This window comes from Cnephaeus nilssonii, assembly GCF_951640355.1.
Source record: "Cnephaeus nilssonii genome assembly, chromosome: 18".
In the NCBI taxonomy this organism is placed as follows: Eukaryota; Metazoa; Chordata; class Mammalia; order Chiroptera; family Vespertilionidae; genus Cnephaeus; species Cnephaeus nilssonii.
In genome coordinates this window covers 40983211-41228531 of record NC_137089.1, presented here as the reverse complement: position 1 = coordinate 41228531, position 245321 = coordinate 40983211, and the positions used below count along the sequence as shown (strand labels likewise).

At 42.7% G+C, this 245321-nt stretch overlaps 1 protein-coding gene and 1 pseudogene across 8 annotated transcripts; both read left to right on the top strand.

The window, feature by feature from the left end:
* The first annotated feature begins 5758 nt into the window (after positions 1-5758).
* Positions 5759-234078, top strand: STAU2 (staufen double-stranded RNA binding protein 2). 7 transcript variants are annotated; one of them, XM_079796393.1, is made up of 14 exons: positions 5759-6042; positions 23143-23273; positions 29100-29259; positions 35989-36124; positions 79466-79625; positions 81064-81171; positions 83818-84030; positions 88722-88859; positions 95238-95369; positions 102395-102455; positions 119291-119598; positions 140016-140129; positions 231207-231295; positions 232417-234078. In XM_079796393.1, exons 2-14 carry the CDS (start codon positions 23160-23162, stop codon positions 232508-232510), a joined length of 1827 nt encoding a protein of 608 aa, XP_079652519.1. In that variant the 5' UTR covers positions 5759-6042; positions 23143-23159; the 3' UTR covers positions 232511-234078. The 7 variants fall into 7 exon arrangements, with proteins under 7 accessions (XP_079652519.1, XP_079652521.1, XP_079652520.1 ...); XM_079796395.1 differs by lacking the exon at positions 140016-140129 and having other exon boundaries at positions 5761-6042; XM_079796394.1 differs by lacking the exon at positions 23143-23273 and having other exon boundaries at positions 5762-6042; positions 232417-234077.
* Positions 210415-215795, top strand: LOC307114075 (small ribosomal subunit protein uS3-like; annotated as a pseudogene). Its single transcript has 2 exons — positions 210415-210529; positions 212803-215795. The product of its transcript is annotated as a small ribosomal subunit protein uS3-like (transcript).
* Positions 234079-245321: the final 11243 nt, after the last annotated feature.

Below are 245321 nucleotides of genomic sequence, written 5' to 3'. Positions count from 1 at the left end.
GGTCATCAAACTTTTTAGTATATAAGCAACACAAAATGAGGTTGAATGGTTTTCTGGTTTTAGGATCAGGTTCTGGAAGATGAAATAATTGGCCAATATGTTTTGTTTTGTTTTGTAGTTAGTCTCTTTACTCCTATTACTCTGTCTCCTTTTGTGCTGGGTATCTGATTATTTATGTGCACAGGACAGAAAGAGAGGGAAAATCTAGATATTGTAAAATTGGACTGGTTGATGTTAGACTGAACAGAGAGATGCACAGTACGATCAAATCATATAGGTATATTTTTGCCTCTTTTTAGTACTAAAGAAAATAGATGAGTGTCTAGAATCCATAATAATTATAAATTATGTGTGTATAATTATTTGATTTTGAATAAATCACCAAAATTCTATAGAGGAGCCTTGACATTCTGTTGTCCTAGAGCTCATGCCCTTTGTGACAGGAAAAACTTTAAGTTTAGTCTTTGTTTATAATTAAATGTATAATGAAGAGAAGAGGACTTTGAACCAGACCATATTGGGTTTTAATCCTAACAATGGACTATGGGAAAGAAACCTAACTTCTGGAAAGATGGGGATAGTACCTACACCCAAGGTGATGAAGACTGAGTTAATGTAAAAATGGCAAAATAGCCCAGCCGGTGTGCTCAGTGGTCGAGCGTGGAACTATGAACCAGGTGGTCATGGGAACCTGATCAGAGCACATGCCCGTGGTTGCGCGCTTGAGCCCACACATCCCCAGTAGGGGGCCTGCAGGAAGCAGCCGATCAATTGATGTTTTTATCATTGTTTCTCATCATTAATGTTTCTATCTCTTCCTCCCTCTCCTTTTCTCTCTGAAATCAATAAAAATATATTTAAAAAAATGGCAAAATATGGCACCTAGCATTTCTATATACATAGAATCTTTCATAGACTCTTAGGACATATTAAAATTCATACTAACTTGTCATTTTTTAAAAATATATATTTTATTGATTTTAGAGAGGAAGGGAGAGGGAGAGAGATGGAAACATCAATGATGAGAGGGAATCATTGATTGGCTGCCTCCTGCACGCCCCCTACTGGGGACTGAGCCCGCAACCCAGACATGTGCCCTTGGCCAGAATCGAACCTGGGACCCTTCAGTCCGCAGGCTGATGCTTTTATCCATTGAGCCAAACCAGCTAGGGCAACTTGTCATTTTTTAAAAACACAAAAGCAGTTTTTTGTTTTTTTTTGGAAAACTGCTTTTAAAGAGAAATGAAAGTGAAAAAGATTTTTAAAACACTTTTTAAGGACCCCATGACTTTATTTTAGAGTAAGGAGCTTGGAGTTGATATTTAGATTTATAGTAGTTTGGAGTCTTAAGAATGGAGATGGGACATGCTTTTGCTTTACAAGTTGTCCAAAAAAGGCATTTAAGGGAGGATTGTGGAATGGATGATGATATAAAAATGTATAGGGAGATTAATATTGCTGTTTTATAAAGCAGTATTTAATTGTTGAGGGTTTTATAGATTTAAGCCCGCCTTTCAGTTTACCAGATGAGCCGAAGGTAATTGGTATCAAAAGCGGTGGGTTTTATCAGCAGTGAATTTCAGAGACATGCGGGACTTGGACGTCCTCACGGGCAGCAAGTCTCCCGCACTGAGCAGTGCCCTCTCCCCACGGAGCCCGCCTGCCTTCATTTAGGAGCCGGAATCGGAAACTGCCTGTCGTAATGTGCCTGACTGGGGACCCCTGTAGGGCATTTTTGAGGCATGGGGATCGGTTTCTGGTTTCTTTAGCTGTAGTTGGAATGCACTGCCTTGATATTTTATCCAATTGTTTTAAATACAGGACACTAGTCCAGGCATGTCTTTCAAGAAGAAGTGAACTGTTAAAGATGTGTCCCGGTGGGCATTTTGAATTGTCCACGGTATAGTTGTGAATCATAAATTTCATATTGATGTAAATTTAATAGAATTTGTTTGTGAAAAATAATAGGTTCTGAATGTCACCCAGTTACCTCTCAGGTGCTGTGGTGGATATTTGTTTCATGTTTTAATGTATACAGATATTGATATTATTACTGTGAAGAAAAGGATTGCAGAATATTTAAAATTGCCAGGTCCATTTTAAGCAAATAGGTGCTTTTTTTTTTTTTTTAAAGTTTTTATTGATTTTTAGAGAGCGAAGGGAGAGGGATAGAGAGAAACATCAATGAGAGAGAGGAACATCATTTTTTTTTTAAAGGCATCACTTTAAAAAAAATATTTTATTGATTTTTTTTACAGAGAGGAAGGAGAGGGAAAGAGAGTTAGAAACATCGTTGAGAGAGAAACATCGACCAGCCGCCTCCTGCACACCTGCTACTGGGAATGTGCCTGCAACCGAGGTACATGCCCTTGACCGGAATCGAACCCGGGACCTCTCAGTCCGCAGGCCGACGCTCTATCCATTGAGCCAAACCAGTCAGGGCGAGAAACATCATTGATTGGCTGCCTCCCACACGCCCCCACCAGGGATCCAGCCGAAAACCTGCAACCTGGGCTTGTGCCCAGACTGAGAATCCGAACCACTGACCTCTTGGTTCCTGGGTGGATGCTGAGCCACCCAGCTGGGCTTTTTAAAAAAAATTCTCATCTGAGGATATTTTTCCATTGAATTTTAGAGAGAGTGGAAGGGAGGGGGAGAGTCACAGAGAGAGAAACATGGAGACATCGATTGGCTGCCTCCCACACATGCCCCAACCAGGGCCAGGGATCGAGCCTGCAACCTAGGTACGGGCCCTTGACCGGCATTGAACCTGGGACCCTTCAGTCCGAGGGCCAGTGCTCTATCCACTGAGCCCAGCCAGCTAGGGTGATGCTTTCATTTTTTTTCTTTATAAAACTACCTTTTTATATCAGAAAATTAAAAAAAAAAGTACCCCTGTATCTTACTGTGCCTACTGCTCGGAATCAGCCACCAGTGGTACCAAATTCGAATACGGAAGAATCACATACAGCTCTAAAGATAAGCATTTGTAAGCTGTAGAGGTTTACATCAAATAAAAACAAAATGGGATTTCTCACCTTGGGTGAGTGCTTACCAAATAATGTTACATTCTAGAAAGTAAGGCACGTGAAATCACTGAGATACTTTTGGTAGTTCATTTACATTTTAACTTCCAAATGAATTTTTCCCAATTAAAAAATGAAGTCCGAACTGGTTTGGCTCAGTGGATAGAGCGTCGGCCTGCGGACTGAAGGGTTCCAGGTTCGATTCCAGTCATGTCAAGTACCTTGGTTGCGGGCATATCTTCAGTAGGGGGTGTGCAGGAGGCAGCTGATCGGTGTTTCTCTCTCATCAATGTTTCTGACTCTCTATCCCTCTCCCTTCCTCTCTGTAAAAATCAATAAAATATTTAAAAAATGGTTAAAATGATAAACTTAAAAAAAAAAGAAAATCGGATCGGTCTGTATTTTTAGTTATAGCTAGTATATTTTAATATCATTTGAGTAATGCTACACATTTTAATGATTTTATCTTTTGAATAAAGTATACATGTTTAAGTTTTATAATTTACCACTTTTTAATTTTGTAATGGTACTCGTTTGCTCAGGGAATTAATTATTTTTTGGCCTACTTAAATATGTTAGTTAATACCTTGAAGCACCATAAGTTTATAGAATTTTAGAGTTGAACCAAACTGTCTTATTTATTGTTGCATAGCAAACTATACCAGAAATGAAGGGCTTAAAACATTTGTTACCTCAGAAATTTGGGTGCAGCTTATCTGGGTGCCTGTGGCCCAGGTCTCTTACGAGGTACGGATAAGCTGTCATCGGGGCTCTAGTCTCAGCTGAAAGCTCGACTGGGGGAAGACTTGCTTCCAAGCTGGTTCCTGCGGCTCTGGGCAGGACTCAGTTCCCAGGAGGGTACTGGGCGGAAGGCCTCAGTTTCTTTTGGGCTGGTGGCCTCCCTCAGACCTTTGACAGGTGGGCCTCTCCACAGGGCAGCTGGCACTGGGAGCTGGCTCCCTTCTGAGCAGACAGGTGAGAGACACAGGGCAGGTGACACCTATATGTCATTATAGCTGCTGTTTTCCAGTTGTTAGAGGCTTCCAGCTATAAGGACTTTAGTTTGTTTTGTAAAGATTAAAAAAAAAAAGATACGAAAGAAAAAGAACCCAAAGATACACAAAGTGATTAGTAATTTACCAAGGCTCAGAAGGTACCTCTTGAAGAGCTCGGACTCAATCTCAAATTCACTGCTACTCAGGCCTTGGGCTGTTTGTATAACATATGATTCTCTTATAAGATATAAAATGCTGAGGTCATATTGTAAGAAATATATTAAAAACCTCCAACGTTGCCCTACCCCGTTTGGCTCAGTGGATAGAGCGTCGGACTGTGGACTGAAAGGTCCCAGGTTCAATTCCGGTCAAGGGCATGTACCTTGGTTGCGGGCACATCCCCAGTGGGAGGTGTGCAGGAGGCAGCTGATCGATGTTTCTCTCTCATCGATGTTTCTAGCTCTCTATCTCTCTCCCTTCCTCTCTGTAAAAAATCAATAAAATATATAAAAAAAACAAAAACCTCCAACGTCATTTAGAATTGACCCCAGTGTGTCATTTCGAAAAAATGATAGGCAAACATACACACACATTTATAATAGACATAGTTTGTATATTATGTATCTGTGCATATATATGTTAAGAACCTTTGCTTCTGAGGGAAAGGTCAATATTAAAATTTTACAGCATAAAAATTTATACACCAGTATAAATTATGCAACTTTGTTGTATATCCAAACTGTTACTGCTTTTTAGATAATTTTTTGGGGGGCTGTGTACATAATTTATTTTTTAAAAATATATTTTTATTGATTTCAGAGAGGAAAGGGGAGGGAGAGAGAGAGAGAAACATCAATGATGAGAGAGAATCATTGATCGGCTGCCTCCTGCATGCCCCACACTGGGATCGAGCCTGCTACCCGGGCATGTGCCCTGAATGGGAATCAAACCATGACCTCCTGGTTCATAGGTCGATGCTCAACCACTGAGCCACATTGGCTGGGCCATAATTTATTTTTTATGTAAACTTACCATTACAAGAGCCCATGATTTATTTGTTTATAAGTTTGGTGTCGTTGCCCTTCTTTGGTACCTATATTTTAAAGTTAAGTGTACAAGAAATTTGCCACATGAAGAGAAATACAACCATGGTGGGGTCAGATCCAGAAGGAAACACATTCGAATGTAACACTGGGCTGTGTCAGGATCGGTGATTTTCCTTTTGAAAATCTTAGGAGAAAATTTTTTTTATTGTTGACACTCTTACAGATGTCCCCCCTCTCCCCGTCCCCTTTGACCTCTGTCAGTCCATTTATGTGAAATTTTAACGTGCATGCTGTTTTTATAATGGTGATAATAAAACCACAAACACACGTCTCCAGGTAGGTAACCTTACTGTGCACTCCTTGTACCACCTAAGAGAAGACGTGTGCGTTGCATCTTCAGGCTTAATTTATCTTATAGGGGACGGGAACAAAGCCTCTTAACACCTTATTGAAGCAAGGGGGGAGGATATTAAGCATTAATCTGAGTATATGTTAGAGATGGGGGCGTATATATTAAATATAAACTTTTAGGTCATTTTAAGTTTCACTTTTGCTGGAGTTGTCTTAGAACTCTAGAACCAGGGTGTGTGCGGGGGGCACTTTGTTCAGCTTAGATCTGCACTGTCCAGTATGGTAGCCCCTAGCCACATGCGCTTATGTAGATTTCAGTTACTGTTAAAGAAAAGTAAAAATTTGCTTTCTTGGCTGCCATTAGCCACATTTCAAGTGCTCATTAGCCATGTGTGGCTAGAGGCTACCGAACGGGGGCGTTGCAGATAGAGAACATGTTTATCATCCTGGAAAGTTCTCCATTTTATACCTGATTTTGATCAGGGATGTGTGTTACAAGTGCTAATCATTGAGATCGCCAGCTAAGCTCAACTTTATTTCTCTGTTTCCATTTTCCAGTTTTTGGAGCCGTGAGGGATCCAGCAGTTGGGTCCATATTGCTTTAACATGCTTCAGATCAACCAGGTGAGTTTGTGTCAAGGCCTGTCATACTAATGTGGTGCTTGGGCTGTACCCCGGGGCACGTTTGTACCTGGCTTTTCTATAACCATAACCTGGCCACCGCTTCATAGAGCAGTTACACGCTGTCTATTCTTCGTAGGCGACTGTGCAGGGCGGGCTGTGTAAGGATTACAGCGATAATCCTGAGTGGTGATAACTTTCAGGAGCGCTCAGCGGGCTCGGCAGGTTTGCTGGCTCTTTCTGATGTCGCGTCCCTCCAGGACGCGTTGGCGTGTTCAGAATGCTTACCGTTGTGATCCGTCTTCAGTCGGTGGCAGTTCTGCGGACGGCAAGCACTTCTGGTGACAAATCTTGTGAAGTAGTCGTATCGGTGTGTTAAAAAAAGGTTCCTTTCTAGGGCACTGGAAAAGGCGAGAAGGAAGTGCTCTGCTAAATAAATTACAGCTTAGCGTGCCTTCGACTCACGGAAAGAAATAGTTTTCTTAGGTGTTGGCATTTCTCCAGGAACTTTATACCCTTAATCTTATCCTTTCTGAACAAATCGGGCATTGTATCGTAACTGTAGTATTAGAAAGCACTTTATTTTATTTCACACTTGCAAATCAAGAGAGAAGTTTAGATGGCAAAAATTTGTTTTCTTTTAAAAATATTTTTATTGATTTCAGAGAAGAAGGGAGAGGGGGAGAGAGAGAAACATCAATGATGAGAATCATTGATTGGCTGCCTCCTGCATGCCCCACACTGGGAATCAAGCCCGCAACCTGGGCATGTGCCCTAACCGGGAATCGAACCGTGATCTCGTGGTTTATAGGTCGATGCTCAACCACTGAGCAACACTAGCTGGGCTAGATGGCAAAGTTCAATTGCAAGAAGTAATTTTTTGTATGTGATTTGAGGAAGTAATGCAAGTCTCCCCCGCCCCCCCCCCCCTCCATCCACCCCACCAGCTTCCCTTGCCCAGGACATGTCCAGTTCCTGTTCACCACACGCCGTCTCCAATGACTCCAGGTTTACTCCTGGTCTAGACCTGTTCTCTGAGCGCCAGAGTCACATAGCAGTTACCAGCCTGATCTCTTAGCTTGGATGTCTCTATACAGCTCAGATTTAGCACGTGCCCAAGAAACAACCTTGACTGTTTCAGTTCCTTCACGGGGCAGGGTCATTCCAGCCGCAGGGACTCCGCAAGAGCACCCCTGCCTGACCTCTCTGTTCCCCTGCTCCCCTGCGCTCGGCCTGTCCAATAGGCCTAGTGTTTGCTGGCGCGCACCCTGCCTGCCCTTCTATTGAATGACATCCTGACATTTCCTTGACATTTAATTATGTCATTAATCGTTTAATGTCTGTTTATTATATATCCTGTTAGCCAAATGCTCCCTGGAGGTAGTGACCTGGCTTGCTTCCTCTTGTATCTCAGGTCCTAGTAGTTCTCGTTGGGTATAGTTTTCATCTATTTGCTGAATGGGTGGATGGACCGTGCAAGGGTTGTCATGAAAGCGAGGGGATCTGCATTCTTTTTAACAGTAATCACATAATGGTGGTGTCTGTTCTGGGGCCAGCTGACGCTTGCTTTACACAAATGCCATTAATGTAACATCCCTCCCTTCCGCAAAGCTGTTGTTTGATTTTCTCCTGGCATTAGAAAATTTTCTCGTGCAATAGATGCTGCTTTCATCAGAAACATCACTGATACCGGTGTAAAGGCATTTCAGAGCTGCACTGTGCTTAGGGCCGCGGATCCCTACTGGATGCGTTCACAGAGCTTTTGAGACGAGGCCGGCAAACTGTGCTGTCCGCGTGAAGTTGCCTCTAACCGACCGTGTGGACACCTGCCATGAATGATAGGGGTCCGGTTAGAATAATTTGTTTCATATTCTACTGCACACAGATGGAATTGATCATGTTGTGCCAGTCAACATCGCTGAAAAGTATAGTTCATAGGTGAGTCCCACTCAGGCTTTACTAACTGCCCGTGCTGCTGGTCATGCTGAGTCAGGCATGTGGAGCGGTTCCTAAGCGACCGGCTGCATGGCCACAGCGGGTCCCTGGGCTTCGCCTAGGGATCGTCCCCAGGTTTTGCCTGTGGACGTGCGCGCTTTGCTTGTAATAGACGTATTGTGGACTGTCTTCAGGAGCCTCTCTTGTTTTTTATTTTTTTTATTTTTTATTTTTTATTATTATTATTTTTTAATATTTTTAATTATTGACTTCAGAGATGAAGGGAGAGGGAGAGAGAGAGAGAAACATCAATGATGAGAGAGAATCATTGATAAGCTGCCTTCTTCATGCCCCCCATTGGGGATGGAGCCCACATCCCAGGCACGTGCCCTGACCAGGAATTGAACCTGTGACCTCCTGGTTCATAGATCGACGCTCAACCACTGAGCCACGCCGGTTGGGCGGGAGCCTCTCTTGTTATCGACTAAGTGTTGTCCCCCAAAATGTTCGAGCCTGAAAGGAAAAGTTACCCTAGTTTGGGTTGCAGAAGTTAGAGAGAAGGCTTTCTTTTCAGCCAAGCCTAAAGTCACACTGAATTCTTCAACTTCTGAGTGATTTTACGTTTGCTCATTTTCACGGTGACTGCTCTCCCTGCAGAGGAGGATTCTCGAGATAAATGTGACAAAAGGCGATTGAGGCCGACCTTCCAGTTGGAGCAGTGGAGGTTTTTTTTTAAAAAAATGTATTTTATTGCCCTGACCGGTTTGGCTCAGTGGATGGAGTGTCGGCCTGCGGACTGAAAGGTCCCAGGTTCGATTCCGGTCAAGGGCATGTACCTTGGTTGCGGGCACATCCCCAGTGGGGAGTGTGCAGGAGGCAGCTGATTGATGTTTCTCTCCCATTGATGTTTCTGGCTCTCTATCCCTCTCCCTTCCTCTCTGTAAAAAATCAATAAAATATATATTTTTTAGGATTAGGACTCAGTTTTTATTTGGGAGGTCCTTTTGTTGTCTTAAAATGCCTGAACAGTACTAACAAATTCTCCCGGGTGTGTTTCTGGTACTAATTAGAATCTAGGCTATTGAATACTAAGTTATTTGACTTTTTAAAAAAAAAAATATTAACCCTGCCTGACATTCTTATTAGGCATTTGGGAATGATCATGTTCTGTTAGAATAATGATACTTTTCCTTTAAATTTGTGCTTCTCAATTTGACTTTTGTCTGGAGTGTGTGTTGTTATCCATGTGCATCTCATGTAGAAAAGTTAAGTGGTACAAATAAGCAAAGAGAAAAAAAAATCACAAATAATTCCACTATTCTTTTACAGAGATTATCACTGCTAATATTTTGGGGTGTATACTTCTAGATATTTTTCTACGCAGGTATGTTTTTGTGTGAATATATGTTGTTTTAAAAATATGTGTATACAGCACCTAATATTCTGAAGTGAGTTCATAATCATAGTTTGGAGGTACTAAAATTTATTTAGTCAAACCCTTTTTGGACAGATTGTATATTATAATTAGTGCCATAGCAATTTTTTTTTTTTTACTTCTGTTTTCCTTGGTCCCTTATTTTCTTGTAATTAAGTATTAGAAATAGAAATACTAGTCAAAGGGGTATGTAGATTTTAAAGATAATGCATAAATACTAAAAATACAAAATCTCATGTATTAAAAAGTTTATTAGCATGCCTGTTTCCTTACATCCTTGACACATTTTCAATGTTGGCCAGTTTGTCTGACAAAAAGTGTTACTTTAATTTGAATTCCTATCATTTGCATATATTGGTTCTTTTGGTTTTGTCTTTTGTGAATTGCTTATATGTGTCCACTGCTGTCTTTTTCTTTTTCTTTTTCTTTTTCTTTGTAAATAAAATTCTTTTGATTATTCCCCCTTGAGAATTTTGTGAGCTAGTATTTATAATCATTGCCTTATATATTTCTTAATTCATTATTCAATAATTAACTAATGAAAACCTATGTAGGAGTTTGGTATAGTTTTGACCTTTCTCCCTGATGGTTAATTATAAGTCCCTGGGGGAGAGGAAACCCATCTTAACAGGAAGCTGTAGCACATATAAATGAAGAAGGCACATGTGCCGTGAAATAACATGTTAAAATGAGTGGCTGACGTGGGGCACATTTTTGGGGATTAGTTGGTGAGGCACACTTGACAGGGCGGCTGTCTGAAGGGTCAGGGAGTCTATATTAGGCAGCTGTGGCATCGGGAAAGCCCCGAGCAGGGGATTCAAAGAGGTCTGATTTAAAAAAAAAATGCTAAAAGTTAAAATCAATAAAAGAGGTCTAAATTTTTTTTTTAATGGTTTCTTTTAAAGAGGCTTGGTAGTAGGTGCTGGGAACATAGACTCTAAGAGGACGCGCTCAGGCCTGATCAAGTGGAGTGGGAGGACCGGCAGGACCGAGCAGAATTTCAGTGCCCCCTGCAGGGCGGAGGGAGCCCGGGGTTACACGGGGAGAATAAAGCTGCACCAAGATACACTGTAAAGTCTGTAGGCCCTTCAGGGCCCCAAGAAACACAGGCCTGGAGTTTAGGGCTCATGATTCCTCTCTCACAGGATTGTGGTGAGGTGGAACTGAGGTGACAAAGGCAAATGCTTAGTGCTGGTCTTGGGACTGTTGCTACTGTGCTTGGTGTTAGTGCGTCTGTCACCGTGTGCATGTCGCTGTTGCTATTGCTGTCTGGCTCTGGAGACTGGGGAGGAAGGTGGACATTCAGGCTGGTCTGTTTGGGGGAATGGAGCTTGACCCTCTCTTGAGACCAGTCGGCTGTTGCTCTCCCCCCCTTCCTTGCCACAGGCACAGGAACGCGAGTGTTTTCTCTTACAACCTGCTGCTGCTTACTCTGTCATTTTTCCCTCCAAGTCTGGTTGTGGAGTCAGAGCTACAATCGCCCATCTCTGTTGAAGCCACAGGATGCAGTCTGCAGTTAGGGGGCTGAAAAATAGTCTCCTTCTCTGAGAGGGTTAGCTGCCACGTTGGGAGGAGCCCAGTGGAGAGGCCCACGTGGCGAGGAGCTGAGGCCTCCTGCCGACAGGGAGCTGAGCCTTCTGGGAAGCAGATCTCCCGCCCTTTCAGGCTCCCAGCCCTGGCCCACTGGCCCACTGACCCCTGACCCCCTGACCCCCTGACCCCTGACTGCAACCTCACGAGAGATCCTGAGCCAGAACCGCCCAGCTAGGCTTCTCCTTGATTGCGGAACCTCAGAAACTGTCAGAGGAGGTTTGTTAGGCAGCAATCACATACACCTTTCCTTTACAAACAAATAAATACGTAAACAGTGGTTTTTAGACACCGAATGACAGGTGGCAGCAGCCTGTGATCCCTGAGAGTGGACACAAATGGGAGGAGCTCTTCCGTTGCAGTTTATGGAGCGCCATGAGGCTGCTCAGAGGCTGCGATGCAGGGAGGAGGGACCGGAGCAGAGCCCAGGCTTGTTGAGATGGGAACGCAGGGACGAGTTCGGGAAGACCAAGCATCGCAGGGCCGAGGACCAGAGAGAAGGGAGCCGTGTGGGGCAGGCGGATTGAGGGTACATTGCAGTAGAGGAGTTGCATGCAAGCGTGCATGCATTCTGGAGGTCTGCAGAGGGCTCCCTTCAGTCTTTGGCTGAGTTTTGATCCGTAGATGGTGACAGGACCTACGCCAAGGCAGGGAAAGCACTATTGGGAAACAGTAAGAAAACAATTTCCAGAGCTCATGGAATGCTGGGAATAGTTTGTGTCTCCGCTGTCCAGAGTGTAAATACTTTGTAATATATGGGACATTGGGAAGAGTCCTCAGAAGGCTCCAAGTAATCCCAAGTAACTTAATTGTGCACAAGTACAAAGTCCGCACTATTTAGAGGAATACAACCCACTTCAGAACCCAACAGTGTACTAGTAAAATTCACGCTTTTTGTCATCCAATCAAAAACTAAAATGCTTGCCTCAGCTGTAATAAGGGACAGAACAGAAGATTAGTAAGGAAACAGGACTTGAACAAAATGTAAACCAATTAGACCTAGCAAATATATACAAAACACCCAGCAAAGCAGAATACACATTCCCAGGTGAACATAAGACTCTCCAGGAATAGACCATTGGTTGAGCCACAAACAAGTTTCAATACATTTTTGTTGTTAGTTCTCACTGAGGACATTTTCCCATTGATTTTTAGAGAGAGTGGAAGGGAGCGGGAGAGACAGAGACACATTGCTTGGTTGGCCTCCTGCACATGCCCCGACCAGCTCTGAGGACCAAGCAGCCTGCAACCAAGGTCCGTGCCCTTCCCTGACTGGAATCAAACCTTCAGGCTGCAGGCCGACGCTCTAACCACTGAGGAAACTGGCTAGGGCAACCACTCTTAAATAACCAACTGATCAAAGAAGAAATCTCAGGTGAAATTAGAGAATAATTAGAGACGAATGAAAACGAAATCACTTTATACCGTAACTTGAGAGATGCAGTGAAAGCAGCGGGAAATTTATAGCAGTAAACACATAAAGCAGCGGTTTTTAACCTTTTTCATCTCCTGGCACACATAAACTAATTCCTAAAATTCAGTGGCACACCAAAAAATACATTTTTTGTTGATCTGACCAAAAAAGGGTATAATTTTGATTGATTTACAAAAATAAAAAATAATAGTAATTACCTACACTTTTTGTTCCAAAGTGATTTTTTAAGCGTGGCTGGTGTTGCTCAGAGGTTGAGTGTCGACCTATGAACCAGGAGGTCATGGTTCGATTCCCGGTCAGGGCACATGCCTGGGTTACGGCTCGATCCCTAGTGGGGGTTGTGCAAGAGGCAGTCAATCAATGATTTTCTCTCATCATTGATGTTTCTATCTCTCCCTTCCTCTCTGGAAATCAATAAAAATATATTAAGAAAGATATCAACAGTTCTGGAAGTACACCAAACAAAATTCACAAGCAAACTCATTGATTACAATTATAAAATGACCAAATGAAACAGTAACAACAACAAAAACAAAGTGACTGCCGAAACCGGTTTGGCTCAGTGGATAGAGCGTCGGTCTGCGGACTGGAAGGTCCCAGGTTCGATTCCGGTCAAGGGCATGTACATTGGTTGCGGGCACATCCCCCGGTGGGGGGTGTGCAGGAGGCAGCTGGTCGATGTCTCTCTCATCGATGTTTCTAGCTCTCTATCCCTCTCCCTTCCTCTCTGTGAAAAATCAATAAAATATATATTTTAAAAAAACAAAACAAAAAAACAACAAAAAAACAAAGTGACTTTAAAAAAATCAGGTGCCTATACTTGTACATAAGGATTTCTGGTACCAAAAATTAACCAATCAGATGCAGTCTTATGCAGTGTGACCAATAAGAGGCAAGTCTATTATCTGACCTATATATTTATGGTTTAAGACAGGGAATTCACACCAGATGGCTATTGTTGTGTTGGCTGTTGTCATTTTTTTATTTGTTAATCTAAGGGAGAAGAGGTCAGTGCCCCTGACTAAGGAGTCAGGTATTGCATGTTTTAAAAATTCTTGTGGCACACCAGTGAGCCATGGCGCATGGGTTGAAAATTGCTGACATAAAAGAAGAAGAAAACTCTAAAACATATAACCTAACTTCACCTTAAGGAAACTAGAGAAGAGGAGCATATTAGATCTAACACTAACAAAGAAAAAAAATAATAAAGATTAAGTGGAGATAAACAAAATACAGACTAGGAAACAATATGGAGAATCAGCAAAACCACAAGTTTCTTTGAAAAGATCAACAAAATTGACAAACTTTTAGCTAGACTGGCAAAGGAAAAAACAACAAAAATGCATATTACTAAAATCAGAAATGAAAGTGAGGATATTACTATTGACCTTAAAGAAATAAAAATGATTCTAAGAGAATAGTATGAATAAATACAGGAAAATATTGTATAACCTACATGAAATGGGCAAATTCCTAGAAATACCGATTATTGAAACTGACTCAAGAAAAAAATAGGAAATATGAACAGATTGAATCAATAATAGAAAAAAAATCCCTCCTAAACAAAAAAAAAGTCCAAGACCAGATGGCTTCACTGGTGAATTCTACCAAACATTTAAAGAAGAATTAACACCAATCCTTCTCAAACTCTTCAGAAAAATAGGGGAGGAGAGAATACTAACTTATTCTGAGACCAGCATTTCTCTGGTACCAAAGCCAAACAAAGACATCATGAGAAAAAAATTTTTTTTTCTAAGTGGAATCATATAGTATTTGTGCTTTTGAGACTGGCTTGTTTTCCTTTTCATAATGTCCTCAAGGTTCATCCATGGTGTAGCTTGTGTTAGAATTTATTTGTTAATGCTGAATAATGTTCTGTTTTATGTACACACCCATTTTATTTAGCCATTCATCCGTGGGAGCACACTTGGGTTGCTTCCATCTTTTGGCTGTTGTGAACAGGGGTATGCAAATATCTATTCAAGTTTCTGCTCTTAGTTAGTCTGGGTATATACCCAGAAGTTAAATTGCTGAAATCTTATGGCAATTCTATGTTTAATTACTGTTTTTCATAATGGCTGCACTATTTCACATTCCCATTAATAATGAACAAGGGCTCCAACTTCCCACACTCTCACCAATACTTATTTTCTGTTTTTTTTTGTTTGTTTGTTTTTTTGCTAATGGTCATTTTAATGGGGGCAAAGTGGCATCTCTTTGTGATTTTGATTTGCATTTCTCTGATGACTAGTGATGGTGAATATGTTTTCATATGTTGGTCACTTGTATGTCATCTTTGAAGAAATGTCTATTCAAGTTCATTACACATTTTTTGATTGGTATATTTTTCTTTTTTTAAAATATCTTTTTATTGATTTCAGAGAGGAAGGAAGAGGGAAAGAGAGAGAGAGAGACATCAATGATGAGAGAGAATCATTGATCGGCTGCCTCCTGCATGTCCCTACTGGGGATCGAGCCTGCAACCCAGGAAGGCATGTGCCCTGACTGTGATTTAAACCGTGACCTCTTGGTTCATAGGTTGATGCTCAACCATTGAGCAACACCAGCAGGGCTGATTGGTATATTTTTGTTGTTGAGACATAAATGTTCTTTATATATTCTGTGTATTAATCCCTTATCAGATATATGATAGGCAAAGGCAGTGACTTTTGAGAGAAGCAAAATCTGAGGGAATTCATTTTCAGCAGACTTGCACTGCACAAGGTCTTAAAGAAGTTCTTTAGGCAAAGAAAAATAATAACAGATGGAAATTTGGATCTTTGAAAAGCAATGAAGAGTGCAGGAAATTGTATAATATGTGGTAAATATAAAAGACATTTTCTTAGTTTTTAACATTTCAAAAGATAATTGATGATTCAAAATAAAGATAGTAGTTAATTGGAGGCTTATAACATACATACTTAGACTGATGTCAGTAGCATAAAGAATGGGGCATGGGAAAGGGACATATAGCATTGTTAGGGCTTACACCATACATGCAGTGGTATAATATTTATTTGAAGGTAGGCTGTGTATATTTTCGAGACATCGCTCTAAAACAAAATAAAGAAAAATAAATTATAAGCCCATAAGGGAAATAAAATTGAATACTAAAAAATAATAGTTCAAAAAAAGGTAGGTAAAGATGAAAAAGGAAAAAAACAGATGGGACAAAAAATATCAAAATAAGGTATATATTTTTTAGTTTACAGGTAGTACATACCTTAGTGTCATCTCTGAGGGCCATAAAGGCTTGGACATATGGAACCTCCATCTCTTTCCTTGGGACTTGCAAAATAGGTCTAGTTGTAAGATGGTATTAAAATTAATGGTGCCATTAACTGTCCAAACATCTTCATTGCCCAATTTATACTGGGGCCAGGCCACGTTGCAAAAGATTAGCCTCTTTTTATGAGGGACTTGGTCGAATTTCTTCCAGTTGGTGAGCATGTACCCCAAAAGGGTCCTTTCGGGGCCTTGTGGACTGATATGTAATAAGCCAGGAGTTAGAGGCGTCCCTGCAAGTCTCTGGGCTGTGTTGTGCTGTCCTGTGGTATAGCAGGGAGGGTCCCCTGTCACCCTAAAACTACCCAGGGTGTGGAGTGATACTCTGTGCCCTGAGGGTATGCTTACCAACGGTCACAGTGGTGGCCAGGCATGGTGACGGTGGACTTACTCCGCTCAGTGTCTGGCTTGCTACTGGGCCCTGGTAGAGACTAAACACCTGACCATGGAGACACCAAGCGAATGCAACCTGAGCTGCCCTTCATGAACTAGGTGTCATCTGATCCATCAAGCCATAAAGTTAGGTATGTACCGTAGCATTCTAGTGAGAGTGAACCCGCTCAGACTATGTCACCTCTTCCTGCCACATTGCCACCTCTTCCTCGGTCAGTACCTAAGGCCTCGTGGCAAACGCCCTATGATCAGTTTGTGGAGGAAGAAAAAGCTCAGGCTTGCTACCAACGGGAACGGGATGAGCACTACAGGAAGGCCCTGAAAGACATGGGAGGAGGCAGATCCTTTCATTGAACAGTACAGCCGGCCCTCCATATCTGCAGGTTTCACACCTATGGATTCAACCAACTGGGATCCAAAATACTTGGGGGAAAAAAAAGTTACATTGTTATTGATGTGCACTGTGTAATTGCGCCGATGATGGTTGCATCTGTGCTGAACAGGTAGACTTTTTTTCTTGTCATTATTCCCTAAACAATACAGTACAACGACTATTTACATAGCATTTACCTTGTATTAGGTGTTACAAGTGTCTAGAGATGATTTAAAGCATACAAGAGAATGTGTGTAGGTCATATGCAAATCTGTGCCATTTTATATAAGGACTTGAGCATCCGTGGATTTTGGTATTCAAGGGGCATCCTGGAACCAATCCCCCACGAATAATGAGGGACAACTGTACATATGGTTGTCTATCTGGATGGAGATAGAAGCTGAGAAATATGGATCTACACATATTCGGAGGATGGATGGCTTGGCTGTTTGATCAGGACTGGAGGATTGGTAATAAGGAGGTCAGTGGGAGAAGGTACATGGATGGACCTTTGTATTCTATGCAAACATTTCCCCTAAAGATGACCACTTCAAGAGAGGCTCTCAGTAAATAGATGGACCAGATGACTTGTTTTATGGATGTCAGTCATTTCCTTTCCCCAGCAATCCAATCCTTCCTTGCTCAACAGGCTCACATACAAAGTGGCTTTGGTAATCGAGCTAAAGGTTATAAGTGGACTCAACAACATAGATTTCCTCTCATCAAGACTGGTTTAGCTTAACGGTGGTTGAGGGCCCAGCTTGCAGAGAATTCCTGATGTGACAGACACCATTCCCATAGGAACTAGACACCTAGTGACAGGTTGATGGCATGAACCTCTTCCATCGTGAGGGAGCAGCAGTTCGTGTACCCTGTACATGGATTTGCCTTCTTTGACCACCACATCCATGGACACGTTAGTTGTAGTCTTGGTATTTCATACACTGCTTCTGACCAAAGAGCTAACACATGCAGAGTGGTGAAAAATTTGAATCACCTGAAGTGTTCAATGTGAACTGAAGTTGAACATGGTGAACTCTGCTCTAGTTTCAGCTCTCATCTGTACATGTGTCCTTTTCTTGGTCTATTGAGTGCCACATTTTTTTTGCATTTCCTAAGCACAGTGCCTTATGGACTTCTCCATACATGTATTTAGATAAGCTCCTTTCAGTTAAGAGTTACAGTGCTGGTTGGCTGTGAGTTCAATGTTAATAAAACAACAGCATACATTAAGTAATGTGTTTTTAACTAGAAACACCCATAAAACAAGGTTATGTGTTGATTAATTGTCAAAAATGTTATGATCATAGGTTTGCAGGAACCTGACCCTGTATTCCCTCTAGAAGCAATAGTTCAGTATTTACCAATTCACTGTTTGTAGTGATGATAGAACACAACTATGATTGACACATCATTATTTCAATAGGAATTGACTCTGTGTTCTATACATTGGTTGGAAGACTAAACTTTGTTAAAATGTTGATTTTTACCAAATTAATGTACAGATTACAGAAAATTTTACTCTAATCCTTGCAGGCATTTTGTTTAAAAGGATAGTTCATGGACTTTGGAGAGGGAGGGAGAAGAGAGAAACATCAGTGTGAGAGCACATTGTTAGGCTGTCTCCTGCACGCACCCTACCAGGGACCAAGCCTACAACCCAGGCATGTGCCATGACCAGGAATTGAATCAGCAACCCTTGGGTGCCCGGAACAGTGCCCAACCAACTGAGCCACAACAGCCAGAGCCTTGCAGGCATTTTTGCCCAAAATAAAATTCATGTTGCCTTAGCCCCGTGGTGGCAAACTGCGGCTCGCGAGCCACATGCGGCTCTTTGGCCCCTTGAGTGTGGCTCTTCCACAAAATATTACGGCCTGGGCGAGTCTATTTTGAAGAAGTGGCATTAGAAGAAGTTTAAGTTTAAAAAATTTGGCTCTCAAAAGAAATTTCTATCGTTGTACTGTTGATATTTGTCTCTGTTGATTAATGAGTTTGCCGACCACTGCCCTAGCCAGTTTGGCTCAGTGGCTAGAGCATTGGCCTGCGGACTGAAGGGTCCCGGGTTTGATTCTGGTCAAGGGCACATGTCTGGGTTGCAGGCTCTATCCCCAGTAGGAGGCGTGCAGGAGGCAGCCGATCGATGATTCTCTCTCATCATTGATGTTTCTGACTCTCTCCCTCTCCCTTCCTCTGAAATCAGTAAAAATACATTAAAAAAAAAGTTCCATCTTAAAAAACAACAACTCATGTTGAAATGCAAGAACTTAGAATAGCCACAACATCTGTGAAAAAGAACAATGTTGGCTGGGGGGGCAACACTAAGAATTATTATAAAATTACAGTAAAGTAGCATTGGCATAAAAATGACAAATAGGCTAATGAAACACTAGGTAGGTAGTCCAGAAATAAACCCACTTACATATAGGTAATTGATTTTGACCAGCCATAAAACAATATAGTGAAAAAAATATATAGCCTTTTCCACAAATAGTACTCAAACATTGCATATCAACATACAAAACAATGAAATTGAATACATACCTTGCACTCTATATAAAAATTAATTTAAAATGGCTCAGAGACCTAAATATGCACCTCAAATTGTAAAGCTGCTAGAAGAAAACATAGGAGAAAATCTTGGAGATCTTAACTAGGCAATTATTTCCTAGATACAACAGCCAAAGCACAATCTGTATCTGAACAAATTGATTAATTAGACATTATTAAAGTTAAAGTCTGTTTTTCAAAAGACACTGCTAAGAGAATAAAAGGAGATGCCACATACCGAGAAAAAAATCTTTGCCAAACGTATACCTGATTAATACTACTACTTGTATTTAGAATATATAACGAACTTCAAATAAAACAAGAAGGAAAAGAAATAACCCAATAAAAATGGGTAAAATATTCAGATAGACACTTCACTACAGGGTATATATAGATAGCATATAAAAAATGAAAATATGTTCAACATCATTAGTCATTAGGGAAATACCAATTGAAACCACAATGGGAATGCACCTGTTCGAATGGCTCACGTTAAGAAGACAGACAATACCAAACACCGGCAAGGCCACACTCTTCTAGCAGTGTTGAAATCCCACAGTAGCTTCATTTGAAAAGTGTGAGATTTGTAGGCATTACACTTATGGCCTGCTTTTTTTAAAATTACAGTTGACATACAATATTATATTAGTTTTAAGTGTGTAACGTAGCGATTAGACAATTACATAAGTAATGTGTCCCACCATACTAGTAAGTGTAGTGTCCATCTGACACCATACAGAGTTGTTACAGTATGATTGACTATATTCCCTCAGCTGTACTTGGCATCCGGTGACTATTTTATAACTGATTTATGAACTGCTTTGAAACAGGTCCTGCAGCATCGTTTCTTTTCAAGAAATTTGATGGCACTGGAAAGAGCTCTGTCAAGTAGTTAAGACGAATGAGGTTTCTGATTAAATAGAGGAACAGCTGCTTACAGTTTTAATCATTTTGTAAAACAAACAATTCCAACCAGGATTCATTATTTTCAAATTTGCCAACTTGAAACAGTTGTATTTTGCCATAAAATTTTGTCAAAGTGAGGTCTTGCAGGTGTTTTGCATACCCTTCATGCCAAAACTTCATTCACACATTAAAATGTCTTATTGGGTGCATGTTATTTTTATGAAGCAGAAAGTCAAAATTAGTGGAATATAAGTTTAATACCATGTTATTAGTTAGCACTTTCCTTTAATAGATTTCAAGCCTGTGCTGTTAAGATTTTTCTTACTGGCCCGGCTGGCATGGCTCAGTGGTTGAGCATCAACCTCTGAACCTGGAGGTCATGGTTTGATTCCCCGTCAGGGCATATGCCCTGGGGTGCAGGCTCAATCCCCAGTAGGGGGCGTATAGGAGGCAGCCAATCAGTGATTATCTCATCATTGATGTTTCTATCTCCCTCTCTGAAATCAATAAAAATATATTTGAAAAAAACTACCTTTTTTTTGTTAATCCTCACCCGAGGATATTTTTCCACTGATTCTTAGAAAGAATGAAAGGGAGGGGAAGAGACAGAGAGAAACATCAATGTGAGAGAGACACATTGATTGGTTGCCTTCCCGCCTGTGCCCTCACAGGGTCGGGGATCAAGCCTGCAACTGAGGTACCTGCCCTTGACCAGAATCGAACCCGGGACCCTTCAGTCCAAGGGCCAACGTTCTATCCACTGAGCCAACCCTTTTCTCACTGTAAAATTTTCACCTTGTGCTTGCCATGTTCCTAGAAGTGTTGCCATTGTAACAGATGAATGTGCAGCATTGCTGAGTTACCAACATTGTACACTAACAGCACAAATGCTAGTTCAGTGTGATGCAAAATTGCCTGATTCTTACCAGACTTTAATATTTTCTCGTTTTTAATAAATTTGTCATTTTTCATTTGGCTTTTTTGATGTTCAGGTAGCTGTGTTTGTTATCTGTTGTACTTGAGTATTTAATGTCATAGTGTGCACAGACCAAAATTGATTATAGCCCCAGGTCACCTTGTGTTTGATACAACGACTGGCTCTGGAACCATTTATGAAATGTTTATCTGAATGGTACACAATGGGCTAAGTAATAGGCAGGTTTCCTCAAAACTCCCTTGACTTACTCTTGTCTTTTTTGTGTTGTTCCAAACAATAATGATTACTAGGGTGTTTTTTTCTTTTTGTTTGTTTGTTTTTTGTCTTGCAAGCCACTTAGAATGGTTTAATTGTAGAATCAGTTGTCATCTGTATTGGCCCTATAGTTGATTTCTTAGATTCTCTTTCCTTTTACTTCTGCACTATTAGGTATTTATGTAGTTTTCTTATAAAGTAATTTCTTAATCATAGTGATTGTGGTAGAGTTATTGTATGAATTTATTGGTCCTGTAAAGAGCATTAAAAAGTTAAAAGAATACAATTTTCTTACATTAAATCTTGCCATATAACATTTGAACATGCAGTTCCTAAAACCAGCTGTTTCCATTCATTTAATGTATTCTCCATACATGGTGACTCCAGTTTGAGCAGGAAGTAATCTGTGTGCATGGTGTAACACTGATAACATGGGAGATGAAAGGAAAACTAAAATGCAACTAATGTGTCTATAAGTCAGATGAAGGAAAAACATAGGGGAAAATAATTTAATATAGTATTAGGAAAAGTTCTGAAGCTGTAATAATATAATTTAGAATACCATACATTTAAAAATCTTAACCTCCTAACAGCCTGCGAGTTAAGTAGGATAGATTTATGGCCTTTACTTTGCATATAAAGAAGAGAAGGCTTAGGAAATTTAAGTGAAAATCATTAAGACCTTGCAGGTTAGGAAAGGATTTCTTAAAGCCTGGAAAGCATAAAAGATTGATTAGTAGTTTTTTTAAATATAAAATATATAAAGTGATCAATAGAAGGAAGGACAGAAGCAATTCCCAGAAGAGGAAACCCAAATGATCAACGACATGAGAGGATAAGTAGCCTCACTTGCAGTCTGTGGATGCAAATTAAAAGAAGGGTGGGTGGGGGGACAATAATGGGATACTATTTGTCAAATATTAGCTTATCAAAATTAAAGTACCCGAACATACCGTGTGTTTTCAGTGTTGAGAGAGACAGTAATTATCATGTTGCCGGGGAAGGTAATTGGGTACAATCATTCTCAATGCCACTTGGTAGTGTATTTTTACCGGTGCGAGTGAAGAATTGAAGCATTCTAAATGTCTATCGGTAGGGGAGTGGGTTAAGAAATGGATATGATCTTGTGAATGAAATTATACAGCAGTTAAAAGTGATGTACTGAATATATAAGTTACAATTGCAAAAACATAATGAAGAGTGAAGAAGGTTGTGAAAATGATATATTTATTATTACTATTGTATGTGGCTATAAAGCCACATATATCAAGACTGTATTTCTTCCTGGATATGCATGCATATAAATGTATTTAAAATATCCCAGAGGGATATATTCTAAATTCATATAATTTTGGTTCCTAGATAAAAGGAACTTAACTGTAAGGTAATACTGTTGTTTTTTATAAGACTTAACGGAAACATGGAAAATGTTAATTTCAGTTCTGGATGCTAAGGACGTAGGCATTTGTTAAGTTATTCTTTCTGCTCATACTTTCAAAATTTTGTTTAAAAAAAGAAAAAGAAGTTATTATAAAATAGTAGTTGAAAGAACTAGTACTTAAATTTAGGACTTGATTCCCAAATCTAGAGCTTTTCAATTAATATGCTGCCTCAAGATGAGAAGGTACTGAGTTATATAGTAATAAGAATCAGGAGGATTATGTGTTTATGCTAAAATTTTGTAAGAGGAAAGAAAAGTTACAAGATAAGTTAGAAATTGTTATTATCCTATATTATTTTAAAATCTTCAAGCATGCTGTTATCATATATGTGTAGAGAGCAACCTCAGTACTTAGGAAGAAGTTACCCTAATGTATTTTTTAAAATGTGATTCATATTTCTGTTGCATGTAATGGAAGACATTAGTTGATTTGAAATTTTAACATAAAATTCGGGAAAATAACTTAATCCAAATATACAATCTGACCTCAAGCTAAAAGAGTCAAAATGAGCTTTTCTTCCATTGTGTAAAGTCAAGAGTGACAAAAACTTCACAGCCTTTTTATTTACAGCTTCTCTCCAAGATAAAATGGCAAAACCCAAAGAGAAAACTCCAATGTGTCTGGTAAATGAGTTAGCCCGTTTCAATAGAGTCCAACCCCAGTATAAACTTCTGAGAGAAAGAGGGCCTGCTCACGCGAAGGTAAGGTTACGAAGCCAGGTGGTGAGACACGCTTCTCAAAGTCTGTCAGATTTATCATCTCAGGTTTTCATTGTGCTTCATTTTTGGGGGAGGGGGCGGCAGATGTCCTGAAGGCTCTGAGTTCTGTATTAAAAATATTTTGAAGTCTGTAACTAGACAGCTTTGTAGCATTTTATGGTTTACAAAACTTAGATACAGTACTTCACAAAGTCACATGAGATATAGCTTTTTGATTTTCTTTCTGTAAACGAAGAAACTCTGGCACAGAAAAGTTAAATGACTTGGTTAATAGTTCATAAATGCCCATGCCAACATGGAATATGTGTTCTTTGGCTCCCAGTGTAGTGCTCTTTCCATTAAATCAATAGCTGCTGCAGTAAAACTGCGAGTACAGCAATGGTTATCTAGTAGTGAGATACCTTTTCCATTGTTTAATTCCGAGACTCACCATTTATAGAAGTTGTATAACCAGTATTGTTGTTGTCTGTGCATTCACTTGTAATATTGTTCTTTTAAATGGAAAAACAACTTATATTTCTATATATAGCCTTATACATATATGTTTACATATATACATGTTATAAAGAAATCTGTAGCTAATGCATGTGTTTGAATTCTATTCATCGGTTTATAAAAGTCTCAGTTGTGCATAAATTTCCTTGGTATATTTAAAATCTTGGATATTGGAGATTATGATAATGATCATCAATTTTTGTATAGAATGTGGAGGCAATGGATTCTGTAAAAGTTGGTTCATTTTTGTAAAGCAGCTAGCTCTTGGATTATTAAATTGTTTTCTAGCATCTCCTTTAAAGAAGGAAAATAAGATGAAATTAAAATCCGTCAATTTTGTTTTCTATTAGAGGCTTTTATGAAGGGTTCTGGGCAACAATTTACATAGTATCTTTTGTGTAGAGAAGAAGGTTATGGCCTTGGTCTACCTGTCTAATCATATATCCTCCTTCATACCCGTTAATTCATACACCTTTTTTTTTTTAAATATTTTTATTGGTTTGAGAGAGGAAGGGAGAGCGAGAGAGAGAAACATCAATGATTAGAGAGAATCATTGATCCACTGCCTCCTGCATGCCCCACACTGGGGATCAAGCTCGCAACCTGGGCATGTGCCCTGATTGGGAATTGAACCGTGACCTCCTGGTTCATAGGTCAGTGCTCAACTATTGAGCCATGCTGGTGGGCATGCATAGGATTTTTTGTTGTTGTTAATCCTTACTCGAGGATATTTTTTCCATTGATTTTTTTTTTTTTAAGAGAGAGAGTGGAAGGGAGAGAGAGAGGGAGGTAGGGGGGGAGAAAGAAAGAGAGAAATATTGACTTGAGAGAGACACGTTGATTGGTTGCCTCCACATGCCCTGACCGGGGATTGAACTTAAATTTTAACATAACATTCATGAAAATAACTTAATCCAAATTTATAATCTGACTTGAAGCTAAAAGAGTCAAAATGAGCTTTCCTTTCATTGTGTAAAGTCAAGAGTGACACAAACCTGCAACCCAGGTATGTGCCCTTGACTGGGAATCAAACCTGTGACCCTTTGGTGCCTGGGCCGATGCTCTAACCATTGAGCAGCCGCCCAGGGCAGTAATGTATAGGATTTTAAAAAATCCTTGGTAAAATAATTATTGAGTATTTACTACATGATACTCACTATTCCTGCATTGCAGCTTTCTCCTCTGCATATTCTGTGATGTCACTTTTTACGTATTCTGAATACAACTTCTTCATTAATGTGCTTGGCAAATATTCCCTCCTCCTCTGAGTCTTATCTTTGCCTTTCAAAGAGCAGTTGTTAATTTTGATTAATTCCCTGACATCCATTTGTTCTTAGATAGATTGTGCTTTTGGTGTCGTATCTAAGAAATCTTTGCCTCATTGGAGATCATAGGATTTTCTTCTATGTTAGCTTCTAGATGTTTTATAGTTTTAGGTTTGAGATTAAGTCTTAACATTTAGGTCTAACTGCCATTCTGACTTAGTTTTTTATGTGATGTGAGATATGGAACAACATCCAGATTCTATAAAACCAATAGCTTTTGATTTTGTTGTTGAAGAGGTAATTCTTTCTCCACTGCATTGCCTGTGCCCCTTTGTCACAAATCAGCTTTCCGTATATGTGTTTGTTTAACTCTGGACTCTGTTCTGTTGATCTATTTTCCTGTCTTTATGCTGTGCTGTTTTGATTACTGTACCTTTGTAAGTCTTGAAATTGCATAGTATGAGCCCTCTAATTTGGTCCCTTTTCAGGATTGTTTTGGCTATTTTACATCCTTTGCATTTTCATATGAATTTTAAAGTCAGCTTTCCATTCTGTAAAACAGATGTTATTTTGAATAGAATTGCCATAAATCTATAGCTCAATTTGGCAAAAATGAAGATAATAGAAACATTGACTCTTCCAATCCATCCTCAGAATGTATCTCTCATTTATTTACTCTTTAATTTCTTTCAGAAGTGCTTTGTACTTTTCATTGAGCAGGTATTTCACATCTTTAGGTTTATCCTAAGTATTTCATATTTTTGATGCTATTGTAAATGGTATTGTTTTTTATATTTTAGTTTCTATTTGTTTTTATTTATCATTGCTGTCCTATAAAAATACACTGGTTTTTATATACGGATCTAGTAGCTTACAGTCTTGTTAAACTCACATATCAGTTCTAGTAGCTTTTTTTTTATGCTCTTGGGTGTTCCACATGCTTTTGTGAATAAAGACAATTTTAAATTTTACTTTACAATCTGAATGTTCTTTATTTATTCTTCACTAATTGCATTGGCTAGAACGTACAGTACAATGTTGAATAGAAGTTATGGAAGCCAATATCTCTATCTTGTTCTTGATCTATGGGCAGCCATTTAAAATCTCTCCCCCCTCCCCCCCATTAATTGTGCTGTTATATATAGCTTCTTTTTTGGTAGCTGCCTTTAAACAGATTGAGGAAATTCTTTTACATTTATCATTTCCTGAGAGTTTTTAACCTGAATAGATGTTGATTTTTGTCATATGGTTCTACATAGATTGAGATAGTCGTATGGTTTTTTTTGTTTGTCATCTTTTGACATTGTGAATTACATTGATTCTCAAATGTAGAAACCACCCTTGCATTCCTAGAGTAAAACACTTGGTTAAAATATATTATCTCAGTTCTATATGGATGGATTCCGTTTGGTAATATTTTGTTAAGGATTTTTTACGTTTAGTTGTGTGAGAGAGACAGGTCTGTAGTTTTGTTTTCTTCAGTAGTATCATACTTTGGGTTTTGGTATCACGGTAATGTTGGCTTCATAGAATAAGTTGGGGAGTGTTCCTTCTTCAATTTTTAGAAGAGTTTGTGTAAATTGGTATTATTTCTTCCTTAAATATTTGGTGGAATTTGTTATTGAAACCATCTGGGCCTGGAGTTTTCTTTGTGGAAAGAGTTTTAAATGCATATTTATGTTCTTTAACATATATAGGGGCTATTGGGGTTACCCATTTCTTCTTGAATGAGCTTTAGTAATTGTGTCTTCAAGGAATTTAGGTTGTTGAGCTTATTGGCATATAAAATTAGAAAATGTTCACTTGTTATCTTTTAATACTTTAAAGAATCTGTAGTGATGTTACCTCTCTTATTCCTGATATTGGCAATTGGTGTCTTCTCTTTTTTTTCATATTTGGTCTAGCTACAGGTTTACCAATTTCATTGATCTTTGCAAAAAAATAGCTTTTAGTTTTATTGATTTTTTTCTCTATTGTTTTACTATTTTGTTAATGTTTGCTTTTATCTTTATTAATTTTTTTTCTGTTTACTTAGATTTAATTTGTTCTGCTTTCTCCAATTCCTTAAGATGGAAGCTGAAATTAACTTATTTGATCTCTTGCTTCTTTTCTAGTATAGGCATTTAGTGCTAGAAATAGGTAAATGTTTTATGAGAAATTGAAACTCATGTATATTCTGTTCTTTTTGGGAAGAGTGTTCTAAAAATATCATTCAGGTTATGTTCATTGAGTGTAGTTCAAGTCTAATAAATTCTCTGAGATTGTCTGCTTGATAATTGTTAGGTCAGTTATTGAGAGAGAGGGTATTGAATCTCTGACTTTAATTGTGGGTTTTCTGTTTCTCTTCACAGTTCTATTAGTTTTTGCTTCATAGATTTTTAAAAATTTTACCAGTTTTTTGTTTGTTCTTGTTTTAAATATGTTTTTATTGATTTTAGAGAAAGAGGAAGGGAGCGGGAGAGAGAAACATCGATGTGAGAGTGAAACATTGATCGGTTGCCTCCTGCACACTCCCTACTGAGGATTGAGCCTGCAACACGGGCATGTGCCCTCACCTTGAATCTAACCGGAGACCTTTTGGTGCATGGGTCAACGCTCTGGCCAGGGCCCTCTTACGTTCTTATTTATCTATCTTATAAAAGATCAAAGACATTCTTCTACATAACCACAGTCTGTATCATCACTCAAGAAATTTGACTTTGACTGAAAGTCTTATTTGATACATACATATAGTCCACAGTCAGATTTCCTGAGTTGTTCTCTAAATGCCTTTTCTACTTTTTTTGTCTTCCAAGTACACATCCAGTCAAGGGTCATTTGTTGTACGTTATCATATGCATTCATGTTTCTTGAGCATCCTTTAATCTATAATAGCTATTATTGTTTTTTGTTTTTTTTCCTTTCATGACATTGTTATTTTCGAAGCGTATAGTCCAGTTATCTTATAGAATATACCATCATCTAGAGCTGTCTGATTGTTTCCCTGTGGTTAGATTCAGGTTAAACATTTTTGGTCAAGGATACTCAGTCTTCTCACTGGGTCATATCAGGAGGTTCATGATGTCAGTTTGTGTGATTATTGATGATTTAACTTAATCACTTGGCTAAGGTATTTTCTGTTTGACCTCCTTTCTGCAATTATTTATTTTTAATTGAAAAGTATTTGGGGTTAATATTTTGTATTCCTAGGGAGTACTAAGCTATATGTGGAGTAAAATAGTGGATTGTGTTCGTACCCTATAACTTGATTCTAAATTCTCAAGGTGAGCAATAGGTTTGGGGCTCATAAGGAAATGTGGTGTGAATGGAAGGTTAGGATGTGAAGTGAAGGCTGACAGGTGGGACCAGCTAGGACGGGAACCATCGAAGGGTTTTAACCTGCTGTTGGTTGGGGTGCTGCAATTGGATTTGAGTTTTAGGAAGATAGTTTTAAGCAGCAATCAGGTGGGAGGTGATTATGTCTGAGCTAATGATGATGAAAGTCTGACTCCAACGCAGCGTCACTGGCAGACAGAGAGGTTTGAGAAATACTCATGAGGTTAAAATGGACAGAGTTTGGTGACTGGCTAAATGTTGGTTGTGGAGGATTGAGAGAATCTTGGTGACATAATATTTGATAGGATTGCCTGACTTATTGACTCGATCATGCTAAGTATGAGTTTAAGGAATTTAATTTTATAAAGTGTTACAGAGACCGGGCCTTTTGGATTCCCTTACAGTTTCTCTTAACTCTTTGTACTTACTCTACTTTTTTGAGGACTATTTGAATGGCATTATCAACATGATCCTTTTTAGGGAAGTGATTTCTTTTGACTTTCCTACCCCAAATGTACATGTATGCCTTTCAGCCTTTGGATAGGACAGAACAGATTTGGCACAAGCTCTTAACGTTCTTTTACAAGGTAGAATCATACGATTTTGTTGCAAATGATCTGTAGGGGACCTCTAGCTCTAAAATGTTGGTTCTGCGGTGTATCTATTTTTCTCTCGGAGAGCACATTTGATTTCCTGAAAACTTTTAATGTGTTTCTTTCTATGTCTTTCTAAGATGTTTTCAGTGCAGCTGAGCCTCGGAGAGCAGACATGGGAATCGGAAGGGAGCAGCATCAAGAAGGCCCAACAGGCTGTTGCTAGTAAAGCTCTGACTGAATCGACGCTTCCCAAGCCAGTTCAGAAACCGCCCAAAAGTAATGTTAACAACAACCCAGGTATGAACAGACTCATTTCCTCTGTCATGCTGTGTGTTCTGTGTGTGCTGGTCTCTGTCCGTTACAGCAGGCCAGTTATATAGTCAGCAGGTGTATTAATAGTATGTGTGAGAAAGACAGGTGAATGATAACTGAGCGTGAGAGAATGAAGAAGGTAATTGTAATTAATTAAAAATGTTGCCTTAGTGGATACTATCATGGTACATTACTGACCTTTTCTTTCTTTTTTTAAAAATATTTTTTATTGTTTTTTTTTTTTTTTTTTTTTGAGAGAGACAGAGGAAGGGAGAGAGAGAGGGAGAGAAACATCAATGCAATCTACCGGTTGTTTCCTGCATGCCCCCCACCAGGGATTGAGCCCACAACCTAGGCATGTACCGTGACCCTTCAGTTCATGGGACTGATCCCCAACGGAGCCACACCAGCCAGGGCCATTACTTATTTTTTTCAATCTTGGGCGAAAAGAAATTTGAATACAAAGAACAGAAATAAGATTGAATTTTTTCCTAAAGTAAAGATAGAAATGATCAATTTTTATTTTTCAATATGTCATATAAAATTTAATAATTAAAATGGTTATTCTTTTTTTTTTTTTTAGTTTAATAAAACATTATAAAATTAGCCTAAGCATCTTCTTACTCTGTTTGTTGGTGTAGAAATGATATTCAGTTTAGGACATTCATATGAAATTTAGTAAGGAACCCACAAATAAGAAAAAAAGCAACCCCATCTGTGTTTAATATAATGAATGCTCTGATTTTAAGCTCCTACTAATAATTTAAAAAAGTTGTTCTGCATATAATGCCAACAACATTATATGTCCAGTAATCTTTTGGGAAGAGGCAAACCTGTGTGGACAGAGTGCATGAATTCACAACATCAAATTAATAAAGTTTCATAAGTTTAGTATCAGCCCTACATCCTTTTACTTATTCGTTAACTTATTAATTCAAGTAGTTACCTCTGACCAGTATTGCTTTAGGTGTTTTTGTGATGGAGTACAAAAAGACATTTTGCCTGCCAAACAATGACCCTATAATCTATTTAATTATAGTTCACACTGTAATTGTAATCAAGTCAGACACTTCTTGTGCTCACGTGGCACCTGTTACATAGACACAGTCTCCTTTTGCAAGGGCTGTTCTTTCCAGAACTCCATGACTTTCTTATTACTAAGCCTTTTGCTTCTGCCCAGCTGATTCCAGTATTTCTTAAGTAAGTTTAAAGAAGCAAAACTATTATAATAAAAAACCCCCACCTATTTAGTTTGAAGTTGATAAGAGGCTACCTACTTATGTGATTTTTAAAATCTCTTTAGATTACTGGTTGATCATTAGGACCCCACCACTACTTCTGTTTATTAAGAACTTACTTGTATACGTAGATCTAAGAAGTATGTAAAATGTAATATTTTATGGTCGTATACATAAATCACATAACTCGATGGTAAAGGTTAAGTACCAAGTGAATGATAACAGCCATTGGTGTTGTAAGTTATGGCAACATGGCTGGAGGTAGCTGAGGTGAGATGTGGACCTTGACTGGAGAGTGGGCAGGCATGGAGGAGAGGAAAGAAGACTCGACTCTGAGGAAAGGCACTGGAATTGGAATCTGGACAATTGGTTTGGTTTTAAAAACGTTGTAGATGGTTTTTAGTTAGAACAGCTAAGTGACCATTAAGAGATAAGACTGAAGATGGAGCCTGGCTGGTGTGGCTCAGTAGGTTGGGTGTGGTCCCATGCATCAGAAGGTCCCAGTTCTATTCCTGGTCAGGGCACATGTCCAGATGGCAGGCTCAATTCCCAGAAGGGGGCGTGGGGGAGGCAGCCAATCGATGTTTCTCACTTTGATTTTTCTCTCTCTCCCTCTCCCTTCCTCTCTCTGAAATCAATTTAAATATATATATATAAAAGACTGACGTTGTATTTAAGGAGTGGATTGTGATGGACCTGAGTGCCAGCTTTAGGAGATTAAGTTTTATCCACACAGCAGGTCCTCGATGACCTCGTTTCATTAGGTGCTGCAGGAACTTCACTCGTGTTTATCACTTAGCCTCTGGGGAATTGGCTTCCTCATACAGGTTTCCATTTAGCTTAAAGTCGAAGACCCTATGGACGATGTTGAAGGAGGACTTAGGTAGCTTGGTGGATTAATATTTATGAGCTGGTGGATGATATGTTTAAAAAAGCATTTTAGGAAGTTCAATTTGACATGTAAATGGAAGGTAGAAAATACTAAAAACATGATCAGTTAGGAAACCCCTGCCATAGTTTATGGGTGAAGAAAGAAGAAAAGAAAGTCATGTGCATTTAGTGCTGTCTGCCCCTGTGCTGCAGGGGTGTTGGGAGTGGCGGCCAGAATGGAGCAGGACGGGAGTTCCTGACCCAGTGGCTGCCGGCCCGGTGGCTGCTGCCGTGCGAGTGCGGTGCTCTGCAGGGCGGGTGGTGTGAATGGAGCAAGAGCGTGTGTGCCGAGCCGTGGGTCAGGCCCACCTCGAGGGTTACTGCAGGAGGCACAGCAGCCAGGAAGCCAGAGGAAGGAAGCAGGACCGAGCCTGAGGGCCCGTGGAGATGTGTTTCCAGTTGGAAGTGGCAGTGAGCTGAGGAATGAGTAGATTGGGGGGGTAAACTTTTAAAATGGAGTATAATCGGATGTACCGGCAGGTGCACGCACCATGGTTGGGGAGCCCTGGTGGATCTTGGCTCTTCGATCGCTTTACCAGTTCCACAGGCTCTACCAGAGCCCCAGCCCTTTCTAGTGGTTACACAACTCCAAAGGGAACATTGCTCTGCTTTCTGACGTCTTACATTCATTGTGCCGGCTCGTGGAGCCATACACGAGATAGCTTGTTTTTCTCCATGTTACGCGTGTGAGAATTACCTGCGTTGTGTTGAACAGTGTAATATTCCACTGCTCTGTAGTATCCCATTGCATGAATATCCCACAATTTACTTAGTCATTGTACTGTTGATGGACAGTTGGGTTGTTTCCAGGTGGGGCTATTATTGAGAACTAATACTGTTGTGATCATTCTTGTACATATACTAGTACATCTCTGTTGGGGATGTACCTAGGATTGCAATGGTTGAGTCATAGGTTTTGCACCTGTTCATGCTTAAATCACATCAGAAGATGAATTAAGGCCAGAAGTTGATGAATGCCACAAAAAAGACAGGTGTTCTTGCATCACAAGCTTCTATTTCTAGATCTGTTGGAAAAAATGAGAAAGCTATTTAGGCATCAACTAGACACACTAAAGAAACCAACAGAGTTTTAGCCAAACTGAATAGTGAATTGCAGCAACAATTAAAGCATGTTCTTTTTTAAAATATATTTTTATTGATTTCAGAGAGGAAGGGAGAGAGAGACAGAAACATCAATGATGAGAGAGAACCACTGATTGCCTGCCTCCTACATGCTCCCTGCTGGGGATCCAGCCTGCAACCCGGGCATGTGCTCTGCCAGGGAATCAAACCAGTGATCTCTTGTTCCATGGGGTTGAAATGCTCAACCACTGAGCCACACTGGCCAGGCACCACAGTGATTTTTTTCTTTTGTGATTTAAAACAACAAATATTCTTTCCCAATGGGTGATGTTTCAGTTACAGTATTCTTTTTAGATTTAATAGTTGGCATTCTACCCAAGAGCTTTTCTTCCCTCTCATTTTTTCATTTGTTTATTTATGTATATCACCACAGATACCTGCATTCCTATTTAACTTAGAGGCTTGTAATCTATCATTATTTATTTCAGTTCTCACCTTGTCCCAGATTTGGCCAGTGGTATGGTCCCTTCTAGTTAATCCCTGAGTCCTTCTGCTATTTCCTCCTCATTCTTTGATCATTTCTTCCTTTCTGGTACAATAGCTGTTCTAGGCCGACTTGTATTTTCCTGGCCCTGGCCCTGACCCTGACCCTGACCCTGGTGCCAGCCAGTTCCCCAAGGGGCCCTGAAATCCATTCATTCTTTCAACAGATACTTATTGAGTAACTACTGTGTTCTAGGGACTGTTCTAACTTCCTATAAAGCTGTGGCCGCAAGTGTCAGTAATATGTGGCAATTTTCTTTCACCTGCCACATACTAGAAATCCACGATTGTAGCTATAGAAGTTTGTATATCTAATTAATTAGTCTTTTTATATTTATCACTGATAAATGTAGAAATTTCCTTTAATGTGGCTAAAAACCACTGAAAAAGGATCCTGTGTTTATAGTGTTGTTTATAGCCATATGATACATGAGGATTCCTGTGTAACAATTATCTTTATGTAGCCTGTGCCCAACTGGCACATGCTGAAAATAATGGTCCTGGGCATTACCTGGAGGTATCTCCAAGTTTGAAGTTACTCTTTGAGTGTTTTGTGGGAAAACATCACTGCCTTCGTCTAGTTCTTGGTGAAACAGTAGGAGATCCTTTTCTCTAGAATAGAGGACCCTTTTCAGCACGGTTTGTGCTTTTCTGCTCACGTTCTCTCCTTCACAAAGACCCGGTGTGACCTTGAGGCTGTTGATGTCTGTGCGATGATTGCAAAGGAAAACTCGAAATGACATAAATTTTACAACTGGTTTACATGTTAATTATTAAACTGAAGTCTTCCTGAAGACAATTGTAAGCTTTTAAAGGCATAGACTGCTCTTTGGTGTTGATACAAATCTTTGGAAAACTGTTAGGCCGTCCGTAATAAAGTTAAACATAAACCTGCTCTGTGACTTAGCAGGTCCACTGCTAGGTATGCACACCCAGAGCAAATGAGTGTCAAGATGGCTTTTCACTTAATAGCCCCAAACTGGAAACAGTCCCAGATGTCCCAGCGACAGCAGATTAGATAAACTGGTATATTCCTTCAATGAAATATTCAGTGATGAAATATAGTTTGAAATACTGACATATTCAATAAAATCATTATGTCGAGTGAAAGAAGCAAGACAGAATGATTCATATTCAGATTCGAAGGACAAAACTGATCAATGATGACAGAGGTCATAATGGGTAACTTGGGGAGGTCGGTCTTGACTGGAAAATGGCACGAGGAACTTTCCGGGTGCTGGAAACGTTCGTATCTTGATCTGAATGAGTGTCTACATGTGTAGTAATTCATGGAGCTGTATGTTTAAGGTTTGTGCATTTTATTTCTCCCTTGGTAAAATACTGAACAAACGAAAGACGGACAGAAAAGAAAATTCCTTCATGTTGACTTTCTCTTCCTCTGCCCTGTGCATATGGATTAAATTAGGGATTTGGACTAATACAAATAACTTTGCTTTTTTTTCTTATTCTTTCCCACCTCTTCCTTTGTCCTTCACTCCCCATATTTCCCCCCTTTCTTAACCTTGGTTTATTCTTGTTCCTTTAAACTCTCCCGTGGTTTCACACGAATTCTTTAGAGATGAGACCCAGTGAGCACGTTCTTGAGTCTTGGTGGGTTGCTTGTGGCCTGGCTGGTTGCCAGGGGTGCATTTGGGTCAGCCCCCACCCCTTTGCTGGTGCTCTGTGCCGGCCCCGGGTTCACTGTGGCAGGAACTGGACCCAATTTTGTATGTGATGAATGGAGTCTTAAACGTACTGTGCACAGAATTTACATTGCAAATAAATTGTTCTTTCTAAGAAAGCTTTAGATTTATTTTTGTGATTTGTTACATGGAATGTATGTAAATATATTTTATTAAATAACTTCTTTTGGTATTTAAAATAACTTGACATAATTTCACATTGTGTATTATTCATTATATAATTATTCGAACTTGTACTAAAATAGAGAGAGTAAGGTACCGAATATCTCTGTACCCATCCCCAGCTTCAGCGGTTATCCACACATGATAGGCAACCTTGTTTCATTATTTTTTAAATCCTCACCCAAGGATATTTTTCCCATTGCATTTTAGAGAGAGTGGAAGGGAGGGAAGGAGGAAGAGATAGAGAGAGAGAGAGAGAGAAACACCAATGAGAGAGAGACACACACACATCAGTTGGTGGCCTCCCGTACACACCCTGACCAGAAGGGGCATTGGGGATCGAATCTGAAACCAAGGTATGTGCCATTGACAGGAAATCGAACCTAAGACCCTTCAGTGCACAAGCCGACACTCTAACCACTGAGAAACACCAGCCAGGGCCGATTTTGTTTCTTATCTCTCTCTCCTCTGAGTTATTTTGAAACTAATCTCAGATATATCACTTCATCCATGCATGCTTCAGTATGTATCTATGAAGATTATCTACAGAAAGCATTACTTGTATTCCTTTGTCCTGTTGTTGGTTATAGAAAAAATTCAAAATTTATTTTCATTAGATAAATCCAAGAATTACTGATGACTGTGTTCCTTGCTAATTTTAGTTGCTCGATTGCCAAATATAAGTAAAAATATTCACAGATGATAATGTTTAATGATTAGACAATTGTAAGTTTTCTGGGATAAGTAATGATGAAATTCAAAACTTTCTTAATAATATCTGAATTGAGCAATCTGTGAAACTTGTGTTTGCCTTGTTTTGAAATAGTGTCACTATAAAGTTGAATTTTGGGTCATTCATTACTATACAGAAAATGTTGCAAAACCCCAAATTCCAGATTTCATTTGGAATGATTTTCCTGTTTATTTAGTTTGTTTATGCACTCCCTTAGGAAATCAGACCTACTTCCATGGTGTTTACATGTAATATAGATAGAGCTTGCACGATTCATTAGGGAAATACTTGACTTGTGTGCCTTTGCTATGTGTCTTCACAGGTAGTATCACTCCCACCGTGGAACTGAATGGGCTTGCCATGAAGAGGGGAGAGCCTGCCATCTACAGGCCACTAGATCCAAAGCCTTTCCCAAATTACAGAGCTAATTACAACTTCCGGGGCATGTACAATCAGAGGTGCGTCTGTCCTTTTGGTTTTGTTCTTATTTATTAGTTCATGCATGTGGTAAACGTTTCTGAAACTCAAGGAGTGTTTTCATTGTAAACAATATTGACTTCAGGCATATTTCATGGGACTTAGCTAAATCAGACTCTCAGGAATACTTCACTTAGAAAACAACTGGTTTTCAGGAACTAGTTTTTATTGAGTCACGAGACCCCTATGTTTGTTTTGGGCGGGACCATGTTTTAAAGCCATTCCACAGTCTAGTGCTGACAGCCCAGTCGACTTGCTCATTTCCTCACCAAGCAGGTGGTTAGCTTAATTAGTGTTTTCCTTAATTTGTCCGAATATATTGCAAGCATGAGTGTTTATAATTTTTTTAAAGACAGTTTTTCATGATGGATAAAAACTATGAAATTATAGGACACCTCAATGAAATTTAGTACTGTGAAAAGGAGTAAGAGCCTACTTAAATTCTCTCCTATAAGAGTTTTAATAATTTATAAAAAGTTTGCTGGGAGGATTTATTAAGTCTTTCTGTACATTACATAATTTTTTTTTAGCTTACTGAACATTTATTTTTTTTAAGGTATTATATTTGTACATATCTTACCATTGCCTTACATAATTTTGTGATAGTTATAAGTGTAACAGAATTTTATTTTATAAGCATGGCAGAATTTTTAATAAGGTTTATAATCTTTGATCATTTGTAAAAGTAATTTAACTCATTATAGAGGATGTGAAAAATGCAGAAAGTTAAAAAGAAATTATAAATAATTTGCAATCCCAGATTTAACCACCTTTAATATTTTGGTGTACTTTATATATATTTTATACTTTACATATAAACATATTTAACCAAATTAAAGTTACCCATAATATGCAATTTCTGTAGTACTTCATGGAGGTATATGTGAATGATAAAATGTACAAATCTTAAATGTACATCTTGATGATGTGATTATTTTATTTATGTATATATGTAATTATAGTTTATTTGATGACTATTTACCTGTATGAATCCTCATTTGTCACCATCCCCACCGGGAGTACCCTCCTCCCTCCTCCCTGAAGTAACCACTCTTCTGTCCCATAGACTAGTTTTGCCCGTTGCTGAACTTCATATAACTAGACTCATACAGCATCTACTCTTCTGCATCAGACTTTTTTCACTTTATATAATGGTTTTCTTTGTTTACTTTCCTTTTTAGAGATTCATCCGTGTTGCTCATATCTGGGTTTTGCTCTTTTTTATTGATGAATAATGTTCCTTTGTATGACTATATTATAATTTGTTCATCTCATGTATGTTACATTGCCTTCTTTTCACTTAATATAGTGATCGTTTTTCATATCTTTAAGTAATCTTTGAAAAATCTTTTTAATGGGTATTAATGCTTTATATGGCCAAGGTATACTTTATAAGTATACAAATAGGTATAAACAAGGAATATTTTATAAGTATACAGAATATACCTCCTTTTGACCATTTAGGTTTCCCTTTTTATGATAATTATAAATAATGCTGCAGTAAACTGTCTTTATATACCAATTTTTGTTTATATCACTGATTATTTCTTTATATCACTGATAGATTACTGCAAGGGGGTATTGAGAATAACGTTTTGCCCAATTACATTGAAGTTTTTACTAATTTCTTACAGTATATTCCATTGCATTCTGACAACACAAATTGGGTTTGAACGCATTGTCTTGTTTGATAGTTAAAAAGTGGAATGTTTTTAGATTTTGGTTTTATTGATTACTTGTGAGACTGAACAGTTTTTCAACTATTTATTAGTTGCTTATTCTTTTGACTTGTCTTTTTGACTTTGCTAACTTGTATTATAGTGCTTCACCAATCTTCAAATGTTTATGTGTTGGAGGTATTACATTAATTCCTTATTTAATTTTCTTAAAAAAAATGGACTAGATTTGTGTTTGTTTTGTGTAATATACTACAGTTTTAAATGTTATATGGTCTAATCTGTTAATTATTTTTTTGTTATATCTTTTACTACTTTTATGTCTAAGGAATTCTCACATGTGATCAGATATTTGCTGATGCTTTGACATTTTTTTATTGAGGTATAATTGTTGTGTAACATTGTGTAAGCTTAGGGTGTTGGACATTGATTTGACACATGTATATTGCGCTATAATTGCCATGGTGTGTTAGCTAATACCTCTAGCATGTCACATAATTATCGTTTCATCTCTGGATGGGCTGCTGATGCATTTCAAATGATTTCGTATATTTACCGATATCACAGACTCAGATGTGCGGAGAAGATATTTATTTGGTCTATACATAATCTGATATTTTTTTGGTGTCTTGCTTGGTAATGGAAAAATTACTATTTAATCCTACTTAAATTGTAAGTAACTCATTTAAATATTGCTCAGGTTCTCTGAGAAAACCTTTTAGACAATCTCGTAGACTTCTGCCCCTCGCTTTCCCCCTCCAGGGGTGTCTGGGGAATTGACTGTACTGTCCTGGTGGGAAGGGAGGGCCCTCGTGTCTGTCTGGGGGCCTGCATTGTGCCCTGGCTCCTCCGGGCTTCGTGGTGATGCCCCTTGTCCATGGGTAGCTGGCACCTATCTTGCCTGCCCTGCCGAAACCTGCCCGTGGTGAGCGTGGGCCATTGCCTCCCCCTGAGCACTCCTCCAGAGCATCTCCCTTCTTTCCTGGCCGCCTTGGCCCACATCTTAGCTCTCCTCAGCTGCCTGGGATGCTGCTCCATCCCCTGTGTGTCCTCTCCAGCCACGGAGCCTCCTGTGGCAGGCTTGTCGGCTCTCCACTTGGCGTGTACACCGCGTAGGAGGCAAGAGGGACATCACATTTGTCGTAGAGTTGCCTCACTTTCCCTTTTTCTGTATAACATACCCATTACTTTCCTTGTCAGCCTGAGTTTACCTAATATAAATAAAACTATTTGCCTACTTGAGCACCGTAGATCTGTTTGCCCACCTGAGTTAGGAACCTCGTCGATTTTATGTTTGCAAGATAGTTAACTTTTAATGTGCTGTAACAAATAGACTCAAGAGGACATTATACTTAGTGGACTCGTGAGGACATTATACTTAAATGTTTATTGATTTTGATGTCTATAATCCTGTATTGGACTTTCGCTAGAATTTTGATTAGTGAATTTATTGCCTATTTTTCATTTTCGTGTTGTTCTATAATTGACGTATACCATTATAACTTATTACTTTCGAATGAAAGAAATCTGGTGGTGAAGCAGTGAGACATCTGACATTAATCTCTGTCCTTAGGAGCTCATGTTCTAGTGGGGGAGGCAGTCGTCAGTAAGAGGCGGTTACTCACTGGGAAGGTGACAGTGTTGATAAAGAGCTGAAGGAAGAGAGGGAATGAGCAGTGGGAATGGCACTGGCGGGAGGAAGGGCGTTCCAGGCAGCAGAAACGCCAAGTGCAAAGGCCCTGCCGTCAAGTGCAAAGGCCCTGTGGTAGCTGAGTGCGGGTGCCTCCATCAGGGGCCAGAGGGGCGGGAAATGAGGATGTGCCGGGTCCGGGGTTTCCTTTGATTTTATTTTTTCTGCTTTAGATCTTCTGCTAAGAACGCTGTCATTTTCCCTTTGTTGGCAGTCCCTAGTTTCACGATCTGATTCCGTGGTTGTCATGAAGGTGCAAGGATTTTATTTGACTTCTCCAAAGGGTTGTGCCTTCGGCCATTTCCATGTAGTGGATAAAGTGGACTTTCCCTTCAGGTTTTTGGAGAGTCTGAGTCACTAAAAGGGTAAAAAGAAAGTAGGGAAGACGCCAGGCCATGTTTTACAAAAGCTCTCCGCTCCCGAAGGCCAGACCTCACCGCTACTCCGTTAGAACTGTGATACCGCAAAGGAGCTTAATTTGCAGAGGACGCCACCCAAATGTGTTACAGGGCGTTTGGAGCCAAAGATTCTAGGAGATTCCAGGTGAGTCAGCAGCTTCCTAATAAGGCAGGGAATGAAAGGTGAAGGAGTTTAAGAAACAGGTAGCATTTACAGGGATTTCCGAAAAGGTCTTTTCGTTTTTCTACTTAAACTAACATTAAGCAATAGTTAGATATTGCCCAGGCTGGTTTTTTTTTTTTTTGTCTGTTTTTTCCTGAGGAGGTTCCTGCACTCATTCAGAGGCCTAAGGCGGACCTCATAAACAGGATTCCCCCCCTCCCTCCCCCCATTTTTGACGGCTGGGGCAAAAAGAGATGATGATTCTCACCTGGACTCTGAAGTCCCGGCCTCCCTTGGCTACCCCCAAGATGTTTGAAAATGAATACATCCAGTTACATCTTTTTTTTTCTTTCTTTCTCATGTGGAGCCCTGTTGACTAACATAAAGTTGAAAGCATCCACAGATTTATACGACAAAGTACAAGATGTACAGATTGGAGAGCGTTTTATGCTTTTGTTCTCCCAGCTTTGTTACCGAAAAGTACACACATGATCTCAAGGAACAGAATGGTTAAAATCAGGCCTCCTGCCGTTTGTCCACTCTGTATATTCATTATTGCGTGGCTGGAGCCAGAGGGCCTCTCGTGTGCTGACGCAGGCTGCCCGTCTCAGGCTCGCCCACGTGGGAATGGGGGATTTTGCCCTGTGTGACGGGGGGTCTCGCGGGGAGGTCTGTGGGCGTGGCTGGATGCAGGGCTTTAGTGGTGCTCATCTCATTTTTCCTCTGCTTCACTTTATTTTCAAAGAAACTTGTTTCCATTAGCTATACCTTGTGTGATACCAGCCCTCAACCTGCCATCTGGAGAAGGAGAAAAAGGTTTTGGTTTTGGATTGTTCTTAGAAAACACACACACACACACACACACCCCTTTGTGTAGACTGTCCATCCCAGAATTTGTCATTCAGACTGGATTTGGGGTTGGGGCAGGGGGGACTTTAATTGGCCAAGTTTGGGTTTGTGCTCAGCCTGGATAAATAGGATTTAGTCCCATCCGAATAACACAATTATTTTATGGAATGGTTCCCCAAAGGCCAGATTCTGAGAGAAAATCATTTCCATTACAGTCTGGACATCCGGTTCAAATCCCGGTCCTGCTGCCTTTAGCTGTGCGATTTGGGGAAGGCGCTGGCCTCCTGACTTGCCTCACTTCCCACAGGGAGATAACCCACCTGAGAGGGCTTTTGTGAGGCCTCGTTCGCTCAGCAGACATTGTTCAATGCCTGCGACTCTGCCACATGTTGTGTTGCAGTAGATACTTTGATGAATGACAGGCTAGGGCCGTGGTCGGCAAACCGCGGCTTGCGAGCCACATGTGGCTCTTTGGCCCCTTGAGTGTGGCTCTTCCACAAAATACCACGTGCGGGCGCACACGTACGGTGCGATTGAAACTTCGTGGCCCGTGCGCAGAAGTCGGTTTTCGGCCTGGGCGAGTCTAACGCTGAGCCACACTCAAGGGGCCAAAGAGCCGCATGTGGCTCAAGAGCCGCGGTGTGCCGACCACTGGGCTAGGGGATTCTGAGTGTAGAGGAGGAAGACAATGAAAAGAAACAACAGCAAGGATAGATGTGTCCATATGGCGATGGGAACATTGAGGACAGCCTCCCTCAGACGGGAATCAAGCCTCCGAGGAATAGACACTTACACTGAATGTTCGAGGTTAACCAGGTGACAGCCAGGGGAAGGAGGTTAGGGACAGCAACCTAGATTTTGAGAACAACAGCAAGGAATCCTGAGAAGTTTAGTTCATTCCTGGACTTGCAAGCAAATGGGTGTGTCTGGGATGACAGTGCTGAAGGGTTCAGGTAGGACGCTGACCTGGATGCCCACAGGTGGCACGCCAAGAGGGTTAGGATTTATCCTGAAGGTGATAGAGAGCCACTGAAGGATTGTAAGATGAGGGATAAAATAGCTGGATATTTATTTATTTATTATTATTATTATTTTAAAAATATTTTTATTGATTTTAGAGAAGAAGGGAGAGGGAGAGAGAGAGAAACATCAATGAGAGAGAATTATTGATTAGCTGCCTGCTGCAAGCCCCCTACTGGGGATTAAGCCCGGAACCCAGGCATGTGCCCTTGACTGGAATCGAACCCGGACCCTTCAGTCCACAGGCTGATGCTCTATCCACTGAGCCAAACCAGCTAGGGCTAGCTGGATATTTTTTAAAGGAATATTGCTTTGATAGTGTATGGAAAATAGCTTGGATAGGCTTAAAATTCAAGGGAGACAGATGAATTACAAGGATATTGTAATTCAGGCTTAATGTGATGAGAGCCAGGGACAGTGAAGAGGAGATTGTGTCTAGGTATTTAGAAGATAGACTTCGTAGCACTTGGAGAGCGATTGGATGGGGAGCATTAAGGGTAACCTTCACATCTCTGGACAATGGGAGGAGTTGGAGCAGGTCTTTGGGAAAATGAGGAATTTGGTTTGGGCTGTGTTGAGCTTATATTACCTATGAGATACTTAGGAGGAGTCCAGTTATCACTCTTTAAAGCCTCAGTGAAGGGTATGTGAAGATAACCTTTGGCTTTGAGTGTTGGTTGGAGGTACACGTGGGAAGAGGAAGCTCGGGCCAGGGTGTCCGGAATAGCATGTGTAACGAATCCTGCAGAAAAGGGCATTGTTTCGGATGCAACCTAAGTTTGAATGACCCATGTGTTCTTTGTTCATCTAGAGGTTATATTTCCTTCCCAAAAGGGTTTGGTTCTGTTGGTTTGTCATCTTCATTTTGGAACAGTTGCATGGCTTGCATCCACGCCAAGCACCCCTGGCCTCACGTGTGGTTGGTATATTTCGTGTCAAGATAATATTTGGTTGCCTTTGTCTAGTAGTGTATCCGATTCCTGGGCCAATCACTTGTGCCTAGGTTAGTAAAGCTGCTTTCTCTTAGCATGTGTGGTATGAGTCATAGCAAGTGAAACAAGGAAAGGAGTTTGGACTATTTTGTCCCAAAGTTACTTGTTCCTATGGCAGAGCCAGATACCTACTTGAGGCTACCTGTCCCGCGCGCCTCCCCCCCCCCCATTGCCCTGGGAAATTAACCTATCAGACTTGCAAAGAACTTTACAGAGGGTGAGACAAGTTTCTTGAACTGTCTGACCTGATTTTATGTAATTATGTTAAATATCAGTAAACGTAGAAATAACTAAGATTTTAGTTTATGGAAGTAGCTTATTACATTTCAAGGTTTATGGTACATAGGTCAATGACTAGCTGCTAATTATTGTTAGATGTGCTGTTTATTTTAAGCTTGTCCAAACTGTCAATCTAAGTGATCTTCACTAGTGTAATGCCCCTTTAAAAAGCATATTGGAAAGAAAGTAAAACAGCTGAGAAACTGAATGTATTTGTAGCAGTAGTGGTATAAACAGGTATAACCTGCAGTTTTGCTTTCTGCCACCAGATGGTGCTTGTATACTGATAAAACAACATACAGTCTGGATGCATTCACTTTGGTTCATATTCTAAGGCTGGTGGTTAAATGATAAATAATAGTTTAAACCGCATGAAATTGCCGATATTTGACTGTTTTTTAACCTATAAATATGTCAGCTTCATATGGTTCAATATAATAAGCAAAAATCAGCCAGATACACAGCTGACAATATGGATGAGTAGGCTTTCTGCTTTCAGAATTGTGTAACGGAAATTTTATACAGGTTGGTAGTGTTAGCTCTGAGAAATTTGAAAAATTCTGAATCTTTTTTTTCCCCTCCTTTGATTTGGAGAGTCTCCTTTGGTTTGAGTAGAAAAACAGTATTAGGAACCAGGTGTTTTTCCTTAATATTTGGTCATTTTTTATGTATTTTCTTGAATTATTGATTTTTAGTGAAGGGTTTCTCAAGTTTTTAATGTCAGTTGGATTTAGAAGGAAATTTGAGTATGCTCTTTAATGCAAGTGCTGTGACTTTATAATGAGTATTTATGTTGCATGTTTATGGAAGTTTTTATAATAACACTAGAGGCCTGGTGCACGAAATTCATGCACGGAGGGGGGGTGTCCCTCAGCCCAGCCTGCATCCTCTCCAATCTGGGACCCCTCGAGGGATGTCCGACTGCCCGTTTAGGCCCGATCCCAGTGGCAGTCGGTCATCCCTCTCACAATCCAGGACTGCTGGCTCCCAACTGCTCGCCTGCCTGCCTTCCTGATTGCCCCTAACCGCTTCTTGCCTGCCAGCTTGTTCACCCCCTAACCACTCCCCTGCCAGCCTGATTGATGCCTAATTGCTCCCCTGCCAGCCTGTTTGCCCCCAACTTTCCTCCTCTGCTGGCCTGGTCACCCCTAACTGCCCTCCCCGGCTGGCTTGATCACCCCCAACTGCCCTTCCTTGCAGGTCTGGTGCCTCCCAACTGCCTTCCCCTGCTGGCTATCTTGTGCCAGCCATCTTGTGTCCACATGGGGGCAGGATCTTTGACCACATGGGGGCAGCCATATTGTGTGTTGGAGTGATGGTCAATCTGCATATTACTCTTTTATTAGATAGGATAGAGGCCTGGTGCACGGGTGGGGGCCAGCTGGTTTGCCCTGAAGGGTGTCCTGGATCAGGATGGGGGTTCCCTTGGGGCATGGGGCAGCCTGAGCAAGGGGCCTGTGGTGGTTTGCAGGCCAGCCATGCCCCCTGGCGACCCAAGCGGAGGCCCTGGTATCTGGAACTTATTTTCCTTCTACAATTGAAACTTTGTATCCTGGAGTGGAGCCAAGCCTCCTGCTTGCTCCGTGGCCGGCAGCCATTTCTGTTGGGGTTAATTTACCTTCTATAATTGAAACTTTGTAGCCTGGAGTGGAGGCCTAGGCCGGCCAGGGCTGCAGAAGCTTTGCTTCCTCTGTTGCCGGGGACAACCCTGACCTGCTCTTTCTAGCTCCGTGGCTGCCGCCATTTCTGTTTCAATTTGTTTACCTTCTATAATTGAAACTTTGTAGCTTGAGTGGAGGCTTAGGCCAGGCAAGGGCAGGTGGAAAGCTTGGCTTCCTCTGTTGCCTGGGAAACCTTGCTCTCTGTGGCTGTAGCCATCTTGGTTGGGTTTATTTGCATACTCGCTCTGATTGGCTGGTGGGCATGGCTGGTGGGCGTGGCATGTGGGTGTAGCGAAGGTACGGTCAACTTGCATATTACTCTATTATTAGGTAGGATTTCTTGGAAATAGAATATTGTGTCTAATAAATTCTGGGCAAGCTGTTGTGTTATCACCAAAATAGGCCATGTTCCAAAGTTTGTTTTTATGTTGGTTACTGGAAACTACTAAGTATTTTTCCAGAGAAAGATCTTGGTAAGAGGTGGCAAAATCTGTATCTTTACTTCCCCACCCCCTCCAGTTGATCTGTCTTATATTGAGAGTGGTTTCCTAAAATGCCTTAGCAATTGTGTATGTCTCTCCTTGCATCTCCTGTAGTTGTTGCTTCCTAGGAGTAGTTGCTGTGTTATCTGGCACGTAGGTGTGCCTAACGGTTACGTGTTATTTGAGAATTGCTGACTTCAGCATTAAAAAATGCCCTGTGACATGAACACATTTTAGGTGGAATTCTCTGTGATACCAGGATGAGAATTGTTGTTTTCTTTTTGTTTTCATTAGCTTAGTATACCTTTGTTTATCTTTTTATTTTCAGCCATTCTCTGTTTTTGGTCGGTCCCTTATATACAGCATATAGTTGGGTCTTGCTTTATGAGACAAATTAAAAATGTTTTTCTCTTAAGCCCAACACATATTGGACTTGAGAAACAAAGTGAGACCTGTTTTTGATTGCCTGATTTGGGATTGGTTGCCAGTATGCACTGTTGGGTGTTGGCCATCTGCTGCTCCAAAGTTATGGTGAGGATATATTTGAAATGCATGATAATATGAAAACATTTTATAAACAAATATACTGTTGTCAGCAGACAGGCATTGAATTAATATTTTTATTTTTCCTACCCTTTCTGAGGATACGAAATTAAAGAAGTGTAAGGATAACTGATGGAATTAATAGTCATTTGCTAAGTCTTAGGAATGCCTTTTCGGACAACTTCCTAGAAAGTGAGAAACTGAGTAATTGTAGTAAATGTGTAACACATCGCATTGCAAGTCAGGTGGTTTCTAGTTCTTTGCTTTCAACAAATCGCAGGAGGACCTGATCAAGCTGTCAGTGGCCTCAGCATGAAAATGACTTCTGACGGTAGATGACAGTGGAAGTGGTGACACAGGAAAAACCTTTTACTTTTAGCAACACTCAGCGGTGATTTACATCTTAACGTGAATTATGGTTTTCAGTGATTATTCCAACCTAGAAAACTCCAAAATAAGAATTACATTGAGAACCTATATCATTTTAGCAGTAAGAAATATTCTTTGTAGGTACAACAATATACACCTTTTAAAAAGCCCTAACCATCTCACTAGGTAGCATGCCCACTAAGATTTACTTTCTGTTTTAAAATGATCAAAGTTTGTGATTTATGTTGTTCCATTAATTATTTGCTGATAATAATTGTAATAATGGATCATTCTACAACATTTAAAAAATACATTTTTATTGATTTCAGAGAGGAAGGGAGAGGTGGAGAGGGATAGAAACGTCAATGATGAGAGAGAGTTGTTGATTGGCTGCCTCCTGACCGGGAATCGAACCTTGAACTCCTGGTTCATAGGTCGATGCTCAGCCACTGAGCCACGCTGGCCAGGCTGTTCCACAACATTTTAAAAAACATACATGCTTATGGTCACAAGAGATATAAAACTTCTGAAATTTTAGTTAATATCCATATTCTTGATACATAGGATTATGGAAGAGTGAGCAATGAAAGACTTTCAGTTATAAAGTGTAACATTAGGATACAATTCTATGGAGAGTGGAATAAAATGCAAGTTCAAGAGAAAAAACAGTGATGTAAAATTTCTGATGTATTTAACAGAGTTTAGGTATTGTTGAAGTAGATGAGGATAGATGTCAACTTGTTATGATATTTAGATTGCTTTGGATACATTGAAAGGAATGACACACTTTTATTTTCAAATGTCAATACTCACAGCAAACCAAAAACAACATTCTTCGGAAGTATTTGAGCTTCTAATGAAAACTTTTATTTTATTTTACCTTTTCTAATGGAAAATTTTAGCTGTAATAATTATGCAAGAGTATACATAGTTTTGAAAATTATTTTGCGGGGTCTGAGCATTAAGTTTGAAGAGTGTTGCCATGGACACGTGGAGAGAAGCTGAATGGAGATGGCAGCTGTGGAATGCGCAGGGTGGTGTGTATTTTTAAAAAATATATATATTTTATTAATTTTTTACAGAGAGGAAGGGAGAGGGATAGAGAGTCAGAAACCTCGATGAGAGAGAAACATCGATCAGCTGCCTCCTGCACACCCCCTACTGGGGATGTGCCCGCAACCAAGGTACATGCCCTTGACTGGAATGGAACCTGGGACCCTTCAGTCCGCAGGCTGACGCTCTATCCACTGAGCCAAACTGGTCAGGGCGGTGGTGTGTATTTTCTTGATTTTCATACCCATAGGGAGATGCGGGTAGTTTGAGCAAAGTGGCTTGCTAGTTTAAAAAAATTTTGAACATGAATATGGCAGCCTTAATTAATCTTTTGAATTCAGGCACACCCAAAAAGTGAAATCTTATTTTCCTTTTATGTTACCTAATATAATTCTCCCATTTATAAAATAATGAACTTATTCATCATCAGTATTTCTGGTGTAGCACAGGTAAAATATTTATCTTGAGCCATTAGAGGGCAGCATGAATTTACTTTTGGAATTAGCTTTCCAAAAGTAAATTCAGTATTTCTGATGTAGCACGGGTAAAATATTTGAATGCTTTTAAGTCACAGGCTTAATTTATCATAAGCATCATTTCAAGGAACTATGAAATTTTTTAGTTAAAAGTCAGGCTTTCATTTGGCATTTTTGTAATGTAATAAAAAACATGATAGCATATAAGTAAGCCCCCTTTTCCCCCTCCTCACCTTCCTGTCCCTAAGCATAGTGGAGCTTTTATACATTTTGGAAAGTGGCACAGTTTGATTCTTACTACTTAAACTTAATATTTACCTTGATTTTCAGCTGAAGAATGAGGAACTCAGGAGTCTCAGGTGCTCTGTGAAAAAGGGGTTTTGAAGACAAATTTGGGAAATGCTACATACTGTATCCGTCTTAAAGATTCCTTAACGATTAAAAAAATATATATATATATATACACACACATATATATATTATTTATTTCAGAGAGGAAGGGAGAGGAAGAGAGAGATAGAAACATCAATGATGAGAGGGAATCACTGATTGGCTGCCTCCTGCACATTGGACCAAGCCTGCAACCCAGGCACGTGCCCTTGATCAGAATCGAACCTAGGACCTTTGGGTCTGCAGGCCGACGCTCTCTCCACTGAGCCAGACCAGCTAGGGCTCCTTACCGATTCTTAAAGATGTCATGCAGAAAGCTGTTTGTCTAAGTGGTTCCAGCTCTGGCCGAGCATCAGACTCTCCTGAAGCACTAGGTCTGATGCCAGGCTCTCTCCAGACTCATTCCGTCGGAACTGCTGGCTGGAGAACTGCACACCAGCGTTTTACCAGGTTCCCCAGGGGAATCGAATGTCCTGTGTTGGGCACACATTACCCTCTGTTAACATCAAGGATTATTTTGAAGGGGGACAGAAAAGATGGCGACCGGCAGGAAGGTAGGGAGAGAGAGAGTGTGAGTGAGGAACCCATAGAGGAGAGTGTAGACGTGTGTGGTGTGTGTGTGTGAGCTAGGGTCAGTTAGATTCTGCAGGTCTTCCAAGGGGCTCCCGAACAGGGCAGCCCTAGACGGCGGAGCCCCGCGCACAAAGCGGACACTTCTCGGCGGCTGGTGCGGACCCGGAGACCACGCCATCTTGAGAAACAGAGCTGCCTGAGACTCGGATCCTGACTTCTGACACAAACCAGGACCCTGCAGCCACTGGGGACAGAGAACTGCTATCACAGCTTCAGACCAACAGACAACAAGAATCCAGACTTCCCGGCAGATTTCCGTGAGTCAAAGAGCCTATCCCCCTCCTCGCAGGCGCTGATAGCGCCATAGTAACTGATAGACCCGCCCCTCCCCCAAGCTGCTGAGCGCCCACAGCGCGCGGAAAGCGCCATAGTAACTGATAGACCCGCCTCTCGCCTAAGCTGCTCACAGGCGCGCGCACAGACAGCGCCATAGTAACTGATAGACCCGCCCCTGGCCCAAGCTGCCGAGCTTTGCGCAGGGACGCGCTCCCTCTTAGGGAATTTGGCGCGCGCTCGCGCGCGGGACAGAAGCAGCTCCCCGTCGGGGAAATCTGTCAGTGCGCACAGAGGGCTCCCCTTCGGGGAATTTGGGGGAATTTGGCTCGCGGGTCACAGCTCCCCCTTCGGGGATTCTTAAGAGCGTGCACAGAGGGGCTTCCCTTTGGGGAATTTGGCGCGCAGGACAGACTCCGCCCCCCTTCCGGGACTTTGGGAGAGTGAACTGAGCCGGCTCACCTTCAGGTTTTTAAGAATGTGTGCTCTAGCCGGTTTGGCTCAGTAGAGAGAGCACACAGAGGACACAGCTCCACTTCAGGGAATTTGGCACGCCGGACACAGCTGCCTGGGATCCCTGACTCACAGCGCATTCACACTAAGAGCCAGCGACCCCAATTGTTGGTGCGTGCACACACAGGGACCCTGATTCTCAACGAGAAACCGCACAAGGCAACAGAGACTTTGACACTCGAGTCTTGGTGCAGACACAGGGAATCTCTGACTCCTGGCACATGCTAAGGATCTCATTCTCGGCACATACCAACAGTGTGGTGCAGACAGGGCCCCTGATTCTAAACGTGCACACGAGACCACACGGAACACTGGGGACACTGATCCTGGGCAAGTCTGGTTCCCACCAACCAAAGGCAGCCACACGTCCTAGTGTCAGAGCACTTCAGTGAAACTAGGGTGGAGCGAAGTCCCCACAGCACACGGCCCAGGTCCACGCAAACGGAAGCTTGAGCTTTCTGGTAATAGCCAGAATGGGGAAACGAAATAACTCACAGAGGAAAGAAAATGTGGAGTCGCCAAGAAAGGAAATTAGTGAAACTGAAGCTTGCAACATGACCGAAAAGGAGTTCAGAGTAATGGTCATGGAATTTATACATCGGATGGATGAGAAAATCAACAACTTATGCAAGAATCAGGAAGAAATGAAAAGTGATATAGCTACAATCAAAAACACCATGGAAAGTTTCAACAGTAGACTACAAGAAGCAGAGGACCGAATTAGTGAGTTAGAAGATCAGGTACAGAAACAAGCTCAATATGAACAGCAATTGGAGAAAAAAATTAAAAAGCAGGAGGAAAGCCTAAGAGAGCTTCGGGACAACCTGAAACGAAGTAACATGCGTATAATAGGGCTGCCAGAAGGACAAGAAGAGCAGCAGGGATTAGAAAATCTATTCGAAGAAATAATGACAGAAAACTTCCCGGATATGGGAAAGATAAAAGTTACGCAAGTACAGAGAGTCCCAAGCAGGATCAACCCCAAAAGACCCACGCCAAGACATGTCATAATTTCAATGGCAAATATAAATGATAAAGAGAGAATCCTAAAGGCGGCAAGAGAGAGACAGAGAGTTACCTACAAAGGAACACCCATCAGATTGTCAAATGATTACTCATCAGAAACACAACAAGCTAGAAGTGAATGGAAGGAGGTATACAAAGTGTTGCAAAGCAAAGGACTGAATCCAAGAATACTATATCCAGCAAGACTATCAATCAAAATTGAAGGGGAAATCAGGAGCTTTGCAGACAAAAAAAGCCTCAGGGAGTTTATCACCACCAAACCAGCAATGCAAGAATTGCTAAAGGGAATACTGTAAAAAGAAGAAATAAACAGGTAAGAAGGAATACAGACACAAAAATAGATATGACTGCAAACAAATACCTTTCAGTAATAACTTTAAATGTAAACGGACTAAATGCTCCAATCAAAAGACATCGAGTAGCTGAATGGATAAAAAAACACGACCCATATATATGCTGTCTACAAGAGACCCACCTCAGAACAAGAGACTCACACAGATTGAAAGTGAAGGGATGGAAAAATATCTTTCAGGCAAATGGAAATGAAAAAAAAGCTGGGGTAGCAATACTTATATCTGACAAAATAGACCTCAAAGTAAATGCCATAACAAGAGATAAGAAAGGCCACTTCATAATACTAAAGGGAGAAATCCAACAAGAAGAAATAATTCTGGTAAACATATACGCTCCCAATATAGGAGCACCCAAATACATAAAAAAACTCCTGGAGGATATCAAGGGAGAGATTAATAGCAACACAATCATAGTAGGAGACTTTAATACCCCACTATCACCACTGGACAAATCCTCTAAACAAAAAATCAGCAAAGAAACAGCAATCCTAAATGACTCACTAGACCAGATGGAATTAATTGACATCTTCAGAACATTTCACCCCAAAGCCACAGAATATACATTCTTCTCAAGTGCACATGGGTCATTTTCAAAGATAGACCATATGCTGGGTCACAGGCAAAGTCTCTTCAAATTCAAGAAGATAGAAATTATATCAAGCATCTTCTCAGATCACAGTGGCATAAAACTGGAAATCAACTACAATAAATATAATCCAAAGAAATCAAACACATGGAGACTAAACAGCATGCTATTAAACAAGGACTGGGTCACCAGAGAGATCAAGGAAGAAATAAAAAACATCATGGCAACAAATGACAATGAAAACACAACAATCCAAAATCTATGGGACACAGCGAAAGCAGTCTTGAGAGGGAAGTTCATAGCTCTACAGGCCTATTGCAAAAAACAAGAAACAATGGTAATAAATTACTTAACACTACAACTCAAAGAGCTAGAAAAAGAGCAGCAAGAAAAGCCCAGTGTAATCAGAAGGAAGGAAATAACAAAGATCAGAGCGGAGATAAATGACATAGAGACCAAAGAAACAATACATAAGATCAACAAAACCAAGAGCTGGTTCTTTGAAAGGATAAACAAGATTGATGGACCTCTAGCCAGGCTCACCAAGAATCAAAGAGAGAGGACCCAAATAAACAAAATCAGAAATGAAAGAGGTGAAATAACAACAGACCCCGCTGAGATACAAAGGATTGTTACAAAATACTACGAACAACTCTATTCCAACAAACTGGACAACCTGGAGGAAATGGACACATTCCTAGAAAAATATAACCTTCCAAAAATCAATCAAGAAGAATCTAAACAGCTCAATAGGCCAATAACTATGGACGAAATTGAAGCAGTCATCAAAAAGCTTCCGGGCAAACAAAAGCCCGGGGCCTGATGGCTTCACAGGAGAGTTTTACCAAACATTCAAGGAAGAACTAAAACCTATCCTCCTCAGACTATTCCAAAAAATTCAAGTGGAAGGAACACTTCCAAGCTCCTTCTATGAAGCCAGCATCACCCTAATACCAAAACCAGATAAAGACAACACAATGAAAGAGAATTATAGACCAATATCCCTCATGAACATAGATGCCAAAATCCTCAACAAAATTCTAGCAAATCGGCTCCAGCAGTACATCAGAAAGATCATACACCATGACCAAGTAGGATTTATCCCAGGAATGCAAGGATGGTACAATATCCGCAAATCAATAAACGTGATACATCACATAAACAAATTGAAAGATAAAAATCACATAGTCATATCCATTGATGCAGAAAAAGCATTTGACAAAATCCAACACCCTTTCTTGATAAAAACTCTCAACAAGGTGGGAATAGATGGCTCATACCTCAACATAATAAAAGCTATATATGATAAACCCACAGCAAACATCATACTCAATGGACAAAAACTAAAAACATTTCCCCTAAGAACAGGAACAAGACAGGGATGCCCACTCTCACCACTCCTGTTTGACATAGTACTGGAAGTATTAGCCATTGCAATTAGACAAGAAGAAGAAATAAAAGGCATCCAAATTGGAAAAGAACAAGTAAAGCTGTCTTTATTTGCAGACGACATGATATTGTACATAAAAAATCCGAAAGACTCCGTCAAAAAACTAATAGACTTAATAAATGAATTCGGCAATGTAGCAGGATACAAAATTAACGCCAAGAAATCTATGGCCTTTCTATACACCAATAGTGAACTTACAGACAGAGAGGCTAAAAAGGCAATCCCATTTACCATCGCACCAAAAAAATTAAGATACCTAGGAATAAACTTAACTAAGGAGGTAAAAGACCTATACACGGAAAACTACAGGACACTGAAAAAAGAGATAGAGGAAGACGTAAACAGATGGAAGAACATACCATGTTCATGGATTGGTAGAATCAACATCATTAAAATGTCCATACTACCCAAAGCAATCTATAGATTCAATGCACTCCCCATTAAAATACCAACGGCATATTTCACAGACCTTGAAAGAACTCTCCAAAAATTCATCTGGAATAAAAAAAGACCCCGAATAGCCACAGCAATCCTGAGAAAGAAGAATAAAGTAGGAGGGATCTCAATACCAGATTTCAAGCTGTATTACAAAGCCACTGTTCTCAAAACAGCCTGGTACTGGCACAAGAACAGACACATAGATCAATGGAACAGAATAGAGAATCCAGATATTGACCCAAACCACTATGCTCAATTAATATTTGACAAAGGAGGCATGAACATACAATGGAATAAAGATAGTCTCTTCAATAAATGGTGTTGGGAAAATTGGACAGATACATGCAAAAAAATGAAGCTTGATCACCAACTTACGCCATACACAAAAATAAACTCAAAATGGATTCAGGACTTAAACATAAGACGGGAAACCATAAAAATACTAGAGCAATCCACAGGCAGCAAAATGTCAGACATATGCCAAAAGAAATTCTTCACTGACACTGCCCCTAGGGCAATGGAAGCTAAAGAGAAAATTAACAAATGGGACTACATCAAAATAAAAAGCTTTTTCACAGCAAAGGAAACCATCAACAAAACAACAAGAAGGCCCACTGCATGGGAGAACATATTTGCAAATGGCATCACTGATAAAGGTTTAATCTCCAACATCTACAGGCAGCTTATACAACTTAATAAAAGGAAGATACATGATCCAATAAAAAAATGGGCAACAGACCTAAATAGAATCTTTTCAAAAGAAGACAGAAGGAAGGCCAAGAGACACATGAAAACATGCTCAACGTCACTAATTATCCGAGAGATGCAAATCAAAACAACAATGCGGTACCATCTCACACCTGTCAGAATGGCTATCATCAACAAATCAACAAACGACAAGTGTTGGCGAGGATGCGGAGAAAAAGGAACCCTCGTGCACTGCTGGTGGGATTGCAGACTGGTGCAGCCACTGTGGAGAACAGTATGGAGTTTCCTCAAAAAACTGAAAATGGAACTCCCATTTGACCCAGTAATCCCACTCCTGGGAATATATCCGAAGAAACTAGAAACACCAAATAGAAAGGATATATGCACCCCTATGTTCATAGCAGCACAGTTCACCATAGCTAAGATTTGGAAACAGCCTAGGTGCCCGTCAGCAGATGACTGGATCAGAAAACTGTGGTACATCTACACAATGGAATACTATGCTGCCATAAAAAAGAAGGAATTCTCATCATTTGCAGCAACCTGGGAGGAATTGGAGAACATTATGTTAAGTGAAATAAGTCAGTCAATGAAAGAAAAATACCACATGATCTCACTCATTTATGGATAATAAAGAACATTATAAACTTGAACAAAAAGATAGATACAGAGACAGTAAAGCATCAAACAGACTGTCAAATTACAAGGGGAAGGTTAGGGAGAGGTGGGGGAGATAAGAGATCAATCAAAGGACTTGTATGCATGCATATAAGCATAACCAATGGATGCAAAACTCTGGGGGATGGGGGCATATATGGGAGTGGGGTGTGGGGAGGGCAATGGTAAGATATGTACACATATAATACCTTAATAAAAAAATTGGAAAAAAAAAAAAAGGATTATTTTATGATATGCTGGTTTAAGTGGTCACAGATAGATCTTTTGAAAGCGTTAAGTAGAAGGTAAGAATTGCAGTTAACCCCAGTCCTCGGAAGCAAGTGTCTGGGCAGCCACGTTTTTCAAATTGCTAAGGACTTATCCTTTGTTGCAAACTACAACTTTTCTTATTCCAGTGATTGTGGATAGAAATTTTTCTAAAAGTCAGGGCACACACTTTTCATATTAAAAACGCCACAATCATGAATCTAAAGACTCTATCATGTTGACTCAGGGTCAACCTTATAAATGACGGCCATCATTCTAAGCCTTATGAGATTCGAACAGGGTTTGTCCAGCTTCCCCTGGGCGTCTGCTTGAGTCCCCAGGTCTGCCCGCTGTTGTTTCCCCACCATCCTTGGCTGTGAGGGGTCAGCTTATCTCGTTGCATGTCAGTGTACCTCTGTATGAGCAGCGCTTGCCCTACCTCCTTAATTTAAGGCTGTTAAACTGCTCTCGTGTTAAAAGTAGATACTGTAGTTAGAATTGGGAGCAAAGCAAGAGTAACAAGGCTTTGCATTAGGCCCTCGGGTGCTCCTGGGTGAAGTATGTGAGCTTTCTTCAGTCCGTGGATTTTTTTTCATCTCAGGAGCAGCGGGAGGTGAATGTTTTGGAGGAGCAGGACAGGTGACCACCTTTGCCTAGACAGGCAGTAGGAGAGGGTAAGCGTGGTTATGGGTAGTCAAGTAGGAGGTGATTAGAATAAAGACAAAACCAAAATACCCAACCACTTAATGATCCAGGCTCTCTGCTAGGTGTTGAAGAAAAACGGAAGATAGAGCATTATTCTATCTCCCGCTGAAAGAGTTGAGTCTAGAAGGTTAGAGAGATGATTTCAGTCCATAGCGAAGTGCTCTGAGAGGGGAGGGTAGAGTGTGGAAGCACAGGCGAGTGCGTTTGGACCATGGGTCAAGTTTGCAAGCCTGAGTTTAAAAAAAAAAGTATTTTTATTGATTTCAGAGAGGAAGGGAGAGGGGGGAGAGAGAGAGAAACATCAATGATGAGAATAATTGACTGGCTGCCTCCTGCACACCCCCTACTGGGGATCGAGCTGCAACCTGGGCATGTGCCCTGACCAGGAATGGAACCAGCGACCTTCTGGTTCATAGGTCGATGCTCAAGCTCAGAGTCACATCGGCTGGGGCAAACCTGAATTTAATGTTTGAGCAGCTTTCACAAAGTTACTACTTAGAAATAGCCTCGCAGTTTTAAAATTCAGAACCTGAAGGTGTATTTATCTAATCCTTACTGATGAGAAAGTTTTCCAAAGAGTGTTCCAAGGAATTTTCACTTTTGGGGGATGTTTAATAAGTACTGTAGAAAAAAAGTAATGGAGTAAGTTTGGAGAGTACTAGTTTGGAGAAACCAAAGGATTTCTTTACTGCAGGACTTCTCAGAACTCATGATACGCTGATGCACATTATAAATCTAGAAATGTATATAACAAATAGCATTTCCCGTACTTGTTTGGCCATGGATCCTGGTGTGTTAATGAATCACGTGTGGATACAAATTTTGTGGGAAATGCTGGCTTATGTGATTTGCTCAGTAACTAAAGGTAAGCTGCAGCTACAGTACAGTTCCCATGACAGTGAGCTGTGATTTTTTAAGACATTTCAGTATTACCATAGAGAACAGCTTTCACTATGAAAATGCCACAATTCTTATGGCCACATTTCAGCACTATTTTATATGTGGTGTGAATGAAATTCTAAATTTGGCGTAAGTATTGCTAATAAACCCATTTTAGTTCAATGGGCAAATATTATGTAGAACAAGTTTAATTCCTTGTGAAATTTATGGACCTAGGAACATGTAACGAAATAGTATTTTCCTGTTTTATTACCCTTTTCTGTGTGGCTTTGAAATATTAAGAATACTTCATTTTAGCTTTCTTAGTTTTGGTTCAGCTGTAATCTTGGTAGATAATGCTGCTTTAGAATTTAATCTATTGGAAAAATAATGTTATAGTAAAGGTGCAGCACTTCGTATTCTACTATAAAAAAGAATGTTTGGAAAGTATTGCTAGTAACTACTTTCCGTGCATTTCTAAATCAGGGTTGGCAAACTGTGGCCGATGGGTTAAATCCAGCCGCTGCCTGTGTTTGTATGGCCCGCAGCCTCAGGTTGTACTTGTGAAAATTGTCGGAAAATAAAAAAAATAACAGAAGAACGCTAATTTGCCGTGTGTGAAAATTACATGGAATTCCGATTTCAGTGGTCGTAATCAAGTTTATGGGAGCACAGGCACACCCATTCCTGTATGGTCGTCTGTGAGTGCAGGGTGTTGAACAGGTGTGAATGCAGCCTGCTAAGCTTGAAACATTTATTGTCTGGCTCTTTTAAAAAAAAAGTATATTGACCCCTGATCTAGATTAATGAGCCATAGAATTTATGGTGTTATTTTATAAGGCAAAGTATATGAAATATAAGGAACTGTGTTTTATGCTTTAAATAAGGGTCTTCTAATAATTTCCATTTATTTGTCCTTGCTGATTCGATTCCTTTTTTTCTGGTAGAAGATATGTTTTATTTTAACTTCAATTGATTATCTTATTTTTGCCTGTTGATCAGTGAACAGTGTCTATTGCTGTATATTGTGATAGGAAGCCATTGGATTTGGAACATATTTCTTTGTAGAATACAAGAATTTGGAATAATTTTATATATTTCCCAATATGCTTGATTTACTGGTATAGGGAAAACGCTGTTATATTTGAAGTTGACTTTGAGACTAAGTCTTTATTTCCCCCCCTTTTTACTGAATTTATTGGGGTGACACTGGTTAACAAAATTATACAGGTTTTAGGTGCACAATTCCACGACACATCATCTGTACACTGTATTTGTGTTCCCCACCCTAAGTGAAGTCTCCGTCCATCACCATTTACCCCCCCTTACCATTTACCCCCCCTTGCACCCTCCTCCACCTCTTCCCACCACTCTCCCCCCGGCAGTCACCACACTGTTGTCCATGTCCATGAGTTTTTTCCTTTTTTGCTCAACCCTCCCGCCCCCACTGTCCCCATGCAGCACCACTACTCCCCACGGCTTAGACCAGCGGTCGCCAACCGGCGGTCCATGAGGTCCGAAAGGTTGGCGACCACTGGCTTAGACTAAGTCTTTTTAAAAAAATCACTATTTCAAATGATCACATAAGCCGTAGATTGGATTTAGTTGGCCCAATGAATTAGTAATTGATTCCCCCCCACCCCCATGCAATTGGAATAGATAGTCTTAGAATATTTCACCTCTTTGATTTGAATGCCAGTTTAATTTTATATAATTCTAAGTTTTTAGTATGTATTCTGTTTGGTAGCTCTCTTCTGGGCTCTTAAGGGAGTGATTTTATTTTTGTTTCCAAATATATAAATGCTTTTGTAGATGACTTTTTAAAAAAAATCCTCACCTGAGGATATTTTTCTATTGATTTTTAGAGAGAGTGGAAGATAGGGAAAGACAGAAATATTGATGTGAGAGAAATACATCGATTGGTTGCCTCCTGCATGCACTCCCACCAGGGCCTAGGGCGGGGAGGAGCCTGCAACCAGGTACGTACCCTTGACGGGAATCAAACCTGGGGCCCTTCAGTCCATAGGCCGATGCTCTATCCATTGAGCCAAATCGGCTAGGGTAGCTTTTGTAGATGACTTTATTTCTTTTTGAAAGTTTCATGGTTTGGGAGAAGTAAGAATAATATCAAACCAAAGCAAGGATAATGGAATTACCGTGTCTTGTTCAAAGTTATCTAAAACATGAAGTTTTGAAGAAGCAGCTTGAAATATGTACCAGTAGATACTTCTAAGATGCTTAAATATTTCCTTTTCAATATGTAATTTTTAGTTTCAGTTGTAATACAGAAACTTACCTTCATCCTGAGCTATCTCAGAGGGTTGTAGAGAACAGGTACCCAATTTGGGTCATTAATGCCTCACTACTAACACTTCATTTATGGAGAAGGAAACTAGCTGAATGTAGCGAGGGATCTGTGTCTTTCCTTTTGGCATCTCATTGCTTTCACAGGTCTCCTAGTAATAAATTCTCCTGTCAGCATCAGTAAAAGCAGGATCATTTCCTCCTTAAAACGTAGGAACACACTCCACATGATTAAAGAATTTCTGAGTATTCACAAAGCATGGTCTTATTCCATTGTTGATGTAGGTACAAAGATAAATTGAGTAAATAAATTATTAGCCTGGCCTGTGTGGCTCAGTGATTGAGTGTCGACCTCTGAACCAGGAGGTCATGGTTTGATTCCTGGTTAGGGCCCATGCCCAGATTGCCGGCTCAATCTCCAGTGTGGGGCGTGCGGGAGGCAGCCGACCAATGATTCTCTCTCATCATTGATGTTTCGGTCTCTCTCTTCCTCTCCTTTCCTCTCTGAAATCAATAAAAAAAAATATTTTTTTAAAAAAGATTGCCCTGCCCTAACTGGTTTGGCTCAGTGGATAGAGCATCGGCCTGCGGACTGAAAGGTCCCAGGTTTGATTCCAGTCAAGGGCATGTACCTTGGTTGTGGGCACATCCCCAGTGGGGGATGTGCAGGAGGCAGCTGATTGATGTTTCTCTCTCATCGATGTTTCTAACTCTCTATCCCTCTCCCTTCCTCTCTGTAAAAAAATCAATAAAATATATTTAAAAATAAATAAATAAATAAAGGTTGCCCGGCCGGCGTGGCTCAGTGGTTGAGCATCGACCTATGAACCAGGAGGTCACAGGTTCGATTCCTGGTCAGGGCACATGGCCAGGTTGCGGGCTCGATCCCCAGTAGGGGGCGTGCAGGCGGCAGCTGATCCATGGTTCTCTCTTATCATGGATGTTTCTATCTCTCCCTCTCCCTTCCTCTCTGAAATCAATAAAAACAATTTAAAAAAAAGAAAAAAAAAAGATTGGCAATTGGATTTAAAACCCAAAGGAACCCAAATACCAAAGGAACCAGTAAAATCCATGTATCATCATATAGAAAGATTTTCTGTATTAAAACTATAACACCAGGATGGATACTATCAACTAATATAAGCTAAACTAAGTAAAAAGAGTTTGAAAATGTACTTGTTTTTGTATCAAAATAATGGGTATAATTCAAATCAACCTTTAGTAATTAAAAAATATATATTGTGATGTTTTCTTGTGGAACCCATTTGTATGTTCAACTAATAGTTTTTGTGTTAGGAGACGGTTAACGTCATTCAGTTTGGCCAGGAATGTCAGAGATACCCATTGAAGTCTGTGGAGTACATAAGCCATGGGGCGATGCTTGTGCATCAGAATATCTTGGAAAATATTAAGTCTAGACTTCGGTGGATGCAGCATTGTTGAACTGCCAGTAGAATTGCAATTATATTTGAAGTTACTCTGATGGACTACATCTTTTTAAAAAATAGTATTTCAAATGACCCGAGTAGTCATCTTACTGTTTTTAGTTGGCTCAGTTAATCAAAAAGTGATTTTTAATAGAATCTGTACCTGCAATACTTGTCTCCCTTGGGATAGAATAGCTGTTATTTGAAAAAAGGAGGGGAACCTGTTTCCTGCAGTCCTACAGTCTAGGGAAATGCTGAATTAATGAAAGGTTAAAAGTTTTCTACTGTAGAACTCAACTTTCACTTTTTTACTTTTGTGTGTATTTTATCTTTCGATTTTTTTGATATTTTATATATTACAAAATTTAAAAAATCTGAATATTAATATAACCATCTTGCCATCCTTGCATTCCAGCACATGTCTGCCCTTGCCAGTTTCATGTATATTCTTTCAGGATAGTCTCCGCTGTTTGTATATATTTACCTTAAAAAAGTGTCATTTCTGTATTAAACTAACAATAATCTGAATCTCTTTTAAAATTTGAAATTACCTTAAAGGTTATTCTATGTTGGCATATAAGCAGGTGCATCATTTTTCTAGTTTTAGTGTGAATATTTTAGAAACTTGTATCCATACAGGTCTACTTAACTCCTCAGCACAGATTATTTTCTTTTTTACATCTTGTTTAGAATATATAGTTCCTTGTAGGAGGGTTGGTTCAATCAGAGCTGGACTGGGAACAGGACTACACTGTTCAGTATCCACTGTGTGATTGTTCTGTAATTTATTTAACCAATTCTGTATTCATGGACACCCATTTTGAATATTTTGCTGTAATCATGTTGCAGGATAAACCTTTGTTCTTACATTTCAGCCACATGTGAGACCTTCTCATAGGATACATCAATACATAGAATAGACAAATACTCAGTGACATTAAACTAAAATTAAAATAAATTTCTGCCATGGTGAAGCTTACATTCTCATTGGGGGAAACAGACAATAGAAATAAAGAGAGTATGTTTTATAGTAGATCAGGCGTGAAAATGCTATGGACAGATGGAAAATGTAGCAGAATAAAGGGATGGCGATTCCAGTTTAAACAGGGAGGTCTTTTGAGAAGGCGAGATTTGAGCGCGGACTTGAGGAAGGAGAGGGAGTGAGGTTTGAGGGTGTCTGGGGGAGAAGCAGGAGATCTGTTATTAAAAAGGCCCTAAGGTGGGAACCTGTGTGGTGCATTTGAGCAGAAGGAGGCCTGTGTAGGGGGAGTGGAGCAGGTGTGAGTCCAGGTCAGAGAGAACATTTGGAGCCACACGTGTGTAGGGCCTTGTAGGCCATTCTAAGGACTTTGGTTTTTTCTCGGAACAAAATGTAGAACCGCTGCAGGGTTTTTAGCAAAATAGTGACGCGCGCCGACTTACCTTTTGCCAGGATCACTTTGCCCAACTTAGTCTGGGAGGTTATTACAATAATCCGGACTAGAGACAAGCCTGTGTTAAATTTTTTTTTCTTTTCTGATATAATTAGGTGAAAAATGGTATGTCTTTAGCATTTTAATGTGCATTTCTTTATGAATGTAGTTGAGCTCCTTCTCATCGTGTAAGTCATTTATATTTCCTGTGAATGGTGACTTTATAACCTCTGCTTGTTTTGCTGTTGATTACATTTCTATTTCTTACTGATTTGTAAGTCCGTTGATTTTAAATATAGCTAAGGATGAAAATTACAGCTCTAGCCTGACCGCATCGGTATATACGCAGCTGCCTCAAGGTCTTTGGTCAGGGCAAATGTGAAGAAGTACCTGGAGAGCCCGCCGGCACACCTGAGCGCATGCCCAGCCCGATCCCACGTGCCCAGCCCCATCCCACGTGCATCCCTTTATCCTGAACTCCCCCTGCAGTGGGCCTGATCTGCTTTGCTCCCTCGGGGCTTGGAGCCTGGCCCTGGCTAGTCCAGTGTCCTCCCTTCCCATCACTCGCTCCCACGGTGAGAGGACTGCAGTGGTGCCGTGTCACAGTTAAGGGGGGTGGAGGAGCCAGTGTACCCTTGTTTACACCTGGCTCTCCTTAGGCCAGTGGTCGGCAAACTCATCAGTCAACAGAGCCAAATATCAACAGTACAACAATTGAAATTTCTTTTGAGAGCCAAAAACCGACTTCTGCGCACGGGCCACGAAGTTTCAATCGCACCGTACGTGCGCGCCCGCACGTGGTATTTTGTGGAAGAGCCACACTGAAGGGGCCAAAGAGCCGCATGTGGCTCGCGAGCCGCAGTTTGCCGACCACTGCCTTAGGCCAATTACTTCACCCCTCTGCTCTTCAGTCTCCTCAGCTTTAAATGGAAATAACAATGGCATTTACCTCATGGGGCTGTTGTGTGGATGAGCCCCATTGCTGTGTGTACAATGCTGGCATATGGTAAACCGCTCCGTAAAGTTAGCTATGATCACCCCCTCAGTTAACAAATGTTTCCTGGACTCCTTTTGAGTGATGGGTAATCACACCAGATGCGAGACGCTAGGACTGCAGTGAATACGACTCCCCTTCCCCCTGTGTCTGAGCAGCCATCAGTCCCGAACTGCCTTCCTAGAACTCCGCCTCCAGAATGGCATGGCAATCTTTTACTTGTTACTCTGTCCAAGAAATTGTACCGTCTAATACAAGGTTCACAGGCATTTGCAGGGGAGTCCTGTCCTTAAATTTGAGAAGTCAAAGAATACTTATTTTGATTTTGTTAGAATCACATTTTGATAAAACAAGAGTCAAGTGACAACTAAGATTATAGATTTAGCTCTTCATCTAGTTGACTTCGTCATAGTTCATCGGCTTCGAAGTGTTGGGTTTCTGGGCGGAATTGCTCAGGCGTATCTGGGGGATTGAGCCTCCCAGTGATCCTGTGGTCATGCCTCTCAGTCTTGATCACTCTGCCGCGCTGGCCTTGTTCACAGACCCCCGCCCCCCCATCTCCCATTACATCGCCAGTCTCTCTCTGACTCACAGGAATTGTCATCCTCTGCAAATAAGATTGTATAGTCTTTCTTTTGTTCTCTTAAGTGAATTTTTCAGGAAAATCACAAAAAGGGTGATTAAAATTTGCTCAAAATATATCCTTACTTTAGTCCCATGTGGGTCTCAACTTCTTGGAATTGTCCATGCTGCTTCCTCAGATCCTCTTGGAACCTTATCCACACTGGGTTGGAAAGACTCATAGAGTTTGCTTGACATCCTGTCTTTTTAAGAACACACAGAAGGGTATCTCCAAGTCAGTAAAGGCAGCGAGAGATTTTTTGCCGCACTGAACTAAGTAGTTGTCTACGTAGCTCATTGAGAAAGAAAAATAAAACTGTCTTGTATTCTGATCTTTCCTAAATTCAAATAAGTTGTTTATGTTTAGTTTCAATAGTCTATATTTCTAATCTGTATATATAAAAGGCTAATACACTAAGTGTCCGATTGTCTGACCGGTCGCTATGATGCACACTGACCACCAGGGGGCAGACACAGGAGCTGCTGTGACGCGCACTGGCCATTTACAGAGAAACAGCACCACAGACCTGGTGCCCACAAAGCAACACTTGGCTTCTGCCAAGTGGGACACAGGCACCACCACCACCCCGGGGCGACAGCCCACCAAATCGCAGCCATTGATGTCGGGACCCCATGGTGCAAAATGCGGCCCACAGCCCAGCCCAGCCTGGAAAAGGTGGCTGTGGGCACCTGGTAATGACGTCATGTAGCAACGCCCGGCTTCTTCTCCCTAGCGACTAGCCTCCTTGGAGTTTCTTCAGCCCAGGAACACAATTTGCTTTTATAGCCAGGTGGAAACATTTTACACTTTAACCAAATGTCTGTGAAGCGTTTTCCCATGCCTCATCTCATTTGATCCTCACCGAAGTCTTGGAGTAGGTCGATAGGAGACTCAGTGGAATCTTATGTCTTTTCATTCGCCGGAAAATGGAAATTTAGAAAGCTTAGAAATTTGACCCGACTGAAAATAAGTAAATGGTGGACTTTGAAAATGACTTCAGGTTTTCTCACTGTGCAGAATATAGTCAAACACTGCTGCAGTTAAATATTTTACCCTTTGTTCTCCCTGCGTGATCTACAATAATAATCTGCTTCGTGTTGATATTTACTGCTGTGTTGCTGACAGTTACCTGAAAGAGAAGTTGGGGTGCTTCATTGGGTTGGAAAAAATTTAGCTAAATCAGAAAGCAGGTCTAATTAAGCAATATAAAAGGTTAAGTTTGACTCGCACATGTGCAGTATATATAAAGTTCTTGCTGGTGCCAATAGCACACGTGTGTTTTGATCTGTCATTGTCGATCATGAATTTGGTTGACACTTCTATTATAGAGAAAAGGCGAATAGCAATAGTAAAATATTTCTTCTAATTAATTTCCTTTCAATGTGCACGAATTTGTGCACCAGGCCATTCGTGTAATATAATAAAACAATCTGAATAGCACACATAATATCATCAACTATTTCTTACCCTTGTTGCTTGCATGCCTTTTCTCTCTCTCTTGCTCAGCTCTTCTCTCTCTCTCATTGAGATGAAGACGAGCAACTTTGATTTTTTAGCTCTTCTCTCTTAGGCAGTAACGTTTGGACTATATGTTTAATTATCTAAGGTATTATCCTCATCAAGGCTCGGTTCAAATTTCCTGGGAGCTTATCATTCACTGATTTCCCAGGCCTTTTCTTGGCTTCAGTCATCAGAACCTTGACCCATTTGCTTTCCTAATGTCCTTGTTATTTGTTGACATTCTCTGGTCAAGATGCATTTCTTCAAAGATAAATGAGGAACCAGACCCCTGCACTGTAGTTGACTAACAGGTCACAGAGTAGTCTGTATAGATGGAACATAACCCCAAACATGGAAATAAATGCCCTTTAAGTCCTAAGACAAAGCAAAATGATAGTAAAAGTAACATTTAATAAATTTTATTATTTTTAAACTTTTATCCTCACCCAAGAATATGTTTATTGATTTTAGAGAGAGGAAAAGAAAGAGACCAAGACCGATTGGTTGCACCTACTGGTGTATGGAACGGCGCTTCAATCGAGCTACTCGGCCAGGGCTAAAACATTATTTATTATGTTAATTAAATTCTTCTGATGACTTATTTAGTTGGTTTTCACAATATCTGGACTAATGGGTGTATATTCTGAGTGCTGCCTGCTAGTTTGAAGTGCATTGGCATTCCTGAGTGACTGATGAACCCAATGCCAAGTTTCTTGTGTGAAATAGAGGCTGGAGACCAGCTAGCAAGCCTGCAGCCCTGCCCCGGACCTCCCCACAGACCCAGAACTGTGCAGTGGTGCCGGGGTCCTAGATTTGAGGAGCTGGTGGCCCAGCCCCTCAGTTATTTATGGTGAATAACGAAGTACGAGAGGTGCTCAAAGCATCATAGCAACATCGTGGAGAGTCTCAGAAGGAGGATGGGTTAGTGGCAAGAAAGAAAGAGGGCAAACCACTGTGGTTTCCTGCTCTGAGCTGGCCCAGCGTGTAATTTGTGCAGGCTGACATGGCCCTCAAAGGACTGAGCTGCTCTCCAACCCAGGATTTTGCGTCTTCAAAGCTCATGTTTTTTTTCTGCCACACTGTGCCAACTCATGGAAACATCTGCTCTTTGGGAATATTAGGCTATCACGACAGACTTCTTTAAGAATCTCTTTAGCCCTAACTGGTTTGGCTCAGTGGATAGAGCGTTGGCTCGCGGACTGAAGGGTTCCATTCCTGGTCAGGGCACATGCGTGGGTTGCAGGCTCAACACCCAGTAGGGGCGTGCAAGAGGCAGCCGTTCAATGATTCTCTTTCATCATTGATGTTTCTATCTCTCTCTCCCTTCCTCTCTGAAATTAAAAAAAAAAAAGGATATTTTCAAAAGCTATTTTGCTCATAAAAAAAGTGTTTGCAGTGTGACAAAAATGCAATCTCTGATCTTTGTGGTGAGTAGGAGTAAAGCAGCGTAATCAGAGGTCAGACCTGTTAACCTTCAGGCTCTATGCGTCACTCACCTTGTTTCCGTCGGTGTCCTGTCTTTGCCTCAGGGGACATGGCAGAGGTTAAGAGGGTTTGGTCATGCTCAGAGTAGTGCATGTCCTGGAACAACACACTGACTTCCCGGTGAAAGCGTACCCGGCTGCCTGCAGCAACACAGGAAGAGGACAGCATAGACCGTGCATCCCCTGTGGCATTCCCACAGGATTTATGCTGGAAAAATAAAACGTTAATTTAAATTGCTTAGCATTACCTCAGTGTAGCTATCGTTCAAAGTAGGAGAGTTTTCTAAAAGTTTCAGGTACTCTTGTGTTTTATTTTTTGTCTTTCTTAAAAAATATGTAGTTATTTTTATTGACTTCAGAGAGAGGAAAGGAGAGGGAGAGAGAGAAACATTGATGTGAGAGTATAACATTGATCGGCTGCCTCCTGCACGCCCCTTACCGGGGATTGAGCCCATAACCTAGGCATGTGCCCTGATTGGGAATTGAACCTGTGGCCTCTTGCTGCATGGGACGATGCCCAACCAACCGAGCCACCCTGGCCAGGGTGGTAATCTTCTGTTTTAGCAAAAAGGTCTTTTTACCCTTTTTATAGTGGGAAAGTATCCAGGTAGTTGAGCAAGTCCTTTTCCCCATTTGAGTCAGAGGATGGATGGTGTTGGCTCCAAAGGCTCTGTATAACTCCAATAAATCCTCTGGTGTGGATTATGATAAAGTGTATTACTAATAGAAGACATTTCTGAGACCCTTACATGATTATTATCAATCATTTGAGACTACTTGCATTGCCTGAATCTGACCACATATCTCCTCCCTGTGGCAGTCCTGTTAAAAAATTATATTTCTAGTTTCAGTGCCAAGGAACTCACCCAAAACTGCATTTTTAAAAGATACATGTCCTTCTAATGATTGTGGGAATGTGAAACAAAATGATTATCCGTTTGATTGTTATTGCAGGCGAGAGGATAAAATGTAGTTTGTAAAATAATTGATTAAATGTACCGATTCCTGGGCATACATGTTTAACTGTAATTTTTATGATGTGTTGACGCCAACATTTTCCTAGAGAAGCACAACTCAAGAGTTAATATTGGGCAACAGTGGGAAAATGGGATTTAGTATGAAAATATTTGCTTTATGTAACTCTTTTTATGAAAGTAGCTAATGCATAAGTGACGGCAAGCTGTAAAAACAATTGGCTGGGAAAATGCCAAGTAAATTTTTTATATTCCAATGAATATCAGTTAACTACACATGATTGTTATCATTAAACCATATGCAAATGTTCAGCTAGATTCACTTAGATTCAGGTAAAAGAGAACCCCAAAACTAGAAGTATGCAATAAGTATGATTACTGTTTGCATCTCCAAACAAAGCACATTAATCTTCCTGTAATCCCACTGATGTAATGTCTCCATGTTACTTTGGGGAGTATTTGAAGTGGGCAAGCATCCAAAGTTGATAGTTAATTCTGATCAGCAAAGGCACTGGAGTAGATGTCTGGGTTGGACATTGTAACAAAGCAAACAATTTATAAAGCTTTTGGAAGATTTCAAAACACAATCATCCATTTGATTCTCATATTCTAGACATTATAAAGTTAATTTATCCAAAAAAGACGAGAAGCCTCTTCAAAAAATATAATCTGATATTTGTATTTCTTTTAAATTTAAACTCGAAAACACGTATTTTTGCGTTCAAGATAATGAGGAAACAGAAGCATTTTAAGTATTTTATAGAACCAGTTTCAGACCCATTTTGTTGCTGGAAAGGACTTGAGAGATTCTGAATACTTAGTGGTTTTCGAAGAGCCTTCTCAGACAATCACAATCTGTTGATGGAATTGAATAATGAGAATCTTCTTACAACTCAAGGAAAAAATAAGCTATATTTTTAAAAATTTTCTTAAACTTAGGAATCTGCTATTAGACTACTAGCACACAGTATTTAGTAAATCTATATTAAAACCTTAACATTGTATTTCTTCTTCTTTTTTTAAAAATATATTTTATTGATTTTTTTACAGAGAGGAAGGGAGAGGGAGAGAGAGTCAGAAACATCGATGAGAGAAAAACATCGATCAGCTGCCTCCTGCACATCCCCCACTGGGGATGTGCCTGCAACCAATGTACATGCCCTTGACCGGAATCAAACCTGTGACCCCTCAGTCCGCAGGCCGATGCTCTATCCACTGAGCCAAACCAGTTAGGGCAACATTGTATTTCTTTATGACGGAAAATAATGCATAAATAGACAAATTAGGAAACAGAAGAATAGTGAAAAAACCATGTGGAATCCAACATCTTGATCTTAGGAAGAACCAATAAAATATGTAAATACGTACTCTAATCAAGGTAAGTGTGATTTTAAAACAACTATGCAAAATATATGGTCTGATAGAGTGGGTAGCGGGAACTCTACATGCACAGGAAATGAAACTTCTCACAAAGGACTACTTTGTTCAACTCATGGAAAACTATTTCAGGACCTGGATGAACTGGGTGATTTTGTAGGAAAGCATAAATGACCAAAACTGACCTCAAAAGGAGAAAAAAAGCCCTGATTGCTATAGAAAAGGATAAGTAAGTATGGGGACACAGAGCTTGCTCCCTCCCCACCTCCACCCTCTATCTCCACCTCCACCCCATCCTGAAGGAAAGTCTTTGGCCTGGAGGGATTCACAGAAAAATTTTTATCGAGCTTTTGAAAAGCAGAAAACAAATTATTTTGGGCAATCAATTTCATGTGTAGCTCAACAATGCCAGTTTATTTTTATTTTTTTAACGCCAGTTTAAAAAACAAGAAAGGATAGAGCTTCAGGTCAGTATTATTCATAGAAGATCAAAGGAAAAATTCTAATTGAAATTCTAATTGAAATTCTAATCAGACTTTGGCAATACATTGAAAGATGAACCACCATAACCAAGTGGGATTTATTCCAGGAATGTAAATTTGTTTTACTATTAGAAAATATATTAATGAAACTCACCTTAAGAGATAAAAAGTAAAAATTGTTAGCTATCTGCATAGATGCTGAGAAGACATTTAAAAACTCATTTATGACTTTGAAAACAATAGGTTATAAATAATTGAATACTTCTTTAACATTGTAAACTACATACTCTATAGATGCACACACATATATTCTTTCCTCAACCCCTCCACATCCCATCCCAACCCAATCAACCAACCCTAACCCAACGCAACTCTACCCAAGCCAACTTAATCCAACCTAACCCAATAGCCAGCATTGTGTTTAATGAGGATGTATTAGCTTGCCATTGAACTAAGAAACAAGGCAAAATGTCTATTCTCAACTGCTACTTAGTGTTCTTTTGGAGGTATGGACCAACACAGTTAGTGAAAATAAAAGGATTAAAATGTGGAAAGAAGTAGAAAAGTGATCATTTTTGCAAATCAGATATGATTGGAACATTGCAGAGAATCAACCAAAATCCTATTAGAGGCAACAAGGTACAAAGTGAATATTCAGGACTCCAAAGCCTTCGGATTCACAAGCAAGGGAAGGGGAGCAGACCCCGGTGAGGAGGTGCTTCCCAGTCTTCAGCAGGCACCCAAATCACCCAGGCTGTGTGCTAACTGTAGGTTCCTGGACTCCACCCGGAGAGTCCAGCTCCACCGCCCTGAGCCTGCATTTTGACAGGTGTTCCTGGGCCCTGCCGAGCGGACTGTGCCGGTGTCCGGGCGGGGCCCCACTTTGAGAAACGCTGCCCGCGGAACCCACTCATCTTCCCGTGCCATCACCCATCACGCCGCTCCCGCTCCCACAGCGCAGTCCGCCGTGCTGTTCGCCTGTCTCAGATGCGTGCCTGTGCCAGAGGGATGCTGGCCGCACGCTCTGGAAGGGGAGCCTCCAGGTTGCTCTGCCAGGGACCCTGGTTTTCAGTCACCAAGTGGAGACTGCCCCGCAGGTCAGCCACCGCCCGGAGGCACGCGTTGCCGCTCCTGCCACCTGCCGTCTGTCCGGGGTGGGGCAGGGCAGGGCAGGGGAGGGCAGAGTGGTGTCCTCCGGGGCCTGTGCTGCAGGAAGACATGGAGCAGAGCCTCCGGGGTCCTTGCAGCCTCTCCTAACCTGCCAGGCTCCTCGGGGCTGTTCCGCTGGAGTTGATCGCTCATTTCCCACCAGTCCTCTCGTCACTTAACTCCTGTGTTTCCTAGTGTCACTCAGCCTGAATGGCCACTGGTGCTGGGCAGAACTGGAACTGGTTAAGTCCAGCTCCTCCGACTCTGCACTTGTACCCAGGAAGCTGCAGAAAAACAGCCGTGCTGACGGCTTCCATCGTGAAGCAACGGCTGCCCTTCAGTGGACGTGGAGTGCTGCCCGCGGTCCGCTGTCGTCTAGTCACCCAGTCTCCTGCTTCCGGAGGTGACTTGCAGGGGCCTGCCAGCTGCTCTCTCTGGCCTCCATGTTGGCAGACAGCAGTGAGAGACCTGTATTAGAGCGTGTTGCTTCCCTCCTTTAAACCCTTCAGTGGCTCCCACCGAATGTGGCCCTAAGTTCTAATTTGCAGCCTGGATGCTTCTCAGACCTCGTTTCCCAGCACTCGGCCCCTGACTCCCGGCTTTCCAGTATGCAAACACTTGCTGTTTCTCCCCAGAATGCCCAGTATGCTACCTCCCCAGGCCCTTTGCGCTTGCTGTCCCATTTGCTTGGAACACGCTTTCCAGGTAGGAATTAGACCTTTAATAAATAATTGTTGATTTAATAATTGCATTCATACACTCCCCCAGGCAATCAATCAAGGGCAGGAAGAAGACCAGCTTATTAATTTCCGAGAGTGGATGAGGGAGGGATTCCCGCTCTTAGTCCCCGGTTCTGCCCCCCAATTTGGGAGGCTAATTTCTGGGAGTCTGCCAAGATTGTAAATAGGGAGAATTGAGATCGCCTACGAAGACAGTCTTGTCTTTGAGAAACAGATGATTGAACCCCAGGGAGCAGCAGCATTAAAAAAATTCTTTTTTATTGCAGTAAAATGAACATAACAAAATTCACAATTTTAGCCATTTTAAACTGTTCTTTACTTCATCCACAGTGATGTGCAACCATTACCAGGGTCTAATTTCAGAACATTTCATCACCTCCATCCCCATGTCTCCCCATTTCCCCTCTTCCCAACCCTTGGCAACCACTAATCTACTTTTTGTCTTTATGGGTTTTACCTGTTCTGGACATTTCATCTACATGGAATCATTCCATATGTAGCCTTTTGTGTCTGGCTTTCACTTAACATGTTTTCAAAGTTCATCCACATTTAGCATGTGTCAGTACTTCATTTCTGGGTAAGGCTGTGTAATACTCCATTGTATGGACCTTTGGGTTACTTGCATATTTTTTTTTTGGCTATTATAAATAATGCTGCTATGAACATTTGTGTATACATTTCAACACCTGTTTTAATTTCTCCTGGGTTTATATAGCTGGGAGTAGAACTGCTGGGTCAAATGGTAATTCTTTATTTAACTTTGAGGACCTGCCAAAATGTTTTCCATGGTGGCTGCACCATTTTCCCGCCAGAATGAATGATCATTCTAGTTTTCTCAACATCCTAGCCAGCACTTGTTTTTGTTTGACTATGGCCAAACTAGTGGAGGTGAAGTGGTATCTCATTGTAGTTTTAATTTACATCTCCCTAAGGGGAACATCTACGTTTAAGCACAGGCTCCAGTTAGGAGATGAGACAGAAAGCTAGAGAATAGTAGGACTGCAGTCAGATCTGTCTCCTGGACAGATATTCTTGGTTATTCTCCTTGGTATTCTCCTTGGTTACAGACGTGACCATTCGCCTACAGAGCTCTTCATTATCTGCCAGATCTCTTATGTCTAGTTGTGGTTTTTAAAATATATATATATTTTTATTGATTTCAGAGAGGAAGGGAAAGGGAGCGAGAGACAGAAACATCAGTGATGAGAAAGAATCGTTGACCTGCTGCCTCCTGCACACCCTCTGACTGGGAATCGAACCATGGCCTCCTGATTCATAGGTTGATGCTAAACCACTGAGCCATGCCGGCCGGGCTCCTATGTCTAGTTTGACTCAAACTGCCTTTGTGTTCCAAGTGTGGCATGACTTTTCCCAAGTTAACATGGATAGCTCTGCGTTGTACAGCGCTCACCCAGTTCATTCAGAGGCAGCAGAGTGCAGAGGGTAAAAGCATGTTAACTGCCTGGGTTCAGATGCTGACTCCAGTGGGCAACGTAGTTAGCATCTCTGTTCCTCAATCCTCATGCGGAAAATGACGTTGGGCAGTCCTGGTGACTGAATGAGATGAGTGTGTAAAGGGCTCGGAATAATGCCTGGCACATAGTGCCTTGTGTGTTTGTGCTGTAATCATGGTGATGATGATGACAGTTTATCTAGATATTCATTTAGGGAAGGGGTAAGAAGAGGTTTATGCTGGATCCGAGTGTGGGATGAGGGTGGTGATTGTGTGTTTGCTCAATGGGCTCTTTGATAGCATGCTCTGCTTTCCATGGTCCTATTGTGGTGCTGGTGTCAGCAACACAGTGTAAATTATTTACTCTTGTGGCTCATAGGCTGTATTTCACAAGTCATGTCACTTAATCCAATTTACATTTTAGACACAGATTTACCTTTATTTGTTTGGACAGGGACTAGACTTGCTTCGATTTAATATTTTTTTTCCTGTTATTACTGTAGTACAATTGTATTATTTAAAAAAAATGTGGAATTGTGAAAGAAAACATCACTTATAATTGCATCACTTCGAAACACCCTGTCCCAGCTCTGAGCGCACATCTTCCTGTATTTTCCCTGAGGCATTTCAAGCATAATTACAATCATTCTACAAACAGAACAGAAGATCCCTAAGAGTCTTTGAGAGCTTGTTTTCAGCTGCCCTGCGAATCTTTTCTAATAGGTCCTAATTTTTGAAATTCCTCGAGACTTAACATCTAGATCCCATAAAAGATATATTTTCAAAATTTATAGATGTGAATAGAGAAAGAACCCTCTCCTATCTAGACATTTTATATACATATAATCTTGAAAAGATGCCAAGCACTGTTTTATAGCTTTCTGATAAAACCTATTATTTTTCTACAGCAAGGAAAAGAATGCTTAGCAGTGCCAAAAAAGTGTACAAAGAGTCAAAATAATCAACATGTCATTCGAATTCTAAGTTTTGGCATTTAGGGTTCTTTAAACATAGATTCTGCAAATATTTTGCAGATAAGTAAACTGAGATAGAAAGACTAAGTGACATTTCTGTTTTCAGTCAGCGTTGGAAATAAACGCAGAAACCCAAAGCCTCTCCTATTTAGATCAGAAGATAGCGTCTTCCTGTATTTTAAGCCAGAAACCTGTGGGAGAGATATGAACACTTAAGCTGTGCTGAGATGTATGAAGGGTGCTATCAAGTAAAACGAGGCAATTGTTTTTTCAGTTTTTAAAAGTTCTGATGTTATTTGGAATATGTCTTTCTCACCTTGTAAAAGTGATACATAGGAAAGTGGAGATGTTGGAGAATGGGAGGGAGGATACACAGATTTTAGTTTAGAAAGATGATATAGAAGGAGTCTATGCAAAGGGCATTGCCCGGCTTGTATGGCTCAGTGGTTGAGCATTGACCTATGAACCAGGGGGTCACAGTTCGATTCCCGGTCAGGGCATATGCCTGGGATTTTGGGCTCAATCCCTAGTAGGGGGCGTGCAAGAGGCAGCCAATCAATGATTCTCTCTCATCATTGATGTTTTTATCTCTCCTTCTCCCTTTCTCTCTGAAATCAATAAGAAAAAAAAAGTTTAAAAAATAAAAAGGGCATTAATGAGGTAACTTTAGAGAAGACGGCAAAGACGTAGTCTAGAAAGTTATAACTGACAGTGAAATAAATACAAGAATAAGAATACTTATATTCTTATAATAATACTTAGAGAAGAATGTAACATCTTCCCTCTGCTCAAATAACAAAGCAAAACTGTATAAGGAATGTCTAATAGTAATTCAGAGGAACCGAGTGTTCTCCGTTTCTTTATTTTGGTGTCAATTTGTGATATCTTGAAGATACGCCAAATCTAAAGACTTTTTTGGGGATCTACAGAAAAGAAAGCTTTTACTTTATTTGAAAATTAATTTGTTTGTTTAGTTTTTGTAAGACTTAGAGCAGACCGAGGACAAAGAGGCTTGGACAAAGTGGCCTGACCAGCAGCCTTGATCAAACTTGGACGGTCAGGCCATGTGGCCCGTGGTGCCCATTATTCTGACTTGTCACTCTTGCTGGGTCCCTCACCGGGGCCTGTGTGAACCTGGTTGGCTAGACATACTGTAAAGACCTGGAGTTTCATCTTGTAGTTTTTGGTTGCAGCAGCTGTTCAGTCACACCCTCCTGAGTTCTGTTCGTGGACCTGAGACGTGAGAAGAAGCCTTAGGCGCCCTGGCCTGCCAAGGACACAGCCAACTTAAAAGAGAAATACGGACACAGGGGGAGAGGGTGACAGATCTCTAAGCGTTCCCCGAGCTCTGAGGTTAGGCAGACTTGAGGTTGACTCCCAGCAACTCCGTTACCTGTCCAGGCGACCACGGGGACATCTTCTCTCACCAGGCTGCCATGAGGATTAAGGAGAAAGAGATACGGGCACCCGAGCCCGGTGCTCTGAGGCAGGGCTGCGTGGCCCTTCGCGTGCACGGATTTTGCAGCCCAGTCACAGGAGCTGAGGTGCAGGACGTGAGGTTGTGGGGCATCGGTTCCTTGATTGAGGGTTGTGTCTCGTCCCCAGGAACTGAGTCAGCAGACCGGGGGTGGGGCACGGGAGCCTGCACTTTAAGCCCGCACTTCAGATACGGAGGAAGGGGGGTCACACTTTGCAAAGTACACTTTGGAGGTCGGTGGGTAGAAGCCATTTGACCCTGAAACTTTGATAGCTTGGATGGGTGCGTTTTCCCGGCTCATCTTCTCACAGTAATCGCAGTGGGGACCTAAGCATTGACCACAACATTCTAATTAAGGAAAACCAGTCAGGAATAGCAGTGTAAGCTTACGTCAATAAAAACTAACGTGTAGAAAGATGTTTATCACTTACCATAAGTACTTGACCAAAAAATGAGCTCAATGCTTGAAATAAATAAAAGTAGAAACAGGAACTCCATTAATTAGCACATCGGTTTAAAGTTAATAATGTTGGAGTGTGTCTTTGCCAAAGGAAATAAATATTTAGAGACCAGGACGTAACACACACACACACACACACACACACACACACACACACACACACAGCATTCTGCATTGTCCAATCTGAGGGCCATTAGGAGAGTGTTCTGGTTAATCTTAATTGTCATGATGATATGAGGAGATGTGATCTACAAGTTATTCAGCCCATGTGGGTAGGTTATTAAGAACCATTGTTAGGCCAGGGGATGGAGTGAGAGGGAATGCAGCTAGTCAGGCGTCCGGTTTCGCTATTTCCTGTTGTTAGCGCTAGAATGTTTCAGAACACAGCGTACCTAATTTTCCCTGTGATACTTCTGTGGTGTAATTTATATATACATATGTATCCACATGCACGCACATACTACGCACACACAGAGCCAGGCTTGATGGCCAAAAAGGAAGAGGCCCCGAGGGCTCTTTAGTGTACAATTAATATTTTGGTTAGAAAATCAGCAGATTGTTTCAGTATGGTTATGTGTGATGACATCATATTCCAGTAAAGTTATAATGAACAGAAATTTTGTTTGTCTCTGTGGCAAACCGAAATGGGTTTTGTAATTGTCAGCAGGCCAGAGTGATTACTGTGGCGCCCACTCCCTCTCCTGTAGTTAAGGGTCTGCTCGCATTCCACTCGCGGGCCTCTGCTTTCAGGAGTGTGTAATTGACTGTAAACATGCGCTCCGTGGGGAACGCTGGCCGTGTAAGATCTCAGGAGTCCATTTCTGATGTCAGGTTGTCTGTTTTAAAAGGCTTGGTCGGTGGTGGAACCAGTTTAAAACATGCGTCGGGCCTAGCCGGTGTGGCTCAGTGGTTGAGCGTCAGCCCGTGAACCAAGAGGTCCCTGGTTTGATTCCTGGTCAGGGCACATGCCCAGGTTGCAGGCTTGATCCCCTGTTGGGGGCGTGCAGGAGGCAAGCCGGCCTATGTCTCTCTTTTATCGTCGATGTTTCTCTCTCTCCCTCTCCCTCTCTCTCCCAAATTGATAAAAACATATTTAAAAAAACTTGAAGACCCTTAAAATCTTTCTGCTTCTGTCTCACCTGTTCTTAAAACTTTCTAAGTGTTAACTTAGTCAATTTTCCCATCAGTGAAGTGCTCTTATTTAAAACAAACAAAACATGCATCGAGTTCTGTAGAGGTGGGGAAATGAATTTTGTGGGACACAGAAATCACCTGCATCCATCCTATTGGTCTGTCCAAATTTCTGCATTAAAATAATTTAAAATGAAACAGGTAACAGGAGATTGCACTTTAGTACACTAGTTGTTGAAATCAAAGAGAAATAAAGTGTGGTTTTTAATGCTTTTGAGTCTTTGCATGTTTAAAAAAAATAGTCCGTTACGACAAGTAATTTTTTTTCTTCCTTTAACTTTTTCATCTTTGCCAATTAAAAATGAGAATGCATGACATAATAAAACACATTTAAAAATACTTTATCTTAAAAGAAATTAATGGGAAAACTGCCGGCCAAGAAAATTGACTCTTAAGAATTTAAAACAGTGACTTTCTCCCTCCTTCTCAGACTCTGGCTTTCGCCACTGCTAAGTGCCTCCCTGACGTGGTGGTGTTACTTTTCTGATTGCGGCCTGCTTTCATTCCTTCACTGCCGTCTACTATTTCCCCGGCCTTTTGATCACCGGCGTGAGTCAGAGCCCAGCCTCCAGCTCTCCTTCTCGGTTCCTTTCTGCTTTCTTTTCCCAGGTGCTCATCCACGCACATGGTTCCGGTTAGTGCCGGCCTCCCACAGCTGCAGGGTCAGTGCCGACCTACACGCTTGTCCGGCACCTTCAGGAAACCTTCATCTTTAGTCCCATCTGCCCACAGATTCTTACGGGATGGCCACTGTGCAGTTGATCTCAGGTTGAATAGAGAGCACCGCTCCATGGATGTCCACTCGTCATCTAAAACGACTAGGGCGTCGATTGGACTTCTTTTTGCTGGGATACAGACATTTTGCAGCACTGGAGTGATTTTGCACTTAAATTTTCAGCATTATTATAACGCACCATTCCATCCAAATCAGTCCTGTGAGTTTTGCTGATTCATTTGACTTGACCTGTGAGTAGCGTTTGATACTCAACCCCTCGCCCTTCCATGATAGACTTTCCCACTTGGCTTCGAGAAAGGAGGACACCCTGCCTGCCTGGATTTCCTATGTGGCTTTAGAGTCCATCGATATATTGAAGATTCCCAAATTTTATTCCCACCTTGGACCTCTTTTCTAGAGTCCAGACTCAAATCCAACTGTCCATTTGACATCTCCATGTGGATGTTTAAGAGGCCTAATAACTTCACACCTTCAAACCAGAGCTGCTGTCTGCCCACCAACAACCCCTTCCTTGCCTCCGCTCTCCTATTCGGTAGCCAGTTCTTGGGCAAACCCTGTCTCTCTACTTTTGAAATTCACTTGGAATCCACTGCTTCTCGTCACTTCTGCTGTCACGATCGTTCAGGCCTCGGTCACCTTTCCCGTGTTCCTGCGCTAGTTTCCTAATAGATCTCCTGGCTTCTACCATCCTTCCCTATAGTCTGTTCTCTACATAGTAGGTAGATGATCCTTCAAAAATGTGAGCCACACCATGTCACTTCTCTGGTGGGTGCCATTTCACTCCATGAGTAGAAGTCAAGTCCTTACAGTGATTTCTAAGGACATCCCTAAGCGACCTTGGCCACCTCCTCTTATCTCGTGGCTTTCCTTTCCTCTCTCCCTCGACTCTAAGAAGATGGACATCCTCTGAGCTACTTGAACGTGCATGGCATGCTGCTGCCTCAGGGCCTTTGCACTTGACATTGTCTGCTTCCGCTGCACTGTCCCAGGGGATCTGCACGGCTTCCTCCCTCACTTACTTTAGGTCTTTACACAGTCGTCATCTCAGTGTGGCCCTCCCTGGCCACCCCCTCTCACACCCACCTCCCTGACACTTCTGAACCTGGGCCTCTTTTACTGTTTAACAGGTGTCTCTAACATGCTGTGTTCTGCATATTTACCTTATTTCTTTGCTGCACTTTAATGTGTGTCATTGTCACGTTCCCCTGTCAGATAATTGCTGCGTTAATGGGTTTTATTGCATATCACCTTAATTTTTTCCTTCTTGATGTCTTCTGGGTTTGTTCTTTCTTCTGACACCCTCTTGTATAGTCTCAAGTCCACATCACTGCAGCTCTTCAGTAGCTCTACTCTACATCAGGCTCATTCAACTCAAACCTGCCAAAATCTTTACCTTAAACACATTTTATTATTATACTTTCTACCTACAAATTGGGTTAAACTCCCTATTCTTTTTGTTGTTGAATCTGAACTTATTTTCTTGCAAAGTACTTATTTTCACTTTGGAGGAGTAACTCCACTTCCCTGGCCTCCCATTTCTCACCATAACGATCTGCTAAAGGCACAAGAGTCTGCGTGTTGTCACCGGAATGGCCTTGCTCGTCGCCATCCTCTGGTGGCTCCCCGGCCTTCAGCACCAGACCATTGGCCCTCTCCCATCAAAATCTGTCTGAAAACTTGAAGTTAAAATTTGAGCCCTGGCCGGTTGGGTTCAGTGGATGGCACGTTGGCCTGTGGACTGGGGGTCCCGGGTTCGATTCCGGCCAAGGGCACATGCCCGGGTTGCGGGCTCGGTCCCCAGTGTGGGGCGCGCAGGAGACAGCCAATCAATGATTCTCTTTCATCATTGACGTTTCTGTCTCTCTCTCCCTCTCCCTTCTTCTCTGAAATCAATTAAAAAATATTTAAAAAAATTGATTAGGGTTCGTAGAGGGCATAGCACATTCTATGGTTGGTATCACTTTAAACAAAACAAATCTGATTATAGAGTGATTTTTTTATTTTATCGGACTAACATTCCTATTTTCTTTTCTTTAGGTATCATTGCCCGATGCCTAAGATCTTTTACGTTCAGCTGACTGTAGGAAACAATGAGTTTTTTGGGGAAGGGAAGACTCGACAAGCTGCTAGACACAACGCCGCCATGAAGGCCCTCCAGGCGCTGCAGAACGAGCCCATTCCCGAAAAGTCCGCTCAGGTGTGCTGCTGCTGCAGGGACGGTCTCTCTCCAGGTCCCCGGGAGGTGATCCAAAACACAAATGTGTGCATTTTCACAAACAGAAGAAACAACCTCTTCTGATAGGAAGGAAGGGGAGAGTGGCGATCTCTGTTAATTTGCTTCTCAGATTGATTACCTGTCTACTGTCCTAGACTTGTCCTTGCCAAGATGACCGTGCCTTTGAGAACTTGGGTTCACCAATGGAGTGCACTTCCCAGGCAGCTCAGGATCTTGGAATGTGTACAAGGATGAGAAATAGCATTCACTTACTTTGAGTTTAATGCTACCTTTATTGAGCGTGAATTGTGTTGTGTTGATTTGGAATCGAAGAATTTAAAGTGGAGGAGATCATTATGGATATTTCCAGTCCTACTTAATTTTTATGACTGAGGCTATCGAGGCTTTTGTTGACTCATTCTCATGGCTTCAGCTGCCTTCTCTATTGACTTTAGAAGAGTATCTGCAGCTCAGGCATGTGTATGAGTCCTCCTCTTACTGAGCTCTCCTCTTAGTTATTTCACACCATACACTTCCACCTCGACAGTTCCCCACGCCTGTTGTTCCTCCTCCCGGAGGCTGATCTGGTTAATGGCAGACATAGGTGTTTTTCTCCTGGACATGTTCATTAGGACACTTAATCTGTTTTCCCACTACATCACAAGCCTCCCGATGAAGGCGTACCCTCCCTTTATCTCTGTTCCTTACACTACGTCCAGCATATCTGGGGTCCTCCCTCCAGAAGTATGTGCTAAATAAGTAAGTGAATTGGTGCCAGGGCCAGACCCAGAGCTACAGAGTCCTGGTTTGCATCCCTTATTCTTCCTACAGCTTAGTTTTCATAGAGGATGCAGTATCATGTTTTAACACCAGTGGAGGTACTGTGTGTATGTGTGTGTGCGTGTGTGTGTGTGTGTGCGTGTGTGTGTATAGAGATTTAAAAAAATACATATTTTTATTGATTTTAGAGAAGAAGGGAGAGGGAGAGAGAGAGAGAAGCATCAGTGATGAGAGAGAATCACCAATCGGCTGCCTCCAGCACACCCCACTCTGGGGATCGAGCCCGCAACCCAGGCATGTGCCCTGACTGGGAATCGAACCATGACCTCCTGGTTCATAGGTTGATATTCAACCACTGAGCCATGCCGGTCGGGCTGGATAGAGATTTTTAGAGAACTGGATAAACTCAAATTGGTGTATGGTTGAGCATTTATTCTACTTTGAGGGGAAAAATGAAAAGTCAAACAACACAGAGCCCCAGAGCAGCTCTTGCCTGCTGTGCTTACAGGGACCCCACAGGACCAGTCTGGGATTTCTGTTTCCTACTGTATTTTCTGTTAGATGGGCCCTCCTGACTGTAGACTGTGTGAAGTGTGTTCCAAAGTGAAGACTCACTGCCGTCCTGTTTTTTGTGATTTAGAATGGCGAATCCGGAAAAGAAATGGATGATGACAAAGACGCCAATAAATCTGAGATCAGCTTAGTGTTTGAAATTGCTCTGAAGCGAAATATGCCCGTCAGTTTTGAGGTACGTGCTCAGATGAGAGCTTCCCACCCTCACCCCTGCTCCTCACTAACTCAAATAAGCAACCCACTAAGTGAAGTTAGCTGGTATCCTCGTGTCCTGAAAGAGTGAGTGTGTTTCCTTAGGTTCACACTCTGTCAGGCAATGAGGTAGGCCCCGGGGAGAGAAGAACTTATAGAATGTCATGGATTCCTGCATGTGCCTGACCAGGAATCGAACCGGCGACCTCTTGGTTCCTGGGTTGATGCTCAGCTGCTGAGCCACACTGGCCGGGCTCCTGCTCACCTCTCTCGCTTTTCCGTATTGAGCCATCTGTATTATATGATATCTCAATTTTCATCGTAAACTTTATTTTCTCATTGTAAGTTAATTTGTAGTGCTCTAGAGAGTTCGGTGTTTTTAATAGGATCAAATTGAAAATATTCAAGTTAGTATTTAGTGACACACGTATTAATATCCAGTTTCTTCTGTACTTGCCAAAATATGTTTACATTTTACTAAGCCACTAAGTAAGCAGCTGTCTTCTTTGCATCTAAATAAATAGGTCACAGAAATATTTATAAAATTGTGTGACATTAAAAATAGGAAAAATCATTTTCAATATTATAATTCCTTCCATATTAAGAGGGTACTAATTTTGCAACTCAAATACCTAGGAAATAGGCAAAACCCAGGAAATAAGCTGACACGGTCGTGGAGTGTCCTCCTTCCAATTGGGGTGACGTTCAGCACTAGAAAGCTCCCACATTTAACTCACTAGCGGGATCGACTGACCTCGGCTGAGAACCTGTTTGCTTTCTTCTCAGACACAATTCCTACAAATGGGGCTGCCTGGTGTCATCCTGCAGCAGACGGAAAGCAGCATCCTGGGGAAGGCAGGGGCAGAATGCACTGGAGGGCTTTTAGGCCCAGCAAGAAGCGATAGGGACAGATGGAAAACCAATCAAAGTAATTGCATAGACTCAAACTATTGGATTTGGGCCTTCAAGGCTACAGTGAATAGGGACAGTTCTATCAGTCTTAGAAGCCCTTGGCGGCATCAGTATACGTTACAGAATATTTGATGTTCAAATGGTGACCTCCTGCCAGCAATAAAAGGTTAACTATTTGGTTTTCTCTATTAAGTCAGGACAGCATATAGGTGTTTTTTGTTTATTTTTTTACATTTTATTTTATTTTATTGTTGACAGTATTACAGTACAGTTGTCTCCCATTTTCTCCCTTTTGGCCCCACTTCACCCACCCCCGCCCACCCCTGCCTTCCCCATGCAATCGTCTGTGTCCATGGGTTATGCATATATGCTTTTTGGTTAATCTCTACCTGTCCCCTTCCTCCCAACACCCCTCCCCTTTCCCACTGAGATCTGTTATTTTGTTCCATGCATCCATACCTCTGGACCTATTTTGTGTGTGGTTATTTTTTTTAAATTCAGGAGGATGGCCAGCAAAGGGGTTAAAATAAGCAGTTTTGGCATTTCAAATAGTAAACTTAAATTACTTGGAAAGCATGCTGATCATAAGTTCCTTATCCCTAGCATTGTTGAATTACTGAACTATTGTGTTGTTTGCTTTCTTTCCCTCATTGGTATCCAGTATTAAATGACAAACTTTTAATATGCTGTTACATAGTAAACTGTTTAACTCAGGAGGGTACCTTTCATAGCTTAAAATGGGAAGGAGACGGAGGTTTTGAGCACTCAGGTTGGGGAGGCATCTTTCCTCGAAAGCTGTCTTACTTGAAATGAGCACATTGGTCCAGGGTTTGGGAGCATTCACAGCTGACACATTCACAATCCATAACCCTAGAAAGCGAGGAGATTTTATGGCATATCGGCTAACCTTTTAAAGATCATGTCACAGAGAGTAAACATTCCTTTCTATAAAACAGCCTTTGAGGTTTATGTCAAAAGTAGGTTATTTTTGAGCGGCTTCCCCAAGCAGGATGCGGGATGGCTGGTAGAACTCCCTTAGGACGTGGTCCCCTCCAGGAACGTACTCTTCCAGAGAAAATGCAATACGTACCCATTATCATTCTCGGTGCCCTGTATACCTAACATAATGTGATGTGCTTTACGTTCTTAATGTCTATAATACTATCAACAATAAAACAAGATAAAAAATACATATTTTTATTGATATCAGAGAGGAAGGGTAAAGAGAGCGAGATAGAAGGATCAACAATGAGAGAGAATCATTAATCGGCTGCCTCCTGCACACCCCCTACTGGGTATCGAGCTTGCGACCCAGGCATGTGCCCTTACCCAAATTGAACCCTGACCTCCTGGTTCATAGGTCATTGCTCAACCACAAGCCACGCTGGCTGGGCTAAATTTTTTTTTAAAAAAGAAATGGTAACCATAACTAGAATTGCCTGTTTTAAATGGGTAAAAAATAATTTTGAGTGTGAATTGAATGTGTTTACTTAGATTTCTGTTGGCCCAACTGCAGTCTCTTAAGCATTGTAAATATTGTAACTGAAGAGTTCTTATATAATACCTTTCTAATAGGTTTATTAAAGAAATCTATAATTTTGGCATCATTCTTCATTTCTGTTTTGATTATGATAGGAACATTAAGAAAGATCCATGCTATAAGGACACATTCTAAGTGTGCCTGCATGTTACTTACTATTGTATTTGTACTTTATAGGTTATTAAAGAAAGTGGACCACCACATATGAAAAGCTTTGTTACGCGGGTGTCCGTGGGAGAGTTCTCTGCAGAAGGAGAGGGAAATAGCAAAAAGCTCTCCAAGAAGCGCGCTGCGACCACCGTCTTACAGGAGCTTAAGAAACTCCCACCTCTTCCTGTGGTGGAAAAGCCAAAACTATTTTTTAAAAAACGCCCTAAAACCATAGTCAAAGTAAGTGTGTGCTTACGGACACGAGTCAGTTTCACTGTGTAAATATTCCGGTAACTATAGATAAAAGTTTCCCCACAGGGCAGGCGTCTCAACCTATGGATTAGAAACAGTCCCCAGAATCAGGGTTGGACGTGTGACTGTAAGTCAGTAACAATTCTGTTTTGCTTTTCAGACACTTTCATACAGGTGTTTGTTCATCAAATAATACCTTACATGCATACAGTTTTTTTATGGCTTACAAAGTTCTTTCTTGTTCACGATCACCTTTAGTATAGAATACTTCAGTATAAAACACTTTCCCATCCATGATCACCTTTAGTGTAACTCTCATCATGACTGTGTAAGGTAGAGGATGTTACCCCTAACACATCCAAAGCATTTGTTCACTTTTATTCACCTGTGGAGTAATCTGAACTGGTCTGATCTCTAACCAGTGTTCTTTCTGCACACCACACTGCTATACGTAGTTTCTTCTTAGGACACCTGAAATGGTTAAGGATATGGGGGAGGGGTATGAAGAATGCCGACCCTGTGACAGGAGCAGCAGCTAGTGAATGGGAAGCACTCCGTGTGCGGGACTTAGTGCTTATTAATAATTCAAATAATAAGCACCCGATAAGTATCACATATTGTTATTTTATGTCTGATTCTGTCTGTTCACATAGTACCTTGATTTTTAGCGTTTTTGTCGCTTCCTTACATGTCTTATACATCTAGGGTCTACAGTTCTTTATACGCAATAGAAGTAGAGAAAATACCTGTGGATGAGTTGCCTTGATTTTTAAGAAAGATAATAAAACTGTCATTGTCTCATTGGATCCTCTCAGTCAATCCGTGATGTAGGTGTTACACCCGTTTTGCAGACGAGGTCCTTGGGTTTAAGAAGCTCACCCAAGATTCGGTAGCAGAGTCAGGGGTCGGGTCTAGTCACGTGACTGAAGAGCCCATTTGAAACCGGTTGCTTGGGAACTCCTTTCGGAGTTACGCTGTAGAGTTAAAAACGTAAGACTCCCTGATGATGTCTTTGGGCTTATATCCTGTTTTTAATATTTTCTTCCATGAGACTGCAAAGAAGGCTTTCTGATAAAAGTTTCTGTCCTTAGTGGTTTGTAGAGTGACACTGTAAGAGCTGATATCCAAGGAAGAACTTCATTAGCAAGGGTGCTGGCAGTTCATTTCAGTGAGGGGAAGAAACCAGTCATGCCTAGCTTTTCCAGAGCGCCCTTATTATCTGAGTGCATTTATGCATCTGGCCCTTTGTCTTCGGAATCTGTATCAACAGCAGTACCTCTGGCACATGAGACATTCTGATGAAAGAGGCCAATTAAGCAAGAAGAGAGGCAAGGTGCCATTGAAGGAAAGTTATTTGAACATCTTCACGGACTAGGCAACCTCTTCTAACGCCAGACTTAAAGCTTCTCTTGACCTTTTCATTGGTATTCAGTCTTAGACTCATAAATTATTGTCTATGTTTGTCTTTTCTCATCAGTCTTTCTGATTTACTTAATCTTTATTGTTTGGTATGTAAATAAAAGGGGAAACCAGGACTTTACCCAAACTAAAAAATTCCTTTTTCTCTCTTCTCACTTTCCCCCCAACTGTCGCAGTATTGTCGCTCTCATTCTTTCTCTCACCCTCGCCCTGGGCGTCGTACTTCGTACTCCCCAGGCTTCAATTCCATCTTTCTGTGGGTGATTCCCAAATACTCTTTTGTGCCCTACCCTGCTGCCTGGACATCTTCACTTAATATTTCACAGGCCCCTCAAACTCTGTGCCCAAAACTCCATGTTCTCTTCTAAATCGCGTTCCCCTCCAGCATTCCTTCCCAGGGCCTGGCACCACCATGCAGCTGCTGAAACAGGCACCTGGGTCATTTCTTACTTCTCCCTCACGCCTCACGTCCAGTCCGTCACGCCCTGTTGGGGCCGTCCCTTACATAGTTCTTAAGTTGTCCATTTCTTTCCATTCCTCTGCTCCACTTTGGTCTAAGTCACAATCAACTCTCACCTGAACTAGTACAGTTGGTTTGAAATTGGCCTTCGTGCAAGCACTCTGGACATCAGTGGTCTTTTTTAAAAGTGTTAAGTGTTATCTTTTATTTATTTATTTTTTCTTTTTATTGAATTTACGGAGGTGACACTGGTTAACAAAATTACATAGGTTTCAGGTGTGAAATTCCACAACACATTATCTATACATGTATTTTATGTTTACTATTCTAAGTCAAGTCTGTCCATCATCATTTATCCCTCCTAGGCCCTCCTCCCCCACTTCCACCCCCTCCCCCAGCAGCCATCACACTATTGTCTGTGTCCATGAGTTTAGTGGCACATGAGGCTTGTGAAGTGTTGTTCACATCTTTTGCCCACCTGGAAAAATGTGATTGCCCATTCAAAAACTTTTAAAAATTGATTTTTATAGACAGGAAGGGAAGGAAAAAGGGAGGAGAGAAAGAGAGAGAGAGAGAGCAAGAAACATCCATTTGTTGTTCCACTTATTTATGCATTCATTGGTTGATTGTTATATGTGCCCTGACAGGGATCTAACCCACAACCTTGTTGCATCAGGACGATTCTCTAACCAACTGAGCTACCTGGCCAGGGCCTGGTTTCCCATTGAAAATAATACATTTAATATTGAATTTTGAGAAGTCTTTATATATTCTGGATACAAGTTCTTCATCAAATACATAGTTTGCAAATATTTCCTCCAAGCCTGTGATTTGCATTTTTCAAAGAATAGAAGTTAATAATTTCAAAGAAATCCAATGTATTGTCATAGTTATTATTTTTATGGAATGTGATTTTTGGTGTTGTATCTAAGAAATTGTCATGCAACTCAAGTCACAAAAATTCCCCTTGTATTTTCTCCTGGAAGTTTTACAGTTTTAGATATTTTAAGTTAATTTTTGAGAACCTGACCAGTGTAGCTCAGTTGGTTGGGCATTGTCTTGTGCACTGAGGGGTTGCCGGTTCAATTCCCAGTAGGGGCACATTCCTTGGGTTGTGAGCTCGATCCCTGGTTTTGGTGGGGGGAGGGGGTGGGGGGATTTGAGGGGTGGTGGGAGGCAGCCGATCAATAACTTTCTTTCACATTGATGTTTTTCTTCCTCTTCTTCTCTCTCTAAAAATCAGTTTAAAAGCTAAAAAAAAAAAGGTATGAAGTACAGGTTGAAAAAATTTTTTTTGCATATGAATATCCACTTGTTCTAGGATCATTGGTCGAAAAGACTATCCTTTATCCACTGAATTGCTTTTGCACTTTTGTGGAAAACCAGTTGACTTATATATGTGTGGATCTGTTTCTGGACACTCTGTTTCGTTGGTCTCTGTCTGTCTTTATGCTGATTGTACACATACTGTCTTTGTTGCTATAGCTTTGTAGTGAATTTGAAATCAGAGAGTGTGAGTCCTCCAACTTTGTTCTTTTTTTCAGAGTTGTTTTGGTTATTTGTCTTTTCCATTTCCATATGAACTTTAGCATTGGCTTATTAATTGTTGCCCAAAAAAAGGCCTGCTGGGATTTTGATTGGGAATGCAATGACTTGGGATATCAGTTTGAGGAAAATTAACATTTTTAACAATATTGAGTCTTGTGACCCATGAGCATGCTGTCCATTTATTAAAATCTTACTTAATTTCAGCAGTGTTTTGTAGTTTTAGTGGGTTTTACATAAATTACATCATACTATATGTATTCTGTGTTTGCTTTTCTCCCTTAACATATTTTTTCTCCTGAAATTCATTTATCTTGATTCATGTAGCAATATTTAGTTCATTTTCACTGCCCTACGTCAAACCATTGTATGAACATACCATTGTATGAACATGCCATAATTTACATAGTTCTTTTGATGAATATCTAGGTTGTTTTCAGGTTTGTTTTGTTGGTTTGTTTTGTTTTGCTATTTCAAATAATGCAGCCATGGATATTCCTGAACATTGGAGCTAGCACATATGGGCAGCTGTGTTCTAGGGTATATGGTACATGATGATGAAGATGCTGCTAGGGAGTGCAGGGGCCGTCTTTGGCTTTACTACACATCGCCCAATTGTTTTCCATTTTATATTGCCGTTAGCACGGTATAAGCTTCTGTTCCTCCTCATCCTCACCATTTGGGCTGTCAGGCTTCTGAATTTTTTCTAAATTAATGGGTGTGAAATAGCATCTCACTGTGATTTTAATATGCATTTTCTGAGTCCTAATGAGGTTGATTATATTTTTATAAGTGTTCCATCTGTTAAATAGCTGTTCATGTCTTTTGCCCATTTTTCTTTTAGATTGTATTTTTCTTAATACTTTTTCTGAGTTTTAAAATATATATTTTGGCTACCGGATTTATCTTTTTTAGTTACAGGTATTGCAAGTATCTCTTCCCAGTTCATGTCTTGTGATCTTCTATTCTTTTGGTCTTTTTTGATGAACAGAAGTGTGAAGAAGTTGTACTGAAGAATTTAAAAGCAAGAATAGTTGACCCAATTTATTAGTAATACCCCTGAGCCCTAAATCCCATACCCTCCTTAGTCTCAGATCCGTTTTATTCTTTTCCTTCATAAATCTTTATAAATGACTCTCATTTATCTTCTCCAGTCACGGTTTTGGGGTGTAGGGGAGGAGAGGAGAACCACTTTAAGGATCCAATAACAAGTTTTACAAGCATGTTTTGACATTTTTCTTACATTGCTTTTTAGGCTGGACCAGAATATGGTCAAGGAATGAACCCCATTAGCCGCCTGGCTCAAATTCAACAGGCCAAGAAGGAAAAGGAGCCAGACTATGTTTTGCTTTCAGAGAGAGGAATGCCACGACGTCGGGAGTTTGTGATGCAGGTATTTCTAACTTTTATACGAGAAGAGTTTTTTAACCATTGAAAAAAACCTAGAAATCCTCAGATCGGAATAGAGATATGGGGGAAGGCCGACTAGGAATTAATAGCACTATTAATTAATGGCACTGTTTACCCTTACAGCATTGATTCCCTCAACGTGGTTGAAACATTCAAGTGTCAATGATAGAACAGACAGAAGAGTGTTGTTGTTTTTTTAAAAATATATATTTCTTTATTGATTTCAGAGAGGAAGGGAGAGGAGAGAGAGATAGAAACATCAATGATGAGAGAGAATCACCGATCAGCTGCCTCCTGCACGCACCCCCTGGGGATCAAACCCGAAACCCAGGCATGTGCCCTTGGCTGGAATCAAACCCGGGACCCCTCAGTCCGCAGGCTGACGCTCTATCCACTGAGCCAAGCCAGCCAGGACCAGACAGAAGAGTTTTGAAGGGACTGAGTTCACACAGGTTATTTGGCCCAGAGTGTATCAAACAGAAGGCTCGTCTCCGTCTTACTGTGTTACAGTGTGCAGCCAGAGTCTGTTAACTACTGGGACTAGGAGGCAGACGGAATTAGAAACAAAATTGAGAAGGATGGATGGAGATGGAACAGGGCCAAGAGCATGAACTTTGGGTTTTCAGGAAAATTAGGAAAAGAGAGAGCTGGCTGTCTCCCTAATCACGGTGAGGACTGAGGGACTCAGAATTGCTGGGAGTTTGAACTGCGTGTTGTGCAGCCCAGACAACTGGAGCCTGGTTGCTCGTGGATTTTCAGACGGGCGGGGACTAGCAACATGCCCTCTTCCTTTCAGATCTCATCTGCGCTGCTTCACTTGTCCGCTCAAGCCCCAGTGTTGAAGAAAACTTTGATTTTTTATTATGAAAGTTTCAAACCTATCCAAGGGTGGATATATTTAATAGCGCACTACGAAGAATAGTGTGATGGCGTGCTAGGGAATATGCCCATCATGCAGACAGAAGTTCAGATTCTTACCACACTTGCTTCAGCTGTTCATTTTTCTTCCCTTTTTCCCGCCCTTCTTTCGCTTCCTGAAGAATTTCAAAGCTGTTTTCTATCTGTATGTCCTTTCAGCCTACATATTTATTTTTTTAAGTATATCTTTATTGATTTCAGAAAAGGGAGGGGGAGAGAGATAGAAACATCAATGATGAGAGAGAATCATTGATTGGCTGCCTCCCACACACCCCACACTGGTAATCGAGCCCACAACCCAGGCATGTGCCCTGACCGGGAATCGAACTGTGACCACCTGGTTAGTAGGTTGACTCCAACACCAGCCGGGAAGCCTACATATTTAGTGTGTATCTCTAACAAACAAAAAGTAAGTTTTTCTTTCATTAGGCCTGATTCATAAGAATCTTCTAGTGACTAACCTATATTTAAATTATCCTTATTGTCCCCAAACTGTTTTTGTTGTAATTGGCTTATCAAAGAAACCTTTTCCAATCAAACCCATGGACCTCACCTTCAGTATAATCCTGTTAAAATGAACAGATATTTATGAAGTGCCGAGCATATGGGAAAATTTTTGATACTCAAGCATAGTCTCTTGTGTTGATGCACTTTCCATGCATATCTAAATTTTACCTTCCTTCCTAATTTATAGTCTTTCTCTCACAGTATTCAGTGCAGTGGTCTGTATACAGTAGGACCTTCATAAACCTTTGATGCATACTTGCTGCCTGCCTGCGTGAGAGCTAGTGTATTTGGCTGTTGCTGGAGATGTAAACTTGTGATGTAGTCACAGATAAACCAATGTGGGAGCCCAGATAGCCACGGAGGGGAATTCATCTGTGGTTAGTAAGCCATTATGGTCAAGATCAGCGGTCGCCAACTGGTGGTCCGCGGCACACTGGTGGTCCGTGAGGTCCGAAAGGTTGGCAACCGCTGGTCTAGATGTCCTTAGGACTCAGAACAGTGTTGTTCTAATATCCTCTTCGTATACGCACCACTTCTTTCTTTTTACATTCTTAGCTCTGAAGAATTCTAGAATGTATTCTTTGAACTGCAAAGCTTGAAGGAAAAAAAAAATCACCTAAATTTTAGACCAGTATTAGGAATAAAAACTGGCTTTGGCTCTATGAAACAATTCCTTTTCTATGGAGTATATGGAGTACCCCTTTTGAAAGAGGAATTTAGAGTACCTTATGCCAGCTTCCTTTTTATGGGTCTTCATAAACATTCTAGTCAAATGGGAGCATTTGGCTGTGCTTTTACATGTTCTCACACTGAATTCATATTGCTTTTCCCCTCTGGAAGCCCCAGTGGATTCATTACTCGATTGCAGCAACTTTATCAAAGTAAAGACTTTTGTATAAACAACTTAAGCGACATTATCATTTGTTAAAATGGAACGTGGAAGTAAAATATCTAGAGATAATATGCTTATATTTATTTATCACTACGAAAAGTAAATCTGTGTGTTGTAAAATTCATACAGTGACTTTATTGATTGTTAGACAAAAGAAAATCTCTGACGACATTATTTGGGTGTTAGTTCCTGAGCACATTTCTTAAAGCTTTTTATTTTTTTGTACAGAGATACTTTAATTTTTCAAAGAGAAAAATAATGATAACCAAACTAAATTGCTTATCAGCACATGGTATTTTGATGTATCACATAATGTTAATTTTTCTATTTGTGATTAAGATCTCCAGGTTTTAAAAAATATATAAAGCAAATTTCATCAATTTCATTTGTGATTCAGTGAGAGAAAATGAGTTAAGTTTTGGGTAAATGCTATTTTACTTATTTATTTATATATTTTTAAATAAATCTTTATTGTTCAGATTATTACAATTGTTCCTCTTTTTTCCCCCCCATAGCTCCCCTCCACCCGGTTCCCACTCCACCCTCTGCCCTTACTTCCCTGCACTGTCCTCATCCATAGGTGTACGATTTTTGTCCAGTCTCTTCCCACACCCCCTACCCTCCTTTCCCCCTGAGAATTGTCAGTTCACTCCCTTTCTATGCCCCTGATTCTATTATATTCACCAGTTTATTCTCTTCATCAGATTTTTTAGTCACTTGATTTTTAGATTCACTTGTTGATAGATATATATTTGCTGTTCATAATTTTTATCTTTACCTTTTTCTTCTTCCTCTTCTTAAAGAATACCTTTCAGCATTTCATATAATACTGGTTTGGTGGTGATGAACTCCTTTAGCTTTTTCTTATCTGTAAAGCTCTTTATCTGACCTTCAATTCTGAATGATAGCTTTGCTGGGTAGAGTAATCTTGGTTGTAGGTTCTTGGTATTCATCACTTTAAATATTTCTTGCCACTCCCATCTGGCCTGCATAGTTTCTGTTGAGAAATCGGCTGACAATCGTATGGGTGCTCCCTTGTAGGTAACTGTTTTTCTCTTGCTGCTTTTAATATTCTCTCTTTGTCTTTTGCTCTTGGCATTTTAATTATGATGTGTCTTGGTGTGGTCCTCTTTGGATTCCTTTTGTTTGGGGTTCTGTGTGCTTCCTGGACTTGAAAGTCTATTTCTTTCATCAGGTGGGGGAAGTTTTCAGTCATTATTTCTTCAAATAGGTGTTCAGCGTCTTGCTCTCTCTCTTCTTCTGACACCCCCATAATTCTGATGTTGGTACGCTTGAAGTTGTCCCAGAGGCTCCTTACACTATCTACATATTTTTGGATTCTTTTTGCTTTTTGCTTTTCTGGTTGGGTGTTTTTTGCTTCTTTGTATTTCAAATCTTTGACTTGATTCTTGCGATCCTCTAGTCTGCTGTTGGATCTCTGTATATTATTTTTTTATTTCAGTCAGTGTATGCTTAATTTCTAGTTGGTCCTTTTTCATGTCCTCGAGGGTCTCACTAAATTTATTGGCCTTTTCCAGAAAATTCTTGAAAAACCTTATAACCATGGTTTTGAACTCTATATCCAGTCGTTTGCTTTCCTCCATTTCTTTCATTTGTGACCTGTTTCTTTGTCTCTGCATTTTGGCTGCTTCCCTGAGTTGATAGAGTGGCTTTGTGTGCTAGGTGTCCTATAGAGCCCAGTGGCTCAGCCTCCCCAGTTACCTGAGGTGGACCCCTTTGTGGGCTGTGTGCACAGTCTTGTTGTAGTTAAACCTTGATTGTTGTTGGTATCACTGAGAGGAATTGACCTCCAGGCCAATTGGCTGTGAGGATCAGCTTTGTCTATGCTGGGAGAACTTCTGTGCTTGAGACACCCTTATGAGACAAGACTTGCAAAAGCCTCTGTGCTCAGCTTGGATGGGGCAGAGTCTCAGGGCGGAGCAATCAGCAATGGCTTCCCGTCAGCCCTGCCCTAATAGGCCCCTGTGTCTCAGTGTCCTGTGGTAATCGCAGCAAGCACCACTGAGAGAAAGCCGCCCTCGAGTTCTGCCCGCTGCCAGACAGTCCAGTTTCTCCCCGAATGAGTCTGGGTCCCCAGAGTCTCGCCTGGAACTGGAGTTCAGAGCATTCGGGAGCTTTTGTCTCCCTCCCGCTTGAAAAAGACAGCCACATACTCAGTTGCCAGCCCTCTCCGTGCGCACACCTGGGTACCTCTGCCTTCCGCAGCTCCTGTGAGTCTCAGTGTGCTTTCCTTTTTCCTTCTAGTCGTAGAATTTCCACTCAGCCAGCCTTCCTGTGGTTCTGGATGATGTCCGTTTTGTCTTTTAGTTGTAGTTTTGAAATTGTTGTGCGAAGCAGCAGTCTAGGTGTTTACCTATGCCGCCATCTTGGTTTCTCTGCGGTAAATGCTATTTTAGAACTTAAAAAAAATATTTTTATTGATTTCAGAGAGGCAGGGAGAGGGAGAGAGAGAAACATCAATGATGAGAGAGAATCATTGATTGGCTGCCTCCTGCACACCCCCTACTGGGGATTGAACTGCAACCCGGGCATGTGCCCTTGACCAAAATCGAACCCAGGACCCTTCAGTCCACATGCTGATGCTCTATCCACTGAGCCAAACCAGCTAGGGCCTATTTTAGAACTTTTTGGTTAGGTTTTTGAGGGACTTGATTTATTTAAATTATTTTTAAAACAGTCTGCAGTCTTAATTTTATTGCATAGCAAAATTGAACTTCTTTGCAGAAAAAGTAACATTTTAATATAAAAATCTTATTTATAGTAGTTATAAAAATTTGCTAGCTTTCTAGGAGGATGACTTACGAAGTTTATTATATATTTGCTTGACTTTTATATAGAGGTGATTTTTTTTTGAGTGACAGTTGTTAAGGAATTAAAATCCTTCAGCACAGCAGTTTTTTTTACTTTTATTCTTTTATTAATTGAAGTTTTTATAGCTATCTTATTTAATACTAACAAATAAGTTAGGGTAGCTGCTCACAAACTATTGAACCGTGCCTCTAAAGAACTTGTGTGAGACAGGGGGTGGGTGAATGGGCATCTGTTCTAGAAGGAACTCTTGAAGGCATCAGAATAGGTCAGATGCAAAGATGACAGACAGAGACCCAAGGTGAGTGCCACGGAGGGAGCAGCACGTCCCAGAGCAGGGCCTGGAGCCCGAGGGCAGGCCTGGGGAGATAAGTGAGAAGCGGGGATGAACCGCAGAAGAATTGAATCAGAGTGAGGGGACGTGGACACGGCATGTGAAGACAGGCGGAGCATGCTTTGCTGCTCATTGATCTTTTGCTTCCATTTACGTTGGCCAGTCTTTGGACACTCAGAGCAGTAGAGGAAGCTTCTTACGTTGCTGGCCTATCTTGTAGCTAGCAAGCACTCCAACGTGAATTTTAGCCCTAGTTTATTAATTTATATAAACAATACTAACTGGCCCTAACCAGTTTGGCTCAGTGGATAAAGTGTTGGCCTGTGGACTAAAAGGTCCCAGGTTCGATTCTGGTCAAGGACATGTACCTTGGTTGTGGGCACCTCCCCAGTAGGGGGTGTGCAGGAAGCAGCTGATTGATGTTTCTCTCTCATCGATGTTTCTAACTCTCTATCCCTCTCCCTTCCTCTCTGTAAAAAACCAATAAAATATATTTAAAAAAAACACAAGAATACTAACTGTACTGAGAGCCAACATATACTCTGTTACTATGTGAATTTTATTTTTCTGCTTATATAAATAATACAGGTTTATTGTTTAAAAAAATAAAATAATACAGAAATATGTAAGTTAGTAAAAATCTTCTAAGATTCTGTTATCCTAAGATAACCTCCACTGACATTTTGAGAACCATATTTTTCTCCATGTTTATTTTCACTTATCTATATAACACATAAATGGGATCTTAACTTAGTTGTTTTTATTGTGGACTGAACTTTGTATTTTTGAATGCTAGAGAGCAGAATACAGTGCTTTGTGGTGTTAAGTCGAGCCTGTTTATCAAAGCAACTCTTACTAATTTCTTACGTTAATCTTACCAGGTCAAGGTAGGCAATGAAGTTGCTACTGGAACAGGACCGAATAAAAAGATAGCCAAAAAGAATGCCGCGGAAGCAATGCTGTTACAGCTCGGTTATAAAGCATCCACTAGTCTTCAAGATCAACTTGACAAGGTGAGCACTAAGTTCACATGTACAGTCCTATTCTGTCAGAATATCAAAGTGATGAACAAATTCCGTACCAATGTTCCTTGACTCTAATGTCGTAAGTGGTGTTAAAGTAGACATCCAGTTTTAACTTTCCTAAGGCAGTGTACTCTCTAACTTAAAAGATAGATTCCCAGTTACAATATCACATCTGTTTATGGTGTCAACATGAAATATTAATTCTAATCTTACAGTTAGCAAATACTGAAAATCTGTTGTGTGGCTCTGTGTATTTTGTATAATACCAACTGAGTCATTTTTAGCTTATTGACTCATGGGTTTTGCCATGTAGACAGTTTTAATTTGTGCTCCGTTTTTAAAACCGAGGTTGTTGGCTTTTATTTCTGAAATGCAGCTGAAAACACTGGAAATAAAGATCCTGAGTTATCCCTTTAGGGCAGGAACTATATTGGACAGACACTCTATAAACTAGTTTTTCTATTTACTTTAAATGTAAAGGTAAACTCAGAGGGTGTTTATTTTCTGCCAAGACTTGTGTTCATGGTCCCCTATTTCTCCTGCGCAGCGAATGACATCATTAACACCTGCCCCTGTTGCAAGGGAGGTAGGGGACCCCGAATTCAGGACTTGGCAGATAACTTGGCAAGAACTGGCTTGATTTCATTTTATCTATGCATGTGTAGAAATTATTATGGACACTTTATTTATATAAAAATTCACAAAGCAGGCTTAATAGTTATTTCTATCAAAAACAGCATACTTTTTCCCACACCATTTTCTCGTATAAAGATTCTGTTTCAGAGATATTTCAGTTTCTGCAGGAACACATGTCTGAAGACTGGAATAGGAACAAAATTGTCTTATTAAAAAACATTTAGGTATACTTGTCTTTTTAAGGAAACTATGAATATGTAGGCAATTATTTTGAGCAATTAAAAAATTATTTGTCTGTATGGTATCGCTAGAGATTTTAATTCTGTTTTTATAACCTGGGTAGTCAATGCTTTTTCTTCCTTTTAAAATATTTGTAACATGAAACTTAACATGTGTTCAAGTTTCTATAGTTCTTATGTTGTGTATATGTTGTTTTAACTTAACACATTTATATTTACTTAAACCTGGTGAGTGATTTATAAAAATATGTCAAAATAAATCTCAGACATTTATTTGGAAGTTAAGTAAAAACAAAACAGAACAAAAACCAGCATTAATGTCATTAATTTAAGAAACATTTTTTTGCATACCCACTTTAGTATTAGTCAGGTTCTCCAGAGACATAGAGCCAACAGGATATGTGCATGAATATACTTGCGTATATGCGTGTATGCACACACACGTATGTACATATATGTAGATATGCATCACACATGGAGACCTGTTGTAAGGAATTGCCATGCCTTGTTGGAGGCTTGGCGAGTACAAGGTCTGATGGGGAGGCTGGTTCTGCTGGAGACTCGGAAGGTCACCTTGTTGCAATTCCAATGCAGAGGCATCTGCTGGGGAGTTCCCTCCTGTTCCCAGGAGGCCAGCCTTTCTTCCGATGAGGCCCACCCACAGGATGAGGAGCAATCTGCTTCGCTCAAAGTTCAGTTATTTTAAATGCAAGTTTCTCCCGAACACCCGCTCAGAAGCACCCAGAATAATGTTGGACCAAAAACCCAGGTCCCATGGCCCAGAGAAGTTGACACATAAAATTAACCATCACACCCACTAAATGCCAGTTACTTCCAACTGAAGACACGGTGCCTGAAACTTGGCCCCTGCACTCAGGGACCTGATCAGTACGTGTAGGGGTGAGGAGCTGTAGTCATGGAACAAACCTTACAGTGTTCTGGAACCTAGAGAACACGAAGATGAATCTGGAAAGGCAGGAATAGTCAAAACCACTGTTTTCATGTGAAGTAAAGCTCTTGGAGAATTATTCTTATAAGATTTGAACATGAAAGTCACATGGTCTAGTTTGTATTCTTCAAAAGACAATCCTGTAAGCCTTGGCCAGTGTGACTCAGTGGTTGAGCATCACCTATGAATCAGAAGGTCACGGTTCGATGCCCAGTCAGGGCACATGCCCGGGTTTGGGGCTCCATCCCCAGTAGGGGGTGTGCAGGAGGCAGCCGATCAATGATTCTCTCTCATCGTTGATGTTTCTATTTCTCTCTCCCTTCCTCTCTGGAATAAAAAAATAAAATAAGAAGGACAATCCTATAAATAAAGGAGTGAATGGATTTGGGCAGGCTGAGGAGCAGAATTGCTAGATTAGAGGTGCTGGGGGTCTGGACTAAGGCAGTGGTGGTGGAGAGGAGGGGAAAGGCACCAGAGGTATTTTTTAAAAAAATATGCATTTTATTGATTTTTTACAGAGAGGAAGGGACAGGGATAGAGAGTTAGAAATCAATGAGAGAGAAACATCAATCAGCTGCCTCCTGCACACCCCCTACTGGGGATGTGCCCGCAACCAAGGTACATGCCCTTGACCGGAATCGAACCTGGGACCCTTCAGTCTGCAGGCTGATGCTCTATCCACTGAGCCAAACAAGTTAGGGTGGCACCAGAGGTATTTCTGAAGTGTCTGAGGTAGACTTCAGTGGCAGGTAACATGCCTGGGGGACATGGAAGAGGCAGGAGTAGAGAATGACTAGGAAAGAGTTGGCACCATTATCCAGAAATTCCCTTTTGCCTTCCTCCCGAGTTGCCTGTTTTCTGGGCAGTTTTCTTTGGTCTTTATTTACTTCCCTGTTTAGATGGAACACATACTCTCAGTAGCCTTCTCATGGAATAAAGGAGAGATATTTTGAGATCTCATAGGTCTGAAATACCTTTATATTCTCTACATGCTTGGTTTACAGTTTTTCTGAGTTACAGTTCTAAAATGGAAATGGTATTTTCACAGGGTTTTGAAGGCATTGCACCAATGTTTTCTACCTCCCAGCATCACTCTTGAAACCCCACTGCCTTCTGATTCTGCAGCCTGTATATGAAACTTCCACGTTTCTTCTCCTCTCTCTCAATGTTTTTCCAATTTTTCTTCTCCCAGGGGCTCTGAAATTTTATGGATGATATGTGTGTATTCTTTGATAAAGTGTTTTGGGTGTTTGGGTTTCAGTCTAGCAATTCATATAATTTTAAACTGGGAAGTTTCTCATATTATGTCTGATAATTTTTTTCTTTCCATTTTTGCTATTATTTCCTTCTGTGATATCTGTTAGTCTTATGGATGACCTTCTGATCCCTCCCTCCCTCCCTCCTTCCCTCCCTCCCTCCCTCCCTCCCTCCCTCCCTCCCTCCCTCCCTCCCTCCCTCTCTCCTTCCCTTCCTCTCCACTTCTCTTTCTCTCTCTCTCCTTTCCTCCCTCTCCCTCCTTCCTTTCCTCACTCCTTCCCTCCCTTCCTCCTCATCCCCTCCCTCCCTTCCTTCCTCTTTTCTATTTCTATATCGTTTGTTCTATTTTCCAGGAGATTTCATTGATTTTGTCTTCTGCCCTCCTTTGACATTTTTTACTTTGGCTCTTATATTTTTGATGTCCCAGAGCTCTTCCTCATTTCTAGAATATTTCTTTTTATAGCCTCCTCTTCTTGTTTAATGGGTATAATAACTTTTCATGTCTCTGAGGAATTTTTAAACCTTTTTTTGAAGTTTTAGTCTTTTCTCTGTGTTGTTTTTGCCATTCCTTTTGGGTTAGAAGCCTGGCTGCTGTCTTCTAAGGCCCAGATGAGGAAGGGAGCTGGTGATCTTACTTTCCGGGATGTAACCTCAGCCTCCATCCCTTTATCTGCCCTGTTGGGGTATCCATTTCACCCTCATCCGTGTCTGTGTTTTAGCCTAAGAGAAACCTCGTAGGAAATCTGCTTGGGGTTAGTGAGGTGACCTGGAGATTTCATAGCGCCTTGAAAGACTTCCAAACAATCCTTCTGTTTTCAGGCCGGTTGGGTGTCTTCCCCGTGCACCGAAAGGTCCCAGGTTGGATTCCAGTAGGGGGGATGCAGGAGGCAGCCGATTGATGTTCAGCTCTCACATTGATGCTTCTCTTTCTCCCTCTCCCTTCCTCTCTCTCTGAAAAGAAATGAAAAATATTTTTAAAAAGAGGTAGCAGGTGTGCTCCTAATTCTAAAGGCTTCCTGGGGTCCCGCGTTACCCATCAGTGTCCTTTCTGGGAGCTCTTTGCTGGCTCCTCCCTCTGCAGGTTTGCCGTCAGCCTCCTGACATCCGCTACCTGATCACCTGCCTCCCAGGTTCCAGACTTTGAGCTGTCTCTGCTGCTCTTGCCTCCTTTCATAGTCTCGAGGCAGGGGGTGGAGAGAAGAGAGGGAGAGAGAATTATAGGTTGTTGGATTATTGATTTAGGGATGTTTTGAGAGAGAGATTCCTTCTATGTTCACTATGTTTTTTTTTGCTGCAAGAAGCTTTATTGTTTCCATTGGTCCAATGCATGGGAGTGGGCTTCAGGGTGGTTAAAAGAATGGCTAGGGGTTTTGGGGAGAGGCTCAGGCAAAAGCCAGACACCATGGGATGCAGAGGGGCCCTCCAAGGCCTCTGGGTTCCAAAGGCTCCTAGTGCTTGAGGGTGAGCCTTTTGAAGAGCTGCTCGCCCCCTGGGGCCGGCAGCCTGTGGAGGTGAGCAGGTGTCGCCCATCTTCTTGATGAGTTTCACCTGCTCACCCCGGAAGTGGCTCTGCAGGAAGTCACGGAGCTGAGGGGCTGCACAGGGAGAACTCAGGCCTGCAGCTCCAAAGGGCCTGGGTCAGGGTCCCCTCCAAGGCTATGGAGGCTTCCATGGCATCCCCAATTTTGCCTACTCACCTTGGGGAGGCCTCAGCACGTCCTGGAGAGAATGCGGCCACTGCGCTGGTTTGCACCTTTAAATATATTTTTATTGATTTCAGAGAGGAAGGGAGAGGGAGAGAGAGCTAGAAACATCAATGATGAGAGAAAATCATTGATTGGCTGCTTCCTGCACGCCCTCTACTTAGAACTGAGCCCGTAACCTGGGCATGTGCCCTTGACTGGAATAGAGCCTGGGATCCTTCAGCCCACAGACCGATGCTCTATCCACTGAGCAAAACCAGCCAGAACAGTTTTGCATCTTTAAGAGATGCTCAGCACCCATGCGCTCCTTCTCTGCCAACTCACGGAAGAAGTGGCCCACGCCCTTGAGAGCCACATCGTCGGGGTGGAAATAGAAGCCCAGAGAGAGGTAGGTGTGGGCGGCCACAGATGCAGGCTGGCCAGGCAGCAGGTGGCAGCCTCCACCTGGGTGGACTTAACGCTGACGAATTTGGGAGCTCGTGGTTGTTCATCAATAAGGAGTTAAGGTAGAAAGACACACGGTGTGCTGGCTGGTCTCGGAGGGGGTTCTGAGGGGGTGACTGGATAAGACGCAGGAGAGTGGTCGAGGCTGTAGGAAGGGGTGTCCCTGGGTGTGTTCTGTCCAAACACTGTTGAAGCAAGAGACAGATCCGGGACTCCTGAGGGCGCTGTGGTCACTGTTGTGTTTAAGCCTAAACCTTACAAAAACAGTTTCATTAGAGTGTTGGAGTAGAAATGAGAGAACAGTAGACTTGGTATTCAGTTGAAGGTGAAAAACTAGGCATAGGGAATATAATCTAATATTTAAGTAACCTTTGTTATTAATAGAAGGAGAGGAATTAAGAAAGGTTGCATGGCCCTGGCCAGGTAGCTCAGTTGGTTGGCAGTTGTCGCCAGCCGGTGGTCCTCCGACCACTGGTGGTCCATGAGGTCCAAAAGGTTGGCGACCACTGGGTTGGAGCATTGCCCTAGAAGGTTGCTGGTTTGATTCCCAGTCAGGGCACATACATAGGTTGTGAGTTCCATCTCCAATCTGGGCACGTATTGGAGGCAACCGGTTGATGTATCTTTCTCTCACATCGATGTTTTTTTTTCCCTCTCTCTCCCTTCTTCTCTCCCTTTCTGAGATCAAATTAAAAAAAAAAAAAAGGCAAGAAAAGTTGCATGAAGTGCTAAATTTATTATAACCAACTTTAACCAGGCCCTCAAATGTCTGAGAGTCTACATTCTTCCAATCAGCCGGTTCCTTCCTTCCTGAAGTGACTTATTCCTTACTGTGTACACTTTCCTCCAGCTTACTACTCCCCTCCATCAGCGGCCCTCATTCTGCGACCTCGGCTCACACTTCACAGAGAGCAGAGAAGTGGGAGTCTCCCGGCCTCCCCACCAGCAAACACCGCATTTTTACTAACATTTACTCCTCCTCCATCCTCTTACAGTGGCAAGCTATGTGCCAGGATTGTATTTTTATTTATATCTGGATTTAATGTAGCCATTTGATCTTTGACATCTGACAGCAAATATAAAATGCTGATTGGAATAGCCAATGTGCCTTTCTCTCCCGGAGTACCTGGTACCAACAACAACCACAGACAGGAACATAAGCTGTTCATGTCACTAATTAATTTGATTAAATACTACTTCAGACTCTCTGAGTTTACACCAAATATATGTCACATCGTCTGGCAACAGTCAGGATATTACAAGTTGTACTCCAAGTTAGGGCTTAGCTTTCAATTTTGTGTGTGTATGTCATTGGCAGTATTTTGGAGATCCTTGTCCTAGGACTGTTCCGGAACAGACATAGTAATATTTCTATTGTGATTTGACCTCAGGAGAGATAAAGAAGCTCCTTTAGTCTCTTTAGCACTTGTCATGATGATTATTGTGTATTATTTGATAAGGATTGGTTTACTTTTTAGCCACCTAGCTGGAGCTGCTGTTGTATATAATGCACTGAGCATGGGCTTTCTTGATGACTTAAATTGTACGTGTGGGTGAAGATAAAGGCAGAACCAGACATAAGAAACAGACTTGAATTTAGAAAAGGGGTAGATAATGCTGTTCTAGTTAGTTCCTCTTGGGTCCACAGTCCTGGGGTCAGAGATGGAGAGAATCAGCAGAAGGACTGTGTGAGAGACCTTTGCCCTTGCTTCATTGATTACTTCATGTTTTTCTTTTTTAATAAGTCCGTCTCTCTGGATTTTAACAATTGATTTAATCTTTCAGACAGGGGAAAACAAAGGATGGAGTGGTCCAAAGGCTGGTTTTCCCGAACCAACCAATAACAGTAAGTTTTCACTTTTATGTTAACTACGCTGCGTGTTCATCGCTGGTTCGGTGACTCGTAGGTCACTGGGTGTTTACTGGCTCTGTCTGGGCTCACGATGCCATATTTAGTGTTGCAGGGGGGATACGAGGAAGTTGTGCTGTTTGCTTTTCTGGAATTGCTAGAAGACACAGGCGCTCATATTCTTAACGTGGTTAAGCATTGCAGACAGTGTACCATTTAACTCACATAGTGATGACATTTTAAGTTGTTTTATTGCAGCATAATTATAGTATGAAAGAATTAAAAAAAAGAAAAGCAATTATATAAGCTCATTATACTCTAACATCAGCTGTTTTCACAGTTGTAATTCTTTTTAGGTAAACACAAATTTTTACATAATTGTAATTTTTTATTCACTTTTATTAATTAAAATAGATTAAGTCTACACAAATGGCACAATCCACTGTATGATCCTTGTTCAAAATATATATTACAAGCATTTAGAACAGCGGTCGCCAACCTTTCAGACCTCACGGACCACCGGTTGGTGACCGCTGATTTAGTGTGTTCCTGTTCTGCTATAATGACCTGAGAGCTGTGCTGTCCATGGTTTTCAAGACTGAGGATAATTATTTAGTAAAATTAATGTACAATAATTTTACATCTTTTTAGGGAAGAGTTTACTCTACTTTTTCTTAGATCTCTGTAAAGAGTTCTTTATTTCCACCACATCAAATAGTATTTATGATTTCTGTATTGCTATTGTGAAGATACATCAGGATTTTAATTTAAGAACAGTTGTTAACAATTAAAGAACAATTGTTAAGACTATTTAGTAATTAAAATTCAGAGTGTTTCTCTGTCTTACTTTAATGTGAAGAGTGATGCCCTAAACACTCACTTCGTGGTGACTTACATTCTCAGTCAGCCACAACCATATCTCCATTTAGATTTTCCTCATGCATTGTGGGAAAGTAGACTTGGATGATAAATTTTGTCTGTAACATAAACAAAAGTTTGTACTGTGTTGTTTTCATTTAACATTGCAATAAGCATTTTTCATGTTGTGCTGGGTCATTAGAATTTTTAATATTCGAGTAAAGTCACTGATTGAACTATCAGAAATGTAAGAATACAATTGCTTATAATTGCCTTCTAATTATAGTATTATCATATGCTTAAAAATCCACTTCAGTTTATTTATATGACAGGCTATTATGCATTGCAAACAAAGACATTTATCTTTACCTTCCTCCCTACCTCACCTAAAGAGCATCTATTTCCACTGAAGTGACCGTTTTACTATAAATCAGTAAAACAAACACCAGCCAGTGAAGACCCTCTTGAAGGGAAGGGCCAGTGGAGTCAAACCATCTCATTTCCAACCCTCGTTTTCTTCCTTATAACCTCTGGATAAGGTTATAAACACAGTGTGTAAATTGCCATAGTTTATTCTTTGATGTTAGCAGCTCATCTCTTGATGTATAATGAAATTAATAACAAGCTTATCAAAGCATGCTTATAAGAACTGAATTTTTGGGTCGTCAAAACTAGCTTCTTGAAAAGAATATTTTAGTGACGTAATGGTATTCATGAGTTATTTTCTGGGAATACTTGAAATAATTAATAGAACTCTGAGCCTTTGATGTATATGTATAAGGATGATGGATGTGATAGCTTAGCATGTACCCCAAAGAAAAAATGGAATGAGTTCAAGATTCTCAGAGAGTTTAATTCCTTTGATGTTTGAATATATAGGTTTATAATTGCTTGGTAAGGCAATGTAAGAAGCATTAAATTGCTTTTCCTTTTTTTAAAATGTATTTTTTATTTTTTATTGATTTCAGAGAGGAAGGGAGCGGGAGAGAGAGATAGAAACATCAATGATGAGAGAGAATCATTGACCGGCTGCCTCCTGCACGCCCCCCTACTGGGGATTGAGCCCACAACCCAGGCATGTGCCCTTGACCAGAATCGAACCTGGGACCCTTCAGTCCCCAGGTGGATGTTCTATCCACCGAGCAAAACCCGGCTAGGGCTGTTTGTTGATTTTTATCTTGCTAACAGATCTGGGAACTCCTTTGCAAGTGGGAGGAGAGGGATCAAAGAGGCAGCGAGGTTCAGAGATCAGAAATGTGTAAGAGTGCATAAAAGATTTGCTTTCGATATAGCCTTAGATGTGATAAAGCTAGTCGAAGTCAGCTTACAGCTTCATCATCCTGTACACACTTCAGACTTCCTCTGGACTACAGCGGTTCACACCGAGAATGTGAAAGGAGGACTGTCCCTCACCCCTTCCCAACTGTGAGGGGTGAGAAAGCTGACCCAGGGTCCTTCCCTGTGAGCACTGAGTGGTCCGCACCTCAGGTTGCCACTCAGGATGCCCGCCCCCCCGCCCCCCCCCCCCCGAGTCCTCTGGAGCCAGCTTGCAGCTACTTAAATATAACACTAGGAAAAGGTCGGTCTCTTCTTAGGAACTGATCACTCAAGTGATGAATCCATTACCTAAATTCAGTTTAAATTCATGTATGATGGCAACATTTAGGGTAAATTCTCTTCTACTTAGTTCCCGGAGTTTGACATTTTGCCTCAGTGAAGAACACCTGTGCTTGTGTTTTGCAGCAGGTGGGAGCAGGCACCTCTCAGGATGGCACGTGGGGGGGGGGGGGGGAGAGGGGGGGACAGGAACTTGAGATTGCCAGGGCCGGCTGCCTCGCTGACCCGGTGTCTGACCCTCAGTATCTCACTGTGCATCTTGTTATTCCGTGTGCTCTGTTAAGAGTTTTGCATACCAGCTTAAATGCTGAGACTCTTTAATCTTTGTAAGATGATTAGCTTTCCTTGAATAACATCTGAAAAGGTAACATACTACTTTATAAAACACAGAACGTCATCATAAAGAGACGCTTCACTTTGTTTTCCTTTGTGAAACTCTACCTTCCTTCACAGATTATAGTTGATGAGATCAAACGTTTAGCCAGCCATTCTTTGGATAAATATGAAATGAATGTGGAACCATCGTGTACAAAAGTTAAAAAAAGAAAGGGAGACAATTAGAAAGGGGAAAGAAGAGAGTTTTAACGTGGCATAGCTAGTACCTAACTCCAAGTAGACAAAGTTCATGTCCATGTGCATTTAATTTTTGAAGTGGGAGACATTATTATTTTTTGGTGGAAGATATTATTTTAAAGATTACAGTCCTAAGAAACTGCTAACAATTACAGCTAAAAAATAGTTGAAATGGTTTTGCAAGTGATTGTGATTACATAGCCTGGTTCCTGCCTTGATTGCCTGCAGATTTAAAGCATGGACCTAATTTTTGCCTGCTCCCCAGCTTTCTGCACCGGCCCGGACGGCAGTTGGAGGTAGACTGTTCTCAGTGTGTTTTTCCCCTTGTGACTCACTGTCATAGTCATGTTGAAGGGCAAGAACACGTAGCTCTGTAATGTGAGGTTCGTGTTAAATTCAGCACGGGGGAATTTAATGCTTGGCATACACATAAAAAGCTAGTTTTTTACAGATGAATGACGAACAACTTTTTAGAAAAGATTACGCGTTTTAAAGATCTACTGACGGCTCATGGAAAACTTTGTAAAATGCTTAGATATAGTTCAGTTGATAATATCTTTTTTTGTATTCACATTCCCTGTTTCTTATTAATTCCGAGTTTTACTTAAAAACAGGTTCATTGTTTCTCAAAGGTGAACTCTAGCTTAATTCAAAATTGGACTGAGCTCAAAGGTATTCACTGGTATGTGCCGAGTCCACCCACTAAAAGATTATTTGGAGGCATTTTTCACATAAATATTTTTCCGTTAACCTTTTAAAAAGTTTTATTTAGCCCCCGTGAAATATGCTGACTCTTCTAGGTTCATTAGAGATGACCCAAGACAAATATTTTCGGGATGGAGTAGAGTTCTTACTGGCCTTTTTAGTACTGTAGTTGACTTAGCAGCACTTTTGTCACTTTTGTGTCATATCTGTATGTTATTCAACTCTGTGCATCCCGACGCCAGCGGCTGCACCGTCCCAGTGACCTGTCACGACATAGGTCATGTGCATGCTCACCACATGCCGTGCACGGTATGTGGAGCCTGTACATATTTTATTCTTGTTGGGTAAGGATTGTGCTTTTAAGAGGATAGATTAATAGAGAATTATTCATCAGCTTGTCTAGAGAGATGGCGTTTTATGACTCTAGCCTTACAGTTTGCCAGGAAACATTAAACTTGTGTTACCATTTTTAAAGAAAAAAATATAGGTAATACCTGATGCATAATGTATTTAACACAGAGGAGTGATGAAGCATGGTAACAAAATAAGCACTAGAATATGACCAAGCTTCCCAGGATCCTCCTCTTCGAAATCCGTTGGCCCACCATGCCTCCCCCAGCAGAGGAAACCACCCTCCCTGGGTTTTATATGGAGTCACCCCACCCTTTATTTCTTAGAGTTTTATCAAACAAGTTGGAGTCCTTAACAGTATTTGTGTAGTTTTTTGGTTTTTTATTTTTTAAACCTCAGGAAAATGGTATTATACTGTGTATTTTCTTGAACGTCTCCCCTGACTTTAACACTGTTAATTTATTTTGTTACATGTAGTATTTCATCCATAATGTGAGTATCCTATAATTGATTTGTCTGTTCTCCTTTTGGTCCACATTTGGGATATTTTCAGGATTTTGTTATCACGAAATAGTACTATGAACATTTTGAACACGCCTCCTGGTGTACCTGCCTGAGTTTCTGGGAGCACACGCAGGGAGTGGACTTTATGGGTGACAGAGTGTGTATACATTTAGATTTTCAAGAAATCCTAGTTGCTTTGTAGTGTGAGAGCTGGAGAGCCCTTCAGAACGCCTGGGCCTCCACACTGCCGGAAGTAGAAATCTTTAAAATCACTTTTGTACCTTTGATCTCATTTTCAATGATGAATTTAGTTCAGATTCCACCGTATCAGTCTTCTTTATTTTTCTTTTATATTTCATTCATTTTTTTTGAATGAATAAAAAAAGCAAAAATCTCCCCCCACATTTGTCCCCATTCGCACGCTTTCCACTCTGTCCCCCAAGCAAGTAACTTACGGTTGGCTAGTTTCTTTGGTACTGTTCCCGAATCTTTTTATACAGATACAAGCAAATCAGACTCACAGTATTTTGTTGCTTAGCATCAAACACACTGCTCTGCAGTTTTCTCTTTTCACGTACACTATGTCCTGAAGATCCTTCTATGTTAATATGTGTAGGACTTTATTATTATTTAACCAGTTTCTAACTGATGGGTGTTTACAGTATTTTTCTATTATAAAGAATGCTACAGGGTAAAGCCTCAAACATATATCATATTGCACTTGTGTTCGTATGCTTGTTGGATAAATTCCTACAAGTGGAGTTACTGAGTCAAAGAATATGTGCACTTAGGATTTTGATGGCTGTTGCCAGATTACGTCAATGGAAACTGACCAGTTTCCATTCCTGCCAGCAGTCGGCCAGATTACGTTTCCCCTCCACATCATAACACTGTGCTCGCAGACTTCTGGATCTTTGCCAATCTGATAGTTGAAATATGGTATTCAGTGTAGTTTTATTTTGTATTTCTCCTATTTGGAATGAGATTGAGTATTTCTTTGTACATTTGAGTCATTTCTATACTTTTTACGTCAACGATACAGTCATAGCTATTGCTCATTTTAAAATTAGGTGGTCTTTTTTTATTATTTGATAAGACTGTGTGGATGTCCTTTATGATATGCCTTGCCAATATTTTTCTTGTTTTCTTTGTTTGTGGTGGAATTTTCTTCCAAAGTTTGGTTTTATTTTTAATGTATTGGAATGGCCTTTTCGTTTATAGTCTTTTTTAGCATTTGTAATCTTAATAATGCCTCCCCCACTCTGAGATTATAAAAAATTCTTTTAAGTTGCCTTCTAGAACTTTTATAATTTTATTTTTTTTATCCTTCAATCTGTGATCCATCTGTGATTTATACTGGAAGTATGGATCCCGTTTTATTCCCACTGCATTTATTGAGACTTTACTGTTATCAGATACTAAGAATCCGTATATATTTGTTTTTTTTTCTGGACTTTTTCTCTTCTGTTTATCTATTTATTCATGCACCAACTTTAATCATTGTCTTTTAACATAAATCAATTTAAAGTTTTGTTTAAAACAGTTGAGGAAGTGCTTGGTCCCTGATCTTTTTGCCCTTACTACATAGAGTACAGGTAATTGAAAAGATGAAAGTCCCAGTGACACGGGAAATAAGAGGCGTGAGGGTAGTCAAAGCATCGACTAAGAGAAGGTGCTAGGAACTGTGTGGTTGGAGGCTAAGGGACCAGGAAGGCAGGGGCAAGTCTCCCTGAAACTTGTGTGTAGAATGGATGTAGCATTCATTCCTTAATTTATTAAGAAACTATTGATTGGCTGCATTGGACTATTTTGGTATTATTGGTGATTTTAAGTAGGCTTTTTAAAGTTGAAGCTGTTTCTTAAAAAGCTGGTCAATCTGAAACATGATTAACCATCACCCAGTAAAAAAAGGAGGGGAAACATAAAAAAAAAAATGGAACAAGTGTCATTTGAAAAAAAAAAAAATCAGTTGTTTTTTATTTAAAAAAACAAATCATATAGCACAGTGCCTGACATTGCCGGGGCTCAATATTTGAACAAATGAAAAAAATGCCATGTTTTCACTTCCACCCACTACCTTAATGGCCATAGATAGCATGGGCCTCTGGCTCTCAGCTCACTATTGCTGGATTTGATGCCATAATAGGTGTCATTATTGGTATTTCAACCTCCTAGAAGGTAGTGCATTCATTCTTAGTAGACATCTTGGCTTTGGGCTAGATCTGTATCTGAATTCATATCTCACACTGTTCTGCATCTCAGGTTGGCAGTCTTTGGGGAAGAAACAGGAAGATTACTTATCATTACTAAATAAGTGTGGTCTGTCTAAAAGACCGACCCTCGAAACATGATACGCATAGAAGAGGAAAAACAGACCCAAAGTCAGAAGTGTGAAAAGGTTGGAGAATGTCCAACCGCTCATTTATAAACTGGAGAATTGAGGCTCGGGTGATTTTACAACATGCCTGATCACACCACATGGGCTAGAGGTAGCGAATCTTCCGACTCCAAGGCCTGCATTTCCCCGGTAGACAACATACTTACTTGTGGATCGGTCACTTTACTGATAATTAAGAAAAAATGAATAATGTTTTGAAGAAAATTCCACCAAAATTAAGTATTTTCTTGATTGTTTTATAGATCACGCACCAGAATTATTTTTTAAGAACATTTCATAACATGGAAAATGTCCAAACGATTGTTTCAGATACCAGTTTGATATTTGGGTGGGTCATGTAAAAACACTAACATGGCTGAGCAAGCCTGTAAGATGTTTGTTTTAACAATGGAGCAGCCATCTGTATGACATGATTTTTTTCTTAAGACGTAAAAAAATTTAGTAATAGCTCATTTTAAAAAACACTCAACAGGCTTTTGGGGTGATGTTATTCAAGTGTATTGTTTTATTCCAGGCTTTCTGGTTTGTGTTAAGATGATTTATAGACTTTTAGAGCTGCAGGAGATTTTCAAGTTCCTCTTGTCTAATTCGTTTTACAGACGAGGAAAGCGGGTTAAGAGGCTACTGGCCACTGCAACTTGAATTGATAGCGCGATTCCAGTCTAGTACATTTGCCGCTCTGCTATTATGGTGGTCTTTTCTTCGTTACTTTTTGTGCTGAGACAATGTCAGCCTTTTTAAAATTTGCTGTTTTTTTAATGTAAAATTTTAGAGAACTTTTAGATTTATAACAAATTGAGAGGGAGATTCAGAGATTTCCCATATACCCCCTGACCCCTTACATTCCCCCTTTTTAGTTTAATTTTCAGAAGTTTCCTTCAAAATTTGCATGTTGATTTTTGTCCTCATTTAAATAGTGTCAGCGTATATTTCGCTTAAAAATTGAGCAGAACTAGGGACTCAAGGGCTGTGGCTGGAAGACCAGGTGGATATGAGCTGTGTTGGGAAGGAGAGGGGGCATCCCATGATATACCCTTCTCCATTGCATTTCAACAACAGGGCATTTGGAAGGGGGGTTCCTGAGAGCCAGTCAGCTTAGCAGCTGCATGTCGTGGAGAGGATGGTGGTCTATTCCTGTGCTGCAGGAGGGTGGCCATGGTGGCCCCGTGGGCACCTTCTTGGGTCGCATGTGCTGTCACCTGATAAAGGGCCTCAAGCTTCCCTGGGAAAGAGAGAGTCCTGGCCACGAGGCCCACACTGCTGTAAGGGCCTCCCTTGCTCTCAGGTGGCCAAAGGTCAAGCACCAGGCCATCCGTGGTCACAGCTGCAGATCTCCAGGAGCAGGCACTGCCATTGCGGCCCTGCTCATCCTCAGGGCCGCCCAGGACTAGTGCCATCGTCCTTGCCACCTCCCTGTCTCAGCACTGCCACGTTCTAGGGCCTCTGCCCCCCAGGGAGAGGTCCCAGCAGCTTAACAGTGCTTTCATGTACTTGGGTTTTGTTCGCTGTTTGTTAGGAAGGGGAGAGACAGAAACATCGATTACTTCCTGGATTAAACCCCAGGTGTGTGGAGCTGGCCGGACATGACACTTAGTTTTCTACTTGTTCTTTCCGGGGCCATTTAATGTCATGGTTACGTATCCAGGCTCTAGAGACAGACTGCCTGGAATCAAATTCTGGCATTGCTGCTTACTGTCCGTGCGACTTTGGCTCACTTTCGTGACTTCTCTGGGCTTTAGCTTTGCATCTCTCATGTAAAGAAATAAGAACATGCCCATTTTGTATGTTTGTTATGGGGATTAAATGAGATCATGCATGCAAAGTGTAGACTAGTCCCAAAGTTGTATGTTCAGTGTAGCCGTGTACCAGGGTGACAACTGATGGGAGTACGAAAGGCAAAATCAGGGATGGAAAATAGATGATGGGAGAATGGGTTCAGGACATCTTGAGATGAAGGGTGAATGTGATAAACGTTACAAGCCTGAGCCAAGGGAATACCTTTGAAGCCCATGAGCAAAACTGAGGTCAAAGCCAGCAGGAATGAAGGCACAGGCTTGCGGTGGTCACACGAGAATTTATCCTGCGTAATAATCAAATACATGGAATGAATATAACAGTGAAGTAGTATAGCGTTGCAGTAATTATTTAGGATAGTTAAAATCTGTTTTAACAGAAGTAGGGGAAAACAAGATGGGTTGCACACTGCTCCTAAAAGTATAAGTTGGTATCGTTTTTCAGGGGACCTAATGGCAAAACAAGTTAAAAGTCATTAAATATGCAAGCCCTAGATTACTCTCTGATTCTACTTTTAGTTCTTTACCTTATTGAAAGGCAACCTAAATCTACAACAGGAAGAACCTAAATGAATCGAGACCTAACCTTACGCTCTGTTACTGATATTCAGGTTGAAACTCATTCAGTAGTTGACTGCGGAATCCATGCGTATCTTTACACTCTTTTAATGACTGTTGTGTTAGTTGAGCTCTGTAGAAAGGAATCTTCTTTATTCATGAGGGAATATCAGCTCAGGCTTTACTGTAGGATATGGAGCTGGCGCTCTGCATGAGTTCCTGCACTGTGAGGTAATGCCTCCCTTGAGTGTGGAGAGAGCATGATTGTTGCTTTGTAATATTGCTATTGGCAAGCTCATTACTGCTGTACAATAATACTGCAGTAATGCTGTTAGTTTCTTGATTTCTTCAGTTGAGTATAGAATTTAGAGTCATAACATTTAAGTTATTCTTTCAATAAGATTTACATACTGTGTTTGTGCAGCTAGTGAAAAACAAAAATCAATACCATGGCATTTCACTGACCAAATTGGCAAATATTTTATAGCTTTATTGAGATATAATTGAAATATAATAAATGCACATTTCAGGTAAATTCTGACACTGCCACAGATTAAGGGCTCAGTCCCACAAGACTGCCCAGGTTCGGTATCAGTCATAGGTCTCACATTGCCACCTGTTCTTCTGACCAACCCACTATAAATCCCAGGGATTCTTACAAACCTCTCCCCCCCCCCCCCCAGGTTTGATAATTTGCTAGAATGGCTCACAGAACTCAGGAAGATACTTGAATTACTATCAGTTGGTTTATTAACCTATCTAATAAAAGAGTAATATGCAAATTGACCATACCTCCACTACACCACAAGTCACACCCACCAGCCACTCAGGAGCGAGTATGCAAATTAACCCAACCAAGATGGGTGCGGCCACGGAGCTGCAGCAAGCAGGAGGCTTGGGTTTCCCCGGCAATGGAGGAAGCCAAGCTTCCCTGCCGCCCTGGCTGGCCCAGGCCTACACTCAAGGATACAAAGTTTCAATTATAGAATATAAATAAATCCCAACAAAAATGGCTGTGGCCAGGGAGCAAGCAGGAGGCTTGGCTCCGCTCAAGGCCACAACGTTTCAATTATAGAAGATAAATAAACCCCAGATACCAGGGCCGCTGCTTGGGTTGCGGGGGGGCGTGGCTGGCCTGCAAACCATCACAGGCCCCTTGCACAGGCCGCTCCATGCCCCAAGGGAACCCCCACCCTGATCCAGGACACCCTTCAGGGCAAATGAGCTGGCCCCCACCCGTGCACCAGGCATCTATCCTATCTTAACCTTTTGCACTCGGATGTCGAGTGTGACTCGACACGGTTAGCATCGGTAGCAGCTCATATGTCGAATTGTATTGAATGTATCAATAATTTGAAATATAAAAAAATCCAAATAAATAAGTTTGTATGAAAAGAAACTCCAGTTTTTTATTCTACTGCCACACTTTGTAAAATCTGGGGTATTTAAAAAATTAAATCCCGAGTAGAATAAAGGAATCGAGAAAAAAGCAAGCGAGTGCAAAGGGTTAATAAAAGAGTAATATGCAAATTGACCATCACTCCAGCACACAAGGTGGCTGCCCCCATGTGGACACAAGATGGCCACGACAACATGGCCAGCAGGGGAGGGCAGATGGGAGGGACCAGGTCTGCAAGGGAGGGCAGTTGTGGGCGATCAGGCCAGCAGGGGAGGGCAGTTGGGAAGGACCAGGTCTGCAGGGGAGGGCAGTTAGGGGTGTCCAGGCTTGCAGGGGAGGGCAGTTAGGGGCAATCAGGCTGGCAGGGGAGCAGTTAGGCATCAATCAGGCTGTCAGGGGAGTGGTTAGGGGGTGATCAGGCTGGCAGGCAGAAGCGGTTAGGGGCAATCAGGAAGGCAGGCAGGCGAGCAGTTGGGAGCCAGCAGTCCTGGATTGTGAGAGGGATGTCCGACTGCCCGTTTAGGCCTGACCCTACCTGGATTGGGCCTAAATGGACAGTTGGACATCCCTTGAGGGGTCTCAGATTGGAGAGGGTGCAGGCTGGGCTGAGGGACACCCTCCCGCCCCGTGCACGAATTTCGTGCACCAGTCCTCAAGTTAAGGATATAAAATGAACAGCCAGATGGAGAGATTCTGCAAAGGGCCAGATCTGGAGAAGTCAGGAGCATAGAAACATCTGTTCCTGTGTTGTTGGGGTACACTGTCCTCCCAGCACGTGGATGTGTTAGAAAGGTAGGAACTTTCCAGACCCCATCATTCAGGGGTGTTTATGGAAGTTCCATTACACAGGCATGACTGATGAAATCATTGGCCTTTGGCACTTGCCTCCAGGCCCTATCACCTCCCCAGAGGCCAGGGGGTGGGGCTGAAGGTACCTTTGTTCCTATTTCGATTTGGATATTATTATTAAAAAGTTTTTGCCACTTATCTACAGTAACAGAGAACAGTGACAAAAAAAAAATCCAATACCGAAAAATTGGGGAAAAGGCACTTTCATATGTTAATAGGGAAATGTGAAATTGGTACAAATATTTTTGGAGTTGTTCCAATTTGGAGTAATTTATTAGTGTCAAAAACCCTAAAATACATATTCTTTGAACTAGCAATTCTGCTTCTAACTTAACAAAATGAATTTTTGTGTGAACAAGGACTTAATTACAAACTGTTCATCACTGTTTATAATTGCAAAAAAACAGAGACAAATGAGATGTCCAACAAAATGGAATTATTTAAGAAAACAATTCATATGATGAAATATTTTACTTTAAAAATTAGTACTAGAAGTATATTGTTTTGTAAACAACAACAGGATCGTATGGTACTTCTATGTTTTAACTTGTTTTTTCGAGTTAACAAAAATGCATAAAAAATACAGCATATCTCAGAACAAAATATTAAAAGTTATTTCCTCGGGCTAGGGAAATTTCTTTTATTTTTTCTAGTGCATATGTTTCCTTTAAAACTTTTTTATTGAACTTTATTCCTGATTATAAAACTAACAAGGCATAATCTAAATCCATAAAATAGGATTGATATATTAGTTTAAGGCATATAAATGAAAGAAATAACAACTCATATATTTTAATGTCATCAAGATAAAGCCCCATGGAGCTTGGCCCCTGCCTCCCCCCATTCCCAGCTCCCTCTTCATGCTCTACTGGTAAGGAACTGCCTGAGGTTTCCTGGGATACACACTCTGCCATCCCTGCTGTTGCCGGATGAAGTGAAGGCCTCATCCCAACAAGGCCTTAAGCTTCCTGAGAAGGATGGAGCACCTTATTGGCACCTGGAGAAAGGGATTGGTTGTATTTTTATAGGCCAATAACAAACTACGAGAAAGGGAATTTAAGAAAAAAATTCCATTTACAATTGCATCAATAGGAATAAAACACCTTAGAATAAATTTAACTGAGGATGTAAAGAAACCCGTACTTGAAAACCATAATACATTGAAAAGAGAAATTGAAGAAGATACAAATAAATGGAAGCATATACTGTGCTCATGAATAGGAAGAATTAGCATTGTTAAAATGTCTATACTACCCAAAGCAAGCTACATATTTAATGTAATCCCTATCAAAATTCCAATGGCATTTTTCACAGAACTAGAACAAATAATCCTAAAATGTATATGGAACCACAGAAACCCCTGAATATCAAAAGCAATCTTGAGAAAGAAGAAAAAAAATTGGAAATATCATGTTACCTGATATCAGACTATACTATAAGGCTATACTAATCAAAGCAGTATGGTACTGGCATAAGAAGAGACATATAGATCAATGGAACTGAATAAACAACCCAGAAATAAACCAGTGACTATATGGTGTGTAATTTATGACAGAGGAGGCAAGACTATACAATAGGGTAAAGATAGTCTCTTCAGTAAATGGTGCTGGGTAAACTGGACAGATACATGCAAAAGAATGAAAGTGAATCACTTTCTTACACCATATACAAGAATAAACTCAAAATGGATTAAAGATGTAAATATAAGACCCAAAGCCATAAAACTCTTAGAAGAAAACATAGGCAGTAAACTCTCTGACATCACTCCTAGTAATATTTTTTGGATTTGTCTCATTGGGCAAAGGAAACAAAAGAAAAAAATAAACAAATGGCACTACATCGAACTATAGAGTTTTTGCAAAGCGAAACTATCAACAAAACAAAAAGACAACCTAGTGAATGGGAGAAGATGTTTGCCAATGATACATCTGATAAGGGGTTGGTATCCAAAATATATAAGGAATTCCTACAACTTAACACAGAAAAACCAAACAACCCAATTAAAAAAGGCAGAGGACGTGAATAGACATTTCTCCAAAGAGGACATAGAGATGCCAACAGACATATCAAACATCACTAATCATCAGGGAAATGCAAATTAAACCACAATGAGCTAGTACCTCACAGTTGTCAGCATTGCTATCATCAGTAAATTGGCAAACAAGTGCTAATGAGGCTGTGGAAAAAAGGGAACCCTTGTGCACTGTTGATGGGGTTGTAAATTGATGCATCCAGTATGGAAAACAGTATGGAGTTCTTCAAATAATTAAAGATAGACCCAACAGTTCCACTTCTGGGTATTTATTTGAAGAAACCCAAAATACTAATTTGAAAAGACATGCATCCTTATATTCATTGCAGCATTATTTACAACTGGAGGCCCGGTGCACGAAATTTGTGCACGGGTTGGGAGGGTGGGGTGGGTGGGTGGTGGTAGTGTCCCTCAGCCCAGCCTGCATCCTCTTGCAATCTGGGACCTCTCGGGGGATGGGATGTTGGGCCTAAATGGGCAGTCGGACATCCCTCTCGTCATCCAGGACTCTGCATGCACCAGTGGCCATACTTTTCATACAGGTGAAAGGCATCTTGCTGTTGTATGGGCAGCTACATTTTGCCCCAATTATGAAAAGTAGTACATAACATGATCCTTCTGAGGCGGTAGTACCATTTTCCCCATCTTATGGGTGGAAAAACTGAAGCAGAGAGAAGTTAAGTAATTGGCTTTGTCACACAGTTATAAGTGTCAGAATAAAGGCTGACCACAAAATGTGCCAGCCAGAGTCCATGCATGTAATCCCTGCATCATCTTATTTTTTCAATGTTAAAGTAGCCTTGCCAGGTTTTAATTTTTAAGTCTATGAGACTATTCCCAATATATAGGGTGGGGAATGGAATTTATGACCAATGGAATTTATGACCAATGGAATATTTCTTGGTCATAAAAAAGAATGAAATCTTACCTTTTGAGATAGCATGGATGGACCTAGAGGGTATTATGTTAATTTAAATAAGACAGGGAAAGACAAATACCATATGATTTCACTTTGTGGAATCTAAAAAATAAACCAGAAATAAATGCATAGATACAGAGAACACTTTGATGGTTGCCAAAGGGGAGGTGGATTGGGGGATGGGTGAAAAAGGGGAAGGAATTAAGATATACAAATTACCAGGTATAAAAATAGTCACAGGGACATAAACTCTATCATGGGGAATATAGTCAATAATATTGTAATAACTATGTATGGTGTCAGATGGGTACTAGACTTATCGGGGTGATCGCTTTGTAAGTTATATAATGTCTAATCACTGTGTTGTACACCTAAAACTATAGTTGTATGACAACTATAATTATGATAAATAAAAAATTATTGGGAAAAAAATCAATATTGAGGTCTTGAATCAGAAGGTTAATAGCGGGAGAGGGAAGGGCAAGCACGAGGGAATCAAGCGGTATCTCTCAGAGAACACATTCTCCAAAAATGGTGATTTATCCATAATTTTGAAAGATAATGTGATTTGCGAGTTGTTATCTGACCCAGAGACATTAGAACAAGTCGTGTGAAATGTGGTTTGAAACATCTCCGAGACAAATGGTAGTCAAAGGAAAGTGCTTTTTTTTTTATGCATCTACAACCCCACCACCTGTTAGCATAGCCCATGCTCTCTCCTTTGTCTATCACAGCCTATCCATGACCTGGCTTGAACTATGATGAGCTTAAGGATGAAGGGGCAAATTCTAGAATGGATGTGGTAACTGCTTGTTTGTGGGTAAATCAAAGATGGTTGCCAGGAGTCTAGGTTGGGCAACTGAGCAGATAGATGGTGATATCATGATGAGATAACCAAGATAGGAGACAGTGCCCATTGGGGGAAGAAGATCCAGTCTCTTTTTGACATGTTCATGAGCTAGAGTTGTCTGTGAAGAGGAGAGCACCAGTAGGCCGTTGGATATCGGAGATAGTACCTCAGCTTTGGAGTGACCCAGTCTTCATTTTACCTGCTGTATCTCAGTTGCTGTGTAGATTAGGGTGTTTGTGTCTCTTTTATGAGCTCATAAAATATTAAATTGCAGGGCGGAGACACTGCATATTCCTAATCTGACCTCCCATCCATTGCATGTCCACACATCATTTATCCTTGTTCTGCCACAGCTTCCCTTCCATATACACGTTTCACTGAAATCATTTTGTTGGATCTTTTATTTATTTACTAGAGGCCCGGTGCACAAAATTTGTGCATGTTGGGGGGTCCTCAGACTGGCCTGCACCCTCTCCAATCTGGGACCCCCTCGGGGGATGTCAGACTGCCAGTTTTGGCCCGTTCCCTGCAGACCAGGTGGAGGAACTCCACCGGTGCACGAATCTGTGCACCGGGCCAGTTTTGGCCTGATCCCTGCAGGCCAGCCTGAGGGACCCCACTGGTGCATGAATCTGAGATTCATCAGTCTGTTGCATGTTTCCATGCCTGTGTGTTGAGCGTCTGCTCCCTGGTGGTCAGTGCGCATCATAGCTACCGGTCAAATGGTCGAATGGTTGAATGATTGCTTAGGCTTTTATATGTATAGATTATTATTTTTTATTGATTTCAGAGAGGAAGGGAGAGGGAGAGAGAGATAGAAACATCAATGATGAGAGAGAATTATTGATCGGCTGCCTCGTGCACACCCCCTACTGGGGATCCAGCCTGCAACCTAGGCATGTACCCTTGACTGAAATCAAACCCGGGACCTTTCAGTCCGCAGGCCAGTGCTCTATCCACTGAACCAAACCAGCCAGGGCTAGATCTTTTTCTTAAATAAAATATTTTTTTTTTTTATTGATTTTTAGAGGAAGGGAAAGGAAAAGAGAGAGAAACATTGGTGTGAGATGTTTCCTCCTGCATGCCCCCTACTGGGAATTGAGCACACAACCTGGGCATGTGCCTTGACTGGGAATTGAACCAGCAACCTTTTAGTGCATGGACCGACGCTCAACCAACTGAGCCACGCTGGCCAGGGCTGTTGGATCTTTTTAAACTAATGATTTTAGGAATATTGAAACATACATTATTTACCTCTAAATGGAGACTGCACTTGCCTCTGCAAATATGAGGAAGATGCTTGATGGACAGTGTTTCTTATTTCATCACCACACCAATGGAAATCATTGAGTTAATAATGCTGTAACATGTTTCTATTTCCATTATTTGTAAGTGTAATAACAATGTTCATTCATTTTATTTATAGCTCCAAAAGGAATTCTTCATTTGTCTCCTGATGTTTATCAAGAGATGGAAGCCAGCCGCCACAAAGTAATCTCTGGCAATACCCTAGGCTATTTGTCACCCAAAGATATGAACCAACCCTCCAGCTCTTTCTTCAGTATATCTCCCACCTCGAATAGTTCAGCCACAATTGCCAGGGAACTCCTTATGAATGGAACATCTCCTACGGCGGAAGCCATAGGGTTAAAAGGAAGTTCTCCTACTCCCCCTTGTTCTGCAGTACAACCTTCAAAACAGCTGGAATATTTAGCAAGGATTCAAGGCTTCCAGGTATGAATTAAAAGCAAAAACAAAACCAAGAAAACAAAACAACTCATTAGCTCCAAATCCTCCATCTCTGTCCATCAGAAAGCTCATTTTTTGCCTGCTAGTGTGACCCATATGCCACTTACATTGTAAAGTACTAGGCACACAAACGGCAGAGAAAGGAGGGCCATGTGCACGTGCCTCATTGTCTTTTATTTTCATTCTCCCTAGTGATTCTTTTGCTGCCTGGCTCTCCTCCATTTTTCTTCTTCCTCTTCCTTCTTTTATTTTTTTTTAAACTCCCCCCATCCCCCCACCCCCAATGCTCTATTCTGTATTTTGGTGGGTCTTGATTGGGTGGGTACAGCTAACTCCACTCTGTCTTCCACAAACAAAATTTCTGCCTTCATATATTTGGCAGTAGTATTGAGCTCTAAGTTCTCCCTCCTTTTACATAAGGTTGAGTTCTTCTAATGATGCTTTTACGCTCATTGAAGTTTTGAATTCTATTGCCAGTAATAATTCAGTTATATCATTATAAGATACAGCATCCTAGAGGTCTGTTATCTAAGGGATTCATGAAACATGGTATTAGAACAATAATGAAATGCTTTCTAGTTGTTTGGGGCATAACACCACATATTTGTTTTACTGGATCATGTTTTGAACCGTGTGGGGGTGGCACCTACCTCAGATGGTACCAACAATTCGGTGTCACTGGGCGGTCTGAAACCAGCTCTAGTCCACGTAACTGGTTGTCTATTTGAATTTGGGGATAGAAGCATTTCTTTCCTGTTTATTTTTTGTTCTCCTTTGAAAAAACCACCCAACAATCCTTTATGGATAGAATTTTTGAAAGAATGGTTAACGCTATGAAGAGGAAATACCTGTGTTCTGATTTCTTAGTTGCTTGAACATCATGTGCTGACCTGTAACCGCTAACGTGACCGCTAACGTGACCGCTAACGTGACCGCTGAACTGCAGCGAGCTTGTGCGTGGGCGTCTCGCTCCTGCAGCTTCCCCTGTTTTCACCTCTTTTCCATCTTAGTCTTCTTCCTTATGACTAAAAACTGTAATTTTCCTTAGAAACACTCTAGGAGATCTGTATTATGTAGAATGATCATGTATTTATACAAATTTTACAAGTTTAGATACAAAATAAGAAAGAAGAACATGTGTTTTTGGTGTGGGGAGGGATTTTTGCATGTTTTCTTTTTTTTTCCCACCGGAAATGGATTCATTCAAATTGATTGCCAGGTAGTCATTAGACTATTAATATGAAATTACAGAAACTGTTACCAATTATTGGTTCTTCATCTGAAATTTTAAGCGCTTAAAGTTAAAATTTTAGAACTTGGTTTTGTTAATTATAAGAATGACAATAAATCACTGTTCAAAATAAAAAGACCTTGATTCATACCACATACTGGAAAACAGCGAAGTAATTTTTAGTTCTGTGTATAATCTGCGTAGAATGAACTAGACATAGACTGCCATGAAAAGAAAGTCACTGCTTATTTACAAATCTGGTCCTTTAGAAACGTCTCCAAGTAATGCTGCATTTTTTTTTAGAAATGACGCAAAAATTGCATTCAAGCTCTGAATTGATTTTTTGCTTAGAGATGTGGTAGATGTAATTTTGCTGCTTCAGTTTTTTATTTGTATTTATTTGTTAATTCTTGGCAATGAAAACAGTAATAATTTGAATATATCTTTACCTTAGTCAGACTGTAGTCTGTTTTCCCCATTATTGGACTGACTGCTCAGACCTTTTATTAAAGCTTATAGCAGAGATAATATTCATTATTTATGGACAAGCTAAACATTTCCAAATTTGTGTACTATGACTTTAACACACTAATGAGTATAAACAGGCTTCTTTGGTCGAATGAGCTGGGTGTTGATATGAAATATTGTCTCTCTGGTGCATCGCAACCTGCCGCTGAGCCGTGGACAGGATTGTGGGAAATGGCTTAGTGTCCTGAGAGGTGTATCCACATCTTCATGTCACAGTAGAAGGTTCTTTGTGGTTAAGAGTTTTAAAGCCTATTTCTTTATAGGTAACTTTCTCAGGTCTATTTACCTGGTGGAAAAACAGGTAGATTGCTCCTGTTTCTTAAATGTTTGAATTGGGTTGTAGTTTAGAAATTATAGGACCGGGGTGTTATGCTATTCTGTTATTTTTATTTCTGGAACTTAAAAACAATAAATCCTTTTACTATGTTTCTAGGTTAGTATTTTTTATTTTGTTATTGTATGCTGACTAGATAATTATTGCTTATTGGATATTGTATAAATCCTTCCTTGGCCTTCTTTGCCTATTGAAATCTGATGTGACAGTTAATATTGTATTACAAAGTAAAATTATATTAGTGTACTGAAAACTAAGTTGCTTTAACTTTTATTTTTTTTCATTACCCAGCCTTTAATTAAAACTTATAAATTACTAAAAGTTCATTTGCTCACCAGAATGTAGGTATTAAGCTCATATTCTTTTGCTTAAATCTATTAAGTAATTTAAATTATTATGCAATTAAAGTTATTAATAAAGCTGACTTCACAGAGCAGAATGTGACTGAACACTTGCACATTCTTGGTAATGCTTTTATTCTTGCTTGGGCTCACCTAAAGTTTTTAATCACATATTAGAAGCAAGCTTTTGGATCTGTGTCATAAATGAGTATTTGTTTCTTTGCAGTTTCATTGAGTGCATTTTAATTATCCTCTTTTAAAACTTGAGTATTTTATTATTTTTTAGCAAAAAGTTTTATGTCATTAGTTCTGTGAACCTCAGATTTTATGCTTCAGTCAGTATGCTTCTATAACTTTCATGCATTTCATAAAAGCTCGCTTAAAATTATAGTCCTGGTGTTTCAGGGCCTTTTGTTGTGTAATTTGATACTCTTTCATTATAATGCCAAAATGTTTCAAAATCATGGGGCTTTTTAAAGAAAATTATTATGGGAAAGACATTCTTGAAATGCTGTACATTTGAGCTGAATATTTGAAGACTTTTTTGTTACGTTTTAATTTATACTATCCTAAGTTTTTTGATTTTCCATACTAATTATATTAGAAATATCTTTGTATAATTAAATATAAGCAGTTTTTTTTGTTTTGTTTAAATGAGTCATTAGAAACAGATTAGATTGAAAATGAATTCCATTTGCTCCTCGGTATCCGCAGAAGATTGGTTCCAGGCGGATGCTCAAGTCTCTTATGCAAAATGGCACGGTATTCGCCTGTAACCTACACACATCCTCCCGTAGACTTTAAACCAGGCGTCCTCAAACTACGGCCCGCGGGCCACATGCGGGTGTTTTTGCCGTTCTGTTTTTTTACTTCAAAATAAGATATGTGCAGTGTGCATAGGAATTTGTTCATAGTTTTTTTTAAACCATAGTCCGGCCCTCCAACGGTCTGAGGGACAGTGAACTGGCCCCCTGTTTAAAAAGTTTGAGGACCCCTGCTTTAAACCATCTCTAGATTACTTATAATACCTAATGCAATGTTAATGCTATATACATAGTTGTTACATGGTATTGTTTAGGGAATAATGACAAGAAAACAGCCTGTACGTGTTCAGTACAGATGCGCCATCACAGACCTGACTACCTAGCTCACGTCAGCAACAACATAACCCTTTTTCTGAATATTTATGACCAGCAGTTGGTTGAATCCGCAGACGTGGAGCTGCGGATATGGAGAGCTGGCTGTACTTTAATAAGCTATTCTTTCTAGGTGGGTTTAATTTCAATTTGCTGTTCTGTGCTCCTCCTAGTTTCCCTCATCCTTTGAGCAGTGTTGTTATTGAACCCTGCAGAGTAAAGTGGGGTTAACTAGATTTGTTTTTCTCACATAAAGAATATAAAGAAGTTGGTGTCTCAGTTAAGCCATAGTTAGTTTATTTTACATATTTAAGGAGTATTTTATAGAGAGGCTTTCCATTACGGTGAGTTTCAGATGCTTTGAGACATCTACTTGAAAACTCTCTTTTCAAACAATACGTTTCAGCTGATCTGTCTCCCTTTTTTGAAGTTTAATATGATTGTAGCAGGCTTCTTTCATAGCGGGCTCTAAACCCCGTAGTAGCTGTGCTTCCACCAAAACCAGAGGAGTTACACTAGATCAACTCATGGTGCTAAAACTTCCAGCTCTAAAGAGAAAAACATTACACTTGAAGATGGAAGTCCTGATACACGTAAAAATATACTGTAACAAATACTGGAAAGAGTGGAGCAAGTCTGAGCAAACAGTCCATTCTCACCGCATAAACTACTCAGGACTAACTCCACCCCAAATCAGTGCAGAACGTCATGGTGGAGCTCAGAAGGACAAAGACACTCCCCCGAGCCTTGGCCCCAGCACACACACAGTGAGACACATGAGACATTTCCAAGAAAAAGTCCTAGGCAAACCCAGAGAGCTGTTCCTGCCGCAGTGACTGTGGCTGGGAAACGGCCATCCTTGCCCCCCCCCCCCGCCCCCCCCCCCCGTCCCCGTCCCCCTCCCTAGACGTGTCGGCAGCCTTTTCAGTTTGCATCAGAAGAGAGTCCATCCCAACACGAGGATTCTGGTTGGAGTTATTTGAAAATCAAGTTTTTAAAGAAAAAATAAATTATGTTTCGTCTCAAGGTGAACTGCATTTCCTTTTGCTAGGAAAGGCTGGCAGCGAGGTGACTTTCTCAGCGACGAGAGATTCATGGTGCCATCAGGCAGGTGTTGACATACCTGTGCTCATTTTAGGTCGTGTTGAGATGATGTTTGCCTCTTTCCAGCATTTGGCTATGTCTCACTTTTTTTTTTTCCCCCCATGAATAACCTGGCTTAAATTTCATGATTGTTCTCTTCTCACCCAGGACAACTCCTGAGAAAGAGAACCGTATGCGGAATACGTGGGATTTGTGCACATGGAAACGAACTGCTCTGGCATTCCAGGGCACGCTTCACTTGGGAGCTGATGGGGAAACGAGGGAACGGAACTGACATTCGTGGACTGACTGACGATCTAGCAGAGAGTGAAGTAGGCATTAAGTAGGCATTACATACATTACTTTGTGAGCAAGCAGAAGTGCCTGGTACATTTTTGCTAACAAATCCTTATTTTATTTTTAAAAATATGTTTTTATTGTTTTCAAAGAGAGGGGAGGGAGAGAGGGAGAAACATTGGTGAGAAAGAAACATCAACATCAATCAGCTGCCTCCTGCACGCCCCCTGCTGGGGCCAAACCTGCAACCCAGGCTTGTGCCCTGACCAGGAATTGAACAGGCAACTTCCTGGTGCACGGGACGGTGCTCAACCAACTGACCCACACTGGCAGGGCAACAGATCCTTATTTTAAATCAAACTGTAGCACAGTGGCTGCACAGTGTTTGAAGACTGATCCTTGTAGGTAGGGCTAGTGTGTGGTGGTGGACAATGGTTTTCTTAAATTTCATTAATACATTTATTTCTGCCCCCAACTATATACACAACTGAGTCTGAGTCATTTAAAAATTCTGACTCTTTTAATCTTCTGGGAACTTTGGATTTTATTCTAAGATAAAATTTTATTATCTAAATACACACCTGAGGGACAACCCAAGCAAAACATCCTATTAGTAATCTGTTTACTCATTTTCCTACATGAAATGATTCATTTTAAACCTTGACTTGAGTTTAGGTTCTGGAAAGTTCCACCATCTTAACAGAGTCACACCAAAAAGCAGATTTAGCTTTCAGAGATAAGGGACAGTTGAAAACGTTTGAAATGTGTTTACCTCGAGTACAGTCCTCTTTTAAATAAAAAGTATGTGTCAGTACAGAATCAAGTCCTGAAAGGGAACATTTGAGAAAACCAGGACTACTGTTGGAAAATGATACAAAGTTCACAGCTTGAAAAGCTCTTATTAAGAGAAAAGGATAGTTTTCAGTAATTTCAGTGTCTATGAAATTAATCTGGCTCTAGGACATCGTCCCATTGAATAGGGGAGTTGATCCAGCTGACGAACAGGAAATGGGCCATGTGTTCATTCACTCTGGAAAAGTACTTAGTACCTGCACCTGCTGGTAGCATGCCAGGCACTGGGCCCGGGGGCACAGGAGGAGTTATGGTCAAGTTGGACACAGGTAGAAATGCCGAAGATTGCCCACTACCACAAATTAGCCCTGTCTCCAGGATAAAAAGAATGAAAAATTCCTAGCATGCTGCATGAAATAATGTCTGTAATGCCTGCCCCCTACAGTAAGTGTCATAGTCCGTGTAACCTGACAGGTGTTCACTTGAGGTATGGCTACATATGTTAATCATAAATGGGAACGAACAGCTCTGACTGAAGGAATTAGGGAAGAATCCATGACAGAGGAGACATTTGAATTAAGTAGTAAAGAGCACACAGAATTTTAAGGTGGATAAGAAGAAAAAGAATTGCAGGCAGAAGCAGCTGAGTACCGAAGACAAAGGGTATGGCGTTTTTGAAAATGCTTGGAGGTCAAAGTGGAAGTGGCTGGCAGGAGGCTGAAAACGTGTGTGTTGCTGGTAGTTTGAAGTTTGGCTGTTAGGCAGAGACCACCGACTTATTTTTTTTAAAAAATTTATTGATTTTTTTACAGAGAGGAAGAAAGAGGGGTAGAGAGTTAGAAACATCGATGAGAGAGAAACATCGATCAGCTGCCTCCTGCACACCCTCTACTGGGGATGTGCCCGCAACCAAGGTACATGCCCTTGACCGGAATCGAACCCGGGACCCCCTAGTCCGCAGACTGACGCTCTATCCACTGAGCCAAACTGGCCAGGGCATATTTTTGAAAGGGTAGTGGCGTGGTTTTTGTATTTCAGAAAAATAATTCTGTAGGCTGAGAAGGATGAACTAGACAATCAAGAGACTGGTGGTGGAGAGACTAATTAGAGTGGTTTTGCACAAATCTAGGAGAGAAATAACAAAAGATCAAATTAGGGCAGAGCCAGAGGGCGTAGAGGAAGGAGCTGAAAGTACAGTCGTCTAAGAGAGAGTTCATTTAATTAACATTACATGATGTCTGTTGCTGACTTCTGTGAAGCTGCTTTGACTGGCCTGGTCAGGGTGGACACTGGATTTAACGTATTGAGTAAATGGGGACTGTGTGAGGATAAATAGAGTATTCTGTTAGGAATTTGAGAGGGTAAATGTGTTTGTGAGAAAAGAAAGAACTTGAAAGGAAGGTAATGTGAATGATATGTTTGAGACAAGGTTTTGTTTTTAGTATTTTGTTTATTCATTTATGAGATGAATAAACTTAGAGGAAGTTACTAAGTTCCACTTCAGACCCGTGGAATTTGAGTTGCCTGAGGGACTTTCAAATGGAGATGTCCAGTGGGCAGTTGTAATGGGTCCAGAGATCAGCAATAGAGTGTAGGACACAGTCATTGGTATATAGATGTAATTGAAACCATAGATAGAAAACTGACCAGGAAAACTGGGCAAAGGCCTAGGAGAGATTAGTGAGTATTCATCCCGATGAGTACTAACATGTAAGGGATTCATTCATTCATTCAAGCAAAATGCATTGAGCACCTGCCATGGGCCAGGTACATTTGTTGGCACTGAGGATGCAGCATAAATTCAGTCAAGGTTCTCACGGAGCTAACATTAGAGTGGGATGTGTTGTAGGGGGAACAGGCGGAAGGGCAGATAGTCACATGAGCACATAGGATAAATTCAACTGGTGTTGATATCCTAAGGTAACAGCTGCTTGGGAATTGTGAGATGAGTTGTTTTTAAAAAAAATATATTTTATTGATTTTTTTACAGAGAGGAAGGGAGAGGAATAGAGAATTAGAAACATTGATGAGAGAGAAACATTGATCAGCTGCCTCCTGCACACCCCTTACTGGGGATGTACCCGCAACCAAGGTACATGCCCTTGACCGGGATCGAACCTGAGACCCTTCAGTCCACAGGCCGATGCTCTATCCACTGAGCAAAACCTGCCAGGGCATGAGTTAAGTTTATTTATGAGATGTATAAGTAATGACTTAGTGTCTTTAACTGTTGTGTCAAAGATAACTACACTTTTTCCCTATTTATTTTTAAATTTATCTTTATTGTTCAAAGCATTACAGACGTCCCCCTTTTCCCCCCATTGACCCGCTCCCCTACAACTCCCCTCACGTTCAGGCCTTCACCACACTATTGTCTGTGTCCATGGGTTATGCATATATGCATATAAGTTCTTTGGTTAATGGTTATCTCTCCCTCTGTGCCCCCTACCCCCACCTTCCCTCTGGAATTTGTCAGTCTGTTCCATGCTTCTATGTCTCTGGATCTATTTTGTTCATCAGTTTATTTTGTTCATTAGATTCCACATATGGGTGAGATCATTTGATACCTATCTTTCTCTGACTGGTTTATTTCGCTTAGCATAATACTCTCCAGGTCCCTCCAAGCTGTCTCAAAGGGTAAGAGATCCTTCTTTTTTACTGCTGCATAGTATTCCATGGTGTAAATGTACCACAGCTTTTTAATCCACTCATCTGCTGATGGGCACCATGGCTGTTTCCAGGTCTTAACTATTGTAAATAGTGCTTCTGTGAACATAGGGGTGCATACATTCTTCCTGATTGGTATTTCGGGATTCTCAGGATATATTCCTAGAGGTGGGATCACTGGGTCAAATGGCAGTTCCTTTTTAATGTTTTTAGGAAACTCCATACTGTTTTCCTCAATGGCTGCACAGTCTACATTCCCACGAGTAGTGCACTAGGGTTCCCGTTTCTCCACATCCTTGCCAGCTCTTGTCATTTGTTGATTTGTTGATGGTGGCCATTCTGACAGGTAACTACACTTTTCAATGTTTTAATTAACCTTATTGAGGTATCATTTACATATAATAAAACACACCCATTTTAATTGTACACTTGGATGAGTTTTGAAAAATGTAGACCAACATGTAACTACCACCACAATCAAGATGGGGATATTGCCATTACTGTGACCAATTTCCTGGTGCTCTCAGCAGCCTGCTCCCTCACCTCCCCATGGCTCGGGCAACCAGGATATCCTTTTGTCACTAAAGATTAGTTTTACCTTTTCAGGAATTTCATAAAAATGGAACCATATGGCATGCACAGTTTTGCGTCTGATTTTCTTTGACTCAATATAATGTTTTAAGATTTGTTTATGTTGTATATATCACAAGTTTGTTCCTTTTTATTGCTAAGTACTAGTTAATTACATGGATATATACCACAGTGATCAGGTTATCTATTGATGGACATCTGAGTTGTTTTCAGTTTGGGGCTATTATGAATAAAGCTTTTTATGAATATTCATGTACAAGGTTTTGTGCAGACATGTTTCTAATTCTCTTGGAAAAATATCTTAGAGTGGAATTGCTGGGTCACATGGTAAGTGTACATAGAAATTTATAAGGAACTATCAGATTTTTTTTCAATGTGTTGTATCATTACATTCCTGCCAGCAATGTATGAGGGCTGCACACAGTGATCAGTCTTACTTTATGAATGGTACAGTAGTATCTCATTTATATTTTAATTTGTATTTCACTGGTGACCAACAATATGAGCTGCTTTTTAAATATATATATATTTTTATTGATTTCAGAGAGGAAGAGAGAGGGAGAGAGAGATAGAAACATCAATGATGAGAGAGAATCACTGATTGGCTGCCTTCTGCATGCCCCCTATGGGGATTGAGCCCACAACCTGGGCATGTGTCCTTGACCGGAATCGAACTCGGGACCCTTCAGTCCGCAGGCTGAGACTCTATCCGCTGAGCCAAACCAGCTAGGGCAATATGAGCTTCTTTACATTGTGTTTATTGGCCAAATTATATATCTTTGTGAAATGTCCACATCTTTTGCCCAGTTTTTAATTGGAGCATTTTCTTTTTATGGAGTTATAACAGTTTTTAAAAAATATATTCTGGAAACAATTTTTGTGTTACAAATATTATTTCACTGCCTGTGACTTTTTTTTTTCATTATCTTAATGGCATCTTTTGAAAAGTTGAAAAGAAGTTTTCAATGTTGATGAAGTTCAATTTTCCATATAGTTTGTGCCTTTTTGATCTTATCTAAGAAATCTTTGACTACAGGGTTGCAAAGATTTTCTCTTACTTTTTTCCTAGACATTTTATGGGTTTGCTTCTATGTTTTTGTTTTTAGTATATATTTTTATTCCAGAGATGAAGGGGGAGAAAGACAGAGAAGGAGATAGAGAGAGAGAGAGAGAGAGAGAGAGAGAGAGAGAGAGAGAGAGAGAGAGAGAGAGAGAGAGGGAGAGAAAGAAAGAAAAGAAAAGAAAAGAAAAGAAAAGAAAAGAAAAGAAAGAAAGAAAGAAACATCAATATCAATGATGAGAGAGAGTCATTGATTGGCTGCTTCCTGCATGCTCCCTACTGGGGACTATGCCCACAACCCAGGCATGTGCCTTGACCGGAATCGAACCCGGTACCCTTCAGTCCGCATGCCAGTGCTCTATCCACTGAGCCAAACCATCTAGGGCAGGAGTCTGTTTCTGTTGACTGCCTTATGTCACCCTTTCCTGGTGGTTGTTTTGTTTTTTGCATAACTTTTGTTTGAAAAATGGACATTGTGGATAATATGTTAGAGCAACTCTATCATTTTTTCTTTTGCAGATCGTTGTTTTTGTTTTTGGTCCAGTACTCAGTTAAGCAGTCTGGACTGAAAGTATAAGCTTTGCCTCTCCCAGAGCGACATTCCTCAGCTGATACTCCACTTAGTTCTCTCAGCTTCCAGCTGTGGCCTTTTCTCTTGCAGTGTCTTCCCAGTGTCTTCATAATTATTTGGGCTGAGTTTATCCTCGTATTTTGGAGCCCATCCTCTTTGCATTTCTTAGCTTTCAGCATTTCTCCCCTCCCTTAAATTTTCAGCTTATCAACCAGCCCTTGTCTACGGATACTTTAGTGAAGCGTTTAGCTTTCTAGTACTCAAGCCGTATATACTTTACAGACCGCACTCTATTAAAAACATAGCAGTGGTGATGGAAGGAGACTTGACTTGAACACACACAACATAATATACAGGTGATGTATTATAACATTCAACATCTGAAACCTATATGATTTTATTAACCTATATGTCACCCCAGTAAATTCAATAAGAAAGTAAAAGAAGAACAACCCCAAACTTTCAGATCTTAATGGATTTCTTACTTCTCTCTGCCCACTTTTATTTCCGGCGCTCTGTGATCTTTCCTGGACACGCAGAGTCTATCATCAGGCAGGAATTTGGGTGCAGTTTATATGCCCATTGAGAGTTGTACCACTCACGCAGCCACCTTCCTTCTGGGATTTGTTCCCTCCATGTCCAGCTCGTCTGCCACCCCGAAGTGCTCTCCTCTGCCACCTCCAGCTGGTTAGACGGCAGTTTTCCACCAATAGAACTATAGAAAGCGAGAATACCTCAGGCAAAAAAAAAAAAAAAAAAAAAAAAGCCACACAGTCACAATTTTTATTTTTTATAGTTTTGGTCCTTTAAGGGAAAACTGTGCCCTGGTGTCTGCCTACACTTGATCACATTCCAGTGCCTTCAGATACTTTTCTTTTCATCTTGTCTACATTTTATATTGTTATCTGCAAGAGTCTTTGTCCAATGAACTTATTGCCTGAAGCTGGAATTCTCCCACTTGTGTTTGAAAATCACTGAATTGACCAAGTCACTCATTCATTAATTACTGGTAATCGTGACAGCTGTCATAAAAAGTAATTCAAAATATTGGAAAAGCCATAAGGATACTAGTCGTTGGATTTAGGGCCCACTCTAAACCTAGGATTATCTTATCCCGAGATCCTTAACTTAATCCCATCTGCAAAGACCGTATTTCCAAAAAAGATCACATTCAAAGCTGCTGGGTTAGGACCTGGACATATATTTTGGGTGCCAATACTGAACTCACTGTATACTCTCAGATTTCTTAAATTGGTATATTTATTGCTTTCATCAAATTTGGAGGATTTTTGGCCATATTTCCTTCAAATATATTTTTGCCCACTTTTCTATCTCCTCTCCTTTTGGGCCTTCATTTACATGCATTTTTAAATATTGTCCCACAGATTCCTGAGGCTTTATCTATTTTTAAATAAAAAATTTTCCCTGAACCTCAGCTTATACTATTTCTATTGACCTGTAAGTTCACTCTTTCCTGTATCTCCTTTATCCAGTGATTTTTTTTTGTTTTTGTTTTTTGGATATTTTCATTTTCAGAATTTTCATATGGTTCTTCTTAAAAATTCTGTTTTCTGGTGACTTTCTCTATTCGTTCATTCCTTATAGACATAGTTTTCTTTATATCCTTGTGAGTAAGTATAATAGGTGCTTTTCTGCTTATTTCAGCATTGGATGTGGCCTCTATAGATTGCCTTTTCACTTGAGAATGAGTCACTTTTTCCTGTTTATTTTAGGTCAAGTCATTTTGGATTGCATTCTGACTATTATGAATGATACATTATAGAGACTGGATTCTGTTACATTTCTCTGCATAGTTTTGAATTTTGTTTTTAGAGGCAGTTAACCTGTCTGGATTCAAATTCCAAACTTTTAATCTCATCTTGAACTTTCTTTTCTCTTGGCTTCTGGAACAGTAGTCTCTCTTGGTTGCGCATATACTTCTCTGTCGAATGCTGCAAAGAAGAACTTGGCATTGAGGTGGTTATTGCTTCCTGTTTAGAGTAGTTTCAGTGGAAACATTGTGTAATGATAGGGGAGAAAGTTGAGGGTAGAGATAGTAATATTTTCCTAGATTAAAAATAGAAATAGCTGTGCCCAGCCGGCGTGGCTCAATGGTTGAGTGTCGACCTATGAACCAGGAGGTCACAGGTTTGATTCCCGGTCAGAGCACATGCCCAGGTACTGGGCTCGGTCCCCAGAGTCGGGCATGCAGGAGGCAGCCGATCAATGATTCTCTCTCATCATTGATGTTTCTCTCTCTCCCTCTCTCTTCCTCTCTAAAATCAATAAAAATATATTTTAAACAAATAGAAATAGCTGAAAATCTGATAGGTGGTGTTACTACCTAATTGGATCTGCAGTTTAAGCAGCAACTTATCTCACAGCTTTTGCAAATCAAGTAACATTTATTGATGTTATTTAGTCCCTATTGCATAGACCTATATTGTTATTTTTCTCTCTCTAAAACTCTAACTTATAGAGGAACCTTTAACTCCTCTTTTTCATGATTGTTTGGATATTGTGATTTTCCAGGCTTTTATGCCAGGAAATTGTTTTCCTGCATCCTCTTTCCTTCCTATATCAGAGGTAGAAAGTACTCACATTGTCCAGTAACTTAATTTTTCTAATTAAGAGAAAATTTAGCCTCCACTGATTCTCTTCTCTTGTTTTTGAAAGATTCTTTTAGTATAAAATTCTGACGTGCATAGAAAAACTTAAATTTATCTGTTATTTATTCTAATAGGCTCTCAGCTTCTTTGAAGTCTCATTTATTCTGAAGCACTTAAGAAAAGTTTTCTTTCTTATAAATCACCTTTAAAGTGTGTTGGTTTTTTTTACACTTAGAGAAAAGGAGAAAAATAGTATAGACTTTACTGTTAACAATTATATAATTATAGTATAATTGTCAGTACCAGGACATTAATGATGATACAATAATTAATCTACAGATCTTATTCAAATTTTGCCAGTTTTTCTACTAATGTTCTTTTTCAGGTCTCAGACCCAGTCTAGGATCCTACGTTGCATTTAATTGCGATGTCGCTTAAAGTGTCTTCCAATCAAGTAGCAGCTCTTTAGCCTTTTATGATCTTGACACTTTTGCATAATATTGAATTTTGTAGAATGTTAATAATTTGGGTTTTTCTGATATTTTCTCATTATTTGATTGAGATTGTGCATTCTTGGTAAGAATATCACAGAAGTGATGTGCCCTTCTCAGTGACCTATACACCACTCTGTTTATAATTGTCTTGAATATTTTCTCTCCATATGTTTAGAACCATATCAGACAGGGTTATATTTTTGCTTTTAATGTCAAACATAACTTAGAGAATTTTAGAAGAGAAGGAAAGTCTGTTGTATTTACCAACATTTTTACTCCTGTGTGTGTTTTTTTCCTTCCTGGTGGAGTTCTAAGAGTCCTGCTTTTATCATTTTCTTTGTTACTTTAGTCATTCTTTTAGGGTAGGTATGCCAGCAACATATTCTCAGTTTCCATTCATTTGAGAATGTTTGGGTTTTTCTTCAGTCCTTAAGGATATTTTTACTGGTTATAAAATTCTGGGTTTACTGTTTTTTGTTTTCTTTGTTTGTTTGTTGTTGTTGTTTTAGCTCTTGAAATAGCTTGTGCCAATTATTTCTGGCCTTCATGGGTTCTGTTGAGAAGTTCCTGTTAAATGTTTGCCTCCATCGGTCAGGAGTTGTTTTTCATTGCTTCCAAGATTATTCTTTGTTTTTAACTTTCAGAAGTTTGGTTATGATGTGTCTTGGCATGGGTTTCTTTGTGTTTCTTCTGTTTGGTGTTTTCTCAGCTTCTTAAAGCTATAGGTTTGTACCTTTTACTAAAATTTGGTAAATTTTTAGCTATTATTTCTTCAAGTTCTTTTTTTTTTTTTTTTAGCCCCAATCACTATCTTCTCTTTTGGGACTCTGAACACACAAATATTAGAGTTTTTGTTATGGTCCCACACACACATCCTTGAGGCTCCGTTCATTTTTTTCTCAGTCTTTTTTCTTTTGGTTGCCCAGATTAGGGAATGTCTATTTTTCTATCTTCAAGTCTACTGGTTCTTTCCTCTGTTCTGTCCATTCTGCTATTAAGCCTACCCATTGAGTTTTTTATTTTATTTCATGTATTTTTCAGTTTTACAAGTTCGATTTGATATGTTAACCAGTGTCACCCCAATAAATTTAATTTTTTTATTTTTTTATTTTTAAATTTCTTTATTGATTAAGGTATCACATATTTGTCCTCGTCCCCCCATTCCCATCCCACCCCCCTGTTGTCCTTAACCGCTGGTTACGCTCATATGCCTGCACACAAGTCCTTTGGTTGATCTCCCCCTTTACCCCCACCCTTCCCTACCCTCCCCCCGAGGCCCGACAGTCTGATCCATGCCTCCTTGTTTCTGGGTCTGTTCTTGTTCATCAGTCTATGTTGTTCATTATTTCCCCTAGATGAGTGAGATCATGTGCTATTAGAAATACACTTATAAGAACCGAAAATGAGACAAGCAATAATGGTTATGGTGACAGGCAAATGAATCAGTGTGTAGTGAGTTTCTTTCTGGGCCAACAGTTCTTTTGAGACCCAATTTCAATGTCCAACAGTTCCTTATGTGTACATGTCAGCACTGACATTTCAGTTCTGGATGGTGGACAAATGGTGGTAATGCAGGTCCGACTCTGTCCGGTTTGGTCCTGGGCAATCTGCAGTGATGCACAGCTGCTAACTGCTAGTATGGGAAGGCCACATCAGCGTCTTCCGTCTCTGGACTGCTTCTCTTCTGTCTTCATGTTAGGAGGCTTTTGAAAATTTTATAATGTAGTCTTGATGGCTTTTAAATTTTAATTTTTTTCACTATAATATTACTGTTTTAGGTTCATTATATGGTGCACAATTTTATCATGAGATGAAGTACCAATAAAAATTTTAGTTGACACTTTAGGAACACCTTTTTGTCCGGTACAATTAATTTTTCTAGAATATTCACTTGTTTCAACTAGCCAATTTAAATTTGCCTGAAAACTTGACTACTATTTTACTGTCAAATTTATTACTCTAACAATAATCTTGTTTTACCCTGTAAATATTGGTGGAAGGGATTATTTGCCTTCTTGAGTAGGTCCTGAGCATTCCTGGTGGTAGGCTGGATTTAGATATCGTAAACCCACTTCCCCACACCATGGGTACAAGGCAACTCAAACAATTCTTGTTGGAGTGAGAGGGCAGCTGCTGTCGGCCAAGTCTCTGTCTGTCACCTGGGTCCTGATCTGAGCTGGGCATGGGAAGCACAAAGCAGCCATGGGGGCAGGAGACCTCCCTCAGAAGGGGCTAGGATTCAGGCCCCTGCAATGTTGGGGGGGTGAGGGTCTGTGCCCCACCTCTGTTGATCCCCAAATTCTCTCCTGATGGCCCCTCTGCGACTGTGCCTGTCTTAGGTTGTTCCTTCCTTGAGGAATCTTACCTGTCTCTGGCTAACCAGCCATCCTCCGGGGCCAAGCAGAGTTGACGTGAGGTTCAGTTTTGTCTCCTTGGTAGCCTATGCCCCTAAATTTAATTTTTAATAAAGTTAGATTTGGTTCTTATTATATGTTCTATTTCTTTGTTGAGACTTTCAAAACTATTTATCTTTATTAAAAGTATTACAGATGTTCCTTTTTTCCTCCTCTGACTCCCTCCACTCTGCATCCGCCTACTGAAACTATATATTTTTTTGTTTCAAGTGTGTGTTTCATTGCCTTTTAAAACATATTTATGATAGCTATTTAAAACACTTACCTGATAAGTCTGAAATCTGTGTTATCTTGTTGGCATCTTAAGATTATCTTTTCTCATTCAAATTGAGATTATCCTAGTTTTTGGAATAATAAATGGTTTTCTATTGAATACTGGACATTTGGGGTATAAGTCTGTGTATCTTACTTAAATCTTTTGTTTTAGTAAGCCTCCTCTGACATGGTCCCAGCCTAGGATGGTATAGGAGTGCCTCCTTGTTACTATCGGATATCATAGTACCTTTCTCCACTTAGCCTTTTTGGACACCCTGGTGGAAGGGGGAGGGTTTTTATAGCTAAATGGTGGTGCAAGTCCTGACCCTCCACTATGCTTCTCCCAACACCACTCCAATGAGAAGGGGGAGGGTGCCTCATTGTCCAGCAGGGGTGAAAGTCATGACTCCCCATTCAGCCTTTCCTGTCATCACCCCTGTAAGGGAATTGGGTTGCTGCATTCCAGTCTGGCAAGGGTGGAAGTCTAGGCTCCCCATTTGGCCTTTGCTGGTGGGGGTCTGCCATTTTTTCTATGGTGTTTGGCTGGAATAGGGCACTTTTACCTAAACATTTTCTGTCTTGCTAAATTATTCTTTTTCTGGCCCTTTGTTTATAGAGATCAGACTTTCTTGTTTTGTTCTTTTCCCCTATACCCAGTGACATTTCCAGGTTGCTGGCTTCTCTAGCACCCAATCCAGGATATATAAAAGAAAACCCAGGAATTCAGCACTGTGTTACTTCTTGGGTCTTGAAATCCCTAAGCTGGTCTTTCTCCTCTCCTTTTTCCTGAGTCCTCTTATATTTGTTTTATGGATAACATCCAGGGCTGTTACTTATACTAAGCAGGAAGAATGCAGAAAAGTAAATCTATTACATCTTGTCTGGAAGCAGAAGTTAAAAATGGTCTTTTTTTTTTATCATGAATGTAATTATTTTTTAAATATTAAATATTGTGTGTTCTAGAATCTGTAATTACTGAGTAGAAAGCAATATATTTCAATATTTGTATAAAAATAATTACCTTTATGAATGCCAATATATAATGGAAAGATTGGTAAGGTCTTATTTTTGATATCCATTTTTTAAAGAGATAGACAGTACATTAGAGTTCTAATCCATGAAAAGTAGTAGAGTTGGTTGGCCCTCTTGGGAGAAGATTTTGTATTAGTTTAACTTTGGTGTCATACTGACTACCTATAGGACTATACTTTTTCTTTGACCTTACACTAGTTTTCCTTGTTAAGTTATTTCTTTGCAAAGCTCTATAGATTTTAATGCAGCTTCTTTTACATATGTAAATGGATATATGTGATTATTTTAAAACATGAGTACGTATTACAAAAAAAGGAAGCTCCTTTTCTAGTAGATATGAAATTGTTAAAAGTCACTTGGTGCTTTCTTTCATGGACATGTAAAACAAAAATAACTGTATATGTGTATGTGTATATATAATTTACGCCTTAATGAGATCTATCCTTAGATCTCCAATGGTATAGTCATTGAAAACTTTTCAGAACAAAATTTAGGGGTTTTTGCCGTGTACATACTCATCACTTAGTGTAAGAATGCATTATCTCCTTTAACAATATTTGCCACACATATGTTGTTGCAATTGTTAGACAGTTTTTGTCTGTAGACTTGTATTAGAAGTAATTCTGTGCATTACTGATAGATTTTTGTACACCAAACATAGGCATGTAATTTTCAAAGTTTATCCCACGTGGAGAATTCTAAAAGAGAGAGAAAGTAATTACAAGTCTGTATAATGCAATTTCATTCATTTACTTACCCCTTTTGAGGCATTAGTGTGACAAGCATATTGCATGCAGAGTGGAACAGATTACTCAGACAGCTAGAACACGGTACATGACTGAGCATGTTAAATATATGTTTACATTTTAGTTATAAAGGAGTTGATTTTAGTTATGAAAAGGATTGAGAAAAAAGCTTTAGGACAAGTCAGTGATAGATATTAACCTAATATAATATTATCCTATCTAATAAAAAGGGAATATGCTGATTGACTGCCACACCCTCAAAGATAGCGGCACCCATAGCCACAAGATGGTGGCGCCCAGTCCTCTCAGCCCTGCCGGAGTGGCAGGCGTGCAGCACAGCTGGGCCCACCCCCTAGCTGGGTCAGGCCACTCTGTATGCCTGCCTCCAGAGTCTCCCAGTCCCCTCAGCCCCTCAGCCACCCCGGGCCGGCCTGAGACGCAGGCAAGCCTCAGATGACAGCTGCCCAGCTGCCCAGGACCGGCCCAAGGCTCAGGTAGCCAGGGCTGGCAAAGGCTTGTGCTACCAGCAGTGGCAGCAGCAGAGGTTTGATGGGGCATCACCTTCCCCTGATTGCTGGGTTACCTCCTGCTCCCGAAGACTCCTGGACTGTGAGAGGGGGCAGGCCGGGCTGAGGGATCCCCCTCCAGTGCATGAATTTTCATGCACCGGGCCTCTAGTCCTTAATAATGATGCATCTTGGCCGACACGCAAGCATTTTCACTATCAATTTAGATATTTCGGAAAGTGTCATGTCTTTCACATGGACTTCCAATTGATATCAAAGGTGATTAGATTTTATTTTTAAAAGTATGTTTTATAACAACACTATATGTGACAAGAACATTTTAACTGGACCCTAAATGGCTGCGAACTATAGTTATTACAGTGTCAGCATATTGGCTTTTGCATAAACCCGCTATGTGGTAAGTTTCAGTTCCCCCCCATATTTAGCTGATGCATAGTAAACAACACTTCCACAGTCATGAATTCATATACACTGAGCGACCTTTTAATTTGCTCAGGAGGTATAACACCATGAATTAGAACTGCGGTCAAATCTTTTTCCCCAAGTTAACTAGGAAAAATATTTTCATAATAAAATCTTTAAAGTGCTTTGGAGAAAAGGTTTTATTTATTGACTTTCTTTGAACTCGAGGGAGTTTCTTACCTTCAGAGAAACTGACAGGCGATCTTAACAACCCTATTTGTTTGAAAAAATGGAATTATTCAACCATTAGGCTAGGATTCATATTGTTGTCATTTTCAGTTAGATCTATATTAAACATGACAAAATATTTGTGGACCATAATCTGTAATGAAGATATATGAGTATTATACAGCAAGTAGAATTAAACCTCAGATAGGGAACTAGTATGTGTTTTAATTTTCTTCCTCACAAATTCAAGGTTTTAATCTAAATTTTTACCCTAAATCTATACAAATTTAACAAACTGAGCATGTTCTAGCTAATAAAATCATTTCTTCCTATGGTATAGTTAGTAATTTATCACAAAATCAATGCTATTTTTACTTTATTAGCTTCGAGTGAAAATAAATACTGCTTGAAAGAACTCTTGTGACTGTAGATAAGTGGGAGGAGAATGAGCATTTTCCCAGTGGGGAGGTGGACTCAAAATTCTCCTACCACCTTCACCCCCGTCCCCTATCTCTGATAGGGAGTGTCTTCTGACATGTGCTTTTAATAATGCTTGGCTGTATTTCACTAAAAGAAAAATAATATTATGGTAACTTTATTTTGGTCTGCACATTACAAATCACCTTAGTTTAATTCACTTTGACTGCAATGTCAACATTTCAAGCAGAACATGATGTAGTAATACATATATATTTAACAGTGGTTTTAGAGGGACTATCATGTATAAGTAGAAGAATGTCACTACTAATTAAGTGGCAGTCACACACACACACGAAGAGTCAAAGATGAGAGAAAAGTCAGGTTGACAAAGTTCCATTAGCATCAAATAAACTTTGACTTATGCGTATCCTTGATTCCTAAACTCTTAAAAGTTGGAAAGTATACTAGAGTTTATAGCCTTCTCATAGATACTGGAAGGTCCCGATAAAGTTTTAAATGTTTGAAGTGTGTGCTGCATAACTTACTTGAATTTTCCTTGAAATCTAGACCCTTTGCAAAGGGCCTGTTGCCCCTGGCTCCCTCTCCCCGGCGGTGCTCAGCAGACTGCGTGTGTTCTGTTATAGGTGCACTACTGTGATAGACAGAGTGGCAGAGAGTGTGTGACCTGCCTGACCTTAGCCCCTGTGCAGATGACTTCCCATGCTGGTGGGAGCTCCGTTGAAGCCAGCCATGACCAGGTATCCTATGCCACTGACATTGCGCTGTGTGCTGGCCCAGCAAAGAAGTCAGAGACCACCAAAACGGAAGCTATGTGGACACACACAGCTTTGCTTTCCCTAATACAGGGGTGGGCAAAAGTAGGCTTACAGTTGTGATACCGATAAATACAGTCAAGCCTCAGTTCTCAAATGTCTCCCATCTCTAACAGTTCAGTTCTCCACCTAGTTGTCTGTGGAAACAATGTCTCGGTTGTCGAACCAAACTTCGGTTTTCCATCTGAGAACCCTTTCATGCTGATACCTCAGCGTTAAAAAATAAAATAAAATAAAAAATTAGGTACAAAAAAAAAAAGTCAGGCAACAAACAATGGAAAGAATGCTTTTGCTGCTGGTGAAATCCATGATTAGCACAATTTTAACACGAAACCATCAAGAATGCTAATGTTGCTAAGGGTGTGAAAGAGATAATGATCACAGGCCATTTGAAGAGGTGGAAAAACTGTTGTTGAATTGGATAAACGAAAAGCAGCTGGTGACAGCATTCCAGAGGCAGTGATATGTGACAGCGAAGATGCTGCATGCTGACTTCCGAAAAGGCACCTCTTGAAGGAGAGCTGAAAGTGATTCCTTTAAGGCTAGAGGGGCGGTGGGGGGGGGGGGTCGATCAATTTAAGAAAAGAAGTGTTGGTTTACAGATTAAACAGTACATGAGACATGTACTGTATATAAACAAGAAAGGTTAAAGCAGGGAATCATTTTCGGGTCTGGAACAGATTAATTCAATTTACATTGTTTCTAATGGGAAAAAATGATTCAGTTTTTGAACAAATCACTTCTTGAACAGCCTTCCAGAGCAAATTGAGTTTGAGAACTGAGGTTCCGCGGTAATGCAATAGTTAATAAATAATAATATAAGAATAAACTCCGTGTTTCCCCTACTTACAACTATAAACTTACTTTTGCCCCACTCCATGCATTATCCACTGGCATTATTTCCTAGACTTTTGAAAAATCGAAAATTTTATATTGGGAAACTGATATCTTAGGAGATTTTAATTATTTTAGACATCTAGTTTGCAGTTTATTATTTTAAATATAGAGTCCTCTTACAAGGAAGAAATAATAGAAGTTGTTTTTAGTAATTATATAGGGGAAAAGTGTCAGCAAAACAGTGTCAATAACACTGGGCTTTCACTATAATGTGCTCAGTTCTGTTGAGGAGAGTTAGTATTATAGAATATATAGGATAAACGTGAACTTTCAGAACTATCAAACTACTCCTATAATTTGGGATATTATTAAAATGAAGTTTCAGTGTTATTTTTAATGTCTTATTTGTGAAATAAGGCTAAAAATCTGAAAAGTATATTATTTTTTAATAAATTCCTTTGTTTAGATACCAGCTTGAATACATATTTTCAATTAATCATCAGATTAGACTAAACCACTGATCTAGGTCATACCATTTCTCTTTGGAGTCTAAATAAATAGGTATACAGTTTATAGTATGCCTCACCAGCTGTGCTTTCTAAATTAACCATTCACATACAGAATAACCATAACCCACTGTCATATTAATTTCTCAGTAGATTTCCTCTTATCTGCTTAGTGCCCTTGCATGGAGCAAATAAAAGAGCGTGAAGTGTTATCTTCTTAAACACATGATTGATTGTCCAACTCAAACCAGACCTGGGAAAATGTTCTTAAGGGCACAGCTCTCCAGTTCATGATGTCTCTGATATTGTGGGTTTCCAATCATCACTTACTGATTGGTGGCGAGGTATTGCAGTGTTTAGGAAAGAGCAACTAGTTGGTCAGGAAATCTGAGTTTGGGGAACTAAACGTGGCATAAGACGCTCCCTGGGTGGGTTCTGCCATCCCTTTGGGACTTGTTTCCTGGACTGTTCACTGTGGGAGTTGGGCTAGATGACTGACTTACAGGATCACTGCAGTGCGGCTCAGGGATTTGCACAGACTTTGCCCCAGCTGCAGAAGGGAGTGCAGCAGGCATCTGAGGAACACAGCCCCAACTAGCGGATAGAAAGTGTTATGTTTCCCTGTATAAAACTGTGACTTAGCTTTAGCAAGGTGCCAAGGATACATGGTAAGAGTATTAGACATGTTCCTGCTTTCATGGAGCTTATACACTAGCAACTTGACCCCTTTGAATATTTTCTAAGAAGCTATATCTATCTGTTTCTGTCTCTATCTCTATCGCTATTGTCTGTGTCTATCTCTATGTCTGTGTCTGTCTCTATCTCTGTCTCTGTCATCTCTGTCTCTCCCTTCACCTCCACCTCTACTGTCTCTGTATCATTCATGGCAGAAACAAATGGCCTGAGCAGCATGAGATAACCATCCTGCAAGGTCTCTCTTTAGCCTGAGCAGAGAAATGCAAGAGTGCCTTAGAAAGCCACACACCTGAGAAGAGCAGCCATTGTCCGCAGAGGTAGCGTGTTGCTTGTAGAACAGCCCTGGACTGGGAAAGGAGACTGGGATCAAACCCAGAATTGCCCTGAGCTACCCGTGGGGCCTAGTTTTTTCACTAGAATTTGACTTCTTCATGAACTTGGCTGGCTCAGTCTTGTGCTAAAGTTACTCAAAGTCCAGGACTACTTTACATATTCAAAAAAAAGGGGCCTCGTCCTCAAGGCATTTTAATGCTATCCAACAGAAAATTGTTGTAGTAGACTGATCTAGTCTACTACACAACTGTACATAGTGATCTTATACTACATCTAGTTGGACTGTCCATTGTAATCAATGGTAAGTAAACAAATACATTTTATATGCCTTATAGGTGACAGATTTGCATGAAAATTTAAGATAAAAAAAGACTTTCAGGAAATGTGTTGATAGTGGCAGATGGATGGATGGATGGAGCTTTGACAGGAATGATCGTTTGGTGTATCAAATATTCTACTTGGGTGGTCTCAGAGGTGCCAAGGGCAGGTGGTGGCGTGGTTGGTGCTGCTCCCTGTACTTGGCCGGGTGGGCTCCCTGAGGAAAGCAGACACGAGGTAAACCTGCACACCATACCCTCCGGCTTCTCTGCGGTGTGTGGCCACTACATTGCTTTCCTCGTACTGAGCGTCTAAGCAAGACGTACTTCTTCACCCTCCCAAGAGCATCACCCCGATCTCCTAAGGTGGAAAAGATGAACCATTAAATGCGTTTTCACCTGTTAATGGGAAACATTTGGAAGCAAGACAAGTTACCATTTAAAAATGTTTTCTGTTCTTAACTCAGTTGAGCCAGAGCAGTTGAGCAAATGGAAGAAGTATTGTGAGAAAAAGTCTAGGTAACATTTAGAGCCTTCTTATGAAACTTTGGTGGTTCTTGTCCATGTAGAAAATAAAGGTGAGAAATGGAAGAGCTCTTTAGCCTTTTACAACTTGTCTTATTTTAAAAAATTTAACCCTGGGAACCCCGTGATGTGGAGACTGGATGTATTCAGTGTCTTCACTCACGGTATTAAATAAAAGAGTCACAGGACAGGGATTGTTAAGTGAACTTTCTCGATCAAAGGCCAGTCAGATATGCAGAACGGTCAGCGGCGAGATGCCATATCCCCTGTATGCGATGCTGTCCGAATGTATGGAACCCTTCATTCTCCCTTCCTCCCCCTCCCTCTCCTTCCTCCTTCCAACTCCCCTGTCTTTTCCTTTCATCCATCCTGGTAAATGCCGCCACCACCTCCCTTGTTTCTAAAGCCCGAATCGTGGAGCCTTCTGGCCTCCTCTCTCCTCTTCATGCGCTCTATCCAGTCCCGGCATCTCGTCCTCTAAAGGACATCTCTGAGCTCACCGCTCGGGGCCCCCTCCACTGTTGCTGTTCTGTGTTTGACCCTGGCAACAGCAGTCGTCTCTAAACGGCTTCCTTTTTTCTCCTTTCGCTCCACGGTGGCCCATCTTCCACACAGTAGTAGCCAGGTTATTTTTAAGTGAATCAGACCGCGTTACTCAGCTGCTCTCCATCTTCCAGTGGCTTCCCGTCACCCGTATCAATCCAGATTTGCTGTTGCGGCGGACGAGGCCCTGTGTGACCTGCCCTGCCCCCTCTCCGGTCCTTTTCACTCACCGGGTCCCAGGCCCGCTGGCCTCATTGCCAGTGACTGCACGGCAGATGAAAGAAACCAGACGCTCAGGCAAAGGCTCCGCCCTGGAGATTTGATTTGTGTGACGCTCTGGAAAGGCTAAACTATAGGGATGGAAAACAGATCGGTGGTGGCCAGGGGCCGGGGAGGGATTGGCCGTAAATTGTCATGAGGACATTTTTTGGGTTGATGGAAATGTGCTATGTCTTGATTGTGGTGGTAGAAACCCAACCGTATGCATTTGTCAAACTCATAGCATGTGCATTAAAAAGGGTACATTTAACTGTATGTAGATTATACAACAAATTGAACTTTAAAAAATGCCACATTCATCCTTTTACCAGTTACTCATGTGGTATTGAGCCCTAGGAAATTCCTGGGTTCTGTGCATATGTTGGGTCCACCTTGGAAATGCAGACTTGAACCTAGAGCCCCTCCGAATACCAGTGTTAGCGGAGGCTAATGACTAGTGTCCAGAAAGTGGTCTCCGCCTGCCCCTGTCTGACATCAGGGGAGGGGCCTCGAGGCCAGGGTTCCCCATCAGGGACTCTGAATGCTTATCCAGGCACCTGCCAGTCATTCGGCTGGTGTTTGCCTGGAGGACTTCCCTACGCCCCCCCACCCCCCCACCCCCCCGCCCCGCATGAGAACCTTCTCTGTGTTTTCCTTATTCATCACAACGAATGTTACATTATAAGTTCACATTAGTTTAGCATGTCTAATTGTCCAGAATAAACACACAGTTTAAATTCCCAGATACTGATCTTGTTCAGTAAACACTTGTTAACTGAACAGCTCTGTGGGAATACTGCAGTGGCCACACCAAAGCGCCCGGAGCTAACGAACTCACGGTTCTCGTGATAAGCCAGGTAACTAACAGTGTCACCGAGTCAGCAATCTTGTGAACTTTGACATTTGTCGATCATGTGGTGTTTTCAATAAAGAACCATCATCCTTATTCATAAGTTGAGGAAAAAACACATTTATTTGTTAAGTTTGAGCTGGTAAGGGCTTTTTTTTCCAGTATTTTTCAGTATATACTATTTGGAAATTATACTAGTGTATGTTATGAAAAGCAAAATCCTTTGCAATAGAACAGAAAGAGTTTTGTAATCTTCTAGCTTGGTATAACTCATTAAATGTCCTCTATTCTCTCCTTCTGGCCTGATATCTGTTCTGTATCTTTATCATTCTTAGCTGTTACTCAAGTAGTACCTCTTCCTCTCCGTCTCTTTTAATTACATTAGTTGCCTTCTAGTTACATCCTCAAAGTCATAATCTTGCTTTCCTGCTTTATATTTTCTTTTTATTCATCTTCTTTCCAACTGCATTGTCAGTTCCACCAATCTCACAAATACTGGGAAGCAGGAGGAGATTAGTCAAAATACTAGAGCTCAATTTCTAGTTAATAGTTTTGTCACTGCCTCCCTTACTTTGTTCAAGTGGTTTCTGGGACTTGCTTCATATAAATAAAAGAGTGAACTAAGAAATCAGCCATGTACCCAAGCACCAACTAGCCAGTGAAGTATAACACATGTATATTAGTATTTGCCATAATCTGACTTCTAGCAACACAAAATGAGATTATCATATTTAGTAAGTATAGAGTAAATGAAATGCATATTTAACATATTAATTAAAATTTTTACAATCAACTGTTCTATAAGAGAAAAGTAACAAGAACCAAATTATATATATTTACTATGCACTAGATATTGTGCTAGGCTCTACTTACAGTATTTTGCTAAATTCTCATGGTAACCCTATGAGGTATAAACTATATATTTGCTACATCACCTTTAAGGGCTTATGTCCAGATTAGTCCAGTCAAGCTGAGTTGTTGCCAACGTGTGTGCTTTGACTAGAATTCAAGGCAGACCCTCAATGAAAGGACAACTAGTAAGTGGAATTATTTATAAATCTAGTGGATATTCTGTTCTACTTTTGATTAATTAAATGTTGCTCATAGTTTTTTCTCTAATTAATAAAAAGTCTCTTTGCCTGAGTAATCATTTCATAAGTTGTATGATAAAGGAAAAAGCATACATGTTGTATATGTACTATCACAACAATAACATGTTGGTTGATTGTAGACTTGTAGTACGAGATGGTCTCAAACGATAGTGAATATCCTCCCTTGCCCTTGAGGTAATTGAAGTTTATTGGAGTGTACCAGCAAAGATGTTTTTGGCTACAAGTAACAGAAAAGCTGACTCATACTGGCTTAAATAATAGGGAGCCTTCTTATCTCACATAACCGGAAGTTCAGAGGAAGGGTGAACTCTAGGATTGGTCAATAAAGCAGTTCATTGATGTCAGCAAACCCTCAGGTTATTCCATTTCCTAGCGCTGTCATCCTCTGCTTATGGAAAGATGGCCACAGGAGTTCTGTGTCACTGGCAATGTAGCCACATCCAAAAGAAAAATGAGAGATCTGCTCTTGTGTCTCCTTAGAGGGGCAAAGACGTGTAGCAGGAACCCCTCCTGCCGTCTTTCTTCCTAGCTCAGGCCTCAGTGAGGCCGGTCACATGCCCATCTCTAAACTAGGCACTGGCAAGAGAAATGAGGTCACTAGTTTAAATGCTTGGGGTGAAATGGTTATTGAGGAATCACAAGAGATTAAATGCTATGGATATAGATAAAATTTTTCTAGGAGACCCATTAAAAAAAAGGCCAGTTTAATCTTCATGTATTTTATTTAACCCAGTACGTCTAAAGTATCATTTCAACTTGTAATTGACTTTTTAAATTATTGAGATATTTTTTCATACTTCTCATTTTGGACTAGCCACATTTCAAGTGCTCAGTAGCCACATGTGTTTCGGACATCGCAGGTCTTAGGATGAAATCCAAGGGAATTATGATTGGGCCCTGCCCATGTCTCCCGTCTCATCCTTTACCCCTCTCCCTGTACCTAATGTACAGTAACCACACTTTAAGCGCTGGAAGGAACCACCACGTCTCATTTCTTCTTCCATCCGGGTCTGTTTGCTCTGCTCCTGTGGGGGCCACACTCCCCTTGCTCAAAGAGAAACGTCAGTTGTTGCATCCATCGTATCCAGCCAAGATGGCACTCCAGTCAACAAGCCTTCCCAAACCTACATTTTATATGATCCACTGTGTAATGTCTCACACTCTTTTCCTCTTATTTCATTGATTTTTTGTATTGGTTTATCCCACTGGGCAGTGACCTCAGTGAGGGGCAGGGCAGTGCCAGGCGTCTTAGTATTCTCCGAGTCCTTGCTCTGGTCCTCAGGAGGCATCTGGTCCATGTTTATAGGTGGGATTGAATTGCATTTCTAAGAAAGTTAGAAGGACTTGGGTTTAGTAGAATCATCAGGTAGAAGTAGTGAGAACAATTGAATGTTTGGATTGGTATGCTTTCTCTTATGGTGGCCTTATAGGGACATTTTTGTAAAAGCACCCAGGTAATTCCAGATGTTGACCTCAGAGTATTTACTGCATACCCTCAATACATGTCACCATCATTAGGAATCTGTCAGGTCCCTCCATTAATTCTTTACTGATCTATTCGTCACTTTTAATTTTCCAACCTATGAGGCCTGTGATGACATCCTTCTCCCTGTCCTAAGTTGCTTTCTTCAGTCCGGGGCTGCTTCCGATGCTAGCATTTGCAGTGTAGCGTAGAAGTCAGGATTCGCTGAAGCATGCCGGTTGGGACTACATTCCTCAGAGTCTAAAGAGGCACGAGCGTCACAGGTTTGAGCCACAATTACCCAAGACAAATGGAGCTTTTTATTAATATAAAGGACACACTTCAGTGACATCGCATGATGCACCCCACAGGTCATCATCCTAGAGGTACCTGTGATTGGGTTCGGGCAGTCTTTGTGTTACCCAGGCTCAGTATTCGTTTTGAACTTCAGCGGTTCAGTTGCTCCACATGTCAAGCCCCAGTGCCGGGTGCCGGGGGTGCCTGAAGGAGAGGGTCTGGTCATTGCCACTGGCCCTTCTGGGAGGCCCTGGAGCTGCCAAAATTCAAAGCATAACCTGATTTTTGTTTCCTGGTTATGAAATAGGGTGTCAAGAGAGATACTGAAAAAGCATATCAATTATTTCTTATGCTGACTTTTAATATATAAAATCCCTCTTTACACAAACATATCTTATAGGTAAGGAATTCAAGAATATCTTTCTTCTTTACATTTTATATTTCAGTAATTGCCCCAGTAGTTCACATAGTGTGGTTTTTTTTTTTTTTTTAATTGAGATATAATTGACCAAGAACATAGTATTTGTTTCAGGTGTACAACATAGTGAATTATGGATGTATTATTAAATGGTTACCTCAGTAAGTTTAGTTAATATCCATCACCTTCCATAGTTATAAATTCAGTCATATCTTCAATTATTTATGTATTCAGCAGGAAAAGTCACCAGTGAACCAATTCTTACCACTGGAGAGTTATTACCCATTGATGGACTAGACCAGGAGTCAGCAAAACACAGCCCGTGGGCCAACTCCAGGCTACCACCTGAATTAAGAGTGATTTTAGATTTGGAAATGGTTAAATAATATCACAGGGTAATATTTCATGACTTGTGAAAATTACATGGAATTCAAATGTTAGTGCCATACATGTACACGGCCACACCCATTGGTTCTGGGATTATCTGTGGCCCTTTAGTTACGACAGAGACCTCGTAGCCTGCAGAGCCTAACATATTTACTGTCTGCCCCTGTCCAGAGATCTAATCCCTGGACTAGAAGGAAGAAACATTAGGCACTTACCTTTCACATTTTGTGTCGTATGTTGTGTTATAAACATGGTTGTTCAGAGTACATTCTCTTTCAGAAAGGAATCAGAGTATTTTCTGGAAATACTGTCCATATGACAGCACAGTTAACCCGGACTGTGAATGGTGGATTTATTTACCCTAGAAACCAATTTTATTCTCTAAGGAAATAATAAGTCTGTCTTCATCAGTATGCATCAGAGCATTGAAAGAAAGCTTGCCCATAGCAAAGGTTACTTTGGTCTCCTTTATAAAATCCCATTGGAAACACTTCATAGCTGGACTTTTTCTTTTCTTTCCTTTTTTAAGCAATAAGGAATATTCTTTTGTTTCCATGGTGATTTTTCACTTCTTTCACTTCAGATATTTAAGCAGTTTCTAGAACCAGCAGGGGAAGGTAGTGGGAAGATTGAATATTATGCATTTTTATAACCAACTCATAATTTTATTTATGCTTAGGACAGCATGACCACATTGCTAAGAGGTTGCATATATCCAGTGATATTGTGCACACAAGTGACTTATTAACTTGGCCTATAAAATAATTTTGGACTGAATTCAAAACCCACGAACTTAACTTATTGCTTTCTTCCTCCCACTTTTCCTGAAGTGAGGAAAAATAGCTATTTTAATCAACAGAAAGTGTGAAATTTTATGTTTAAAAAAACCCAACTTTTCCCAACTACAAAGTGTAGTACTTTGATCTGTACTCAGTTTGCTAGCTCAGTGTTTCACCACAGATTCTCTCCTTGAAAATAATTTCACACTCATGGCATGACAGGAGACAAATTAGCATCTAAAAGTGTTTTCTCGATTTTTCCCCAGATAAGCTTTGTTCAGTTTTGGACCTGCATACATATTCCATATTAGTTTTTAATTTTTAATTCAGTATTCTAATTTCAAATTATTTAGTAGGAATTTAATATTCCTACAGTTCTCTGGATGTATATGTTTGATGTTGATTTGAAGATTGTTGGGAAAATACTCTAAAAATCTTTCTGTTAACAGTTCACACTAATGAATCCAACCGCATACATTATGAAACCAGTAAATACCATATGCATATAATTGGCTAAATGGATGTGAAAGTTATATTGGAAAACTGTTGCCTATATAGACTTTTTTAAAGTGACGATCAATGGAATATAGTTCCCTCGGCCACAGAGTTGAGAGCATTATTGCCCACTGGAGGTCACTTTTACAGCCTAAAGAGTATTACCTTCCTCGTAAACTCAAATTATGGTGTTGCGTATGATTTATTACTCTATTTAAAACCAAAAAAAAAAAAACCAACCGAAAAAAAACAGTAACCTTCTCTCTCTTAGCAATACACCTTCAATTAAGCCATGCCTCTCCCCACTCCCAAAATTCCTTTTTAGACAAACCAGTTACTGGTGAATTTTCAATTTTATTCTTTCATCACTAATAGATATTTGGCCTGCCTTCTCTGATTCTAGGTTGGCAGCTAATGCCTTTTCAGATCATTGGCCTCTCTTGCATCCTGTGATTGAAGGCCTTCGAAGACATTGTCAAGCCCCAAAATATTTGACATATGTGAAAGTAAATGATAAGGGCTAATGCAGTGATTTAAAATCTCTCTCTTACTCTTTGTAGGCAGTACAGCAAACCTGGTACCTTTTCATAAGGCGTGTCACCACTCTACCAAGACCCACACTTGAATGTCTCACTCTAAGAGACTTATATGCTAATTGTTTTCCTGCTTGGTTCACCCAACTTCATATGCAAAGAGATGTCTTGCCTTCACATAGGTTCTTGCCGTAGTGGGAAGCATACTAAGAAAATGTTCAGCTGAGGGTCAAAGCTGCCTGTTTGTCAGAGTCTTCTTATTGCTGATCCATGTCTGTTTCCTAGACAGCTGTTTGCTGGGATCCTTACCCAGCATCTCCTTACTGTCTGCTTAGCTGATCCTACTGCCTTACCTTGAACTCTGTGTGATTCCTGGTTACTTACCTAGGATCTGCCCTGTGGGTTTGTGTCGCCTGCCAGTACTTTTGCTCTGTCTGATCTTGTCCTGCCTAACTGACCCTTGGCATTGGCTTCTGGCTTGTTTTCTGTTCTTGTCTGCACCTTGCATGTCAGCGACTCATTGCCCTCCAAATTCAAAACTATTCATGATCGACAGAAGTCCATTTTATAGATACTATATTCTACAGTCTTTATAAAAGTCCAGGAAATATCAATTGAATTGTTGGCAGAACTGATGATATTCAGTTTATACCCTGATAGGGTTGTACCAATTGTTGAAATACTTTCATAGCACTTGGCAAATAGCTGATGGCCCATGTTGCATTCCCTGTGAACACGGCCATGTGTCCAGGACCTCTGGGACCTCCCCCTGATCTAGGAACTCGTGGATTATTTTTTGGGCTAGCAGAGTTTTCAGGACTCTGTTTTGTTGTCTATGATTTATTTTTGGCTGTTGGTGTTCACGTCACACTAATTATTAAATACTTTAGTATCGCCACGTTGGTGTTCACGTCACACTAATTATTAAATACTTTAGTATCGCCTCTGTTGGTGTTCACGTCACACTAATTATTAAATACTTTAGTGTCGCCTCTGTGTATGTAAGAGTTAAGTTCTTCAAGTGGAGGGACTGAAAAGACATCCTAAAGTGATCCTTTTTCTTAAAAGATTTTTGAAAATTTTCATAGGAAATCAAGAAGCATTTTATTCAGCATGAGCTGTATGTCTACCACTGTACTAGATGCTGAGAAGTGTTTTCTATTTTGTAAATAAGGAAGCCCTAAAATTGAGTGTAATTACAAGTTACAGGAGACAGGGTATATGGGAACTCTTCGTCCTTTCTGCTCAATTTTACTGTGAATCTAAAACTGTTCTAAAAAGTGAAGTCTACTTAAAAGGAAAAAAGGTTGTAGAGACAACAAAACGTACAGAAACAGCTGAGGACCAACTGCAGAACAGCATGATTAGTGTCAGAAATGTCAGAGTATTGAAAGGCTGTGGCACATAGAAATGACCAAGAGTGGAAGAATCCACCTGATTAAGCTTCTTTTAGGAGTTTAAGGACTATTTACTGAAAGACAAATTGGAAGGGCTTTCCATATGGGGGAAACAACATGAGAAGAAAAGGGAAACGTGGAAGCTGCAAGAAATCTGGGGGAGAAGAAAAACTCAACTTGGTGGGAGCTCCAGGAATAAATGATGTTGCATAAGATCAAGGCAGGTGAGTACATTCTTGACAGCTGGGTTGAGCAGCATGAATTATATGTTCTTTGCAGCAAAGAACCGTTCTTCAGTCAAGAGCACAGGATATGATTATGCTGGTGTCTGTAAGATCAACCTGGGAGCCAGATGCGGAACTGACCGATGATGGGAAGGAAGGCTTCTATCATAGTAACTTGGGAATGAATGGGTGCTGGTTATCTCGATGGGCGTGACTCAAGGAAAACAGCAATGCGAGACATTGTAGAGAAAGAATCAGCAGACCTTGGTGACCAGCTGAGTTTGGTAGAGAGAAGTAGAGCAATTAAAAATATATTTCAAGCCCTAGATGGTTTTGCTCAGTGGATAGAGCGTCGGCCTGCGGACTGAAGGGTCCCGGGTTTGATTCCAGTCCAGGGCACATGCCTGGGTTGCGGGCTCGATCCCCAGTAGGGGTCATGCAGAAGGCAGCCGATCCATGATTCTCTCTCATCATTGATGTTTCTGTCTCTCCCTCTCCCTTTCTCTCTGAAATCAATAAAAACATATTTAAAACATGTATATTTTTCAAGGCAGAATGAGAACTGGGCAAATCTTCTTTCCTAAAAGCAGCCATCACACTGGGCTAAATGGTCAGAACAGCAACTTTAGGACTCTGGAAACTGAGCAAAGGCATTGATCAAATCCAGAAGTGTTTATTCATAATAAAATCACTGACCTTCAGGAAAGAAAAGTAGGATTCTGTAGTGTCCCTACCAGAGCCACTCCCCGCCCCCGCCCCCAGGCTCAGCCAGCTCAGTAGTTCTACAGGGGCAAGGAAAGCCGTGAAAACCAGCGGTTTCACCGGTTTCACCGGAGGAGCGGCCTTGCTTGATCTGAATTGGAATGTGGAAAAACCCAGGCCCAGTGGCAGTGTCAATAACGGTGGACATCTTGGTGGCAAACGCACAGGAAAGGCAGCTAGCCTCTTAGAGATCCTAAGCTCATAGTCTTGATTGATTGGCGTCAACAATGGACCAACAGGCTATTCAGAAATATATAGTGATCAAGAGTAATGAACGGATACATGCTACAGCGAAGATAAACCTCAAAAACCTCTATGAAATACACCAAACACAAGAGACCATATAGTGCGTGATTCCATTTATGTGAAATTTCCAGAAAAGGCAAATAATCCACAGAGACAGAAAACAGATCAGCGGTCGCCTTGGGCCTGGGAGCAGGGACTGACTGTCCGTGGGCACAGAGAAAGTTTTTGTGCGATAGAAATGTCCTAGGAGTAGATGGTAGTGATGTTTGTACAACTTTCTAAATTTCCTGAAACTACTCACAGTAGATGAACCTCGTGGTATATACGTTACGCCCCAATAAAGGTGTTAATACCGTTATAAGTTTCAAATCCTTAGAGCTGAAGATGATTACAGGGCCATTGATGACCTTGGAGGTTTTGGTAAGCGGTCATTGATTTGGGTCAGGAAACTGCGGCAGACCCTGTGGGGACTGCGGAAGGCGGGGCTCACTGTTTGGACAAAGGTGGAGTGGAAAACGATATCACTGCATTTCCAGGCCCAAGATTTCACGTCTCTGCTGGGCTTCAGCCCTCTGGACCCTTGCATGCACCTCAAGCCTAAAGACCGTCTGCAGCCTCTGTTGCCTCTCATTTCCAGTTTTCTTAGCTTTAGCTCTGTGACCTGCTTCAAATTTCCTATGTTCCTGACCTCAGTTCCTGTTAATTATTACTGCTCCACCCCAGCTCCTGGTCCTCATGTTTCCTCCTGCCCCGCCCAGTACACTGATCCTGGCTTCTGATTGTTCCCTTGGCTTGTTTCATTACTTTTCACATATTTAAAAAAATATCTCTGGCATTTTTAACCCCAGACATAACTCCAGCTCTGCCACACTGGAGAGCCCATTCTTTGATTCTCTTGGAGGAGGATGACTCAGGTGTTTAATGTAGTAATGGTTAGTTCGAGGGATGGGATTCAGTAGGTAACTGAGATTTGAGATGGGAACCACTGAGAAATTAGGGCTAAAGATACAGATTTGAAAACAGGAATGAGCCAAAACACAGACCTTGGGAAAACCAAGGTAAGGGGATCAAGGATGATTGGAAACCAGGAAAAGGTCAGGTGTTTTTTTATCCCAGAGTTACAAATTATAAATTTATAAAGGTGGTTTTATTTTACCTTGAATTCTCTAGGTTCGTCATTGTCATGAAAACTAACTGCTCGAAGAAAACCAGTAGGTATGGAATAAGACCAGTTTGAAGAAATTACTTAAGGTTACTAAAATCCCCAGTATGAAAGAAAATGTTGACGGTCTTAAGTCTCAAGGGAAGGAGACCATCCTTCTACAAAACACAAACTTAACTGTGCAACTGCCTCCCCCACTAGGTGGCAGAAGCGAGCTGTGGGAAAGAGGGTCACCGGCCGCCCTGCCTGGTCACTGCTGTGTAACGTGTCCTTAAACTGTCATTTTGAGAAACTCAAACCTATGCATTTGAAGTATGTAGTCTGGGCAATACCTAAAGTTTCCTGTAAAATAGAGGAAGGAGGGGTGAAGATACATACCTGGTGTTGATTTTTTGATTAGCAAACAATTATGAATGTTTTGGGACACAACATAAAAATACTGAAATATTTACATAAAATTCTGTAGAGGCATTTACCGTGGTTATTCACAGTTTTGTTTAAGAGTTCTGGGGAAATGCTAACTATTGAGAACCCTAAGCTAAATCAGCACCCCTGTTTTAAGTAAGCCACTCTCTGGTAACAGGAGGCCATCAGAAGTCCTCTTTACACTATTATCTTTGGCGGTAGGCTGCTTTCCATTCTGGGCTTCCATAAATATTACAGTTTTCTGGAGGTCTCATTTATTACCTGGGACATAGGATCTGCTTCAAAATAGCCTGAGATAAAAGAGCACGTCCAACGAGTGTTAGAGACTTTCTTTATTAGGGTCACCAAATAAAGGTCTGCTTTTATTTTTAATATTAACATTCGTAGCGATTTCCCTTCTCATAGGAGTGTTTTTTCTCTCTTTTCATATATGTTTTACTCTGCCCTTTGGTCTGGAGATACCTTTTGGAAAGGCAGCAGAGTATTGCTTTTATTCTAAGAGAAGCGGACTCCCTCCCTGAGGTTTGTAAGCCCGCCCTGAACACCTCAGAGCCGTGGGCCTCCCTTGGAGCTTAGTCCTACGAACCAGAAACAGGATGTGGCTGGGTGAACATCTCTCAAATCTTGGCCAAGAGGCACAGGTTTAATCGCTCCCCCTCAAGTCCTTGCTCAGATAGTAACATTGCATCTCTTGTCAAAGTGTTCTTATTTAATATTCTAATCAAAGAGTGGCCAGTTGTTGATTCATCCACTCAACAAATATTTATTCAGTATCTCTCTGTGCAAAAAAATAAAAAATAAAAAATGACTATTGCTTTTTAAACCACAGAGGCAAGGTGCTTGGATGTTTTGTTGTTTTAGATGAGTAATTTTCAAATTGTGATTCACTCTTTCGGTCAGTTCCATGAAAGGAAACCCTATTTTACTACTAATTCTTCCAACAGGCTTCTCAGTTTATGTAGATGCTAGAACTCCGAGCAGGGAATCAAGTGTCATCTCAGGAAATGAGCCTCGCAATTGCTTTAAGCCTCATTGATTTGGAGGCTTTAAAATTTGACCACCTCAGTTGGGTAGTAAAGAAGCTATTCAGCAAAACTTGATTATAAAGCACTTCAGCGTGCCGTGCCCTCATTTCTGTCTCATGCCAAATGGCGTCTCCCGGGTGCGCTCTGAGGTGCGGTATATCTTGTTCAGAGTTATAAGGAAGCCTCTCATTCAGGGCCCATTGCTGAGTCCTTGTCATCAGGTTTATGGGCTCTGCTGTCTCACTTTATGAATGAGGCTGATCTCTGGTCTCACCTTCAGCTGAATGTGTAATTGAGAGATTAATCATTTCTATTGTTTGCTGTTGGAGATTACAGGCAGTAACAGTTTTTGCCACAGTTGATGGCTCAAATGAGAATAAATCCAGGATAGAAGATTGCAGCTACATAAAAGTTAATTCATTCAATAAACCTTTATCGAATGCCTGCTGCTTACAAGGCAGTGTGGTAAATGGGTCTCCAGGGGTGAATGAAAAATGGATGCTGCCCCAAGGGCTGATCACCAGGAACGGAAGAAAATCTAGACTGCGAATGAGAGATAAGTGGCCTCTGAGAAATATAAGCGAAGTATTTAAGGGATTTGGGGGACAGGGATAATTTTGATTAAGAAAATTTAGCGCAGAAGGTGGCCCTCTCTGTGGGAGAGGAATGAACCAAGTGGCCCCCTGGGCAGCAGAGAAAACGGTGTTTGGTCTGGTCATGCGAGCGTGACCTGGGCCCTGGGTGGGGAGGGCGAGGCTCTTAGTGGACAGACCCTCTGCTTGGGCATGGCATTGGTGTTTTTACACATCAGTGGGAACAGGCTGAATGAGAGATCGAGATCAGGCCGGAGTGTCTTGGACGCCAGGATAAAAACTTCAGGTTCCATCTAGTGGGTCGTGAGAAGCCATGAAAATTTGCAAACATGCAAAGCAGTTAGGGCCAATGTCCGGGCATAGGGCATATACAACATTTATATTAAGTGAGAAATAATGTAGCAAAGTAATTTGAGGAATATCTTTTTCTAGTTCTAAAATTCATAAATAATACAATGCTGCCCCATCAGTGATATAGTTTATTGTTACATTGGGAATGTATATCCCACAATAATACACAGCAAATGAAAATTCTACTGTAACATCATGGGTGTTAGTTCTGCCCCTCAATTATTAGCCATAAAAAATTCCAATGTTAAGAAAATATATTTTACAAATTAGGTGATTGGATCCTGGGTCTTCTGAGTAGCATTGGAAGGAACCCTAAGAACCCATCTCTTGGGTACCAGTTCTGGACCTGCCCTCCCCCAAGTGTCCATAGAAATGGAAACCCCTTCCTTGCTCCGTTGTGGAATAATAGGTACTTTCCCAGGAATAGCTGCTCCTGGAGAAGGAACAACAGATAATGGAAAGTGTCTCAATTTGCATTTGTAGTTTGGTTGACATTTGACAAAGAACAATGATCTTGTTAAACATATTTGTGGAAATACTTGTTGAATTTTATACTCCCCCCCCCCCCCCCCCCCCCCGTAATTATAGCTGGAATTGTGGAATCCAGGTTAGGTGAGGGAGAACAGAGACAGAAGTTTCAGGTTCTTTCCCTGGAAAAATATTTTAAGCATTATAGTAGAATACCCTCAGGAAACTGACCCAAGACTTGACCTTGAGAAGTTTAGAATCTGGGAAATGTTTTACTTACACTTGCTGGGGAAGATTTATAGAGAAGTGAAGTGTACTAATGTACTTTTTCGTACATGAGGCATCTGGGGTATATGTATAGGAGTGTATAAAATAATAGCAACAACTGTAATAGATATTTAAATTTTAAGACGTTAAATATAAATACATGGAACACAAATACACAATTCTAACATAGGTCATACTTGGCCATTGATATCTGTTTTCTTTGTATAGAGAGAGATTCCATCTGAATCAAGCCTAATGTTATTTAAGATAAATTTTTAAGACCTAAAGTACTTAGTTCTCTTTTTCTTATTAAATAACATTTTAATGAGAGTTCAACACTTTCATTTAGTAAATATCCAACGCAGAAGGTTTGCGCAGAAGTTTTTTAGTAGGAAGTTGGCACAAAAGAAGTGTCTTCTGATTACCAAATTAATGCGTGACTTTGAAGTACCTGGCAGATCACATCAGCCTCTTATTTGAATTGGTGCTACAAGAAGACATCTATTGTGCATCATTAGTGATGCATTAAATTGGTTATTTATGTTTTAAAATCTAAGCAGAGTAGAATCTTTTGTGTTTGCCTTCGAAGATTGCTGTTACGATAAAACATTTTGAAATGAGTACAGTTGTCCCTTTGGCTTAGTTGATGCATCACTGGAGAACCTTCATATTTTAGCCTCTAACCACCCTTCTCCTAGTTTAGTAGGATGTGAGAAAATTGTGTAAATTACTTGGCATTTGAAGGAATAAATTGTTTCATATTATTTGTATTATCACTTTATATTCACGGCTAAGAAAATAGAGAAGGCTGATTGCATCAGTAGTCTCCAGTTCAGCCTTCTGAACATTTGAACATATTAAGATTAAAGCATATCACTAAAAAAATAGTTATTTTATCATGTTCATCTGCTATAATAGTGGTTTCCTCTTGTGGCCACTAAGATCAGATAGTTATTTTTATAACTAGAGGCCCGGTGCACGGATTTGTGCATCAGTGGGGTTCCTCGGCCTGGCCTGCACCCTCTCGCAATCCGGGATCCTTTGAGGGATATTGGAGAGCCGATTTCGGCCCAATCCCTGCAGGCCAGTCCAAGAGATCCCACTAATGCACGAATCCATTCACTGGGCCTCTAGTATGCATATAAGATATTTGGTTAATCTTTTCCCGCCCTCCCCACTCCCCGCTTCCCTATGAGATTCATCAGTCTGTTCCATGTTTCCATGCCTGTGGTTTCCACTCCTGCATTGAGTGTCTGCCCCCTGGTGGTCAGTGTGCGTCATAGCGGTTGGCTGGTTGTTTAGGCTTATATATATATGTAGATTAGAATTGCAACTAAACCATGCATTGGAAATCTTTTTAATGTAATCTTTTTAACTTGTATTTGATCTTTTTGTTTTATTTTTCAACTACATTTTACATTCAGTGTTATTTCATAATAGCTTCATGTGTACGCATAGTGGTTAAACCAGCGATTTTCAACCTTTTCATTTCATGGCACACATAAACTAATTACTAAAATTCTGTGGCACACCAAAAATATATTTCTTGCTGATCTGACAAAAAATAGTTATAATATTTCATTCATTCATGCCGGACAGCTATTGTTGTGTTGGCTGTTATTTATTTTTTTATTTGACAATCTAAGGGAAAAGAGGTCAGTGCCCCTGACTAGGTATTGCATGTTTTACAAATTCTTGGAGCACACTGGTTGAAAATTGCTGCATTAGATAATCATATGCATTGGAAATCTTGTTTTCAAGCTTCTATTTAAAAAATCTGTACAAATGATGAAAAGCAGGAGACCAATAATATTTTTTGCTAATCTCTTGACAGAAATTAGTCTATTTGGCTAAAAGTTCCCTACAATTTACTGTGCAATCCGATACTAGTAATAATTTAACTCCAGTAATGGTTAAAATTGTTTGTTTAGTGACTAAATCTATACTAGGCCAGATTAGCTGGACAGGTAGACCAGCAGAGAATGGGGCTCAGGCTTTTTTGAATCCCTTAAAGTACTAGGCTCATAGATACTATTTAATAAAGACTCCCACTGATAACCTCACCTCTGAGTTCCCTGAGAAAATAAAAGATAAAGGCCCAAGCCCCAGCCACAGAGCAATCTGTGAAAGTGCCCATGTCTTACCTATACACTGCTGGCCTTAGACAAGGAGGCGATCACTTTGATCAGAGGTATTCCCACCCCGTGGTCCAGAGGCCATCTTCTGGGATATTCTTCTTCTTCTGGGACTTGGTGTCCGAGCAGTTGTCATCTACCTCTGCCTTCTCCAATGGCTTCTTTCCCTCAACTTACAAATATATCCCTCATTCTAAAAAAAGTCCTCCCCTCCACTGAACCTTTCTTTTTGAGCTATTACATGATTTTCTTCCTTTCTCCAAGTGCCAAACTTTTCCCACTTTTTCACCTCTTATTCACTGGTAAACAGTCAATGAATGCAGTATGATTTCCATTCCAACCACCATGTTGCCGCCAGAGTCACCATTGTCCTACTGATGGCCTAACTCCAGGGCCTGAACTCAGTCCTCATCTGCTCCATCTCTCTGCACGATTGCTGCTCCTCTGCAAAACATCTTTGGCCTTGACGTATTTCCTTCTTTTACCCCTTGTCTTCTGGTGGCCCTTGGTTTCTTTCAGGTCCTATGCACTTCCTTCCATGAATTGCATTATTGTTTACATTTTGATTCCTTCTCAATCTCCATATTTAACTGACTCTATATCAGCAAGGGTTCTCCAGTTGGAGATACACACACACACACACATATACACACACACACACATATATACACATATATGTGTATACATGTGTATATGTGTGTGTAATCCTACCTAATAATAGACAAATATGCAAACTGACCGCACCTTCGCCACACCCACCAACCAATCAGGACGAGTATGCAAATTATCCCAACCAAGATGGCGGTTAATTTGCATATCAAGACAGCGTAGAAAGAAGCCAAGAGCTGCAGAAGGGAGCAAAGCTGCAGAGAAGCAAGCAAGCTAGAGGGGAGGAGAAGGGAGGAGCGGAGGCGGGGCCGGGGGAGAAGGAAGGAGAGCAGGCGGGCTGGTGGAGAAGGGAGAAAAGCAGGCGGGCTGGCGGAGAAGGCGGGGTGGGGGAGAAGGGAGGAGAGCAGGCAGGGCGGGTAGAGTGCAGCAGGAAACCCTATTGCAGGATTTTTCCTGCAACGGGAACGCTAGTATGTATATGAGAGAGAGAGAGAGGGAGATTTAAAATAATTGGCTCATGTAACTGGGGGCTGGCAAGTCCAAAACCTGTAGTCCAGCCGGTCAGCAGGCTGGCAACCCAGGCAGAGCTGACCTTGCAATCTTGATTCTGAAATCTATAGAGCAGGCTGACAGGATGGAAATGCAGGTGGGATTTCTGTTTCATGTCTTTAGGATGAATTCCTTCTTCTCTGGGAAACCTGATTTTGCTGTTATGGTCAACCATGATTGGATAAGGTTCACCCCATTACTGACAATAGTCTCCTTTACTTAAAGTCAGTTTATTATAGATGTTAATTATAGCCACAAAATACCTTCACAGTAACATCTAAACTAGTGTTTGACCAGACAACTGGGCACCACAGCCCAGCCAGGTTGATACACAAAATTAAGCATCACACTCCCTCCCCAGCTCCAGGTTTGTGATATAGATTGAGGTTTGACTCTTGGTTCTTGTATTCACAGGCTGGGTTACCATGGGCAAGTTTTTTAATCTCCCTAAATAGCAATACCTTTGTTTACAATTATTTTTGGTCTATGGGTTTGTCTTCATGATATACTTATTCTTTTTATACCACCCCATGCCTATTATAGTGCCAGTTACATATATACTTGATGAATGAATGGAGTGTATGATGAATAAAAGCAGGAAAAAGACTTCAGTTTTGCCTTGGTTGGTGTGGCTCAGTTGGTTGAGCATCTTTCTCTGTACCAAGAGGTCACTGGTTTGATTCCCGGTTAGGGCACATGCCCAGGTTGCAGGCTCAATCTCCAGTAGGAGGCATACAGGAGGCAGCTGATTGATGTTTCTCTCTCTCTCCCTCTCTCTTCCTCTCCCTTTCTCTCTCTCCCTTCCTCCCTCCCTCCTCCCTTTCTCTTCTTCTCTCTCAAATCAATAAAAACATTTCTTTTTTTAAAAAAAGACTGCTTAAAAAAACGACTTCAGTTTTGATGTCACTCAAGTGGTGTTGCTACCTATAAACATGAATTAATACCACCAGCGTTCACTGTATATAATGTTGAGATAAATTTTAGAGATTTGCAGAAACACCGTTTGTATTTTGACAAAGCTTGTGGGATGTTTTATTAACTACTTTTAAAAAATAGGAATTCTGTTATATAATGGTTTATAATGATACAGAAACACTTGAGTGTGCTATAATTATTCTTTTATAAGTTTGAGGGGGAAAGAGAAGGCTCAAAAGATTATAGTAATGTCAGAAAGCACGTTTATATAATTCTTGTACAGTTTGGTATAACAGACTCACAGCTAATTGAGATGATGTATGATTGTACCCAGAGATAAATGCCTTGCAGGGGTCTGTTGCTGGTGCAAGTCTAATCGATAATTGAAAAGTTGTCCTGAGATGCAAGTAGGTTCTACTCAAGTCTTTAAATTATACGTTTTTCTCAGTTAGAAGCTGAATAGCATCACCTGTTTTAATGAGTATGGCCTTTCCCAGTAATAAGCTGCCATTAATTGATAATGACATCGCTTATTGAACATTGATTTGCTTGTGCTATGGTTCACTAATATAAAAAGCTTTAATAGCCTTAATAATTTAGACTAAATGAAACAAAGCAGAATTAAGCTGGCTTTATCACTATAGTAATTTTGGATGTTTATTCATTTGAAAGACAGTCATAATTCTTATGATTACATAAAGACCTAAGCTTCAGATTAAGGCCAAATCTGCATCATATAATATGAAATGCGGACTTGGCAGTTAGTTACGGACTTCAGCCAATTTAATAGAATAAGTAATCCACTCTCTGTGGGGTTGAGTTCAGAGGATAATTGCCAGTTCTTTACTTCTTAATGATTGTTCAATGTTAGGAAAAATCATCCAGGTTTTAAAAATGCCAGATGAGATAGGAAATTAATGAACCTTTCCTAATGAATGCGGATGTTCCATGGATGCATTTAACGTATGGTTTTCCTGTGCTTGTGCTGAATTTTATATGAACTCTATTAATATATAAATGTTGACAATAAAGTAATAATAGAGTTTTTAAATAGAAAGAACTGTTAGGAATTGTCTAGATCTGTGCTGTCCAATATGTTGACCATCAGCCATATGTGGCTATTGAGCATATGAAATGTGGCTAGTCCAAATTGGGATGCATGCTGTAATCATAAGTTACACACGGGATTTCAAAGACATACTATTAAAAAAAACACACAAAAAAACAAATCACACACACCAGAGAATTTATAAGATCTCAGTAGTAATTTTTTATTGAGTAAATGTTGACAATATTTTGGATATATTGGATTATAGAAGATACGTTAAAATTAATCTCATCTGTTTCCTTTTACTTTTAAAATGTGGCTATAAAAATGACATATGTAGCCCTCGTTCTATTTCTTTTGGACTGTGACGGTCTAGATAAACTCTTTTATTTTAAAGATGAGAAAATTGAAACCCAGAGAAGTGAAGGAACTTACCCAAACTTGCACAGCTAATAAATGGCGAAGCTGAAGCTCAAACCAGGCCACCCCATTACCTGACACAGTTCTTTCCAGTCGAGCACATCCCCATCAAACGTGGCTCTGGAAAGCCACCCAGGCACACACATTCCGGAGCGTGCGCATCTCAGCGGGGGCTGGTTCCTCCAACCGGATCATCTTAGTGTCTTGGGAGGCAGTGTTTGTTTATTTTAGTGATACCTTTAAGTTTCCACTCTCAGAAATATCTTCAGAATTTTCCAAACATTCTTTTGGTTGCAGCTTTATCACTGTTTGTGGTGGCTTTGATATTTAGAAATAACTACAAGTCATTTGGAGATGTTGGCTAAGTAATATAATTGTATCCGTAGCTTGCTTCTTTTTATTGCTGAATAGTATTTCATGGTATGAATATGCCAGTTTGTTTATGCATTCTCCTTTTGATAGACACCTGAGCTGTTTCAAGTTTTCAACCACCATGAATGCAGCTGCTATGAACATTCTTGTACAATCTTCTGTGGACATGCTTTCATTTCTCTTGGATCAGTCCCTAAGAGCGGAATGCTGGGTCATAGGGTAGGCGGCTAATATAGAAATCAAGTAGACTATGTAATTGGAAGCAGGAGATGGAGAAATTGTGTTCTCTCTGCCAAAACAAGACCAGGAGCAGACTGTGGTACTGACCATGAACTGTTAACATCAAACACTGGAGTCAGGCTGAAGAGGAGCACTACAAGAACTGAAGTGCCAAAACATAACGTAAATAACATTCCTGATGGAGTTAAAGACCACATAAAAAACAGATTTGCACTGTTAAACTTAATTGACTGGGAACCAGGAGAACTGTGGACTAAAACTAGAAATATTGGGAAAGAATGCGAAAAGACAGTGAAAGAAAAATCCAGATGGATTACAGCAGAAACACTAAAAATGGTTAGAAATGGGCGAGAGGCAAAAGCAAAAGGTGGCAAAAGCAGGGTTGGAATCCTGAACACGGTTTTTCAATGACTACCATGTAGGAATAAAAAAAACGCAAACTATTGCACTAGTGAATGTAGGCAGCTAGAAGAGAACAACAAAAAAAGGAAAAGCAAGAGATCTCTACCAGAAGAGTCAAAGAAATACGAGGGAAATTCAAAACAAGGAAGCACATTATCAGACCAGGAGAAAATAAAGGGAAGGTGGAAATAGTGTATGTGCCGAAAAATCTGTGCATAAGAGACAATGGGCTGACAGGTGTATTTAAAGAGGGCTCCTATGAGAAAAAACTGTCATTCTAGAAAGTGAAGTAAAAGCTTCCCTGGAAGTGTTGGGAAGAAATAATTCACCAGAGATACCAACAGAATTACTTCAAGCCTGTTACTTCAAGTGACTGAGTCTGTCAAAAGCCTAATAATAATTTGTCAACGAATTTGGAAAACGAAACAATGGCCTACAGATTGGAAATGGTCAGGATACATCCCAGTCTTTAAGAAGCGGGGCACCAAGGGAGTGCAGTCACTCTGGGACCATTGCTCTAATTTCCCACGCAGGTAGTGATGCTCACGGTGATGCAACAAGGGCTTCTACCTTATTTGGAGCAAGAAATGCCGGATGTTCAAGCTGGAATCAGAAAAGGAAGAAGCGCTCAGATCTAATTGTGAGCATTCACTGGATGCTGGAGTGCTCCGGAGAATTTCAGAAGGTTAGTCTGTTTTATAGACCACAGTAAAGCCTTTGAAAAGCTATGGGTTGCTCCGAAGGAGATGGGCGTGCCCCAGCACTTGATTGTCCTGATGCGTGGCTTGTATTGTGGACAGGAAGCCACTGTCAGGATAGAATATCGAGAGACAGAATGGCTTCCTAAGGGGAAGGGGGTCAGACACAGGTGCATTTTACCTCCCTATTTGTTCAATCTGTATGCAGAGCATCCTATCTAATAAAGACGGAATATGCAAATTGACCGTAACTCCATGACAAAGATGGGGGTGCCCACAGCCAATAAGGAGGGAATATGCAAATTGATGTGACAAGGTGAGAGGCGGAAGGCGGTTCTGGCTGGAGCAAAGGTGGAAAGGTGGCTCCGGGCTGGAGCGAAGGCGGTGCCGGCAGCCAGGAAAAGGAAGGCTTATTCTTGCATGAATCTTCGTGCATTGGGCCTCTTGTATCATATGAAAAACTTGGCTAGGCTCAGAGGAAGGAGTGAAAACTGGTGGGAGAACTATCAGTAACTTAAGAGATGCAGATGGCCCCAATGTTGCAATGATATGAAATGGCTTCTGACGAAAGTGAAAGAAGAAAATGCCAAAGCTGGACTGCATTTGACCATCAAGGAGACAAAAGAACATGTCTACAGAAGAAATACACAACTGTAACATAGACAGTGAAGACATGGAAATTGTTAAAGATTGCTCACCTTGGTTCACTCGGTTCAAATCGAGACTGCAACCAAGAAGTCATGGAAGTCTGAGGCGCAGAAGGGCGGCAATGGAAGAACTAGGAAAGACCACCAAGAGCAAAGGTGTGTCATTAGAGACCAAGGCTAAGATCATCCAGTTCCTGTTCCCCGTTTGTTTATACAGATGACAGAATTGGACAGCGGAGATGGCCGGTAGGAAAAAACATTTGATTCATTTGAAATATGGTCTGTGGATACCCGGGACCACCAGAAAGATGAACTAGTGATCCTAGTGCAAATTAAGCCTGAAATATCACTGGAGGCAAAAATGACAAAATGGAAGCCGTCCTACTTTGGGCACATCATGAGAAGGCAGGTTTGTTTGAAAAAGATAATAATGCTGGGAAAAAGAGAAGGCAGCCGGAAAAGAGGAAGACCAAATATGAGATGGATTGACTCCATAAAAGAAGCCGTAGGCTGAGTCTATAGGAGCTGACCAGGGCTGCTGAGGTCAGGACCTTGTGGATGTCACTCATTCATATCTCTCTCTCTCTCTCTCTCTCTCTCTCTCTCTCTCTCTCTCTCACACACACACACACACACACACACACACACACACACACGGGGTAGGTGTATTTTTATGGAAGACACGATTTGACACTTCCACTAGTGATGTATGAAAGTTACAGTTGCTCCACCTCCTTGCCAGCATTTGGTGCTGTCCTTTTAATGTTAGCCATTCTGATGGGTGTGTAGTCATACACATCATGGTTTTAATTTGTTGTTTCCTGATGACTAGTGATGTTTCGTACTTTTTCATGTGTTTATTGGTCATTCATATATCTTTTTTTTTGTGAAGAGTCTGTTCAAATTTTTGGCCCTTGTTAAATAGGTTGTCTTTTTATGAAGTTATAGGAATTGTTTATGTGTCCCAGATACCAATCCTTTGTCATATGTGCTTTGCAAGTATTTTTTTTTCTTAGTCTGGCTTTCTTATTCATCTTCTTATCAATGTGTTTTCATGAGCAGAAGTTTTTAATTTTCATGTAGTCCAATTTATGTTTTTTATTTCACAATTATCTCTATTTTAAACCTTTGCCTAATCCCAATTTGTGAACATATTCTTCTTTGTCTTCATCTAAAAGCTTCATAGTTTTAGATATTACATTTAGGTCAAAGACAGACCTAAAGTTAATTCTTGTGTGTGGTCAGAGGAAGGAGTCATGTTTGTTTGTTTTTTTACACGTGGTATTCAGTTAGGAATCCTAACATGGGAGGAATACTTCGGAGTTTTATTGAAAAACCAAATGATCAAATAAGTGTGGCTCTATTTCTGGTCTCTCTTTGCTGTTCCATTAACCTATTTGTCAGTCTTTATGCTAATATTACTGTGGCATTGTATTAAGTGAAGGGTGCTTTTTACAGCTTTATTATAACTTTATAGTAAGGGAATGACCATTTTTTTTAACAGCTGCATATATGACAGCGTATGTATGTATGTACCTTCATTTTCTTGCCAACTTTTAACTTAATTCAATTTAATTTTAATTTAATTTCCAACTGTGTACTACCATAAAAATACTACCATGAAAATCCTTGCCTGTATATCTCTCCCCACTTGTTGAATGATCTACTCAGGGCAATTTCTATATTTGGGAATTCTGGGTTAAAGATGAGGGCATTTTTCGTTTTGGTGTATGGACCCAGTCTGTCTTTTTACAAATATGTATGTAATATATTTTAATTGATTTCAGAGAGGAAGAGAGAGGGAGAGAGAGATAGAAAAACCACTAATGAGACTCATTGATTGGCTGCCTCCTGCACACCCCACACTGGGGATGGAGCCTGCAACCCGGGCATGTGCCCTGACCGGGAATCGAGCCATGACCTTCTGGTTCATAGGTCGACACTTAACCATTGAGCCACACCGGCTGGGCCCAGTCTGTTTTTTTACACTCCCATCAACCTTGACATTAGAGTACTGTACCTCTTTCCTCTGACCGAACCAGGAATTGAACTACAAAAAGGTAGTAAGTATTCGTGAACTTGGGCCCTGAGAGGTTTGTGTATATGTGTGTGTGTGTGTGCGTGTGTGTGTGTGTGTGTGTATGTGTGTGTGTGAGAGTGAGAGAGAGAGAGAGAGAGAGAGAGAGAGAGAGAGAGAGAGATAGGCATTTACTGAAGTTTCATCTCCATTTAGAAAGTCCTGTCAACAGGTCACCTCTCTGGGAATCATCTTTGCCCACCTGAAGTGGCTTAGGAAGCCCAGGGTCCCGTGAGCATCGGCTGGGCATGGCTGCCTACGGAGGGGAGCAGTCGGGGAGCCTGTGGTTGCAGTCACCTCTGAGAACTCTCCCTGAACTCTGTGCCGAGGCTTTCCAAAACAGCGAAAAAACGCTCGAACAATAGAAAATACTATCTGGGCTCATTTCATGGATACCTGATAATTTTCTGACATAATAGCAGCTTGGACCGCACAGTCTGCAGTGCCAGCCTGAATCAGTAACAGTGAAATGCTGTGTTATTTTTGTACTCTGTGTTTGTACTAAACTCTTAAATGTTGAGTTGAAAACAAAGCTTGGTACTGGACCTCTTTTCACACACACCCCCACGCCACCCCCACTTCTTGGTGATGTGGGAAGGAATTTTCCATTAGCTCTATCTCTCCGAGGCCAGTTTAAAGAAAACAAAAACATGCCAAACTGCACCAGGAGATGTTGCCCAGTTTAATGGTTTCTTTCCTTAAGTCTCCCTCCATTGCTAAATGAAGCCTAATTATAACTCATTTCTTAAGGATGAGTGTCATGAATATCGAACTGAGGGGTCAGGAGATGGACATTCTAGTCCTGACACAGCAATAAATAAATATGTGATCGTTGGCGAGTTACTTAAATCTCTCCTAAATCTTTGCAGGCCTCAGTTTTCTCATCTGTGAGGTGAGGGGTTTGATCTTTGTTCAATTCCAAAATTCCTTGCTGGTCTATAATTCTTTGACTGAATCTGTTCCAGATTTCTAGCTTGGGATAAAAAAAAGCGTTTGAAAATCAGTAGATTTCAAATAACAGCTTAGTTTATTTATTTTTTTGGTTAGAAAAAAGCAAAAATACACATTTAAAAAATACATCTAAACCCTTTAAACGACTGTTTCCCCCACCATACAAGCTGTGGCTTTCTAAGTAATGGCAGGACAGAAGGCTGGGAGAGTTTTTCGGGGCAAGCACATCAGAAATGTTAGGGGAAATGGCTGGTGAGCCTTTTGAGTCACCTGTTGAGAGAATGGGCAATATTGACAAGCCTGATTCATGGCTGAGTGACTGCTCTGCTAGCCTTCACATGATCCCCACTGAGCAAAACCTTTGACCGCCTGCTAAACGAGGTCTGTTTGAAGTTTCTTTTTAACATTTCCAAAACGTTAATTCAGCAGGATGTCTCCGCTGGGGTTCCCCATGTCACCAAATCAGCAGCTGTTGAAATCCATTCACTCCAGTGTGAAATGTTTTCATAAGTGCTTTTTTTTTTATTTGTGACAACAGCAAAGCAAACAGAAGACTAAAATTCTACCTCATTCAACATTTACATGTGTGAAAACGGCTTCTGATCGCAGTCTGCGTCCGTCCGTGGTACTCATTTGCAAGCACTAATACCGATAGTTTGCCGACAGAGGATTTGAAATCAGCCGTGCCTGCAAAACATACCCTGCCATGTCTTTCTTTTTAAAATAGTGTATCCAAACATTTATACTTTAAATAGGTAAGAATTCACACTATGACTTCAAAGCACAAGTTTGTATTTCTTAGGAAGCCCCGATTTTGGTGATTCTGGTGCAGAGAGCCGGTTTAGTATACGTTTCATCTCCAGATGAACTATTTGTTAAGGCCTCGCGGTGGTGTTTACAAATTCTTAAAGAAATTTCCCACTTTAAAAGGAAAACTATTACGCTTCCAGGAAAACAATTTAACAAGAGGAGGTAATGTGAAATTCTTGAGGAACAGACTGAGGGCCTGCAAAAATCTGATGGTCACGATCAGGCACACCGAGGTCTAGGGACTACACTGAGTCTGTAGGGATTTACACTCCTTTAGAGCTCCGAGTTGTTAGTCACTGTCCGTAAAAGCATGCAGCCTTAATTGCAGACTTAAACATGAGAACTGCTACTTTTTTCTCAACGGGGTTTGAGCAGAGCCCCTTTTCCTGTTTATTCAGGTTTTAAAAGACCTAAGTGTAGTTTTATAAGTTCATTAACTTGCTTCGTTCTCTGAGATGCATTTCGCCCGCATGCTCTCAGATTTCACTGCATGCAGGGAATGATCAGATCAACCCACTCTCCAGCCCAGCAGCGTGAAGCCTGTTTCCCATGTCCAGCGGAAGGCTGTGTACATCAGGCTCTCGGGTTTCAGCGGGAGGCAGAGGGCTGCACCGTGTCCATTTGTCAAGTTGATTGCACCGCAGTGAGGTTGCATTAGCTTGTCTTTGAACAGAAGTGAAATCTTATGCGAAGCTCCCCTTCCTGTCAGTTACACTAACATCCATCCTCTTAAAGCAAGGCCTCGGAGAAAAACAAAGTGATGGCACAATATCATCAGTCACTCAACTTGTCTGTCATCTGTTTTCTTAAGGAAATGACTTTTAAGTCAGAGCAGAGAACTGTAGAAAATTAACAAAGCTCGTCGTCGTAGTAAAAGTGGGTGGAATTGTCTTAAACTGCAGATGTCTTTTTTTTGAGATGATTTTATATGCAGAATGCCAAAAAGGATCCCCCCCTCCCTTTCTTAATGAAGCTCATGAAATGCATTTCTTCTTGAACAATAGACCTCCTGCTGTTAACAGCTGGAGTCTTTTTCGCTTAATGTGACTCCCTGTTAATGCTCCCAAGAAACTTTCTGGGGAAAAAAAACCCAACCGGAGTCTATATAAAACTCAGCCTCAGTGGTCTTCTGACAATTAGCGCGCCACCTTTCAACTCCGCGCTAGCTGGCTTTCAGTTATGGAACAGCAGATCTTGCACAAACGCGGCTGCTTTAGGGTAAATGGTACTTTAAATGTAAGTTATTAGCATTTCATGATTAGGCTTAGACAATTCCTTCAAACTGCACGCCTCTGCTAAAGCCCGAGCTATATTGCCGATGGCGGCCAATCCAAGGCTGGTGGTCAGATTTGCAGGCTTGCTTTCTCTAAGCCCGTTTTATGGGCTGGAACACCCAGCTCATTTGCACCCTGTCTCATTCATCACGAAGTCGTTAAACTCAGATTGTTAAACCAGGAGAGATTAGCCCATAGACAAGGGTGCATTAGATTACGGCCCTCTTCGGTTGTGCTTGACTAGTTATCCATCCCATTTGTGCGACGTTTATAGCAAACCCTCTCTTTCAGAGAAATGTCAGGCCAGGGGAAAGAACCAGTCTTTTTTTCAGTAGTGTGATGAGTATTTTTTGTCATTTTCGCTTGCTCCTCTGTCATTAACCACTTGAGAACGGATCGCTGGCCAGTGCCCTTAAATGTAAAGGACGTCTCTCTCTCCCTCGCATTTGCGCTGTAGACCTATTTATTAGTCACGCTCCTGTTGTTGTTTTTAAATAACAAGTTTGAAAATACAGTCTCTTCTGCTAAAAGTATTACTAAGAGCACATTCAATCTTCTCTTGAAAATTATTCTAGAAAATCCCGAAGCATTGCTAGACAAAGTCGGCCCCTGCTCTGCTCCTTCTCAGTACTGGGGAATAGAAACTTAGATTTTTTTTTTTTTTCAGAAAAGGAAATCAATGAGTACATGTTTTAATGACAGTTAAATGCATTTTACAGAATGCCGCTGTTATTCACCCCTGTCCCTGGAATTCGTTGTTGAGTGTTATCTTAGAAAAGCTTTATAGTTTGCTTCCCGTTTGAAACTTAGGTGAACATTTGGAATTGGTCGAGCTTCTGAGAAACCCAGGAGATCCATCTTGATTAGTTTATTTTTCTTAGCAAAGATTTTGATAGCCTGGTATAGCTTCTTCCTTCTCTTCCTTTCTCTCTCTCTCTCTCTCTCTCTTTCTCTTTTTTAAGAGGATTGCTTATTTCCTCTGTTGAGGGATGAAATACTGTTAAAAGCAAGTCATAAATGAAATAGTAAAAAACAGGTTAAGTACCTGAATATTTCGTTGTCAATGAGGAGACATCAAATTTAAACCTGATCATTAATTGCCCTTTTGCTCATATTTCTTTCCAATTTAACCTCAAGGTGATTTTTAAAGTTACGGCTTAATTGGGTGGTCATTTTACCTTTGCTTCAGGGCAATTTATTACAGCTTTCTTTCCTTTATTACAGCTTTATTTCCTTTATCACAGCTTTATTTCCTTTATTACAGCTTTATTTCCTCAGACTAACAGAGGCATAAATGCTGGGTTCTCTGTAATCCAAAGCTATTTTATGGTGAATTGGGGCTTCTTACACAGGAAACTTGAACATATTTTTCTCTTTGCACATTCACAACTGGATGCAAACATGACATCAGAAACACTGTAAAAATGCAGAAAAGATATATGCTAGTCCCATTATTTGGGGGGATTTGAAATTATGTTTACAAATTAAGATAATTTAAAAGTTTATTCTCTTTAGAAGAATACACTTATCCTGTTGTGCTTTCCAGGGACAAAGAAGCACCTATGGCAAATTTTTTACTCATTCATATGTATTTCCTAACATTTACTGAGTACAAACTGTATGTCACAAAACTAAAACTGTTTTGCCTGGGTTAAATATTTGAACCACACAGATTTTTTTGTTTTGTTTCTAGTACACTAATTATTTTCTAAACAAATTATCTAAGAACATTTATATTTCGGAATACTATTCTCCCAAATAGTTTATCACAATCAGTTAATATAAGTTATAATTCATTATGAAACATGAACTAACTTGTATAAGCTGTACCTAAGGAAAATTTATATTCTGGTTTTTCAATGATATTTATTACCTCTCCTTTCTTGGATCCCAAATTTTGGTTTTCTTTTGCAGTATCAGTTGTTAATTTGAATGAAGCTAATTTGTTCTGGGATTATCTGAATCATTGTTCAGCGTGGATGTTAGCGCCTCACGTGGTCTTGCACAGATCTATGTAAATCTCTTAGGATGTGCCAAGGTGCTGTGTGGGCAGTTTGCGAGAAAAGTGTTCTTCTCCAGGCTGCCGAGAGCAGCAGGGGCCGGCAAGAATTGGACATCAAACAAGCACATCGTCTCCCGTCACCCTCTTCATCAAAGAGAGGGGCACTCCCGCGTGTTTATGTGAAAGGGGAGACAAGTAAATGCTTCATCCGTAATCTGCCATGTTGGGGAGCCTCCTCTATTATTTCAGAAAAGTCACAAGGCTTCTCTTCACCTCCCTGGTAGTTCCCAGGGACCCTAAGAGGTTGTCGGTTTGGGGGGGCGGGACACCAGACTCTTTCTCTTCCATACGGGTCAGGACACACTTACCAGCCTTCTCTCCTACCACCTGCCAGAGTTCATAACAGGCACCAAGTCCTTCCCAGAAATAAGTTCTGGAGCATCCTTTCAAAAAGAAGGTCTTTGCATCCTTTTCCTCACTGACCTCCAGGTAGCCTTGGGAGACTGATGAACAAGAGTGCTCTCAGGTCATGGTTCCATGAGAGGCCTCCTCGCTTGAATGATGCCGTAAACAGGCAGTAAGAGTTGACTGCACTTGCCCTGGCTGGGTAGCTCAGTTGGTTAGAGTGTTGTCTCTGAATGCCAAGGTTGTGAGTTCAGTCCCTGCAGTCAGGACACATACAAGAGTCAACCAATGAATGGCATTAATGAGTGGAAAACAAATCGATGTGTTGTTGTTGTTTTCTCTCTCTCTAAAATCAGTCTTTACAAAAAGTTGATTGCACTTAACTACCTCCACCAATGACCAGTGGGAAAGAAAAACTCTGAAATATTAGATAGGATTTTATGTGGCCATTATAAGAGGTTTTCTTACATTTCCAGGCTAAAACAACCCTTTTAAGAGCAGATACAAAGAATACATATTTTTTAGGGGGGGGGGGAAACTGATAGAAAAAGGAGTTTCTAAATTTAGATGCTGTGTTTGTTGGTGATAGGCAAAACCAGTCTCTAGTATGGCATTGTGACATAAACTCCTTGAATATAAAACATGCTAATATTTCTCTGTTTATATGGCATTCTGAGTAACCTAAAAAGGAAGTAATGTGGGGTGAAGAAAACTGCATTAGATTGTGCTCATTTATTTGAAATAAGTCACTTAGGACCTTATTTGCATGAAGAGATATACCAATAGTAAAATTGAAAATTTCAGTTACCTTCAGTGAATCAATTTAGCTATTTATTCATTTACTTACTTATTTATAAAAGTGTGAGTATTTGCTAATGGCAGGCCCTGGACCTTCAGTAGCCAGAGCTCTCTCTTCCTGAGCCCAGCTCAACAACAAGAGAAAAGGCAGGCTGTCATGTACCTAATTGACAGTTTCAGGTTAGTTATCTGTACAGAGAGGCCTGGCCTCCATTTTCCCCTCCATCTGGACTCCTTTAGAGAGGAATCCAAGATCCTCAGCAGCATACCCCTCTCCCCCACTGTCCCACACACTGTCTGTGGCTTTGGCCAAACCACCTTATCTTCCTTGACCATTACTGTTTGTTTTGTTCTTGTTTTTTCCTCATTTTGGTTAGCCTTCTCCCTATCTTTTCCTGTCATAGTTATATTGGTTCTTGAAATCCCATTGCAGAGGTCACCTTTATCCAGAACCGAGTGTTTCATTCCCTCGGCTGGTTCAGCTCTCCCCTCAATGAACCTTCATGTGCTTGGAGAGAAGCGCCACTTGGTAATTGGGGTGTGAACTCCTGAGGGCAGAGTGTTGTCTTTTGTTGTTGTTGTTAATCCCCACCTGGGATATTTTTTCATTGATTTTTTAGAGAGAATAGAAGGGCAGGTGGTAGAGAGAGAAAAACATTGACATGAGAGAGACACATCAGTTGGTTGCCTCTCGCACACACCTTGACAGGGCTAGGGATCGAACCTGCAACCCAGGTACACGCCCTTGACTGACTTGGTATTGAACCTGTGACCCTTCGGTACACAGGCCGACACTCTAACCACTGAGCACATTGGCCAGGACAACAAATGACACACTGTCATTGTAAGTGGCAGGTGGGTTTGGTTAAACACCATTTAACCGTCACTCATGTGAATTAGAAGCCATCCATTACTAAGGTTCTGCTGTCCTGGATCTCCAGGGCTTCCTGTCTATTCCAGAAAGAATGTTTTAAAGACTGGGAATATCCAAACACATCCAACTGACTTTCTCCACTATATAAGCACTTACACTAGAACTATATATTCAGGACTAACCCTTGTCTTTGAACATTTCAAGGATGTTATGTCAACTTGAACTAGATTCCAATGCTCTGTAGCAATTCTAGACACAGCTTCAAAACAATGACTTCTTCCATGCTCCCATACTCATAAATGTCAGATTTTTAAAATTGTTTTTATATCATGTAATGACGCTGGCTTAGAAAAATCTTACCCTTTATTAGCAACATCCAAAGGGACCCACCGATAGGAACATAGGGACTCGATGAGCTCACGGTCATTGGCATCCTTGTCTCTGTATGAGATGTAGCTTTTAAAATTGTTCTTGACACTAAAAGTGAACACTAATCACATCTTAATATGAGATGAACTGTGGGCATAGCTGTATTTTTCTTCTCCTTGTGAAGATGCTGCCCTGCTGACGCCATGGCTGAAACCAAATCCTCGGCATTGAAGAGAAAAGAGCGAGCGAGAGCCATGGCTCTGTAAACACCACTTCAGTCAAAGCCTGATACCAAAGATAGCAGCACATTGGATGCATGTTGGCCCGGCCTCCGAGTGTCCCACACGCTCATCTCCAAGTCGTGCATATCAATCACACCTCCTTCACATACCTGGCCTGGAGCCTTAATGGGATTCCTCCTCATTATGTCAGTGATAGCTGGCTTCCTCTGTACTTCCAATTGGCTGCTCGCTGTGCCAACTTCTTCAAGGAGCCTTTTCTTACCTAAGCAACATTGTAATATACGCTGACAGTTCATTTATACAGCCCTTCTCGTTCCAAATGTTTTTATGTTCAATTACTGAGATGTAATCATCAGAAGAGATTGGATTTTCTCTAGATCAGGCAGCTTTGCTTAAATGTTAAGTTAATAGTACATTACCTACATATAAGATTTCAAAGCCTTGAAAACTCAATCTCAGGAAAATTCATTAAGCTTTGAACTGATCACCTTGGAACTCATAGAGAACAGCCATGTAAATGGTCATATACAAACCACCTATTTTAAGAAGAGTTCATTTGAAATTACAACAAAGTCAATGATTGCTCTTTTTTTTTTTAATTTTTGCTTTTTCCTGGATTTCTTCAAGTTCTGTGGACATGCTTTTTGGTTTTATTTTACAGCCTCCTCTCTCCTTAATGTGATGTTATTAAAATTCCTTCAAGCCAAGTGATTCTTTTTAATCTTTTGTCAGCATGTTGAAAACACGTTTTCTATAACTTCATTTTTGTGCTATAGAAGTAGAGACCAGAGAGGAAAGACCAACCACTCTACCCTCCAAAGTGTCTCTTGTTTTAGACTTTCTAATTCTTTTGTTGACCACTGATTACACTATGTGTGGGGCTTTTAAAACATTTTGTTGTGTCAGGTACAAAGTAAATATTCACTATTATTTTTGGTTCTGATACAAGGAAGTTAGAAGAGGTATGGGAGCCCTGTTTGCCATTCTTTGTGGAGAAAACCACCAATTAAGCCATCCCTCTAGGCTAAATAGCATCCAGGCTTTAATGGAATCTGATTTCTTCATGTGATCTCAAAAATGATGTTCTTAAGTTCTATTTAGGGAGTGGTTCCAATCAGTAAATTATACATAAAAATATGGCAACCCCCAATTATTGCTACATGATAAAATTTCTATACCACAAGTAGTGATTCTTGATTTTTCTGGCTGAAATTTTTTCTTAAGTAGGACTTACCATTTGTAACCCAAATAAAAGACTTCTGTTAAACATAAAACCTAAGTGCATTCAATACAAACATGTAGACCAGTCCATATTAAATGGAAGGCAACATACTGAAATGACTTCTGTTACTGTTTCCTAAAAGCACTTTGTTGGCTCGGGGTGTTTGGGTGAGGGTGTATGCATGCCTGTAGACGATTTACAGAGTGCCAAGGCAAGGACTTCTCCGTCTCCTTCCTTTGCACTCCTTCCCACCTAGAAATACGTCGGGTATGCTGAAATCAGCCAGCTTGTTTACTGTTCAAAGGTCTATTTAATCTTTGAACTAAAAATGAAGGGCTTTTTAAAGATCAGGAGCCCTTTTCTTCCTTTGTTCTTTATGTTTTGAAGTTCTAACTAGTAGTTCTGGTGGCCCCAGTGGGAATTCTCCAGGATTTAGAGTCGAGGAGTAATCAGCCAACTCATGCAGCGACTCCCCTCTACCTGCCTATAAGGAGGAGTGTAACACCTGCCTGGCAGGGTTTTCGTGAAGATTAGATGAGATCATATGTGTAAAGAGCTGAGGGCAGCCTCACACCTGAAGGGAGCTTGAAAAATGATATACACGATGCCCGGCCAGAGTGGCTCAGTGGTTGAGGTCACCGTTTGATTCCCAGTCAGGGCATATGCCTGGATTGCAGGCTTGATCCCCAGGGTGGGACATGCAGGAGGCAGCCAATCAATGGTTCTCTCTCATCATTGATGTTCTTATCTCTTCCCTCTCCCTTCCTCTCTGAAATCAATAAAAATATATTTTTAAAATGGTGTACACGATTTTGTTAGCGGCATCAGCAAAAAGAGTTCCCCAGGTATACAAGTGCACTTAAATAAAGGGAGAAAGAACTGTGCCTGTTGGGTAGAGCACAAAGAAGATTAGATATACACGGACTACCTGCACAGTAGGGAGACCGCACTCAGAAAATGGCCCACCTACTGCACTGGACCCAAAAGAAAACAAAAGCTCTGCCCTATCGAGTTGTTTTAGGAGGAGAGAATTTTTGAATCATACTCCACTTTGATTCATCCCCAAGCCTGAGTCGTCACATGCAGTGAACATTCATTATAATGTTTCCACAAGCGGTGTGGCCTACCTTTAAAAGTCACAGTAAAATCTCAAAGCAATGACTGTTGCCCCATATTCCTGAAATAGGAGTCGATTTAAAGCACATTGTAGGTCTTTGTATAGTTATTTAATCATTGGTAGACTATAATCAGGAGGATTGTTAGATAACTTAGATGAACATGGGCCTTTGGTTGGGCAACAAATAAATGTAGGGTTGCAAAAATGCTCTTCTAGCTAGAGAAAATTTTAGTTTGGTTCATCCCGAAAAAAACACACGTATTTTTTGGCATATTTTGATACAAATACTTATTCCCAGAATTAGAAACCAGAAGGGACTCCAAGCTGGGACTCTCAAACTTTGGCATGCCTCGAAATTCCCAGGTGCACGTGTGAGAACACAGATTTCTGGGTCCCGTCCTGGAAATTCTGATTCAGTAGGTCTGGAGTGGAGCCTGAAAATGTGCATTTCTAGCAGGTTCCCAAAGTCTGAGGATTCACCCTGCGCTGCTCTAGAGATCATCTTTTTAACCACCCAGCACTTGTTAAGTTCTAATGTTACTTCTGTCAGGTATTTTATAGAGACGATTGTTTTCTATCCATGGCTGTCTGTCCTTTGCCTGCAAAGATATTCAAAGAAAATCCAAAGAAAGCATAAGGGGCTCTATCACAGAGTAGATTTCAGAGCAAAGAATATTTCCAAGGATTAAGAAGATCATTTCATGCCCTGGCTTTGTTAGTTGGGTGACGTCCGTGCACCGAAGGGTTGCACATGCCCAGATTGCAGGTTCAAGCCCCAGTCTGGGCGTGTGCAGGAGGCAACTGATTGATGTTTTTCTATCACATCGATGTTTCTCTCCCTTTCTCTTCCTCTCTCTCTAAAAATCAATAAAAATATTTTTAAAAGAAGATCATTTCATAATGATAAAGAGACTAATTCATCAAGAGGACACAATCTTAAGTGTGTACACACTTATTAACAGAACTTCAGAATATATAAAGCAAAAACTGATAGACTTGCAAGGAGAAATAGACAAATCTCTGAATATAGTCAGAGATTTCAACACCTCTCACTCAATAATTAGGAGAATAACTAGACAGAAAATCAGTATGGATATAGAAGACTTGAACACTATCAACCAACCTGACCCAATGCACGTTTGTAGAACGCCCCACCAAACATTATTCACTTTCTTTTCAAGTACACATGGAACATTCACCTATATAGACTGTATTCTGGGCCATAACACAAGCCTCAATAAATTTAAAGGGATTCAAGTCATAAAGATTATGTTCTCTACCAAAATGGGGTAAAATTAAAATCAATGACATACGAAAAATTTCTAATATTTGGAAGCTAAAAAACACACTTCTAAACAATGGATTGGTTCAAGAAGAAATTACAAGGGAAATTCGATCACATTTTGAATTGAATGAAAATGAAAATACAACTTGTTAAAATTTGTGAGCATAGCCAAAGCAGTATTATAGGAAAATTCATAGCACTAAATGATTATAATAGAGAAGAATAAAGGTCTCAGGTCAATGGTCTCAGCTTCCACCTCAATAAACTAAAAAAAGAAGACAGCAAATACACCTAAAATAAGCAGGAGAAAGGAAATAACGAAGAACAGAAGTCAGTGAAATAGTAAACAGAGAAAGAATAAAGAAAATCAATGAAACCAAAACCTGGTCCTTCCAGATAGTAAAATTAATAAACGGCAGCAGACTAGAGGTCAGGACAAAAAGAACAAAGACACAAATTTCCACTATCAGGAATGAGAGGTAGCAGCACTGCAGATTCTACAAACATTAAAAGGATAATATTGAATATTATGAACAGCTGCATGCCCTAAATCCAACAATTTATATGAAATGCCAAGTAAAATAAATCAGAGAAAGACAAGTGCCATATGATTTCATTTATATGTGGAATCTAAAGAAAGAAAAAAAAAAAAACAAGACAATAAACTCATATATACAGTGAACATACTGGTAGTTGGAGAGTGTAGGGAATTTGGAATGTGGGAGAAATGGGTAAAGAGAGTCAAGAGGTACAAACTTCCAGTTATAAATTAAGTAAAGCCCTAACTGGTTTGGCTCAGTGGATAGAGCATCAGCCTGTGAACTGAAAGGTCCCAGGTTCGATTCCGGTCAAGGGCATGTACCTTGGTTGCAGGCACATCCCCAGTAGGGGGTGTTGCAGGAGGCAGCTGATCGATGTTTCCCTCTCATCGATGTTTCTGTCTCTCTCTCTCTCTCTCTCTCTCTCTCTCTCTCTCTCTCTCTCTCTCCCTTCCTCGCTGTAAAAAAATCAATAAACTATATTAAAAAAATAAGTAAAGCATGGGGATGTAATGACAGCATGGTGACTCCATGAAAATGATTAAGAGAGTAGATCCTAAGAGAGCTCCTCACAAGTAGAATTTTTTCCCCCCATTATATCTGTAAGAGATGATGGATGTTGACTATACCTGTTGTGGTAATCATTTCACAATATATGTAAACCAAACAACTTCAGTGCAATACCACTTCACACTCATTAGGATGGCTATTCTAAAAAATACCGAAACTCATAAGTGTTGGCAAAGATGAGAAATTGGAACACTTGTGCACTGTTGTTAGAAATATAAAATGAATGGAACAGCTGCTAGGGAAATAGTGTAGCGGTTCCTCAAAAAATTAAGCAGCATTTCCATTTGATCTGGCAGTTCCACTTCTGGGTGTACACCCCAAAGAATTGAAAGCAGGGACTCAATGAGTTACTTATACACCCAGTTTCATAGCTGCATTATTCACAATCACAATGTGGAAGCAACTCAAGTGTCCATCAACTGGTGAATTGATAAACAAAATGTGGTATGTACATATAATGGGATATGGTCCTACCTTAAAAAGGTAGGAAATGCTATAATATGGACGAACCTTGAGGACATTATACTAAGCGAAGTAAATCAGTCACGCAAAAGACAAATACTGTATTATTGCACTTAAGTAATAAGATACCTGTCTTCATAAAGACAGAAAGTAGAGGGGTGGTGACCAGGGGTTGGGGGTACAGGCTTTCAGTTGGGGAAGATGAAAAGCTCTGGAGATGGATGGTGGTGATGGCTGCACAACATGGTGAATTTTCTTAATGCCACTGAGGTATACATGTTAAGATGGTAAATTACATGTTATGTATGTTTTGCCACAATAAAGAACAAAAAGCAGGACATAGAGAGCAGCCCACACCTGACCACAATCCCGCCGGACGTCCAGTTCTCGGCCAACACGAGGGCTGTGACGATGGCCCAGAGGTGGTGAGAGTGGGCCCTGTTGAGTCTTTCTTCTCCTGGCCTTCCATCAGCAACAGCAGGATTGCGCTTTCCTCAGACTCCTAGGTTCGTGCTTGCCATGCTGTTTGCCAAAACTAACCCCTAGCGTTGTTTAGGTGGTAGAATGTAGATGGTAAAGTTATAAAGAAAATCAAAGGAATGGTTATCCTCCAAAACAAGGTAGTGGTCACCACTCAGAGGAAGGGAATGGAAGGATTGGGGTAGGGGGTTCTAGAGGCTTTCAAGATACTAGTCCTGTTCTATTTCTTAACTTGGGTACATGGGTGTTTGTTGTTGGCTTTTAAAAATATAAAATGGTGTATGTGTGCTCTTTGCATTATAGTTTTCATAACGAGAACTTCAAAAATAGTTTAGTTATTTACATGGCATCAGAGCGGATGCAGCAGCAGGTCTAGCTTACTCTTAAATCTATGATGATAGCTTGACCTCTCGTGTCACATTGAACTTCTTCCTTTTATGAGTCTGCGCTGAGTGTGCTTCATAATTCATTGGAATTCATTGCTTCAGTCTCTCCGGGTGCAAGTCAAAGGCTCAGCCTCCCTTTGCTACCTCATACTTCGACTGGGGTTCCCACAGGCTCTGTGTTTGTTTGGCAACAAAGACCTTTCTTAAAGTAAACCAGTTAATGTTTGCGTTTGTGATTACAATCTGTCATAAGCATTACCTGTAATAAACTGTAAGTGCTCTTAGATTGAGCTCATGAACATAGCCACCCCATGGCTATGTACTCATTCTATACTAGAGGCCCAATGCATGAAATTCGTACACGAGGGGGCGTCCCCTCAGCCCAGCCTGCACCCACTCCAGTCTGGGACCCCTCGGGGGATGTCCCTCTCACAATCCGGGACCACTGGCTCCTAATGGCTCCCCTGCCTGCCTGCCTGATCACCCTTAACTGCCCCCCCCCATGGCCTGGTCACCCCCAACTGCCCCCCCCTGCCGGCCTGGTTGCCCCTTACTGCCCCCCTGCCAGCCTGGTCACCCCTCACTGCCCCCCTCTGCCAGTCTGGTCGCCCCTCACTGCCCCCCCCCCCCCCGCTGGTGTGGTCACCCCTAACTGCCCCCCCCCCCCCCGCCGGCCTGGTCGCCCCACACAGCCTGCTGCTCATTTGTTTGGTCGGCCCTCACTAACCCCCCTGCCGGCCTGGTTGCCTCACACAGCCTGTTCGGTCGTCCATTCGGTTGTTTCGATTGTGACGGTCGCTTAGGCTTTTATATATATATAACTGTTTAATCTGAGGGGGTTCTTCAGTCATAGGTTGGACCTCCTTTCTCCATGTATTTTGCTCGTTGTATTTCTGAATGTTGACTAATAGTCACATATCCAACATAAAAGTAAGTACTCCCTCCTCTGTGCCATTACGATATCTAGGACATATTAATATGTCTGCATTGATTGTACTTCTGTTGAAATTTATTTACTTCTCTGTGTCCCATTAGGCTGTGAGCTCCTTCAGAACAAAGATCATGCTTCATTCCTTATCTTTATCTCTTCATTGCAAGATCACATTTATTATGTGTTGAATAAGGAATCATGTATTTTAGGCAAAGAGAACACGTGAAGGAAACCACAGAGGCATGAAGAAGACCTGTTCAGGGGGTGGAGCTATTCTAACAGAATAAGGGCGCTGAGGGGACCAGGGTGGGAAGAGCAGTGGGCTACAGGCTGAAAGTGTAGGTTGGGGTAGATTGTAATGATCCTGACTGTCACTTTTGAGAAATCCAAGCTTGATTCTGTAGACAGAGATTAACAATGGACCATGTTTAAGGAAGGCATCACGTGTTGGATCTGTGTTTTCGAAAACTGTTAGCACCTGCATGTTAGACGAAATCGGAGAGAGATTGGAAACAGAAACCAGCTAGGAGGCTGCCTAGAGCTGAAGAAAAGCACACTGGCTGTGTGTGGGATGCCTCCTTCCTTTTTCCCTGAAACTAGTCACGTGAACATGTCTACGTTCCTAAAGGTATTTTGAGAGATGTGATAGATATAAAATATTTCCCAAACTTTGGAGCAGGACTTTCTTTTTCAAATATGCACAGTAAAGTGTTCTTTTTAGGCCTACTGTCACATATACCTATATATATGTACAGGTTTATATATGTGCCTGTAGTATTAACTATATCTGTATTAGAAGCTATCCTATTCAAAGTTTTGATAGTTGTCATTCATCACAAATATCACAAATTTGATCATTTTTTAAATATGTTTTTAAAATTGATTTTAGAGAGAAAAGGAGAGGGAGAGACAGAAATATCATTAAGAGAGAATCATTGATTGGCTGACTCCTGCATGCCTGCTACTGGGGATCGAGCCCGCAACCCGGGAATTGAACCGTGACCTCTTGGTTCATGGGGTGACATTCAACCACTGAGCCACACTGACCAGCTGGGCAGATTTGATAATTCTTAAGACTCATTTTCTTTAGTGCGTCTTTAGCCCATTTCTCTGCTGTATTTCAATTTTCATTTTTATATCAAGCATTTATTTTCACACAGTGAGGAAGTTTTAAAGCATTTCCCCAGTGTGTGTGTGTGTGTGTGTGTGTGTGTGTGTGTGTGTGTGTGTGAAGGTGAGTTGTAGTTAAAGGAGATAAGGCAGAATGGGAGGAATGTAGGAAGAGAGAAGTTAAAGAGCTGGAGAGCTCTCAGCTTCAGACAGTGAAGTGAGAGTTTCTGGGTCAGGTTCCTATTCTGATCCTAAATTTAACTTACTGAGGACCTGCTTGAGAAGTTGACCCAGAAATCATCAGTGTCTAAAATTCAAACTATTAAATTAAGAAACATTTGGGAGAAATTTGATCACTGGCTGATGTTTTGATGGTATTAAGGAATTACTGTGAACCCTTTTTAGGGATGACAATGTGGTTATGGTTATTTTTTTGAGAGTCCTTATCTTTTGGAGAGTCAAACTAAAATGTTAAAATGTAGTGGTTGGGGCTTGCTTTAAATTAATCCAGGAGTTGGGAAGTGGGTGAGGGTATAGATGAAACAAGATTGGCCACGAGCTAACAATTGTTGAAGCTGGAGCATGGGTTCATGGGGGTTCAGTAGACTATTCTCTCTACTTTTGTATATGTTTGATCGTTTTCATAATAAGCACTTTGAGAAGAAGAAAGAAATAAGGTTCATGGAACTGATTCAGCTACCCAAACTCACAAGTCTTTGATTAATCATCAATATGCTACCATCTATCAGTTTCAAGCATCTTTCTAATGTAGTACTTACCCATCTATCTACCTGTTTATAAGCTTTGACTTATTTCAAAAATAAACAAAGAAGACTTAAGGTTACTTAAAAATTCTGAATGATTTTTTAAAAGTATAGGAATAAGGAAAAGGCTTAAAAATGAGACACATAAGATAAACAAAATGCATGCAGTGAGTTTATACATTGACTAGAGATGCGTTATAGGTTTTACCATTAACTTCATGGCAGCCCTTGTAAAACAAAGAGCGTGATCAGTTTTGTGAATCATAGCATCACCTGGTAAATCTAGCTATCACGTGACAAGCACTCGTGAATAGTTCATATTGCTGCATCTTGAGACCTACTGAGAAGGTGTAGAAAAGTGGGTGGAAAGAAAAACTACCACCTGTAGAGCATCTACTGCAGGTCAGGTATCTGCTCGATGTTCATATACTGTTTGCCATCGTTACAACGCTTATTCCTTTAATGATAATTCTTATTTGCATTTGCTTTAGAAGATGCCTTTTTTGTTAGCTTGTCCCCGAAGTTGCCAATCCCTTATGAACTCGCTCTATTTCCTTACTATAAAAAAGTATGTGTGTGTATGTATTTCTAACCATAGTACCAAATTTTAGTGTTAACTTTTCCATCAGTCAAACACTGGATAATGAGTGGTTTGTAGATGAAAATGTTCTATAGAAAAAGTTATCCAAATGATGCTTATTCTTCACATTTTTACCCTCAACATGTCCCGACCTCATCACCTTTTTCTGCCTCCAAAACTGCCTTTGCCTGGTGCCTCTGGCCTCTGAGAAGGGCAGCAAGGCCCATCCATTGCCGGAGGTAGAAACCCTGGCAACCCAGGTTGCGTTTCTGTCTCCTTCCTCATTACATCGGCCTGGAGTCCACTTCCGTCTGCCTTCACTAGCCCCGCCCTCCGGTGACTGCCATCTCGAACCTGCTCTCGCAACTGTTGCTCCTATATTCGGGCCTGTCTCCCTCCAGTCCTTGCTATGCAGCAGCCACACTGATCTTGCAGAGTGCAGGCAGCTTCATTCCTCCCCTTAAATACTTCAACGACGCGGCCCTCAAACTTTTTGATTATTTCCAATAAGAAACAATTTTAACGTTATGACCCAATGGACACATAAATACATGTCAACAAGTTTTATGTTTTAGATTCTGCCCTATCCGATTCTAATTTGATCTCTTTTATGGAAAAAGTAATGCTGGTTGAAACCCATGAAAGTGATTTCAAGAGGTGATGAGACCTGTGGTGTGAAAAGCTCTGCCTTTTAGGATTTTCACCGCACCGAGGATAAACAGCCAACCTCTGTAATGAGAATGGTGGCTCTTCGTCCTATGCCATCTGCCCATCTCTGGAGCCTCAACCCTTGCCCTTGTCACTTGATGTCCCGGCTTTTCTGAACCCCTGACGACTGGCCCAGAATGTTGCTGCCCTCTTTTGCCTTTAACTGTTCTATCCCTACCTCCCCCTCCCCCACCCCACCCCCCATTCTGCCTGGTTGATTCTTCCGGTCCTTCCTGTATGGGCTTCGATGTCACTTCCTCCTGTTACCCTGATAGTATTTATGAAGTGTGCCATATACATGTCACTGTGCCAACCCTTCGTGTGCGTTACCTCCTTCAAGCTCCACTCGCCATGACAGGTGCTCAGTAAGTCCTCGTTGAATGAACCCATTTCACTTGATGCCTGCAGTGGTTGTTTAGGAATGGTATCAGAAGATTCCCTGTGCTAGAATTTCTGCATTCCTTAGAATCCACTTCTTAGGTGGCTGCGCTTTGACCATATGTCTCCATTTGGGCACTGTTCCTACGGTCAGCAGGTCATTCATGGGTACAAGAGCCATAGGGGGGTATGGCCATTTCTCCCGGCGTGAGGGGAAAGTATAGCCTACATGTAGTCATCTGAGAGTCCGATGAGAATGCAGTAAGTTCTTCACATCTACCTCCGTGTTTTATGCTGTCAATTCATTTTCTTTGATGGTTGGTTTTAAAGCCTAGTTGAATCTCGCGATTCCTATTATTAGAAGTGTACTGAATCGGACCATAAATGTTATGCAGCCATGATCAAGGAAACATATTTTCCATCTGAATCAGGGCCACCATACCAAGTCACAGTACATTACCCAAAACACAAAGCCAGAAGGTAAATCGTTTGAAAAATAATGCATCTACTTTGCTCTGCAGTGAGTGAGTCAGAGCCATATGAGTCCTGGGAAATGGAATGGACACGGTACATAGTTTCAACTTCAGGTAATTATTACTATTCATAAATAGTAATGGCCCACAGCTGGTAAACAGTCCTTGAAAGGCCATTGCAAGGTAAAAATAGCCCAAGTGTTCTCAAGCCGAGGAGATCTATAATAGCATCGAATCTGTCTCAGATATATGTCTTCAGATGTACGTTGAAGGGCCTAAAGAATTCCGTGCTGGCTGGTCTGAGGTCAGTTAGTGCTGTTCTGAGAGAGTGTGCTCTTGAATAGGAGAACCACGCACCCCACACAGCTCTCATTGGTAACAATAATGATTTCCAAAATAAGAATATAGCATTTTTTTTTAAAAAAGACACTATTAACATGAGTTCCTAACCCGATAATAAGCCAGTTTTCAAAAATCAGCAATCACTTAGGAACACATAATTCCTTGACCCTGCTCTTTAGAATGTATGGATTTCACAATGAATTAAAAATTCAGTGTTGTCACATTGTAACTTCATTTCACCTTTTTTTTTCAATTGTTTGTAATTTTGTGAACCAATAATGAAGTGGAAGCCAGAACGCTAGAACGAAAACGAATTGTTTTAGTAGTTTGGGAACCTGAATTCTAGTCCATATTCTGCTTTAGTATGACTGTAAGGCCATAGGCGTGTCATATAACCTCTTTGAGCCTCAGGTTCTTGATTTAGAAAATGTGGGGGTTAAAATCACAGCGTGGTCACCCTGGCTGGTTTTGCTTGGAGGTTAGATCATCGACCTGAGGGGTTGCGGGTTCAGTTCCTGGTCAAGGGCATGTACCTGGGTTGCAGGTTCGATCCCTGGCCCTGGTCAGGGTGTGTGCAGGAGATGTGTGTCTCTCTCACATCGATGTTTCTTTCTCTCCCACCTCCCTTCCTTTCTCTCTAAAAATCAATGGAAAAAATATTTTCGGGTGAGGATTAACAAAACAAAACAAAAAAATCACAGTGTGATTATTTCCAAAGAGATCTTCTTTGAGTCTAAATTAGCATTAAAGGAGACCCTGATTATATATCAATGGAAAAACCTTTGTCAATTTTAATAAATGTTTTTGATTTTTCCCCCCTAGATTTCTTTCATATAGGGGATGTGGCATCTCCGAGGTTTTTAAGAGATCTCAAAAATGGAACAAAATCCAAATAACCAAAATATTATCGATTGAATTCACAGTGTCTGTGGATTTGCCAAAACATAATCCTTTGAATTTACCACTCCATTTATTGAATTCATGATTTATAGCAAAGAGTTAAGATACTTACATACAGCCATGTGCCGAATAACAATGTTTTGGTCAGTGACAGTGTACGTGGCACAGCGTATATGGCTTTGGTCCCATAAGATTATAACAGAGCTGAAAAATACCTATCCCCTAGTGACTTGGGGCATCATAGCACAACACAATACGTGCTTGTGGTGATGCTGGTGAAAACAAACTACTGCACTATACAGCACATTCAATTGTGCATAGTACATACTAATTGCTAATAGTAATGAACCGCTATGTTACTGGTTTGGGTATTTACTAGACTATACTTTTTATTATTATTTTAGAGTGTACTCTTTCTGTTTGTTAAAAAAAAAAAAGTTTGCTGTAAAACAGTGGCCACGAACATCTCCTGTTTACCGCGTCTCCTCATTGCATCATTTTCCCTTGTGGTAGATGTAATCTTGTGTCGTTTTGTACAGGGACGTGCTATGCAGGCCTGTCGCCTGGGAGCAGTAGGCTACCCCGTGCAGCCTAGGTGTGTAGTAGACTATGCCATCGAGGCTCGTGTACGGGCACTCGACGATGTTTGCCAGTGACAGAATTGCCCAACGGTGCATTTCTCAGAACGTGTCTCGCCGTTAAGCTGCGCGTGACTATGTTCTGTGTCTCAGCTTTAAGCCTCAGGAGCCATTGAGTCTCTGTTGATCAGTTGCCTCCTGATCCATGGGAACAAAGAAGTTTGAAAACAGGTGGTATCAGAGCACGCGTCAGAGTTAATCTAATTGAATCCTGTCCACTTTGTAAACACTTCTCATTAAAGTAAAACACATACCACAGAAAAAAGGATGCAAGTGTACACTGGATGTCTGGCCACAAACTGAACACACCTGTGTCCCTGTGTCCTGATTAAGAAGCACCCCAGCACCCCAGAAGCCCTCACCATGCTTCCTTCCCGCCACACCCCTGCCCAGGAGGCCACCTCTGTCTCAGCGCCCGGCAACATAACTTAGTTGTGCCTCGCATAAGTGGAATCTTCCTGTAACTACTCTGGTGATTTCTTTTATTCAATATTATATTTGTATATAGTGTTGAGTGTAGTTTCAGGTCATTGCTGTATAATATTCCATTATGGGACTATCCCATAATTCATTCTTTCCAGTTTGGGGCTATTATGAATAAGGTCATGTACATTCATTTATATCTTTTGGTGTGACAAATGCAGCCTTTTGTGAGCCTTTGGCATACAGCTTGTGTATCTGTTGGAAGACTGGGTAAAAGTCAGCTTTATCAGTATGGATTCATTTTGGTTTAAACAAGCCCAGTTTTTTTTTTCTTCTCCCCCCAACAAACACACCCATTAAGATGGGAGATGAAGAGAACGCACCTCCTGCATGTGAGGAGTGACAGGTAGAGCAGAGGTGTGAAATACCCGATCTTAATCAACACTTAGAGATAGGAAGTGGTGGTTTTTGTTTTTGCTTTTTTGTTGATAATAGAGCAGCAGTTTGTGGGTAGACAGAGCTTTAGGTAAGGTAAACGTAAAGTTTCAGATTCACAAAAACTTTTTGTAATGTTTTTCCTTCCATATCAGGGTGAGTTGACAATCATTAGATCATGAAATAACCCGTAACCCAAGCTTGGTCACCCAGCTTTTATTCATACTTCGTAAGACAGTCTCCCTTTTACTGCCCCCCCACCCCCCCGCACCTGCAGTTCTGAGGTGAGTTGGCAGACATTTCCAGAGGAAAATGCCTGTAGACTCCAGGGACATGAAGGCCTAACTTTTTTTTTTTTAAACCATTTAGATCACATGCCACAACCCATATATATAAAACCTAAGCAACCTTTACTACTGGAATGACCGAACGACTGGTTGGCCAGTCGCTGTGACATGCACTGACCACCAGGGGACAGACGTTCAACACAGGAGCTGCCCCCTGGTGGTCAGTGCGCTCCCAAAGCCAACCTCCTATAGCCCCTCCACCTGGCCCGCCCCCCACCCTCCCATCGGCTCGATGGGGTGGCAGAGGAGTGGGGGCGGCCAACCTCCCATGCCCACACCCCCCAGCTGGCCAAATTCCCGCGGTCCCACCCCCCTGCCGGCCAGCCGGGCCACCGATAGGCCCCGATTGGGGGGTCCAGCCGGCCAACCTCCCGGGGTCCCTCCCACCGGCCGAATTCATGCACTGGGCCTCTAGTAAGTTATAAAATGATTTAAGTTCCTAAATCATTTTTGTGGAAAGTATCTCATTTGACTGTCTTAGCCACTCTCCGAGGTAGGCAGGGAAGGCGACATGGATCACAGAGTATAGAAATGTATGTTCCAATTTGGAAAGTGCCGTCCCCTTGTCAACTGATCTTATTGTGGGTTACTTACTCTTTTTGTAACTGGAAATTCCCAGACTGCTTCCATCTCCCTTCTTCTCACAACACTTTCCTTTATTTCCCCGCCAGCATGAGCGGGAGGCAGCTAGTAGAGGCTGCACTAAGCTTTCTAGGGCTTCTTCGGGGCCACCTTTTTATTGGGTTTTCTAGCCAGTAAGCACTTCATCCTGCTGACGTATTATATTAGAAGGTGTTAGACGAGGCAGTGGCTTGTCCTATGACATCACTGGCAAGCCGGGGCCCCCGGTGTCTCCGTCTCCCAGGCCAGTGTTGAGGTCAGGAGCCAGCACTAGGCCGTGGGCTCCGCAGGGGACAGGCTGCTGCTGGCCCACACGGCCCCCCGGCCTCCTTGCCTGGCCTTGCACCTGAGCGCTGCAGCGATGCCCAGCATGCATTTGGCTGGGTCCTGAGGTACGCGGCTTTTTGCCCTGTATTCAGACCTTGTGACTGAGACCACATAAACTTGGCCGGGATGATTCTTTATAGAAACCACTCCTCTGCCCTTTGATGGGGGGTTGTTCTATCATTTGACTGGCCTCCCCACTCTTTTCCACACAAGTACCATTTGATCTGGGATCCTCAGGGAGTCTCAAACCTACTTCCTACCATTCGGTGGTGCCGAGACCAGACAGTGCCATTGAGTTGAGCACACAGAGCAGCACCGAGGACAGTCGCCCCTGCTGGTCCCGCCGGGTGGGCCTGGGCGAGCGCGGGCGGGGGCCTCCTACCGGCCTCGCGAGCAGATTTCCCGCAGGGCACTGCCACCGTCACTGCTGTTTGAAGAAGGGTGGCGTTATGGAGGCCCGGCTTCCTCCACTGCACTGGCATCCACCTGGGCTATTTCAAAGTATGCGACTATTGTGTTTTCCCCACAATGACTTAAATTGGGAGAAGGTTCCATGATATGTTGTCTCATTTCTTAAATGTGCCGCCAAGTCATTTCCCTTCATAACTGAGCTAGTTTTCACCAATACCTTTAATTATATCAGCTCTTTTTAATAAAGCTCGTTTTTATTGACTTTCTCTCTTCTTAATGAATTCTTCTTGGTGAAACAGGCGCTCCCTGGCACAGCACAGAAAGCGACCTCTGTTACAGCTGAAGGGGGCTGCATTTTTTTTCTGTTTCCTTTATCTTTTAGCTGTGTATGTTATTTTTTTCTTCTTCTTTATTTTATTTGTGAGTAATTATTCCCTAATTTCTCTTTATGTACTCTTTTTTGGTGATTTTCTAATACTATAATGTACAGTTAAACACACAGGACAAAAGAAAAGAATACAATTTTCTAAAGAATAAGCAAAGCAAAGACGTTTTCTTTACTTTTGCCTGGTATATATTTTAATGTGAGGCTAACTTTTATTTACTTTCAATATACGCCCCCCCCCCAATCCTGTTCTCCCTACACCCACCCCAGCTACCATGTGTAATTCAGTTATATCTTCATGCTAATACTTCGTCCATTAGCAGTACTATTTTGATTGGGTGTTACCCAATTGTGTAGCTTTCTATGAAGCTTTATTTAAACTCAGTGTCATTTCTTCTTAGCACATCCATTTTTCTTCTCATGTTTGGACAGATTTGTCCTTCTCCACCCAATCCTGGCACACACCACCCTGTCCTATCACACAGCACACTGATTAAAGGCGGGCCCTTCCCATATTCCCTTCTGCATCTCTACTCCAGATTTTAACAGGGCTGGCCTTCAGCTTAACCAGTGCAGGGAGGTCCCCCAACCTGGAAATCTCTCTTCCACTGGTCCTACCCTACAATGACCCCAAGTATACCTGTATTACTTGTTTCTGTACTTTGCATTCAGGCATTAATGGCTACTATTAAATTATATAAATATTATAGAGGATGGTTCTCTCTCTCTCTCTCTCTCTCTCTCTCTCTCTCTCATTACAGAAGGAATAGCAAAAATTGGAATCTGAGGAAATTAAATGTAAGATGGTTGAATTTTGGGGGAAAAGAGAGAGAAACAGCACCCTGCAAAATGGAGCTCACCCTACACTGGCATCCTGGGGCGCTGACATAGGGAACTAAAAAGCATTGGAGTGTGGGGGCAAAGAAGTGAAAAGCAAATGGTGACATCAGATAATGAACAAGGGGGACCCTACAAAAAGGAAACCCAGTTTCCTCCTCACATTTCTTGGAAGCATGCCTGTGTGTTATTCCTGGAAGCGAGTGGTGGTGCCACTTCAGCAGTCTCTCTTCGTGGGCCTTTCCATGCCACTGTTTCTATTAATTTGCTGTTCCCTTGGATTCATCCTCCCAAGCCCACTTCTTCGTTTTGTTAGTCCCGTGATCCCTTCTGAACACTTGGACATGCGCTGTTGCTACTGGCGATGGGGTGCTGTGCACACGTTGACTAATCTAGAAGCCTCTCCCAAGTCCCTTCTGCCTTAAATCTTCTCTTTCTAGAGGCCAAACAAACAGAAAAGCAAAACTGGTAGTCATTTTCCCAGACTCCCTTGCAGCTAGGGGTAGCCACCGAACCAAAACCTTGCCAGTGAGACCAGAAAAGATATCAGCCTAAAAGCTTTTGGGAAAACTGGCCAACAACCTAATCTAGCCCTGTTGTAATAATTTGAAAAGAAAATCTGACAACTTAATGAAAAGGAGAGTCAATCCTCACAACCCCATAAAAATATAACATGTCACCTTAAGAAGAAACCAAGGATCTGAGAAGCTAGGTAACCTGCCCAAAGTGACAGAGCCTATAAGTTTGAAGAGAGACCTAGAACCAGGGCTTCTGAATGCAAAGTCACATCAATTAGAAACTCACCCATCACCCTGTCCAGCTATTTCTCTGCTCCTTTCCCCCCCCCCCCCCCCCCCCCCCGGTTGCAGCTTTGTTCTCCAAGCAGCTTTGCTTTAACTCTGGCTTGAGTTGGATTCTTCCCAGGTGTTCTCTGCCTGCATGTTTTTGCATGTGTGTTCTTGCCCCGTAGAAGCGTTCACTCTCTGACCTGCTTTTCGCCCTGTTTCCTTTGACCCACATTCTTTTCCTTTCTTGAGTTGACCAGGGATAGAATCCATGCAACTGCAATAACCCGCAACCTGTCTTCTCTAGAGACTACAACAAATAGTTGTTTTGGTTATTTCTCTGTTTTTCCCTCCGTCCTTTTCCCTCCCAGTCCTTCTACTCAGTTTCCCATACAAACACTCTTTCTAGGATGGCACAGAGGGAACAGCTATACCTTTTCTTAACAGCAAGTCTATGCAGTGTAGTTGGTGGATAGAAGATGTAGGTTCTCGCCCAGCCTTACCATCGTTTAAATGTGGGGTCAGATCATTTATCATTTTCATTTGTCCTAGTCAGTTTGGGCTATTTCCACAAAATATCACAAACTATATGGCTTAAATAACATACATTTACTTCTCATAGTTCTGGAGGCTGAGAAGTCCAAGATCAGGGTATGGTCTCTTTCTGGCGAGAGCCCTCTTCCTGGTTGTAGACAGTGGTCTTCTTGCTCTGTCTTTACTTGGCAGAGGGAGAAATCCTCTCTTGTGTTTCTCCTTATAAGGGCGCTAATCCCATTTGTGAGGGCTCCACCTTCATGTCCTAATCATCTCCAAAAGGCCTCATCTGCAATACCATCATATTGGAGACCAGGCTTTAGCATATGAATTGGATGTGGTGGTGGTGGTGGGGGAAAACACGAACATTCAGCCCATAACACCATCCCTTTGTTTTCCTACCAGTAGAAAGGGATAAATGATGTCCTTCCCACCTTACCTTAGAGAGACATTATGAAGACAGCTAACCAATTACTAATTCAGCTAATATTTAAGGGGTATCTACCATGAACAGGCATAGTGCTTGAGCTTGACGAGCTGAAGTTTAGAAGTCAAGGTTCATGCCCTGAATCCACTGGAGGAGATAGACTTATAAACAGAAAGTTTCAATTGATGGTTAAGTGCTGAAAGGGAAGTGTGCGTGTGCGTGTGCGTGTGTGTGTGCTGTGGGAGCTCAGCTGGCAGTTCAGAAATGACACAGGTGTGGCTCAGCAATTAAGCGTCGACCTATGAATGAGGAGGACATGGTTCGATTCCTGGTCAGGGCACATGTCCAGATTTGGGGCTCAATCCCCAGTAGGGGGTGTGCAGGAGGCAGCCAATCAATGATTCTCTCTCATCATTGATGTTTCTATCTCTCTCTCCATCTCCTTTCCTTTCTGAAATCAATTTTATATATATATGAAATGACACAGAAATGGGATGACAGATAGTGTGCCTGGTGTGATAGGCAAAGGCTAGGCCAAGACTGTATTTGTCTTGAGGACAGGGATCATGTCTCAATCATCTTTGTATCTTGGCGTCAAGTGAGGTACTCAATAATTGTTTATGAAACATTGAATGAGTGGAGGGCTTATAGCAGTCCACACACATACCTGAAATATACAGTAGAAATTGGTGAGGACAGTAAGGGAGTTACAGATAAAGTGTTCTGGGACTCCAGTGGAGGGAAAGATGAGATGAGAGAAAGAGAGAGAGAGAGAGAGGATGGCTCCCCAGAGAAGAAGCCTTTGAAATAAGCCTTCAAGGGTAAATGGTGAGATTTATCAGAGTGGCTCCTTTTTTTTCTCTTCTGTGTCACATTCTTCCATTCACCAACCTTTGACGCTGGCTTAGGTTTCCCTCCACCCCCTTTTCTTCCTGGCTTCCTTCCTGGATTATTTCTTTCATCCTGCTTAGAAAGCCTTCATCCTCTCTAATAAGCCGGAGGGTAGAAGGCGTTGCTCAAGCCCTTTCACCTCTGCTCAAGAGGAATTTTATTACAAAGACGAGGCATATAATAGCTGGCGAAATTATTTTTTTAAAAACCCAGAACTCCAGTGTAAAGGAGGAAGAATTCACATTCTTTTAGCCACATGACAATGAATGGAACATGCAAATGGTAAAGATCATTGGATGAATCCGAATACGTTTATGAATCTGAAACCCAGAAAAAAACAGTTACAAGATTACACCATGGCGTTTTGGTTTAAAGCAATGTCATTTATGGACTGCCATTCAGGTTTGTGGGACCTGCAGATCTGCTATTTGAAAATGCAAGAATGCTTCCCTAGTGCTGGATGTCAAGAGATTAAGACGAGAGCATGTGGGCATAACGCTCCAACGGCACGTGCTGCCTTTAAATGCAGCGGTGAGAAAATAGGCCACAATAATGACAAAAGGGAGATTAAGTCCGTTGGGGTATAATTAAGCATTTCAGGAACAGACATACACACGTGTGTGCACATATACGTTTTCAGGATTATAACTAAACAAGACCGCGATGGACATACAGAACTATTGGTGTTCAGAGTCAATTCCAACAAATCCAAAGGGGCCATACCTGGGAAAGGTTAGGAGGAGGAAGAGTTTTAAAACATTGTCCTATGAAAGCAGAGAAGGAAGTTAATCATTCCCCTCAAAAAATATATGCGGCCACCCAAGCTTGCTTTAAGAGATCACTTAAAATAAATAAAAGACAAACACCTCCTGATAATGAAGAGCATGGGTCTAACACAGTTTTTAGTCAAAAAATACATTCCTGCCCTAGCCAGTTTGGCTCAGTGGATAGAGTGTCAGCCTACAGACCTGAGTCCCAGGTTTGATTCTGGTCAAGGGCACATACTTTGGTTGCAGGCTCCTCCCTGGCCTAGGCCCTGGTCAGGGCTTGTGCAGGAGGCAACCAGTTGATGTGTTTCTCTCACGTTGATGTTTCTCTGTCTTTCCCTCTCTCTTTCACTCTCCCTAAAAGTCAATGGGAAAATATCCTCGGGTGAGGATTAACAACAACAACAACAACAAATTATATATATATAAAAGCCTAAGTGACCGTTCGACTGTCCAACCGGTAGCTATGATGTGCACTGACCACCAGGGGGCAGATGTTCAACGCAGGAGCTGCTGAGCTGCAGTGACTTGGCAGCTGCAGTTCTTGGGTGATGCACCTGGAACCAGAGAGGAAGGAGCCCGATTCTGGGGTGTGTCACTTGAGAACTGCCCCCTTGCAATCCAGGACCCCTAGGGGCATGGATTGGAGAGCTGGTTTTGGCCCGATCTCCGCAGGCCAGGCTGAGGGACCCCACTGGTGCACGAATCCATGCACTGGGCCTCTAGTAATAAAATAAAAACTTTAAAAAAATTCCTGTTAAATGTAGACACAAAACACATTCCTGCTAAATAGTGACACCAAATAAGGAGGATGGGCTAGATTGTAGGATAGCAGAAAGGAACTGTGGTTTAAAAAAATGCCATTAAATACTTACTGAAATATTATCACATGTGCTGGAAAATATAAAATATGCATCCAAAAAGATGTGAAGTGTGCATGGCGCCTTTAAAATGTGGAGCAGTGGAGGTACCCAAGCACTGTTTGGCCAGAAGACCTGAGTGACCGGGACTCGGAGGGCCAGACCAGCTAGCTGTCAGTGTGTGGCTGGGGACGGGCCATCTCTGCCACCTGAGTCTCCTCCTGTGCAGGCCTCTGCTCTTCGAAGAGCAAGGATGTGTAAAAATTCTAAAGGAAAACAAGTCGTTTCTTGGCCGGAGAAGAAAACATCACATTAACATTTATTTTCCCACTTAACTTCGGTTCCCAAATCATAGATAAGTCACGCTGAGCAAATAGTGACATCCCTATGGGCAGTGACCTCATGTGCGCGGTATCTTCCTAAGCTGCTGTCTCGCAAACAGATCCACCCCTCCGAAATGTTTCCTGATGCCGAAAGAGATCATGCTTATTTGCAGATTGGTGATAAAACGCCATCTAACTTCCCGACTTCCGTGCCATGAAGCGTGCGAACCCAGGCCGGGTCCGACTTGGATTCCTTGCCTGGTGTTTCCTTGGATTCTTTTTCCATTTTTTTTTTTAATTTGTTTTTGAAAGTTTCCTGGCTTTTTCTGAAACCCTTAGTGTTTCAAGAGAAGCATTGAGCTGTTTAGGCTGCAGTTTCTGTGCGTGTGCGTGTGCATGTGTGTGTGTGTGTGTGTGTGTGTGTGTGTGCTCAGTGTGGCCCTTGAACAAGTGTTGTATTGTATGTGATATGGAGCTGCCTCTCTCCTCCTTGAACAGAGCACCTGGTGTTACTGGTTTCAAAGCGTATTTCAAGATTGGCAGTTGGAGTCTCTTCATAGAAGTGTAACAGCGCTTCCCAGAGAGCTTGAAAAACGATACTCAAAGTGCAGGAGAATAGAGAATAGGTGTCACCCTCCAAAAGCACGGCAGCCGCCCCAAGATCCCTCATTCAGGAGGGATTCAGGGAGAAAACGGAGACGTCTGAGAACCGACGTTCGAGCTCGGCGTGAGCTCGGAGGAACGAGTAGCCTCTCGAAATGGGGTTTGCCCAACCTCTCTGCCAGCCTGTCTCTTGTGTGAGAACCAAACCCAGTCAGGGCCTCTGCTTCAGGGATCAGCCCAGAACAGTGTCATTCAAAAGCTAGAAACAGCTACAGATTTTCAGGCAACTTGTGAAGTGTTTTCTCAAAAATCCTAACTCTAAACCCTGGCCGGTAGCTCCGTGGTTAGAGCATCAGGCCCTCACCGAAGGGCCATCAGGTGCCCAATGCGTTATAGGCACGTGCGGGAGGCAAACCATGGATGTGTCTCTCTTCACATCGACGTTTTTCTCTCCCTCCCTCCCTTTCACTCTCTAAATCAATGGAAAAAATATCCTCAGGTGAGGATTGACAACAACAAAAATCCCAACTCTATTGAAAGGAAAAAAATGGTGGAGCTGCTTCCTGACCCACCCGGCCTTCAGTGGGGAGAATCACGCTGCACCATTTTAAAGTCTGGATTTCATGGGCACCGACTTTGAAATCTACTTTGTCCGCAGGACACCTACCAGGTTCACGAAGCTGCTTGGAAGGTTGACGTGAAAAACACTCGGTCGATTCCATGTGACAAGAGGCACTTCCCTTATCTCGTCCTGCATCCTACAGCTCACGAGTGTTCCCTGCCGCTGCTAAATCATTTTGCTAAAGTTGAACTTTTCTTCGTCCCCAGATATGGGATATATCAGAACCCAAGGAAGTTACCTTCCTGAAAGTCTCCTTCCCAAATGGCTCCCTGCCTTCCTGAGGGTGCTTCCCAGGAAAGGGAGGATTCTGAGTCCTGGCTCGCACATCAATAAATCAGCTTTTAGCAAAGTGATGAGAAGAGTAGCAGACCCAGGCCTCAGCCACTTAGAAACACTTAGCAACTTGAACTGTGGACATTTGTATTGTGTCATCACTTACAGAATAATGACTGTGACCTATTTTCCTTAAGAAGCCATACCCTTTCCGATCAGGTCCTCAGAAATTCACGCCGGAAGCATGTCTGGTCTTCAGAACCGGCACACATGAAATGAAACAGGCATGAGGAATACTGCTTTTCTGGACACCATCGTTATAAAGGCCGTTTTTAATTTGTATCTCACTGGTTCAAAGCAGGTCAAGAAAGTACAAAGGCACCAATAAAATCCAGCACGTGCTCATTGCCACACAGAAAGATCTATGGGCCACTTCCATTGTCAAAGGCCAGCATATTGCTTTGATAAGGTTTACCGTGAGATAAAACTAGACAGTCTTAGTCTTATCACGCTCTGCAAGTGTCGTGATGACTAATGAACTTGTCCATGATCACACAGCTGGAGTCGAACTCAGGTCTCCACCCTCTGTCAGACCAGACTTCTCCATTTGGCTCATAAAATGCTGGTGGGAAGGTAGGAGAGCAGGCAGATAGGCAGACCAGAAGGAAGGAAAGGGAACCTTCAAGTGTCTATTGTGCAAACAATTTTCAGAGAAGTTCCTTCGCCGTCATTGGCTACACACTCTGGAATCCCATAGTCTTGATTGTCTGTACAATTGCATACATCCCAAAGGCACTCAAATAAGGTGTGTAATTTTTTTGATAGTTTGTTTTTTTTATAGAGTAAGGGCGTGGGAGAGAGAAACATCGATGTGAGAGTGAAACATCGATCAGCTGCCTCCTGCACATCCCCTACAGAGGATCAAGCCACCACTCAGGCATGTGCCCTGTCTGAGAATCAAACTGGCCACCTTTCGGTGCATGGGACAAGGCCCAACCAACTGAGCCACACTGGCCAGGGCTAGGTGCATATTTTTTAATACTAAGTATAAAGACATTAAGTTGACTACAACCATTTACATTTTAGCATAACACAATAGAGGTGGCGCCTGAAGTTCACAGATGCAGCAGAAATAAGGGAAATGGCTTACGTAGTTTTTTAGGTTTAAAATTTTTTGCTATTTATTGGTAGATGTGAACCAAAAAAAGAAAATTATTCTAAATGGAGGTCGTAGCTGAAAAGATTGACAGAGGAGGTGATGTGACAGGCTGGGTTAGGTAACCAAGCCAGATGAAGAAGCGGGGATTGACCGAGGGCAAGGGCGGGAGCAGAGGTGGGAACATTCCAGCACCAGCGCTGGGCGGGGACCCAGGCATGGAGTTCCAGGGGTGGGTCCAGTCCATCCCTGCGGGCTCCGAGTTTAAGACTTGCCCTGCGTTCCACAGCTGGGTGAAAGCCTGCGGCTGGGTCCCTACCTGACTCCTGCTTCACCCACGTCATTCTCCCTCCCACACACACAGTCTTCGTCCTCCCACTTGTCCCCATGCCTTCCATATCTGTTGACCTCTTTGGCTGCCACAGCATGACATGATGTAACTAGTATCCCTTCCTTAGCATAGGGTGCGTTTGTGCAAATACATAGAAGTTGTGTATAGCCCTCAAAGTACTCATAGTTGCCAAATTAGTTAGGATTCTACAAGGTTTCTGTTTTTTCTCCCAGACCAAAGAGAAAGGATGACTTCCGCTATGTATTCAATAAGATATAGCTCAGCTGTTAATTCTTGTATTCCTCCTCTGAGCTTTGCCTTTCACCTAATTACTTACCAGTGTTTCTCCTTTGAAACTAGCCCTTTCCAGAAGTATCGAAATGGCCTGGTTAGCCTTTTCTTCGCCCACTAGCCCATTAGCCGTCTGTGGTCTGTCACATACATCAGTGTAATAAATGGTGAGAGCTGCCATGCATCACACATCTCCCATGAGCCAGACGCTGTGGCAAATACTTTGTGGGTATTGTTTCACTTGAAGATACTCATTGAAGAAATTGCGACTCAGAGAGGTGAGGCAATTTCCCCAAAGCCTCCCAGCCAGGTCTGATGCCTGGTGGCCCTGACTCCATAGCCCACAGAACCACCTGCTACACCCAAAGAACCTGGCACACACAGCTAGTCAGTGAATGTTTGTTGAACTCAACTGAAAGAAGGAAAAGAATTGGGGGGGGGGGAGAGTAGAGGAGAAGGTGCACCCCAAACTACACCTCAGAGCTGTTGCTAGGACCCCTGATCCAAAGCCGATTCTAGTGCCAACAGCTAGACGGTTGAAAGTGAGTCTCGCAGCCTATTGGAAATCAGCATGTCCTGAGTGTTAGGGCGGTCTCGGAGCTCCCGGTGACGTTAGCGTGAAGGACATGAAAGCAAAGCCATGGACAGAGTCTGGCACTGAATAATCGTGGCTCTCATTCTGGAAACAACTGATGTCTGTTGTCACCAAAGCCGAGACCTCCAGAGCAGCTTTGGAATGCCACAAGACACCCCAAGTCTAGAAGACCACGGATCTGAGAGGGCTCAGAGCCTGGGCAAGGACAGAAATCAGCCCCCTCCCATGAGCGTTTTCTTCCAAAGCCCTACTTCGTCATAACCACTTAGGCACCCTTCACTTCTGCTGGTATACGGATGTCAATTTTCAGAAACGGTGAAGAGTTTCAAAGCTCAGTATCGTCAAATGTGCTTAAACTTGTTCAGAATGTCTCTCCTCCCCTGTGGTAATTTAGCATACATGCTCAACAAGAATTAACAGCCCCCAGTGTTGATTTAGTCATTTGTGCTGTCTATCAAATCATGTCTCTTTTCTAATGCCCACTTCCTTTGAGTTCTTGTTCGCTTTGGTCTAGAGACAACAGCTACACCACCACATCAAGGGAGGGGGGTGAGTGGAATGACTGCCAGGGCCTTGGCTGGTTTTGCTCAGTGGTTGAGTGTCGGCCCATGGACCGTAGGGTCGTGGGTTCGATTCCCGGTCAAGGGCACGTACCTCAGTTGCAGGTTTGATCCCCAGTCCCTGTCGGGGAGCATGCAGGAGGTAAACAGTTGATGTCTCTCTCTCACATTGATGTTTCTCTCTCCCCCTCCTCCCTCTCTTCCACTCTCTCTAAAGATCAATGGAAAAAATATCCTCGGGTGAGGATTTAAAAAAAAAAAAAAAGACTGTCAGACACATAGGTGGCCAGGCCCCTCAGGCTAAGGGGCTGCGAATCTTAAGAAGGTAAAGATACAAAACTGGAATGAGCTTTAGCCTTGTTTGGCTGCCACTGCCCAGTGGTGGATGAGGGTGAGTGGAAGGGTCGATCTCATAGGTCCTATATGACATAGGAGATCCCACCTCCACAGCCCCTGGCGTGTTCACAGCCGGGGCCGGGGCCCGGAGACCTGCAGGCACAGGGAGCGAGGCCTGAGAGCCGGTGCTCCTCCCGACAGTGGCCACATTGAGCCAAGGACAGGTATTCCTGAAATAGGTTTTGAACTTCCTCTTTAATGCCTACCGTCAGCAGCATAGCAGGGCCCTGAGTAAGAGCCCGTCGGGTGTTGTGACAACAGCGTGGGTGTGATGACAGCAGCCTGTGTGGGCCACCGCGCTGTCTGGGGGCTGAGCTGCGTGAATCTGAGGGTGGGTTTTGATTTCAGTGGGAGCTCGGCACACAGTAGGGCCGCTGTCTCGGTCTCTGCAGAGGGGATCATCTTCATGAGGCAGATTGCCCGGAGGAGGCCTCGATTCCTGACAGGGACGGGGGACAGAAGTGGCTCCAGAAACCAGAGCGCCTGCAGACTGTGTAAAGTCGCCCCTTTAAAAAAGCCTGGACCCTCACACGGCTCTCCGAATGGCTGTAGGGATTTCCAATTTCGATATTGGAAGATGTGTTCTCTGGGCTATTTCTTCGGACTGGAAAATGTTGGCTCCCTTTGTACAGATAAAACAGCACAGCCTATCGGAAAGGGCTCAGGCGCCATGTGTTTGTTGGGAGTTCATTTCTTCATGCCAGGTGAGAAAGAGCTCAGCTTCTCTCCTGGGACTACACGCTCCAAGTAAGAGCATCCTTGCCTGGCCGGCGTGGCTCAGTGGTTGAGCGTCGACCTATGAACCAAGAGGTCACACGGTTCAGTTCCCGGTCAGGACACATGCCTAGGTTGTGGGCTCGAATCCCCAGTGGGGGGTGTCCAGGAGGCAGCCTATCAATGATTCTCGCTCATCATTGATGTTTCTCTCTCCCCAGCTCCCTTCTTCTCTGAAGTCAATAAAAAAATTATTTTTTTTTTTTAAAAAGAGCATCCTTTATATGTTTTCTTTTTTGGCAAATTCTATCTCTGCATCTCTCTTTGTAGTCTAAAAACCTTGGCAAGTTAACATTAAACAAGCAGTCATTAGTCACTAGAAAAGAATGAATGTAGAAAACCTTTCAAAAAAACCTCCTCTAAGTCAAAATTTGATGGCTTTCACAAAAGTAGGCTTCCATTCAGTGAAAAATGTTGTTGGAATCTTTAGCCATTGCAGGGAGCTGGAGAGATTAAAATGTTTTATAACGCACTGTTGTTTTCCATGAAACGCTAGTGTGGCCCGTTCCCCGGCCACAGAAATGTGAGCACTCCTTGGCAAACAACCCGACTGGGACCGGGCAGGACGATGTATAATTAATGTCAAGTGTTACTGCCCGCCTCCAGTGCCATCGCCCACTGCCCAGCATCGGCTTCCTCCCGCTCTTCCTGTGTTCAGAGCTTGGTTTACGCCACTTTGGTTCTGACTATCTCAGGATCGAATTCCGCTTTCCCGTCCTGGAGCACACCTGACAAAAATCAGGTTCATGCGACACGAGCTAATGACCTTCTGTCTCGGCGATAGGGGTTCAGAATGAGCCAACATTTTTCCAGTTAGAGACACAGGGGAGGGCAAAAGTAGGTCCACAGTTGTTCATATGGAAAATAATACAGTATTTAATAACTAATGATACAAGAATAAACTCGGTGTTTCGGGTACTCACAACTGTAAACCTGCTTTCCCCCGCCCCTGTAGCATTCAAGTTAGTAAAGATTTTTTAAAAGAGAACGTTCTGCAGCTACTTTTTAGGGGTATTTTTTTGTTCTCAATTTTTTAAGCGTTTTCCATGAGCTCTGCTTGACAAGTATTGAGAGAGAATGTCTGGCAACTGTTAATGGAACCACAGGCTCTCTCTCTCTCTCTTTCTTGTTTCTATAAACCTACTAGACAGGATCAAGTCCAAGGAACTGATAAAGTAAAAAGGTATTTGCACATTAAAAGTAATACTCCTGAATATCTTGCCATATTGAAGTGGGATCAGAGGAGAAACCCTGAGATCCAAGTACGTTATCATGAAGCTGAAGAGTCTAACGAGGAAAACCATTAATTGTGAAAACCAAAATCCCACGTCAGTCCTAGGGCCAACTTTATTTTATGGAAGTAAAGCTGTGAATTTTAATTACATAGTTCTTCCTGTGAGGTTTTTGGGAAGGAAATTTAAAAGATGGCCCTGGCTGGTTTGGCTCAGTGGATAGAGCATCGGCCCGCAGACTGAAAGGTCCCAGGTTCAATTCCAGTCAAGGGCACATACCCAGATTCAATCCCTGGTCCTGGTCAGGGCGTGTGCGGAAGGCAACCAATCAATGTGTCTCTCTCACATCGATGTTTCTCTCTCTCTCTGTCTCCCCCCCTCCCTTCCACTCTCTAAAAATCAATGGGAAAATATCCTTGGGTGAAGATTAACACTAAAATTTAAAAAAAAGAAAAGATGAACTTAGGAATGAAATTTAGGGATAGCGCTTAATGGGGCTGATCTTCATCAGATGGGGGTTAGTATGCCTTAGGGAGCCCACACTGGTTGTTATTAACATGTGGAAATTCTTTTGTGCCCATTGGTCAATAGCCACGGCCTCCAGAATGCCTTCCGCCAACCCCATGGCTGCCCAGGCCCCTCTCTGAGACCCACCCCCTTTATGTCCCCAAGACCCAGCTACTAAAGGGGCAACACCCAGCGCAACAAGGGGTGCCTAAGAGCCCACCTACCCCAGGGCGGCAGTCGGTCAGTGCCTGTGTTGTTTAAAGCCCGGATTGAACAAATTGTGAGCGAAGCCTGGAGTCGCAGGGACGTGGGAGAGCGTGAAAGTCACTGCATAGCTTTCCTCGGCCTGTTGCTTTGCTGATTCACGAGTATCTGCAAAAATTCTCATCCTCCCCCATCCTCTCGTTCTGGGAGCGTATCTCCTTTTGTACCAAATCATTAGTCTGGAAAGTATAAAATGAAGTTCCTTATGACAGCATTACAAATGGAAATCCGAGAGGGAGCCTAAGCATGAATGGGTCATTTGAGATGAAGACCCAGCCGCCTGTGTGTGAGCCGCGGCTGGCGGGGCGGGGGCGCCTGGGTCCACCCTGCACCTGGTGCGGGCTGTGGGCCCTTCAGAATCCCAGGCCCCGCGCCTCCCAGGGCCTGTGCTCGATACCAGGGACAGTCTGTCGTATTATCGATTGGCTTTTAGATGCTAATACCAGAAGGGAGGTTGTTGAGGTTTCTTTCTGTGTATTTCTAAGCTTGATTAGGTCTGGAATATTCTTGCCTTTTCCACTGGAAAACAGCTGACGGCACAGTGACCATTTTGGGACCTTTCAGTGCCCAGAGAGAATGAAGGGAAAAAAAAATCTTAACTAATGGATAATGTGCCCATGAGGAAAAATCATAGCATTTCAAAAAGTGGCCAGTGCAAATTAAAGAACGACGTCAGGGCTGCAGGGATGTCATTAACACGTTCAAATATCAACATGTTTATTACATCAGAGAAGCAAAGATTTGGGAACCGCAAAGGACCTAGGCTTCGTTTGGTAAATGTGGTGATTCAGTACACCGTGTGTGATTTACTACTAAGTACACTTTTTCTGGAATACTCCTCAAATTTGAACTCTGTTTTTGAATGGCGGCACAATTGCATTTTGGGTAGGAATTTTCCTTATTTGAAAAGTCTAAGTGTTGTCATGGAGGAAATGTCAGTGGCTCTAATAATATGGAATGGGATTGGCCCAGGTGAGCCACACGTGAGTAATCGGGAGAGGATAATTATCAGGTAAGATGCAGGGGGGTGGCGGCTGCCTGAGACCGCCAGCCCTGGGCCTGCGCTCATCCTGCCTCTAAGGCTGTTTGGCCCCCTCCCCTTCCTGCCATGGGGAGCGTCTGCTCCCTCTCACGCCGACCCGACAAAACTTTGCTCTTTCATGTGTACATTTCCTAGTTCTGTACACCCTCCACGAAGCACAGACAGTGCTGTGCACTTGGGATGATTCAGAAGACACCTGACTGAATGCATGATGGATACCTCTGGGCAGGTTTCGGTTATTCTTTCTCTGTGTAATGCAAGATGAGAGGTTCCATTTCTTACCTGGATTAGTTTAGGCTCGCCTATTTTAAATGGGTCCTGCATAAAGCCCTCCACACCACCAGCTAGGGTCTGTTTTGAGTAGACCACACTTTACATTTTAGATCGCCGCTTTGTGCCTAATCTCATGCAGTTATGATGCCCTACTCAACTTTTAATTCAACAAAGCCCCATGGCAACAAGACTGAAATGCGTGCTGCTCACAGGTCTGAATATTGTAAGAGTATTTGTCTCGCTGTTGAGCCTGATCCTTCCTGACTTGGGCCTAGACATTGAAACCATATTTGTAGACTCTAAAAATAGCCAGTGAACTGTGACACCCTCAGATACTGAGACTCAGCTTCTCATCCATCTGTCCATCCACCCATCCATCCAATATTTATTGAATAGTCACTATATTTTGGGTTCTGTGTTGGTGCTAGGTAGATGAATACAACACCCCCCTTGCCCTTGAGTAGCTCGTGGCCTGGTGGGGTGTAGAGACACGGAGTCTCACATATCATCAGTGCAATAAAAATCTATAATGGGCTTATGGGCAATGCATTCTGAAAGTCCAAAAGACAGAAGGATTCATTCTCATGGAATCTGGGGAGCATTTTAGGGAAGAAATGACAGCTTAGCTGAATCTCACAGCATGAGTAGTTTTTTTAGGAGGAGACAGGCAGGAAGGGCCCTCTAGGCAGAGGGAACAGCCTAAGCAAAGCCACAGAACACTGCTGGGCCTGTCTCTGGGAGCGGTGAGGACCGCCTCCCGTTCCTGGTTTGGGCTGTGTCAGCCTGCCCTGACCTGTGGCGGCCCCGTAGCCCACTGGGAGCACTTGCCACACCCTCTACAGGTCGAGGGAGATCTAGTGAGAGACATCAGTGTCTGTTGAGGCTGGAGCGAGCCTCCTGGGCACACTGAGCTTTGGCTCCTGACCTATGGTTCTGGCTACTGAACCCTCCGCTCTAGCCACACAACCTCGAGAGTAGTGGTTGGACTAGAGACCAACACTGTTAAGTTCTCCAATTTGAGCCGCCTCTTTTCTCTGAACCTTCCCACGAGGAAACTTGCCCACCAGTAGAGAGCAGTGAGTCCAGCCTCCGCCCAAGCAGAGCAGGCAGTGGGCTTCATGACCTGCACCTTTGACCCCGGAGATGGGCCCAGGTGGCCCTTCTGCCTGCAGCAGGCATGTGTTTGGTGGCTTTGCACACGGGAGAACGAGAACTCCAGGGCCGTGCAGCAGACACTGTGTAGGATGACCTGGCTAAATGTTTCCATCTCCAGTTGAGACTGAACCCTACCTTGAAGCATGAGCTGGCTTGGAAGAGCCGCCCAAACCAACTCCTCTGCCGGCTTCATGGCCACCCACTTCCCAGCGCTAACAATCACAGACCTGTGCAGTCTGCCATGCTTCTTGGGTGTCATTGCCGCCCCCACCCCCCCCCCCACCCCCCTGCCCCGGGAGCACAGTCTCACTGCTGGCTCCTCTGTGAAGTCACTGAGTGGCGTTCTGTGTGTATCCATACACATCTTCACGCACATGTGGAACTTCCACAGCCCAGTTAGCGGACATGATACTGAATTGCCTGGGAAAGCCTGCCCCACTAGTCTTCTTGTCTCCTGTGCTCTCCGTCTTCTGTCTTTAAGGAGAAGTGTGACATGTTATTCAAATGTAGGACAGCATCCTGGACGGTTATTGCATTTGTTATGTTGAAGAAGAGAGTGGATGGGCCCATGATCGGCATGTGCTGTGGGTGCGGGTGACCCAGGACCCCATTCCTTTGGGTCCTAATCTCCACTGTCCTTCTCTGTCACCTCCACTGAGTTAGGTTTAGAAAAATAACGCTCCATACAGGTAAAACCAAACATCATATAAAGAAACCTTTTACTTCCATTTTTATGGTGATATTATCAACAACCATAAGTAGGAAGCATAAGGGATATAAGGAGAAAAGGGAAACCTTATGCACTGATAGTGGGAATGTAAATTGGTACAGCTTCTATGGTAAACATTGGAGATTCCTCAAAGAATTAAAAACAGAACTACCACATAATTTGGCAATTCCGGTTCTGGGTATTTATCTGAAGAAATAGAAGACACTATCTTTAATAGATATCTGCATCCCATGTTTATTGAAGCATTAGCTACAACAGCCAAGGCATGGAAACAACCTAAAGACCATGAACAGATGAATGGGTAAATAAAATGTGTAATGTATACATATGCAATGGAATATCATTCAGCCTTAATGAAGAAGGAAATCCTGTCATTTGCGAAAACATGGATGGACCTTGAAGGCATTATTCTAAGTGAAATAAGTTGGACAGAGAATGACAAATACTGTATGATATTACTTATGTGTGGAATCTAAAAAAAAAAAACAAAAAACAAAAAACACCTCAAATTGAATTCTTAGAGAACAGATTGGTGGTTATCAGAGGCAACAGGGGGAGGTTGGGGGTAAAATAGGTTTTAAAAAAAGAAGCATAAATAAATATGTGAGTTAAAAGAGTAGTTCCACTTAACATTTTTTTAAAATTAGGTCATATCTGCACATGAAATAGGCAACCAGATAATCTAAGATGAAATGTTATTCTTTAGGGTCCTGCAAATTTTAAACTTGTCCAGTGGGTGTTATGTCAGCGTTACCATTAAAGGTTTCGGCCTGTGAAGTAAAATGCAACTTCATGAAGGTGGGGCATCTTTTAAACTAGCGTGCAGCCCGAAGTGCTGAATGTGTAGTTGCTAATTTGGACTGGTGAACAGAATTCCTGTTTTATAGCTTATCCTATTGAGGAACAAATTTACTAACCTCCATTCTATAGATAGATTATTTATTAAGGATAATAGACTTTTCAGTAGTCTAAGGTTCTGGTGTTTTCTCTTAGGAAATGTATTTAGAATCAGATGGTCTTGAGTAAAAGGAAGGTCACGTTTAGTGGAAGTGCCCATTGGTTTTCTGGCGACGCATCCTGCGTGAAGGCAGGGAGCTCAGCCCTCTGGAACAGTGGCCGCTGGGGCAGGAGACGCATCTATTCAGGGGACTGGCATCCACCAGGGAGAGCGGGGCCTGACTCCTCTGACCCACCCCTGGGACATTTGCCTTCTTTTAAAAAGTTGTTGTTGTTTTTTAAAGGATACATGCCTAATCAATAGCTTTGTGTCTTTCAGGAGATGTTGTACTTTGTGTTACCAAACAATTTCTTTTAAAAAATATATATATATATATTTTATTGATTTTTTTTTACAGAGAGGAAGGTAGAGGGATAGAGAGTTAGAAACATTGATGAGAGAGAAACATCGATCAGCTGCCTCCTGCACACCTCCTACTGGGGATATGCCCACAACCAAGGTACATGCCCTTGACCGGAATCGAACCTTGGACCTTTCAGTCCGCAGGCCGACGCTCTATCCACTGAGCCAAACCGGTTAGGGCCCAAACAATTTCTTATTGGTATAAAATGGGGAAGAAATCTACCTACCCTAAGAATTCATTCCCTCTTAAAAGAAAAAAAAGTTTCTCCTTCCAATTTCTAAAACGAGCTATCCACTTTCAAACTGGTTTATCTACTCAGGCCTCGAAGCACCCAGGCTGTGACAAGCCCCGGTGCCAGTATCCATCATCTTGGTTTGGGCAGCAAAGTGCCTCTTGGTTTCTCCCAGGCAGCACTCAGAATCTAAAGAGCATGTTTTGAGAATGTGTTTGCACCTTCGGCGGAGCTGCAGAGCGCAAATGAGATGAATCCTGAGCAAAAAAAGGAGGGTACATGCTTCTGGAGTCACGGAAAATGCCGAGTGATAGAGTTTGCACCGGTGGTTCCCAGCGTGGGGCACATGCCCCACAGGGGGGCAGTTTGACTTTTAAGGGGGCCAATTCGAGAATGAGTTATTAACAGTGAATTTTTTTGCATTTCTTATGGTTCTAGGGGACTCATATACACTATATAAATATATATTGTGACATATTTATGCATTTCAGTTTTCATATGTTTTGAAACTATTTGCTATTTTTTCATATCACTTCATATTATTACTATTTTTAAACAATTTTTTAGTGATTTCTTCCTCAGTATTTCAGCTGTCCTTTCGTCCTTTTATTTTTCTCTTTCATGGACGCCATGTTCTTTGGAAGCTTGTTTAGACCAAGTTAATGGCCTTTTAGGCTTCCTCTACGTGAATAGGAGTGCACTTTAAATAATAAGAATTATATGTCATGAGGAGAGGGCATCAGGATTTCAGAGATGCTTAGGTGGGGCATGGCCAAAAATGGTTGGGAACCACTGGTTTACACGCTTGCTCAGATTTATATGTTTGGGATGAATAGTTATCAGCAGTGGTTCATGAATATACATGCTACATTATAGGTGAATTTTGCCTCTCTGGAAATACGTTTCCCTTTTACAATAATTGCTAGCCTCTGTTTTAAAAAGGTCATAGGTGTGTCTTTTTTTAAAACTAACTTTTCTGCTTTGTCATCACATTTTAAAGGTAAGATATAGAGATTACATGTTTGCTGAGAAACCTGCAGCGATGAGTCTTATCTTTGAGGATTATTCCTGCTCTTTGGCAATCTTTCCTTAAATGTGCCGAGTTAGAGTCATTTACTAGCCACAGAGACAGAATGCATTAGGTTGTAACAGCAGAGCTAAATTAAAAACTCAGTAACTTGGAACGAATGGACCCCTCATTTCATTTCCAAGCTGAAATCCCGGTTGCATTTTATTGTTTCTCAGCCTTTCTTTCTGCAAGCCATCCATCCACCCACTTCCTCCTGGCTCCTTTGAGCTTTGAACCGCACCTTTACGGCGCCATAAATCCCCACGGCACCGAGGGGCGCTGTCACTGGCGTTCTTTGCTTTGGAGCCAGAGGTGTCTGTCTTTGAAGACATCTTTACAATACTTCGAATTCACTCCGCAAAGCGATACCCAGCCGGACGATGGAAAACATCAATCTGAAAAACGTGGTTTGGCTTTCGTCTCGGGATGGAAAGGAAAAGTGGCCCGTGTTGCGCGTGTGGTTCCGTGGGGGAAAACTCCCTTTCTCGTACTCGGGTACCTTTGTTTGGGGCAGAGCCCCCGAGGGCAGGAGGTGGAGAGAAGAGCCAGGCTGCCCTCACCCACCTGGAGACCAGGGGCCATGTTCAAGGTATTGTCACAGGGGAAACGGTCAGGGTCATAACGTTGTCAGTGAAATGCACTCTCTGTGGGATGCCCGGCGGGAGAAAGCGAAAAGCCTCAGCCGAGGGGGGGACCAGGACCTGGCCCGGTGGCCCCGAGCAGCCTGCACATGGCCCCGGTGAGCTGCCCACAGCCAGTGCCCGGCCCCTGGGTCTGCCAGGGAGCTGCTGTCACGCTGGGGCGGGAGGCTGGGTGAGATGGGGCTCTTCCTCGAACCTAGAACTTCTAGGCCCATCTGTGGGCGGCCACGTCCCTCGGGTCTGGCCTCACTCCCGCACCCAGCCCCGCGCTGCCTCCTGCAGAAGCCGATCCTTCAGAGGAATTTGTTTTCCAAGCTCTGAAAACAAAATTACTGGGAGGGTAAGAGAAAACCCAAGCCTCCAGTCCTTGGGCAGCACGCCACCAAGCTCCTTGAACTCCAGCCCTGGGGTTTTGTGTCCCTTTGAAATAGACCCGGTTTGGGTTGAACCTGCACTTCCTAGCATCTGGAGAAGAGGAGGAAGAATCCACTATTTTTAAAAGGAACTTTCTGGAAAGCGTACAAGACCTGATAATTAAAAAAATAAAAAGCAAGCCCTCAGCTGCACAAACAGCCCTTGTTCTCGGCCAGTGAAGGTCTGTCAGGGGTGCCCACCTTCCTCTCCCCGAGAAGAGCAATTAAGGAGACCAGGAAGCATCGCCGGGTCGGGTCTGTTTTCTAGCAAAGCCTTTTCCATCGCCCGCTTTGATCTAGCTGCGGGTGTGGGAGGGGAGCGCCGGCCGCCCGCCCAGGCCCGGCCCCCGGCCCTGTTTGCAGGCACTGTGCTGGGGTAGCGTTTTCTCCCTCTCGACGTGTTTTTTTGAATCGGCGTGTACACATCTGTCTTTATACCCAGCCGCTTTCCTGCCCCAAACAAGTTCTCTGCGAGTTTCCCCAACCGAGCTCAGTGGGATCTCTGTCAGCTGCAAGATTTATGTCAGCTTGTTCAGCCCTGAGAACTGTTCCTTCGGCTCGCCACATCTGGATTTAATTGCAAAGACATTAAGTGCACTGCAAAAGCATGTTTGAGGGCAGTGCTTTATAGACACCCCGGCTGAAGGAGCGGAGGGCTGTAGGTTCGCGTGGGACGAGCCAAGACAGCGTCGCAGAAGCAGAAAGCACGGGGTTCTGCAAGGGCCGCTGGGAAGGAGGCCGTCCTGTTCGAGGACCATCGCACTGATCCGGCTGCTTCGGGAGAGAAGGGTGCCGAGGTGCCTGCCAGCCGCAGGCTTTGTCTGGCAGCACATGGCACCCACACAGGGATAACCGGGGTGTTTTCACGGACGGTTTCGTGGGCCACCTTGTGTGCTGGCATTGGGGCGTGTAACACACAGACGTCTCAGGGGCGCTGGAGGCTGGTTGGTAACTGCAGATGCCGTCAGCTTCTGGCCTCACCGGCCCCTCGGGTGGTGCGAGAGTCCCGGGGCGGCCACCACACCCTGCGTGTCTCAATACATAACAATAGAGGCATCCAGTCCGCTTGGAGCAAAGACAGAACACACACTTACTGGTACTTGTGTGACTGGAGCAGAATCCCTCCCTCCGCAGCCCTCTCCCGGCTTTGCACACACGGGCAGGTTTTGAAGAAACACGTCCCAGGCCGAGGGCAGAGGGGTCCTTGCCAGGATCAGCGTTACGTAAATGGTGTGTGCGTTTTCCGACCCAAAAGGGTAACGACAGGAGAAGCTGTCATCCTGGGAACAGCGATGTTGCTTTTATCTGTATTATATTGTGAAGCCCTGAACTTCCTAGAGCGGCTGAGACGGATTCTCTGCCGTCCGAGCCCCCAAAGGGCTTATTATTGGAGGGTAAATGGGGATTTCGTTTCCTGCGTTTGAGCTCATCTCATCCATGGCCTTCCTTATCAGGGGCTCTTACCCACTTTTTTAAAATACGCTTTTGTTGATTGTTAGAGAAGAAGGGAGAGGGAGAGAGAGATAGGAACATCAATAAAGAGAGAGAAACCTCATCGATTGGCTGGGTCCTGCACGCCTCCTCCTGGGGATCAAGCCCGCAACCTGGCACGTGCCCTGACCTGGAATAGAACTAGGGCGACCTCTTGGTTTCTGGGTCGACGCTCAACCACCGGGCCATACCGGCTGGGCTGGGACTTTTAACCTTTTTTGAGCCACGGACCCTTTTGGCAATCTGGTGAAACCTCCGGACCTCTTCCCAGAAGAATGTTTTAACCTACATAAAATAAAAACACATAAGATTTCAAAACGTTACATTGAAATCAATTATCAGAATATTCTAAGAATTAGTTTGTGCTTTCCTTTGGCCAACGCACGGCAGCAAGATGGCATCTTCAAAGCTGAACTGAACGAGTTTCTCACTCGGGAGCTGGCTGAGGATGGCTACTCCGGAGGTGAGGTCCGGGTCGCACCAAACAGGACAAATGATTGCTTTGGCCTCCAGGACGCAGACTGTTCCTGGGGAGAAGGGCTGCCGTGGTTCCGAAGAGGTCTGGCTGCCCCGAGGGCAGCGCGGGGCTTTCCGCTGAAAAGGCGGCCACGGGAGGTCTGTGTGCCGTGGCCCCGGCAGAGCCTCTGGTTACAAACGCCTCGGAGGCCTCGCTGTGCGGGGGCCCGCTGCGGTGTGCTGCGGTTCATCGGGGACCGTGGGGCCGAAGGCTGCGAGGTTGTGGTGTCTGGGGAGCTCCGAGGGCGGAGGGCTGAACCCATGAAGGTTCTCGATGGTCTGGTGATCCTCCTATTTGACACGGCGTGCGCCGTGGGCCGCTCAGGCGAGGTGTGCGGGCATCAAAGTGAAGATCACGCTTCCTTGGGACCCAAGTGGTGAGATAGGCCCGAAGAGGCCGCTGCCTGACCATGGGAGCATCGTGGACCCCAAAGACGAGATACTGCCCACCACCCCGTCTCGGAACAGGAGGGCAGAAGGCCAGAGCCGCCTGCCAGGCCCCAGCCAGTACCCGCAGCAGCACAGGGTCTCCCTGGCAGCTGGATCTGGAGTCTGGATGTGGCTCTATAAAGACCTTTAATAAAATCTTTTTAAAAGAAAGAAAAAAAAAGAATTCGTTTGTGCGGTAGCAGGAAATGAGTTTATTAGCACACTGCCTCGTTCTAGCAGATGGTCCAATATCTATATTTCTAATATACTTCCAGTGTTTCTAATAATATGCCTAAAAAGTGCTAAGTTTCTGTTAGGTGTAATATACATAAAAAAAATGTAATGTCTCCCCTGTTAAATTCCCAGAGCCCCTAAATCCGCGGAGCCAAAGCGAACCCCTGGCTTGGTGAGGATGCCCATCTAGCCGGCAGCCCCTGGCCTGCGGGAGCCTCGGCCAGACTGAGGGACTGGTCCTCTGCCCACCTGTGGCCCTCCCTGCAGCCCTGCTGGGAAGGTGCGTCTCCTTGGAGGTTGGGGAGGGTGCCCAGGGTCAGGTCAGAGCAGGGAGCAGTGGGGGATGCCCCCAAAAAGCCTCTCTGCACCCTAATCAGTCAGCCCTTCCAGGCCTCATAGGCCAAAGACAGAGAAGGCGTCTGCCTGAGTCAGGTAAGAGCTGGGGAAGATCAGGTCCGTTCTGCCGTCTCCTGACCAGTCTCCCTGCCGCCCGCAAACAGCTCAGAAAACACCTCTGAGCGAGCTGCTGCCCTGGTTGAAGGCCCCGTGTGGCTAGAGTCCTTCCTCTCTGAAATGACACCCCGGTCCTTGTTATAGGCTGACGGGTGTCCCCCCAGATCTGAGTGGTGAAGCCCTCACCCCCTCCAGGACCTCAGAGTGTGACTGTCTTCAGAGATTGGGCCTTTAAAGGGCTGATTACGTTGAAATGAGGCCGTTACGATGGGCGCTAAACTAATCTGACTGCTGTTCTTACAAGAAGAGCTTAGGGCACAGAGAGGGACTCCAGGGATGTGCACACACACAGCAAAGCCAAGGAGAGAAGCCTCCGCAGAAACTAACCCCGGGCACCTTGATCTCGGACTTCCCGCCCCCAGACTGGAGCGAATACTTTTCTGTTGGTTAAGCCCCCAGCCTGTGGTGTTTTGTTATGCAGCCTGAGCGGACTGATACAGGCCTCTGGGGCTACCCCCCCATCTCCCCAGTTTCCTGAGAGGACGGGCCCGGCCTGCGCTGACCACTCCAGGAACTCGGCACACGCCGTTGCTCATGCACACTTCTCAGCCCAGGGCCTGCCACACCACACCCTGGCCTGTGTGCCTTTGTCCCACCGGGTAGGGGCGACCTCTGCTCATCCCTTCCCAAAGCTCGGGCAGCACCTCCCCCAAGTCCCTCCCCGAGCACCCTCCAGGCCTGCACGGCAGGTGCCACAGTGCACGTCTCTGTGCTGCCCCCTCGCCCAGGGCCGCTCCGGGAGGGACAGATCTTTCCTTGGTCTTTGTGTTCCCAGAGCCCCGCACTTGGCACGGGGCCTGGCATTCGGCATGACGTAGGTATCGGATGAACAAATACATGTAGCCATCCCTCCAGCCAGACTGCCCAACTCCAACATGGGAAACAGATAATCTGGGTTCAAGGCCAGGACGGGCTGTTTACCAAGTCTGTGACCTCAGAAGAAGAGTCCATGACCTCCTGAGATGCCAGGTCCCGAGCCAACTGTGGGCGCAGGTCCAGGGCCATGTTTCTCAGCCCTGTTAGGACCTGTGTTCTCCTCTTAGCAAATGTGGAAGGAAAAGCTATATGGGACTTTCCCCTGCAAATGACCCCTGACCCTTGAATTCCATAAGCCAGGTGATGTTGCCAACCCTTACTTTCTCTTGTTTAAAACTCACTGGGAGGGAGAGGACGACGTTGGCACCACGCTGTTGTAGAATTACAGTTTCAGAATTTTGCCCAGGGTCGGCCTTGGAAAGAGCTTGGCTCTTTGCATCTGGGCTAGTCCAGTGTAAGCCAAACTAGAATTGGCTGGGGATGGGTCTATGGTGGGAGCAAGGAAGAGGGAGGAACGGCCGAGAGCCTGACCCAGCACGGCACGGCCGTCTTGGAGGGGCTGTTAACAGTTGGCAATGTCAGAAATGTAGATTTCTTTTATGGGCGTATTGAGGTGTGTCTACATGGATGTATGTAGATAGTCTATTAGTCGGGACTGGCTCAGTAATTATGGCACAGCAGCAGGCCCTTGGGCCCGCATCGGTCACCTCTGGCAACTAGGGGTGCGGGGGGCCATCCTTGCTCTCCCTCGTTAACCATTCCATCCTGGGGCATGTTAACGTAAAAGCAATTATTAGACCCAATTCTGCCAAACACAGAACGTTCTTTCAATAAACAGATGCAAAACTTTTTATACAGCCTGTTCTGTGAGTTCAGGGAAACTCGTCTCTGGCCTTAGCCGCGCCAGCGGGTTCAGACCAGGACAGATCCATCAACGTGCAGACCTCCAGGTGGCCATGTCCCTGCGGGAAGTGGGTGACAGAGGACAGCAGCTCTTCAAACCTCCGGGGCCGCGGCTGAGGTGTCAGGCTTCTAGGATCACCGGGCCTCATTCTTCAGTAACGTCAGGGAGGTGGTCCGGATCATCCTAAGCACACCCCTGGTCTGGAGCACCGCCTACTTTACCAACAGCAATGCCATTTCCAATGTTCCTGATGCTGTAAGAGAGGCAGAGCTGGGCCGGGCCGGGGATTCCAGAATCTCACAGCTACGGCCCATAGCCAAGGTCAGCCCACTCTCAGAGTGGAGAGAGACAGGGAATCGTTAGAGACTCAAACTCGAGTTAAACGCGTGTGCGTTGTGGGGGGTTCAGTGGAGATGCACACACACAGGGTGAGCTCCCGCTCTGCTAGGTTCTGGGTATAAGAACACAAGTGAGAAGAAACGGCCTATAGCTTCGTAAAGCTCCACCTCAACCGGGGTAGCCAGGCAAACAGGTAATGTTAGCATTACGTAGAAAGTACTAGGTGCCGCCCTAGCTGGTGTGGCTCAGTGGATAGAGCGTCAGCCTGCGGACTGAAGGGTCCCGGGTTCGATTCCCGTCAAGGGCACATGCCCGGGTTGCAGGCTTGATCCCCAGTAGGGGGCGTGCAGGAGGCAGCTGATCAATGATTCTCTCTCATCATTGATGTTTCTGTCTCTCTCCCTTCCTCTCTGAAATCAATAAAAATATATTAAAAAAAAAAAAAAAAAGAAAGTCCTAGGTGTCCGCATAGAACAGACACTTGGCCCAAGTAAAAGCCTTGGCTGGTTTCCCGAAGGTGTCTGAGCTGGATCTGAAAGTGAACGTCAGCGAGGTTCAGAAAGGTAGGGAGGTCCTGGGCTTCCTAGTCTCACCTCTTCCTGCTCCCCCCCGCGCCCCCCCCCATCACTCACCCTTGGCAGCCAGTAATCTGTCCCCCATCTCTTTGCTTTGGTCACTTTGAGAATGTGACATAAACGGAATCGTATAGTGAGGGGCCTTTTGCAGTTGGCTCTCTCCACTCGGCCTAAAGCGCGGGAGGGCCACCAAGTTGTGTGTAGCCATCGTTCCTCCCTTTCTGCTGCTGAGTGGTCTTCCCTGGCTCCGTGGTATGGGTGTATCATGGTTTAATGTGGTGGGAGATTCTGGTTGTTTCCAGTTTTTAGCGATTACAGATAAAGCCGCTGTGAACATTTCTGAGCAGGCTGAGTGTGCACATCAGTTCTCTGTTTCTCTGGGTGAAAGGACCGAGAGTGTGACGCCTGGGTTGTAAAGTTTACATTGTAGTTTTTTTATGAAACTGCCAAGCTCTTTCCCAGAGTGGCGGGGACATTTTACATTCCCATCAGAAGGGTAGGAGAGAACCAGCTTCTCTGAACCGTCCCCAGCATTGGGTGGCGTTGCCACTCTGTATCTGCGCTGGTTTACAGGTTTGTGGTGATGCTGCGGTCTGAAAGGCAGGTGATGTTGAGCATCTTTTTATGTGTCTATTTGCCATCGCCAATCCTCTTTACTGAACTGCCTTTTTCTGCCCTGGGCCCGTCCTCCTAGTGGGTTGTTTGCTTCTTACTGTTGAGTTTTGAGAGTTCTTTCTAGATTGTAGGTGCTAGTGCTCTGTCAGATATGACGTCTGTCACTTGTTTTTTCATTCTCTTACAGGATCATGAACAAAACGAGGTTTTTAAAGAAATTTTTTTAGAAAAGGAATAAGGCTGTTTACTGGCTCAGTTTCTTTTCTTTCTTTTTTTTTTCTGCCTCAGTTACTTACTTAGGATTTAGGGTGAATCTTACCCCAGTCTGACTGGAGGTGGGGTGCAGACTCCACAGAAACCCCTGTCTTTGTTGTCTCTGATATTCTCACGGGCTCTTCCTGCTTTGAGTGAAACCAAATGGGCACAGAAAGATTAAGGTTCTAGATTTTTATAAAGTCCTATACTCCTAGTTATTTCCCTATAACTTCTGACTTCTTTCTTTCTCAGTGGATAAGGAAGTTGGTTTGTCCTTAATGAAGATTTAGTTCTTTTTTTGTTTTGTTTTGTTTTGTCAACCCACACCCAAGGACATTTTTTCCATTGATTTTTTTTTTTTTTTTTTTTTTTTTTTTTTAGAGTGAGAAAGAGAATGGAAGGGAGGGATGGAGGGAGAGAAAGAGAGAAACATCAATGTGAGATGTCGGGCCTCCTGCACATGCACCTGCAACCCTTCAGTGCATGGCCAGCATTCTAACCACTGAACAACACTTTGTCTTTTAAGAACCCAGCCTCTCCCTCCCCCACCAGAGTGCAAAGGGCTGAGAACTGTCCTGTGAAGGCATCTTGCATGAAGACACTATGAGAATGCTGTAGGCGCTACAGTTACCAATACAAATAAGGTTCAGCCTGCTTTATTCTGGGGACTCACAGTTTAGTGTGGGGAGACAGATGTGCAGATGCCTTAGCAAGTGAGTGCAATAACACGGTGTCACTTGTGGTAGAAACTAATGACTCACCCCCCACCTGCGTCCTCTTTTTCTCAGCTCACAGCCAGACTTGGTTACCCAACCTGGAATTTGGGGGAGGGGGCAGGGAGCGGTCATGGAGTTAGGTGTAGTCTTGTCACTGGGTGTAGGCATGTCAATAGAGTATGAAGGCTTCTAGTCCTTATTCATAAACTCCTCCCACACACTATCTTCCATTTTATTTTCCCATCCACTGGCTGAATGGAGAGGACCATAATGCTGGCCTAGAGGAGGGCAGAGTCACAAGATGGAAAGGGTCTGGGTCCCTGATTGACCAGGGACCACTGCCCAGGAACAAACATGCTGTTGAGCTTTCCCTGAGCATTGAGATTCTGGGGTATTTGTTTAGCAATTCACTTACCTTGGCTAACACACAGAAATCCTAAGTCCCTACTCCATTCCAGATACAGGAAGGCTTCATAGAGGAGGTCCCTCATCCCACATTGCATCTCAGATACCATAAATACGACTTACTCTTACTGATCAGGGTATTGCCTTCTTACTTTTTGTGCATGTACTCAGTCATTAATTTTTCTCTTTTGAAATGTTGGTTACCATTATTTGGCTAACAATACTAGTTACACAAAGGACGATAGTGACATGCTATCAAATTCTAAAAAGCTTATTGCTTTTAGCACCTGCCCCTCTTTCAGCAAATCCTTCTGGCCTTTTGATAACTTAATTCATATTCTTTCCACATATTTATCCAAAAGGCAGCCTTTAAGTTCTGGCACGGTCACCCACTCGCCCTCCTCAGCTTTGATACCACCAGATGCTAGAGGGAAAACATTTGCGATATGCCTACAATCTATTTCAATATATAATTCTATCCAATTGAATGTCAGGCATTTCTAAAGAATGCTGCTGGCTGGTATAATGTCCCTTTCCCAAGTTCAGGTTTTGATTTGAAATTGCATATTGGAATGCCTCATGTTGCAATTTGCCCCAAATTTATAAAGCTATCACAGATTCTCTCTCCTATCTATCTTGCCCCTTAAAAGATTAACCAGTAAGAATGCAGTTTAACATGATATCATCAGAAAGAAAAAGAAGAAAATCTGCTTTTGAAAGGGAATGTACCCGCAGGCAAAAAAAGAATTCTCTGTCTCATAATACATGTTGGGAACTGCCAGTTGTCATGTTACAGCTTAAGAAAGGATTAGGGTTCCATCACTGACAGTCCTGTGAATCCTTATAATTTCCATCTTCATCTGCAGCCAAGCAATTAGGGGGAAAAAAAACCACCCTGTGTTTGGATACATTAGAATGTGTTAACATCTTACAACATGAGCCATTTCTTGAAACAACTTAGGAGAAATTTTTACTAAAGTATTTGGCAGACCCAAAGCATATCCCCAAAAGTATACTAAATAATTTCTGATTTGGGGCTGAAGATATGAGAAGGGGACCATTTGTGATCATAATTATTTAAACAAAATAATTGTCTTTCTTTGATTATATTGTCTTAATGAAGATATTCTTAAGAAATCAGGATACCAGGTGTGTGTGTGTGTGTGTGTGTGTGTGTGTGTGTGTGTGTGTGTGTTTGAGGTGGTTAACTATAGATTTAAAAAATTACTTTCAATGGAGTTTCTAAATATTACCAAATGAAGTGTGATATATATTACTAGTGATGTGCTTCTCTTTCCATTGTTATGAGCAAAAGAAGATAGTTTACATCTTGAATTCTGAAGTGACTTTTCATTTCTGTTAGTTTGAAAATATTAAGACTTTCTAGAAAAAAATTAAAGTTGATTCCAATAAAATTGTTTCCAAAGTTGTAATACTATAATTGGCATGAATTAAATTTACAACATATGAAACCTACCATGCCATTTAACTTTCTTCATTTGAAAAACCATTTAGCAGTTACTTTCTCCAGCTCAATAATTAATCTTTAATCATTAAATGAATGGTTACTTCTAGGTTTCAATGAATGGGGACAATGATCTCCCTAATTTCCATAGGAAACTTCTGAGAATGAATAAAACTCAGAGGTAGCTAGATATTCTTGAAAATGGTTGCTCTTTTTAATCATTCATTAAATTTTTTTTTTAGTCATTCCATCAGTAAGTATTTATTGAGCCTGTATTACTCTGGGTGTTGAGTATTTAGCAATGAACAAAACAGACACAGCTCTGCCCTCATGGAACTCACATTCTGTTGGGCCACATGGACAATAAACTTGTAAATGGATAAATATATAATAAAATGTTAGGGACACTAGCACTAAAACTTAGGCAGTGTGAGGAGCTGTGAGAATGTCAGGCCAAGAGTGGGTGGTGCAGTTGGTTTAAGTCCAGTGGGGGTGGCGAGGGGTGACATCTGGATGAAGCGAGGGCCAGCCGCATGGAGAACTCGGAGAAGAGCCCCAGTTCTAGGGAAAAGCGTATGAAAGTCCCTGAGACAGGAATGAGTCGGGGTCTTCAAAGAGCAAAGAGGCTTGGGGGAGTGTGGGAGATGGCGAGACTGGAGCTGTAGACGGGGTGGGGTCACATAGGCCTCCGGGGCCCAAGTCAGAAATTGGAGTTCTGTTCTAAGACCAATGAGAAGCCAGTGGAGGGTTTAGAGCAGGGCTGGGACCTGTCCTTCCCCTCCCACTCCATCTCTGGATGTATTCGGAGGAGAGGCTTTAAGGGCCAGGGGCAGCCACAGGTTGGCGAGTTGGGAAGCTACGGCGTGAGTCTTGCTGAGAAATGACGGTAACTTGGGCTCGGCTGGCCGCAGAGCAGGTGGTGAGCAGTTAGGTTCTGGATGCATTTCAAAGAAGAGACAACAGCACTCACTAATGGCTTGACGTGGGAGGTGAGAGAGAAAAGAAGTGAGCGAGGTTGATTACTAGGAATTTTTGCCTGAGCAACTGATGGAATGAGAGTTCCATTTCCCGGGGGAGAAGTGGAGTCTGTGTGAGGTCTACACAGGAGGTGCCCGGGAACCCCCACTTGGGAGGACCCCACAACAGGGGCTTTGCCCAAGACTTTCAAGGTGGCACATCCTGGAATGGAGGACCAGAGCAGGCCTCTTCTACCTGCAGGTGAAGCACTGGCCAAGCTCAAAGGTGACAGAAGCCAAAGTCCCAAGGACTTAGGTTTCGAGGAGACGGTAACTATCCCCTGTATTCCTGGGAGGTAAACCGTGGGGCAGGAGAGCCTTCTCTCACATGGCTACATACAGCCCAGCCCTGTGCATCCCATGGCATAGTGACCACAGAGCCCGCAGGTGGGGGTGTAAGAGGAGGAGAGAGAACCTCGATGGAGAGAGGCTTTGGCGATGCCTGCAGTGGGATGTTGGGCGCAACAGAGAAAGATGTGTACTAAAAGCCCTCATGTATTGGCTCAGTGGTTGAGCATCAACCTATGAACCAGGAGGTCACAGTTCAATTCCTGGTCAGGGCACATGCTGGGCTGTGGGCTCCATCCCTAGTAGGGGGCGTGCAAGAAGCAGCTGATCAATGATTCTCATCATTGATGTTTCTATCTCTCTCTCCCTCTCCCTTCTTGTCTGAAATCAATAATATATATATTTAATATAAACATATATATTTAAAGCCCTTATGTATTAAACACCATTGTATGAGCCAGGCATTAACCCCTCGGACAATCCAGTGCAATAAGTGGTGTAGTCTCCGGCTTACAGGTGATGAGAAGGAGGCTCAGGGAGTTACAGGAACTTGCATGAAGACACGCAGCTGGTCTGCCGTCCAGCTGGCACTTTCATCTGGGCCTGACCACACTCCAAATGCCATGCCCCTTCCCCTTCCTTGCCCAGATGACAGGGAGAGTGTATTAGTTTTATCTTGCTGCTATAACACAACGCTAATGTATCACCTCAGAGCTGGTCCGAAGTCAGACCGGGAGGGGTCTCCCTGGGCTAAAAGCAAGGTGTCAGCAGTTCTTGGAGGGGAGGGGCGTCTGGGAGCAAATTGATCTTGCCTTTCCCAGCTCCTAGAGGCAAGGACATTCCATGGCTTAATTTTCCCTTCCCCCACCTTCAAAACTAACCACCTTGCATTTCTTTGACCATTTCCGCCCCCCCTGCCACATTTTTCTGACCAAAGCCAGGAAAGCCTCTCTGATTTTCAGGTGTGATTAGACTGAACCCACCCGGATAATCCAGCATAATCTCTCCCATCTCCACGCTCATACCTCAGTCCCACCTGCAGAGTCACTGTGGCCGCGTGAGGCAGCCTGTTTTGATGCTGGGGACCAGCACATGGACGCTCCGGGGCATGGTCTTGCCAATTGCAGGCATGCTTGCTTTGTTCAGTGCCATGTTGTAAATACCGTTACAAAGGGGAATTTCTGTTGAATCAAAAGTAATTAGAAGGCAACACGGGAACTTAAAAAGGAAAGACATTGGTAAGGCAGAAGGCTTGTGGTTAGAGGAAGGCAGGGCAGCGTGGAGGCCGCTGCTCGAATTTGTTCTGAACACACTGGGAACATTTCTTCCCACAGCTAATCCTGCGGTAAATTCGACTCTTTTATTGTCAAGGCTGACAGCTCCATGGATTACCCAGTGCAAGAGCCTGACCGAGGAATAGAGGTGAGGGCCAAATCCGTAGCTCACGTGCCCAATTTTGTACTAATTCCCCACACTCTAGAGTCAAATTCCTGTTCTTGCCCGGCTGGTGTGGCTCAGTGGTTGAGCATTGACCCACCATTCTCCGTCAGGGCACAGGCCCCGTCAGGGCACTGGCCCCGGGGGCGTGCAGGAGGCAGCTGATGGATGTTCCACTTTCACGTTGATGTTTCTCTCTCTCCCTCCCTCTTCTTTCCTCTCTCTCTCAAAATCAATTTTAAAATCTTAAAAAAAGAATGAAGGCCACATTCAGACATGTGTGGTTACCATTGACTTTAATGGGAACAGCCTGTTTCTGGGATTTAGGCTATGAAATCGGTGGGGAAAGTGTGAAATGGAAAAACAGGAAATAAAAGGATCCATTGGGCATCGTGTTCAAAGACTCCAAAATGCTGTGTGTCATTAGGGGATGAGTTTAAATTCGCATTTTGCTAATGAAGACCATTGTCATCTCTCAAAGAATGACTTAATCCTGCTACCCTGCCATTACCAACGAGTCATTCTTTTTTTGATAAAACATTTTTTATATTTAAAAATATAAGTATATTTTTAAGAGGGAAGTTAGAAATTATAGAAACGGCTGGAAAGGCTCACCTCCATTTTGTGGGGACACACACACACACACACACACACACACACACACACCCCGGGACACTTGGGAACCCAAACCAACCAACAGGCATGGAAAGTATCTCATTGGCGTCATATTTCTGGCATTGCTATAACTACGCGCAAAACAAGTGACACATGAAATGGTGGCGACATCTGTTCTAGAACCTGTGGGGCTTTACTCACAAAACAGTTGTAAAATGTTTTGGGGGACAAAAATATTTCTGTGTATCTGTGCAGACGCTCTCCCCTATGGGAAACACACACACACACACACACACACACACACACACACACACACACACACGTATACACAAGGTTGCGCTAAAAAGGAAGAAAAAAAAAGGAAATATCCATTTCTTTAAAATACGTTCCTTTTTCTCCTCTTAAATGAAGCTGCATGTGTTGCTTTAAAGATACTTTTTTTTTTGGTTGTTTAAATCCCACAACATGTAAATTGTCACAGAGCTCAAGTTCAGGATTCCGGTGGGTAGGCTGTGGTAACGTACGAGTGGCTGCTGAGCGAGTTTGTTTTGATTTGGTAGGAAAACATTTTCTGGCCTTGGACATGAAATCATTAGCTGTCTATTTGTTTATGGCCACCGCCGAATGGAAGTTTCTGGGTACTTGTGTTAGTGTATCTTTGAAATTCTCGAATGCACAGTGTGTGGGAAGTCACACACGTGGGTTTAAGCATCCTTCAGGATGTTCCTCATTAAGGAACCCCGTTACCTCCTTCCCACGACTCCCAGATGCCTTCACGCCGGCCGCCCCGCAGCCTGTCCCTGCCGGAGGGGGCGCTGCGGGCAGGGCCCCGTTATCTGCTCCCCTCCCGTGGGAGACGGTCGCTTGTTCCTCAGTCAGGAGGGCCAGTTGATTTTCCCCTCGCAGAGTGTCCTTTAATATTAGGTAGCATACTTGCAATATGGTCTTTCTTCTTTTTTTTTTAAGCACCTGGCCTCGAGCAGGTAACCGTTTATTCCGTTCGTTTAAACTCGGGGGTTTTGCTAATTTTACCGTCTTCTGGGCGGGTTTGGAAGTACGGGGGGACATTTCTGTGGACGGTTAAGCGTTGGTGCTTGTTCCCAAAGCCACTCCATTGCACATTGTTCCTTGAAATGGCTGGTGCTGGCTCCTGCTGAACGGGAAGTGGCTATTTCAGGTGTCGCCGCGTAATCCTACGGTGGGCATCGGAAAGTGGCCCAGCTCACCCCAGGGAAGTGTTTAATCTGTAAGGGGTCTTTTCTGGGAAAGTGGTGGAGGGTGACTTGGGGGTGAGGGTGGCGCTGTGACAAGGGGAGAAGGGGAGGGGTCTGTCCGAACCTCCCTGTGAGAGGAGGCACCTGGTGGGCAGCCCAGCCCCGCTCCCCTCGCTTAAACACCCAGGGCATCTCGCTCGCTCGCTCGCTCTAAATCACAGCCACACTCATTGCCTGCGTTCACTGTCCATTTCACCTTCGCACACCCAGCACCTGCGCTCACTGAGCACCCCGCATCCCGCCACCCCGCCACGCCCGGGAGCTCCGTCTCCCCCCTGCCCGCAACCCCAGGACGTGAGAGAGGAAAACTCCTCCTGGAACAATAGAGGGGGGAGGCTAGCCAAGGGAGCGTACCAGACACTGGGTACCCTCGGGAGGTTAAGAAATGGTGAATCATGTCCTTGGGTAATTCTCAGTGACAAAATAATTACTGTAGCAATTTCGTTGTAGCCCAAACTGCAAGTGTTACCGAAGTGCTGAACTGAGCCCCCGAGGTCAACCCAGGGTCTGCACCAAGGCTGGAGGCTGGGAACTGACCAGGTCACCCCGCGAAATAATAAATCCCTTTTCTGGAAGAGGAAGATAATTGCATGAGCTCAGCTCCAGTCGCTGTTGTGGGGAGTGACTAACAGACGGAGCGTGGAGGAGGTGGAGGAAGAGGGACTTTGCAATCGTGGCGGGGAAAGGAGCGCGCTGACATGGGGCAGGTGACTGAGAGCCGGGCTCCGGTTTGGAGGGAATAAAGTGAGGTGACGATCGAGAATGTGGGCTGGGTTCCAAGCTCGGCTCTGCCCCGGACTAGCTGCGTGACCTTGAATTCCCGATGGGCAGGCTGGCCCACCTGGCTGGGCTGTGCTAACACCTGAGCTCACCAGGTCCAGCGCCGGGTCTCACGGCGGTGGCGGGGCGTCATGCTCATGAAATGGCAGCACCGGCTGTTTACAGAGAAGATAAACGGCCATCCCGGCCTTTTGTAAACTAACGAGAAGTCTTCTCATAGTTATAAGCGATTGTCCTCAGGCTTATCAATAAGAGGTGGGTTGCATTATCTCCCCGGATAGATAAGAGAATGTTATTTGGAAACCTCGAAGCATACCTGTGGAGGGAAGCAGCTGGGCAGGAATTCGGAAAATCCGTCCATGGCACCGCGTGAAAGAGCACGCCGCCCGTCCGGCCTGAAGGACATTCTTTGCGGGGTGACAGGCATTCTGACGGTGCCCGGGGACCTGCCTGCCGTGCTGATAAAATCATCCAGGAGGTTTTGCAAGATCTGAAACATTGCACGTGCTCCGCGCCTGAGACCTGGCCTTTATCTCCTGTGCGCATCTCTTCTTGGGTGGGAGAGAGCAGGTGACCCGGGCCTGGGGCTCGGTGAAGCAAGAAATGTGGCTCCTGGTATTCAGGCAGCCCTGGGAACCAAGTCTTCAAAAATGTGGTTTCGGTGGCCGCGTGGGCCCTATTGGGAAGAGAACAGGACCAAGAAGCCCTGGGGCACCCAGGGGTCTCGTTCAGCAGTGCCACCCGCACATTTCCATTTCTGGGCACCGAGTCGCCTTCCGTAATAATCCATCTGGGAAGAGATGGATAAAAATCTGCATTCCTGCCAGCAATTCACGTATGAATGGATCAGAACAAAACAGCTGCTCCTTTGCTCAAAGCTGTTGACTACAGAAAGAGCCCTGCGTCCATCGGGCCGCGCCGTGGAGCGGTGCTCTCTGGAAAGGCCGAGCACGGATTGGCCTTTGGAGCTCGGCACCCAGTGGCCTGGCTCTGCCCTCCGTACACGTGTGCACGGGGCGGGACTCCAGGGCTAAGGTTCACGTAACAAGCTCACGAGAATGCCCGCACCTGCAGGACCGTCCTCAGCGTAGTGGCCTGGGGAAGCCGCCCGGCCACCTCCGCATTTCAGGGCTTAAAGGGAACGCCAAGGCCAGCTAATTGGGTCTAAATGAGAGTCAAATCTCTCTGCAAATTCCTTGGTTGGGGCGGGGAATTGTCCACATCTAAGTCTTTGGAGGGTGAATTTAATTTTTGAAGGAAACATCCCTCAAAACTAAGTCTACGGAAAGAACTCTTACCATTTGCCACAGCCCGGAGGGACCTGGAGAGTTATCATGCTAAGCAAAATCAGCCCGTCAGAGAAAGACAAGTATCGCATGATCTCACTCACCTGTGGAATCTAATGGACAAAATAAACTGATGAACAAAATAGATCCAGGGACATAGAAGCATAGAACAGACTGAGGAATCTCGCAAGAAAGGTGTGGGAAGGTGGGTGGGCGGGAAGAGATCAACCAAAGGACTTGTATGCATATAGGCATAACCCAGGGACACTGACAATAGGGTGGTGACGGCCTGGGGAGGGCCTAGAAGGGGTCCATGGGGGGAAAGAGGGACATATGTAATAATGTCAACAACAAAGATGAAAAAAAAAAGTCCACTCAATAAGGTAAATGGTCGGGATGGACAAATACAAAAGAGGGCAGGGCCACAGAGTGACAGCGCGGTCTGCTCCAGTGACCCAGTGACTCAGTGACCGCGGTGGTTCTGAGAGGTGATGGATTCCAGAAGCACCTGGAGAACGGACGCCCTCACACTGCGGGGTGGCCTCGGCCTCGCTGAGGGCGGAGAGGCCAGGTCTTTAAAAATGTGCGTGCTCTAACAGACCCAGAAACAAGGAGGCATGGATCGGACTGTCAGGCCTCAGAGGGAGGGGAGGGGAGAGTGGGGGTAAAGGGGAGAGATCAACCAAAGGACTTGTGTGCAAGCATATGAGCCTAACCAGCGGTTAAGGACAACAGCGGGGTGGGGGCATGTGTGGGGAGGGGTGTGGGCTGGGAATGGGGGGATGAGGACAAATATGTGATACCTTAATCAATAAAGAAATTTAAAAAATAATAAAAATGTGCATGCTCTTGGTGCAGAAAGTCAGTTTCTAGGAGTTTGTCCTAAGGAAATTACTGAGATGGTACGCGGAGATTTGACTGCTGGGAAGCTTGGTGTCGTGCTAATAACTGCTTAACACTTGGGAGTGGCCTGAAGGGCCAGCGGTAGGGAATGGATGTTTCTGTTGCTGTGGAGCGCTGCTCATGTTCTCTGAAAAAGGGCAGGTTACCCACAGGCTCAGGTGCAGTCCAGCCTGTAGCAGGTCCCTATGGAGAGGGGATGGGGCGGGAGATGGGAAGGCAGACACCAAGCTGCGAATGGCGGGTGGGATTGTGACTGTTTTCACTTCTTTATTTTGCTTGTCTTACAAATATTATGATTTTTTTCTGTAATGAAAAACTCTTTCTTATAGTAAAGGGATAAAATGAAACGTCAGCGAGGGGAAGGGGGCCCTGCCGTCCTTAAAGAGGAAGTATGACGTGCCTGTATTCGTTTGTTCGAGTCGCCGTCACAAAGTGCCGCACACGGAGTGGCTTCATCAACAGACACGCATTGTCTCACGGTTCTGGAGGCCAAAAGTCCAAGGCCACCGTGTCGGCGGGCTTGGTTCCTTCTGAGCCTGAGAGAGTGGGAATCTCTTTCCTGCCTCCCTCCAGCTTCCGGCGGTTTGTGGGCTATCCTTGGCGTTCCTTGGTTTCTGCTACATCACTCCAGCCCCTGCCTTCCTCGTCACATAGTGTTCTCGCTGTGTGTGCGTCTGTGTCCACATTCCCTTTTTTATAGGGGCATTGGTCATATTAGATCGGGGCCCACCCTGCCCTAGGATGACTTCATCTTAATTGGTTACATCTGCCGTGACCCTATTTCCAGATAGCGCCTCATTCTGAGGTACTAGGGGTTAGGGCTTCAACATACAAACGTGGGGGCGGACACAGTTCATCCAATACCAGTGCCCTGATGAGATAGGCATGCTGCTCCTACCCAGCCGAGGTTAGTGCCTACCTGCCACCACGGCCTTAGCCAGCTGCTGTGCAGTAAGAGCTTGGACCAAGGTCAGGAGTAGTGGGGTGGGGCGCCGACCTCCCCGAGGACTCCAGGTTCAAAGAGATACGTAATGGTGAAAACGGGGGGCCTGAGCCCAGCCCCTCCCTGCCCAGGGTGCCCAGCAGGGTGGCGGACCTGCCTGGGCATTCAGCTCAGCACCTCTGAGCTGGGGAGACAGGGCAGAGACCTGAAAGGAAGAATAGTCTAACCTAAAAGAAAAGCACCTTTGGGTTGGATATAGGAGTTGTGATTTAAAAATAGAAAGAAAGACCAGGAGAAGGAGGGAGACAAAAAGATTACGTACATGCCACAAAAACCCGCTCACAGATATTTTATAGCAGCTCCATTCCTAACACCCAAAACTTGTAAGCACCCGAGATGTCTCTCAGTGGATGAATGGATAAGCTGTGGTACGTCCACACAATGGAATATGACTCAGTGGTTAAAAAGAGAGGAGGTATCCAGCCATGAGAAGACATGGAGGAACCTAAAATGCATATAACTCAGGGAAAGAAGCTCATCGGAAATGATGTACTGTATGATTCCAACTGTATGACATTCTATAGAGACTGTTACAAAATCTGTGGTTGCCATGGATCTGGGGGGATAAGGAAAAGGGGTGAACAGGTGGCATGTAGGAAACTGTTAGGGTGGTGAAACCATTCTGCATGGCACTGTAATGGTGGGCACATGACATTATGCATTTGTCAAAACCCATAGAATGGCCCAGACGGTGCGGCTTGGTGGTTGAGCGTTGACCTATGAACCAGGAGGTCATGGTTTGATTCCCAGTCAGGGCACATGCCTGGGTTGTGGGCTCGATCCCCAGTAGGGGGCATGCAGGAGGTAGCCGATTAATGAGACTCTCTCATCGTTGATGTTTCTATCTCTCTATCCTTCTCCCTTCCTCCCTGAAATCAATACAATATATATATATATATATATATATATATATATATTATTTTTTTTTAAAAAAACCCACACACACATAGAATATACAGCACAAAGAGAGAACCCTAATGTCAACTGTGGGCTTCAGTTAATGATCATGTATCAGTCTTGTGTCATCACTTGTAACAACCGTCTTGTGCCAATGCAGGCTGTTAATAATAGGTGACCTTGTGTTAGGGTGGGGGAGGGGTGTCCGGGACCTCTGTACTCCCGCCTCCATTTTTCTGTAAACCTAAAACTGCTCTCAAAAAATAAAGTCTATTAACTTAAACACCAAAAGGGTGTATTACACATAAAGAAATGTCAAAGGGATCACGCACTTGTCAGCTACCCACAAGGGGTCCCTGGCAGATAAAAGTCGGGGCAATTGCAAGAGTTAGCTCTTTCTCTGAGGCAGTTGAGAAGACACAGATGACCAAGGTGTGACCCAGCAGGATGCCCCAGAGTCAAGCACCCCTGGCTGCTCACACCTCTCTCAGACTCAACAAAGCCCTTCTGGTGGGGCTTAAAGGGAGGGCGGGGGGTGCGGAGGAGGGGAAGAAGAACCAAATTCTTATTCCAAGAAATAACAGTTTGGAACATGCACAAGAGTGTCAACGAGTTATGTAGATCTTATCAGCATCGCATTTTTGGTGCCTCCCAGCTATCCAGCGAGGCTCCGCCAGCCTGTCAGCGCCCGTCAGCGTCCCACGCATCGCGGGCCTATCAGCACCTTGGGAGGCCGTGCCGAGGCCGGGCCTGCCTCCCCAGGGCCCCAGGAGGAGGGGGAATTTCAGGATATACCACCACACCATGCCCTCGGTTTGCTCGAGCGTCCTCCTCTCTCGGCTCCCATTCTGTGACTTGGTTAGGGCCCACGGTCTGTAAAATGGAGCAATACCTTTGATGCTAATTTCGGAAAGAGGATCTGGGTTTGGAAAAGTCTGATGTTCTCACATCTGAAGGCAGAGAATGTGTAGTTTCAGTAAAGCGAGGAGAAATTATACAGAGTCACCATCAAAGTGTGTTACGCTTATAGGGGCGTTTCCACATTTGCAGATAAAACATTGTGATTTTATAAAACTATGGACCAGGGATGAGGCGTGAGGCATGCGGAGGTTGCCTTCTCCACCTCCCACACCCCACGCCAGAAATACAGCTCTCACAGTAGACACGTTACCGCCTTTCAGATGTAATATGGCTAAGTGATGCAGCAAACCATTTATTTAGACGAATGCAAGTGATAGCCTTTCCTATATATGGTATGTCAGCTTTCCTTTACAATTGCCTGTTTATGACATTAAAGTCAGTGAATGGATCTCCTTGTTAGTTTGTGTGTTTGTTTTCATTTCTAGGCAGCTTTAAGTGCCTTGAAACAATTTTCTGAGCAAGGACTGGACCCAATGGAAGGGACAATGAATATTGACAAAAGCTCTCTTGAAAAGTGAGTAAACCTTCTGTCGTATTCTCACATTTATAATTTTGTCGCTGTACATGATAAGGCAAAAAACTCAAGACACTAACACCCGTATCTCACAAAATTATTCATAATACGGTTAAATGTAAATAAATGAGAAACCGCACATATGGTCATATTCATCTCCTACAGTCTGACTGTGAAAGTTTTAACCTGCTAATAGGTTATTATGCCTGCATTTTAGTGCCTCTGTTGGAAATATTCATGTGTTTTGTTGAGCGTAGAGACTGGCAAAACGAACCAAAAAATTGTGTTCACTTCACACTGTTGGGCATTTTCTGGCTGAACCACTTTCTGAGTGAAAATTTCTGAGTTTGACACATTCCTGCCAAGTTGTGGGCACCACAGAGAGAAAAGGAAAGGAAGGTGAGAGGGGACCCTCCCCTCGGCAGCATTTGTCTTTCGCGTTGTTGTACGAAACACAAGCACACGTTGCCACGAAAGTGTGGCTCCCCGGGGCTTTCAAGGCAGAAATGCAGGGATAGTAAGTATTTCTGAAATCCAGCTCAGAGCTTTTTTCATGCTATTGAACTGCAGCTCTTGTCTGAGACTGGATTTTAGGTCTCTCCAGAGACCCAATTTATAGTAAAGAAATTGAACGCAATTATATTTACATAGCGGAATCCAAACTCTTTGAGAGCAGTAATCACAGCAGGTGAGGTTTCAGAACACACACAGGAGAGAACGTTTCTAGGATGAAAAAAATAAAATAGATAACCCAGGACATAAGAACCAGATATGCTGATCCTACAGTTAAGGAAGCAACTCCCTCCCCCTCCCCCCACCCCCACCCAAACCAGCCTTTGCTCATTCATATTTAGAAGGTGAGAGCGTGAGAAGAAAACATTTGGTACACAGACGTGGCATTTTAAGTTGTCTATAGATTGGCAACCATTTATAAGCTAATTTAATCAAAACCGTTTCCACATGATCTCATCAGGAGACTATCTGAACATAAATATTGTTGTTTCACTTTAAAATGTCACTTTGGTGGTGACCTTTGCATCCCGTGTGCCATCTGCTAATAAACATGTCTGAAGTTGTGCAACCCTGCCCCTTCAGCTCTTGTTCATGTATTAATCTTCCAGACAAGGCCAGCATCTGGGAGAGAAGGCGGACAGTAACCAGACACACCCGGGCCCCATCGCTCAGGACTGCAAGAAATCAAAGTCCGTCATCTAGCAGCTCCCAGAACCACGGCAGCCACCGCATCCTTATAAACCTGTCAGCACGCATGAGGGTGTCTGTGTTCAAGGAAATGAATGACTAATACCCTTCTTTGAGTCTTATGTGAAGACAACGCTATTCTAACACACGAGATAATATACGTAGTCCTGTTTATTCAACTGGGGGCGGGGGAGGGGGATAAAACTTTGCGCATTTCCCTTGGAACTTGAGATCAGATCATAACTCATGTGTCCAGAGGCAGCCGACATCCGATCCTGCTACTGGGGCTCACGATAGCAGTGAATGAACCGTGTTAGACACAGAGGTGACGCTTTCCCGTGATCGACAGGGAAACGGGGTCTGGTCCCGGGTTCCGGTGGTTCTCTCGTGGCGCTTGTGTTCCGTTCTCTTCGCTCTCGTTCTAAATAATGCTTGACGATTCACCAGTCTCCCAATGACGTGCTGTGGAATGTGATGGTCGTTGTCTTCATATAGAGTCACGCAGTTTCTCTTTCTCTGCAGGTCTTTGTAATCTTCATCCTCTATCCGTGTGAATAACTTTAAGGCGCACACACTACTCACAGATGTATGCCAACAAACATTGGTTTCAATCGGGTCGGATATTTAATTAAAACTCTGAAATCACGTTAGGATCAACTAGTTCCAATAGACTCCGGGAGTTTAAAAAAAACAAAACACAACAATCGCTCACTTGTGGGTTTTGAGCTCCGTAAAGTTCTCAGCCACCCAGGAGGCGTCTTGCCTCCGCCCACCATTTCTCTGGGTCCCGCGTCCTGTGGCGGAAATCGCACCCACCCCCATTCGTGTCTTGTAGCCACTCGCTGTTTGCATCAAGAGTGTTTTTAATAACTGCCTCTGGACTGGGGACAGGGAGGAGGACCCACGCCGATGCTGTCCCTGGCGGGGAAGGGAGAGCCTGTGGGCGAGCCGTCGGAGTCTAGCCAGCCTGTAGCCAGCCACGCTCGGGGCCAGCATGTCGGGATCCAGCGTGTAGCAAATGCAGTAAAAATTTGGTCGGTTTCTGTGTGAAGTGTGGTGACTGTCGTTCTTTCGTTCCCTGGCTCTCGTTTCTTTACGAATCACCCCGGTGAGACCCGGACCAAAGGCCACCCCCCGGCCCAGGCACCCTGCTCAGCCTGGCCCCCCCCCCCCCCCCCCAGGACGCCCGGTCGCCCGGTCGCCGGCCACATGTATCTGCGAAACTGCAGAACACCTCCCGGTGACTCGCGCCCGGCCGCTCACGTCATCTCATTGTTCAGGCTTTCTCCGTATTGATCTGCGGGCGTTGTGAAATGGGAAAACACTCTCCGATCTAACTGCTCGGCCCAACGTGACAATAGGAATATAATTATGTAAGATTTCACAAGCAGAACCACCGCGAATCATGATCTGGCTGACTCACGCGCGACAGGAGGATAAACAAACAGCAACATAAGGAAATCACTCGGGTTGTTTTTAATGATTCCCAGGTGGGGAAGTCCGCCAGTTCGGGGAGGGCTGGTGCCCGTGGAGGAAATAGGTTGGGTTACATAAAGCTGGGGCCTTGTGGAAAAATCACAGCACGTTTATAAAGTTGGGGTTCGCAGAGGTAAGCCAGGTGGAGCAGGAAGTCCTGCCGCCTTGCACAGGGCGCAGGGGGGCCCTCACTCATTCCCTTGGGGACAGGCCCTTCTGCCGGGCCCTCAGGGCTGGGGGGCGGGGGGGGGGGCGAGGGAAGAGGGCGGGCCTGCAGACAGCACATTTCAGGTGGGCTCATTAAAGGGGACCTTCTGTTTACCAAGGGCAATAAACACAGACCACCTCCCACAGCCCACAGTCCAAACACCCACGCGGCCCGAACAGGGCTGTGGGAGAGCGGTGGGAGCAGGGAACAGCCGCCAGTCAGCTCTCGCAACCCAAGTATCCGAAGCATTTAACTCTTGAGCTATGTGACACGAGTCGTTCCTAGAGCTGATGGATCCCTGAACACAGCGAGGTGGGGGGTGGGGGGCAGGGAATGTCAATTTGCAAAGGATCTCCAGTTTAGGGGCAGGATCTTTATTCCAGATTCCATCCCATCTACCTGCTTGAGGAGACCAGGAAGGCCTTCCCATCCAGGACCCCGGCCTCTGGGGTGGAGTTAGCGATGCAAATGACGGGTGGCCCGCGGTCCCTCGCGGGGACCTGCTGGGATGCTGTTCCACAGCCGATGTCATATATCACTCGAGGGGAAACCATTAAGTAGATTTATTGAAAGAGCGTTTCTTCGGCACAGGGAGATCTTTTTGATGAAAGATGGGGCTCATTATTCTTTACAGGACACAGATTGACTTATCTCCTTTATCAATTACAGTGTCTGCTTTCAGCGTTTCTCCATCAGCACTGGGCTTTGTAGTCCCTTCCCGGTGCCGAGGCCAATGTGTCTGAAGAAAAAGGTTTGTGTTTTACATTTTAATTGGAAATATAATATTGCACTTTGGAACTCTGACCCTCCCTTTCCAGGACAACGTGCCAAAGATCAGTGGGGAGACACCGCCAGGCAGGCTGTGACAAGGACGCCCCTCCCCTTTCCTGGGGTGACCTCAATGAGTTGTCCTGGCCCTTCTCCCCAGCACACATTCTCAACAGTGGGGTTGTGTGTGTGTGTGTGTGTGTGTGTGTGTGTGTGTATGGGGGGGGGGGAGAGGTTGACAGTTTTGACCAATTTCCTGCACCATAAAATAAACATAGATTAACGAGAAACTTGAATTAGTATACAGAGGTTTTCAGGACCTTGGAAATGTGGTCCAGACCAATTGATGTGTATTTAAATCCTACTGCAGGGGAGTTATCACTGCACCTGCCCACAGCATGTCCTGTGCTTTTTAATTTCCAAAAGCCACTTGCTACCATGTGGCCAAGAATGGTAAAAAGCGCACACGGAACTGAGCAGTCCCTAATGGCAAAACCATATGTGAATTTGTCCCTGAGTGCCCCTAACCCAGTGGTAGGCAAACTGTGGCTCGCGAGCCACATGCGGCTCTTTGGCCCCTTGAGTGTGGCTCTTCCACAAAATACCACGGCCTGGGCGAGTCTATGTTGAAGAAGTGGCGTTCAAGAAGTTTAAGTTTAAAAAATTTGGCTCTCAAAAGAAATTTCAATCGTTGTACTGTTGATATTTGGCTCTGTTGACTAATGAGTTTGCCGACCACTGCCCTAACCCACCCCATCATGATGTAGGTACCTGATCCATGTATAAATGATACATTGACTAAATGGACAAATGAACGATCTATCAAAGGGATAGATCAACCTGCGGAAGAAATAAATCTTGAAGTCTCACTGCTTACATGACACAAAGATAGCCGCTCATGATGATATATGGCATTACTGTTGTACCTTTAACCCCAGGGAGACTGCAGCATTTCTTAATCAAAAACATGGCAAGCCCCCAAAAATCTAATTTCAGAGGACCCTGGACCCCTGCAGGCCCACTATCCCGCCCCCCACCTTCCCATTCCTGCACTTACGTCCCTTCCCTAGGCAGCAGATTTGATGCCAATCCCCACCCCCGGATACATTCCTGTATTTCCACAACCCCAGACGCATGTCCTCATGAGGAGGGATAAGATCTGGTTCAAGCAAAGACTTCCTTAGACTCGGTCAAACCCAACTGCCCATTTCTGGCAGATGCCACCCGAGTTCCATCTCACCTTGCCACGACCCATTTACAAGCCTTGTCTTATGTCCTAACCTCTGCACTAAAAGCGCTCCTGACTGAATCCCCAGCACTCTCTGCTGTATGCTGGGAATGCAGAACATAAACAAACAAATGAAACGACTTCACCCTAAAGGACCCACATTCTCGCCAGAGGGGAAGACTGACAAGGAAATGGGCGTGGAGAATGGGGCGTTCTGAGCTCAGAACCACGGCATCGCAGCTTGTTCACCTGCTGGTCTCTCTGTTGCTACTATTGGTGCCCTCCCTCATCTTACAGTGCTTTGGGCGCCATTCTGTCTTCCGGTGACACTGTCAAGAAGCCACCATCTACTTCCACCCTAGCAGTATATCTTATCTTACCTCCACACACCCCAGATGTCCACTGACCAACCCCCCACACCCAGCCCCAATATGCAAAGGTGAAGCTCTTTAAGCTCGCCTACACTCAGGAGGCAGTTCAAGCGGATTGATTCCTCATTGTATCTCCCAGGAGCAGTGCCCACCTTAAAATGCTGAGTACTCAATAAATGTTTGCTGAATAGATGAATGACTCTAAACCCCCTTCGATGATGAATTTGCCAATCTAACGGGGTCAGTTACTGTTGTACCTTTCCAGGTGGCTGTAAACTTGGGTTCTGGGAGACACCCTGGTAGTCAATGGTGACCTGGGTGCGTGGACTGAGTCTGGCCGATCGGATGGAGCCACCTGTCTGGAAACAAACGTCTAGTTCTACTTCTGTTCACGTGTAGCCTTGTTGAAGTCATTTAACATCTTCAAATTTCAGCTTTTCACCCCAAAAAAGTAAGGATAAGAATGTGCAGCTCAGTTGGTTACAGTGTCGTCCTGTACAACAAAAGGTCTCACGTTTGAATCCTGGTTGGGCACATGCCCAGATTTTGGGTTCAATTCTCCGGTCAGGGTGCATAGAGAAAGCAAATCAGAGATTCAGCCTGGTGGCATGGCTCGGTGGTTGAGCATCGACCTATGAACCAGGAGGTCAAAGGTCAGGGCACATGCCCAGGTTGGGGGCTGGATCCCCAGTAGGGGGCATGCAGGAAGCAGCCAATCAATGATTCTCTGTTATCATTGATGTTTCTATCTCTCTCTCCCTTTTCTCCCCCTCCTCCTCTTCCTCCTCCTCCTCCTCCTCCTCCTCCTCCTCCTCCTCCTTCTCTCTCTCTCTCTCTCTTCACTTTCCCCTCTCTCTAAAAATCAATGAATATGTCTCCTTGGGTGAGATTAGAAAATAAAAAAATATGCAGAAGTATATGGTTATTTTTCAAAGTGTATAAGTTGTGAAAGTAAGTACAATATTTTAACCTAAGTTAGTGGGTATTAAGGAAAGATGGTTTAGGATTCAAAGTCTAGAGACCTGGTTCAGACAAAGATGTGACCTTAGCAGCAGATTTAGCCCTCCTGGCCTCAGTTTCCACATCTATAAAATGGCCCCTAAGAGCATTACAGCTCCAAATTTGTAGTATTACCATTAATACCTCTATTATTAGTGGTGTGCCTGTATTCAAATTTTGTCTCTAGTATGCAAGTTTCTTAAATCAAATACCTGCAAGGAAAAATACCACCTGTATCAATTAAGATTCTTTTGGCTGAGAGTTATAAAAATCTATTCAAACCAGCAATGGGAAATTTATTCTAAAGCTACAGGGTGTTTCCCAGAACCCAAGGGCAGAAATGCAGAAATGCACTGTGGCCAGGAAGTGCAAGGCTGTGGGGAAACCAGGAAAGTCTCTTTCTGCCTTACTCTCCACTCCCTCCTGCTTCTGAGCATGTGAATCATTTCTCTCCACACCAGCTCCTGCTTCGCAAGTGCACATGCCAGAGAACAGGGCTTCCACTAGAACCCAAGTTTGCTGCCACCTGGAGAAACTCGGAATCTCTATTGTTGTTTTTTGTTTGTTTTTTAATAGTTTTTATTGATTTCAGAGAGGAAGGGAGAGGGAGAGAGAGAGAGAGAAACATCAATGATAAGAGAGACTCATTGATTGACTGCCTCCTGCATGCCCCCTACTGGGGATCCAGCCCCCAACCTGGGCATGTGCCCTGACCTTTGACCTCCTGGTTCATAGGTCCATGCTCAACCACTGAGCCATGCCGCCAGGCTGAATCTCTGATTTGCTTTCATTCCCAAAGTCATGGAAAAGAATCCCTGATAGGCCACTTGGACCAGGTGTCCACTGCTGGCCCACATTGTACATATATGGTGACCCCAATTCTACCCCCATGGAGTAAGGCAGAATAGTCACCAGAGAATCGCTGTTTTGGAAGACAACCCATTAGGTATCTGCCTCAACTACTTCGCAGGGGGCAAGGCTCATTATAGTCACGTGCTAGTTCTTACTTTCGGTGTAAACAATGAAGCTTAAGTAACGGAGTAATAGCCTCCCAAATGTCACAGATTGGTCTCAGGTTTGTGACGGCTGTGCTGGTTTGTTTGGTTTTGTTTAATCCTTTTAGTCTTTAGTTTCAAGGGTCTGATGAACCACAAAGCTATTCAGAATGAGTCATAAAACTACCTAGGAGAAAAATAAACACTTTCAAAATCAGTGTCTTGTTCAAAGCCTGCTTTACTTCAGCACGAATGCTGAGAACTCTAGGCCACACAGTGACCATCCATCCTCACCGATTTCTGTAGAACCAGAGACCGAAGTGGGTTTCAACCGTAAGGACAGTTCTGGTTCTTACAACTGAGGCAGGTGGAGATGGGGGCCATCTTGGTCTAATTTTCTTTCAAACTTTACTCCTAAGTTTTCAAGGGAGCCCGAAGAAGGGAGGAGACCTGGTTACTTAAGTGGGTAGGAGGAGGCAGACAATAGAAAGAATCTGAAATTTGGATTCAAAAGTAAAGTGGGTGAGGAAGCCACACTGCACTGGAGAAGAATGAGGAAATGGGAGGCTGTGGAGAAAGACTCCGTGTTCCCTGCAGGGAAGTCTCTAAATGAGCAGCTGAAATCTGTGTTTCCTCTTCAGCCTCCCCCTAAATCTTCTACATGGGAGTCATTTTCCTGAAAGGTGTTCGGCCACTGGTCCTTCCTTGTCGTCTGAGTGCAGGGGGAGGAACTAGATGCCTCTTCACCAAACCTTGGGAAGCACCAACATTGCAGGTCTAGGCTGAGAAAGAGGAGCTCATGCTGAGAAGGAAAGGACGGCCAGGGGCGGACGGGACGCTCAAGGGTGGCAGTTGCCACAGTGAGGAGGAAGGACAGACAGGAAAAGAGCCCGCGAGGTCTGGCATCAGGAGGTCATGGACGAGCTTGGACAGTCTGTTCAGGAAGGAGGACGAGGAGGATGCAAGGAAGGGCGGCCTGACTGGAAGGCTCCTCAGGCCGCGTCTAAGTCCACTGTCTTCTAGACCCTTGATATACTAGTTCCCTAGATGTAGGGACTGTCCCGGGCTGCAGCTTCCTAGAGAACAATCTGGTAACATGCATCCAAATACGGAGTGATGAAAGGGTTCTTCTGATATCGGTGATCTCTGCCCACTCGCCACACAGCGATGGCGGCGGCTCGGGCGCTGTCAGTGCAGGAGACGGTGCCGAAGGACCTTGCAGACCAGTGAGTCTCCTTCGGCTCAGCATGCGCTCCAGTGACCTGTGACTGGGGTGGGGGGGGGGGTGTTGGCTGCCTCTGAAGACGGAGAAACTACAGGGACCACTGGGTGCCTGGCCTGTAGGTGCTGCCCACAGCCGTGCTGCCCGCCTTGGCAGTAAGCTGACGCTCGTCCTGGTGGGCTGTGGGCTTAGCTCTCTGCCTGTTTCTGTTCCCTGAGGATAGAGCTTCTGCTTCAAGAGAAGGCCATGAAGCAGAAGGTTTCACTCCACTCGAGGTTTAAACTCCACCCAAAGGCAGCCCGGAGGGGGGGGGGGGGGCTTGGCGAGGGCTGTGTAGGGACCGAGGTAGTGAGGATGGGGCGTGTGTGGGCACACACTGAGGTATGTTGACTTACATGGAAAGGCTGTAACTAGGTTTCAGTGATGGATTCAAGAGGGCTGTGAATTATTTCTCTTGCCGTTGAAGAGTGGAGTTTATTCCCCCGCCTCTCAAGTCCCAGCTGCCCTTGTCATTGCTAAATCCATAGAAGCTGTGGAAGCGACATGGCGCCAGTTCCGGGGCAGCCTTCTGGTGCAGCCTGCTGCCTCCTCCCTGCCAGGCCACGCCCTCTTCTGACTCTCACTCTTTTTTTCTTTTTTTTTTAAATTTCTTTATTGATTAAGGTGTCACATATTTCTGACTCTCACTCTTGGAGCCCAGCCTCCATGCCGTGAGCAGCCCAAGCCACATGGAGACGCCACATGTGGGCGCTTTGGTCAACAGCCTTGGCTGAGCTCCAAACCAACAGGCAGCATCGACGGCCAGCCTGTGAACGGGCCATCTTGGATGCTCCAGCCCGGTAAAAGCTCAGGTGACCACGGCCCTCACCACCATCATGCTGAGCAGAAGTACCATCCAGCTGAGCCCAGTCACCCCACAGAGTGGTGAGAAACGGTGCAGGAGTGGCTGTTTTCTGCCACTCCATTGTGGGGTGGTTTGTTGTGAAGCAGCAGATAACTGGACAGTTTTTGTTCATATTTTCCAGAGAGTTGGACCCAGTGGCTGGAGTGAACTGGCAAAGGTAAACCTTACCCACGAGCTGCCATCCCTGCTGCGCAGGATGCTCGCCACCGTTCCTTCCGAGCAGCACAGCAGGCTGGCGTCCTCTCTGCCTCCCTGACTCCCTGTAGGTGCAGACAGTGCAGTGAATGTCTCGGGTGTGGGGGCCAGGCTCAGAGGGGCTGGAACATCCAAACCAGTGAGCAGAGCCTCATGGGGCTGGGGCCGTTTTTGCACAGGCGGCTGGATTCAACATTCCATTTTTTCCTAGTCAGTCTCCATAGGAGAGGGCCAGACGCCAAGACCGGGTGGGCCCAGATGGCTAAGTTCCCATTCTTTCTCCCATTGAGGGCTAATTTCAGTTACACGATATGACACTTGATCACAATAACTGCCTGGTTGTGGCTTTATTCAGCACCACCGATTCAAGTCTCCCAGGCCCCGGTCCACAGTGAGCCTGGATCAGCCGGGCAGCCTACTCCTACCCTCTGGCTGGCATTCAGCCCAAGCACCAGGGCAACCCTTTCTTCTTAAGTTCATATATATATATTGATTTCAGAGAGGGAGAGAAAGATAGAAACATCAATGATGAGAGAGAAGCATTGATCGGCTGCCTCCTGCTCGCCCTCACATTGGGGATCGAGCCCACAACCCAGGCATGTGCCCTGACCAGGAATCGAACCCTGACCTCCTGGTTCATAGGTTGACGCTTAACCACTGAGCCACGCCGGCCGGGCTTAAGTTCTTTACTGTAGCTTCCTCTGTATTAACTTTTCATCCAAATCTCGGTTGTCAGCTCCTGCAGGGCAGAGGCCATGGCCTGTTTTGGATTGTGGACCCTGCTAGGCAGGTGCGGAAGGGATGGCAAAAGCCGGAAGCGCACTCCTTTTTGTCTCGTGGGAACCCAGAGTCAATGCCAGTTCATGGGAGAGTGTGGCCCCGTGGGCCAGGGCTTTGAGCTTGGAACAAGAGGTGCCTTGGAAAGTCCTGGGTCAGCTATACCGGCCAATCCCACTTTTCTTTCTCGGGTGTGACCGTCGTCAATAAGCATCTTTATCCATTGAAATGAACTCATTTATAACAGGCAACTTTGCTTAGAGCTCATACCACAGTTATAGCTCTTTGTATATCGGATTCAAATAACTGAAATGTACATACTTTTAATATCTTGCAGTTGTGTTGTTTTCCATTTGTCTGGAACATAAATGATAGCAGGAAGATCCTATTACTAGGGGAAAGAATAAAATTAAACAAGGTGGTCTGTGGTGAGTTATCGTGTATGGAATTAATTTCACATCCAGGTTGGGATGATCTCATAAATTGTTCTTTTGGTTGGCAGTTTCACCCCAGTCGGCCAGATTGAGTTATTTCCTCGTAAGTCAGACCCCCTGGCTAGTCCGTAACGAAGAACACATTGTGTGTCTTGGCGAGCGCGGGTGGTAGAGGACAGATGCCCACACTTGTCTGAGAGCCATCAGCACTGAGCTCAGCCACGCATCCTCCAGGGACAATTGGTGCTAGTGTCAGCGGTGCATTGTTGCAATGTCAGGGTGGGGGGTCGGGGTGGGGCGGACAGAGATGGGAGGGAAGCCCTGGAACCTGGAGTCTGACACGAGGGTTTTTACGCTGAGGTCTGTGTCAGACAATATGACCCAACCCCCGCAGAACAATGCCGCGCCCCAAACTCCAGAGGCATCTCAGGAAGACGTGGCTCAAGAGACCAGCCACGCGGAGCCCTATCCACAGAGCCATGGTGTGTGTGGTGTCTTTGGGGGAGCAGCCCTCACATATTTGGGGGACAAACGTGGCTTCCGTGGCACAAGGCTTTCAGATCCCTCAAATCTAGTAGAGGGGAACAGACATGCAAGAGAATGTACTTCCAGAAAGAAAAAAAACACACACACACAAAAACCTGCGTGCATAGCCGAGGGGTCTCCTTTGGATCCTGGGAGGTGCAACAAAGCCCCCTCCGGAGCGGTGTCCCCTTCCTTCTGGTGGGAGAGGTGACAGTCTACCAACCTGGCCCTGAACCGCGCCCTCCGAACGCTGGCAATGACCTGACCTCTAAGCGTGCATCATTGGCTTCCTCTCTAACTTGCAGATGGAACACCACCTGAGGTCAGCTGCTTTACCAAGGGCTGTGGGAGCTGGCCCAGAAGCCGTCTTTGCAGCGGAAACCCACGGCCTTGACTCCTCTCCTGTGCCCGGCAGCCCCAGCCCGAGGCCCGCGGGCGCACCTGCAGCTCAGCGCAGCCCGGCTGCAGAGGGCTCGCTGGGCTCCCGCGCCAGCCTGGGGGGCGGAGGCGGCTCTGGGTTCCGGCTGGGAGCTGTCAGCTCAGGCTCGGAGGGTTCTTTGGACCCGCAGGTAGAAACCCAGACTTTATCCAGGGAAAGTGCTCCCCAGGACCGCTGCCGGGCACAGGGTCACCCCGCTCTCTGAAACCGGAGCTGAGCAGTCGGTCCCTTCCCTCCAGGCGCACCCTGTGGGAGCAGATGGGAGGCCCAGGAGGCTCTGCGCTTCCCGAAGCTGCCACTGGCTGTGGGCGCCCGGCAGTGCTCTCTCCGCCTTCAGCAGGAGGCATCTGAGACCTGGGCCCGGCCTTCTTGAGCCCTTTCAGCAAGCTTTGCCTCTTAATGCCGAGAGAGAGAGAGAGAGAGAGAGAGAGAGAGAGAGAGAGAGAGAGATATGAGGGGGGGGAGAGATGAGAGATGGGGGGAGAGAGGAGGGAGAGAGATGGGGGAGAGGAGGGAGAGAGATGGGGGAGAGGAGGGAGAGAGGGATGAAATGAAGAGAGCAAGGAGCCCTGTGCACGGGCCCAGGGGAGCTAGCTTTCCACCCTGGCTCTCCGCGGCCTCCGGGCAGGGCCTCTCCCCCGGTGCCCGCTCTGTGGTCTGGCCAGAGGCCGGTGTGGAGCCTGGGACCCGCAAGCCTGAGTGAGGCCTTCAGGAGCCGGTCAGCCGGTGTTCTCCTGCCCCAGCGTCTGAGTGCCTAGGATCCTGAGTCAGAGACCTCAGCTTCGTCACGGCTGGCGCCCTCCTGCCGTCCGGAGACACAGCTGGTAAGGAGAGGAGCCTTTGCTTCTGGTCGGGAGATGGCTGGTCCGCCAGGGAAGAACGCAAAACGCAGGGAGCGCGGCTCCTTCTTGCGCCTGGGAGCCGAGGGCTGCGGCCCCTGAGGAGGCCGTGCGTCAGGGACCGGCCGTGAGGACGGACAGGAGCATCGCAGGTGTCCGGGCCCGGCCCCAGACCTGTAGGCAGCTCCGCAGAGAGAGGCCCCAAGGTCACAAACGGGGGCAGTTAGGGGGCAGTGACAGTGACCATGGGTCTCAGGATGAGATGCCCTGCTCTGTGCAGCTCCCCCGGAAAGCGGAACAGTGGGACTGGGGGTCACTAGGGCCGTGTGGACGTGACCCGCTCAGTGTTCCGCACCCAGAAAGTCTAAGGGAATTGCCCAGGCCACAGGTGCGCTGGACTGTCAGAGTATTGTTTGGGGTTAAAATGGCCGATACCCCCGCTCACTGAGCCCCAGAGGAGGAAGGAGGAGAACCCTGTGAAACCCCAAACTCCATAGCCTGGGAGTCAGTGATCTGAGCCCCAGGCTCCCTGTGGAGGATTCTCTGCTGCTCCTCTCCCCCGGCCCTGCTGGCCAGGCCGACTCCTCTCCTCGGAACATGCGTGGCCCTGTCCTGCCTCCATATGTTCCTCATGTTCTCTTGTCTAACTCGTGCTCCCCTCTCCCTTCCCTCCTCACTTGCCCTTCCAGGTGCAGCTCAGGCCCGCCTCCTGCACGAAGCCCGCCTGGATGCCCAGCCTCTGCCTGTCCCGACACCCGGCACCCCGGGCTGCCTCACTCCTTCTCTCCTCAGTGGACGCTGAGCCTCATTCTGTCCCCTCGTCTGGACTGCAGGCTCTGTGAGGGCGAGCCCTGTCTTTTGTTCTCTGAATCTCCGGCAGGTCTGGCCCACCGCAGGAACTCAGCTGATGTCTCTTCAGCAAATGGAAACTCTGAGCAAAAGCGGGGACACGTGCATCTGCTCCGCGGCCCAGCCACTCACCCCCGAGAAGTGGACCCCAGGATGCCTGTATGAGGACGCTCCCAGTGGCTTTACCCCTGACAGCCCCCCGCTGGGAACGGGCCCATGGGTAGGACCTTAGATAAGCACACAATGGATCATACAGGCTCGTCACTGGGATGAACCTCAAATGCACCAAAAAGTCCTGCCTGCGTGGCTTCATTTATATGGAGCTCCAGATCAGGTAACCTCGTCTGTGGTGAAAAGGGTCAGATCGATGGCAGCTTCTGGGGGTCGGGTGGGGGGCTGACTGGGAAAGGAGCCCCAGGGAACTCTCTGGGGTGATGGTCATGCTCTGTCTCTGGACAAGGGCTTGGGTTGCCCAGGTGTCTGCATTTGTCAAACCTCAAAGCAGTATTCTTGAGGTCGGTGTATTTCCCTGAAGGGAAACTTGGGTCTCAAACCACGTTAGCGAATACTGAATAGTAACCGTGTGCACATTACAGA

Bases quoted from the DNA above. Each gene is read 5' to 3' on its own strand.
- STAU2 (XM_079796393.1), top strand. From the start codon at position 23,160: ATGGCAAAACCCAAAGAGAAAACTCCAATGTGTCTGGTAAATGAGTTA. The intron at 79,626-81,063 runs GTGTGCTGCTGC...TTTGTGATTTAG, and splicing joins TTCCCGAAAAGTCCGCTCAG to AATGGCGAATCCGGAAAAGA. The intron at 81,172-83,817 runs GTACGTGCTCAG...TGTACTTTATAG, and splicing joins ATATGCCCGTCAGTTTTGAG to GTTATTAAAGAAAGTGGACC.